Source organism: Sus scrofa, chromosome 1 (assembly GCF_000003025.6).
Source record: "Sus scrofa isolate TJ Tabasco breed Duroc chromosome 1, Sscrofa11.1, whole genome shotgun sequence".
In the NCBI taxonomy this organism is placed as follows: Eukaryota; Metazoa; Chordata; class Mammalia; order Artiodactyla; family Suidae; genus Sus; species Sus scrofa.
Window position 1 is genome coordinate 41,038,096 of NC_010443.5, and position 288,358 is coordinate 41,326,453.

The window sequence follows — 288,358 nt, forward strand, 5'->3', positions numbered from 1 at the left end:
TTAATTTTTTCTTTTCCATAACTTCCCTTTGCAGCTCTTTGTCATCTCCATTATAAGCAATTCAACTGGCCCCAAATCCTTTCAGTTCTTCTCTTGCCTTGCATCCTGTCTGTGTAAGACCCAGAAATTTCAGAGGCAAAAGAAAAAGATTCATAGTAAGCAGGAAAGGAAAGAGGATACGAAAATATCTTACAATTTTTCAGCAACAAATGGAGTTGTAAAGGAGGAAAAAATCAGAATGTGTGGTAATTAATGCAGACATATACTTACATAAATATCTAGTATTTATTATTCAGTCCTCAATTATGCTTACTATTCAACTGACAAAATAAATATGAAATCATATATAAATCATAGCTTCTTTAGAGATATAAAGAACTATGTAAATATATAACTATATAAATCATAGCTTCTTTAGAGATATGGCAAACTTTGCAAGTCTTAGGTCTACTTTTAAGAAAAAATGAAGAACAGCTGATCTAGTAAAAAATAATGGTTCTTTTACATCTTAAAGTAGTTAAAGATTAGTGGAAAGTATAATTAAGCATGTGTTTTGGATAGTGTTCTTTATTTTTAGAAGTTGACAAAAATAACATTAAAATTCTGTTTCATCAGAATATTTAGCTGAGTTACCTTTTTCAAATCTTTGAGTCATTGTTTTTGAATCTCTGATGATTTTATTCCTTATTTTGTTTAAATAAGTATGAGAGAATGGAGAACTTAATGACTTATCAGTCAAGTGATTTTTAAAATTCAGTAAGAAAGAATTTCTGCCAACTTGAAACATTCTTTTGGAACCTGAAAGAGAAAGGGAGGGTCAGAATAGCAATATGAACAGTACCCAGTTCAGTAAATCTTATTTACCTTCTAGTTTCTCTGATACAGCTTATTTCTGATACATCATTTCATCATGAGAAGGTAGAATCAGGAGTGGATAATTTGATTAATGTTATTACCAAGTGATAAAATGTTTGATTGCTACTGCCTAAAGGCACCCCAAAATGAGTTTTTAGATTAGGAATAATTTTTGAGGTGTTATATTATATGACAGACTGTGTAATCATTTTAAAAATGTTTGAGTTTTAAATGAAGGTAAATCAATAGTTGAGAATGGTCTTTGTGTGAAAAAGCTAAGGATTTCATCCTAGGGATAACACAGATACTTTTTTGGTTAATATTTATAAACAACTTATTGAAGGATGAAGTACAGGTCTCTGTGAGCATTCCTTTGAATATTTAGAAGAAAGTTATGAACTATGTTATTATATATCACAAGAAAGCATTTTTATGAAATACATTGATCCTCTAAAATAAAAGTGAACACTATCAATAGCAAGAGTTTCTGAACCTCAGCCTAGTATCTATCTGCTGCAGATTATCACACTTTCATTCAAAGCCTTACCAGCTAGGTATCAAAAACCTCTTCATCTTGACTTTTTGACTTAGAGAACAGTTTAAAGTAGATCCAAGGAATCATTCAATTCTTCCCTGTACATTATTGTCTCCAGAACAACCATGTATTATGTTTCTTCATGGTGAGTATAAGGGGTGCTTTAGATTTAACTATGAAAAAAGTTAGCCCAGAAAAAACAAAATTGTTGCATGAAATGATAAATGCTTTTTTAAGTACTATTATAAAATATGAGCTTATTTAGAGAAAATTCTGTCACCCTTAGCTTGGTCATCAGATAAGGTTTAAGACTTATTCCACAGGGCAATCTTTGTTAGTCACACTTAGTGATTTCTGAAGTCACCTGCAGAATATACAGTTGTGTCATAAATAATGGTCACTACCACAGGATGCAAGTTAACTGTCATTTTTATGCTTCTCTTCTACTGACTGCTTTTTATGCCCATATGAAATTATTCTTCTGTAATACTTATAGCAAAGGGAAGCAAAGAGTTCAACATAAGATAGAGACAACTGTAAGTTCTCAACTGCCAAGGCTAATTATCTGTTTTGTTTCTGTGGAAAACCAAACAGAAAGATACTGAATTAATAACGGGCAGAATCTTGGTTGTAATTTACTGTTTACTCATAGGTCCTTGAGATTGTTTGCTCTGTTCTGAAATATGAAGTAGCTGACGACAGGGTAATTTCTTTACTGGGATTCTAATCCATCCTTAAGTCTGCCTAGTGCTACTGAAAAAGAAATCACCAGCTTGCCCTGAGGAAGCTCTGTTTTGAGATTAAGAAGTAGGAGCAGGAGTTCTCTGGTGGCTCCCAGCTTAAGGATTTGGTGTTGTCATTCCTGTGGCTTGGGTCACTGCTGTGGTGTGGATTTGATCTCCTGGCCTGGGAAATCCCACATGCTTTGGGCCTGGCCAAAAGGAAAAAAAAAAAAAAAAAAAAAAAAGAAGTCATCGTACAACTATAAATGTAATAAAATTCATTGAGTTAAAAAAAAAAGTAGAACCAGATTTTTGATAGGCATAGGCTAACTAGTAAGCAATAGAAGAAAATGCAAAATATGGGTTTTTTCCCCATTGGTTTACTAAATTGTAAAGTAATATTTCCAGATCTCTGACTACTGGACAAGGTAGAGACATTCTCAAAGATGCTGTGAATTATTATAATATCCTTCCCTGTCAAGCTATGAAAAATAATGAATTGATAGAATAAATTAATTATGTGACATTAGGTAGAATAGTGTAAGTTTGCACTTGTGACTAAATTTGAGGGAACAAATTTTCTTTTACCTTATGGGTCTTTTTTCTTTATTATTTTTCTTATTTTGACACATGATTCCAGTGAGTTCGAATTTTTTTTTTTTAACTGCTCTTCTGGGGCTTTTGATTTTCTCAGTAAGTGGATATCATTGTACTTTATGTGACTTAAAAGCACTTTTTTCTATTCACATGCCATGGCCTGCAGCTACTTGAATGCAAATACTTATAATACTATGCTATCATTCTTTTCCTTATGTCTACTGTAGGCAATCCAAGTGGTGATGACTATTAATGACCACTGTTGTTGTATTCTACGTCTTGACAGTTGAAGTAACACCTAATCATGATTCAGACAAAACTGCATAGGAAGCCAGCATAACACCTATGACACATGTTAAGGATATTGAGATTTTGCATTCTATCACCATCTTTGTAGTCTGTAAAATGTAATCATACCACTCCCATGCCCTTCTTGATATCATTTTTTTTTTTTTTCTTTTTAGGATATGAACGTTCCCAGGCTATACAGCTCCTGGCCTATGCCATAGCCATAGCAATGCAGGATCTGAGCTGTGTCTGCAGCCTACACCACAGCTCACGGCAACGCCAGATCCTTAACCCACTGAGCAAGGCCAGGGAATGAACCTGCATCCTCATGGGTCCTAGTCGGGTTCATTAACTGCTGAGCCATGAAGGGAACTCCCTTGCTATTACTTCTTGGATTAAAAAAAAAAAATTGGTTGAGGAATCAAAACTCAGTGACAACATTGCATATTTTACTGCTAATTAAAAATCTTCAGGACGTATATGCTTTTCTTGGTACAAATAAAAATATTACTTTAGACTTTTTTTGAAGAGATATTTTTTTGAATAAGCATATCTATAACTATTATTGAGTCAAGGAAGCTTAGCTAAAGTTGGCTGGCTGCAAAGAAATGTCACAGACCAGCACTACCTTGGAGAATTTACTACAGTGTGACACTTGGGTCTGACAGTGTTTCAGGCTCAAAAATTTTTTTTAAATGCCCCCTCTTTTTTTTCTTGGCTGTGCCAGCTGCACGTGGAAGTTACCAGGCCAAGGATCGAGCCCAAGCCACAGTGATCACCTGAGCCGCAGCAATGACACTGCCAGATCCTTAACCACAAGGCCACCAAGGAACTCCTAGGCTTTTAAATTTTCAAACATTTTTGTCAATGTGCCACAGTTGAAAAACCAAAAACTCACTCAAGTAGACAAAGCAAAAATGTGATATTTCTGCGGGTTACAAGGCAATCTCATGGAAAGAAGTTGAGAATGAGAAACTAAACCTCAAAGGTGAAAAGTCAAATAATTTTCTTGTTTTCTCTTTGTCCTTACTTCCTCTTATTTTTTTTCTACTTTTCTTTTGTAGATTGATCCTCTATGTTTATCTTCTCTCCTTTGATTTATATTGTTGAAGTCAATTTATAATTTACAAAGAGAATTACGGCTCCCAAATGCCAGTGCATATTTCCTCAGCAGGCAATTTGCAAGGTAAACCGAATTAATAAATTATAATCTGGTGAGCATGGAATCAGATCAGGTGAACAAAGTATGTCTATATAACTTTCCAACAGCAGCCATCTCTTTGAGATTTTACCCTTCTCAGAACCCTTGCTGAAGTGATGGGTTTGGCTGGTCATGTTTGTACTGTGTGATTCTGTGATGAGCAGACAATCTGTACATAGATCTATCCATTCAGAGTCCGAGTGTTTAGAATTTGAGCTAAGGAACACAGACATGAAGGAGTTTTAAAATTGTGCGTACAGTTGTTGAAGAAGCTATGATCAGGGATGAAAACAGTGGGGGAAAAATGGGAGGTCTATACACAGTACTCCTTCTTTTAAAAAATAATCCTTTGTCTTTTGGCCAATGCACTATATAAGAAATGCTATTATGAAGAAGAAAAAGGACCATGTAGAAATGAGATATGGCCATCAAATTCAGTATCAACTGGTAAAAGAGATAATTTTTAAATCATGTTGAGAAAGGTGGGTGGAAGAGAGGAGAAAATAACTTACTGAATAACAGCTTTGTGCCAGGACCTATGCTAGTTACTTCTGTGCCATCTCACTTAATCCCCATAACATCGCTGTAAATTAGGCATTATAACCTTCCTTACAGATTAGGAAGCTGATGTTCACTTGTTAATGCTAGTAAGTTACTGCACGACTTTGCTGAAATACAAACGCAGATCAATTGACTGTCAGAACCTATCTTCTTGCTCTATGTAATTTTCTTCCTAATACATATGGGGAATTCTATTTAATATCCCTCAACATGATTATTCCTTCCAGAAATAGTTAGCTTCTCCCACATGCCAGGGGTAGTGCTAGACATTACGGATTTAAAAAAAAAAAAAAAAAAAAAAAGGTGTTTTTGCCTCCTTATTTTAGTGATTGTTTTCCTCTTCTGAATATGTGAGTCAAGTTTGATGACTTCGGATATGCTGGATGCAATAAAATGAGACTCAAAATTCCTGTCATTTTGTTCAGCAAACGTTGATTAAATAGCAAAACAAACAATTAAGGATCACACCTATAGAATAAAGAAAGTAAATTAGACATAAAATTTATGAATGCCCCTTTGTCATTCTAAAAAAATAGCAAATATTTTTAAGATTAACACTATTTATCTGAGTAATCTCAACTATGTGTACTTGGCACTTATTCTGAGGACATGGGTTTCTGTTGGGCATTTGGGAAACATACATCGAATGGACACAAAAGAATAATATGATCTCTCATGAATGCTGGAACATTACTGTGTTATTTCTGAGAAATGAGAGCCAATCATAAGGCACTTTATGCAGTGTTTGGGGTTCAAAACTTGATGTGCAGCTAACCTAATATGTATTGGCATGGAGATAATTTTTCTGGAAAAAAAATGGAATAGTGTTTTCATCATGAGAAATGACATCAAGGTGCAATGAATGCACTCTTTTTTGCTAATATTTTTACCTACTGTAGGATATGTAGTATGTGGCTTCTCTTAGAAACAGAAAAAGTTCTTGGCATTGTCATTATTTTTTGAGAAAGGATTTCATAATTGTTTAGAAAACTGGCCTGACTTCAAAGAGTACATTTAAACTAGTTCCTGCATCCTGTCTGAAGAATCAGAAACCTAATTTGTTTTCAGATTTCTACAATTCACCTGGTTGTTTCTGGCAACATGGCAGGCTAGGTGCCTGGACTGACTTGCCAGTATGAACAACTAAACATTTGTTATAAAATGTATTTAATAAAATTTTATTAAATGTATCAGTGAACTGAGATAAGATAAGAAAATCTAAGGTCAGTTATCTAAGTTGAGTCAAGAACTCAGAAAGGTAAATCGAGAAAACAACTGGCTTCTTCCCTAACCACGTTCCTCCATGGCTCCACAGGATACTGCAACAGAAAACAAAGCCCAAGACTTGTTCAAGATAAGGAGTGTAATAGGAAGGTACATCTTCCCCATAAGCTAGGACACCAAATGGCTAAATGTATAATGGTGAGCCTGTATTAAATCTTTCCTCCCTACCTTATTTGTGGCTGTTATTGTAGCTGTGGTGGTTGTTGTTGGCTTTGTTTTTCTAATTCTCCCCAAACTCTCCTAGATACTTGAATGTGGTCAAACACTTCAATTTCTTATTTCTAATTTTATTTTGCAGAAATCATTCCAGTACCACTTTGCCTTTGATTACAATTTGGCTGCTCGTTAGAACTGCCATTATCCCCACCACCACTCCAGCTTTATTCAGATATAATTGACATATAACACTGGTTAAGTTTAAGGTGTTCATTTAATACACATATTTATTGAAAAATGGCTGCCACCATAGTTGTAGCTAACACTTCCATTACATCACAGTATTACCATGTCTTTTTTCTGTAAGAACACTTAAGATTTACTCTTAGCAAATTTCAAGTATATAATAGAGTATTAATAACTATAATCACCATGCTGCAGGTTGTACCCTTTGTCTACCTCTCCCAATTTCTCCCATCCCCTAGTGCCTGATAACCACCACTCTACTCTATTGCTGAGTTTAGAATTTAGATTTTTAGATTCAACATATAAATGATTTATACCACATACAGTATTTATCTTTCTTTGTATGACTGACTTTACTTAGCATAACACCCTCAGGGTTCATCTGTGGTTTTGCAAATGGCAGGATTTCATTTTTCCTTGTGAATGAATATTCCATTGTATATATACTACATTCCATACATACTACATCTTTATCCATGCATCCTTTGAGAGACACTTAGATTGTTTCCATGTCTTGGTTACGGTGAATAATGCTGCATTAAACATGAGAATGCAGATCTCTTTAAGAATTTCTCAATTCCTTTGGATAATACCAAGCAGTGGGACTGACGAATCATACAGTATTTCTATTTTTTCTTTCTTTCTTTTTTTTTTTTGTCTTTCTGTCGTTTTAGGGCTGCACCTGCGGCATATGAAGGTTCCCAGGCTAGGGGTCTAATCGGAGCTGTTACTGCTGGCCTGTGCCAGAGCCACACCAACACCAGATTTGAGCCATGAGCCATGTCTGAGACCTACACCACAGCTCACAGCAATGCCAGAGCCTTAACCCACTGAGCAGGGCCAGGGATCAAACCAGAAACCTCATGATTCCTAGTCTGATTCATTTCCACTGTGCCACAATGGGAACTCCTCTATTTTTTTTTGTTGTGGTTGTTCCTGAGGAATCTCCATTCTGTTTTCTACTGTGAATGAAGCAATTTACACTGTCATCAACAGTGCACAAGTGCGCCCTTTCTTCCACACCTTCACCAACACTTGTTATCATCTCGTCTTTTTGATGGCTAGCATTTTAATAGGAATGAGATAATATTTCATTGTGGTTCTGATTTGCAGTTACATAATGATTAATTATGTTAATCACATTTTCATGTATCTATTGGCCACCTATATATCTTCTTTGGAAAATTATCTATTAAGTTCCTCTGTCCACTTTTTAATCCGATTGTTTGCTATTGCATTTTGTAAATTCTTTATGTATTTTGGATAGAAACCCCTTATCAGATATGATTTGAAAATACTTTCCCTCATTCTGTTGGTTGACTTTAATGCAGAAGGTTTTTAGTTTGATGTAGTCTCATTTATTTTTGCTTTTGGTGTCATATACAAAAAAAAAATTTTTTTTTGCTATATTTTTGTCACAGAATTTTACCTATATTTTCTTCTAAGAGTTTTATGGTTTCAGTTCTTATATTTAAGTCTTTAATCCATTTTGAGTTAATTTCTGTGAGTGGTGTAAGACAGGGGTCCAATTTTATTCTTTTGTATGTGATTTATCATTTCCCAACATCATTTATTGAAGAGCCTATTCCTAGCTCTCATGTTAAATATTAGTTGACTGTATTGTGTGGGCTTATTACTGGGCTCTAGATTCTTTTCTGCTTGTCTATATTTTTTTTATGCCAGTGCCACATTATTTGAGGTGCTAGCCCCAAGTGTGCATATGGTGGTAGGAGTCAGCTGCAGGAATCTAAGCTGCAGGTAGGAGTCATCTTGCAGTAGAGCAGCGCTACAGAGAGGTCTGCCACCACTATGCTGTCTATTGTTTTTTTCAGTGGTACGATCTGCTGTGTTTGTCTGCAGAGCAGGTCACCGTAAACTGCAGTCTCTCCTACTGCATGGCTACAACTGGTAACCTTTGCCTTTCTTCCTTGGCCCTCGTCATCTCTATTGTTTCTATACATGTCTCAGCTCTGCTGATTCTGGGTCAGATGAAGTCAAAAGGGGACTTTAATGTGGTGTCCCAAAGGCTGGGGCAGCTGGTTGCTCATTCCACTTTACTTTTCCTGGTGAGGAGAATGCTTTCTAGCCAGGAAATTCTCTCTCAATGCTGATCAGTGATAGCTTGGGGAATGGGATGACGTGGGCAAAATGAAGCTATCTTCTTTCTCTTCTTGTGCAGTTTTTCTCGGGTTTTTTGTTTGTTTGTCTCACCCTGTGGCTAATGTTGGACTCCAGAGATCTCTTAGAGCTCTTTTTGTTTGTGGATAGCTGGGGTCTCACTCCAGTCTGTCAGATCTGCCATCTGATATTTCTCTTTGTCATCATCCACATTGTTCACTCATTTCTCATTTGTGTTCATTCATCCATTCAACAAATACTCTAGAAAGTTATGTACCAGGCAGTATTATGGATACTGGACTTATATCAATGAAAAAAAGAAGAAATTCCTGTTTCTACAGAGCAAAAATTTTCATGAGAGGAGCATAACATGAAAAAAAAATGTAGTAGGATGCTAAACCAGAAGTTTTTACCAAGTCACTAAGGTACAACAGATAAGAAATTCCAAAGTGAAATAAAAAAATCAATATTAAATTTTCAAAGGAGAGAGCTGAAAACTTTCTGCATGATTCTTTAACTGCTCGGGGAATAATCAGACATTGTAGTAGCCGGAGAGAACACTGTGAAGAATGATTAGAAAAGGGTATTTAGTTTATTTTTTTAGTGTAAGATAGTAAAGATCTCTCTTTATTGAACTTTATTTGCTTTAATGATATTTGGCAGGGATCTAAAGAAAGTAAAAGGATTAGCTATATGAATATGTGAAAGTAAGAGCATTATGGCCACAGGGAATCAAAACATCAAAGGCCTTGAGGTAAATGAATGCTTAAAGCATTTTGGGAAGAGCAAGAGAGCTTGAAAGCATCAGGGTGACTGGGGAAGGTAGAAGACTGATGGGGATGAAATCAGAGTGGGAGCAGATGATGCCTTGACTTGGCATAGTATCACTGGATGTGGTAAGATACAGACAGATTCTGGACATGCTTGATAGCAGAGCTGGCAAAATTTCCTGAAAGCCTGGGTACAGTATGTGATTGAAAGAGAGGAGCCAAGGATGATTTAAACGTTTTAGGCTGAGAGACTGGAAATGAGGGTGGGTCATTTACTGAGATGGGAGAGACTTAGGAAGTAAGAGGAAGAAGAGCAGTTTGTTTTTTGGTTTTTTTTTTTTTTTTGTATTTTTGGGAAAGAGTATTTTCAAAAGTTGGATTTGGAAATGTTAAATTGTGAGAATCCTATCATTTATCCAGATGGAAATGTCCAATAGGCAGTTGTATATAAGAATCTACAGTAAAGGTAAAATGTTAAGGCTAGAGATAAAACCTAGGGAATCATCATGGTATATCAGTATTTTAAAGGCATAGATCATTAAGTCTTTGTAGGGTGTAGCTGCCTGAGTTGGTAACCTGTGTTTTCTGACTTATTTTATTCTTCTCAAATAAGATTTCTCTTTTGAGTTAGTTTGCCCTTAAACATCTGAGTAAACTCATGCTTGCATTCCTTGTACACCAAACACTTTCCTTCTGAGTATATCTGCCTAGGTCTGCTGAGGACTGATTTCAGGATAAATCCTCATTCACACTCAGAGGACACATAAACTTCTCCCTCGATTGCTACCTGGTGTTATTATGAAGCTTGAGTTATCAATAAACCCTTGCCCACTCAGAGTACACATAAGGCCCCCACCCAACTCTGTCTTCTTTTACAATGGAGCCTGACTTATGGAAAATTCCTTTCTATATGAACCATAAGTATTTTTCCTAAAATATGCTCCCTTGCATAGGATGAGGTGAGACTTCAAGCTAAATCCTCACCCACAGCTTCTAAAGATTCATCCCACAACTATCAGTCATGTCTGAGTAGGTAAACCCTCACCTATAGTATTTACACAAATTCACTGTTATCTCTTCTCAACATTGTCTTTGTCCTTGAGGGATTATGTCCTTTGCATTTCTTTACCATCTGTTTAGTGCGTTTTTTGGATAGAGCAGGAATAAATGTATATGTTCAAGCTGACATATTTAACAGGCAAAACAATTTTTAAATCATAAAAGTCCAGTAAAGTGTTTCTTATGGATTGTTTCTAGTTATAATAAATGCATATTGCACAGGCAACCTTGCTTAATAGCAAAATAAGTTTCTTATAATGATTTTTTTTAAAAAGGCCTAAAAATTATTCAGTGCTTACTGTTCATAGTCTAACAGTCCTTGTAACATTTACTACAATTCTATAATTCATTAGAATATATTATGGGGTTATGTTAATAATTTTTATATGTGTCATTAGAAAAAGTATAAATCATTTTTAACAAAAAACCTCAAGTTACCAAATTCTATTAAATTGATTATTTATTCAGATTCAAATGTTATTTTAGTGCTTTTCTATCTTTAAAATGTGTTATCCTAATATTCATGGTTAGTATAAATAAGAAAAGTACCTGGGAAAGGGGAGGATATGCTTAATTTCATTATTGAGGAACATATAAAAATGAATTTGAAATTGCCACTAAATATTATAGTACACAAAGGCTGGAAAAAACTGGCCTGGAAAACAGATTTCCAAAGTAATAATGGGATAAACAAAGGCAGCTGAAGAATTTAAATTAGACTATTGTAGCTTTATTTAGATAAAGCAGGCATTATATGCCAAGATTAAAGGAAAAATCACTAAAACTACTATGCAAAAATAACTGAACTGAAAAGACCCTACAGACACAGCTTAAGAATCATTCAAGATGATATGTCTAATTATTGTAAACATATCTCCCTACATGTTATATGCCTGTCTCATCAGACTGCAGACTCACCTTACAATCTTACTGTTCACTGATCCTAGCACAGCATATAGCAGAGTACCTACCAAGGGCAGATAGGTAGGAGATGGCTACTGAGTGATTTTATAGAGATGTTCAGTGACACTGGAAAAATAAACAGAGTAAGTGTTCTCAACTCCTTTCTCTTTCTGAATTTTAACCTCACTCTGTAGGCAGGATGAACGCATTCTGCTCCGCTCTGTCTGCATGTGGTCTGCTATTTTACAGCTATACAAGTGACTAGGTGGGTAAAGGCTAATTTAGTTGTGAAATATTAGCAAGCCTGTTGTGCCACATACATAAGCCCCAATCTTCAATTAAACTTTTAATGAAGTTGATATTTTATCTCCAGCTGCTGGATTCCTATGTTTGCCTCTCTATTTTTTCTGACCTTGGGTGGGAAGGAGGAATACTACTATATATACTACCAACTCTAAAAGGGCATTCTGTTTAACAAAATGAAAATATAATTATGAATTAATAAAAATCAAATAATGTAGTAGGACTTATAACAAAAAGCAAGCACCTCTGCCTCATTGCTGCCCCAAACCTAGAGCAGTTTCAGCTTCTCAGAGGCAACCATATTCAAATATCCATTTTTGATTGTCTTGATAGCTTTCTCCTTAATTCAGTTATTATGCAACCATGCCATTATTTACCAACTTATCAACATTAGAGATAATCCACTGGCTTTCTTCTGGAGTGCATGAGGATTTTGTGTACTTATTCCATCCCTGGACTATGCATTTGCTAGGTATGGCATTATATATACTATTATTACAGTTATAGTAGAAGAAGTTTTCACCTATAATTGTAAGATATGTGTGTACTGCATAATATATAATCATACACTGCACACTGCACTCAGTAAATAAATACCGAGTGAATATATACAATTTTAGGTTTAAATTTTTCCATTTAAACTGTGAATAATTCCCCTGCTATTAAACATTTATAGGAAACATTTTTTAAAGTGGTTGATATTAACAGCATATGCCTGTGCCATAATTTATTTAATCTTCAATGTATTATGAAACATGTAGAAGGTTTTCCAATTTCTTAAAGTTATAAATAACCTGTCTATAAACATCCTTGTAATAAATCTATCAACTGCATCACTGAGCTTTGGAATAGATTCCTAGAAATGAAATTATTGAGTCAAATTTCTTTATATTGCCAGTTTCATTTTCAAGATTTTGCTTATATGTATTCTTAATAATTTAATAAAAGAGTAATCATTTCACTGCATGTTGTTCAATCCTAAATATATGTATACTCTAAAACTCTAAAAATGGTTACCTTTTAATATCATATGATAACACTTATATGTGGAATCTAAAAAAATGATAACAAATGAACTTATTTACAAAGCTTAAACAGATTCACAGATCTTGAAAACAAACTTATGGTTACCAAAGAGGAAAAGCTGGGGGGAGAGATGGATTAGGGGCTTGGGATTGGCAACTGCACACTTCTGTATATGGAATGGATGGTCAACAGGGACCTGCTGTGTATAGCACAGAGAAATCTACTCAGTGTTCTATAACCTGTATGGGAATGGATATGCATCTAAGCATGTATTTTAAAAAAAGAAAATGCAGAACTGGAACTAGAAAGTAGGAGTATAAGGAAGTAGATCTTAGGCCATTAAGAAATCAGAGTAATTCAAAACATAATGAGTTGCCTTGTGATATATAGTAAGTGCTCCATTACTGAAAGTACCCAAGCAAAGGATGCCAGAGATGGTATAAACTGGAGAGGAGATTTCTGAACTTGGAGGGAGGTTAGTTATAAGACCTCTGAGGTCCTGTCCAGTATATGATGCTAGAGGATTCTGTTTAGTATAACCATCACTAGGGAATCTATTTTTCATTCCAGCCTGCTTCTCTATAAGCCAACACCCCCTTCTCTATGTTTTCAATGACTCTTTCTTCTTTTTCTTAGCATGTTGACACATATTTTCCTTGTTGCTGGATGACTATCAAAAGTTATGAATTTAATTTTAAAAATAATCTATTTCCTGATTATTAATTTTTAAAATAAACTATTTCTGGAGTTCCTATCATGGCAGAGTGGAAACAAATCTGACTAGGAATCATGAGGTTGTGGGTTCGATCCCTGGCCTCGCTCAGTGGGTTAAGGATCCAGTGTTGCTGTGAGCTGTGATGCAGGTCACAGACATGGCTCAGATCTGGTGTTGCTGTGGCTGTGGCATAGGCAGCAGCTGTAGCTCCACTTCACCGCTAGCCTGGGAGCTTCCATATGCCGTGGGTGTGGCCCTAAAAAGCAAACAAAACAAACAAACAAAACAACTATTTCCTGATTTAAAATAAATAAATAAATAAAATGGTTATCTCGTTTTAGTTTGCATTTTTTTTTTTTAACCAGTGTGGTGAAGATTTTTTTCACGTCTATTATTTACTCTTACATAACACTTTAATTTCTTCAATTTAATATTTGGCTAGATCACTAATTTAAATTTTTTATACTTTAGAGTAATATTTTATAAATTAGTTTACTTCCGTTTTAGCATTATTGGCTAATCCTTACACTTTAAAAAAATCCCAATAGAAAGCAATTTATGGATTAGCAAACTTATTGAAAGTTCACAGTGAAGTAAAAATTAGTTGCCTGGCTACTTATGTTTATTTTACATTTCAGCATATACTGTGGGTCATGGAATTCCCATTACAGTTTTTGTTATTGAAATGTGTGTTACTGTCATTGCATATTGCTGCTATCTTGAAGTGGGATAGTTGTTATAAGTTTAAAGGCCAGTGACAATGTTTATTATACTTACATATTTGATGCGTTATGATCATTGTTCTAATCTTGTTCTTTCTTTAGCTAGGATTTCCCACTTAATTTATGCCACTTGACTAGCATGATAGGTGATGTGTGTGTTTTGTGTAATTTAAAAAAAAATCCCCATAGCAACCTGTAATTAGGAAAGTAAGCAGAGACGACAGCAAATCTTTCTACTGGATTATCAACAAAGTTCCACATGGTAGTAATTGATTGGCTCAGGCAGTATCACCTGCATACATGTCTGTCTGGGGTTGAGAGAAAGAATCTTCCTAAAGTGGCTTCAGAGATGACAAGCACATAAAACTAATATGATGTTACATGTCAATTATACTTCAATTTACAAAGCAGAAAAAGAAAAAAAGAAATGAGAAGGACAGTTCGCCACTTCCCTAAAACCTACTTACAGGGTAGGATCCTAGGCAGTAAATGAGAATATCAATTACATTAATTTTGCTAAAACATTTCCAATGAAGCCACTTATCTGAAGGATAAAATTTTATCCTTAAGATGTAGTGTACAATCTTGATCTCTAATAATCTAGATACTGCATATTTTTAAGAATTAATTACACACTTGTTTCTCAGCTGAATACAATATTCTTGAGTTAATCATGGATTTCATGAGACTTGAAATTAATTACTATTTCAAATTGGGCACCAACTGATATCGTTTTATAACTGTTTTGGTTTGAGCTTTCTAGTCATGCTATATAATACTAAATTGGATTTAGTACAACAAAAAGGACCTTAGAAATATGTAATAGTTTTATAGTGCAATTAGTAATAAGTTGTATTTTGTTTGGTTTTGAATATCATTAATTCTTTCCCTTAAGATTATGTTTATTTCAAGTAAATACTTTTATTGACAGAAAGTTACAGCAGAACTGGCTGACCTTAATTGCACTCCATTAGCTTCATATTTTTAGTTTTAAATCTATCTATGAAATTATATGCTAGGTGGTTACTGGTACCTGAGAATATGAGAGATCAATGGCAAAGGTGAAAACTTATGACTTATAAACAGAATCTGATAGCTGAATGAGTACAAATATACTCAGCCAATTAGTCAATTGTCGGAGTTTAAACGGAGTTCTTGCTCAGCTGTGTCCATGGATAATCAATTTCTTTGCTAGAATATGTGGGACTGTTAGCCACAGTGGTGGGTATTGTAGGTTGGCTCTCTCATCTTCATGTCATACTCCTGCGCTGTGTTCCTGATCTGCTAAGGCTTTAGCCCTATCAATGACCTTTTTATATTTCCTTGCAGCTTGTGTTCTGGATATAAGTTAGGTTCTGCCAATTCAGTATACTCACATAATTTGGAAGGTAAACATTTCATGATGCCCTTTTTGGGTTGTGTATATGCTGATAAGCATGGGCATGGAAATTTGACATTTTCTATAGCAGCATTCAATACTCTAATCTCTAGCTTCCTATGTTCTTGAAGCAGTTTCAGTGGAGATGGTGGCCATATTTCAGTGCTCAATAAACGGCTCTGTGGGATTTGATGGTTATTTGTGTTGCTCATAGGGGCTTCCATACTGAGGCCTCCTATCTCTGAATTTGGCTATGGCTCTGTTTCAGGAATTCAGTAGTTCCATGGTAGCCTAGAAGTATTCTACTGGAATGGTCAGTTCTGTAGTACTCTAGGAATAATTTCTGGAGGCTCCAGCTTAGAGCCTTTTTCTCTCGCCTTTCATTTCTTAAAACATCTAGACTGATTTCTGTCTCTTGACCTGAATCATGATGGATCTATCATCCATTTACAAATAATGTGCACATCTTGGAAGGTCAGGATAATATTACCATAAGGATATGTGGAAGAGACTGCAAGCTATCCACCATATCTATTCTTCTTTTCTTCTCTTTATCACTCAAGATACTCTTCTTTCATATGCAGGCAAAGATCCCACATCCTCAATTCTGCTGCAGCTACCCGTGTTCATGTAACTATATTCTGGCGAGTGAGATGTAAACAGAATGATGGTGATGTCCTTGCCCACTTCTGGTGAAGCTGGTGTAGTCATGGAAGCTGGAGATGCCACGCTGGATTCAGAGGTGAAAAGTCCTTGTTGATGATGGCAAAGCTGCTGTACCAGCCTGGGACTTATTACATGTGGACCACTACATAAGAGGTCGGTAAACTTTCTTGCTTAAGTTGCTATATTTTTGCAGCCACCCCTCCTCCAACCACTGCTTTTCTTTTACAGTGGCTTCCATTGTAACCTAAACTAGTACAGGTATATATGAACTCTTAAGTTTGAGTCCCAAGTATGAAAATGACTGCATGTTGCTCTATTAACAGGTCTTAGCTAGTTTAATGAGGGAGCATATGTCATATGTTTATAGGAATGACTTGAAATAGCTCATCCACCATTACTACATAAAACGACTTGCGGTTGTGGGCTGATAATATGACCTCAAAACAGAGTTAGGTAAAGTACTTAGAAACTGCTAGGTCAAGTCTTCAAAATTTTCAGTTATACTTAAGAGTGAATGTATTATAACCTTGCTTTCAGATAAGTGAAATCCCTGTGTGTTTTCACATCCTGTTGAAAGGACTGAAAGACAGGCTAGGATAATAGCTCAGAGGCTAATTCATAAAGTTTCTTAGGCCAAGTTAGACTGGACCAAGAAGTGAACTCTGCAGAAAAGCAAAAGTAGATGTCTATATTAATGCAAATTCTTTTTGTAGATATTGGAGCAAATCTTCAATACCAAGCACTTATATTTTGGATAAATGACTAAACTCGATGTCAGACCTCTGTTCATTAGTAAGACTTTGATTTTTAAATCAAAAGACCATATTCCTCTGGGAAAAAAGCCAAACCCATCCTGAAATGTGCGATCCCAAAGATAAAGAGGGCTTTAATTAGGGATGAGGGTGGGCTATACCCTAATTTCATTCTGATTTATTGTCTAGGGGAAAAAAAGCCAGTTTCAAAACTTTGAAAATTTGAAATGCTTTACTCTCTCATTAACAAGTTTCTATAACTTGGACTTGGCCAAGTTCTATAAAAATATTCAATACAAAGCTGTATAAATGGCTAACAATGATAATAATATCCAATGGTCATTGAACTCTTTACCTAAATTGTTAGTCTTTTACATGTGTTATCTCACTGCAAGTCCATGAGCCCCAGGCACCTTTTATGCCCTACTAGTTTTTTTTTTTAAATCGAAGTATAGTTGATTTACAGTGCTGTGTCAATTTTTGCTGTATAGCATAGTGATCTATTCATACACATATATACATTCTTTTTCTCATACTACCTTCCATGATGTTCTATCCCAAGAGAATGGATATAGTTCTCTGTGCTGTACAGTAAGACCTCATTGCTTATCCATTCTATTTTTTTTTATGTCTTTTGTCTTTTCAGGGCCACACCCATGGCATATGGAGGTTCCCAGGCTAGGGGTCTAATTGGAGCTACAGCTGCTGGCCTATGCCAGAGCCACAGCAAAACCAGATCCGAGTCGAGTCTGCAACTTACACCACAGCTCACGGCAACACCTGATCCTTAACCCACTGAACGATGCCAGGGATTGAACTCCCAACCTCATGGTTCCTAGTCAGATTTGTTAACCACTGAGCCATGACAGGAACTCCTTACTTGACTTTTCTTCAAACTGGGGCTTTTTGTTTTTCTCTCCGTATATCTTTTTCTCTCCATTTTTAGAATTTAAGTTCTCTAATTTCTAATCTTTTAATGGTTACATCTGAAATTCCACCATGCCTACCCAACAAAGTTTAATATCTTAAACACCCTTTAGAAAAATTCAAGGATTACAGAATACTTCAACTTATCATTACAATTCCTGCTTACCCAGGGTTGTTTACAGAATTTAAGTACTATGCATTTTTACCTTCATAAATTAGAATATAATTACTTCTATATACATATAGTGTTTATTGAGATTTACTTAAACACATTATTCCTTCTCCCCCTTTTTGCCTAACTTTCCTTCTTGACTATCAGGTTTTCTTTTAAGTTTTTTCCTTCTTCCTAAGAGATATCCTTTAGAATAGTGGTTTTCAATTTGTGCAGTTCAAATATCCTCTCCACTGCTCCCCTAAAAGCATTTTAGAAATACATCATTTTGTCATCACCACGATTTGATGGCATTTACTGGTATGTGCAATGTGAGTTAGGGATGCTGAGCTTCTTGAAATACACAGGATACTCTCCCACATAAAAGAGGTTGCTCTGGTTCCTACATGACTTTCAATGGTCCTCCTTGACATTCATGCAGATGAAAAATCTGTTGATAAGTATCTGAGTCTAGGAACTAATTCCATTTATATAAAAATAATATTTGGCACAGTTTTAATACAATGAATTTTACAGGAATGCAAAAACAATGTAAATAAAGAGTATATATTATTTCATTCTGAATTTTACCATTAATAGTTTACCTTTTCAAAAAAATCGCTTTGCTAATAGCTATATTAATCCTGGTGTCTGAGTTGCCAATATAACTAATGTGTTATATTGTCTGAAAATGTAGTTGCCATGAGCTGGTCACATGCCACATGCTGTCACATGCTGGTGGTTGTCACATGTATACACATACACATATTGGGTTTTATAGCTTTGACCACAAAAAGTACAAGTATGCCTACTCTGTAAGTATGTTTTTTTCTTAATGTGGTAGTGAGACAATCAAAATTAAGCACACATTTCATCAAGAAATACGCTGCTAGAGCTGGCATAGCTGTATCATACTTTTGCTCCTGGAAGTAATAGCTTAGACTTCAAAGGAGGCTTTGATCCTGGTTAACATGTAAAGTGAATCCAGGTGTTATTGGACCAGCAGTGTAAAATATAAAGCGGGATACATGAGAACTTATTGACATTCAACCACTGATTTGTTTTGGGATTGACTGTTCTATAGACACCAGGATCTTGTAGGTTGTTGAACATGACCGTGGTCTGGGGATTTAGCTAGAATGGAAACTGGACAAGGGACCATGATTCGCCACTGCAACTTCCGGCAGAGTGATCTTTATATATGATATCTAATGGCGTAACTCTGCTATCCCATTATGTCCTACAACTTTCGAGATAAATCGCTAATCACTTAAAAGTGCCAAATATGATCTTTTCCAATGTGGTCTATTTACTTCACTAGACTCTTCTTTTTTCTTCTTACAAATTCCAGTACGGAATATGCTTCACTCTCTCAGCTTTCTAACCTTTGCATGTCTAGCTTGTTTTCTCTTTACCTCTTTCCTTGAGTCTTCTATTGGGTTAAAAGGTAATTACGGGTTTCCACAGCACCTACCTGGCGCATTTCTCTAGCATAACATTTACTTGCTCTGTGTTGTAATCGCTGACTTCTTGTCTATTAGGTTGTGAGAGCGTCGTCCTCTTTACACTCCCTAGCAAGGTGCTTGGTAAAGGGTAGGAGTTAACAGACGTAACCCTTTTCTCTCTGAACTCCCTTTTCCCCTCCTACCTAAAACCATTTCAGCAGGCGTACCTAAAACTTTCTCTAGGAGCTCCCGTAATGTAGTCGAGAGGCACTCCCTCCCACCTAGGAAGTCACGTCAACGTACTGACGTCACCCGTAGCGCTGACGTCCGCCGTCAGGTCCACCCGTAAAGCCTTTGGGATATTTTTTGCAGTTAGTAGGGGCAGCTTGAACTCCGTTGGTAGAGCAGGCCGGCAACAACGACTTCCAAAGGCGGGACCTCGCGGACTTTCGCTTCGTCAAAGCAAGGTAACTTGTTTTCCCCAACGATGCTCCAGCAGCGCAGGCCCACCCCCAAGCCCGCGGTCTCCCGGGGAACGGCGCTGAGCGCAAGCAGGGGGCTGGGTGGGGGCGCGCATGCGCAGGGCACAGAGGTCCTCGGACCCTCATAGCTGTGGTTGATATTGACAGAGGATGGCTCATTTCTCCGGTGAGGACCAAGCGATGCTGCAGGCGATGCTGAGGCAGCTGTTCCACAGCGTGAAGGAGAAAATCACAGGAGCTCCGTCCCTGGAGTGCGCCGAGGAGATCCTCTTACATCTGGAGGAAACTGATGAAAATTTTCACAAGTAAAATTGGTTTTGATGTCTTAAGCAAACGAAACAGCTGATTCAGAAAAGGTTCAAATGCAGTTAATGAAGGTTCATGTGATTACTGACAAAAGAGCGCCCAAGTTGAAGGTTCATGTTTTCGTTTGTTTCCCCAAATGCCGAATTTATTTTTTATTCTTTTTCTGTTTTCCAAAGCTTCGGCCTCTTCTTTGTTTTTACTGACGCAACCAACATATCCTAATTATTTTTTTTTCTCCCAGACACCGTTAATTGTAAAGGAACATTAATTGTAAAGTATTCCCGTTCATTTAAGATTAATTCTATTATCTCAAGGGTTTTCTGTCACTACACCTAAAAACCCTGAGTTCCCAATATCCCTGTTCTTTTGCTGATTTTACATTTCAGTGACTGCAACAGTTATCCATTCTGAGCCCTGCAGGAATACTGGAGTGGGATTGTTAACTCCCCATAGACTAGCCTAAATTTCTACAAAGGGATTAATTAAGGTGTATTACTCAAATGTCTGTGATACATGTCAGAAATATAAATGCCCATAGAAGTTTAGAGTGGTCTGGGTTTGGGAGCAGGAGAAATAGGAAGTTTAATGAGAGGCACCATTTGAGGTAAATCTTAAAGCATATGTTTCTTTAGATACCTTTGTTTTTTTATTTGATTCATATATATAATTTATATTAAGCCTCTCCATTGAAAAGTTTGCCTCCAGGTGCCTCAGTTTATTATTAGCAGCAGTGATTTTTTTGTCTTTTCAGAGCCGCATTCGCGGCATATGGAAGTTCCTAGGCTAGGGATTGAATCTGAGCTGTTGCTGCGGGTCTACCCTCAGTGAGGCCGTGGATGGAACAGGAAACCAACCTCAAGGTTCCTAGTTGGATTCATTTCTGCTGCTCCAAGAGGGAAACTCCAGTAGCAGGGATATTTTTAATTGATGGTTTGCCTTTTATTTTGAACTCTCAGAAGATGACGTTTAACTTTTTTGTGTGTGTTATTTTTACTGGCATTTGGGTGCCCTGAAGTACTTATCTGTAACTCCTACAGGTTTCATATGTGGGCACCAGGGGGTCCGTGAGCCCTTTAATAGTCTTTGCAAAAGTTTGTGTTTACTTGGAGTTTTATGGGGGGAGGATTTCCAATTTTCACCAGATTCTCCAGGGAGTTTTAAAAAGTGTGGAAGGAATTCTTGTTAATATAGAGTTTCTAATTTAATTAGCGTCCCTGGTTATACATATGGTTTCTTTTGTGTTTTCCAGATTTTCTTGTTTATTTCTTCATTAAGTCCATTACTAATAGCTGATATTACACAATTACATTTTTTTATTTTGGAGGTACCAGAGACCAGCTTTTATTGGTTAGCTTTTGGTTTATTTCTTAACAGTGGGACATAGAAAAACTGCAACTTTCTCAAATTCAGGTTTGGTCATTAGTATTTTGTATACTGACTTGATACCAATTTACTCACACAAATCCCTGTCAAGCATTAGATTTGGGATTTCATTTCACATGCAAATACTTATTTAAAATATTTGTGAATTATTGGTTTTTTTGCTAGGATCGTATTCTGGGAATTTGTTTAATATAGTCTTTCAAATTTATTTAAATAAAGTTTTTTTAAAATTAATATCCTATTACTTTAAAAATATTTCTAGTATCTATAGCTGTCCCTTTCTTCATTCTTGTTTTTCAGTTTTGCCCCCTCTTTTGTTTTTGATCTGTTCTGCTAGAGGTTTGTCAATTTTACTAGTCTTTTCAAAGAACTTGCTGTTAGCTTTGATTTTCCTCTCTATTATGATTTTCCTATTATGTATTTTTATGGTTTTTTAAAAAAATTATACTCTTCTTTCTTCTCTTCTTGAGAAACTTTTTAAACTTTTGTGATGAATGTTTAGGTCATTAATTTGCAACTTTTCTTAGTTTTTAATGTAAACATTTAAGGATACGCATTTGCCTGTATTGCTTTATCTTTGTCAATTTAAAAAAAAAAAAGTGCTTTTCAGGGAGTTCCTGTTGTGGCTCAGTGGGTTATGAATCTGACTAGTGTCCATGAGGATGTGGGTTTGATCCCTGGCCTTGCTCAGTGGGTTATGGATCCGACTTTGCCATGAGCCATGGTGTAGGTCACAGACAAGGCTCAGATTCCGAGTTGCTGTGGCATAGGCTGGCAGCTGCAGCTCTGATTTGGAAGCGCTGGGAACTTTAGGTGTGGCCCTAAAAACCGAAAAAAAAAAAAAATTCTCTTCAAGTTAAAGTTGGGTCATTCTGGTTCCTCTCAGTGCTCTAATGACTATTGTAATGATATAATTTACTCTTCAACAGTTCATTAGATTAAATACCTGCTGATTAACTTGCATATTAATGTTTACCATTGGAGGTTTACTTGTGGCCGACCTAAAAGAAAATCCAGGCCCATTGAAATTACAACAAGTTTATAGTTTTATAAGATTTATAATCCTAAAAATGTTTGAATAGTTGGTAGTCTTAGAAGTATAGATAGTAAAATTCATATATTAGCTGCACTAGCCTTAGATCTCTGCCTTAGGAGGAAGAAACTCCTTATGAAAGAGGAAAGAGGAGGAAATGCTTGTGCTTGGTATTTTCATAGTATTTAGAATCTCAGAGTTTGATGAGATCCTAATTGTCATTTGATGCATATGCTCATATTTTCATTTTTCTCCCTATTCACTGACCTAACTCTCCTTCAAGAGCAAATGTTCTTGAGTCACTTAGGTATATGTTGCTTCTCAAAATGTTTCATATGTCAGAATTATCTGTCATCCCATCTCCTCAATCAGAACATTGGTTCATTCAGTTCACCTGATGTTGTCATGGTATATTAGCAAGAAAAGGAATCTTACTAAACCGATTTATAAGGGAAACTGATATCTCTAAGTTACTGGAATTTTTGTAAGAAGATGGTTGTTAAGACAATTGAGTCCACGAATGATGGAGTTTCAGGTAGTGTAATAAAGTGGGAGGAAAATGTAGTCATTTGGGGAGAAACCATTGTGTACATAGTACAGTCCTATCTGGGTTTTTGCCCTATAGTGCAGCTGCCCTAGACTATTTCTGCTTCCATAGCTGCTTTTGTATTTTTACCTTAAACTATACAGTTCCTTTAAAAGATCCAAACTGTCTCTTATCTTTGAAAGTAGCAGTGAAGGGAGTTTCCATCGTGGCACAGCGGAAACAAATCCGACTAGGAACCGTGAGCTTGTGGGTTCGATCCCTGGCCTCATTCAGTGGGTTAAGGATCCAGTGTTGCCATGAGCTGTGGTGCAGATTGCAGACGGCTTGGATCTGACATTGCTGTGGCATAGGCCAGCGGCTACAGCTCCGATTAGACCCCTAGCCTGGGAACCTCCATATGCAGCCGGTGAGGCCCTAAAAAGACAAAAAAAAAAAAAAAAAAAAAAAAAAAGCAGCGAAGACCTGAAGCCATTTCTCTCTCACACATGGCTTGCATTACTTTACCTGTCTACTCCTTAACATCTGTAATTCCTGAGGTAAGTATAGGACCTTTTTTCAAAGTCTGTTTTAGGCATCCAGGGATTTTATTTTATACATCACAAGAATATAGCTATAATTTTGAGTGATTTCTAAAAATCATGCAATAGGTTGATTTAAAAATCTGTAGTTATGATCTTTTGGATTAGTTGTAGACTTTGTAAGAGCATGTGGATGGCATGATACCATCAGGATTACAACGAAGGCAACACAGTACATAATTTTATACAAGTATTTCTCCCAGCCCATAGCAACAATAATTGTCTGTCCTGGGACATCATTATAGAAGAACAGCATTACTTCAAGGATTTCATGGGGTATTGCCATGAATTCAGATGGTAAAAGAACCAACACAAAATGAATTGTTGGATGAGAATTTGAAGACTTGGATTACTCTTACCCAAGGAGTAGAAGGGCTCACTTGAAGAAATGACACTTTTCCCTAATTTGGGATTGGAGCCTCTCAGAATTTTCCAATGATCAGTGAGTCAGTAGAGCATCCTAAGGGCATAGGCAGCCAGGTAGTCCTCCCATGATAGAGGGCCTTACCCTCCCTGGAGGTCTTTTTTCTTAAATAAAATGTTCATTTGAAAATAGCAGTCACCCATTAAGGCAAGATTCAGACTTGGGGTCCTTGGGTTAATTTAATGCAGTAGATGAATCAATACCTTGAAGCATTTAGAATGGGGTCTTTTGGAAGTTGTTGTGGTTGTAGGTAAAAATGATGTCATTAGGAAAAAGCATGTGGTTATTTATGTTTCCAAAGAGCAGATTTAAAAATTTTTCTGGGAGTTTCCATTATAGCGCAGGGGAAATAAATCCAACTAGTATTCATGAAGATATGGGTTCAATCCTTGGCCTCCCTCAGTGAGTTGGGGGTCCGGTGTTGCCATGAGCTGTAGTGTAGGTCGAATATGCAGCTCAGATCCCAAGTTGGTGTGGCTGTGGTGTAAGCTGGCAGCTGCACCTCCAGTTCGGCCCCTGGCCTGGGATCTTCATATGCTGTTGATGCAGCCGTAAAAAGAAGCAAAATATAAAATAAAAATTTTCCCAGCATTTTTGCTGTTCACAACTGCTAGCTAATAGTGGGCAGTTTTTTAAAAATGTCTTTTATTTTAGAATGCTATTGTCTTAACTTTGTTAAATACATTTTGTTAATGGGTTTGCATTATATTTCCTTACTGCCTTAATTATGAAAATACCATTTTTGTTACTTGAAGGTTGGGCTTTAAACAAAGCAAAACAAAAGTTATATTTTTTTAGTTAAATATTCATTTTTCCTAGTTGTCTGAGATGAGGCTGATGAAACTAAGAAATAAGGATAAATCTGCCATTCCAAAGTAGGTGTTGATAGTGGGATATAGAATTCATCCTCAGAAAGGCTCTTTCAGTTTCAGGAAAGTAACTCAGGGTTGCCCCACCTTCCATGTCCCAATGAATAGCTCAGAGATTTGGAGGAAAATGGATGTGTCCAAATGACTAGCCTTGGGCAGGATTGTTTTTAGGGACTTTTCATCCCTCTCTGAACTTTCTTCCACATTCACTTTTCTCTTTCCCAGTAGTAAGAGGCTACATGTGACATCACACTGTGCTGAAAGGATTATTTATATCCATTTTCATTTTCAAAGCCATCTAAAAGAAAGCAGTGGTACCTTTAAGGTATTGAAATGTCAGATATTCTAATTCTTTATTCAAAGGTTTCCTGGCTGTGGTGGGATGGTTTTGGTGGAGAACACACATCTTTTTTGGCTCTTTAGATGTTGTGCACATATGCCATCTGTAACTTTGAGGCAACTGTGTGTTTTTGGAAGCAGTGTAGAGATTGTCAAATGTTAAAAAATTAAGAACATCCTTAAAGGATCCTCTTAAAACCTTAATCTTTTAATCTACTTCTTGCCTGTGTAACTTTTCACCATTTTGTTTAGAGTATGCCAGGATTTCCAAGATTTGGTTTATAATTTGAAATATGCTAAGAAATAAATAAGTTAGTATTTAAAATAGATGAGAAGTTTGCTTGTATAAGGGAGGATCTTCAAATAGTGCAAGTTAGTGATGAATCACCAAAAGAAGCAACAACTGCTTGGATGATGATTAGAGGTTGTTTTCTATGACATACGATTTAGTAAGTTTGGGGTTTTGTTTTTCTTGGAGTATTTCTGAAAATTCGTGTTTGATATTTAGATCTAATATCGCAGGACATTAAGTTTACAAAATAACTTTGTCTTTCCTGCAGTTGTTCTTAGATACCTAGGTCTTTAAAACTTAGAAGTTACTAGCTAAACATTAAATATAAATATTAAACATTTAAAAGTAAATTCAATGAATAACTTAAAAGAAATTTTAAGGAAATTAATATACTTTTAAATTTAATATACCTGTTCTAATTTTGAGAAAATAAAGTATAATAGATTTATCTCCTTAAATGAAAGAAATGCATTTAGTATACAAATCGGTAAGAATGAATATTACATTTATTTATTTCCCGTCCCAATCTCAATTTACCACTCAGAATGACTTATTTTACTACTTAAATATTTTTGGAATTTTTACATTTTTGGGAAAGTGTGAGGTTGTGGGAATGACATGGATTTTGGAATAAGGTTTTTGAATTTAACAAGGCTCTTTACTTTTTCACTCTGTCCTCATCTATTTTACCTATCTCATATGGTAAACGACAATATTAGTAAAGTACTTAGCACAGAGTCTAGCACATAGCAGTCATTTTAAAGTCCCTTCCTATATGCAAATCAACATGTTTAGTTGTGGGAGAATATTAAGTGTGGTCTCATTTAAATGGAGATACTGTGATAAAGATGCTTGATTGATTAGGTATTTAAACTCCAGGGCAAGAACGTTATGTTTGAAAGATAATAGGCAGCCAATGTCAGTTTTAAATACAACAGATATTTATTGAGACATTGTGTGTATGAGGTGTGAGCTACTTTCGAAGCTCTGAAAGTGGGACCCAGCAGCTCGTGTTTTAAGTAAGCCCTTCAGGCAATTCTGATCCCTGTTATGGCAGAGGTGTTGGTATGAGTAAAATGGCCTAAATCAGAATTACTGAAATCAGTGACTTTTGAGGACCAGTATGACTACAGGGTTCAGGGTAACTATGGAAGGGAAGATAGTAAAAGTAAGAAGATAAGCAAGAATGCGACTATTGTAAAGTGATGTGGTTTTGCATTGATTGGTAGAAACAGGAAAAAAGGAGGAAGTGATGAAGCCAAAGGATCTACAGGAGATATTATCAAGTGTTGGTGACTGGTCAGATATGATAAAGTGGGTGGGTGTGGAGACAGAAGATGGAGAAATTAAAGACCACTAGATGGAGAAGTAAAAGAGCATAGTGTCAGTTGAGGAGTCCTAAAAAATAATGTTAGTGCCAGAAATGTGGTGGGTGGTCGGGAAGAGGGGAGTTCTTTTTGCTCTATTCTACCCTTTCACACAGAGAGGAATACAGGAGGAATAAGAGACCATGTGTGAAGGGGGCTCATTATAGTGCATTGTTATTGGAAATTATTAGTAGTCATTAACCACTGAAACAGATGTTTAGAAATTCAAGCTATTAGTCACTGATGTTGGGAAATGAAGAGACAGACTATTCCCTGGTGCTATATTTCAGCCCAGTGGTATTGTACAAGGTATTGCAGCTGATACACTGATAAGTGAATTTGTCCTATCCTCATTGATATAAAGAATATAAAAATCTGGGCTTCGATGTGATCAGGAGCAAGCAGAGGCTAAAGCAGGGCACATGACTACCTACGCACAAGACAAACTATTTTGTTTTGTTTTTGTTTTTGTCTTTTGTCTTTTTAGGGCCGCACCCGCAGCTTATGGAGGTTCCCAGGCTAGGGGTCCAATGGGAGCTACAGTTGCTGGCCTACATCACAGACACAGCAACGTGGAATCCTAGCCTCGTCTTCGACCTACACCACAGCTCTTGGCAAAGTCAGATCCTTAACCCATGCTGGGGATCGAACCTGCAACCTCATCATTACTAGTGGGGTTTGTTAACCCCTAAGCCACTATGAGAACTCCAAGACAAACTATTTTGACTGCTAATCGAGAGGGGCAAAATACTATGGGAGCTTATGAGAGAAAGAATATCAAGTTTGGGAGAACTAGGGGAGGCTTTATCACAAGGTAGCATTTTAGGTTTTAGAAAATGATCCTACTTAGGGGGTGAAGATGGTAAAACAATCTAAGTGGATGAAATAATATCAAAGGAATTGGGAAAAGAAAACATGGGGCATGTTGGAGATGTATAAGGAACAGTAGACGTAAATCCGGTAGGATAAATTGGGATCTAAGAGGCTCTAAATGTCAATGGCAAAATGTGTCTTAAATTTAATAATGATAGTAGTATTAGCCACCACTTATTGTTAAAATTATACCAGGTCCTGTGTTAGGTGCAGGCAGAGCATATATTAATTAGAATTTTTGTGATATTCCATGATAGATGCTTTTCCCATTTTATAGATGCAAAAAATGGAAGCGTAGAGAGGATATGTAATTGATAAGCTAAAATTAAGAACTAATTCTACATGATTCCTAAAAATATGATAGGACCTGTTGATCCTAGGTTATTGATATTGATGCTTGGTCTGTTAATTGAATAAGTCAGTTAATACAAAGGATTATAAAATGATACCTCCATATTTTAAATATTTTCAATGTAAAGCAACCAAATATATATTTATTCATTAATATTTTGGGCTAATACTCCTTCATTGAGTAGGAATCTGCTGATCAGAGTTCCCAGAATGTAGACTAGTTTAAAAGCCATCTGAATACAGAATCTCTCTAAATCAGTGATTCTCAGATTGTGGTCTTGGGACCAGCAGCATTGGCATTGGCATCACCATCAGCATCACCTGAGAACTTATTAGAAATGCAAATTCTTGGATCCACAGTGTACCTGAATTGAAGCTTTGAGAGGGGGGCCCAGCAGTTTGTGTTTTAAGCGAGCCCTTCACGTAATTCTGATCTATGTTACTGTTTGAGAACCACTGATGTATAGGATGACTAAATAGGGGTCTTGGGAAGTCCCTGTTTTGGCGCAGAGGAAATGAATCCAACTAGGAACGGTGAGGTTGTGGGTTCGATCCCTGGCCTCACTCATGGGTTAAGGATCTGGCATTGCCGTGAGCTGTGGTATGGGTCACAGATGCGGCTCATATCTGGCGTGGCTGTGGCGTAGGCTGGCAGCAACAGCTCCAATTAGTCCCCTAGCCTGGGAACCTTCATATGCTGCTGGTGTGGACCTGATAAGACAAAAAAAAAAGAATAAATAGTGCTCTTGGAATTTTTTAGCTTGTTACAAAGGTGTGCACATTAATCCTGTAGCAGTGGGAAAGGAAAGAGAAATTGTGGAGGAAGAATTTATAGAATTACAGAGCTTTCTAACTAATTGAATTTGGGACTTAATGGAGAAGCTTGTTTGAGACTATATGTAGGTATCTGATTGAAGGATGGTTCCATTAACAAAGATGTATGTCAGAAGAGAAGATGGTTTGTGAGTGGGTGGGTAGGATGATAGACTTGGTTTTGGTTTTGTTGTTTGATGGTGAAAAAACATAAAGTAGCCTTGTCCAGAAGGCAGTTAGTATATAGGAATACCTCAGAGATAATTTTGGGTTTGGTTCCAGACCACCACAATAAAGCAAATATTGCCGAAAGCAAGTCATATGATTTGGGCGGGGGGGCTCCTAGTGCCTATATAAAAGCAGTGTTTATGCTGTAATCTGTTAAGTGTGCAGTAGCATCATGTAGAAAAAAATGCACATATCTTAATTTAAAAATTGTTTATTGCTAACCATCATCTGAGCCTTCAGCAAGTTAGAGTAGTAACATCAAAAATCAATGATCACAGATTACAGTAACAAATATAATAATAATGGGAAAGTTTAAAATGTTGGGAGAATGACCAAATTGTGGCAGAGACACAGGGTGAGTAAATGCTGTTGGAAAACTGGTGCTGATAGACTCGCTCTGATGCAATGTTGCCCCAAACTCTCAATTCGTAGAAAACAATATCTGTGAAGCACAATAAAGCAACGTACAGTAAAATGAGATATGCCTATACAGGGCTGCTTTCTGGAGAGTCATTTTGGCTGAAGAGAGCTAAATAAATCACCTGTTTGTGTTGAATCTGAAGTCGAAGGTACAGGAGTTGAGAATATCATATTTTTTTTTTTGTCTTTTTAGGGCTGCACCTGCACAGCATATGGAGGTTCCCAGGCTAGGGTTCGAATTGGAACTGTTGCTGCCGGCCTACGCCAGAGCCACAGCAATACCAGACCTGAGCCGCATCTGCGACCTACACCACAGTTCATGGCAACGCCGGATCCTTAACCCACTGAGGAAGGCCAGGGTTCGAACCCGAAACCTCAGGATCTCTAGTCGGATTCGTCTCTGCTGCACCATGACAGAACTCCTCATTCTTTTTAGTTTTGTTGTTTACAATGATTTTGTTGATTTGTTTAGTTTTGTTGATTACAAGTTTCTTGTCTGTTGCCTCCTTAATTTAAAATAGCGGAATGAAATAAACAGATCATTTCTAAGTTACTGATGAGAAAACAGACTTGCCCAGGGCCAGTCCAGCTAAAGTGTCATTTAGCTGGATTTTTGCTCTAATACTACATAGCTTCATGTCAAATATCTCTGCTTGACTTTTGGCACCTGTTCTGTCTACAGTAGGCCTGCTGCTTACCTTACTGAAGCATTCATGGGGCTTCCAGGAAGGAACTATGTGTTCAGAGTTAAAGAGAAATGGTCAGGACAGGAAATGCCAATCAAAAGCAGTTAAAATTGAAAATGAAATCCTTTGGCTACCTGGGTGAAGTGGCTATTCTTGACATACAGTCATTTCATAAATATTGGACTGAAGATTATATGCTGGATACCATGATGGATTCATAAGTGTATAAAGAAAATTATTCAGGCTGTCCTTGATTTCCTGACTACAGTATTCAAGGCTCTTTATACAGTGATATATTCAAAATACAGGTCTTGAAAATGGTTGCGTTTATTAAAAATGAACTATTCAAAAGTATCTTTGTTATTTATTTATTTATTTATTTATTTATTTATTTTGGCCATGCCCTGTCGGCCTGTGGAATTTCCTAGGACAGGAAACAAACCTGTGCCACAACAGTAATCAGAGCCACAGCAGTGACAATGCTGGATCCTTAATTTCTAGGCCACCAGGGAACTCACATTGTGGTTTTGATGGGCATTTCCCTACAGCTTGTAGTTTGTTTTTTCTTTTTGTCTTTTCTCAAGGAAGGTCGCACTCGTGGCAAATCTAAGTTCCCAGGCTAGGGGTCAAATTGGAGCTGTAGCTTCCAGCCTTCCCCACAGCCACAGCAACGAAGTATCCAGGCCCTGTCTGCGACCTACACCACAGCTCATGGCAATGCCGGCTTCTTAACCCATCGAGGGAGGCAGGGATCAAACACACATTGTCATGGATACTAGTTGGGTTCTTTACCAGCTAACCGTAATGGAACTCCTTATCTTTGTGATTTATGAGGCTACAAAAACTTTAACCTTTCTAAATTATGATATTATAATCATTGCACTTTATTTTCAGCAAAACATAAAATAATTGTTCACTTTTAGAACACTTGCCCTCTCGTATTTGCTATATTGTCTGAGTTGGCAAATGAATTTTATTTTTATTTATATTTTTTATGTTTTTTCATTTTTTTATTACTCAAATGAATTTATCACATCTGTAGTTGTATAAGGATAATAACAATCTGATTTCACAGGATTTCCATCCCACAGCCCAAGCACATCCCCCCACCCCCAAACTGTCTCCTCTGGAGACCATAAGTTTTTCAGTGTCTGTGAAGCAGCATCTGTTCTGCAAAGAAGTTCAGTCTGTCCTTTTTTCAGATTCCACATGTCAGTGAAAGCATTTGATGTTGGTGTCTCATTGTATGGCTGACTTCACTTAGCATGATAGTTTCTAGGTTCATCCATGTTGCTAAAAATGCTGGTATTTCGTTCTTTTTGATGGCTGAGTAATATTCCATTGTGTATATGTACCACTTCTTCTTGATCCACTCCTCTGTCGATGGACATTTAGGTTGTTTCCATGTCTTGGCTATTGTAAATAGTGCTGCAATGAACATCGGAGTACATGTGTCTTTGCGAGTCGTGGTTTTCTCTGGATAGATGCCCAGGAGTGGGATTGCTGGATCAAATGGTAGTTCTATGTTTAGTTTTCTGAGGAATCTCCATACTGCTTTTCATAGTGGTTGCACCAATTTACAATCCCACCAACAGTGTACTAGGGTTCCTCTTTCTCCACATGCTCTCCAGCACTTACTGTTTGTAGACTTTTTGATGATGGCCATTCTGGCTGGTGTAAGGTGATACCTCGTAGTGGTTTTGATTTGCATTTCTCTAATAATGAGTGATGCTGAACATCTTTTCATGTGTTTCTCGGTCATCCATATGTCTTCTTTGGAGAACTGTCTGTTTAGATCTTCTGCCCATTTTTGGATGGGGTTGTTTTTTTTTTTGGTATTGAGTAGTATGAAGTGTTTATAAATTTTGGAGATTAATCCCTCGTCAGTCGATTCATTTGCAAAGATTTTCTCCCATTCTGTAGGTTGTCTTTTTGTGTTGTTTAGGGTTTCCTTTGCTGTGCAGAAACTTTGAAGTTTGAGTAGGTCCCATTTGTTTATTTTTCTTTTTATTGTCAATACTCTGATAGGTGGATCTGAGAAGATGTTGCTGTCGTTGATGTCAGAGAGTGGCCTTTGTTTTCCTCTAGGAGTTTGATAGTGTTTGGTCTTATATCTAGGTCTTTGACATGTTGAATTTATTTTTGTGTATGGTGTTAGGGAGTGTTCTAATTTCCTTCTTTTCCATGTGGCTGTCCAGTTTTCCCAGCACCACTTATTGAACAAGCTGTCCTTTCTCCATTGTATAGTCTTGCTTCCTATGTCATAGATTAGTTGGCTGTAGGTGTGTAGGTTTAATTTCTGGGCTTTCTATCCTGTTCCACTGATCTATATGTCTGTCTTTGTGCCAGTACCATGCAGTTTTGACGACTGTTGCTTTGTAGTATTGTCTGAAGTCCGGGAGCCTGATTCCTCCAGGTCCATTTTTCTTTTTCCGGATGGCTTTGGCTATTCTGGGTCTTTTGTACTTCCAAACAAACTTTAAAGTATTTTGTTCGAGTTCTGTGAAAAATGTCCTTGGTAATTTGCTAGGGATTGCATTGAATCTGTGGATTGCCTTGGGTAGTATAGTCATTTTGATAATATTAACTCTTCCAATCCACGAGCATGGTATATCTTTCCATCTATTTGTGTCATCTTTGATTTCTTTCCTCAGTGGCTTGTAGTTTTCAGAGTACAGGTCTTTTGTCTCTTTAGGTAGGTTTACTCCTAGGTATTTTATTTTTTCGGATGTGATGGTAAATGGGATTGCTTCCCTAATTTCCTTTTCTGCTTTTTCATTGTTAGTATATAGAAACGCTATCGATTTCTGTGTATTGATTTTGTATCCTGCAACTTTGTCAAATTCATGGATGAGCTCTAACAGTTTTCTGGTAGAGTCTTTAGGATTCTCTAGGTATAGTATCATGTCATCTGCAAATAGTGATAGTTTTACTTCTTCCTTTCCATGTTGGATTCCTTTTATTTCTTTTACTTCTCTGATTGCTATGGCTAGGACTTCCAGAACTATGTTGAAGAGTAGTGGCAAATGAGCGGACATCCTTGTCTTGTTCCTGATCTCAGAGGGAATTCTTTCAGCTTTTCACCATTGAGAATGATGTTTGCTGTGGGTTTGTCCTATATGGCCTTTATCATGTTGAGGTAGGTTCCCTCTATGCCCACTTTCTAAAGGGATTTTATCAGAAATGGGTATTGGATTTTGTCAAAGGCTTTTCCCGCATCTTTTGGGAGGATCATATGGTTTTTATTCTTCAGTTTGTTAATGTGGTGTATCACACTGATGGATTTGCGGATACTGAAGAACCCTTGCATCCCTGGGATAAATCCCACTTGATCATGATGTACAATCCTTTTAATGTATTGTTGGATGCGGTTTGCTAGTATTTTGTTGAGGATTTTTGCATCGATGTTCATCAGTGGTATTGGCCTGTCATTTTCTTTTTTTTTGTGGAATCTTTGTCTGGTTTTGGTACCAGGGTGACGGTGGCCTCATAGAATGAGTTTGGGAGTATCCCTTCCTCTGCAATTTTTTGAAATAGTTTCAGAAGAAGAGGTGTTAGCTCTTCTCTAAATGTTTGATAGAATTCTCCTGTGAAGCCATCTGGTCCTGGACTTTTGTTTGTTGGAAGTTTTTAAATCACAGTTTCCATTTCAGTTCTTGTGATGGGTCCATTCATCTTTTCTATTTCATCTTGGTTTAGTCTTGGAAGATTGTACTTTTCTAAGAATTTGTCCATTTCTTCTAGGTTTTCCATTTTATGGGCATATAGTTGCATATAGTAGTCTCTTATGATCCTTTGTATTTGTGGTGTCCATTGTTATTTCTCCTTTTTCATTTCTCATTTTATTGATTTGAGTCCTCTCTCTTTTTTGTTTGATAAGTCTGGCTAGGGGCTTATCAATTTTTTTGATCTTTTCAAAGAACCAGCTTTTTGTTTCATTGACCTTTTCTATGGTTTTTGTTTCTAGTTCATTGATTTCTGCTCTGATCTTTATGATTCCTTTCCTTCTACTAACTTTAGGTCTTGTCTGTTCTTCTCTCTCAAGCTGCTTTAGATGCAAAGTTAGCTTGTTTATTTGAGCTTTTTCTTGTTTCCTGAGGTGGGCTTGTATTGCTATAAACTTTCCTCTTAGAACGGCTTTTGCTGCATCCCATAGGTTTTGGAGTGTCATATCTTTGTTGTCATTTCCTTCTAGGTATTTTTTAATTTCCTCTTTGATTTCTTCAGTGATCCATTGGCTGTTGTAGTAGCATGTTGTTTAGTCTCCACATGTTTGTGTTTTTTGCAGTTTTTTTCTTGTTGTTGATTTCCAGTCATATAACGTTGTGGTCGGAAAAGATGCTTGATATGATTTCAATTTTCTTAAAGTTACCAGGGTTGGATTTGTAGCCCAGGATGTGATCAATCTTAGAGAATGTTCCATGTCCACATTCTACATGTGAGAAGAATGTGTATTCTGTTGCTTTTGGATGGAATGTCCTATAAATATCTATTAAGTCCATCTGGTTTAATGCATCATTCAGGGCCTGTGTTTCCTTACTGATTTTCTGTCTGGTTGATCTGTCCATTGCTGTAAGTGGGGTGTTAAAGTCCCCCACTATGATTGTGTTATTGTCAGTTTCTCCTTTTAAGGTTGTTAGCAGTTGCCTTATATATTGTGGTGACCCTGTGTTGGGTGTGTAGATATTTAAAATTGTTATAACATCTTCTTGGATTGATCCTTTGATCATTATGTAATGTCCTTCTTTGTCCCTTAAAATAGTCTTCATTTTAAAGTCTATTTTGCCTGATATGAGTATTACTACTCCAGCTTTCTTTTGATCCCCGTTTGCATGAAATATTTTCTTCCATCCTCTCACTTTCAATTTGTATGTGTTCCTAGAAGTGAAGTGGGTCTCTTGAAGACAGCATATATATGGGTCTTGTTTTTGTATCCATTCAGCCAGTCTCTGTCTTTTGGTTGAGGCGTTTAATCCATTCACATTTAAGGTAATTATTGATATGTATGTTCTTATTGCCATTTTATTTATTACTTTGGATTTGTTTTTGCTGCTCTTTTTCCTTTCCTTCTTCTCTTGTTCTTTTCTGCCTAGAGAAGTTCCTTTAGTATTTGTTGTAAGTCTGGTTTAGTGTTGCTGAATTCTCTCAGCTTTTGTTTATCTGTAAAGGTTTTGATTTCTCCTTCAAATCTGAACGAGAGCCTTTCTGGGTAGAGTAATCTTGGTTGGAGGTTTTTTCCTTTCATCACGTTGAGTATATCATGCCACTCCCTTCTGGCCTGCAGAGTTTCTGCTGAGAAATCTGCCGATAGCCTTATCGGGGTTCCCTTGTATGTTATTTGTTTCTTTTCCCTAGGTGCTTTCAAGATTTTCTCCTTGTCTTTAATTTTGGTCAGTTTGATTAGTATGTGTCTCGGGGTGTTCCTCCTTGGGTTTATTTTATATGGTACTTGTTGTGCTTCCTGGATTTGAGTGAGTGATTCCTTAGGGAAGTTTTTGGCTATTATCTCTTGGAATATTTTTTCTGTCCCCTTCTCTCTCTCTTCTCCTTCTGGCACCCCTATAATATGGATGTTGGTGCGTTTCACGTTGTCCCAGAGTTCTCTGAGACTCTCTTCATTTGTTTTCAATCTTTTTTCTCTTTTCTGTTTTGCATCCGTAATTTCCACTAATCTGTCCTCCACCTCGCTTATTCGTTCTTCTGCCTCCTGTATTCTGCTGTTGGCTGCTTCTAGTGAATTTTTTATTTCAGTTATTGTATTTTGCATCTCTTCTTGTTTAAGTTTTATATCTTGTATCTCTTTGGTCAGTGTTCCCTCTTAATTATCCGTCTTTGCCTCCAGTTTATTTCCAGTGTGTTGCATCTTCTTTCGCATCAACAGTCTAAAGTCTTTTTCCTGGAGGCTTAGAATCTCCTGATCATTTAGCTGTTTTTTCTGGGTTTTTTTCTTTCTTCCTCATCTGAGTTATAGTTCTCTGTCTTTTCATTTTTATAGGTTTTTGTTGTGATGACCTTCTTACAGATAATAGAGTTGTAGCCTCTCTTCCTTCTGATGTCTGCCCCCCTGTGGCTGAAGTCAGTATGGGGGCTTGCTGTAGGCTTCCTGAGGGAGGGGGCCGATGCCTGCCCCCTGGTAGGAGAAGCCTATTCTAATCCCTCTGTTGGGTGGGGCTTTGTCTCTGGATGGGATTAGAGGCAGCTGTGTGCCTGAGGGATCTTTCGGTAGCCTGTTTACTAAGGGGTGGTGCTGTGATCCCACCTGGATTGTTGTTTGCCCTGGAGCTTCTCAGTGGCTGGCTGACTCCTGGGGCCAGATTTTCCCAAAATGGCCACCTCCAGAGAAAGGCACTGCTGCTGAATATTCCTGAGAGCTTTGTTTTCAATGTCCTTCCTTCACAACAAGCCACATTCACCCCTGTTTTACCAGGATGTCCTCCAAGAACTGTGGTCAGGTTTGACCCAGATTCCCATGGAGACTTTGATTTGCTCTGGGACCCAGTGCATGTGAAAGTCTGTTTGCGCCTTTTAAGAATGGGGTCTCCATTTCCCCCAGTCCCGTGGATCTCTTGCACACAAGCCCCACTGGCCTTCAATGCCAGATGCTCCGGGGCTCTTTCTCCCTGTGCCAGATCCCCACACGTGAAAGTTTGATGTGTGGCTCAGAACTCTCACTCCTATAGGTGAGTCTCTGTGAACCATTTAGTTTCCAGTCTGTGGAACTTCCCACCCAGGAGGTATGGGGTTGTTTATATCATGAAATCACCCCTCCTACCTCTTGATGTGGCCTCCTCTTTTTCTTCTGGAGTAGGGTATCTTTTTTAAGGTTTCCGATCCATTTTGGTGAAGTGTGCTCAGTCTTTAGTTGTGAATTTTGTTGTTTTTAAGAGAGAAGTTGAGCTCCAGTCCTTCTATTCTGCCATCTTATTCCCCTCCTCCCTAATGAATTAACGTTTGTATCAACCTAGCAGCATGAAGAAAAATGTCCAGTGTATTGAATTGGAAGATACTTCTTGTGAACATAGTCAGATGAGGGCTGATTAGGTAGAATGTAGGTCAGTTCAAAATAGAACGTTGTAAGCCAACACTAATAAAAAATTGTATGTATATTAAAAAAAACACACAAAATGTACACAATTTCAAAATGTACACAAAACTCTTCTGACAATTGGAGCTTAATCTCTATTCTTTCATAATTACTGTTAGTCTGTTGTGGTTTTCTTCATCGGTTTGAACAAATATGAAAATTTTTAACAACTGCTTTCCCTACCCTTAAGCATCATGTGTAAAACATATGAGCATAAAACAGAAGGGGGAAGAGGCTCCTAACCTACTAAAGTTTGCATTGGTCCCAAAATTTGTCCTCTACCATCATCTAAAAATGTTATTTTTGCCAAGTGTCTTGGAAAAAAACAAAATTCTAGATTAATTCTATGATTTTGGATGAATAACTAATTTAGTTCTAGTTTAAGAAATCTGAATATGTAACAAATTTTTCTGTGCTAACACTCTTTCTGGATATAAGTTGATAATATTTACTGCTTTTATTTTTTAAATGTTTGTTTTAGCTATGAATTTGTGAAGTACCTGAGACAGCATATATGTAACACTTTGGGGCCTATGATTGAAGACGAAATGGAAAAATGGACATCTAATCAGAATCAGGGTGACGAATTTGGCTATGACACCATTGTACAGCATGTTACCAAAAGAACTCAGGAATCTAGAGAGTGAGTATGCCCACAGTAAGCTTTTAAAGTAATTTTTCTCCCAACAGGGCTTGAAAGCTCCCCTAACCCATGTCGTCTACAGTCTGTTTCCCTCATAGCAGCCAGAAGGTTTCTTTAAAGCAATGAGTCAGATCATGCCACTCTTCCACTCAGTGCTCTCTAAAGGCTTCTCATCTCATTCAAAATAAAAATTTAGAGTTTCTTCTTTCGTCTGCAAGGCCTACCATGAACCTTCTTACCCCTCTCCTACTTGATTTCTTATTTTCCTTCTTCCACTGCTCCCGCCACATTGGTCTTGTTCTTTCTCAAGCAGGTCAAGCAAAGTTCCCCTCCCTCAGGGGTATTGGTGTTTATGTTGCTTCTGCTCCCTCTAATGTCTTTTCCCTAAATACTTGTGTCATTTATTCCGTCACTTTTCGCTTTTTTTTTAAAAGGCTTTATTTTTTGGGGGCAATTTTTGGTTCAACGCAAAATTGAGCAGAAGGTACGGAGATTTCCCATATACCTCCTGCTCCTACACATGCAAAGGCTTCCCTGTTATCAACACTCCCCACCAGAGTGGCACATTAAGGAACCTACACTGACACATCTCTGTTACCCAGAGTCCATAGCTTCCATTAGGGCTTACTCTTGGTAATGTGAATTCTGTGGGTTTGGACAAATTTATAATGACATATCTACCATTATAATATCATATAGAGTAGTATCACTGTCCTAAAAGTCCTTTGTGCTCTATTCATTCTTCCTCCTCCAAACCCTTAACAGTCATTGATTTTTTTTCCTGTTGCCATAGTTTTGCCTTTTTTTAGAATATCATAGTTGGAACTATTTAGTATGTTGCATTTCAGATTGGGTTCTTTTACTTAATAAAATGCGTTTAAGTAGCACAGGGAACTGTGTTCAGCATCTGGTAATAACGTATAATGGGAGAGAATCTGAAAAATAATATGGGTTCTTGAGCAGTAAGTTAGCATGACAAAATGCCTACCTCTCACTTAGAAAACAGTGTAAGACACGGAAGTAATTGAGATGAAAGTAAGTTTGGGAGTTCCCGTCGTGGCGCAGTGGTTAACGAATCCGACTAGGAACCATGAGGTTGCGGGTTCGGTCCCTGCCCTTGCTCAGTGGGTTAATGATCCGGCGTTGCCGTGAGCTGTGGTGTAGGTTGCAGACGCGGCTCGGATCCCGCGTTGCTGTGGCTCTGGCGTAGGCCGGTGGCTACAGCTCCGATTCAACCCCTAGCCTGGGAACCTCCATATGCCGCAGAAGCGACCCAAAGAAATAGCAAAAAAAAAAAAAAAAAAAAAAAAAAAGAAAGTAAGTTTGAAATTTCCTTCTCATGTTTAAGCTCAGCTACTTGGATATTTTTCATTTTAATTATCTTTCAACACTGGTAAATGACTGATAACTGAAGGTCTGGTTCTCCCCTTCCCTATCCCCCCCCATGAAATGTGACACAGTAGAAGACCTTAGGACTGTACAGGGCAGAATGGGCAAGTAGGCAGGGTAGCTTTCTAGTTTTTTCTTGTTATTGTTTTTTGTTTGTTTTTTTCTTTTTAGGGCTGCACCCACAGCATATGGAGGTTCCTAGGCTAGTGGTTTAATCAGAGCTATAGCTGCTAGCCTACACCACAGCCACAGCAACACAGGATCTGAGCCGTATCTGTGACCCACACCACAACTGAAGGCAACATTAACCCACTGAGCAAGGCCAGGGATCGAACCTGTGTTCTCATGGATGCTGGTCAGATTTGTTCCCACTGAGCTATGAAGGGAACTCCTCTAGTTTCTTTATAATTCATTCTTATTAGTGTGGCTTTATTTAGCTTCTGATTTTTAGGATAGATAGCATATTAATGTTATATGATGTTAAAAATTCTTTCTGAAGCTAGAGTGCAATGATTTTTTTATTCTGGTAAAAATTTAACGTAATTTTTATGCACAGTAAAATCTTTTTAGTTTAGATCCTACAGATTTTTTTTTTTTTTGGTGATAATTTGTATACATAGTATGATATTTGCTTTGTTAACTGAGTTAGATGTATGTGATATCTTTAAGTGCCTTTGGCATCTGGTTTCTCTCCATGCTGGATAATCATGGTTGCTTCCTATTGCAGTTTGAAGGCAGGTGTTGAAACTAGAGCTATACCCCTCTTTCCAGTATTAGATTAATTGCAGTCTGTATATGAGCTTATATTATAAGCCTATTGTATTATAAAAATTAATATCTGACTTATTTTGAAATTGTTAAACTTTCCTTCATGATGTTGGATGAGACCTCTTTCCCTTTGTGACAACTGACTTTAAAAGCCATGGAGGTCAAGATTTCTTATTTCTTCATTTTGTGCAAAAACAGAACTAGAGCCATCTCTGGATAATCCCCTTTCTTCTGGGGGGGATACATTCTAGGACTCCAAGTGGATGCTTAAAACCATGGATAGTACCGAACCCTGTATACATACTACATGTTTTCCTATACATACATACATAATATGGTAAAGTTTATAAATTAGGCATAGTAAGAGAATATCCACATTGCTGATATCACTACTCTTGTGATTTGGAGCCATCGTTAAGTAAAATAAGGGTGGCTTGGGCATAAACACTGGGATGCCCTGGCAGTAGGTCTGATAAGCCAGATGGCTACTAATGACTAATTAGCCGGATACACTGAATAAAGGGATGATTCACATGCTGGGCAGGACTGAGCTGGATGGCTCAAGATTTCATCACTTACTGAGAACAGCACATAATTTAAAATTTATGAATTGTTTATTTCTGGAATTTTCCATGTAATATTTTCAGACCTTGGTTGACTGTGGGTAAGTGAAACTGGAAAGTGAAACCACAGATAAGGGGAGACTATTATAATTCCTAGTAATCTGTTTCTGGCAGTATCATTAAAATTCCTCTAAAAAGAGGACTAAAACACTTTATTAGTCAGAAAATGAAAACATTTTAATGCTAAGAGCAAAGTTTTACATGGGATTATTAGGAAATTACTTTTTATTTCTGGGTAAGCCATTTAATTTTCTTGTGTTTTAGTTCATTCATGTGTAAAAATTAATATAATAATAATTACCTCACAAAGATTTTAAATGTCTTAATGAATATTTGTCTTCTGCTTTGTTAATCATGGATGAAAGATTTTAAGTTGTAAGGAGTATATTTTCTTTTTTTTTTTTGATGATTCTTTAGAAATTATTTAGGGTTAATGTGGCAACAGTACATCTATTAACAACATTTTTGCTGTAATAATTACAGATTACTTCCCTAATTAAACATTTGATATTTGTTTTTGAAATAAGTTTTGTAAGTGGAAGAATTCATTTGTAGGATCTATCATATATACTCATATATATAAGTGAAAGTTCTCACAATGTGTATTTTCATTGATAATTGATTTTTTTTTCATTATCTCATAGAACTTTTGTTATTTTAACTTCTTCGAGTATGAAGGAATCTTCTCAATGGTGTCCATATTCTGTCTTTGGCTTTTTTAAAACTGTAGTTGTCACTTTTGAGTCTAGTTTATTTAACTCTTGGTATTGAGGGTCTCTAGCTTTTTTTTATTATTTAATTTTTTTATTATTTAAAAATTATTCTGTCTTTGGTTAGTTTGCTGATTTTTTTTTTTTTTGGCAGAAAAATTCATGTTTGTGGTTTTCAAAAAATAATGTTTTCTGGAGGAAATGTGTATAATATGAAACTTAAAAGATCTTCTATGGATTTTAATTGCCCTTACTCTTATCCTGAAACTCATTGACATGTACTTTTATATTCCTTTATTAAATGCTATATTGTAAGTTTTAAGGAGACGGGAGTTTATGTTGTTCATACGGCTATACTTAACTGGAATGAATCTGGAGAGGGCCTCATTATATACATCCCTGTTTCTTGCTGCTCAGAATGTGTAGAGGAGGAAACTGGTGCCTCCTCACTTTGATTCCTGTATGTACTTCACCAGTTAGTCTAATGAGTATCTTAGGATTCCTTCTTGCTTTCTCTATCCCTTTGCTTTCCACTTGCATTTTCCCTGGACTCTTTCTCTATAGCAGTTCTTTTCTGTATGTGTTTACCCTCTGTATTGTTCCTAACCTCTTCCCATTTTAGTATTTTTAGGTTTTTCTCATAATTTCTGGGACTTTAAAATATGTACATTATAGCTATATGTATTATATTAAATTTATTTGTGGTTATATAATACATAAATTATATATTAAACAATATGATTATATATTTTAAATTACATATAGAAATTATGTATATTTACTACTATATAATTTGTATAATACATACATTAAAATATATTTTAAAATGCCTACAAAAATAAACAAATGGGACCAAATTAAGCTGAAAAGCTTTTGAGTTCCTGCCTGGCTCAGTGGAAATGAATCTGACTAATATCGATGAGGACACAGGTTTGATCCCTGCCCTTGCTTAGTGGGTTAAGGATCTGGCATTGTTGCTGGACTCCTAGCCTGGAAACCTCCATATTCTGTGGGTCCAGTCCTTAAAAAAAAAAAAAAAAAAAAGACCCAATTAAAAAATGATCAGAAGATCTAAACAGACATTTGTCCAAAGAAGACAACAGATGGCCAAAAGGTGCATGAAAAGATGTTCATCACTAATTATCAGAGAAACACAAATCAAAAGTACCATGAGGTATCACCTCACACCAGTCAAAATGGCCATCATCAAAAAGTCTACAAATAATAAATGCTGGAGAGGGTGTGGAGAAAAGCGCCCTCCTACACTGTTGGTGGGAATGTAAGCTGGTATAACCACCATGGAAAACAGTTTCCACTATCCAGAGTAAACCATAATTCAAAAATACATGCACCCCAGTGTTCACTGCAATATTTACAATAGCCAAGATGTGGAAGCAACCAAAATGTCTATCAACAGAGGATTGGATAAAGAAGATGTGGTACAAATGCATATGGGAATATTAGCCATAAAAAAGCATGAAATGATGTCATATGTAGCAACACAGGTGGACCTAGAAATTATCGTATTAAGTGAAGTTAGTGAAAGATGACCATCATGTAATATCACTAATATGTGGAATTTAATAGAAAAAATATAGTAGAAGTTACAAAACAGAAATAGACTCAAAGATTTCAAAACAGATTTATGTTTACCAAAGGAGAAAGATGGTTGTGGCAGGGGGATAGATTATGGGGTTGGGATTGATATATACACGCTACCATATATGGAATATGGACAGGTAATGGGAACCTACTGTATAGCACAGGGAAATTTACTCAGTTCTGTGTGATAACTTATATGGGAAATGAATCTGAATGAAAAGGAATGGATATATGTATAACTGATTTACTTTGCTGTATGCCTGAAATTAACACAATTTGTAAGTCAACTATACTCCAGTAAAATTAAAAAAAAAACCAAACCCCAAAATTCGTTTAAACTTTAAAATATCAGCCTAGTATTTCCACCCAAATCCCCCAGCAAGCTTGTATTACTTCTATGAGAGAGAGTGCCTTACCTACCCTTTCTTTGATTTATGTAGTAAAAATGACCCATTAACCAGAAATATACAGAAAGGGAAATTTCAATGCTTATTTTCTTTTCTTTTTTTTTTTTATTTTTTGTCTTTTTGTTGTTGTTGTTGTTGCTATTTCTTGGGCTGCTCCCGTGGCATATGGAGGTTCCCAGGCTAGGGGTTGAATCAGAGCTGTAGCCACCGGCCTACGCCAGAGCCACAGCAACGTGGGATCCGAGCCGTGTCTGCAACCTACACCACAGCTCACGGCAACGCCGGATCGTTAACCCACTGAGCAAGGGCAGGGACCGAACCCGCAATCTCATGGTTCCTAGTCGGATTCGTTAACCACTGCGCCACGACAGGAACTCCTCAATGCTTATTTTCTAATGTATTTGAATTATAGTGATAAACAATAAACATATCTATCATGCTCTATATTTACAAAGAACTTTCAGGTAGTATCCTCATTTCTTGCCATAGCCATGTGAACTTGGTCAACTAGATTGTATTTTTTTTTTTTTTTTTAATTTTTAGATGTCAGTGGCTTTATTCAGTGATTCATGAACTGGGCAGCATCTCATTTAAATAAATAGAAGAGTGCTCCTAGATTGTATTCTTTTTATTTCAGGTATAGTTGGGGAAAATGGAGCTTATTTATGATGACAGAGCTGGTAGGTAAAGTAGTCAGTATTCGATTCCAGGTTTTCTGATTCCAAATTTAGTATTCACTGTGTTTCTTTAACTCTTTATGCCTTTTTCTTTAACTGTAGAAATTTCAAATAATCTATATTTCATGTTCCTTATTTGTAAAATAAAGGGTAGGCTAGATTATTTTTATGTTTCCATAAAGCCCAAAAATTCTGTTTGTACTCAGTCTAATATTAGTATGGATGCTTGAGAGTTTACATTTAATAAATTGAGAAATTTATTATAAGTTTTTTTTTAATATCTTTAAACCTGTAGCACTGAAAGGGATCTTAGAAGTTATCCAGTTCAAACTTCTAATTTCAGGAATCCTTTTCCTAACATCTCTTGCAGTGGGCTCTCTAGCCTCTGTATGAAAGGACCCCCACTGATAGTTTAACTCTTATTTAAGGGTCAGTTGTGATGATGGATGCCTATAGATATAAATGATAGGGGAGAAGGGAGGGAAAGAAAATAGAGAAAGGGAGGATAGAGAGAGAGAACTTTATTTATTGTTTCATATTGTATGATCCATTTATTTAAAGTTCTAAATACACAAAACAAATTTATGATCACAACAATGGTTGCCTTCTGGAAATTAGGGATATTTCCAGATTATGGACTACACAAGTATGGTTATGGCTAACATCCTTTAATTATGCACTTGAGAGAGAGAACTAAAAAGGAGTAAAGGTAATGTATGAAATAGGCTGGGCTTTGGTAAGTTTAATATTAACAGTTGAGTTGGTTGCCAGTTGCTGGAATCCATGCCTTAAGGACATCTTGCCTTACATTCTGTTAATTTTACCTTTGGTTCATATAACCAGGTGGAAGAACTTGGGAAATAGCACATTTTAGATTCCCTTTGTAATTTTTTTTCCTGTTACGTGAATTCTGTTGTGCCATTTAAGAAGAAGTGACTTTTCTCTTTAGATTGTGTTCTACAGAAAAAAAATTATGTGGTTTAATTTAGTTGAATGTTTTAATTTGTGCTAATAGTCTTTTACTAAGATTGCTTTGAATTTAAAGATACAAAGAAATGATGCATTCCCTGAAGAACATCATGATGATAGTGGTGGAATCTATGATTAACAAGTTTGAAGAAGATGAAATACGAAGTCAAGAGAGGCGCAGAAAAATCCAGAAGGAGAAAAGCAGTAGTTACTGCACAGACAATTGCTCTGATAGTGATTCGTCATTCAATCAGGTGTGTTGTTTAGTTTTGCATTTATGTCTTTAAATGGTGTTTAATAATTACTAGCTTCAGTACTTTATTAGCCAGACTTTTTCCTATTTTCTAGTTTTAAAATTCAGAAGAAAAATAAACAGTAACATAATCTAATATTAAAGATTTAGTCCATGAAATAACATCTTCTAGCATTATATGTTCAGTGCATTATATCTTAGCAGTTATTAATGAGGTAAGGAAATAAGCTAGTGGATTTTAGATTAAAAAATAAATGCACTTAAGCTTTATTTTAAATGATCTTATTTGCAGTTGATCCTTATTAATCAAATTTTAACTACATTATAGATGAGATATGGAGATGAAACATTTTCCTTATTTATCTTATGGACATGAAACGTGCTGTGAATTGTTTGTTTTAAAATGTTAAACTTTTTTTCTTTTGATGTCAAAAGATTTGAGGTTTTACATTTTCTCTCTCTAGGTTGTTGGAGTCTTTATTATTTGGTAAAGAGAAAAAAAGTACGAGTATTCAGCTCTAAATAGGGTTGATTGAGTAGCTGGCCGTTAAGGAGTGCTAATTTCAAATGCTAAGTTTCAAAAAATCATAGAGTTTCAAGACAAAATAAATAAATAAGTAAGTAAATAAATAAAGGAGTTCCCATCATGGTGCATCAGAAATGAATCTGATTAGGAACCATGAGGTTGAGGGTTCGATCCTTGGCCTCACTCAGTGGGTTGAGGATCCGGCGTTGCCATGAGCTGTGATGTTGGCTGCAGATGTGGCTTGGCTCTGGCGTAGGCCGGCTGCTACAGCTCCGATTAGACCCCTAGCCTGGGAACGTCCATATGCTGTGGGTGCGGCCCTAAAAAGAAAGACAAAAAATAAATAAATAAACAAAAGTCATCGAGTTTTGGGAGTTCTCGTCGTGGCTCAGTGGTTAAAAAGTCCGACTAGGAACCATGAGGTTTCGGGTTTGATCCCTGACCTCGCTCAGTGGGCTAAGGATCCAGCGTTGCGGTAAGCTGTGGTGTAGGTCACAGACGAGGCTCGGATCCCGTGATGCTGTGGTGTAGGTGGGCGACTACAGCTCCAATTAGACCCCTAGCCTGAGAACTTCCGTATGCCATGGGAGTGGCCCTAGAAAGGGCAAAAAGACAAAAAAAAAAAAAAAAAATTCATAGAGTTTTAAAGAAATTCTAAGGTTTGATAGAAATGGGATCCTATTTTCAGAAGATATTTTCTTTTTTAATTTTTTTTGATTCTTGAGAAGGATCATGGTTTAAGTTTATATGGCTTCTGTTGGGATATCCACAGGGGATATCTCCATTTTCAAGTGCCTGCCTTATGAATATGACCTTGTGTCAGAAGGGACTAATTGAGTTGAAAGTGAACTATGCCCACCACCATGGATCTCTGGACCTTTGAAAAAAGGCACATGAATGCTAGAACTATCCTGAAAGCTCTTTCAATGTGGCCGAGTTCTCAGAGATGTTACGGTGTGCTTTTGTTTGGTGAAAAAAGACTCTTGCATGTAACTGATCCAAGAGAGGTTGAATGAATATGTTCAGAATTGAGTCTCTGAAAATATATCAGTCATTTATTCCATTAAATATTGATGTTATTAATAATGACTTCAATATTGATGTTACTTGCATTGGGCTTAAAAAAATAAATTGTTCTATGAATAACATTTGGTAAACAATTTTCATGCTGCTTTTTGATATTAGTAAAACACTTGTGTTTTGTGAATAGAATAGACTTTATTTAATTGTAATTTTAAACATTGCATCCCGATTGTATATGGATTTCTGATGCATTACATTGGAGGTACATTGTGTAAGTTTGAAGATATTAAAGAATAAAGTTGAGAGATTGATTTTTACTATAGTTGTGAGCAGAGCATTCACTGAAAGGATTTCTTCCTGTGACTAAACCTGGAAAAAAATCTTTGCCAAGTAATACTGGAAAGATAGAAATAATAATATTAGTTCTCTTTTATTGAGATTTTTTGCCATACACTGGTCCCTCTGCTTGGTTTTATATTCTCTATGGGTGTTATTAGCCTGCTTTACAGAAAAAACGTGAGGCTTGTAATAATAGGTAATCTATTTGCCTAAACTTCTGTTACTATTCATGGCTGAATCTTGAATTTAAGCCTGGTCTGTCTCTAGTCTCTTCTTGTTTCATGCTACACTGCTTGGAGACTTGTTTTGGTTTCAGATCTTGATTCTGCCACTTACTAGCTATGTAACTTTAGACAAATGCGCTAACATCCCCGTTTTTCATTTTATTTTATTTTATTTTTGCTTTTTAGAGCTGTACCCATGGCATATGGAGTTCCCAGGCTAGGGGTCTGATTGGAGCTACAGCTGCTGGCCTACGCTACAGCCACAGTAACGCAGGATCTGAGCCACATTTGCGACCTACACCACAGCTCATGGCAATGTCAGATCCTTAACTCACTGATTGAGGCCAGGGATGGAACCCAAATCCTCATGGATCCTAGTTGGGTTCATTAACCGCTGAGCCATGAAGGGAACTCCCAGTGTTTTTCACTTTTAAATGGGAATGATATACCAGTTGCTTCATTGTGCTGTTTCCATTAACTGAGTTAATGTGTATCAAGTCCTTAGAATAGTCACAGCTGCTCTGTACATGTTATCTTTCATTATTGTTGCTATCTCTGAAAGAATATGCTGAAATGGAGGCCAAAGATGTGCTCAAATAGAAAATTTTGCAGCTATGGTCCTATCTGTTTCAAATGGAGCTTCTCTGGGTCATTTTCAACTGTTAGAAGATTATCTCTAATATGCATTAAGCTCTCAAAATTAATATCCTTTCCACTTACACGTTTATGTCTTCCTCTTCCCTGACAGTATTCAGTTGTAGTATAGCACAAGCATTATGCTTTTTGTAGTTGCAGACCATTTTATTATGTTCCAAGGGAACCCCAAGATGTACACTTTATGTGGAAAGTTTAGAATCACAATCACCTGCTGGTCTTGTGTGCATTAACCTAGTTAAGGCATTTCTATTCCTTTGCTTTCATGACAACCTTCCTTTGAAGGCCATACTTCGGTACCTATGGTAGGTAGAATAACAGCCCTTTCAAAGATAGCCATGTCTTAATCCCCAGAACCTGCGAGCCTGTTAGCCTCCGTGCCCCATGGGACTTTGTTAATATGATTAAGTTAAGGATCTTCAGTTGGGGAGATTATTCTGGAATACTCAGGTGAGCGAAATGTAATCACAAGCATCTGTAGAAGAGGGACTTAGGTGGGTCAGAGGCAAGGAAGGTGTTTTGCAGGCTGAGGTAGAGGTCTGAGTAATGTGGTTGTTGGCTTTGAAGGTGGGAGTCTGCTCTTGAGCTAAGGAATGTGGGCAGTTCCTAGAAAATGGAAAAGGCAAGGAAATGGACTCTCCCCAGGAGCTAGAAGAAACAGAGCTCTTCCCATGTATTTTAGACTTCTGACATATAGAACTGTAAGATAAATTTGTGTCAAGTCACTAAGCTTATGCTAACTTGTTACAGCAGCAATGAAGAAACTATTATAGTGCCACTGTTCTTGTTCAGCTGAAGGCAAGGTTTGTCTTTTTTGTTTGTTTGTTTTATATGTCCTGGAAAAGAAGCTACTGTTCGTTCGACTTTGTGTTTGAATTGCCTCTTGGGGACAATTTGAACTCCATCTTGCTACTAGGCTTTGAATTCTTCCAGTAAGAGTTTTCTTGAGTAGCTTTTATTACTACTTTTTTTTAATATATCATGTTCCATACTTCAGAGAATAGGCATTACAAAATTTATGCCATAGTTTTATTTACAAACATCTAGCTTGTTGAGTTCAAGAGTTTGATCCTTTTTTCAAAGAGATTGCTCCTCTTAAAATGTTTCTCTTCATATCTGTCTAATGGATTTGTCAGGTTCGTCTGCTCTGCCCTATGTCTCCCTCAGTCCTTGCCTACACACAACAAGGATTTGGAGGTGCAGGCTAAGAAGTGCAGGAGAAGCACTGGGTTAGAGTCAGAGGGCTTCATTGTGCAAGGATGGCGGCTAGTGGTCTGGCGGGAGGTGTTTGTTCCGGCTAGGAGGTGCTGCAGCAGAGCTGGGATGGAGGCAGGCAGTCTTTCCAGGCCAGAGCCATCTGCTCAGGGTGGGAACAGTTCTAAGGGAATATCCCCTCCATCCGACACCTCAGTGTAACAGCTCTGACCTGGGCTCGGAGGTCACAATCAAGAGTCAGGTAGCAGTGTGCAGCAAGTTTTATTTAAGCCCCCAGAGAGAGTGGGCCGTCCTGGGTAGGGACCGGCCCTGGCTGCAACTGGGTCTCTCCTTATATTCCTATATCATGGACCTGTTTTGGGGATGCCTATTTTTTTTTTTTTTTTTTGCCCCATGCCTGCTAATTTCCCAGCCCAGTCCCCTTGTACCATGCATAAGGGGGTGCGTTTGGATCCTCTGGTTGGTTTTGCGCGAGGATGTCTTATTTGCATGGGAAAAAGTTTATAGGGAGATGCTCCAAAGAGCATTCCTCTGGTATCTGCATGTGTCTTCAATGTTTGATCGCAGACCTCCTGTTTTTTGGTACCATAAATGGCCTGTTTTAAATTACCCGGGTAAGAGTTCTTATCCTATCCTACCTAATTATTTTTTAAGCAGTTGGTGTCTTACTATAAAGAAAGGTGCAGCAAATTCAAATGCAAAGTGCAAAGTTATAACTAGTAACCACCACTTGTTTTCCACTGAAAATGGGGAGTTCTTCCCTGGACTCTCCCCTCACAGTGGCTCCTACAGATCACAGAGATTGTGAGCCTCCAGATACTCTGTCCTGACACAGCGCAGTTGGAAGCTCTGTGAAAGGTACCGAGATTGGAGGCAGAGGAAATGGTGGTAGGATGCCAAGCTCTCTTTCCCCCGTGTGCCAGGATTGAAAGGTTGAGTAGCTTTTTTCTTTCATGGGGTGGATGGCCCTTCGCGTGTCTGAGTGTGTGCTACGCTTTCAACCACTCTGATTTACATTTTGCCCTCACTTCTCAGATCTTAATCAGAATATCTTGAATTCCACCTCATTTCTGACCTCTCTGAGACGCTTCAGTTGTATTTTATAGTGTTCTTTTTGGTAAGAAATTCTGCTTTTGAGGATGTCATACCACTGCTGAGGAGTTACAAGATTCCCATCTCTTGTTCAGCAGTATCAGCCAGAACAGTAAGATAGCCGTAGCCCAAAGTACTCTTCAAAAGTTCCTTCATCTCTAGCTACTCTAAATTGATGAGACTTTTGACTATTATTGTTTGTTTTACAAACAGAAAAAGAAGGGACCTAAAATCCTAAAAACGTAGAAGGGAAAGGAAGCTGGAAGTAGAAAAAAAAAAAAGAACACTTAGTATTGACAGTGCAGCTGCCTAGAGTTAACCCTGAAGCAAGTGGATTGTTTGGGAGAAGAATTGAATAGGTTCAGGTGTGAGCTTTTTTGCTTGCTTGTTTAATAGTATTGTCTTGAGGCAATTTGACACCAGAAAAACCAATTTATTTGATTAACAATGCTAATATCTTTATGAATTCTAGTTTTTTTATACTTTTTAAGCTTTAATTTTGTTATTTCTCAATCATAGCACTTTTAAAGAAAACTGCTAACTTTTCTTGTTAAAACATAATTTAAATATCTAGGCAATTAAGAGCTTTATCATTTTAAAATGTTTTTAAAACGTTTTTGTTTTGAATTATTAACTTTGTTCTGTATTTAAGGCTCATTAATGAAGGCTGGTCACATAATTCTAAGAGGTTTTAGATACTCTACAATTTTAAAAAGCTATTCTACATGGAGCAGATTCATTCTCAATCTTGGAAATATGTCAAGCTCTGACTCTGCCACTGATGAGCTGTGGGATTTGGCTTCGTAACCTATCTCAGTGCCTCAGTTTTCTTAGCTGTCATGGAGGAGATATAAGGACTTGCCTTTATAAGGTTGCTTTGCAGGTTTAATATAAAGCATTTTGAACCTGTCATATACTAAGCTCTTATGTAAGTGTTTGCTGTTATTGCCATCATCACTGGGTGGCGGATCTTTCTTTTGTAAGAATAGGAAAAAAATCATTGTGCAGTTAGACATATTAAAGCCTATAGTATCATTAGGTTCAATGTATATTTTATTTCCCTTAACCATTTGTTTGAACAGCAGTAATGTTGTTGTATTTCAGTGGTTTGACTAGTTGTATTTCAATGGCTTACACAGTTTATAAACCAAAACATTTAAGAGAGATTTCTAGGGTAATTTTGAGGGTGGTATGATTTTTGAACTTAAGGTGTAGTTATTGATGAATGTGAATATGCTTCAATATATGTTGTAATGAACTGAGTATATCTCTGTAAAACAATGAAAGTTATAGAAATCATCTTATGTTCATAGTCTCAGTTATATATTGCATCTGACAGAAATCTATACAGGTCTTATTTTAGCATCTAAACTCCTTTAGTTAGGATCCATATGCTCATACAGTAGGACCAAATCCATCTTATATTATTAGCCTGTTCTACTTCTTGGCTGTTTTCCCCCTTAAGAGTTTGTTCAGAAAATATTTATTTGATTTATACCTTCATACATGTAAATATGTTTTTAAAGCTTTTCCTTTGGGATTCCTTACCTATATTGTTATCACCAACAGATCTATTCTGTGTTGCTTAGCAAATCAAGTTGGCAGACACTGCTCCCCTCAGGAAATTTTTTCTTTAAGGGCTGTACCCATGGCATATGGAAGTTCCAAGGCGAGGGGTTGAATTGAAGCTGCAGCTGCCGGCCTATGTCACTGCCACAGCAACATGAGATCCTAGCTGTGTCTGTGACCTACACCACAGCTCGTGGCAATGTTGTATCCTTAACCTACTGAGGAGAGCCAGGGATCAAACCCATGTCCTCATGGATACCAGTTGGGTTGTTACCACTGAGCCACAATGGGAACTCCCACTTAGGAATTTTTAATTAAGAGTTTTCAGCTGTTCTAAATATTTCCCACAAACCTGTATTCAGTGGAACACATTATCTGTATGCCCTCGTTAAGTATATTATTGTAGTTACTATGGAAATGTTCCTATCCACTTCCACACAATAACACAAAGAGATACTAAAAACAGGTAACTTTTAAGGTAGGTATTACGCTCATCCTGATTTCTAGTGTAATAAGTTATTTCATTGGCTATAATTTGTACTTGTGTTTAAGAAGGCAAAGGAATTTTAGAGTGCAGTAAGTAAATTAATGAGGCTTTTCCACTCAGATAACCACCGCGACAATGCTGGATCTTTAACCCATTGTGCTATAAGAGAACTCCAACTTCAACTCTTTGGATATATATTCATCCAACAGATACGTATTGAATGTACAGTATTTTGTGCCAGGCACTACAAAATTGCAAAGATAAATCAGATATGCATTATTTTTTCAAGAAACTTAGTTAAGATAATAGGCTATGTCCATAAATAACCAAGTTAGAAGGTAGTAGTTCCCAAGTGTGTCATGGGAATCCCAAAGAAGTGTTTTTATAACTAAGAATATCAAAGAGCTATAGAAGAAAGTATTTAAAACAAGGCAAAGAAAAAAAATTCTGAATCAATAAAGACTATGGCATGTCTGGGAACCTGTAGGTAGTTATGTGAAGATTTAGGACAGAGTTTGTAGGAAATAAACTGGAAGGGTGGATTAAAGGCAGATTATAGAGTAAGGTTAAGGATTATACCTTAATCATTACTGTTTGCAGCTATAAAATCATAGTGCCTGATTGCATAGTAGGTGTCTGACACATAGTAGATGCCAAGCAAATATTTGACGGGTAAATGAATGCATTCAAAAGCTAAATTGAATTGTGCTTTATAATTTAAGAGAAATCACTTTAGGTTTTTTAACAGAAAAGTGTGTGTCAGTGTGTGACAGTAAATCTGGGTGCAGAATGGCATAGGAGTGGGAGAAAGTGGATGTAAGGAGATAAGTTAGAAAGCTGTCATGGTAGTTAAGTAACTAGGAATGAGGGCCTGAAGTGAGGAGGCTTTGGAGGAATAAATAGAGACTTATATGAAATTATTGCAGAGGTAGAATCATTCAATTTGACTTTTGAAGTGTTTTGGAAGGAGCAGTGCAAAATAGAGGTAGAAGTCAAAGGTCCGGCTAAGGTTTTTTAAGTAGAGGTAGCTGGAAGACTATGATGTTATGAACCAAGCCTGGAATCGAGGAGTAATTATATGTGGAGAATAATGTGGTAGATTCTCTTCTTCTTTTTTAAAAAATATACGTACTGAATTTGAGACACCAGTAAAGTATCCCACTGATGTAACAGGTGGTTGAACACGCAGGATGCACTTGGTAGAGAGATTGGGGATAACAGTGTGAGTCATCTGTGCAGAGATGTTGCTGGTTAAGCCATCTAAGTAAGGAAGGCTTTGGGTAATGCATTTCAGAGGTCAAGTAGAAATGGAAGAGTGATTTAGAAAAGGTACCAAACCATATTGGAGAGGAGATTAAAGGGGGATGAATTTCAAGACAAGAATGATAGTTAATTAGCCATAATGAAAGCTAGAGGGAAGTCAAAGAAGTTGAGGACTAAGATTTGGAATTGAAGGTTAACTGTTTATTATGGAGAAATATCATTGGTAAGAGGAGGGAAGTTGCGGGATCACCGTGTTGATTAGCCTTGATCATTTTTGTGAAATAAAAAGCAACAATAGTTTCAGAGTAAGGGTTGCTTGCCTGGGCTATTGATTGAAAGGTGATTAGAAAATGAAATTTTTGTCATGGGCAACGTTTAAGCAAATTAATTCTAAGATCTAAGTATTACCTTTTCTGACTACTACTTGACATGATACTGGTTGTTTCACCAAACATGAGCTCCCTATAGTTGGGAGTGTTCAAACAAAGCCTGACTCTTGATTTATCAGGACTGTTGTAGAACGTGACTCCTGTATTAGAAAAGAAGCTGAATGGAAATCTGTGAATTATACTATAGATTGATCTTGAGGCTATTAGGTAGAGTCAGGTTTATATTTTCTCATAGAAAATTTCTTGACTGAAGTAAATTTGAGACTACTTCAAATTTTTTAATTTTGAGAGTGATAAAGCAAAAGATTTTACATTTTTTCCCATTTATTTCTTACCATGATGCTTGGAAGTGAATGTGAAAACAGGGTAGGATTAAAGATTCTAGGGTCACGTGGCTAGGTAGTTTTAAAATGTGGCTCAGTCTTCTGCCTGGTTAAAGTTGATGTTCTTGAAATTATCTTTATTTTTTAATGAATTGGATGACAGGACATTTTAGACATAGATAATAATCTAGAAACAGTCATGATGGTTGGAAGTAGGAGGACCAGAAGAAATCAACTTTACAAGAAGCAAAAGGGCCAGGCTAGAGAGCTTTTCTAACTAGCAGTAGACTAGAATGAGTATATATAAATACATATATATTTATGTGTGTAATATATGTGTATGTAGAAGTATGTATGTCTTCATTTATGTATATGTTTATATATACTATGTATGGTGCCCTGTGTTATCTATGTATACTTTTTCCATTAGGTGAGACAGGCTGCATTCATATGTACTTAACGTTTTAGTAGTCACCACTCTACATTTTAGTATTTTAATTATTGTATAACAAGAACTCAAAGCTCTTATTTAAAATATAGTACTTCTAATTTTATTTATTATTTTTTTGTCTTTGTGCCTTTTCTTGGGCCGCTCCCGCTGCATATGGAAGTTCCCAGGCTAGAGGTCGAACCGGAGCTGTAGCTGCCAGCCTATACCAGAGCCACAGAAACGAGGGATCCCAGCCGCGTCTGCAACCTACACCACAGCTCACGGCAATGCCGGATCCTTAATCCACTGAGGAAGGCCAGGGATCGAACCCGCAACCTCATGGTTCCTAGTCGGATTCCTTAACCACTGAGCCACGATGGGAACTCCTACTTCTAATTTTAAAATGTAGCATGGTACAGACTTTTCAGCAGTTGAATTATATTTTTATAAAGGAGTAAACTTCAGGGCATTTTTAAGGGTTTTTAGGGAAAACATATATTGGACGATCTGAAATATCAAGCTGTTTTGGGTTTGTTGTTGAGTTATATACCCTGTATTGTAACATAGTGGGAAAATTCCTGGGCCAGGGATCAAATCCATGTCACAGCTATAACCAGAGCCATAGTAGTGACAAGTTTGGATCATTAACCTTCTGATGAGGTTAATGATCCAAAGAGAACTCATGGAGTCATTCTTACATTTAAGAAAAATATATAGAGTGCCTACTTTATAACCAGCACTATTTCAGGTATTGGGGCTATTATAGTAAAAAGATGAAAGCCTCAGTGATAAGAGGACACCCTAGAGGGAGAGCATTGTCAGACAGGAGGAATGCCAATGATAAAGCTTCCTAGGCTAGAGCTGAGCATGGCGTTTTCCAGGGATGGGGGAAAGGGCCAGCATGACTGAAGCCTGAATAGCAGAGGGAAGAGTGGTATCAAAGAAAGTTAGATAAGCAGGGACGAGATCATTAAGTTATGTTTTTGTATTTTGTTTAAAATGGGAAGTTTTGTGGGGTTGAAGTAAAGGGAGATAAAGAGATTTTACTTATAATTTTGAGAATCTTCCTCTATTCCTAGAGGATGGATGATGGGGGGTAGTCTAGAGTTGATGATGGTATCCCAGCTGAAGGTTTTATCAGGGAAGTGGTAATGGGTAGTTGGAGTTAAATGTGAATCTTGGGGGTTGTCATGATACTGGATGTAGGAAATGAGAGAAAATGAGGAGTCAAGATTAACTCCTAATTTAACCAAAGACAATCTGGCTGGATGGTAGTACCATTTACCAAGCTGAGAAGTTTTGAAGAAGGAACAGGTTTTGAATTTAAAAAATCGATTCTATTGTGAATATGGTAAGTTGGATTTGCTTATTAGATATTCAGGGGAAATACTGAGAAGATAATGTTCTTTGGAGATGAAGTGACCAATAAATTTGGGTCTTTATGAAGTATTTAAGAACTCGATGAGAAAACCTGGGGAGAATATAGGCAGTGAAGGTGTCTCCGGTGAGGATGGGAGTCTAAGTTCTGATAGCTGGGTGACTCAGTTTCTGTATTTCTCATATTTCAGAGTCATTGTGAATTAGTATGAGACTTGTTACATAATGCAACTTGGTTATTTTTAGGTGATTATTTTAGGTATTACTCATATTTAAATTGCTTTGGCAAGAAAAAGCTCCTTTCCTTTCCCTAAACAGATTATTATGGTCTACTATAAATTATTTTCTAGATGAAAGTTTTAACTTCAGGAATTCTTCCCCTAAGAGGAGGTATGGAGAAAGGTTAAGGAAAATACAGGAAAGAAAAGGAGCAAAAAAGTTCAAGCAGCGTCATAGCTCTGTCTAGGGTACCATTGGTGCCTTCTTATTTGTTTATATTGTTTTATCTTTGATTAATACATCTCACATTCCTGGGTACAAAATATTTTTAACTTTATGTCTTTTGACGCCTGTATGTTGCAGTTGCTCAGCAAATAATAACCTTCATATACATGAAGCTACCCTGTCCTACTGAGACATTCAGTTCTCATTTAAATGTCTCAGAATTCAAAAATTGTAAGTTTGCTGCCAAATCAAAAGAGATCATCCCCTTCTCTTGTTTAGAATGCATTTTGTGCTTGGAATTTATATTAAAAATTTGTAGCAATACTTCTAAAAATCTACAAAGAGAATGAAGGAATGTTCTGTCAATTGTGTTACAGAGTTACAAATTTTGTCAAGGAAAACTACAGTTGATTTTAGACCAGCTAGATCCTGGGCAACCTAAAGAGGTAAGTTTAAAGGATAGCTGTCAAGCTCAATCAAATATATCTATATCTGTATATCTTTTTGTGAAACTAATTTCAGACAATGGAAATTATTTGTTGGAATGTTTAAGAATTAGGCATGAAAATGTTGAGAAATTTTGTTAAATGTATTTTCAGATCAAAGAATTTTAAATTTCTATTTGATCATATAAAAATATTTATAAATCTTGAACCACTTCTAGGTGTTTACTAGCTTTTATGTCGTGGAAAATTGGAGTCTCAGGGTTGCTAATTTTCTGCTAGAAGGGAGGAAATTGAGTCAGTTTAAAAACTAGTTTGCATTCTTAAAGGAAACTGAGAAACATGACTGTGATTTTAGGTCTTGCGCTTAGTTGTAATCTGCTATATATATTACACACACATAGTAGATTATAATCAGTAGTAGCGGGATTATTTACCTTGAAGGTAGTCCTTTAATGTTGCAATTCTAGACTGATACTTCTCATAGACCTTCCAGTCTTGAAATAGTCAGAGAAGGTCTCTGAGAACTGTCATGGTTTGTAAGAGGAAATTTTTATCTCTAGGTTCAATTTTCAAGGGATAAAGTTAGAAGCAGTTCTCCTCAGACTCTTCCTTCACTGTTTCATTACATGTGATATTTTAGCAATTTCTTTGAAGAAAAACAGATTTTCATTTAATGCTCTCATTTCTGGAAAATGTAAGGAATTTTGACATGTGATTTTAAAGAAGAAATTTTACTGAATTGTGCCTGTTTATTTGTAAAAGATTATATAAATTATTGTTGATGAAGTTTTATTTGAAAGTCTGTCTTAGCTAATTTGAAATAGAAAATGATAGGATTTTTGGAGTATTTCAGACTTTTGCTGTATCTTGCCATTTGGCCTCGTTTTTGAAATAATTGTTTCTTCAACTTATTTTAAACTAAATGAATAGCTAAGATTTACTCCTATTGATTTTTTTTTTCTAAAAAATCAGACTAGTTTTTTTCCTCTCAGCTTTTCATATTCAGATTTATTTCCTAGGTTTTTAGTAAATGTTTCAGCAGATTGGTAGTGGGACCTGGTGTTACATAACAGTATTATCGTCTTTAGTTTAAATGGATTATTTGGAAATCTATACTTGTTCAGAAACCTTTATTCTACTTTTGTAAGTATTAAGTTGTTAATAGAATTTGGTCTTTTTTTTTTTTTTTTTAATTGTCTTTTTGCCTTTTCTAGGGCGGCGTACGGAGATTCCCAGGATAGAATTTGGTCTTAAAAAATTAACTGAAAGAGAGAAAATTACTTATATTTTTAAACTTTCTCTACAGACCTCTTACTCTCTATCACAAAATTGCATTTAGAAGCTCTTTTTTATGAATATAAACAATCTTAAGCATAAGAATAATCTTAAGCATAAGAATATAGACAATCTTAAGCAGTTTTGTGTTCTGTTTCACCCAAAACTTGACACTCTTGATTTGGAGTGCCTGGTTTCCCAAGGTTTTAGCTCTTGTCTTTGATGCCTCATCTTTTTTTTCCACTAGGCTTCAGTTATTTCAGCTGGGAAACAACCAGGTTTTGAGGAACTGGTTGGAATCAGTGTGTTATCAGTAGCTGGAGAGTGAGTCGGGGAGAAGCTTTGTTCCACTTATGACTGAAGTAGAGCTATTTACCACTTCTGTCTCTTGGGTAATACTCTCTGGAGAGAACTGTGATTGGATTTTGAGAAATGATTTAAGAAATAAGATATTTGTGAAAATCCAGAAATTCAGTTTTGCATCACCGTGCTGAATAACTTTTTTTTTTTTTCCTTACCTCAGTGGTTAGAAGGTTAAGAAATGTAGTGTAGCAGCAAAAACAAGTTCAAATTAATTGTTTTGTGAGAATTGTTCACGTATCCTGAAATGGGAATGCTTCACCAGGGGCATATCTGGTCAGTGTTTTAAAATTCAAGTCCTCAAACTGTGGGACTGCCTCGGGGGGCCTGTTCTAGTAAGGAAGGTCTGTGGGAAGAGGGCCTAGGATACCTTGCTCGGATGGTGGAGATTTTTTCCACCATCCCTTCTCCCTTCCTTTTCCTCTTCCTCTTTGATGTGTGACCTAGAACTTCCTAATATACTTAGTGTTTTGATTTTTGCTTTACATAAAACAACCTGTTTTTTTCTTTGCATAACAGTTTAAAATAGGAGTTCTCAAGAATTGTTTTACAAAAGAGCATCTGATTCCCGATCAGCTCTTTAAAGCAATCATCCAGACTCTGTCTTTCAATGTTTGTTAAATATTTGGGCAATTGCTATTATTCTGGCACTGGGTATTAATAAAAATTCTTTTAAAAATTATAGGTGAGATATGAAGCCTTGCAAACATTGTGTTCAGCTCCGCCATCTGATGTACTAAACTGTGAAAATTGGACCACTCTCTGTGAGAAACTGACGGTGTTTCTTTCAGACCCGGATCCTGTTTTTAGTGTAAGGAAATACTTTCAGAAATATTAAAAATTATTATTTTTCTACCATTCTAGAAGCAAATGGAATATAATTTTCTCTAATAGTAGGTCAAATATTCATGGAATTTCAGCTTCAACTTTTGAAATGTCCGGGTTTTCTTTAAAGGAATTAATATACTGTTTTTCATAATTAGGTTCAAAGTTTGGTCAGTATCACACAAAATGGAAGTAGACTGTTACCTTATGTATTTTGTTTTATCTTATAAAGGGATATACATGTATCTGCTACTGTTTTTGCATTAAGAAAAATATTTAAAAAGTGTATTTTTCAAAGAATTCATGAATATATATACCTAAAATGATTAGAATTTAAAGGGTTAACAAGTATCTTCCTTATGTATTTATGTGTTAGATTGCTTAGCTACTTAAAGAGAGAAGTTAGAAAAGTGTAAAGCTTAAAGTTTAGAAGATGGAGATGGATTATAAAGTGAATATGGAAAATTCAAAAATGTAAAATTAAGTCAGTAAAAATATTTTATATAAAGAATGATTCACATATAATTTCAGAAGAGATTTCTTATATAATGAAAAGTGAGATAATATTTAAAAAGTGCAGCAGTTATATAGGATTAAGAAAAATCCTGACTGTATCCTAGCATTACATTTAACTATACAGATTTGGTTTATTTAGTATCTTTTTCTTCATAAATGACAGTGTTGGAGTAAAAATAAATTGGCTTTAAAATTGATATTTTTTAATACAGAATTTAAGGCACTAGTACAAGAGATAAATTTTCCAACTGTTCAACAAATGTGTATTGAATACCCGCAGTGTACATCATTCTAGTTCAGATGCTGGGAACACAGTGAGCAAGACAGAAGTCTGCCTTCATAGAACTCATATTCTGGAAGAGGAGACAGACAGTAAAGTCAATGAAAAAACCTCAATACCTTTTTAAAATTATTCTTCCATCAATGAATATATTATTATACTGGTAAACAGGTGGTTTAGAAACAAATGGTTTGTTGTTTTTATAAGGGGAAAAAGGTGTCTAATTACTCAATACCTGGATGCAGTGCAACGATACTAACACCAGAGGGTGATGCAAACTTCTGTGAAAACTCTCAAAGATTCAATAACTTCAAAGGGGAAAGGTATTTCAGGGTTACTTCTTAACAATTTAAAGGCATTCTAACAGGAAATAAAATTGTAAATTTCGCTCTTACAGAATTGTGGTCTAATAGGTTTCCTTTAAAAATCAAAAGCTTTGTAAACATAGTAAAGATAGTTCTGGGTCAATGTAAATGCCTTTATTTGGCTATTGTAGATAATTACGGAGCAAGAGTCATTGTCAATACCTAAGGCTATAAAATTGGAACAAGTGTCATAAAGGGGAAATGATAATAGAACCAGTCATTTGAGTAGAAAATGAGGCATGGTGTTTTCTTCATTTAGAATTTGTTTTATTGAGATTCTTCTTGAGTTTCTTTTTCTTGGGACTCTTAATGTGTAAATGAGTGAAGCCTTAGTGTTTGCAAAGTATGACAAATACTTAACAATTGCTGTAACTATAAAAACACACTTCCCAAAATATTTAATGTCCTGTGTTCAGTAGGAAACTATTAGAAGGTATCTTGGTCACTTGAATAACCATTTTTGTAAGTATATTAATCTCATATTTGATATAGCCAAGGTGATTCATTTTTTTTTTTTTCCCCGGAGTAGACCACTTAAGGGAATTTTATGTTTTTATTTAACGAGAAGTTGAATTTCATTATTAGGATTAATCTCATCAAAGTTCATATGATTAAAATAAGAGGTCACTGGAGTTCCTTTTGTGGCTCAGTGGTTACCGAACCAAACTAGGATCCATGAGGATACAGGTTCCATCCCTGGCCTTACTCAGTGGGTTAAGGATCCAGCGTTGCCCTGAGCTGTGGTGTAGGTCACAGACACGGCTTGGAGTTGCGGTGGCTGTGGCATAGGCCTGTAACTGTGAGGTAGGCTAGTGGCTGTAGCTCTGATTCCACCCCTAGCCTGGGAACCTCCATATGTCACAAGTGTGATCCTAAAGTCAGTCATTTTTTTTGGGGGGGGGGTTGCCTTTTCTGGGGCTGCTCCCTATGGCATATGGAGGTTCCCAGGCTAGGGGTCTAATTAGAGCTGTAGCTGCCAGCCTATGCCCGGAGCCACATCTGTGGCCCACGCCACAGCTCATGGCAACGCCGGATCCTAAACCCACTGAGCAAGGCGAGGGATCAAACCGGCAACCTCATGGTTCCTGGTCGGATTCGTTAACCACTGAGCCACGACGGGAACTCCCAAGAAGTCATTTCTTAGTACCCACAAGCGTCAGGTACTGACTGCATCTCTTATTTAATTCATTTTTGCTGTGATAGTTTCTACATTGTTTTAATAATGTAAAATTTAAAATATAATGTTTTCTTTGGAATAGGCAGAATTATTGAAGCCCTATTAGTCTAATTAAACTATTCATGTAAGCAAATAAAATTACAAAAAAATGTTGGATTTGGAAAGGAGTGGCTTTTTTTTTTTACATTTACTATTTCCTTGTTTGACACAATTACATTGTGACAAATTTGTAACAAATTGTGTTGTTTCCTTCCTTTTATTAAACCTCTCCCCATGCCCCCAGTGTCTGTATCTACTGTTACCAGATTTCAGAACAAGATACTGCTGTATTCGTTTATTTCAAATACAGCAGTATATTTTGTCAGTTTACTTTCTGCCACAAGAAGGTGCTGTTTTTATAGTTACATTTCTACTTGAGTTTTTGCACGGCCTATTTCACTTTTATTTTCTGAGTTCTTCACTGTGCGAAAAAAGGTTCTTAGCAAAAGTAGAAGATGAAGAAATCTTGGATACAAATCTTGTTTATCTCCATAGGACCGGATTTTAAAATTCTATGCGCAGACATTTACACTTTCACCATTACATATGACCAAGGAAATTTATACAAGCTTAGGTATGTATTAAATGATTTTATAAACATTTAAAAAGTTGTACTTAAAAATGGATAGGAAGGCACTGTAAATGAATGGTATAATAGTTTTTACTTTTTCTTTTTAGCTAAATATTTGGAGTTATACTTTCTTTCTAGAGAAAGTCATATTCCTACTCTTTCAACTGGCGTAGATATAACTAATTCTAATGTGAACCGCTTACTTAAAAAGGTATTATCTTTTTCTATAATGTACTTTTATTTCTACCTAAGTAATTCTATATTTAGGAATTCTAACTTTGTGAGAATGTACACTGTTTTATAGGTTCGTCTTCTGAATGAATATCAGAAAGAGGCTCCATCTTTTTGGATTCGACACCCAGAAAAGTAAGCCCCCTAATTTATGCCAATGCAGAATTAGGAGTGTTGCTGTCTACACTCACTTCCAAGAGAGTAGAGACAGTCTTAACTGATCTATGTGATTGGGGAAGGATTACTAGTTTATATTTTAGCTTTGTGCCAGCTATGTGATTGACTCTATGCAAGTAGCATTTAACACCATTAAAATTATCACAACAGGTTCCCTTAGGTTCTTTCATTACTGGTTTTTGCTAACTTGGTCAAGTTCCTTAAATTGTCTTTAAACTTTTCTTTTTTTAGTTTTAAGATTTTTAAATAAGGTTTAATAGTAACTGTGTCTAAAAAGGAGAGTTAAATTTGGACAGCTAGTGTTAAAGTAGAAAATACATAAGTTTTTAGAAGAGAAAAAAATTGGAGATGAATCTCACCTCTGCCATTTATTGAAATGCCTTTTTTTTTTTTTTTTTTTTGCCTTTTGCCTTTTTGCCTTTTCTAGGGCCGCACCCGCGGCATAGGGAGGTTCCCAAGCTAGAGGTCCAATCGGAGCTGTAGCCGCCTGCCTACGCTGCAGCGACAGCAATGTGGGATCCGAGCCATGTCTGTGACCTACACCACAGCACACAGCAACGCTGGATCCTTAACCCACTGAGTGAGGCCAGGGATTGGACCTGCAACCTCATGGTTCCTAGTTGGATTCGTTAACCACTGAGCCAAGACAGGAACTCCACATTTACTGAAATATTAAATTTGTTTCCAAAGATTACTTTGTCACTTTATCATTCCATAAATGTAAAACATCACTAGTATTATATCATTTGCTTTTTCTAAAAATCACTTCTTTCCCAAACTTTAAGGTATATGGAAGAAATTGTGGAGAGTACTTTGTCTTTACTGTCACTTAAACATGATCAAAGCCATCTTGTCTCGCAGAAGATTTTAGATCCAATATATTTTCTTGCGTTGGTTGATGCCAAGGCTGTGTGGTTCAAAAAGTGGATGGTGAGGAAATATGGAATGTTTTTATACCTTTCATTGCATTGTTACATTGTTTCAAAGAATAGCTACTATTGGAGTGTTTACCTCTCCTAAGCGTTCTAATCCTTCTACATGTGTTAACTTACTTCATTCTTATAACAATCTGTGAGATAGGTGGTGGTATTATACCTCATTTTTATAGATGCAGTAACAGGTGTAGAAAGATAACTTGCTCAAAATTGTTTACCTAGTTAAGTGACAGAGCCAGAATAGGACTTTAAATGGTAATTACTTGAATCTGTTAAGTTGAATGACCTATCCAAAATCATGTCTTAGTTTACATGTTTTAAGCAGATGTGTAGAACATAAGGGCTCAGTGCTCCCTTTTCTCTAGCTTAGATGTTTGCAACATCTCTTCATTTGCCACCTATTGAATCTGCAATTTGGAAAACGTATTTAATACCTGAATGCTGGTGACTTCGTGTGGAGCTCACCACTGTCTTAGAACTGAAACTGATATTAAAAGATCCTTATACTGTTACCTCCTTCATCTGCTGTTGTGTAAGAGTGGTCTCTGTCTGACAGTAGTGGTAGCTGTGTTAGATTGTGTTCTTATGTCTTTGTCCCTTGCAGCCTTTCTTTGTTGCAGAAGGCTTTTTTTTTTTTTTTGCCTTTTATTTAAACTGTGTAATAACGCCCAATTAACCAAAGCATAGTTCTATCTAGGGCTTAGGGCTTAGCAGTTACCTGACCTGTGTAGTATCTGTTTGATAAATGCCCACTAAACTGAATTTAACATGAACCTTTTTTCCTCACAATTGATGCTTGACCTTTTTTTTGATTATTAAATTATACCACTATTGTAGAAAATATGTAAAATATATAAAAGCACAAAGTCAATTTCTTTAATTCTGTAAGACAACTATTAAGATTGTTTTATATAGCTAATATGCTTAAAAAACAAACCAATAAATTTTAACAAGTCATATTCTAAGTGTTTATATTTTCTCCACTTAATATTTTTCTGATCAGCACTTGATTCTTAAGAGAATGAGGCACTTCACAGGAAAAGTAACTAACAGAAAGTTATTAAATTGGCTCCCCAAGTGTGTTCTAGTATTAATAAATATTTATTACATTCTTTTCCACTCATCTAAGGCAGAACCTGGCAAACTTTAGCAGACCAGGCAGTAGATATTTCTGTCTTTGTGGACTGTCCTATCTCTGTTGCAGCTATTCAATTCTCTGTTGTAGCCCAGAGGCATCCATAGATAATACATAAGTGAACGGGATGTGCCTATGTTACAATAGAACATTGAACACCAATTCAGGTGGCAGCTGAATTTGATCTAAGTATTGTGGTATGTTGGCTGTGGTCTAAGAGATGTATTATGAGGCTTTCTTTTCTGAACATGGTCAGTATTTTAATTGTAGGTCAGGTTTCTCTTACTAAACCTGAACAAAGGATTAATGGTTTTTTAAAAAAGCATTTTAAGCTACAAGGGTTAAAACCACATAGGGTTTTGATTAACCATCAATTAACTCATATCCCATTTAATTAAATTCAGTTCCCCAGAATTCTGATAATTTTTACAGAATATTATTTAAGTTTTTTAAAGTAAAATGAAGAAACCACATTGAAGGCTAATGATATTGAACATAAACAATATTTACATAAAATTTCTCCTTTGTATAGTGCATTAAAAGCATATCTTAATGAATTATTTTTAAAATATTGGCAGACAATGACTAAGATACTATCTCTTTAGAACGTTTCAACCTTGGCAGATTTTTGCATGTATACACAGTACAGTATCCTCTTCATTGCTGTGATTCCCTCAGCTGTATCTCATCCCCACTTTCTTAATCTTTCTTTAGGCTAGCAGTCAGACATGTGTTTTTGGCTTTAAAATAACTTACCGTAATAACTGGACATAGCTGAGGGATAGAATGTTTTCTGCTGATCTATCAGTAGATGTTCCAGTTTTTTATGTAGTTTGCATTCTTGGAATTGCAACGCTCATAATCCATTATACATAGCAAAACCTGCTTTGAACTGATTAAAATAGTTTATTTTGTAATTTATATTGTTGGAAAGAAATGATGCAGGAAAAATAGATTTTGAATGGTATAGCTTTGAATATTAATCATTTTCCCTTCTAATTTTAGCATGCATATTATAGCAGAACTACAGTACTAAGACTTCTTGAAAAGAAATATAAATCTCTGGTAAGTCTGTATTTCGGTTCGTATGTTGAGAAATAATATCACAAAAAGATATGTAATGTAATAATTTGAATGTGCAAAGTCGAGTGATAATTAATATTGGATAATGAAGCAATCCTCCTTTTATGTGACTTTTAAACTACCATTCTGTGAAACATAAAAAAGAGTAAAAGTAGAGACTCAAAACACGGTCAGGATGACAATTAGGATATATAGAACTCCATGGTCGATACTTTATAGTAAATTGGGCTGCTAACAAGCTAGTTTGGGATAAGTAATATTTTTAAGTATTACCATAGTTTAATTTAGATCAGGTATTTGCAGGGGGAGTTCTTTCAATAAAATTTACCCATGCTTTTGACTGAAAGTTGCATGGAAAAAACTCAGAATGGATGGAGTTCCCATCGTGGCTCAGTGGTTAACAAATCCGACTAGGAACCATGAGGTTGCAGGTTTGATCCCTGGCCTTGCTCCGTGGGTTAAGGATCTGGCGTTGCCGTGAGCTGTGGTGTAGATCACAGACGCGGCTCGGATCTGGCATTGCTGTGGCTCTGGCGTAGGCTGGTGGCCACAGCTCTGATTAGACCCCTAGCCTGGGAACCTCCATATGCCGCAGGAGCTGCCCTAGAAAAGGCAAAAAGACAAAACAAACAAGCAAAGGAACACTCAGAATGGTAATGCTTTTGTATTTGCAAAAATTACACTAAATATAAAGTAACACTGTAAAACATATTACAGTTTCCTTTTATTGCTCTCAGTAGAAACTGCAAGGGCACTGAAAGGAATTGAAATTAGCAAGTCTAACAGATAATTGAAAAACATGAGAAATGTGAAATTAAATTATTTAAAGTTATGCTAATATAACTGAAGTAATAAACATAATTTATATGGTTGGGTAGAATGTTGAGAGAGGTAAAGAAAAGATTCCTAGAATTGTGAATTTTAGGAAGAGTGTGGTAGGATATAAATTGAAAAAAGAATAGTACTTTTTTTGTGTTTGAGAATCAAGAGAATTGAGCTTAAGAAAGGAGAGAGATTGAATATTAGGGTAGAGATTTATTTGTAGAGGTAATATGTATTTAAAAATCTTTCAAGAAACTAAATTATTTCCACATCTCTCTCTCATTCTCATTTTAAATGGAAATTTGTTGCTACCATATGAGCAAAGAGTGATCTTGTTAGAATAGAGCAAGGGGGAGAAAACTTGAGAACAGAATTTTTTTCCTCACACGGTTTGACATACAAATATTTCTCTGTTGGTATTACAGAGGCCATAGTAGAAGTATTTCAAATGTTTCTTAGAGATTAACTCTTAAAATCTGTGTCTTCTTTGGAAAGTTAATTACAATCAATCCTTAGCCTACAAATGGTTACTTTATTATCGACTTCAGTAATCTCTAAAGCTTGTTCAAATATTTTATTTCGTGTACCTGAGTCATACTTGCATGAAATTTCATCTAAACCTCCTTTTCTCTTAAAGCTTCCTAAGTGTATGATGAAATTTACTATTGAAGTTGATCCAACTTTTGAAAAGAAACATTTTGGAAAATGGGTGCCATATTTATTTGTTGCCGTATTTATTTGTTCCCATTTTGCTCAGAATTGAAGATCAGATTTTGTACATCTGCAGTGGCAACTTTGGAACACTGCATAGATTTGTCCTTTGTCTTATAAGAGGTCTTTACGTAAGGACTTCAGTTATAGCAGTTTGTTAGAGTACCTGCTAAGGCGTTTCCTGTAGCTTCTCATTAGTGCTGTTGGATAACATTTTCTATAATAGGAAAAGCTCTGTTGCACAATAGCTGTAAGTCTCTTTTTGCATTTTTGTTTGTTTGTTTGTTTGTTTTTAATAGGGCTGCACCTGCAGCATAGGGAGGTTCCCAGGCTAGGGGTCACCTCGGAGCTGAAGCCACTGGCCTATACCATAGCCATAGCAACGTGGCATCCGAGCCGCGTCTGTGACCTACACCACAGCTCATGGCAACCCTGGATCCTTAACCCCCTAAGTGAGGCCAGCGATCCAACTTGCGTCCTCATTGATACTATACAGATTTGTTTCTGCTGCGCCACTATGGGAACTCCCATTAGCTGTAAGTTTCTACTAAAAACTTAATGTGATTAGGGAAACTAAAAGATTGAATTTTTAATTCTTTAAATTTAAAGTTGATGCATTAGCAGCTGCTCTGTGATTCTTGTCTGTGACACATATTTTCAGTAGGTAGCATTGAATATTTCATGTATGGGCTGTCACTTTTTTTAAAGAAATATCTGAAGGAGTTGAGAGTTTGTTTTTATAGCATTGCAGAATCATGAACTAGTTGAAAAGAATTTTGGCTATCATTCTAAGTATTTAATCTTTTATTTTTAACAATTCAAATCTTTATCCAGTCTACCCTTAAGAGAATAGTTTTGGCAATGACTTTATGTAGTACATTTCTATTTTTCTTGCCATCTTCCCCCCCCCCCCTTTTTGGCTACCTCATAGCATATGGAGTTTCCTTGGCCAGGGATCAGATCCAAGCTGCAGTCTCAACTTACACTGCACTTGTGGCAACACTGGAGCTTTAGCCTCTATGCCGGGCTGGGGATTGAACCTGCATCCTGGCACTGAAGAGATGCCACCAATCCCGTTGTGCCACAGCAGGAACTCCTCTTGCCCTCTTAAGGTCATTTAAAAAATATTGACAGCTTGGTTATTTAAATTCTCCCTTGGTTTTTTTCCTACCCTACTGTGTTTTTACATTCCCACTCCTCAATCTTAAGGGTTAACAGTTAAGTGGACTGGCTGGTATATATATATCCTACTGATGAAGAATAAGTGTTAAATAAAATCCTGAGTTTTACAGCAAATTCATCTTTCCTAAGATTTAGGAAAATCATTCTTTATACCCTTAACTTGACTCTAGTATTTAAATTTATCTACTGCAGATCTATTTTCCCCTCCTACAATATAAAGGGGATAGTATATCATGTAATTGTTCCTCTTCTGAGATGTACCTTTTCCTCTGATTATTGCCACTTCTCAAAAAGTAGCACATGTAAGAAGTGAGGGGAAGGAGTAGAAGGAACAAAAGTGGGTTTAAGTGGGTGGTGAAAATAGAAGTGGGTGGAGAATGAGTTTCTTTTTTATTTTATTTTTTTTCTTTTTAGGGCTGCACCTGTGGCATATAAAAGGCTAGGGATTGATTCAGAGCTGCAGCTGCCTGTCTATACCACAGCCACAACAGTGTGGGATCCAGACCTTGTCTGCAGTCTACGCCACAGCTCATGGGAATGCCGGATCCTTAACCCATTGAGTGTGGTCAGGGATTGAACCTACATCCGCATGGATATTAGTTGGGTTCGTAACCCACTGAGCCACAGCAGGAACTCGCAGGAAGAATGAGTTTTTGAAAGTTTGAGTGGAAGTGGACTAAGAAGTGTCTGAAAGAAATGTCTTGGAGATAGTACTTTTTCTCAGAGAAGCTGTTTTTGATCTTCTAATGCTTTAGAGCCTCTCTTAAGTATGTTTGTCATGTCAAAAGTTTCCCATAGTGACAGTTGTTCTAGGTCATCTTTGCTTTGTTGCTATTTACCAAGGTATGTGTAAGAATAGGATTTTATAAGTTCACCTAGGAAGTAGTTCTATCAAGAGAAGTTTGCAGTATAGTCTTAAACTCATGACAAACATGAAACAGAACACTATACTTTGGGCAAAAGTGTGCACTTATGAATTATGTCTTAGGTTATAATAAAGCAGAAGCTAGATGTGTGATTGGTGAAATGGTAATAGTTGATTCCCCTATTTCAAGAATTGACAAGTCAAGGAGTGCCCTCATGCAATTTTTGTAGGAGTCCCAGGGCAATTTGACCAATTGCCTTTGCATGAGTTTTTGCTGGTGCTACTCATCTCAGGGCTAGCTTGGACTGGATTGACTGGAGTAGAGGCTTCTTGAACTATTCCTCTGTTTCCTATGAATACTCCTTTTTATGTTCAGTAGATATAAGCTTATATTCAGTAGATATAAGCTAAAACAAAACAGGAGTTAAGAGTCTATACAAATAAGAATAGAAGCAAAACAATCACCAAAGAATAAGCAGGTTAATAGTACAACTGTTGACTAAACAGTGTTCCTCCAAAACAGGCTCCTTTATGCAAAGACCTATTTGATGACAAATCTGAGGATAGTAAAATCTAGCAGTGAGAGCTCAGTGGAGCAAGTTGGAGCTCAGATCATTGTTGAGACAGACTCACATGATGGCAAATCTGCAGGACTATCAAAGTTTGGGACTTGAGGGCCCAGTGAGCACGCTCCTTTGAGGAACCTGTGGAATGATGCCAAGTGAAAGCCCTCACAGTAATTGCTATGGAAGCTCGAGACCTGTTGAGGATTAAAACAAGGCATAAGGCTGAATTTATAGCTTATTTAATTAGGCCAAGCAGGTTGTTACTATAAGGTTTTGGGGAAAACTTGAAACTTGGTGACCGATGGGCTTTCAGAGGGGAGAGTGAGTTCATGCCAACTGTAGGTTACCTGGAATATGTCTATTGTTGCCTCACTCTTTTAGAAGCAAGGGGCTAACTGATTGGTTGCTTTCAGAAGTGTGTTCATTGAGATCCGTTGACATGAATTGATTAACAAGGCTTTAAAACTTGTTCTAGATACCTGTTACCAGAGTAATATAGAAATATGGTGGGTTTTTTTTTTTTTTTTTTTAACCTACCGACCATCACTCATTTCTGAGGATATGGGGAATTTTTTTTTTAGTAGTGGATAGATGTTATCCTGGAAAAGAGAAGGGACAATGGTTAAGGTATAGTGGCAGGAAAATATTTCAGGGCCATGGAATAATAGCATGTTTAAAGGCTTTAGGGCTTGGGAAACAACACATAATAACACTTGAAAACTGCACTTACTTCGTATAACTGGACATAGATTGCTCAGAGAAATGTGAGTCAGTATTAGAGAAATTTTTTGAAAATCAGGTACCTGAAAGTTAATTTTTTTTGTTTTTTGTGGTTTTTTTTTTTTTTTTTTTTTTTGCTTTTTAGGGCTGCACTCACGGCACATGGAGGTTCCCAGGCCAGGGTCCAATCGGAGCCACAGCTGCTGGCCTACACCACAGCCACAGCAACATAGGATTTGAGCTGTATCTGTGACCTCCACCACAGCTCACAGCAACGTTGGATCCTTAATCCACTGCATGAGGCCAGGGATCAAACCTGCAACCTCATGGTTCCTAGTTGGATTTGTTTCCACTGCACCATGATGGGAACTTCCCTGAAAGCTATTATTAAGTGGATGATTTTTTTTTTTTTTTGCCTTTTTGCCTTTTTGCCATTTCTAGGGCCGCTCCTGTGGCATATGGAGGTTCCCAGGCTAGGGGTTGAATGGGAGCTGTAGCCGCCGGCCTTCGCCAGAGCCACAGCAACACAGGATCTGAGCGGCGTCTGGGACCTACACCACAGCTCGTGGCAACGCCGGATCTTTAACCCACTGAGCAAGGCCAGGGATGAACCCGCAACCTCATGGTTCCTAGTCAGATTCGTTAACCAGTGAGCCACGATGGGGAGCTCCAGGACGATATTTTTTGAAAAGTTCTTACAAGTTTTGTGTCTGTGGCAGATGACCTCAGTTTGTTTCATTCATTTATGAGGCAGGATAGGGCATCATAATTCCAAAGACCTATTATGGCGAATCCTCAGCCCTTTCCGTTTTTCACATAAAAATAAGTTTGTTGTAAAATACTAGTTTTAAAGTATTTCACATTTTTAAAAAATCTTTTCAGGGCCGCACCTGCCACACATGGAGGTTCCCAGGCTTGGGGGCCTATGCCACAGCCACAGCAGTGCAGGATCTGAGCTGCATCTGCAACCTATACCACAGCTCACGGCAACGCCAGATTCTTAATCCACTGAGCAAGGCTAGGGATCAAACTGGCAACCTCATGTTTCCTAGTTGGATTCGTTTCCGCCACAACAGTAACTCCTAGTTTTTTTTTTTGGTCATCTTTTTAGGGCGCACTGGTGGCATGTGGAAGTTCCCAGGCTAGGGGTTGAATCAGAGCTGTAGCTGCCAGTCTACACCACAGCAATGCACGATCTGGGCCATGTCTGAGACCTATACCACAGCTCATGGTAACACTGGATCCTTAACCCACTGAGTGAGGCCCGGGATTGAACCTCTGTCTTCATGGATACTAGTCAGATTCATTTCTGCTGAGCCATGACAGGAACTCCAAGTGTTTGAAATTTAATTGGTTGCATGTTGATTGAGATTTTTAGTAAATCTGCTTTTAATGAATTGGTCATTTGATGGTCACATGTTGAATTGGTTTTTGGGTGATTTTTTTTGTTTGTTTGTTTGGTTTTTTATGGCTGCACCTGTGGCATATGGAAGTTCCTAGGCTAGGGATTGAAGCTGAGCTGCAGCTGCTGCATCCTTCAACTGGCTGGGGATTGAACCCACACTTTTGTGGTGACCCGAGCCACTGCGGTTAAATTCATAATCCACTATACCATAGCAGGAGATCCTGGTGATGGATTTTTACACAGGTAGATGTGTTTCTCTGTGTGAGTGTGGCTGGTGGATAAGAAAAATAAGACTAATGGTAGATCTTAAAAAGGTCCTATGTCAAATTTAGGAGATTAGCCTTTATTCTGGAGGTTTAGTGAGCAACTGATAGGTTTTTACGGACTGAAATTACATCATGTTAGGGCTTTGGAAAATTTGGAAAATGGGTTGAGGTTGTCAAGTGGAGATAGTTTTTACTTCAGTACTTCATTCCTCCCCCAGGAGGTTTTGCAGTAATCCAAGCAAATGATGGAAACATGAATTAAAGCCATGACAGTGAACTGGGATAAGTGGATGGACTCAGGAGTATTGTATTTAGAATGCAGGTTTTAGAAGATTTGGCTGTTTGAATAGGGGTTGGGTGAGGACTTTCTCATTCCAGTGACTGTTATTCATTGAGATAAGTAACACAGTAGAAAGAAAATAGGAAAGTTGGGAAAAGTTGTGACTTTAGATTTGGTCATGTGGAGTTTCAGATCCATATTTCCATGGGGTAGGGGGGTTTATTGATCTGGATCCTAAAGTGTGATTTAGATAAGACATAGATATTAAAGGGGTATTCCCCAAGCCCACCCCCAGATTTGAGTTTGCTGGGAGGATGTGTAGGACTAAGCATTTAGTTGTACTTTCAGCTATGATTCCTAGTAGGAAAAGGACGCAAAGCAAAACTTGTGTAGGGATGAGGCATATTGGGTGAAATCTGGAGGATGCCAAACATAAGCCTCCAAGAGTCTTTTTTTCCCAGTGGAGTCGCACAGGACTCCCACCTAATTTCTCCAGTGTCATATTGTGACTGCTCATGGGAAATGGGGTCTACCAGGGAAGCTCAGAGACTCAGTGCCCATTTTCTTTTAAAATTGGGGTTAATTACGTAGGCAGCTCCTGCCTGCTACATACCAGGGGTTCCAAGACTCCCACAAAAAAAAAAAACAGATGCTCCGCATAAACCACATTTTTTAGGCACAGTTCTTAGACTGGTGAGAAATCTCCTGAAATTCATGTTTCCAGATGCTGGTCAAGGTCCGGTCTGGTCAGCAGGCCATTGCAATGATGGAAATCCTGCCGTGTTAACTCTTGCAGGTGAAAATGAGGCCATAAGAATGAATGAGGCTAGAAGATCTATTGGTTTTTTGACACCACGATTGTGAACTTGCCTCTGTTCACACAGCCTCTGTCTTTTTCTGATCTAAAGATTAACCCTTCCTTTCACTTAGGTCCTGTTTCTGCTCTTAGATACTTTCGTATCAACAAAAGCTTAACCCTTCCTTTCACCCTAAGACCCCAGTCTTTTTTTTTTCTTTCACAGCTAACTTTTCTGAAAATGAAAATTATACTAGCTGCCTTCACTCTCCCAATTCCTATTCCTTTTTCTTAGTTTGGGTTTATTCCCTGAACTCCCCTGAGACTGATCTTTTCGAGATCACCACAGACCTCCTTATTACCAGTTCTAACAATTAACACTCCTCATCTCACTGGTGGCCTCTGTTTTATTTGAAAATTCGAATGAGAGGGCACCTGTAGGAAGTATGTAGGTGCAGAGGAAAGGGAGAATATTTAAAATCTGTGCTTGTGGGAGAAGGAGGTAGAATAAAAACTATCAGAATTGCTGTGTTCAGAAGTTGGAGATCATTTTTTATGACTATTCTTTGAATTGAGATTTTTCTTTATCAGTTTTTAGCAAATGTGGTATCTGAGATGGAAACGAAGATCCAGTTCATATTTTGCTAGCTAGATAGGGAGAAAAGACTAAAGCAAGGGAACTGGGGATACTGGTGAGAAAATAAAATTATGGCCAGAATTTTTGCATCTTTCACTATAAAGAAAAGTATGTGTGTATTGTCTTGAAATCAGTGTTTTAATAATACTGTATTTGTTGGTCTACAAATATTTTCAGCGTTTCCTAGAATGATGCCATAGTTAAAATTTAACAGGTGAGACTGAGCTTCAGTGGCCTGGAAAGGTTCTATTCTAAATTTTCTCAATATTATTCTTAAATATTTTCCCAGCATATTTTACAGCCTTGACTAAGTTCTTATAATACATGGACTTGTGGGCTGCAAAATTCTGAAATTAATAAGCTATTATTATTTTATTAGATAACTACAGCAGTGCAGCAGTGTGTTCAATACTTTGAGTTGTGTGAAACCATGAAAGCCAATGAGGTTTTGAGACATTCAAAGCCTTGTGGTAGGTATTCTGTTCTTTTACATTTTAAAAATGATGAGTTTTATTAATAAAACTATCTTAGTAATAACTTACTTTTTTAATAGCATGATAAATTAGATTGCTTTTGCTAATGTAAAATATTTTCCACAAATTTAAGATACACCATTCTGGTAACTTTTTATAGCAGATATATTTTGAAATTATCATAGCGATTCTTAACATCTGAATTTCTTCAGTTCATACCAGGGTGTGTGTCCCAGTCTGTTAACTGCAATAATACCTAAAAGGAGGAAAGAATGAACAGTATATCAGTTGCTTATACATCTTAGTGGGTGGAAATTTTCTATAAAATACTGGTTTATTATTGGACACTTAACCCACCCTGTGATTCATTTCTGCTTATTATCAGTCTGAGTTAAAATATCCTAGATATTTCATTATCTGAGCATTATTTCTCTATCCAGTCTCATATCTAGTTATTTATTAAAGTGACTCTTGGAGGCGTACCAGTGCCTCTACATCATTGTTGTTCCTACTGCCACTGTCCACAATCCCCTATACTGATAGAAATCCTATTGCAAAAGAAGAAACTACATATTTCAAGAAGGCTTCTCGGCCTTGCATGAATTTTTATTGCTCTGTTGCTTACATCTTACAACTTGCCTTGTGGGTTTGATTTCTTTTATCATTCTATTTTATGTCACTTCTCTAAGCAGAAAGTAAGTGCTTTGTGAATATCAAGATACCTTATACTTTTGTTTATCCTTGAGTAAATTCTTAAGAAAAAATTCTCAAGAACCAATAATAGGTTTCAAAATATAGTGTTATGTAGGGAGGAGAAATTAGAGAATCCAGAACTTTGAAAGTAAAGGAAGTTATATATAAACTTATATAAAATATTACCTATAAACTCAGATTTTCCTAATTTAATATTACAATGTTGTATGTAGTTGTTTTTTTTTTTTTTTTCCCCTACCACTCTACCAGCTCTTCATGACTTGGGTTCTTCCCTATCTGGTGAAGACCTCAGGGTGCTTCATTGCATTCTTTTGACATTTCTTTCAAAATTCTTCTCTTTCAGAGTTTCCTACATGCAGTTCTTCAACTTTAGATAATCTCTGGTCCTTAGGAAATTGAGCAAAGAGCATTGTAACATAAATTGATAGTGTACTTATGTTTTTCTCTAGCCTCAGCTGCTCTTTGTAGCTTTGGAATCATCTTAGATATTCTTTCTTCAGTGTTCTGTAAAAGCTATTACAAACCTTCCCCAGGCTCTTCAAACTCCCTGCTCTGCCCCTGCCCACTTTTCTCTTTTGAATCCTACTTCACTGAGAAAAATGGAACTTTTTAGATGTGAAATCCCCAAACGTCATGCATTTATGAATACAAATACTTATTTATATGCCCTCATTGGTATTCCCTTTCTCCAGGCTACAGGAAGTGGGTAATCCTTCTGTTGCAGATGGAGCTACTTGTCTGTTCTTGATTCTCTTCCTATCTTGGTGTTTTGTGTGTGTGTGTTTTAAGAACCAGCACATTTGTTGTGTTTCCCTTTCAATTGGTACCTTCCTTGCATTCTCTAAACCTACTCATATATTTAATATAAAAACCTGAGCATATTCATATATACCTTACTTCTCTCTGCTTTAAGAGAAAAGCCTTTTTAAGTATTTAGCATACAAGTAGGCCCCATTTCTTTACTTCCTATTCATTTCTCAACCATAGAAGTAATGCTTCTATTTCTCCTGTTCCATGACTTTCCCATTATTAACTTTCTCTTTCTTGTCCTCATTTTAGAGCATTTGCTTCTCTTGACCCTTTGCCTCATCTTCCTGGTACATTCTTTCTTTGATTTCTTCATTCTCATCTAACAGATTTTTCTTAGTCACTTGAAAGGCTCTTTTCTTTGTGTTTGTACTTATAGCAGTTTTACCCTTTGCTTTTTTTTCCTCTAAGGCTAAGGTCTACTTGTTCTCTCTTGCCAGAGCTCATTTATTCTCATAGTTTCAAATATTTTATGCTTATGTGTATGTGTATATATATTTCATCATGTGTGTATATATTTACACACACATATATATACACACATGTTGACTCTGAAATATCTAAATCCACACTCCTTTCATGAATTCCGGACCCATGTACTTACATCATACTTAGTATTCTATCTAGAAGATCCACAGTAACTTCAATATTAAAACAGTAAGGACTGAAATCACTGTTCTCTTTCTTAGCCTTTTTTATTCAGCATTATTTGAATAGAAGAAGAGTTTACTGTGTACAGAGATATGAGTTAGAAACTTTTTTTTTTTTTCCACGGTTCATGTATAACTCTGGCTAAGGCATATTGATAAGTTTTCCTTAAACATTTGCTATGTAGGCTCTTCATTTTTTTTCTGATGCTCTTGCTTATGATTTTCTTAACAAGTCTTATTTTAAGCTTTGACCTTCTTCTATTCAACTTTTATGCTGCCATCAGAGTTAGTTTTCTGCATGCATGTTTAATTACTTTCCTGCTTGAAACCCTTTAATGTCATCCCTGTTGCGTCTATAGTAAAGCCCATTTTTCTTCTGCAGCTAAGGCTTCTGTGATCTGCTACATTCTAGCGACTTGGTTCTCTTACTCGTCTCCCTATGCTCTGTTCATATCAGACTGTTTGCCATACTCTGAATTGGAAGTCCAGTTTTATGCTACTTGTTTTTTGACTCCAGCATATAGTTCAGGGTCTTACATAAAATAGGTACTTAGTAAGATCTCAAATGTATGGATGAATGAGTAAATGAATAATATGTTAGGTGTCTGTATTTTAGAGATTCTAATTTCATTTGCAAACATGGTTATAAACATGCTCTTTTGTAAATCTGGCTTTTAATTGGTATAATTAAATAGTAACATTTTCTATTATTTCCTTTCTTCCTTAACTTAAAGCCCCTCTTCATAATAACAGATAACTAACAATCCTCTGGTATTTGCTTTAGAATGAACACTGTATGCATATTATTTTCTGAGGTTAGCTAAATTTTATAATGAATGCTTTTCCTCAGAGATTTAGGTATGTTAAAGTATTTCGGGAAACAAATGATTTTTTAAAAAATTGATACCAAGTGTCTCCATTATAGATTCTAACCGTGTTTAATGTTCAGAAGGGAACGAAGACAGGTACTGTAAAATATAGTGGAATTAAAATAAAATGTAATTGTTTCTCTCTTAAGGGAACAAGCAGAAAACTTTCTACTATTCAGGACAAGAACTGCAATACATTTATTTTATTCACTCAGTCTGCCTTTTAGGAAGATTACTGATCTATAAACAAGGCAGAAAACTATTTCCTGTAAAGCTGAAGAATAGAAAAGGTAAGTGCAATTAGATGCAAACATGTTCAGGTGTGGTAAGTTTTGTGCTATCAATTATTAAAATTTGGAGATTTGGCTTGATACAGGGTACTCAGCAACATACCTTTTCGTCTGCTGATAGGCTTACGTACCTTGAAATGTTACTTTAAGAATTTGTCAGAATGTACTTCTTCCTACATTTATAATTCTGTTTTCCCTACCTTTGATGTTTTTCTTATTTTCTCTCTGCCTTTCAAAGTCCTAGGCATACTGGATGATCCAGATCTGCATCCACAGCTTAGAGGTCCTTGTTGAAGTTCTGATTCCCCTAAAAACTAGCCATTATCTTTTAGGGAAATCACTTAACTGTTTCAGTTTACCTGTATAAATGGGATGATATCGGTGCTGGACTCAGAATTTTTGAGATGATCACAGAAATGAGGTTTTGGATTAGTGTTTTATAAACTGCAAAGTGCTGTGCCATTTGATATATAACTATATTGTTGTTACCCTAAGTCCCACTTTTAAAGTTTTCTCCTTTAAGTTTCACATGGTATTAGTTATCTTTTTTTACTTTCCTTAACAGTTTGTACTAGGAACGTAGTGAGTAGAGATCAGCAGACTTTTTCTGTGAAATGAGCAGACTTTTTCTGTGAAATGTTTTGGGCTTCTTGGTCACATACTGTCTCTGTTGCATAGTGCGTGTGTGTACATGTGTGCTTTCTGATGTTTTTGCTCATGATTTTCTTAGTCTTATTTTAAGCTTTGACCACCTTCTATTCAACTTTTATGCTGCCATCAGTCAGTTTTCCACAATCATATTTGATTACTTTCCTGCTTGAAACCCTTTAGTATCATTCCAGTTGCCTCTGTAATAAAGCCCATATTCCTTCTGCAGCTAAGGCCTCTGTGATCTGCCACTGGTACCCTCTAGCCTCTCGTTTCACCTACATGTGTGTATATGCAGGAAAGTTAACACATTAGGCCAGACTGCTGTCCTTAGGCCTGCTTGCAAGGTTGGACTTTGTCGGCATCTGGGAACTTGGATTTTTCATTGTTTTCAGAACTAATAAGAGGGGCTCACTGTGTCTAAAATGTGATTACAAATAATGTGTTTTATGCTGAAAACCTTCCTTCCGGAGTCTGGAATCCTGGTATATATTGGGCAGGGGGTGCTTATATGATCAATCTTCAGTAAAAACTTTGCACACTGAGTCTCCAATGAGCTTCCGTGGTAGACAACATTTCATGTGTGTTGTCACAGCTTGGAAGAACTATGTCTGCATGATTCCTCTGGGAGAGAACTTTTGGCCAGTTGCACCTGGTTTGCTCTGGACTTCACCCTATGTGCCTTTTCCTTTTGATTTTTTGCTCTATATCCTTTTGTTGTAGTAAATCAGAGCTGGGCGTGTTACTGTATGTTGAATTCCCTGAGTCTTCCTAGTCAATCAGTAAATCTGGGCATGGTTTTGAGGACCCTGATGCATTTCATAGGACTTTTAAAAATAGGAAAACCATTCTTAGCTTGAAAGTCTTCCAAAATAAGGATATGATGGCCAATAGTTTTCCAGTCCTGTTATAAAGTATCTTCATTTTGAACATTCTGTACTGTTTCCTAGTTGTTTTACTTAAACCTTTTCTCCTTGGTTAAAATGTGAGCTCCTTGAGAAAAAAGTGTTTTATGTACTTTCATTTCTCATGGTATTGCTACATAATTCAAGGTAAAATGGGCACTAAGAGAAATGACTTTTAAGAAAAGAGCTGCCATTTTATAGGACATTGTGAACTTTGTAGAAAGATTTTGTGATGTTTCAAGTATTCAACTTAAGTTTATATCTGTCATCTAACTTATTTAGCACTTGGGCTTTTGACATACACATTTTGACCTATCAGATGTTAGAAGTCATCTCAAAACCCAGTTTTATGAGATCTACCCTACTGTATTAGTATAGTTCAGTGTTAACTTTTAAGATTCATATGTGCTTTCACCAGAAATTTTTTGTACAAGTGTTAGTAAACTGTAGCCTATCGACAAAATCTACTCTGTTCTGTATGAATTGTGAGCTAAGATTGGCTTGTATGTTCTTAAATTATTGGGGAAAACTTACCATGTAATGTGAAAAATATACAAAATTAAAGTTTCAGCATGTATAAATTTTTATCTAAAAACACCACACACCACACTCATTCGTTTGCAGATTGTCTCTGACCACTTTAGTGCTTCAACAGCAGAGTTGAGTATTTGTGAAACTGGCCACAAAGCTTGCACTGTTCACTGTCTGGTCAAGGAAGAGTTTACGGACCTCTGCTCTACTGTGTTAAATAGATAAGTTAGCTGGACCAACATATTAAGCTGAATTTTACTTCTCCTAGTTGAATAAACTCAAACAGGCCTGATCACATTCCTAGATCTTTCTAGGAGATTCACTATAAATGGTAAAGCTTCACCTTCATGTAGCACCCGTTGTGTCACTTGCTTTTCTATCCTTTAGCTTTGTCTACTTTGTCCTCCTGGAGTTTTCTGTCTTGGATTATTCCCCCTTCTCCCTGATTGTACCACAGTCTCATGAAAACTTAGTGTGGGGGATGAAAGCTTAGGTAAGTTTTTCTAAGTTTGTGAACATAGAAAATAACTTTTTTTTTCCTTCCTTTTTGAAGATTTGGTATCCCTTACAGATCTGCTGGTTCTGTTTACCCAACTTATCTATTACTCACCAAGCTGTCCAAAGATGATGACATCTGTACATTTAGGTAATTCTACTTCTATTATAAATAGTGTATTTTTTGATGGTTCCTATTTCTCTATTCTGAGTGTTTTGAGTAACTGACCTAGCTTATTAGTAAAAAGGTTTCATTAAGATTTCAGCATTATTCATAAGTTACATTGGTACTGGAAGTAAACTGTGAAACATAATTTTGTTCATTGATGTTTAAAGTTTCTATTTAGAACCAATTTTGCTGAGAATTTAATGTTTAAGATCAAGGTGTTCTTATATTAAGGGAAATTTGATAGGTACTAATGTGTTCTTTATTGCTATTTTTTACCGTTTATACTTTCTTGGAGGTTTTGGTCAGCTTGTTTGTTTAAGTTCACATCCAAAACTTGTTTTCAGGTTCATCTTTTTAAGAAAACCTTAATTTTTTTTTTCAATAAAATACCTTTTAGTCTTATAGTTGTCTACTAGCATGTAAAAAATTTTTAAATAACATTTAAAGAAATTTCATTGATAGTCAAAGGAAAAGTTTTCAAACTAAAAAGCTTAATAACAAAACACTGCTAGATTTATAGATTCAGATGTTCTAAAATTGGAGGTTAACCTTACAAAGGATGGTACAAATTCTGAGAGGAACTCATGTGAACCACAGAAAACTATTTGGGCCGTATATTAGTGCTGTGCTACATCTATCAGTTGGTAGGTTTTCTCCATGCAATTGAAACAGCCTATTAGTTCTAATAATCGTTCCATACTTTTCTGTTTTTAAGGTATTTGCGTGTATAGAGTAATCGATTAGGTACCCCTATTATATACTCCTACAACCTAACATGGTTCCTTTATGAAAGTAATTCTCTTTTGTTATAATTGATAATGTCTTGGTTTACTATCTCCTGGGGTACTTGTCTTATTTACTTTAAACACAGTGTTTGCAACATAGTCCTCAAAAGTAAAAAATTAGATGAAATAATGAAAAATGGTCTGGTGTTCCTCGGTGATCTCTGATTGCAAACAGTGTTTCTCATCTGGGGTTAGTTAAAAAAAACTATCGAACTTTTCCATTTTTTTTTCTGTCAGGTATTAGTGTATTTGTGGAGTATGGGATGTTGTAACATAAATCGAGAACTTCAGTGTTAGTATGGTATCTTACTACGACAACCTTACCATACTAACTTCTGGTTGCTTAGTGTCTTCATGTAAAACACTATTTTGTTGAGTATATTAAGAGGTCAAATAGCTGAATGTTAATCTCTGAAACTAAAAGTACATTTATTTTTAAGAAAAATCTTAAAAATGCTCACTCATTTCTTTGGTTTTTATGGTAACATAAATATACTAGTCTCCATGAAAATTTCTCCTCTGCCTCATTTTTGGCTGTAGTTCTGTCTAAATGATTAATTTTCTACCAGGCTCAACATCTGAATACATTTTTAAGAAAAAGGAAAGTGAATACAATAAAGTATTTGCTAGATAGGGAGAAGTTGTGAATTTGCCTCAAACCACATCCTTCTTATCAATCAGTGCTTTCATGGCAAACAGCAAATGATCTTATGCTGACTTTTGGTATTTATATTTATTGTCATTTACTCCCTTTTTATCAACTTGAAGATGATGTTAAGCTATGATTTGTTAGTACATCATCCTTGGGTTAGTGAGTGGTGCAATTTTTTAAACTCTTTTAACTTTGAGCTTTTTGGAACAGCAGTAGCTAACACAGAAATAAAAGGAATATTAAATAATGTCTTAAGCTTAACTTTTAAAAAAATACTTCTTGTTTATTAGAGAATTACTCTCCTGCAAGTATGGTAACTGAAGTTCTCCGTATACTCTGTGATCAAAAAGAATGTGCTGTTGAATGCTTATGTAACAACACTGTGATGGAGGCACTTCTTCAGCCTGTTCATAACTTAATGAAAGGAACTAAGGTTGGTATTAAAGAGTCTCTTGATTTGGTATTAATGAACAAATGTTCAATGGGATTTTATTTCTAAATTTGATATTTGAAGTATTATGACATTTTCTCATACAAACGTATTTTATGCTGACAAAGATTTTTGCTTATTAAATTTTAGTTTACACAGTCACATGATTTTAGTTATAGCAATGGGGGGGGAAGTACATATAACATCTTAAATTTTTCTCTCGTTATGTTTAGAGCTGATTGTCAGGATTGAAGTTATTCTATTAAGAAGCTGTTTATCAGAGTTCTTATTGTGGTTTAGCAGATTAAGAACCCTACAGCATGTCTAAGGATTCGGGTTCGATCCCTGGCCTCACTCTGTGGGTTAAGAATCTGGTGTTGCCACAGGCTGTGGCATAGGTCACAGGTGCGGCTCAGATCTGGTGTTGCTGTGGTGTAGGCCTACTTCCACCCGGGCCCAGGAACTTTCATAAGCCAGTAGTGTGGCTGTTAAAAGGAAAAAAAAAAAAAAACTTTAAAAAAAGAAGCTATTTATTGCAATTCTAATAAGTCTTGTGAATGTTTTGTTCTTTTAATGGCACCCAGATAGCCTTTGGAAAAAATTTTCCTGAAGAGCCACTGCTGTTTTATATGAGGAACTAGTATTACTTTATAAAAACTTAGAAACATCTAATTCTGAACATAAGTCTGTCTCTTTACAGCCTGTATGGTATATTCCCTTACATTATATAATTTAAACCACACAGCTAAGGCTGAAAGAAGCAACTTGCTCAAGGTCAGACATTTAACAGGTGGCAGAGTTGGTATCACTGCTAGTGCAGTCTGTTCAGTATATAACTCTCCATTTCTATGACTTAATGTCTGGAGGATGGCTTAATACTACCAATAGGCTAACAGTTTTAGGCTAACAGCTTTTGCCTTCCCATGTCTGTGTTTGTTATTTTTCTTGATTTTTGTCTCCCTGTGCCCACCTCTCAATAGGCTGGACAACTGCTCACCCATCCATGTACTCACTATTCATTGCTCATTCAGAAAATACTAAGCATTTGTGAATCGAGTGCAGGGTTTGAAATTCTGGGAAATTAAGTGGATATAATGAAATTATTTTGACCTTAATCACTTTCTAGAATATAAGAACAGAAGAAGCAAATATACCATATAATGTCATAAAATTTCATAATGTGAATTGTGAAATAGAAACCATATACTGGAACTGAGAAATATGCTCTTGGATCTTGCACCATCACTATTGTTTGATTCTTTGCTTTTACATATATATATAATTATATATATATTATATATATAAAAACCTTTTACTTTCTGTTTTCTTTTGGCATCTTTATCTGTAAGTATGCCTGAGTCTGTCTCATTAGTTGAGATGTGGGGGAAGCACTTGATTGCCCAATGCACATCTTTAGCTACCACCTAATAACATGAACTTTTTAGAATAAGCTTTTAATTATGGAAGGCTACCATTCTTGTCCTGGCTCCCTCTCCTCTCAGTCATTTTTCAAATCATACAGTGATTATGATTATGATCTTGACTTCACCACATCGCTTCTGCTTTGATTGCAGTTGTCTGTAACTTTTAAAATATGTTAACTAGTGACCACTTTTAAGGCCATTATTTACCTGATACTTAACATAGTAGGTAACTTTTGTCCGTGCGTGTGTCTTTTTAGGGCCGCATCCACAGCATATGGAAGTTCCCAGGCTAGGGGTTGAATTGGAGCTGCAGCTGCCGGTCTACACCACAGCCACAGCAATGCCAGATCCAAGCTGTATCTGTGATCTACACCACAGCTCATGGCAAAGCCAGATCCTTAACCCACCGAATAAAGCCAGGGATCGAACCCACATCCTCATGGATACTGGTCAGGTTCATTACCGCTGAGCCATGAAGGAAATTCCCACAGTAGGTAACTTCTGAAATTATTTACTTAGCTTTCCAAAAATCAGTCTATTTTTTTCCTCTCCATTTCTAGACATTTTTGTCACCTCTAATGTTCCCTTTCCAAGTCCCTGCTGTCCTCAGTGATTCAGGACCTGGTTCACTTTCTTTTTTCTTGGTATACTTTTCCTCGATGATTTCCTCCAGTCCCATGGATTAGATGTCTAGTTCACTCCTAAATTTAGATCTCTTCAGCTCCAGATTCTTTATCTGCCTGCCGAACACCTTTTTGTTATTCCATGAGCCAAACTCAACATTTTCAAAACAGTATTTTTTTTTTTTTTTTTTTTTTAAGCCCTTGCTCTGGTTCTTTAACCTTGTTCCTCTTTCACTGTGTGGTGAGGACTGCTGTAAATGTGGACTCCTTTGTCCAGTTTGTATTTAAGACCAGTAGATATTTTCCCCTACATATCTCTAAAATCCAGATGTTTCTTTTACTTTCCACTGCTGTTGCTTTTGGTTGAGCCCTGATAATTCCTTGCTTGGAACATACAATAATTTTTTTGTTCCAGACCTCCCCCTTTCCAGCCTATCCCTAATATCGCTGCTAAGACTATTGCAATACTTTCTTATTTATGGCTTGCTAGATAAACTTAAAACTTATCAAGTTTTTTTTTCTTGTGTCCTATTTTCTTTCTTGTATATTCCAATTATAAACAGGTAATTTTTTGTCTAAATAAGACACATTTCCCATGATCTGGAAAGTCTTAATAGACTTGGTCTATATGAAAAATTTCTTTTCAGACTGTAGTTTGTCTGTGATCTTTTCTCTTAGTTCTCCCTAGCAAAGTTAGGTGTTTCTTTGTCTGTACGTCCATGTTATGTACTTCTGTAATACTTGCATGTTATTGCTTCTGTACTTACACTGGAATTCTTGAGAGTAAGGACTAGTTCTCTGGACCTGCTGTAGAGGACAGAGAACTCTTCCCAGTGGTCTGTGATAATCTATGTGAGAAAAGAATATGAAAGAATGGATATGTGTTATGTATGACTGAGTCACTTTGTTACACAGCAGAATTTTTTTTTTTTTTTGTCTTTTTGCCATTTCATGGGCCGCTCCCGCAGCATATGGAGGTTCCCAGGCTAGGGGTCAAATCGGAGCTGTAGCCACCAGCCTACGCCAGAGCCACAGCAACGCGGGATCCGAGCCGTGTCTGCGACCTACACCACAGCTCACGGCAACGCCGGATTGTTAACCCACTGAGCAAGGGCAGGGACCGAACCCGCAACCTCATGGTTCTTAGTCGGATTCGTTAACCACTGCGCCACGACGGGAACTCCCCCACAGCAGAAATTATCACAGCCTTGTAAATCAACTATACTTCAGTAAAAGTTACCAAAAAAAAAAAAAAAAAAAAACCAAAAAAGGAACAACCCTCTGGCACATAGTAGATGTGCAGTATATACTTAAGACATTGAACATAACACATTGAGCCACTGCTGCATCATTGGGTCTGTGCTGGGTAGTTGAAATATACAAATGACTAAGACATGTTCATTTACTCTTACATAGGAAAGACTATTAAACAAAATGTTGAAAATGATGAACAGTGTTTTACAAAAGTGTATAAGAGAAAAGGAGAGTACTCTAGGCAGAGAAGTTCTTCTAAGAAAGATATTTAGTGTGAAAATAATGAATTAGAGCATTAGAATGTCTGATTAGGAATTCTTCAGGTAAATATACCTGACATCTCATTAGTTAAGATAACCCACTGAATTTATTAGGATATATTGGTTGCAATATGTAGATACTCAGAATTACTGTAGGGAATATATGCACTGCATCCACACAGGTGCAGATGCGTAAGTAGGCCCCAGAAAGCGTAGGAACTCGAATAGACTTAGGCTTCCATCTTGAGCTCCAGCATTAACACAACTCTATTTTTTAGTTATTTGCTTGGTACTAATTTGCTTTATACTGATAAAGTTATTTGTAGTTAGTACTTTTTAAAAATCAAAAGTGAGGAAATATGATTCGTCCAGCCTATGTTTTCTCATTAGATGGAATGATTGACTATTGGCCAGCCTAGGAATTGGCTGTTGCTAGTCACAGCTACAACTCATGACCTAATCAGGTGTAGGAAGGGATGATATCTTTAGAACGTATGGTAGTATGTTAGATACCATGTATAATAAAGCTAGATGGAATATACAGGAACCTAGTGAGTGAGAAGTAAAGGGCAAGGAAGAGCTGCTGTGTTTGTCAACTAGAATTATATCCACATAAAACTGCAATAGCAGTTCTCTCAACTATCTTAATAAACAATAATTGCTTTGGATAAAAAGTGGGTATGTATTTGCTTCATTGACTGTGCTTGTATGAGAATATAATCTAATGACACGTTTAATTCAGACATATTATTTCACAGCCAAACAGTCATTAACTTTCTTTTTTTTGTTGTGGCAATAAACTTTATTAGACTGTACTACCACCCTTGAATTTTCAGTCTGTGGTATGTTAGTGTGCCATAAAAATTATATTTTTAATGTGCAGGCTGCTCCGCATTGCTCTGAAACAGCTTTAATTCATATAGCTGATATTTTGGCAAGGATTGCATCTGTAGAAGAAGGACTTATCCTGCTACTCTATGGAGAAAATATGAACTCTTCTGAAGAAAAAAGGTATGAGTCTGTTTTGAATAATTTGTGGGATTTTTTTTAGCATACTTTGTCAGTCTGATTTGGAGTTCCTTAAATCATGGCATTTGTTAGTGAAAATCTGGATAACTATTTAGATACAGTTATAATTGCTGATCAGCTACTAACATAAGAAAGTTGGAATAAGCAGGATTATAGACTATACAGGCAGAGAATGTCTTGCTGTCTGTAACTTCAAAATAAGAATAGGAGGATTCACTCTACATGGGATTTTTTACTCCCTTAGACTTGACTCTTTCAACTTCTAAAGCTACGTATGATTGACTTCACGTTAAACCACATAAAGGTACACAAAGGAAAATCTTAACTACTTTGTCTTTTTGTCTTTTCCAGGGCCACACCCTCAGCATATGGAGGTTCCCAAGCAAGGGGTCGAATTGGAGCTGTAGCCACCAGCCTACGCCAGAGCCACAGCAACGCAGGATCCAAGCTGAGTCTGCAACTTACACCACAGCTCATGGCAACGCTGGATCATTAACCCACTGAGCAAGGCCAGGGATTGAACCTGTAACTTCATGGTTCCTAGTCGGATTCGTTAACCACTGAGCCATGATGGGAACTCTAGCATATCTTGTTTCTAATATATGCATTCAGTGCTATAAATTTCCCTCTAAGCAGTGTGTTTGCTGCATCCAACAAATTTTGGTAAGCTGTGTTTTATTTTTCATTTAGTTCAAAATGGTTTTAAACTTCTCTGGAGATTTCTTCGACCTATGTTTTATGGATCTGAGAGCATATTTTGTATGATTTATAGTTTTAATTTGTTAAAATGTGTTTATGATCCAGAATGTGGTCTTTCTGAATGGGTGAATGTTTTATGTGAGCTTAAGAAAAACGCATATTCTATTATTGAAGTATTCTACAGATACCAATTATATTGTTGGTAGTTGGTGGTGTTCAGCTCAGCTATATCCTTAGGCTTCAGTGCTGGATCTGTCAGTGACAGGGATGTTGAAATCTTAAACTATATCATGAATTCATCTGTTTCTCCTTGCAGTTCTATTGGTTTTTGCTTCATGTATTTTGACACTATTGGGTGCAGACACAGTAAGGATTGTTATGTATTTTTGGAAAATTGACTCTCTTTATTATGTAATGCTTCTTTTGAGTAATTTTCCTTGCTGTGAAGTCTGAAAGTAATACAATTACTGTAGTTTTCTCTTGATTGTCAACATGGTATGTCTATCTTCTTTCTGTCATTTGTAACCTATTTTTGTGATTCTATTTAAAATGGGCTCCTATAGACACCATAATGGGGTCTTTTTATGTTAATTTACCCTCACAATCTTTCTTTTGATTGAATCTTGACATTTAGAGTGATTTATGATATGACTGGATATCTACCATATTTGTTTCAGTTTTCCGTTTTGCCTTTGTTCTTCCTTTGTGTGTGTGTGTGTGTTCCACACTCTTGCTGCCATCTGTTATTTTTAGTCCATCATGTGTTTTACTCTCTTTACACCTGGAAACATATTGTCTTCTGGTCACACAGGACCGAGGTCTGTACATGGATCACCATTTAATCTTCACAGCAGCTAAGGAGGGGGTGCTCTGTGGTCATTTCCACTATATAGATGGAAACATCGAGGCTAGGATTGCTGTAGCTTTAATTTAGTTTAAGGGGTGTGATTTTTGTGTGTGTTATTATTGTCTTATTTTTTTACTTATTTTGCCCTGATGAAAAACTTTTTTCTGCTGTATAAAAGTAACACATATTTCTGGCAGTGAACTTGACAAGAAGGAAGGTAGCAAGAGTACGTTGAAAGGCAGCATTGAGGGTTAGGCACATGAGCCTTGGTTCAGACCACTTGGGTTCTCACCTGTCTCCACCACTCAGTCTTTCCTCACCTGTGGTTTAGGGATAATCAGCACCACCTGCCTCACAGGGCTGTTAAAACAAGTTCCTACATGTGAGGCACTAAGTTAGCTTTTGGTGTGCACACATGTGCCTTATAAAAAGTGGGCTGGTGCCTCCTTGAAGTTCCTGACAGGTTTGGTAGGAGGTAAGCTTTTTGAACTCCCATTATTGCTACTCTTCAGGGGTTTTCCTTTTTCTACAACTGTACTCTTCTTATTGGGTTCTCACAAGCAGTGGGAGGCAGGTGTGTATGGATACCCAGTGTCTACCTTCTTTGGTTTTAATTGTGCTGAGCATTTTATGATCCATTTTCTCTTTTCCTAGCACATCAATTATACTCCTCTTTTTCACTCTTTTTAAGTGGCTGCCCTGAAGTTTGTAATACATATTTACAACTAAATTGGTTGTAGCTATTGGTATTAAATCCTCTTGAAAATAACACTATACCACTGTACCAGGTAGTGTAGGAACCTTTTAAGAGTATTCCCAGTGTCTCCTTCCTATCCCTTGTAATATTGCTGTCATTCATTTCACTTTTCCATAGGCTGTAATTAACAAATACTTACTTTTACTTATTATTCTGAACAATCTTATCTATTATCATTAATACAAAAAAGTTTGTTCTCCATGAAATACCCTATGTACTATTAGCGTTTTTTAATTTCAAAGTAGATAGCCCTAAAAAGAGTATTACTGGGTCAGAGTGGCATGTGTATTTTAATTTCTTAGATACTGCCAGACGTTTTTTTGTTTTTTTTTTTTTTTTTTTTGCTATTTCTTTGGGCCACTCCCGCGGCATATGGAGGTTCCCAGGCTAGGGGTTGAATCGGAGCTGTAGCCACCGGCCTATGCCAGAGCCACAGCAACGCGGGATCCGAGCCGCATCTGCAACCTACACCACAGCTCACGGCAACGCCGGATTGTTAACCCACTGAGCAAGGGCAGGGATCGAACCCGCAACCTCATGGTTCCTAGTTGGATTCGCTAACCACTGCGCCACAACGGGAACTCCCCAGGTGGTTTTTCCAGTGGTATGGTGGTATGGGAGTTTATCTTCATTCTGGCAGTGTATGAGAAGCATGTGGTGTGCCCTTCTTTTCACATTCTTTTTTTTTTTTTTTTTTTTTTTTTTTTGCTGCACTCACGGTGTATGGAAGTTCCCAGGTCAGGGATCAAATCCGAGCCACACCTGCAACTGACACCACAGCAGTGGCTACACCAGATCCTTAACCCACTGTGCCGGGCCAGAGATTGGACCCAAGCCACTGCAAAGACAACTTTGGATCCTTATACTGTTGTGCCACAGCAGGAATTCCCTTTCCATGTTCTTGTCAGGACTACATAATCAGTTTGACTATATTTTGGCAACCTAATGGATGACAGACCTTATTTTGATTCATGTTGACCTACCTCTTATGTTTGAGCATTGCATTGCTCCTATGGAGATATAGTTTTGGTTATTTCTTGATAGTAATATTACTTTCCATATTTTCTGCCCACTTTTTAGTTTGATTTTTTTTTTCGTTGACTCCAAGTTACATATAAGTGTACATGCAAGGCTTATGATAAAAAGTTCCTTCCTTGTTCTTAAGAGGTGGCTACCTTTGGCTGCTTTAGCTGTTTCCTTTAGAGCTTTACTTCTAGATCATTAAATAATGTATTTACACTTCTTGATTTTAGTTTAAGGTATTATTCATTTATTTATTACAATGATTTATCTCCCTCTATCTCTCTCAGCCCACCTGCGTGTACACACTTAGTCTTTCCTTTCCCCCATCAGTGCCATTTAGTTGAGCGATAACCTTGGTTAGAGTCGTTTGCAGCTAACTTGAGCAATCTTCACAGCTGAGCCATATGATTTTCTTTTACAATGATTATTTTTCATTTCCTCTGGAGTTAATTTTATTTCTTTTGTTGGCATTAATTTTCAGTGTACTTACTTCCCTAGCTAATTATATCTTCTCTTATTATATACAAATACTAGAGAAAGTCTATTAAATTTTATTACTCATTTTTTAGCCTTCTGATCAACTTTATTCAGAGTAGTTGTTGGTTTTGTCTGGCACATAGCTTTTATCCTTGTAATGGCCTTTTACCATCATCACAGGATGGCTTCTTCTCCCCTTCCTCTCCCCTGTCCTTTTTCTGGAAGATTTTCAGTCTTGGCTATTAGTCTTCTGATATTTTGTGATATCTTTTCATAATATTCTACTCTTACCTACTGGATGAACTTTTTTATTCTGAAGATTTGTGTGTCTCAATTTAAGAAATAGCTGGATTTCACTTAATTTGTTTGCATGGTACATGAATTTATCTGCATGAAATGCCAGAATAGGCAAATTCATAGACAAAGGAATTTGTGGTTGCTATAAACTGGAAGTTGGGGGGATGATCTTCTGTTTTCTCCTAAACTTCTGTTGGGATTTGGGGTTCCTTATCTATGTTTTGCCCCTACCTCCCTTTTTTTTAAACTTTCTAGGAAATTTTCTCAGCTCACTTTATTGTCAAACCCCTTTATTGAAATGGAATTTATTTCTAGTTCTTTTTTTAAAGAACACATTCTTACTCTAGCATCCTATTCTTTTTTTTTAAGTCTATTTTTTATTTTATACAGCTTTTAAAGGTTATTTTACATTTACAGTTATTACAAAATAATAGGCTGTATGCTCCGTGTTGTACAGTACATCCTTGAGTCTATCTTATACCCAGTAGTTTGCACCTCCCATTCTCCCACCCTTATGTTGCCCCTTCCTCACTTCCCACTGGTAACCACTGGTTTGTTCACTTTATCTGTGCATCTGTATCTTTGTTATATTTATTAGTTTGTTGCATTTTTTAGATTCCACATATAAGTGATAGCATACAGTGTTTGTCCTTCTGACTTATTTTGACTTGGCAAAATGCCCCCCAAGTCTATCCACATTGCCAAAAATGGCAAACTTTAGTTTGTTTTTAATGGCTGAGTAATATATTCCATTGTGTGTGTGTGTGTGTATATATATATATATATATGCCACATCTTCTTTATCTGTTCTGTGTCAGTGGACATCTAGGTTGCTTCTATGTCTTGTCTGTTGCAAATGGTGCTGCAGTGAACATTAGGGTGCCTGTATCTTTTCAAATCATGGTTTTCTCTGGATAGATGCCCAGGAGTGGGATTGCTAGATCCTTTAGTTTTCTTGAGGAACCTCCATACTGTTTGCCGTAGTGGTTGCACCAGTTTACACTCCCACCAACAGTGTAGGAGGGTTTCCTTTTCTCCACACTGTCTCCAGCATTTATTGTTTGTAGCCTTTTTTTTGTGTGTGTGTGTCTTTTTGTCTTTTTGCCTTTTCTAGGGCTGCTCCCGCGACATATGGAGGTTCCCAGGCTAGGGGTCCAATTGGAGCTGTAGCCGCGGGCCTACACCAGAGCCACGGTAATGCGGGATCCGAGCCGCGTCTGCAACCTACACCACAGCTCACGGCAACGCCGGATCCCCAACCCACTGAGCAAGGCCAGGGATCGAACCTACAACCTCATGGTTCCTAGTCAGATTCGTTAACCACTGTGCCACGACAGGAACTCCTATAGCCTTTTTGATGATGGCCATTCTGGCTGGTATAAGGGGGGTACCTCATAGTAGTTGTGATATGCATTTCTCTAATAATTAGATGTCTCTAAATATTAGGAGTTTCTCTAATAATAAGATGTTGAACATCTTTTCATGGTTTTTTTTCCCACCTGTATGTCTTTGGAGAAATGTCTATTTAGATCTTCTGCCCATTTTAAAAATAGGGCTTTTTTTTTTTTTTTTTTTTTTTTGGTCTTTTGTCTTTTCAGGGCCGTATCTGCAGCACATGGAGGTTCCCAGGCTAGGTCGAATCAGAACTGTAGCTGCTGGCCTATGCCACAGCCATAGCAATGCCAGATCTAAGCTGCATCTGTGACCTGCACCACAGCTCACGGCAACACAGGATCCCTGACGCACTCAGCAAGGCCAGGGATCGAACCCATATCCTCCTGGATACTAGTTGGATTCGTTACCACTGAGCCATGGTGGGAACTCCCTGGGCTGTTTTTTAATGGTGAGTTATATGAGCTGTTTATTCATGTTGGATATTAACCCTTTATCAGTCTTATCATTTGCAAATATCTTCTCCCATTCAGTAGCTTGTTTTCATTTTGTCAGTGTTTCCTTTGTGGGGGGAAAAAAGCTTTAAAGTTTAATTAGATCCCATTTGTTTATTTTTGCTTTTATTTCCTTTACTTTGAGGGATGGATAAAAAAAAAAATATTGTGCAATTTCTATCCAAGAGTGTTCACTAATCCTTTTATTGTTTCATGAGTATAAGTTCTTTTTACCTCTGTGAAGGTAATAAAGCTTTTATTTCTCATTTTGTTTTTCTTTTCAAATAGACTTTTGAATCTTTTATCTTGTTAGAGATTTATTCAAATATATTAAAGTTAGTTAAAAAAAGCTGCTTGAACATCATGCAGAAAAGTGGGACCTGTCACTTGTAGCCTTCGGGGTAGAGGAACCTTGCCATGGTACTGTTTGGGGAATGCCTAATGTCAATATCTTTTAGTTTTATCTTTGTTCTGGTTGCATTTAATAGAGAATACTCTTAGAGCTAGCTGCCTGAAGGGAGTATAAGCCTAGTGGGAGAAGACCACTGAGTGGGAAAGGTGGTAGGTCTCAAGCTTTAGTATATAAAATTTAATTTAATCCTGTGGTACTTACTATCATTTTTAATCTCTATCTATGTTCCAAGGGGTGCAGAGGTGGCTACATGGAATGTGGAAAGGAATCTGGAGGTCAAACTTCTTAAACTGATTTTCAGGCATCTCTGTATTTTTAGTTCTACTTTTTACCCCAATTACAGAGATTTTTGGTGCCAGCACTTTGAGTTTTTTGAGAGGCTCTGTGAAATCATGTTGATTTCTGATTTCTACACTGTGTCTGATCATTTGGTTTTTCCAGGTCCTGAATTAAACTTTTCTTCCCTAGGTTCCAAAACTTTTTTACTATAGTACCCTTTTTTATTTTCTCTTTGCCTTGATGGCTATGAGAACCTTCTGAAATTTTGTTTACTTTTGCATTGTAATATTTCAGGAGGGAGTAGATGTGAATGTATGTGTTCAGTCTGATCTATTGAACCCGAAAGTCTTTTTTTTATCCATGTATAAAAATTCTTTTACAGTTGGGAAGACTAACCTTACTTTATCGTGAGCTCTAAGGTTTCTTTTTATTGTCTTTCACTTGGCTATTTAAGTATTTTTGTACTAGAAAGACAACATTTAATTTTATGTAGTCAGGGTTTTCCCAATTGTTATCCATATGATTTCTAGGTTTCTTTTTTCTTTTTAAGAGTCTCCCTTACATTGAAGTTAAACAGATAAGACAGAAAATGTTAGAACTTCTTTTGACTCCTCATTGTGCAGTGGTTAAGAGTTTTTGACTATGTTAGCAAAGCATATAATGTCTACTAATAAGAGGCTAGTTGATTAAATTATGTTTATACAAAGGAGTCCTTAGCTCCTTAGGACTCAGATGTCCAATAACAAGAGGCTAGTTGATTAAATGATGTTCAGACAAAGGAGTACTTAGCAGCTTTAAAAAGGAGATGAGGAATTTTTTATGTACTGCTGTAGAGTTATTAGGACATATTAAGTGAAAAAAAACCAAACAGAAGACTGTCTTTAGAATGCTAATTTTTGTATAATAGAGGGAATGTGAAATACTATTCTTTGTTTTGTTTTTACAAAAAGGAATGATGAAAGAATAAGCTGAAAAGTAATAAAAATAATAGTTTTCAAGGAAGGGAAAATATGTGGATAGATATATTTTATATTAAATATAAAAGTTAAGTGAAATTATAAAAAACTCAAATCAGAAGGAAATAAGTGAACTTAACTACCAAATTAGTGACATACCCATGCAAAGAAAAGAAGGACTTGAAGTGACTTAATTTGATCGAACATTTCTAGTGAGACATATTCTAAAGTCAAACTGCATTCAGTATATTGTGAAACTATATCTAAAGTAATTACCATCATGAGGAGCTAGGAATTCAACAAAATAGAAAATAAATAAAAGTATAAAGTTAAAAAATAAAAGTACAAAGTTAAAGAAATACTTACATTTATATTACAAATTTAATACCATTTAATTCTTTTTCTTAAATTACGTTTAGCATTACCACTATGGCCCTGGAAGTAATGATATCTCCTTAAGCAAAGAGCTGGCACCCAGATTGTGGTCTCTAAATAATGTTTTTCCCTTAAGAGACAGAGGTCTTTGAAGAAATAACTGTTTCTGGTGCGCACGGTGATTCTGGAACATTTTCCTATTCTAGGCAATATGGAGATCAACTAAGACTAATGCATAATGTCAAAAGAACCTCCTACTGGTTTAGGATGGGCAGTTTGAGAATCAAGAAAATAATGACTGCAGTGGACTGAAGTACATAAAGTATATTTAAAAATACATAGATTTAAAAGATACTAAACTTAAAAAAAGACCTTATCAGTTACTCATTGAGGTTGCAAGGGCACCAACCTATTATTTTGCAAATTGATAATAAATGTTCAAGTATTTTCTGGTATTTCCTGTATAAACTGTATCTTAATATAATTTACCAAAAAAAAAAGATTCTTAGAAAAAATTTAGCTAATTCAAAATAAGAAAAATCACTTTTTGGTAATTCTAGTGAAATATTAGATTTGGGAAATGATCATGAATTGAAGCTAAAACTGTAGGGTGAAAGACTGATGGGGGAAGATTTCCTGCTGTATAGTTTAGGTTGATGCTATCTGACCAATTGACTTAGCACCACTAAATAGGGAAAACCAGATATGTGCCTCACAATACAATGCAGTAATTAATAATGTTAGTAGCAATAATAACTTACTAAGAAAAAATGAGATTGAGCTTAATTAGATCCGGAGACTTAATTAGATTTATCACTTTATAGGAAACATAGGAAACTAGAGGAGCACATTAAATGATACTATGGTCATTTATTATGAAGCAATTTCTTCAATAAAGAATGGGTAAGAAAAGGACTTTGTTTCTTCAAATCCGTTGCATGGGGGGAGAAACAGGGGGCCTAAATAGTAATAACCTAGTGCCCTCTATGGAACATGTTTGAATTCTGATTTGAACAAACCTATTATAAAAGACAACCTTGAGACAATCAGAATTTTGATATGGGCCATCAGCTGATACTAAGAAAATGCAGGTTTGTTAGGTTGAGTGTTGGCATATAACATAGAAACTTTTATCAGAGTTGTACACTAGGTTAAATAACATGTATGGGATTTATCTATAATATTCCAGTGAGGAGGAGGTAAGGGAGTAGATGTAACATTTTTGTTGGTCGTGTTTTAATTGTTGAAGTTAAATGGTGGATACATGGAGAGTCAGTTCTTCAGTTCCATATCAGATGTATGCCTTTTCTTTTGTTTTGAAAGCCAGAAAATCTAATTAAAGCTGTTCTAGAGTCAGACAGCTTAGGTTTGAGTTCTGGATTCACCTCTTACTAGCTATGTGATCAAGTTACTTAACTTCTGTACGTCTTAACTGTATTTCTCTATAGAAACTGAAAAAATAATATAACTACTTCATAGGGTTATCATAAGGATTAAATGAGTTAATATATTTAAAATATGACAGTGCCTGGCATATTATAAACACTTAATGTATTCTTTCCTATCTACCATTACTATTAAAATGCCCCAGCGTTTGAGATAGGGGAACTAAGACTTGGAACACATTCCCTATTCCATTAACAAGTGCTAGGAACAAAGAACTCAGGATTCTGTTTTTACCGTAGAATTCAGTGAAATTACATGCAGCTTCGGACCCATGGCATCTGTAACCTTTTAAGTGTATAGGTTTATTGCTTTTCTTTCTATTTGAAAGGCTTTTCATTTTTGGGCATCTGCACATGGGTGGAAACAGGAATATTGTTGACATGTCAGAAAAGCTATAGGAAGACTAAAAGGAAGCCAAGGAAATGAAGGGTTTGTGTCAATGCTAGCCTTTTTAGTAGTGCTTTGTTAAGTAATGACTTAGAACCTTGGAATTGCTCTATGTATTATCTTTTAGTCCTACAGGTGCTCATATAATTGCCCAGTTTTTGAAGAAACTTCTTGATGAAGATATTTCTATTTTTTCTGGATCGGAAATGTTTCCTGTGGTTAAAGGAGCTTTTACTTCGGTGTGTCGTCAGATATATGGTACATGTGAAGGCTTGCAAGTATTAGTTCCTTATAGCTTGCATGAATCTATAGCAAAGGAATGGAAGAAGGTAAGTATTTTCAACCTTCCTTTTTTTGTTGCAAATCTTTATTTCAAATATGGGCACTATTGTAGTATCATACTGCAGTAAAAATATTTTACTGAAGCAAATATGACTTCTTTAGCACTGCAGTACTGCAGGGGACTTAACTCTTTCTTATTTGTTACAAGATGACTTCAGTACACTCTCCATAGGACGAAGCTCTGCAACCTAACTGGGCACTACAGAGTTGTTTTTTTTTTTCTGGTAGGAGAGGCTTTAGATAAATTGTCTCTGTATAGACTGACTCTATGTCTATGTAAATAAATAGAAAGATATTTCTGAGCAGTTTTTACAGATAGCTAGATTTTTGTTATGGACATTGAGGACCATAGTGTAGCAGTGGTCAAATGGAGTATATGTCTGTGGACTATCTTTTACCCCCCCATTTACATTCCTTTATTAATGGAATACTTGATATGATATTTAAGAATCAAAAGTTAAATTTTGCAGGCAATTTAATTTTAATTACATTAAGGGTCAAATAAAAAATGTAGCATGAGAGCTTATGAGTAACATTATCAGTAAAAAAAAAAAATGTAAATTTGTTATATTTTAGACAAGTTTGCTATCAGAAAGACTTCCTACTCCAATAGAGGGTTCTGATTCTGTTTCTTCAGTAAGCCAGGGATCCCAAAACATGTAAGTACAATTGACTTAAGCTCATCTTTTTCTACATTTGCTGAAATAATTAAAAAATGGGAAGGTAATAGAATAGTGTGACAAAAACATAGGAGGCTAAATGTATAAATATAGGATCAAGGAAAGGTGTAACTAGGAAGAACTTTAGCGATCATATATACTTGTACTATTTAAAAGAAAAAAATAGCAATATTTATAATACTTCAACCCATATTTACATGTTGGGTAAAGAAAGGTGACCTAAAACTTATATTGTTTCCAGGAAACTTGGAGTTACTAACATTGGAAAGCTAACTAGGAAATTCAGTAGGAGAATGTTTTCAAATGCCAATTAAATCCATTTACATTTAGATAATAACTTTTCAAAAAATGTGCATCTTAATTAGATTTTGGCATTGGAGAATTACTTAAATCAGTATTTATACTAATTTTTAATTTAGATGTTTCCATGTTTTTTTGCAGATACCAACAGGATGTGGATTTAGGTTAATGGAGAATATATTTTTAAATTAAGATCTGGTGGCATGTTTCTGGTGTATCTTCTTAGTTGAGTGTTGGCAGAATCTACAAAGATAATAGAACTTTAAGTGATATTTCAAAAATCAACATTAATTTTTAGGTTGGCACAATTTAACAAAAAGCACAAATCAAACAAAGCTATTTGCATTTCATTGATGGTATAATAGTTCAACAAGTAGTTATTCTTGTAAAAATCAGCTATAGTTTTTTTTTTCTGATTAGTTGTGAAACTTAAATGCCATTTTTTTACTTTGCGTGGGTGAGTAAAAATGTTGCTATTAATTTTTGAGATAATTTTTAGATGTTTTCATTGATCTACAACTTAATCATTTTTCATTTTCATTCATATGTTCATTTTCTACTCATTCAGCTATATATTGGACTAAGTGTTTTGCTGTGTTCTGAGGATAATTAAATACTTAGAGAACTTACTGTGTAGTGTGAAATACAAATAAGTAAATATGGTGTGGAAATACAGTATGCTGAATTTATGATGGGTTCGTACAGGGTCTATTGGGAGCTAACTTGGGGTAATCTTTTCCAGAAGTTGTCATTAAGTTAAAAATGAATACATGGATGTTAACGATCTTAAAAAGGGGGAAACATTATTTTGGGTTAAGAAATAGTATTGTCCAAGGGCTAGAAGTGAGAGGGAAGATGATTAACATTGAACACATTTTAACTGTCAGTAATATTTTTAGATTCTGATGTTAGTGTGAGGGAATAAGTTATGTCACTTCTTCCTCTTGTGTTGTGAGCCAATTAATAAATCAAGCAAATCAAAACATTGAATAACATAGGCTTCCTAAGATCAGGAAAATTAGACAGATTTACCCTTCTGTCACAGTCAGCAGTGGACAGCCTCAGAGGCAGAGCTTATTTACAAAGGTCAACTTTTAACTACATAGTGAACAGAGTAGACTGTACGCTTTCTGTAGGTAGCTGGATCACAAATAGGTGGTTGACAGGGAGAGAGGCATTGCCTAGCCAAGCATGCTTAGATCATCCTACAAATCTCATGAGTCCCTTCTTCAGTGGGGAAGAAGAGTGAGTGATTAGGTGGAGAGTGGCAAGCAGTGTTAAGCTGGGGGATTGTGCTCCCCATGTAAACTTGACGCCATAGGAAAAGGAGGTTCCTTCAACATCTGATATTACTGTCTTCGAAATAAAGATTTAATTGTTTTTGATAAAATAGAACTGTTTTCATTTTTGTTATCAAAATCAAATTACCTGATAGAGTTGAGTATCTTTTGTTGAAATTGAAAGGTTGGTATAAGATGGACATTATTTGTTTCTTTGTAATTTGATAAGACTTGAGTGTAAAATGGTTTGGGCCAGTTAACTAGCCTAGCCTGTTGCCAGCATGTAGCAAGTACTTGATAGCTTGATTGAATCAGTGAATGAATGAATAACACTTCTGCCACCAGACACTGATTTATAAATCATGACACTGATGGTAAGACTGAGATCTTATGCAGTCTTACTGAGAAAGGTAAAATAAAGAGTAAGTTGCTAAAAATCCTTATTTTTGAGCCTTTGACAGACTAATGTTAGGCATTTTGATCTTATTTTCTGATAGCATAAATTTCCTGTCTATCCTTGCATTTATTGATGCTTATAATACTATTGGGAAGATAGAATTTGCTGTGTAGTCATCATAGTTGATGTCTTTGAATCTAGACTTTGAAATGCAACCCCAAATGAAATTTCTACAAGGCAAGTTTGACATCAGTTATTGTAGTGACTACAAACTACTTAGGGGCCATCCTTTGGCTGATTAGAGAAAAGAAAGTAATCACAGAAAAAGCAAAGATGCCCACCCTGCTCCAACCAAGTACCAAGAGGCCTTTGGTAAAACTAGAGGCTTGATTAAGGGGAAATCTTTGATCTGAAAATAAACCTAAGATCCCAATGAAATGAACATCTAAAAGTTAATTACCCTGAGAGTGTAACCCTCTGTAAAATCTAGCCATTCAAAAAAAGGAGCTCTCTTAAGCTAATAGAGCCTTGTGATTGCTGCCTGTTGTCTTAGGGAGAGGGTTCTCCAAGGACAGGAGACAAATTCAGTGGCTTAGATTTTCCTTCCATTATGAAACACTGCTGTAACTATAATTTGAAGGCGGAATTAAATGCTAAGTTAATAGCAAAAAAGATAATTCTAAGAGTTAATATGCTTTAGTTTATGTGATACAGCCTGCAAGTTTTTTGCCTGTGTTTTTACTTGGGAAGAGTCAGGGTAGAGTTTTTTAAAATGCAGTTTCTTTAATGGCTGGCTGATGCTTTCATTCAAGTTTTTTAATGTTTGCTTGAGTGACTTTTGTCTATTTTCTAAAAAAAAAAAAAAAAAAATTTTTTTTTTTGTCTGAATTTTTTTTTTTGGTGTTAATTTGTTTGAAGTATTCTTGTAATGTTAAGATTCCTTAGCTGTAATTATTTCTCATTTTTGATTCTTAGTATTTTTTGCTCCCCTTCCCACAACCAATTTATTGCATTAGCTTATGCAAAGGCCAGATTTTGCTTTTGCTAACATTCTTAATTTTTCTCTATTCCTCTCCTCTCCCCTCTGACTTTAGTAATACATGAAAGTAAGTAAAAAGGGAATTGAAAATAGATATTAAAAGAAGCAATGTACATCGGCTATTCTAACTTTAATACATTTTGATATGCAGCAATTTCATTATTAAGCTTTTATAAATAATAAATTTCTATCTTGATTTTACTCTTTAAATCCATGAAATATTTGAAATATTTGGAATACATTGAAGTTTCCAACCTTTTTTTTTTCTATATGTTACTGTTGACTTCTAATTCATTTATGTTCTTTTCAAAAAACATGGATTACATGATAGGTATCCTTTTAGGTTGGTTGTGATTGTATAATGTAGTACGGGGTCAATTAAGACAAAATCTGTCTTTGCTCCAGAAGACTGTGTTTTTCAGTGGAACTAGGTAGAGATATTCTATTCAATATCTCCACTGATGTTTTTGTTGACTTGTCCATTTCTCTTTGTAATTCTGGGGTTTTGTTTTACATACTTATATTTTATGCTATTAGGAACATTAAAATTCACTCTTGATAACTTTTTCCTTTTATTGTATCGTATCTTCTTACTGCTTTGCCTTAAGTTTTATAGTGTCTGATATTAGTCTTGCTAAGACTACTTTGTTTTTATTTTATTTATTTATTTATTTACTTACTTACTTACTTACTTATTTTGTCTTTGCCTTTTCTAGGGCTGCTCCCATGGCATGTGGAGGTTCCCAGGCTAGGGGTCTAATTGGAGCTGTAGCCGCCAGCCTACCGCAGAGCCACAGCAACGCCAGATCCAAGCTGCGTCTGCGACCTACACAATGGCTCACAGTAACGCTGGATCCTTAACCCACTGAGCAAGGCCGGGGATCGAACTCAAAACCTCATGGTTCCTAGTCGAATTCGTTACCACTGAGCCACGACGGGAACTCCTACTTTGTTTTTATTAGTATTTGCTGAGTGCCTTAGTTAAGAATGTCTTTGTTTGCAGATAGCTCAGTAAGGTTTTTTTTTTTTTTTCCTCATCAAGCAAGAAGTCTGATGAAATACTATCCAGGCATTGACTTATTGGTGCTTTGAAATCCAGTCTCCTTTTTTCTTGTTCATCACTAATGTCTGCTTTTTGCCCTCAAGGTTGCACAATGGCTAACCTCTAGACCTCACAGATATTTTCGAAGAGGAAGAAAGTCATAGAACCAAATGGATTCCTTCATGATACTTTGTCTTTTATTCAGAAAGAAATCGTATTTCATTTTTTGTGAACATCTTACTGGATTTGCCATATGGCCACTTCTTGCTGGATGGGAGATGATGAAAAAGGAATTTAGATAGAGATTGGGTCAACCAGTCATTGTTACCCGTTAGCACGAAGTATTTTTATTTTTCGTCATTTTATTTCTACCACTCAGAGTAGTAAAATTTTAACTATTATCCAGTTTGACAGTCTTTATTTTTTACTAGATGAGTTAAAATTTTTTGCGTTTTTGCGGTACTGATATTTGGGGCTTATTTTTCTTATTTTGCATTTTCTTTTTTAATTCTATTTGCTTTTCTTTATTGCCTCAGAGCAGTAAATTTTATCCTATTTTTCCCTTGGTTTTGACTTTTTATGTTATATTTCTGACTTTATTAAGTGATCAGTCCTAAATGCATGTATTTAACTATATTATTTAGAAAAGTATAAGGTAATTGGGTATTTACATCATGTTTTGAAAAGCAATATGGTGTTTAGCATACTTTGACCAGTCATGTCTCTTTTAAAATACTCCGTAACTCCTTAGTCTTGTTACAGTTATTTAGAATTTGGTTTTATATTTTTAATCACCTGATTTATTTCTTCACATAGATTTTAAATTTTTTGATTTTTTAATTTTTTGCCTTTTGTTGAAACTTGTAGGCCGTTATTTCTCATAGTCTCACTTTTTCCCCCTAATAAAGTATTTTTAAGTTTCTGGGTAAAATTACCTTTAATTGTTCTTAAGAGTTTGAGGGTATACTCTCCTTTTCTTTCTATATGTGGTATTCTCTCTCCAACCCACATATGCCCCTGACCTTTGCATGACTTGCAAGGGCTCACATTCTTTCTCTCCCTTAAATGGTAGTTTATATGGGTATAAAAGTTTTGCTAGTCATTTCTTGTTAGTATTTGAAGCTTTACTCCATTGTCTTCTAGAATAAGTTAGTAACTGTAAACCTGTTAGTATAATCACCTTTATTTTATAGGTCATATCTTTTCTCTCTCATAGCTTTTAATTTCTTTTTTTTGAATGTTTGTTGTTTCTGTGTAATTTAAATTTGTGCTGCTTGGTACTTTGAATGTTCTGTTGATCTCAATAGACTGAACTGGTATCATTCTTCAAATCTAGAAAATTTTATTATTTCTCAAAATTACTTTTCTTCTCTTGGCGCTTTTATTAGATGTATTTGAAAACTTTCAGTATGTTCTATCTCATCCCTTTTCTCAAACATTTATTTCTTATCTAGCTACCATTCAATTCAGTAATTCTTGGCGACCTTGTGTTTTCCCACGGGGCCTAGAGTTTTCCATTTGCTTAAGAGACATTTTTGTTTTTTTCTTCCAAGACATCCAATAGTTGTATTTTAGAAAAAAATCTACCTGTTATTTCATTTCTGCTTTTTGCTTCAGGTTTAATGAAAGATTAAAAAATTTCCCTTGAGTATCATGAATAAAATTTGTCATTATTTCTGAATTTTTTCAGCTGGAATGGATTCATTCAATAAATGTTGATTCTGTTGGCTCTTGCTTGAGTTTTCTTTTTTTTTTTGGCTTTTTTTGGCTTTTTTTAGGGGCACACCTGTGGCATATGGAGGTTCCTGGGCTAGGTGTCCAATCAGAGTTGTAGCTGCTGGCCTACGCCAGAGCCACAGCAATGCCAGAGCCAAGCCACATTTGCGACCTACACCACAGCTCACAGAGATGCTGGATCCTTAACTGACTGAGAGAGGCCAGGGATCAAACCCTTGTCCTCATGGATGCTAGTCAGATTTGTTAACTGCTGAGCCACGACAAAACTTCAGCTTTAGTTGTCTTGTGAAGTTTGGTTGCAAGTCTATTCTACATTGAGTCTTTTTTTCCCAATCCCTCCTTTCCTTCTTATTCCCTCCCTTGTTTTTCCCAGTTTCTATTTCTTTGTTCTTTCTTTCCTGTCTAGCAATTCTGGGTTTTTTTTCAAACCAGCATGTTTTAAATAAACACTGTATTGGTATTTTGAGTCTCTTATTGGTGATGAGAGCACTGCATAAACAATTAGAAAGTTAGAATATGAATACATTTTCTGCTTATCTCTAGAAATGAGGCTTTCTCTGTACCCTCCTGTCTCCCTAGGCTTATGGCTTATTAAAAGCCCCAATTTTAGGCATATTTTTACATATTATATATTTATGTTTATACATATTCTTTAAATATATAAATTAGTTATTTTAATATTAAACATTTACAATGTATTTTTAGTAGTCTAACCTAGTAATGAATCTTAAGCAGTGAGCCTACCACTAATCTTACATCCCATATGTAACTCTGAGTTCTTTATATCCTATTGGAGCCAAATTTGGTTTCCATTGCCTGCTTTTGCCTCAAAACTAGTAATGCTTCTTTGTGCTTCTCTTCTTTTCCAAGGGATATTTATTTTGTGTTTAAACATGGTTTTATCTTTGGCCTTTGCTGTGCAATTAGCACAAGTGCATATTTGTCAACATGTACTGATGGTTCCTTTTTTGATGAGAAACGTTCTGGATTTCAGATCTTTTACCAGTTTTAAAATTTATTTCTAAAACTTCCTTGAACAAAAAAGGCACACTTTTCCATACTCAATTTCACTGTACATATAAACATTTGATTTTTTCCTATTTTAATATCTAGTTTTTCTTCCGGGCAAGTACAATTTTCCAGTAGTAGGGCAGGTAGAAAATTTTCTCTTCTGATGTTTCAGATGAGAAGTGCTCATATCCCCTCCTGTGTTTGCAAATTTCTAGCTCTGACTCTTCTATTAGCTGGGTGTCTGGAATTTTTCAATTATTTTTTTCCTTTTTTTTCTGAAGAATGTTTAGTAGTCTTTTTTTTTTGGTCTTTTGTCTTTTCAGGGCCACATCCATTGTATATGGAGGTTCTCAGGCTAGGGGTCTAATTGGAGCTATGGCTTCCGGCCTATGCCATAGCCACAGCAATGCCGAATCTGAGCCACATCTGCGACTACACCATGGTTCACGGCAACACCAGATCCTTAACCCACTGAGCAAGGCCAGAGATTGAACCCGCAACCTCATGGTTCCTAGTTGGATTTGTTTCCTCTGAGCCAGAATGGGAACTCCTGTTTAGTAGTCTTTTAGAAATATTCTGAGAAAAAATTTCATTCTCCAAAAGTAAAACAAAAACTCATAAAGGCAAATTGTTTGATATGCTTTAGTAAGTCAGAAGACCAGATACTCTATAATGAAAAGGAAAGAGAGTTGGGGCTTGGAGATTCCAGACATGCCAGAATTACAGTAGGAAAACTGAATGAAATTAAGACATGGTAGTGAGAATCTTAGTATAATGAAAATGCTGACTCGTGCTGTTAATATTTGATTCATTTAGTGAAGGAAGATGACTGGATATAAGACGTAAGAATAAAAAGCTCACTGTCAAGGAAACCATGCTGTTGTTTACCTTATTTCAATGTATATTCTATAAATTTAATTAGTAGTAGTAAAAAGTTGAGACTTTTTTTGCCTATAATAAAGATATTCATGTCTGTCTTTTTACCCATTTCAGTGTGGCTTGGGAAGAGAATTTGTTAGATGATTTACTAAATTTTGCTGCCACTCCGAAAGGACTATTGCTACTTCAAAGAACAGGTGCCATCAATGAATGTGTGACATTTATGTTCAACCGATATGCAAAAAAATTACAGGTACGAATTACATTTTGCCACAGGCAAAAGGAACTTTTGTTTCCTAAAAGCCATTATAACATCATTCTGTTTTCTTTGTAGGAAGAGATTATTAAACCTCAATTAAGAAGCCCTATAGCATTGCAATATTTAACTTAATATTTTTTCGGGAAAGTATTAGAGTGGATATTGGTACCTAATGACTATGTGTACAGAGTGAAACTACTGCGTGAAATTGAAAAATTTAGTTAATCATCCAGATGTTTTATAAATATATTTAACATATAACTAAAACTAAGTGGAATTCCCAGAGAAGAAACCTATTGGGTCTAAATGTGTGTGTCACTGAGAGTTTAGGTCTGTCATTTTAAAAGAAATATTTGTAGAGGGATTTTATTATTGCTACTACTGTTAAATAAAATTTGTAGTAAATTTTTAACCCTTTTTCAGGCAGAGGTCATTGAGGTATATTCCTCTTTTTGCTATTAGAGTAAATCTATATTCCTAGACCTCTGGGCTTCTTAAAATTATTATGTATGCATGCTTTCAAAAGTGTTTCCTTTGTCTCTGGCAGCTATTGTTTCTTGATATTTAGACTTCTCATTGTATTTTCATATGGCAGAAAGGACTAGGGAGCTCTTGGGATCTTTTTTCATAAAAGCAGTAGTCCCATCCATGAGCACTCCCCACCTTCACAACCTACTCACTTCCTAAAGGTTGTACTTCCTACCATCTGCTTTGGAGCTTAGGATTTCAACATAGAAATTTTGGTGGGACACAAACATTTAAATTATAGCAAATATGGAAGTTTTTTCAGGCATTTTAAATTTATACAAATTGTGTTTTGATCTGCTAGTGAGTTTGAATCTCTCCTTGTGTACTAGTTAACCTTTTAGGTTTCCATCTTTTTTCGTATTTGAAAATATTCAAGCAACTCAAAGACATTTTCTTCATCCAAATGCTTGAGACCATACAATCAGAGCTTTTAACTATTATGATAATACACCTAGGACTAGATGTCATTTTTTTTATATTCATAAGTTTTAAAACAATCTAGTCTTCCTTTGTTCTATACTGTTAATTATAATAGAAGACGTTGTTCCCTGGATCTCCGTAACTTGCAACCATATAATTTAGTACAATACTTTAATGTTACTTTATACCAAAGCATTTTTTGAAAATTTAGCTTCTAAGTTATCTTGTAAGAAAGCAGCTAGGCTTTCCTGAATTTCACTGAATAGAAAGTGGAGATCCAGGCTGACTATAAATAATCTGTTTATATTCACGCATCCAATTACTGATAACAGTAATGCTAGAACTCAGATTAGTCTTTTAACAGTGTCCATAAAATCTAAGTCTTGTTTAGTGAAGTATTTGTAACTTTTCTTGGAAGTTGATTCTTCCTCTTCCTTTTCAGTGTTTAGTGTCGGTCTGGGAGGTCCTTACAGCTACTAATACCTGAATCAACAGGGTCAATGGGTATGATTGATGAATAAGATGTTTTTTTCATTGTCATTAAAGAAGGCAAGTGGGAAAACGATAGACATTTATCTTGCTGTACTTCTCTGTCATCTAACTGTAGAAATAATGGATGGTAAATTAAGGAAAATGGGAAATAAGAGTAATGAAAATGAAAAAAATTAAGTTTATTTCTTGAATTTTTTTTTTTTTTTTTTGCTGTTCATTTCTCTTGAAATGAAAAAATTGAAGAAATAAACTTAGTTTTTTCCCGCGGTCTTGTAGTTCTTGTTTTTTTCCTTAAAACAGAATGTAAAAGTTTATGTTTTTAAAATTTGATTAAAACCTATCCTTATCCCTTTAGTTAAATATTGGAAAACAGAAGTTCTGAATGGTTAGCTCTGTTTAGAAGTCAAACACTTTATAGGCCAGCCAAAGTCAGAGGAAGGAGGTTACCATGAATGCATGTATGATACTCTCTTTATGAAAAAACAAATTATAAATTATTCATTTTTTCCAATATTATTTATAAACATGTATGTTAAGGAAGAGTGTGTGTGTATAGAGTTTCCTTCCTTAAGGAAAAAAATCACAATGTACCTAAAATTGCCGTTTTTAGGAAGATTATTGTTCTTTTTAAAGTGTATTTGAAAACCCAATTTAAAAAAAAAAACTACTAGTTAATATAGAGTAATTAATGAGAATTTATTATTGAAAAGCCAACTAGAGAATAAAATACTAAGATAATAGAATTTAAGGTTGGAAGGAATCTCTCTTCATCTGGTTCAGAGTCCCTTATTCTATATATAAAGAGACTTAGAGCTATAGCTACTTGTTCAGGATCAAAAAGCTGCTTGGTTTTAGGGCTGGTACTAGAACCTAGATCTGAAATGAGATTGTCAAAAATATTGCAGGAGTATTACCTTAAAGTCTGAGTTCTTTTCTGCTCTAATTATCTATATTTGAAAGACTGTCCAGCATTTAACAAAGAAATAAATGATTCTACATATAACATGTAAATAAAATGTTATCATGCTGTTTTCCCTATTCTCAATGTTTGTTATTTATGTTAGATCAGCAGGCATAAAAAGTTTGGCTATGGAGTTCTGGTTACACAGGTGGCATCAACAGCAGCAGGTGCAATAGCATTACAAAGTTCAGGTAAGTTCTTCAGAATTAAAATTTAAATAGAATGAGCTGCCATGATCAAGTATCTACACTCTGAAGTTATTTTTCCCAACTTAGCCTTTAGGTAACAGAATGTTAATAGGGTTTCCTTTTTAATCTTTTCTCTTCCTTGAAATCTCATTAGGAATTTTTTTTTTCTGTAAAACATTCACACGTTTTTCTTCAGAACACTGCATTGCCCATGATGACCTAAACTGAGATATACTTGCTGTTTTAGGAAGCCTTTATATTAAAATGAAAAAATTTTATCATCCTTTCTCATATTTAATAGGGTTTAATGCTCAGGTTCAGTGAATTATATATGAATCAAGATTTACAATTCTAAGAGTTCCTGTCATAGCTCAGTGGTAACAAACCCGACTAGTATCTATGAGGATGTGGGTTTGATCCCTGGCCTCACTCAGTGGATTAAGGATCTGATGTTGCCATGAGCTGTGGTGTAGGTTGCAGATGTAGCTCGGATCCTGTTTTGCTGTATCTGTGGTATAGGCTGGTAGCCACAGCTCCACTGGAACCCCTAGCCTGGGCACTTCCATATATTGTGGGTACAACCATTAAAAAATAAAGATTTACAATTAAATTGGTTATCAACACATACGTACGACTTTGTTATTCCCTTTCCTTTTCCCTCTTGAAAGAGTGTGTTTAGCCACTTAATTTTCACCACTGTTTTTACAGTTTGCAGTTGGCAAGTATTAGCTACTATAGATAGGATTTTTAAGACAGTCCAACACTGGGGATTTAATATATCTTAAAGTTATCTGAACCCTTAACCAGAGACAAGATGTAATCTCTAATAGAGATGCTATGATTATACTTCAGTCTTAGAATTAAAGAATCGTGCCATTGGTGATGCTCACCAGTCACTATTGATTCTCTCCTTAAATGAAAATATTTTTCTGTAGGATATCTTCAGTATATTTTGGTGAACTAACTTGGACTACTTGTAGTCTGAAACATGTTTCTTGGCAGAAGTTGTCCTAAGCTGAGCCTCTTATTCTTTTACTTAGAATAAAATTCAATTTATTATAGTACTCAGGGGCACATTAATGGAAGCATTTGAAGGCTAGATTCAATCTCACATTTCCCCTGTTGGTCAAGTCATTAAGCTTCTGATCCTCATAGTATCTAGCTTTTCTTGAGAGGGTTAAATGCAGTTTTTCATAGGACAGAGTAAGGAGGACCAACACTGCTTTAGTTCCTATGTCTTACCTATTATGTTAGGAACTGTATCCTCCCATTTGAGAACTTTATAGCAGTCCTCAAATGTAACACATTTTCAGCTTTCAAATCAGGAACTGATGCTCTAAGAAGTCAAAAGATTTAAGAACATACAACTAATAAAGCTGGCAGATTTGTAACTTGAACCCTAATATTCTTGATTTCAGAGCCAATATTTTTTTCTGTTATACCAGAGGATCCTTTCTGCTCTAATGTTATTATAAATTTACTGATTTTATGATTAGGTGTTCTGTTTTACAGTTTGCCGTATGATTTGATTTGTTGTAAAGGAACTTGATAATTGGGCTTAATCACTTTCATTTAGATGTGTAGTATATGACTCATGAGAATTTAAAGACTATATAGAGGCAAAAGTTACACAAAATGGAGAATTGTTCTAAGCATAAGGAAATAAAAAATAATAGTTAAATTAGAGTGAAGGAATACACTTATGCTCTTTAGATGCCTAGAGTTCCTCCTGATACCTCCTTCCTTACACACTCCAACTTTGAAGCTACCTTTTGCTGTTGGCTTATTTGTAGAGTCAAGTATAAATCTTACTTCTTTTTCAGAAAAACATGTTCAGAGCATTTATTGGCCAAAGAATATGAACTAGGACTTGGAATTCAGTTCTCTAGGGAAATAGTCTTTGAGAATTTAATCATTACATGAGTTTATGATATTGTGGTATCATAAATATATTTTAATAATAGCAGATATAATTTCTATCAACATTAGAAGATATTTCTTAAACAAGACACAGTATGTCTATTGTCAGTGTGGACCAGTCTTTCCAGAGGGTGATCACGTCTTTCTTCCATAATCCAAAGAAGTAGTATATTATAAATATGATCTGAAATTCTCCTTAGGGTTTATTAATTCACTTATAACTGAATTGTGGGCCAATCTGGAATGTGGAAGAGACGATGTTAGAGTGACCCATCCCAGATCTACTCCAGTGGACCCTATTGACCGAAGCTGTCAGAAGGTAACTTACTTATCTAATACATAAACTTTAAGTGACTCTTTCAAATTACCTCATCCAGACATCATCTGTATTTAGTTACAAACAGCAGCCTTTCCTAAATTTTTCTTTTCTGTCTTTTCTAAATTTTTATTTTCAAAATAAACTTAGTAAAATATAGAAATACCAGTGTTCCTGAAATTGTTGTGCAAGGACATTTTTCTTTCATGATATTCCTACTGTAATTTTTTTCAGTTAATAAACATAATGCATACCAGATAGGTTACAAAAGCAAAATAACAAATGCTGACTCAAAGGAATTGAAAAAGAACAAATAAAACTCACATTTAGGAGTTCCTGTCGTGGCTCAGTGGTTAACGAATCCAACTAGGAACCATGAGGTTGCAGGTTCGATCCCTGCCCTTGCTCAATGGTTAAGGACCCAGCCTTGCTGTAAGCTGTGGCGTAGGTCGCAGATGCGACTTGGATACCATGTTGCTGTGGCTCTGGTGTAGGCCGGCGTCTACAGCTCTGATTAGACCCCTAGCCTTAGAACCTCCATATGCCGCAGGAGCGGCCCTAGAAAAGGCAAACACACACACACACACACACACACACACACACACACACACACACACACAAAGAAAAACAGAAAAAAGAACCCACATTTAATAGGAAAGAAGTAAAAAAGATCAAATCAGAAATTGATACTAAAAATCCATCGGAGAGATCAATGAAACTAAGAGCTGGTTCTTTGAAAAGATAAAACTGATAAACTTTTAGCCAGGCTTATCAAGAAAAAGGACACAAATAAAGTAGAAATGAAAAAAAGTTAGAACCAGTACCACAGAAATCTTGGTTACTGTGATCAATTACCTACCAATAAAATGGACAACCTAGAAGTAATTGTACAATTGAATTGGGAAGAAATACAACATATGAGCAGACAGATGACCAGTAATGAAATTGAATTAGTAATTAAAAAAAAAAAAAAAAGAAAAAACTCCCTCGGAGTTCCTGCCATGGCTCAGTGATTAATGAACCCAACTAGTATCAACGAGGACACAGGTTTGATCCCTGGTCTTGCTCAGTGAGTTAAGGATACAGCGTTGCTGTGAGTTCTGGTATAGGTTATAGCAGTGGCTTGGATCTGGCATGGCTGTGGCTGTGGTCTAGGCCAAAAGATACAGCTCCTATTCAACCCATAGCCTGGGAATCTCCAAATTCTGCGAGTGTGGCTCTAAAAAGACAAAACCCACAAAAACTCCCAACAGACAAAAGTCCAGGATCAGATGGCTTTACATATGAATTCTCCCAAACATTTGAAGAGTTAATGCCTCTCTTTCTCAATCCCAAATTTGAAAGGAAGGAATGCTTCAGAATTCATTCTATGAGGCTAGTATCAACCTGATTCTAAAACAAAAGACACTACAAAACAAAACAAAAAAAAACAGAAAACACAAATCAGGCTAATTTCACTAAATAAGATGCAGAAATCCTCAATAAAATACTAGCAAATCAAATTCAACAGTACATAAAAAGATTATAGGCCATGATCAAGTGGGGTTTATGCTAGGGATATAAGGATACTTCAGTATCTGTGAAGCACTTGTGATCTACCACATTTAATAATTGAAGAATAAAAATCATGATCATCTCAATAAATGTAGAAAAAGCTTTTGACAAAATTGAACATCCATTTGTGAAATTCAATATTCATTGATGGATGACTCAATAAAAATGTGGTATAATGTATAGAGTGGAATATTACTCAGCCATAGAAACGAATGAAATTCTGCCATTTGTGACACCACAGGTGAACCTGGAAGATATTAGGCTAAGTGAAATAAGTCAGATGGAGAAAGACATAAAAACCATGTAATTTCATTTATGTGTGGTATCTAAAAAATGAAGCAAATGAACAAACAGAACATACATTTAGAAGCAAAATTGCCAGAGGGTTGGGGGTGGAATGAGTAAAATGGGTGATGGAAATTAAGAGATATAAAATGAGTCAATGTGATGAAATGTATAGAGTGGCCAGTATAGTGAATAATTTTTTTATGGTGGTAAAGGTAGTCAAAAGGCATAAACTTTCAGTTGTAAATAAGTAGTAGGGATATAATATACAATATGATTAATGTAATTACCACTGCTTTATGTTATATATGAATGGTGTTAAGAGAGTATACTAATCTTAAGAATTTTCATCCCAAGGGAATTTTTTTTTTCTATTTAATGAGATGGTTATATCAATGAGATGGTGGATGTTCACTAAACTTATGGTAATCATTTCCTGATTAAGTCAGATCATTATTCTGTACACTTTAAACTTATGCAGTGTTATAGATTAATTATCTCAATGCATTTGGAAGTAAACAAAGCTGACGGAGTTCCCGTTGTGGTTCAGCGGGTTATGAACCCGACTAGTATCCATGGGGTGCGGGTTTGATCCCTGGCCTTGCTCAGTGGGTTAAGGATTTGACTTTGCTGCAAATTGCAGCATGGGTTACAGATACAGCTCCAATCTGGCATTGCTATGGTGTAGGCCAGCAGCTACAACCCTGATTAGACCCTTAGCCTGGGAAGTTCCATATGCTATAGGTGTGGCCCTAAAAAGAAAAGAAAAAATCAAAGCTGAAACAATAACCAACTAGTCAAAACTATAAGGAAGCTTTTTACCCTTGAGTTTGAATCTAATAGGAAATTGTCAGGATTTTTTAAAGGAGGCCATATAGTAATGTGGCCAAAAAAGAAATTCTTAGCACTCAGTCTGCTATTATAATTTAATGGCTTTTACATATTTAACATGTTCTCCAATTTTCACTGAGATTAAATGAAGTTTCTTGACTTTGACATTATGGAAGCTTGGGAAGTTTTCATTCAATGGGTGTCATAAAATTATTTTTAAAAAGGAATTCCCATCGTGGCACAGTGGTTAACGAATCCGACTAGGAACCATGAGGTTGTGGGTTCGATCCCTGGCTTTGCTCAGTGGGTTGAGGATCCAGCGTTGTCCTGAGCTGTGGTGTGGGTCGCAGACATGGCTTGGATCCTGCGTTGCTATGGCTCTGGTATAGGCTGGTGGCTACAGCTCCGATTGGATCCCTAGTCTGGGAACCTCCATATGCTGCAGGAGTGGCCCTAGAAAAAGCAAAAAGACAAAAAATATATATATTTTTAAAAAATCAATTTCTGCTGTCTCTAATAGTGGACTAATTTCCTCCAGGAGAAAATACTTAAAACTCATGAAAAATAAGCTTACTGGTTAAAAGCATTGGAATGGCTAAAAATAGGGGAAAAAAAATGGAGAGACGTCTATGTGGATGAAAAGAATTGTACTGCTGGAGATTTTTTTTTTGGCTTTTTGCCATTTCTTAGGCTGCTCCCGCAGCATATGGCAGTCCCCAGGCTAGGGGTCTAATCGGAGCTGTAGCTGCCAGCCTACGCCAGAGCCACAGCAACACGGGATCCGAGCCACGTCTGCGACCTACACCACAGCTCACGGCAACACCGGATTGTTATAACCCACTGAGCAAGGCCAGGGATCGAACCCGCAACCTCATGGTTCCTAGTCGGATTCGTTAACCACTGCGCCACGACGGGAACTCTGAGATTCTTGATTTAACAAATTTTCACCTGTGGTCAAGTACCAGGTGGTGCTCCACAGACAGAAATCTATGATATAACAAACTTGAAAAACCAGAAGACAAAGTTTAAGACTACATAGCAATTGGAATGTGTAGGAGGTCCTTGGAAAGAGTGACACATACCAGGCCCTACAAACTGTATATACTGTGAACAGATAAGACTGCCCCTCAAACTATATATGTTGGACTTAACGAGATCTTGTCTACCACAGGGGTCAGAGTTTGAATTCAGCCATGTTAAATACTAAATTAAAGCCAGCACTCTGGGGGAATAAAACAAGGACCAGCAACTCTACAACATATCCTTACGATGTGTGAAATGTAATCCAAAATTACTAGACATGTGCAGAATAAAAGAAATGTTGCTAGGAAGAGGCAACTGATAGAGACTGTGAAATACAGAAATCAAAATTATTTGCCAAGGATTTTACAAAAGTGCCAAAGCACTTATAAATGGCATGTAAAGGAAAATGTACTTGTAATAAATGAGCAAATTAGGAATTTTGCTAGAGAAATAGAAACCATAGAAGAACCAGATTAAAGTTCTAGAACTAAATTATCTGAGATAATTTTCTAAGTAGGTTTAAAGATGATGAAAGAAATAGACATCTCAATTCAATGAACTTGATATAAATCAATAGGAATTAAGAGTGAAAAAGAAATTAAGAAAAACTTGTGTTTCGTGAGACCTTATCAGAGGATTAAGATTGTGTGTGATTGGAATACCAGAAATATGTGAAAATGGGGCAGAAAGTTTTTTGAATAAATGATAGCTGAAAGTTCCAGAATTTATTGAAAGATGTGCATTCATAGATCAAGAAACTTAGTGAATCCAAGGAAGATTATGCAAAGAAGGAAAATAATGAAAATATAAATAAACCACAGAAAGGCTCTTAATAGATATATTAACTGCTGAAAATTAGAGCTAAAGAGGAAATCTTGAAAGATGCCATAGAAGACCCCACATTACATTCAGGGAAGAAGCAGGAAAGTTCACTTCATTATAGAAACAGTAGATGCCAGAGGACAATGAAACATCTTTAAAAGAGGAAAATAGAAGTCCACCCAGATTTCTATATCTAGCAAAAATAATCTTCAATGATAGAAGCAAAATAAAATCTAAGAAAATATTTTACAGCAGACCTGCACTTCAAATAAAACTAAAGGTATTTTTTAGGTTGAAAGAAAATACCAGATACATATTTGGGTTGGGCGGATTAAAGTAAGAAATTTCAAATGGACTTTTATACTCACCTGTTTTTCTCAATTTATTGTGGCGCTTTGAAAGAAAACTATGATATATAATAGGATTTGTTTTCTACTTAGAGGTAACATATGACAGCTACACCGATAAAACGAGCAAATTATAAAATGTTTTACAAATCTGTACTGTTATAGGGTTCTTAAATTTTGTATGAAGTGGTACTATAACTGATTCTTAATCCCTAGGAAATATTTCTAATTCAAATTTAGGGTTACAGAGATTTTAACTTCTTTGAGTTAGAAATGTTAATATAAACTAATGATTAACTTTTTAAAGTAACTTGTACATTCCCCTAAACTATGTGTTGAAAGATCTAGAAATAACTCATAGTGGTAAACAGTCTTAGTGCTCAGCTTGTAGTTCTAGATATTATTCCTCTCTAGGAGTTCTGTTTTCTTCTGGAGTCTAATTTTATTGTCATTTAAATTTTAGAAAACAGAGATATAGCTTCAATGTATATAGTAAGATACATTAAAAAGTTTACTTTCAATCCAGTTCCTTCTTCCTCTCTATAGCTTTGCTATAAATTTAATTAAAACTAAAGTTAAAAATTCAGTCTCAATTACATTAAACATATTTTAGGTGCTCATCACTAGCCGGGTATGTGTAGTGAGTGACTTTCATATTGTACAGTTCAGAATATAGTATTTCCATCACTGCAGAACATTTTATTAAATAGCTAGGACCGTGGAACAAGGGTGACACTGTTAAGTAGTGTCTGAAGATTGTTTTTAGTGAGTAATCTTAGCCTGGAAGTAAGAAAATACAGTTAGTTCTATTACCAGCTTTCTGATTATGTGACTTTGACCAAGTCATCTCACTTCTGTAGTCCTCAAGTTCGCCGATCTATTAAATGAGAGTTTGAATTAACTATTTCTCTTAATTATCTCAGTGTTCTGATTTTAGTGAAAATTTTTAATTACCTGATTCTCAGATTTTCTCAGTCTAGTCAACATTTAAATTTATAAGCAGACAACTTAATAATTACAAATAAATGCAATTGATACAGTATAAACTAATCATATGAGTATTGGCAGAATATAGGGCTTCTAGACTTAATTTGAAAGCCTAGAAAAAATTTGGCAATCATTTGATAGCTTATGAAGTAGGATAATGAGTAAGTGGGAGAGCAGGAGGCAGCATGTTAGAGGATACAGGAAGTCTGTATGTGTGGTAGTCACTTGAAGGAGGACAAAGGCAGATTTGATTGACTGTAGTGGTGACTTCAAGCTGAGGAAACTTCATAGGAATTGGGAGTTTTGAGACAGTGAAGAGCAGAAATGTATCAATTAGTAAAGAGCCTTGAATGTCATGCTAAGAAGTTTAGATCTGATGTTTAGTATGGGGCAACCACTGCAAGGGATCCAAAGAATGAAATGTGCCTGAGAAGAGTATTCAAGTTGTCAATAAGATGAGAGCAGGAGCTTAAAAATTTCATGGAGAAGTTAACTTGGTAAGATTGTACCAGAAAATGAGCTGGTTTTGAAATTAACTGTTATTAGATTATTTGGATTTCCACTTAATGTGTGAGTACAGTAATGTAAAGAATCTATTATCTTGTTCCAGAACCCCAAGGTATTTTTCTTATATTTTATTACACATTAGATATAAAGAATGAGAAAGATGGATCATTTCTTTTTTTTCTTTTTTAGGGCTGCACCCGCGGTACATGGAGGTTCCCAGGCTAGGGATCAAAGAGGAGCTGTAGCCACCGGCCTATGCCAGAGCTACAGCAAAGCCAGATCCAAGCCACGTCTATGACCTACACCACAGCTCACAGCAATGCTGGAGTGTGAGGCCAGGGATCGACCCCACAACCTCATGGTCCCTAGTGGAATTTGTTTCTGCTGAGCCATGACAGGAACTCTGGATCATTTCGGTTTTTGTCAAAACCTAACTTTCAAGATACACGTGATATTTTAAAACATTTTCCTGCTCTCTTTTGTGTTTTGTTAAAGTTGATGTGCATGGTCAGCACATAGATTTTTGTTGATGTTATTTCGTACTTATCATATATGCATATACTTCAATTATATGGATTAATTAGGCTTATTTAAAAACTACTCTTTGCAGCCTTACTGCTAAAAACTTTACATTAGTGATTCTTCTATCCATGTGGTTGAAAAAAGTGTACTATTTGAATGATTGTTTTTTTCTTCTCCTCTAGTCTTTTTTAGCACTGGTAAACTTACTATCTTATCCTGCTGTTTATGAGCTGATTGGCAATCAAGGTCTTCCTAATAAAGCAGAATATTCTCTTCGTGAGGTCCCAGCGTGTATTATTGTAAGTCACTTTCTTTTAGTCTTTCACTTGTGTAATGCTACTTTTTAAGATATGTATAAAAAATGCAATTTAACAAAAGAGAGGAATACCAAATTACATATAAGGCTGATTTGATTTATTTACCTATAGAATGTTAGCTTCTGAATTTTATGAAAATGGAGTATTTGATCCAGGCTATCTAACAGTGGCAGCACCTATTGAAATACAAGGTAAAGGCTTCCCAACCAGGAAAGAGATTTGTCAGATAAAGAAGTATGTGTATGAATTATTTTTAGATGACTTACGTTAGTTACAGCAGTACTGCTCCATCATTGGCTAAGATAATTAGGAATAAATTGTATCGAACGAGTTGAATACATTTTCTCCTTGTATTTTTAATGAACTATGTATTATTGCCGCATGAGGGCAGTATGTACATACTTTTTAAATTTGGGACTTATTTTATATTTATACTCCAAGATGGCAACTTGTTTTAATTATTCAGAAATATTTAGTTCCTCATTTTTGGGTAAATTTATGAATTGAACACATATAAGTATGTGTATATATGCAAAGAAATTAGTTTTGAAATTCCATTGTTAATCATTACTTCTTATTTTCTGGTCACTTTGTCCTGTATGTTGTCTCTTATATAGTTTTGACATTTTCAGTGCTTCTAATTCTTGTTGACCCTAAAATTTTAATTTTTTTAAACTTTCTCCACTTTGGGAAATTTTTGGTAATTTATGTGAAAGAAATGTAAAGATAGGTTTATTGTTTTTTATAGCAACATCTTGTGACATATGGAAGCTTCTGGACCAAGGGTTGAATTGAAGCTGCAGCTGAGGCTTATGCCACAGCCAGGGCAACACCAGATCTAGGCTGCATCTGCAACCTTTGCTGCAGCTTGCAGCAATGCTGGATCCTTAACCACTGAGCTAGGCCGTGGGTCAAACTTGAATCCTTATACAGACACATCGGGTCCTTAACCTGCTGAGCCACAACAGGAACTCCAAAGATAGATATTTTTGTCATTAAACTTTCAATTTATATTATTAAAGTGTTCCAATTTTATTTTGTCCTTATTTGTATTTTGGCACATATTAAGTAGTTTTATAATTAGCCATTTATGTGTCTGTCTTCCCTACTACGTTGTGAGGGCCTGAGAGCAAGTAGGATATCTTAGTCATATTTACATATAGCACATACTAGGTATCCAGTGAATGATTTTTGGAAATACTGACTTTATTGAAATCTGTTAGGGAAGACAAGTACAAATGAGTTGTTATTTAATCTAGAACAATGGCTTGGATATTTGTTCTCAAGTGTTCATGGATGTTTTACAGTACATAATGAAAAATATCTTTCCACTTATATAAAGAGTTGTCTTTTATTTAGTCTTAAAACATTTAACTCCAAATAGTTTTGTTAGCCCATCTTCCTTGATGATACTGCATTTTAACCCTGTTGAAGAATCACTGCTTCCTATCATCATTTAAACCTATACAAACTCTCCTTTTTGGGAGGAAAAAAACAAAACAAAACAAAAAAAAAACTTCCTTAATCTATGTCGTCTTTTAGTTACTACCCTGTGGTTTTCTTTTTTTGTTTCCTTGCCAGAAGTGTCTTGGAAAAAATGCCTATACTTGAAGTCTTAACTTCTTCCTCTTATATCAATTCTGAAAGCCAACTCTAATCTGTAGTCTTGCTTTGACTACTGAAATTACTCTGCCAAAATTCACCGATAAATATATAATTCCCTAACCCAGTGGAATCTACCCCTTCTTTTAACTTAATTTACCACCTTGTGGAGTTTAGCATAGTTGATCCCCTCCTCCTCATTTTCACTCTCTTCTTTGACTATGGCACTACATCTGCTTCTCTTTCAGCTTCTCTGCTCTATTCTGCACAGTCTCCTCTGTGGACTTCTCTTCCTTTGTATTATGTCCTTTATCTTTAGGTTCATCTCATCCAATTCCATGACTTCTCTTGTACTGATAGCTCTCTGACCTATATCACTTACTTGACTTCCAGGTCTATACCCAGATTTCTTTCAGATAATGGACATCTGGAAAATTCATAGGGATCTTACCATGTCTACAACTTAATGTTTTTCCTACCCTAAATCAATTCAATTTCTTATTTCCATCATTGTAGAAAGTTATATTCCACAGAACTGGTCTATAGCTTCAATTATTTGTTTTTAATTTATCTTTCCCTTTAAAAGAGAATGTATATATATTTTCTTCCCCCAACCCCAGATTTCTTAAGCAGAATATGGTATGCTACAAACATCATCCAGCTCCTTGCATTTTTCTTTTAATCCTGTATCTTTGAGATTACTCCATAGTGGTACATAGACCTCTTCCTTGTGCATTTTTACACTTGCATAGTGCTCTATTGCATGGACATACTAGAGTTTATTCATCCATTTGTCTGTTGGTGGACACTTGGTTTCTTTAATTCTTTTGCTGTTACCAACTATGCCAAAATTAATAGCCTCAGCTTGTCTTATATTTACCAGAATGTCTGTAATTTTTTCTCCTGTTGCATTACAAATTGCTACAATTTAGTAAATTAAAACACCCACTTAATAGCTCACAGTTTTATAGGTCAGAAGTCAAATTACTCTGTGCCTGGGTTTTTTGCTCAAGAGTATTACAAGGTTGAAATCAAAGTGTTGGCCAGGCTGAGTGCTTGTCTGGCAGCTCTGAAGAAAAATCCATGCCCAGATTTGTTCTTGTTGTTGGTAGAAGTTAGTTTCTTATGGGATTGAAGCCTCTGATTCCCTACTGGCTGTCAGCAGGTGGCTGCTTTCAGGGCTTTGTCCTGTTGTACCCTCCATGTCAGCAATGAAGAACTTCACTCTTGCTTTGAATCTCTCTCGACTTCTCCTGCTTTTAAGTGTCTCCTGTCATGAGATTAGGGCCACCCTGATAAGCTCCTCTTTTAAGATTAACTAAGGACTTTAATTATATCTGAAAAATCTCTTGATAGCACTACCTATATTAGTGTTAAAGACCTGAGAATCTTGGGGCCATCTTAGAATTCTACCTCCTATAGCATATTTGGGCTGGATCTCTAGAAGTGGGATCACTGAGTTGAAAAGTAAATTGATAATGTCATTTTGGTATGTATTGCTGGAATTCCTACCAGAGGGAGAAATCCTTCTGTATTTCCATCAGTAAGAAGATATGGTTCCTGTTTCCTAGCAAACTTATGGAAGATTATGTGGTCAGTGGTTTCGATATTTGTCTGACAGGAAAGAAGTGTTAATTTATATTTTTTTCGTTACGACTAGAACATCTTTTCATATGATTAATGGCCATCAACATTTCTTCTCATAGTGGTCTTTCAACTTACTTTTGCTTTTTTTTTTTCCTGTATGTGTTCTTTTCTTCCTTTTTTTTTTTTTCAGTTTTAAGGATTTATTTATACTTTAAGAATATTTGGCTTTAACTTTTCATAGTTTGCTGTTGGCTATCTACCAAAACTCTAAGCCCTGGAACAACTCTCAAGTTGTTCTTTAGTATGAATGACACAAAATATTCTTTTCCTCTAACAGATATTTTTTCAGTTGCTTTTGTTTCTTTTCTGTTGATTAATTTATATATGTTGTGTATTAGGTAGGACCCCTTTAGATATTGGGGAAACTCAATTTGAATTACTTTAATCAAAAAAGGAATTGACTTACCATCTTGCACTAAAATCAGGGACAAGTTGAAATAGAACTTTGAATGCATTCAGATCCACATCCATCTCTCTCTTGATTCTCCCACCCTTCTTCCTATTACTGCTCTTCATTTTGACTTTATTGAAAGGCATATGCACAGTGTAAGGGTGAAGAGTTTGTATTCTGAAGCCAGATTGCCTGGATTAGATTCCTGGTTCTGCCTTTTATGAACTGTCTGACCTTGGACAAGTAGACCCTAGTTTTCTCGTCTTTTAGAAAAAATTTTGGCCTCTTTTTATCTCAGGGTTGCTGAGAATTAAATGTTAAATAAAAGTTTAAATCGCTGCCTGTCAGATTAAGTGTTCTATAACTGTTTGCTATAATTATCATTCGTATGTTCTTCTCCAGATGGTGTCATCTATGGCAGAAGACATAGGACTACCTGTCACTCCATACAGATATGGTCACCATTTCCCCTTATATTAGTTTCTTAGGGCTGCCATAAACTACCACAAACTGTGTGGCTTAAAACAGAAAATTTATTCTCTCTCAGTTCTGGAGGCCACAAGTCTGAAATCTGGGTGTTAACAGGACTACATTCCCTCCAAAGTTTCCAGGGGAGAATCCTTCCTTCACTCCTCTAGTTTCTGATCATTTCAGGTATTTCATGACTTAGTGCTTCAATTTCTAATTCCATCTTCACATGCTCTTCTCTTCTGTCTTAAATCTCTGTCTTCCTCCTATAAAAAACACTTGTCATAAGATTTAGGGTCCACTTAACTAATCCAGGATGATACTATCTCAAGATCCTTAATGTAATTACCTCTGCAAAGACCCTCTTTCTAAATAGGGTAGCAATGATAAGTTCTGGGATTAGAATATAGACATATCTTTTTTGGGTGTAGTAACCATTCAACTCACTACACCACCAAAGCGGCATTTTCTTCTATCACATGGCTATAGGCGGAATAATACTCCCCAAGTTCATATGTTGAAACTTAATTCCCAGTGTGATGATATTTGGAGATGGGGCCTTTACACAGTGACTTAGTGCCTTACTGAGAAAGGACCCTTGATATAAAGAAAACCTCAGCCATTAATAACCATATTATTACTACATATTCAGGTTTGAAAAGAAAGTTAAAAATATCAAATCACAGTTGTGAAGGAAAAAAAAAAAAAAGACCCTGGAGAAATCTCATCCCTTCTGCCATGTGAGGACACAATAAAAAGATGACTGACTGTGAACTAGAAAGTAAGTCCTCACCAGACACAAACTCTTATGGCAACTTGATCTTTGACTTTGCAACCTCCAGAACTATGAGAAATATTTCCTGTTGCTTAGAAGCCACTCAATCTATGGTATTCTGTTATGGTAGCCACAGTGGACTCTAAGGCCCTCCTCACTTGGAAAAAAAACAAGAGAGGACCTTAATAGACAGTTTTGTTTATGGATGTTCATGGCCTAATCAGTCACAAGCCACTCCTAACAGTGAAGGAATAGGAATATTGGCATTATGGTTGACATATCTCTCACCCTTCACTTGGCCTGCTCTTAAGTAAAAGGGGTCAGGTTGCACAAACACAGCCATTGGCACAATTATAAACAGAATAGGCACTCAAACATATATTGGTTTATAGAGAATGCATATTCATCTTTGTTTTTCTATTCCTGGTCTTATTCTGGTGTACTGGATTATTGAACATAATCTTAAATTGGACAATGTGCTTTTAAACAAGGACAGAGCTTCAGGCTCCTTTTTGTGAGTCCCAAGCCCTGCCTGCAACTAGCTTGTTACTGGGAAGCTGCTGCTTAATTTTGGAAGCCAATTGCCTTATTGACACATGTTGTAGTGCTTAGAAACTGAATTTCTCTGTGAGGCGGGCTTCCTAGGAGTTTCCTTTTCTTCTCTAAGTGGTGATCCATCAATGTAATCCTCTTTGAAGAAGAAATTATTTACTGTAACAGTTCTCTGAAAATGTGTTATCACTGATAGATTGTTGCAGTCTACTCTTCCATTAGCTTGTTGATAATACATTCTCGATCTTGTATTCTTACAGTGTCTAGTACTTAGATTCAGAACCAGAGTTTTAGAGTCACAAAGGGTCACATACTGTTTTGAAAGGAGTGCCCAGCTAAGAAGTAGACAACAGTGACAGCCTATTTAAGATAGCAGTCCTCTCACTCTTCATTGTTAGGCAGTTTATTTAATATTTGCTGATTATAAACTCTTGTGCTAATATTATTTACACCTTTTACAAGATATTTGTAGCATGGTAAATGCATTCGTATGTCAGCTTTCACTCCTTACAGACTCATTCCTCGCCTCTTACTTACTTGATAGGTTCATACTATCATCTACATAGACCTCAGTAAATGTTATGTGGCTTTATTCACTAGCATAACTTTCCTTCTTTTGCCCTATTGGTTACAGAAATATCTTGAATTTAAACTCACAGAAGGTAGCAAGTTTCTTGGTTAGGAAAATAAGCAATGAGAGAGTCAGGCATTTGTTTATGAATAAATTTCTTAGGCCTTAACCCAGAGATATGCACAAAAACCAGGCATTATGGAAAGAAAGCTCAAAATTTTGTGGAAGGCTTAAATTGTCAGTGCTTGGGAGAACTGGTGGTACTCAGCTTGTCAGGTTTTCTCTGCACTTGTATCATTATTTTTTAAGCCTGATTACCCATTGCAATAACTTTGGGAAGCTTTTACAAGGTTGATAATGCCAGAATTGTACCCCCAGGGGTAGTGACTTAATTGCTCTTGGGTAGAGCCTAGGCAGCTGTGTACTTTTTAAGTACTCTGATTTCTGTGTTCACTCAGGGTTGGAAACTGCTGATTTACATGAGCAGAGAATATCTATTAACAAAATCTCAAATAGTTCCTAGATAAAACTGTTTAAATCCACCGTTTATGCTTCACATTTGTAGAGTTCATATTTGTTTTTCAAAGTGGTTTACATTTTTAACATTTAAATAATATTTAACTGGCTGCAGTAAGCTGCTGACACAATACCAGAGTGGGGATATAAATTAGTGATTTCCATGTTGGCATAGCATTTAATGATTGATTTTAGGAATGTTTAAAAGTCCTAATGCCCACACCACAACCAGACTAATTAATTCAGAATCTCTAGGGGTGAGACTCAGGCATGAAGTTTGAAAAAATTTTTGTTTGTTTTATATAATTTTTATTTTTTCCATTATAGCTGATTTACAGTGTTCTGTCAATTTTCTATTGCACAGCAAGGTGACCCAGTCACACATATAGTATACATTCTTTTTTCTCACATTACCATGCTCCATCACAAGTGATCAGATAAATTCCCAGTGCTATACAGCAGGATCCCATTGCTTATCCATTCCAAAGGCAATAGTTTGCATCTGTTAAACCGGAATTCCCAGTCCTCCCACTTCCTCTCCCTTCCTCTTGGCAACCACAAGTCTGTTCTCCATGTCTATGATTTTCTTTTCTGTGGAAAAGTTCCTTTGTGCTATATATTAGATTCCAGATATAAGTGAAATCATATGCTATTTGTCTTTCTCTTTCTGACTTCACTTAGTATGAGAGTCTCTAGTTCCATCCATGTTGTTGCAAATGGCATTATTTTGTTCTTTTTTATGGCTGAGTAGTATTCCATTGTGAAAATATATACATCTTGTTAATCCAATCATCTGTTGATGGACATTTTCTTGGCTATTGTGAATAGTGCTGCAATGAACATGCGAATGCATGTATCTTTTTCAAGGAAAGTTTTGTCCTGATAATATACCCAAGAGTGGTGAAAAAAATTTTAAACAACTTCCTACATTCAAATGTAAAGCTGAGTTTGATAACAACAAATCTAAATAAATATTTGTTGATTCAGTTTAATACCAATGATTTCAGCCAAGCAGTCTCACTCTAAGTTTCTTTTTCAGGATATTATTGACAGACTTATAATTTTGAATTCTGAAGCTAAGATTCGTTCTTTATTCAACTATGAACAATCACACATCTTTGGTCTAAGGTAAGGTGCTAATTTCACTTGAGATGTTTTCTGTGTGGCAAAAACAGTTAAGCATGTGTTCTATACACTTTCAAAAAGTATTTAAAACAAGCTAATTTTTAATGCATGTTTAAAGGTAATTTATCTTCCTATAATTTACAAAGAAAATTATAGCCATTAGATTTTTACATTATGGCCTTTGTCTGCATTTAAGTTTTGTGTTATTACAGTGTCTTCCTCTTTTTTGCTTGACTTATTAGAGGCATTTTGTGAACTATTTGGTTTACTCCAGCGGTGACTTGGGCTTCCCCAGTTTGGTATTTGATTGGGTTCCAGCCATAATGCAGTCTTGAAAGAGGCCTAGAAATGGATGATTTATCTTGCCTAGATTTTATTCCTCAATGTTAATCATACTTGTAGTTTTCCTAAGGTTTAAATCTTTGCTGGTTGAATTTATATTCCTTAACATTTAAAAGTAGCTGAACTAAAGAAATGTTTTACTTTCATAGGTTCATGATTTTTTTTTTCCCTTCTACTCGCAAAGTAACTTTTTCAAGTATGAGGGAGGGAATTCATGAGAATGTTCTACCTAAGAAATAAAGCAATTACTTTTCTAAAATTAGAATTCCCTAATGGCGGTATATATTATAAGCACCAAAACTTTTTTTCCCCATTCATTAATAGCTGAGCTTCATTTTTGGACTTTATAATTCAAAGAAGGTAAAAAAAATAGCTGCAGCTGTTAACAGTTCTTGGGATGGTAGGCCCTTATCTCAAAGTGTATTTTTCCATTAAATTTTAACTTTTTCTGAACCGTATAAGATACTCATATAGCAAGCAGTGATGAGGAATTCCAGGGAAAATCCATTCAGTAGAACCTCTTTTTGCATAGCAAGTATGTTTCTGAGTTCTCTATTGAACATAGATTTTGTCCCCTTGTTTCTGATACATTGAATGAATTTATTTTTTCCTGTGTGTTTTCTTTTTTTAATAGAGTAGTATTTTTTTCATTGTTCTTGTGGCAGAAAATTTAACAATATGATTTTAAGTCATGTAAAAAGCAATCCAAGAAGTAAAATGCTCTTGGGAATAAAATCTATTAATTTGCATAATGTGTACCTTCTCATAATGTCCACATGGAATCATTCTATCCTATCCTACAGTAGAATATTTGCCATCCCATATATAGCCATGCAATATAGTGATTAGCAACATGGACTCTGGAGTCAGACTGGGCTACTGACTAGTTGTGTGAAGTGGGATCTCAGTTACCCATCTCCAAAATGGAGAATAATGATATTTTCCTCATATAGAGTTACTGTGAGATTTACATATGAAAAATTAGAAGGGCTTATTGCAGTGGTTGGCACAGAGCATGTACTATAAAAATGTTAGTGGTAGATATAAAGTAGCACTACTTCAAGTGTTTCTTTATATCTGTCTACTTGCTCTATACCGTTTTTGAGATTTACTTAGGACATAAATTTTGACTGCAGTTTTTTTTTTTAGTATCCTCGTAGTCTTCCACATGCTGCCAAGAAGTGTGCTGTGTTTACAGTATCAGCATTCAGAGAAAGAAAATGACAAAACCACTTTTCGAGGGAAAAGTTTTTATGTGCCTTTTAACAAGTGTTTCTTTGACAAGAAATTTATTTCATTGTATCCTTAAGTCCATTCCTATAACAGTGTATTTTTTAAGTTATATATTTCTAGTTAATTTACTTTCATTTTTCTGTTATTTCAGTACCTATCCCTTCAGTAGATCGTCTCATTAATGTGTTTGAATTTCTGCATTTAGTATTACTTTGTTCTATTCATTTTTCCCTTGCTTTAAAAATCTAGAAATAGCATAATGGTAAATTTGATACAGTTTCTTTAGATTTACCACATCACTTAGATGAGGCTAATTTGGAGTTTAGTGTATTGTGGATTTCAACTTTGAACAACATCACATTCTATTTAAATCTGAATTTTTACTAGCCAAGATCTTACAAATTTTATGTTGTAAATGAATGACCAATATACGAGGTGGGTCTTTTTTTTAGGGCCGCACCCATGGCACATGGGAGTTCCCAGGCTAGGGGTCAAGTCACAGCTACAGCTGCTGGCCTACACCAGAGCCACAGCAACGTGGGATCCGAGCCACATCTGACTAACACAGCAGTTCATGGCAGCACCAGATCTCCAACCCACCAAGCAGGGCCAGGGACTTAATCCATGTCCTCATAGATGCTAGTTGGGTTCATTTCTGCTGAACTCTGAGTTTGGTCCTTTGAAACACTTCCAACCAATCCTTTTCTACTGGTATCAGTGTGCAGATATGCCTTAATATTCCCATTTTACAATGAAATGATGCAAAACATACACACAAAGAAATTTCCGTTGATTTCGTATCTCTCTGCAGCCACTGTCCTGTTTCTCTGCCTTTTGCAGCGCAACCTGTCTGTATAGACTGTCTTCACTTGCTCACCTCTGTTGACTCCTGAGCCCACTTAGATTTGACTTTGACTTTATAACCCTGTTAGAACTGTACATTCTGCTCACTTCAGGGTCACTTGTAACTTCTGTGCTGGTAAATCTTGGGGCTTTTTCTTGTAATATAAGTAGCATTTGATAGAGTGGGCCATTTCACTTCTGTGATACCACATACTGCATGGCTGCAGTTTATCCTTCTTTGCATTGTCTAAGCAACCTCTGAATATTAGAATACTCAAGACTTGGTCCTGGGTCCACTGTTTTTCTATACACTCTGCCCTTAGTTCATCCGCTTACACCTTTACCTCTAAGTATCATTTCTATGTCAGTGGATGCCTTTATTTATATCCCCAATATGTATGAGTAACTGGGTCATCACGCTGTACAGTAGAAAAAAATGTATTGGGGAAATAACAATTGATTACAATTAAAAAATAGTCATTCTGAGTTACCTGGCTTATGTATATGGCTGTGTCTTGATGTCTCAGTTCAAACATTTCTCAGATATCACAAATTTGTCTAAAATTGAACTCTTGGGTTTCTCCCCACAAAAACAAAACAAATATTTCTATCTCATTAAGTGGCCCAGCTATCATTCAGGTGTTCAGTCTTGAGTTATTTTAATTTTCTTTGTGTTTTAAACAATTTTTTTATTATAAAGAAATTAACCAATGTTCGAAACTAAATATAGGAGTTACCATCATGGCTCAGCAGAAACGAATCTCATCAGCATCCATGAGGACACAGGTTCCACCCCAGCTCAGTGGGTTAAGGATCCGGCTTGCCAAGAGCTGTGGTGTAGGTCACAGACCTCGCTTAGATCTAGTGTTGCTGTGGCTGTGGTATAGGCCTGCAGCTTCAGCTCTGATTTGACCTCTAGCCTGGGAACCTCCATATGCCATGGGCGTGGCCCTAAAAAGATGAAAAGAAAAAAAGAAAACTAAATATAAATTGAAATTCTGCCTAACTCCAAAAGTGAAATTATCATTGAGGAAAATCATTCTAGACATCTTTCTAAGCATATAAACAGAAGAATATATATGGAAATACATTATAAAAATGGAATCATGATATGGTTTCCATTTTAAATTCTAAATGAGTTTTATAGAAAATACAAAGAAACCCTAGTGAAACAGAAGGAATTGCTGAATTTAAAATAGCTGTTTTTTCACTCTAGAGGTAATTATTTCCCCAACATTTTAAGGTTAAGAAAAAAAATTATATAAAACATTTCAAGTGGTTGGAGCATTATATTTCACTTTTAGAGAGTATTGACCGACTCTCCCCTCTAAAAGATGAGGACGTTAATGCACTTACTGGCCTCCCACCTTCCTCGTATCCATCTGTGTGAGAAGGATGTACTCCTGCCATTTCCTAAGCTACCTGCATGACTCAGAGACCCTGTTTCCCTCTCCACCCAGAAAGGAAATTAAGCTAATCTGGGTTTCTTGGTCTAGTGAGATGAAATGTGAACTACTTTTTATATATGACTGCAAAGTAAAATTTAAATTTTTTTAGTCTTCTCTGCTTTATTTACTCAACCAGTATTTATTGAGTACTTATGCTCGGTGCTATCTGTGGGGAATGAAATGATGTGTAACTAAGGTGATGTGCTCATTCTCTTTAACCTTCTTACCTAGTAAGGAATTGGTTGTTCAGATGATGAAAAAAAATGTGAGGTTATTAATGCAAAGAGAAATGTATCTGTATAAAGCTCTCCATCTTCCTATTTAGATAACTGGCAATTCCAGACTCTGCTATGTGGCTTTCAAGGAGCTCCATAATATCTCCACCATTCCTGTGTACATTATTTTCCACCTCTTCTCAGCCTGAACTCATGCCCTGAGTAGGTTAGACTCATCTCCCTCAAGCACAGTGTTTATTATTGCCTCTATATGAGTTTATGTCTTAAATATTGCCTTCACTTTTGCTTTCTTATAAGAATTTGGATTGTCCTTTAAGGCAAAGCTTGCCGTATGAATTGCTTCTTCCATGACTTAATTATAGCTCACTCTGATCTTATAATTTTCCTGAATGTCCTTTTCCTTTATGATCATTCACAGACCGTATTTTCTCTCTCTCCCTGACTAAACTTCCTGAGGGAGTATCATTTTCTTTTATTTTCATGTCCACCATATTGTCAAGTACTTTTTGGTTTAATTGGTTAACATTTACTTGTTAAATCTGTTGATTAAAACAGAGTTACCTGGAAACTTTTTAAAAAAGTTGTACCATCATTATACTGTTGATACAAATTATTTTCTTGAACACCTGTCTTTTAAGGACCCTAAGGAAAGTTTTTATCCTTTATAATTTTTCAATATAGTTGATATAACTTATGAGTAACATAAGTCAGATCAGTAAGTTGCTATTTGTATATATTGTGAAGTGGTCACCACAAAAGTCTAGTTGACATCATGACTGTACAGTTACAGGAATTCTTTCTTCTTGTGATGAGAACTTTTAAGACTTTCTTAGCAACTTTCAAATATGGAATATACTCTCTTTACCCATCTCTCCCAACCTCCCCCCAGCTTTGGCAAGCATGAATCTAATCTGTTCTCTGTATCTATGAGCTTGTTTTTTAAATTATTATTCCACATGTGAGATCATAGAGTATTTGTCTTTCTGATGTATTTCGTTTATTATAATGCTCTCAAAGTCCCTCCATGTTGTTGAAAATGACAAGATTTTGGTTTTTTATGGCTAAATAATCTCACTGTATATATATCATACTTTTTTAATCCATTTATCCATCAGTGGAAAATTTAGGTTATTTCATGTCTTGGCTACTATAAATAATGCTGCTGTGAACATGAAGGGTGTATATATATATATATATATATATATATATATATATATCTTTTTGAATTAGTGTTTTCATTTTCTTTGAGTTAATACTCAGAAGTGAAATTGCTGGATCATATGGTAATTCTATTTTAATTTTTTGGAGAACTTCTGTACTGCTTTCCACAGTGACTTTATCATTGACAATTCCCAACAAGAGTGCCCAAAGTTCTTTTTCTCTACATCCTCACCAAAACTTAGTATTTGTAAGGGTTTTTTGTTGTTGTTGTTGTTGTTGTTTGGGCTTTTTTTTTTTTTTTTTTTTTTTGACACTAGCATTCTTAAGTGTGAGGTGATTTCATTGCGATTTTGATTTGCATTTCCCTGATGATTAGTGGTGGTGAGCATTTTTTCATGTACTTATGGCCATCTGTATGTTGTTTTTGGAAAAATGTCTGTTTGGACCCTCTGCCCATTTTTTAATTGGATATTTGATGTTTTTTGTTTTTGCTTTTTTTTGCTATTGAGTTGTGTGAGTTCTTCATATGTTTTAGATATTAACCCCTTATCAGGTATATCATTTGCAGCTTTTTCTCTTCCATTCTGTAGGTTGCCTGGTCATTCTGTTGATTTCCTTTTTTTGTGCAGAAGATCTTTAGTTTCATGTAGTCCCACTTGTTTATTTTTGTTCTTATTGCACCAAAAGTCAGATTCCCTGGAGACTTGATGTTGCTTAAGGCTTACCAGTCTAAGATTTTCTTAATCATCATTAGGTTAAAAGAATGTTATTCTCCTCCCTGAATATTTTATATCAATATGAAAATGGTGTATTATCAAACTATAAAATAAGATTTAGTTATAGACTGTAGAATTGCTTATTTTTAAAAATTTAAATCTTACGTAGGAATTCTTAATTATAACATATTAAAATTTAATATGGTTAAAAATGTTAATGTAGTTCTCCTAAAACCTGTTACTTCTTCATTTGAAACTCCAATGTTGGCCTATTTGTTAATTTTCTTCAAACCAAAACTCAGGAATCTAAACTTAAAGCACAGCCTTTAAAAAGGCTTGCCATTTCAATTATTTTACATTTATCAACCAACAACAAATTTTTTGCACAGTATAGTGAATAGTTTAATGCATTACTGTCTTCTTTGTTAAAAGTTTGACCTGTGAGATTACATTAAGAGGAAAACTGAAAAATAGGTTTTTCAGTTTAGAAGCAATCTGGTTATCTTAAATAGATAACTGTTAATATTCCATCAAAACAAATCACTGAATTATTTCCAGTGGCTCAGATGCTCACTAGACTTAAATCATGTTAATATTACTAATAAATCATTTTATAATTCTCTTGTAATCTTTTTCTAAGTATCAGAAATCAGAATATAATCTGAGTATAGGAGTTCCCATTGTAGCTCAGCGGTTAACAAACCCAACTTGTATCCATGAGGATGAGGGTTCGATCCCAGGCCACACTCAGTGGGTTAAGCATCCAGCGTTGCCATCATCTGTGGTGTAGGTTGCAGATGCTGCTCCTGTCTGACATGGCTGTTGCTGTGCCTATAGCATAGACTGCAGCTCCAATTTGACCCCTAGCCTGTAAACTTCCATATGCTGTGAATGCAGCCCTAAAGACCAAAAAAAAAAAAATATGCTCTGACTACAAAGCCATCCATATTTTGGATTTTTGGTTACATACTGACACACATGCACCCATATATATGCACATGTCCAATATTTAATTTTATTAATTGAAAGATCTTTAAGATATTTATTTTATTGAAATGTAGTTGATTTACAATGCTGTTAGTTTCAGGTGTATAGCAGAGTGATTCAGTTATATATATACATGTATCCATTCTTTTTTCAGATTCTTTCCCCATATAAGTTATTACAGAATATTGAATAGAATTCCCTGTGCTATACAGTAGGTCCTTGTTGATTATCTGTTTTATATATAGCAGTGTGTATATGTTAATCTCAAACTCCTCTAATTTATCTCTCCCCACCACGTTTCCCTTTTGGTAACCTTAAGTTTATTTTCTGTTTGTGGGTCTATTTCTGCTTTCTAAATAATATTTGTTTTGTGGTTTTTTTTTTGGGGGGGGGCAGGTTTTTTTGTTTTTTTTTTTTTAAGAGCTGCACTTGCGGCATATGAAAGTTCTCGGGCTGGGGTCAAATCAGAGCCTCAGCTGCGAAGCTGCCAGCCTATGCCACAGCCACAGCAGCGCCAGATCTGAGCCATGTCTGTGATGTACACCACAGGTCACAGTAATGCCAGATCCTTAATCCACTGAGTGAGGCCAGAGATTGAACCCACATTGTCATGGATACTAGTCAGGTTCATTATCGCTGAGTCACGATATGGGAACGCCGATATTTGTATCATTTTAAATTAGATTCCACATATAAATTTTATCATTTAATGCTTGTCTGTCTTTGACTTATTTCACTTAGTTTGACAATCTCTATGTCCATCCATTTGCTACAATACACCCAGATATTGTAGGCATTGTTCCTAAAATTCACGAATGCTAAAATGCATTATATCACTTCCTTGGTAGTTAATAGTATAAGATTTAATAATACTTCACATATATTACACGTGATACCTAACATTCTAGACCACTAGAACTTAGAAACTTCACTGAGATGACAGTGAAATATCCCCAATTTTTTTTTTTTTTGAATTTCTCAATTCTGGCACATGTTTGTTTGACTAAAACATTTAGAATTCCTATTCACCTAGGTCTAGTTAACATATCATCGGTAGAGTATTTTCCATGATGATCTGAGAGATGATAGGACAGTGAAGGGTGCCCTGGACTAAATTTTGATAAAATGAAAGACGTATTTTAATCCATGTTAGACCGCTCCTGATACTTAATTGGCCAAATTAGCAATATATTACCAGTTATAGAGGCTTTGTTAATTCACTCTTGTAGAGAGATTTCATCTTAGTATCTTTTGTTACATTTAATGAACAGATATACTAAGGAGGGAAACATAAGAACATTGTGCAGACTGAGCAACATAGAATAAAATGTATAATGTAAATAGAAACTTTAGCCTTCAGTGCCTGAGGTGAGATGAGAGAGCTGTTATTAGAGTCATCAATAAACCTGATCCAAATAAGGCAATAGATTTGATTGTATATTACCACAGGTATACAAATGATTTCACAGAATTACTACAGGGCCTTGGATCCCTCCTCACTTTAAATAGTCCTGTCAAGCCTCCAGAACCTTTGCTGTAGCAAACAAAATCTTTGATGTCTTCACCGCCTTCAAATAGCAGCACCATATCCCCTTGGGTGCTTGACCATTTAGGTTCCTGGGAACCAGAAGGCTATAGTTGTGTGGGTGATATTTGCACACTGCTTAGCATTGTATAAAATAGAGGAAGAATGAACAGATCTTTGATTAATGTCTGTCTTTTGGTATACAGAAACTTATTTTGATAAAAGTAAGCTATGGCACCTGACAATATAAAGAGGTTTGTATCTGGGGTAGGTAGAGTCGATCTAACTATATTCTGAGAGAGAGATACATGTACATATATGCAAACACTTCTGAAATTTCTTCTGTGTAACTGACAAAATCTTTATATAAACTTAGGTTATTTTTAATACTTTATTCATATACACCTGAAGATGTACCATTAAAACATTTATCCAGTTTACTTTTTTTGTTTTGTTTTGTTTTTGTTTTTGCTTTATCTAGGGCCGCTTCCACGGCATGTGGAGGTTCCCAGGCTAGAGGTCGAATCGGAGCTGTAGCCACCGGCCTACACCAGAGCCACAGCAATGTAGGATCCGAGCCGTGTCTGCAACCTACACCACAGCTCAGGGCAACGCCAGATCCTTTAACCCACTGAGCAAGGCCAGGGATCGAACCTGCAACCTCATGGTTCCTAGTCAGATTCGTTAACCACTGCGCCACGAAGGGAACTCCCAGTTTACTTTTGAATTTGGATTCACCTTTGATAATTACTGATTTTATTTGGAATACTTCTTGATATAACCAGCTCAGGTCATGTGTAAAATAAGCAGCACATTTTTTTTTCTTAAGTTTTGGAGCCAATAAAAATTAAACTTCACAATTTATTACTTATAAGCCTAATAATATGTTAAGTTTGAGGCATGTTTTTAGTGATTATTTTTTTAAAAATTAATGGATATAAAATAATCTACACTTTTTATTCACTTTTAAACCCAGCCTTATATCATGGTTTGGCTAAAAAATGGTCTTAGTCAAGTGACTTTTTCTTCCATGTTTACTCTAGCCACTATCTTATGCAAATATGCTAATATAATTAATGAACCATTAAGATCTGTTTACTAGATGATTATATGATTGAGTATTAAATGGTATTCTTTGTAATCAGTTCTTTATGAATAATTATTAAAGTAGGCATTCTTTTGTTGGTAATTTGGATTTGTTCATTTGTTGCATACACATTTAGACATTTTATGACTATAATCCCATTATATACCCTAAAATAACACAGATTTGTTTTATGAAATATTAAAAATGTAAATACTGCATAAAATATAAACATGAGCTTAAAAAAATGTTGTAAAATGAATGCGTACATAATTCCAATCAAGTAAACAAGGAGAACTTACTAGTATTATGCATTCATTTGATCATGACTCTTCTTCCAAATGGGTAACCACTCTTCTGACTTAGGGTATTTACTACTTTGATTTACTTCATATTTTTACCACCTAGTTATGTATTATTAAACAATACATTTTAATTTTGCTGCTTTTTGAACTATATTTTAGTGGTAGCATAGACTGTATACTCTGTCATGTCTGACCTTTTCTATGTAGTTCTGTATTTCTAAGGCGTTGTGTATTATTATTTTTATTGGCTAGATAATATTCCATTGCATGAGTATACCTTATTTTGTTTATATATTATGTTACTGGCAGAAATTTAAGAAATTTACAGCTTTCAGTTTGGGCTGTTATAATCAACTTTTCTACATGTGGAACCTTAGCCACATATCTCTGTGCATACATATACATAATTCTTTCGTCCATTTCAGAAAAGGTATGTAAATGTGCAGAAGCGTATTTCTTAATTTTCTATTCTATTCAGTTGGATTTTTTTTCATCCTGTACAAATATTAACATTGTTTTCATTGTTAGTTTTATAATACTTTACAATAATTGATGGGGTGATTCTTCCTACTTTGTTCTTCTTCAGAAATATCTTGGCCACTTTGAGTTCTTTTCTTTCTGTGTAAATTTTAGAATCAATTTGTCACACAAACTAGCCCTCTGGGATTTTAATTAATTATCATTGGATTGAATCCACAGATCAACAGTGAATTGACATCTTTTTTTTTTTTTTTTTTTTTTGTCTTTTTGCCTTTTCTAGGGCCACTCTGCACGGCATATGGAGGTTCCCAGGCTAGGGGTCGAATTGGAGCTGCAGCCACCGGCGTACACCAGAGCCACAGCAATGCCAGATCTGAGCCACGTCTGCAACCTGCACCACAGCTCACGGCAACGCTGGATCGCCAACCTACTGAGCAAGGCAAGGGATCGAACCTGCAACCTCATGGTTCCTAGTCAGATTCATTAACCACTGCGCCACGACGGGAACTTCGTGATCTTTCTTATTTTTTCTAACAAAACATCTAAAGTCATCCTTGTTTTGTTTCTTCTTTTTCCTCCACATAATTCTGTCCATCAGGAAATTTCTGCTCTTAACATCGTTTTTTCTTTTTATGGCTGCACCTAAAGCATGTGCAAGTTCCTGCAGCTAAAGGTCTAATCAGAGCTGCAGCTGCTGGCCTACACCACAGCCACAGCCACACCAGACCAAGCCTCATTTGTGACCCAGACTGGAGCTTGCAGCAACCCTGGATCCTTAACCTACTGAGTGAGGCCAGGGATTAAACCTACATCCTTATGGAGACTACTTTGGGTTAAGAACCTGGTGAGCCACAATGGAGACTCTGAATTGCCATTTTTTACTTTCACATGTATCCACTAAACATTTTTCTCTTTCCTGGGGTTCCCATTGTGGCACGGCAGAAACTAATCCAACTAGGAACCATGAGGTTGCGGGTTCCATCTCTGGCATTGCTCATTGGGTTAAGGATCTGGCATTGACGTGAACTGTGGTGTAGGTCGCAAATGCAGCTCAGACCCTGTGTGGCTGTGGCTGTGGTGGAGGCCAGCAGCTGTAGCTCTGATTAGACCCTTAGCCTGGAAACCTCCATATGCTGTAGGTGTAGCCCTAAAAAGCAAAAAAAAAAAAAAAAAAAAAATTCTTTCCTGATGCTATTGAATAGGCAAAACATAAATAATTGCACCAAAATTCAAAAACTGTAAAAGACAAACTGTGAGAAGTATATTTTCTTCAGTCAGATTCCCTCTTGCAGAGCTAACAATTCTTACTAGTTTCTTTCTTGTCCTTGGAGAGAGACATTGTGTGTAAAAACAAATACCTATTTACGTATATATTCAAATGTTTCTCCATTTGTATCCAATTGCTACCACTTGTACATATTTTATGCCTCTCATTTTTTAGTTAACATACCTAGGAGATAGTTCTTTAGCAAAAAATATATAGCTATTCTGTTGTATTATCTGCATAGTATAACACTATAAAAATGTATCCCAAACATTTAAACTTCTTGTTATAGTGAGTAAAAAAATTTTTTTCCATTATAATGACTGCAATGGTTATCCTTGAAGGTAAGCCATTGTGTTCATGTTTGAATATATTGCTAAGATGAATCAATAAATAGGTAATTAGAAGATTGGTTCTTCTTGGATTTCCTGTTTCCTCAAATACCACCTTTCAGAGAAACCTTAAATAACCTCCTAGATACCAATTCCCTCTTCACAATATCTTTTTATATATTTTATTGTAGAACTTTTAAACATAGAAAGGCAGTTAGTGTAATGAACCTTCCATGTACCCATTGTACATCATTGTCAATTATCCATATTTTCCAGTCTTGTTTCATCTCTCCCTTTTCCAATAAAATTTTTTTCTTAAGTGCTGTAAAGCGAATTCAAGATGCAATGTCATTTCACCTGTAAACAATTCAGTGTGCATCTTTAACAGTGAAGGACCTATTAAAAAAAAATTTACCACTATGCCATTGTTAGATGTAACAAAATTAGTACTATTTTCCTATTTCATCCAGTATTCCATAGTTTCCTGTGTGACTCAGAGTGTATTTTCAGTTTTTGCTTGAATCATGATCAAAACAAAATCTTCACATTTGTTTTCCCTTATAACTTCCTTTGTCTCCCCTTTTTATGCTTTTTTTTTTTTTCTGGAGAAATATATAATGTGTAAAATTCTTCAAATTCTGTATTTGGTTGACTCTTTCCCTCTTATGGTCTTTTTTCATATTTCTCTGAGGCTTATATTTCTTGTAAACTAAACTGACATCCCTAGGATTGGTTAGTTTCAAATTCAGTTTTCTTAGTAGGAATATTTTGTACATGGTATACAGCATGTGTCCTCTTGCATCACGTTAGAGTCACATGGTCTCTGCTTTTAGTAATGTTAAGATAGGTCAGTGTGTTTGGGTATTCTCAGCTTTATCTGACAATTATAAAGTTAGCCATTGACTACCTAATAAACATATCCTGGATGATAGCATAACGGTTCAGTCGTTACTTCTGTATTTAAGTAAAAAGTGATGACAATTTGTAGTTTTTGTGGATATGCTATAGTTCCCTAACTAATTTTAAGTAACAATTGAGAAGAAAATTTGCTATTCTAGACTTAGATAATTTTTTAAACCAGATTAGAAATTGCCCATGGTCTTTAAATAATATTTCAGTAAGAAAAGCTTTTGAAGTCAATATTCAAAATGACTAAGAATGTGTCCGAAATAACTGCCTGATTTTTCTTACAAAATACGTATTTCCATGTATAGGTATTTGAGACACCAAGAAAGTTTCTAAACTTTTAGGATGTATTTTATAAAATCTGCTTTTGTTGTTCCTTATCATATAGGTTATTAAGTGTGGTGTGCTGTAATCTAGATACCCTTCTCCTGTTAGAGGCTCAGTATCAAGTATCTGAAATGTTACTAAATGCTCAAGAAGAAAATACCTTGGACACCTCTGAGAGCCACAGGTAAAAACAAACAAAAAACAGACATAATAACAGCTTTCTTTACAGATGTTCTGTTAAGACCGTAATTCTCTGTACAGTTTATTTCATGTTTCACCACTATGTGAATTCAATAGATATAAATAAAAGTAAAAAGCAATTGAAGCATAAATGTCACAGAATGATTGTGAACAATGCTCTTGGAGATGGCTTGCTGAGTACTGCTAAGGTTTTGTTTAATTTTTTGTTTTGTTTGTGTTTGGTTGAGTCCTAACTTTATCAATGGTTTCATGAAGTTGTATTACCTTAAAATTCAAGCTACATGTGGAAGATAACCCATTAAACAAAACATGTAATTTTTGTGTCCTTTGTAGAGGCATAGTCATAAATTCCATTTATTGCAAAATGAGGTTATTGTATGTCCTAAAAGCTTTTTTCTATTAGTATTTCATACATGCCATTGTCTTGATTTGGTTGATATTTATTGAATATGCATTCAGTATCTGGCATTGTTTTTGCATCTGTAATATAAAAAAATAAGTGCATCTCCAGGCTAGCCAGGCCTTGGAAAAATGTAGAAGACCAGACCACATTATTGGACACTCTAGGCTTGGTACAAAAGGATAGCATTAACAGCTGCAGGAGGTATAGAAACTTCAATGTTTAGCATTTGAATTAAGACATCTGGATCTAGGAGTCCTGGTTGTGGCTCAGCAGGTTAACCACCCAGTGTCTGTGAGGATGTGGGTTTGACCCTTGGCCTCACTCAGTGGGTTAAGAATCTGGCATTGCCACAGGCTACAATGTAGGTAGCAGGTGTGGCTTGGATCTTGCATTGCCTGCAGCTGCACTTCCAATATGACTCTTAGCCTGGGAACTTCCATATGCCACAGGCACAGCCTAAAAAAAAAAAAAAGACACTCGGTCTAGAATTGAAGGGAACCTTGACTAGAAATATGATAGTCACTGTGGAAATAACACATGTCCTAATCCCATTTCTTCTTTTTATTTTAAAGTATGGTTGATTTACAGTGTTCTAGTTTCTGGTGTACAGCAAAGTGATCCAGTCATAATCCCATTTCTTTTTAACATGTAATATTTGTCAAGGAATTACTTTTAGTCTCCCTGATTTCAGTATTGTATCTCTAATTCTTTGTTCTCTAGCTAAAAGAGGTATAAGATAAAAAGTGAATTTGTATTTCAGACTTTTCTATATAAATTTTCTCTACATTCTGTTGACATGATCTTAAAAAATTAAGTCATATTCAGTTAAGGCAATAACAAGTTGATATATTTATTTTTCAGAGATTTTATAATTGATAGCTTATCGGTAGAGAGAAATCATGTTCTTGTTAGAATAAATCTTATTGGTGGGCCAGTGGAACGATTGTTGCCTCCAAGGATACTAGAGAAGGTAAGTGGTGGAAGAGGATGGGGGAATGTTTTCTGACAGATTTTGAAGCAAGGTTAGCAGACTCAGGTGACAATAAACAACTTGCAAATATCTACATCAAAGAATTGAACTTCTGTTACCAGAAAAACTTCAGAATGCAAGTAAACACTTGTCAAATGAAAATTGTATTCTTCATGGAAAGGTGAGATGAGTGTAGTTTGTGTTGCAGAGTAGGATATTGTTTTGCTAAAAACTTGTCATTTTCCTTGTGTCTTCGAATTTTTTTCACTTTATTTTTTTCAATGATTTTTATTCCATTATAGTTGGTTTACAGTGTTCTGTCAATTTCTACTGTACAGCAAAGTGACCCAGTCATACATACATGTATACATTCTTTTTCTCACATTATCCTCCATCATGTTCCATCACAAGTGACTAGGTATAGTTCCATGTGCTGTACAGCAAGATTTCATTGATTATCCACTCCAAATGCAATAGTTTACATCTATCAACCCCAGATACCCAGTCCATTCCACTCCCTCCCCCTCCCCATGGACAACCACAAGTCTTTTCTCCAACTGCATGAGTTTGTTTTCTGTGGAAAGGTTCATTTATGCCGTATATTAGATTCCAGATAATATGGTGTTTGTCTTTCTCTTTCTGACTTACTTCACTCAGTATGAGAGTCTCCATTTCCATCCACGTTCCTGCAAATGTCATTAATTTGTTTTTTTTTATGGTTGAGTAGTATTCCATTGTGTATATATAACACATCTTTTTTTTTTTCCTTTTTATTTTTTTTTTTTTAGGCCTGTACCCGTGGCATATGGAGGTTCCCAGGCCAGGCTAGGGGTCAAATCAGAGCTGTAGCTGTCAGCTTATGCCACAGCAATGCAGAATCCAAGCCTCGTCTGTGACCTATACCACAGCTCACAGCAATGCTGGATCCTTAACCCACCGAGCAAGGCCAGGGATCCAACCTGCATCCTCATGGATACTAGTCAGATTTGTTTCTGCTGAGCCAGGATAGGAACTTCACGTACCACATCATCTTAATCCAATCATCTGTCCATGGACATTTAGGTTGTTTCCATGTCTTGGCTATTGTGAATAGTGCTGCAATGAACACGTGAGTGCATGTATCTTTTTGAAGGAAAGTTTTGTCTGGATATATGCCCAGGAGTGGGATTGCTGGGTCATATGGTAGTTCTATGTATAGTTTTCTGAGGTACCTCCAGACTGTTCTACATAGTGGTCGTACCAACTTACATTCCCACCAACAGTGTAGAAGGGTACTCTTTTCTTCACACCCTCTTTAGCATTTGTTATTAACTTGTTAATGATAGACCTTCTGAGAGGTGTGAGGTAGTACCTCGTAGTAGTTTTGATTTGCATTTCTCAAATAATTAGGGATGTTGATCATTTTTTCATGTGCTTGTTGGCCATTTGTGTATCTTTTTTGGAGAAATGTCTATTCAGGTCTTTTGCCCATTTTTCAGTTGGGTTGTTGGTTTTTTTTGCTGTAGAGTTGTGAATTTTTTTCACTTTTAATGTCCTCCTTCATGATGCCTAATTTTTATTAAATTACTATTTATCTCATTGACAGTATTTATTACCATTCTCCCATCAGGATTCATAAAGTTTGGTTTTCTCTTGAAGGGTTTTTTAAATTGTTGTTATTAACTACATTTGTTTTGACTCTTCACTCCAAGAATGATGAGATGGAAACAATTGACAGCACAAAAGAAATACTTTTTTGAGCAATCAGTTGCTAGAACAAGTTATCTTGTTTTGCTTCAGACTTTTTTAATGCTGTTTGTGTATTTTAGTTACTATCCATTAGAGTATCAAATTATAATATCAGATAGCTTTTGTTATGCTACAACTCTGGAATTTATGAAACAAAAGTCAATTTAAATGATATATCAGAAAGTCTTAAAATTTAATATTAAAGTACTTCATGAAGTCGTCTGCCTTGCTTCTTTTTTAGGGTGATGATCCATATCCTTGGCCAATGTTTTCATCATATCCTTTACCAAAATGCTATATGTCAGACTGTGTTACAAGAAATGCTGATCTAAAACAAGGTAAAATACTTAAGTCAAGTGCCATGTTTTAGTGCTTTTATTGTAATTTGATAAAAAGATAATTTGAAGGGAGATTAATACTGTTTTTCATTCAGCTTGTATATGTGGATACTTTTATGCCTATTTCTTTGTAGGTTTTATTTATCTTCCTTACTAAATTGATATTTGTATCATGCCAAATCTTTTGAGAACTTTTTTGTCTTAAAAAAGGGAATTAATGATTTTTTTTGATGAATCGATTCTAGATACATAGAACTTTATTCAACAAATAATTTTTTTTTTTTTTTTTTTTGGTCACACCTGCGGCATATGGAAGTTCCTGGGCAGGGTGTCAAATCTGAACCACACCTATGACAATACCAGATCCTTAACCCACTGTGCTGTGATGGGGATCAAATCTGTGCCTCAGGAGTCATCCAAACCACTGCAGAGACAATGACAGATCCTTAACCTACTGTGCCACAATTGGAACTCCATATTCATATTTTTTTAGTATTTGTGTGCCATACTTAAGTCCTGTGTGCTGAAGACTTGAAGTATATCTCTCATATAAATATATTAAAATAAAAATTCGGGTATCCATGACCTTGTAGGGAACACATTCAAGTAATTAGATAATGCTATCGTAGTACAGTGTGATAGAAGCTAAATGGACAAATGTGTAGCTTATTAGGGTAGCATGTAAGCAGGAAGCTTTTCCAAAGAAAATTAAAGTGACACATGAAGTAGGTGTTTTCTGTGTATTAGAAGAGCATTTTTGACAGGAGAAACAGCAGTAAGGCTAAAAGGAACAAATTGTATTTGGAATCATGAGTAATTCAGGGATATATGAGATATGGAATATGAGGGTAAGAGTGAACAGAAGTAAAACTTAGACAGGTAAGCCAAATTTAGCCATAAGGCAAGGGTACCTAAAATTTAAGTATTTAGACTTTATCATAAGAGCAATGAAAATTCAAGCACTTTTTAAGACTTGAGAATTCTAAGATGAAATACTAAGATATTTGAGTAGTTAAATCTTAATACTATTTCTTTTATAATACTCTCAAACTTGCATTAGAAAGAAATGGTGCAGAGTTCCCACTGTAGCTACAGTGGGAATGAATCCGACTAGGAACCATGAGGTTTTGAGTTCGATCCCTGGCCTTGCTCAGTGGGTGTTAAGGATCTGGCGTTGCCGTGAGCTGTGGTGTAGGTCGCAGACGTGGCTTGGATCCTCTGTTGCTGTGGCTGTAGTGTAGGCCGGCAGCTGTAGCTCCGATTTGATCCCTAGCCTGGGAACCTCAATATGCCATGGGTGTGGCCCTAAAAAGCAAAATAAATAAATAAAAAGAAAGAAATGGTGCATATAATATTAATTTCACATAGCTTAGGTACTACAGAGTGATTTTTAAGACAAGGATTTTTTCTCCTAAGTGAGGCTTTATATGCCTTTATTCATTTGCCTTAAAACAATCAATAGAGGCTGTCAATTGATGGGTTTTTATACTTTTCTATCTATCTAGTGTTTAAGATATACACTATATATCTCACAATTGCATAGAAACAAAAATTCTCTTTCTGTCTACCTAGAGGTTAGTGAAAGAGAACATGAGTGTGTTTATAAAGTTTTTAATATTTGTCTTTTTAATGTACTACTAAAATATTCCTTTTATGTTTTTCTCTTGTGTGACCTAATCCATTGTTTTCAGATTCTTTCTAGTGAATTTTTCATTTCAGTTATTTTGTTGTTTATTCTGTAAATCTTCTATTTCTTAAGATACTTCTTTTAATTTCTCAATTTTTTCTTCCAGTTTTTTTTTTCCCCCCCTGAGGTCTTGAATCATACAATTATTACTCTAAAGTCTTTTTTTCATGTAGGTTTCTTATCTCTACTTGACTTAGCTGTTCTTTTGGGGTTTTGTCTTATTGCTATGTCTGGCACGTATTTCTCTGCCATTTCATTTTGTCTTTGTGTGGTCTCCTTTTTGTAGGCTGCAGGGTTTTAGCCTCTCTTGCTTCTGGTGTATGCCTCCTTGTGGCTGAAGTTGACACAGGGGCTTGTGGCAGGCTTCCTGATAGGAGGGACTGGTGCCTCCCCGCTGGTGGATGGAGCTGAGTCTTATCCTTCTGATGGACAGGGCTATGTCTCTGGGTGTGATTAGAGGTGGCTGTGTGCCTTGAAGGACCTTAGGTAGCTTGTTTGTTGATTGGTGAGGCTGAGTTCCCATCCTGTTTGTTGTTTGGCTTGGGGCTTCTGAACACTCATGCCTGCAGGTTGTTGTTAACTGGGGCCAGCTTTTTCCATAATGGCAGCCTCCAGGGGAATTCATGCTGATGATTTTTCCCTGAGTTCTCCACCTCCAGTGTCCTGCTCCCACAGTGAGCTGCAGCTGACTCCTGCTTTCACAGGAAACTGGCCACTACCCCAGGTAGGTTGAGCCAGATTCTTATAGAGTCCATGCTTTGCCTGGGACCCAGTGTACATGAAACCCTGTGTGCACCCTCCAAAAGTAGAGTCTCTATTTCTCTTAGTCCTGTGTAGCTCCTGCACTCAAGCCCTATTGACCTTCAGTGCCAAATGCTCCAGGGACTCCTCCCACCAATGCCAGACGCCCAGACCGGGGAACCTGAAGTGGGGTTCTGAACTCTTACTCCTGTGGTAGAATGTCTGTGATAATGGTTTTTTTCCAGTTCATAGGTCACCCATCTGGAAAGTATAGAATTGCTTGTATCATGGAAGTGGCTCTCCTATTGTCTCATTGTGGCTTCCTTGTCTTTGGGTATAGGCTATCAAAAATCCAGTCTGTTTTGTTGATGATTGTTCAGCAGTTACTTATGATTTTGTGTTTTCATGAGGAGGTGAGTTTGTGTCCTTCTGTTCTGCCATCTTGTCTAGAATAGGACATCTTGTCTAGAATAGGACAACATCAGATCTCCATTGCTTCCAGAGATGTAGGAGTGATATGATATAAAGTATTTTTCAAGAAGAGACTCTTGAAAGAATAGCATTTTGAACACATGCACTGACATCTTTCAGTGAACCCAATCTTTTAATCTTATGTTTTCCTATCCTACTTTCAGTCTTTCTAATCAATCTATTTGGTCATTCTGTTTTTAGGTTTCATCATTTATATATCCACTCATTCCTTAATTGAACTTGTTTCTTGAGTGCTGATGATCAAGTCCTTTATTAAGCACTGGAAATAAGATGATTTATAAGACACAGTCCATTCTCCATGCCTCAACACTTCAGCCCTTGTGATACATGGTATTGTTATCTTTGCTAAGATTTCACATGGAAACAAGTATTTCTTCTTTTTTGAACAACATATTCAATATCAGTTTTTTGTGTGTGACTACCATATTAATTTGTTGCTTCAAAGTAGTTTGATAAAAAATAGTCCTTATTTTAAACTGACCAAGGCTTACAATTCAAAAAATAAGATTAAATGGATTGTTCCCTGAGTAAAAAAAAAAAAATCAATTCCTAGGAATTGGTGCTCAGAGGAGTATAATTTTATTCTCTGTTCTACTCTTATAAGTGATTTAGAAAAGGGAGTAATAATAGCATCTCTGCCTAGCCCAGAAGAGAACTGCAGAATGGTTATTAACCTCTAGTGAGCCCATAATGCTGCCAGGAAATCCAACAGTGTGTTCCCAGGTCCATTTAACTCTCCTAGTCTCCTTGATGACTATTTTTAAATCTCTTTTATCAAACCTTCCTCACCTCCTTCTTTCCTGTCAGATAATAACTTTATTTCTTTTATTTATTTATTTTTTTTACTTAGGAAATAGAGACAGAAAAGAGCTTCCATGTGCTTCTGATACAAATCCCTGCCAATTCAGGTTTTGGATTACTATGAATAAAACTGCAAATGTTACTTAAAAAGGCCAGCTTTTCCCTTTGTACACTACATTACATATTCTTTCTTAGAAAAGTTACTGCTTCTAACAGTTCTCCTTTTTTTTTTTATTGGTGTTTTCTTTTGAGGTGGGGAGTGGGCATTGGAGGGTAGGTAGGGATTACCATTGTAGCTTTGCCATAGGCCAACAAGTATGCTGTTAATTCTTCCATATTTAATATATATTCTTTTGAACTCTTTCCCCCCCTGTACAATTCCTTTTTTCTCCTACTGCAAAATTCCTTGAAGGAGTTGTCTAATCTTAATATTCTAGTTATTCTCTTTTTGTGCTTTTTCGAATCCCCATGAAAGCTAACCAGTCAGGCTCACCCTTCCCATTCTACCATGATTAAATCAACTGGACAGATCTCAGTCCTCATGGGACTACACTTAGCATTATCTTTTAACATGTTTGATGCTTCTCTTTTTTGAAACATTTTCTTACCTGGATTTCAGAAAATAAATTATTGGATTTTTTTTTTTCTCCTGGATTTTTGGCAAATTCTTGTCTCCTTTGTTGGATCTTTCATTTCTCCCAACTCCAAACTTTGGACTGCCCCAGGGCTTGGTTTTCAGTTGTTGTCGTCATTTTTTTTTTTTTCCTTGTTATACTTAACTCATTTGGGGAATTTCATGTAGTCTTTTGACTGCAACACGGTTTAATACACTGACTATCAGATTTATATCTTTAACCCATATCTCTACCCTGACTCTGTACTCTCTACTCTGTGTACTTGACACCTTCGCTAGGATGGTTAATAAACATATCAAAGTTAACAAGTCTGAGGAACTTCTGATATACTTTAAAAATCTATTCCTTTGGTATTCTTCCTCATTTCAGAAGTGGCAACTTTGTGTTTCTAGTTCTTTAGGCAATAAACTTGAAAACATTCTTTTTGATTCCTCTTATTTTAATGACCCCACATCTAATCTGTCAGCAAATGCTTTTGACTCTGCATACCTGAAATAAAATAATCTGTCAGCAGTTGCTTTTAACTCTTCATACCGCTTTTCACTCATCAGTACCACCCTCATCTCTCACCTGTGTTATTGTTAACCTGTTCAGTATGTTCTCAACACAGCAGCCAGAGTAATGCTATTGAAATGTGGGTTGGATCATTTTACTTCTCTAATTGAAAACTTTCAGTGACTCTCCTGTAGCCTGCAAGGCCCAACACATTGTGACTTGCTTTCCACAACATGTTCTTTTATAGTTTAGTACAATTTCAAGTCTCCTTATTTAATTTCATTTTTTCCCCACTATATTGGACAACAGTTTCTAATTGCCTTTCTGTTTATCTCTAAAATACAGGTGTTTGAATAAGACATTATTTTCAATTTAACAACAGTACCTAATGCCTCCTCCTAGTAATAGTCGTCTTGACATTACTGTGGTTCTTTAGCAGGAGAGAATGATCTAGGTGCCAGTCATTGGATAGCCCAGGAGGTACCTCAGAAAGAGATTTTGCATAGATATACTCTGAATCAAATACGTCATTTTGATATTGCAGATATATCACTGAACCTGTAGGATGGCAGAGAATGGGAGAGGAAATCAGAGGCATGTCTGACTTTCCATGGTACCTAAGAGTGTACAATGATGATGTCTTTGTAAACTCCATGAGAAAAATGCAGCCAAATATGTTTCTAGCAGATAGCAAGCTAAACTGAAAATAATGTCTCTGGTTAAATATTGTTCAATAAGTTAAACATTAATTATGCATTTAAAAATTCTGTGTGTAAGGCACTAATACTTTAAGATACAAATAGCTGTTTTATTTATTTATTTATTTATTTTTTTTGGTCTTTTTGTCTTTTTTGTTGTTGTTGTTGCTATTTCTTTGGGCCGCTCCCGCGGCATATGGAGGTTCCCAGGCTAGGGGTCGAATCGGAGCTGTAGCCACCGGCCTACGCCAGAGCCACAGCAACGCGGGATCCGAGCCGCGTCTGCAACCTACACCACAGCTCACGGCAACGCCGGATCGTCAACCCACTGAGCAAGGGCAGGGACCGAACCCGCAACCTCATGGTTCCTAGTCGGATTCATTAACCACTGCGCCACGACGGGAACTCCCAAATAGCTGTTTTAAAGGCAAGAGTTCATATATTTGCCACTTTGGCTTTTTTATTTGGAGGTAATGATTCCCTGATATGATAGGTGTTATTTTAGTCATTTGCACTGCAAAATTTGAGGATATCATTTCATTTGTTGTGGCAAAGAAAAAAAAATCACTTTAGTTATGTGCTCGTGGTGACATGCACCTACTTTGTCTCCCAGCTTCTCGATTTATCCTCCTTGCTAGAGTTAGCATTTCCTCATCTGTTAAATTGCCTCTTGTTAGTTCCTTGACATCAATGCTAGCTATTAGATGATTTATCTTCATCTATAAATAAGAATCTTGAGACATCATTTGGTTATTTTTCTTTATATACATTTTTAGGGTCACCATATTAAAATGTAAAAGCCCTTTAAAAGATAATTAATATGGGTATGTATGTATATATGTACACATATGTATATAAGTATACATATGTATATGTGTACATGTGTCACATACCTGTGAATATACGTAAATCATATTACATGAAAAAATTCTCTTGCATGTGGTAGAAATAACTCAGAATATCATCTGTTACCTGAGAGTTGAGGTACATAGGGAGAAATGTGTTAGTACAGTAACTTATTGTTCCTGTGCAGAAGATAAAGTGGGGAGAGGAATAGGAGAAAGAAGAGTTAAAACCAAGTACTGGTTAGCAATGTCAGTGAACTACTAAAAATTAACTCATAATTCCTTTCCTGTATAAAACAGGAAGATTATGAGATAGCAGTCTCTTTTGCTTCTTTTTAGTTTTCCTAAACTAAAATTAGGTTTGCCAGGATTTATTATATCCCTGATTAGGTAGTATGCTGTGCTCTACATTCCATTTTGGTGTACTCTGGATGGGAACTTCTTTCTCTAAGGAGGAAAGGAAATTCAGTGCTTCTCTACTGAGAAATAAAAATGGCTTGGGATTAGCTAGCATACTCCGGTTATTAGAGGCATCAGAGAGAAATATCTTAGTAAAATTAGAAATAAGCTCCTCTTCACTTTCTAGCATCCTTCATTCAGTTTACTCTTTATAAGGCTGAATTATAAAATCAGCAGTCTCAATTATATCTGTAACCTGTATACCTTACTATAGTAGAATTTCTATCTTTATCAAGAACCCATTCAGAAATAGATTTACTTTGTTGGCTCTGGAATCTTCAAAGTGGGTAGTATGTTTCTTTTTGTCATCGCCTGCATGTTTCCAGTATTCTTGACAGGGCCAACAGTAGCAGAAACAGAAGCATAACATTCAGTCCCAAGGTCACTGCAGTTAGGCCACTCAGCAGTGATTGCCTTTCTTTGATCTTAGAAATTTATTTATTATTTTTAATGATTTTTTTTCCATTATAGCTGGTTTACAGTGTTCTGTCCATTTTCTACTGTACAGCAAGGTGACCCAGTCACACATACATATATATGGACTGGGAATTTGGGGTTAATAGATAATCTTAGAAATTTAAATGACTACTCATTGAAGCCTCAAACATATTAGTAACTCCAGATGCAAATAAACCTTGGAATGTTCATTCATAAGAACTGCTCAGTAGTCACTCTTTACCCATATATTCCACTGGAGGCTCTTCCTGAAAGTTGACCTACTTTGTGCTAAGAAGTAAGCAGAGTGACAGCTAACATGAGACACCTATATAAACAAATGTGTTACTTTCCCATTTTTTCATCTCACTTACCCTCTACTTCATCTCTTGTCCTTTCTCTTTCTACAGTAATTATTCTGTATATTCTGCATCAATCATATGGGTCTTTAAAGTTTTTGTTTGTTTGTCTTTTTAGGGCTGCACCTACAGCATATGGAAGTTCCCAAGCTAGGGGTCGAATCAGAGTTGTAGCCATCGGCCATGCCACAGCCACAGTCACGCCAGATCTGAGCCACATCTGCGACCTACATCACAGCTCATGGCAACGCCGGATGCTTAACCCAGTGAGCAAGGCCAAGGATCAAACCCAAGTCCTCATGGTTGGGTTTATTACCGCTGAGCCATGATGGGAAGTCCCTAAAATTTTTTAGAACAGCTTCATTGAGATACAGTTAACAGGCCATGCAGGTCACCCATGTGAACTGTACAATTCAGTACTTTTTTTAGTATATTCAGATGGGTGCAGCTATCACCACAGACAACTTTAGAACATTTTCATCATCTCGAAAAAGAACCTGGTGTGCTTTCTTCCCTTCTTTGCTCACCCAGCTCTAAGCAGCCACTAATCTTTCTGTCTCTTCAGATTTCTCTAGTCTGGACTTCCATCTGAATGGGATAATATGATGTGTGATATTTTATGACTAGCTTCTTTCTCTTAGCATTATGTTTTCAAGTTCATCAGGTTTGTCCATGTTGTAGCACATATAAATACTTCATTCCCTTTCATGGTCAAATATTACATGGATATATCACAATTTGTTTATATATTTGTTTGCTGATGGACACTTGGATTGTTTCCATATTTTGGCTGTTACAAATAATGTTACTATAAACATTTGTGTACAAGTTTCTACATGCACGTATTTTCATTTCTCTAATATGTATACCTAGGAGTAGAATTGCCAGATTATGTGTTAACTCTGTTAAATAGTTTGAGAAATGCCTCACTGTCTTCTAAAGAAGCCATTTTAAGCAACCATTTTACATTCCCACTAGCAACATAAAAGAGAGTTGTGTTTTTCTTCTATATCATCATTGTTGTGATCCCAGTTTTTTTTTTATTCTAGCCAAGATAGTGGAAATGAAGTGCTATTTCATTGTGGTTTAATTTGCATTTCCCCAATGACTAATAATGTTGAGCATCTTCTGATGTTCTTTTTTATTTATTGAGGTATAGTTGATTTACAAATGTTGAAAAAATTTTAGGTATACAACATAGATTTAATTTTTACATATTATACTCCATTTATAGTTATTATAAAATATTGGCTATATTCCCAGTGCTGTACAGTGTATCCTTGTAACTTAGTTTATGCATAGTAGTTTGTACCTCTTAATTCTCTGCTCTTATCTTCCCTCTCTCTGCTTCCCTCTCCCTATCTTCTCACTGGTGAAGACTAGGTTGTTTTCTGTGAGTCTGTTTCTTTTTTGTTATATTTGCTAGTTTTATTTTTTAGATTTAGTATATAAGTGTTAATCTTCATGTTCTTATTGGCCATTTGTATATCTTCCTTGAAGAAATAACTCTGCAGATTCTCTGCCCATTTTTAATTGGATTATTTGTCTTTTTATTATTGGGTTGGGTTTTTTGTTTTGTTTTTGTTTTTGCTTTTGTTTTTTTTTTGTGCCTCAGCTGCGGCCTACGGAAGTTCCCAGGCCAGGGATCAAACCCTTGCCACAGTTGCCATCTGCGCCACAGCTGCAGCAATGCTGGATCCTAAACCCACTGCACCACAAGGAAACTTTCTGAATTTTTAAATATAGTTTTAATATAAGCCCCTCTCAGATGTATAATTTAGAATTCTTTCACATCTTAAAATACATTGTTATACATCTGGGCCTCTGCTCTTGATACCCTGTTTTCCTGGAGTAATTCCTACTCTTCCTATGGGCAATTACATCTAAACATTGTAAGCTTGGTCTGAATGTTACTTCTTCATAGAAGTGATCTCCACCTTGTATACAGTAGACTTCTTGTCTTGCTTCTCTCTTTGGCTCCCTGTTTATTTCTCTAACAGAACTTTGAGCTTATGTGTTTATTTTCTTCACAGGCTGCTACCTTAGAATGTCATCTGCAAAAAAATATCACGAGCATTTTCATCTAAAGCAGTAGTCAATAATAAATATTTATTGAATGAATGGGTGAATTAATATTGGATTTCTTCTCCTTTTATTTTTCTCATCGTCAAACCCTATCTTTCAAATATTTGTCAGAGAACATTGGAAATTCCTTCTAGGCCAATCTGAAATAAGTTTAGAAATTTTCATTCACACCTGGAATAACCTCTGATCTAACTCATTTTTAGAGAATGAATAGCTTTGCAGTTAGAAAGCTCCTTGAGCTAGACTTCTGCATATGCCATTCATGAAGTAATCAATTTCATTGCAGTTATTTTATCATTTTCAAAGTAATACTTCATGTTTATATAGCACATAAAAGATATGTGTTGTTAGCATAACATCTCAATTTTTCACAATTGAAAAAATAACCAAAAAATGCATTGCCTTTTTTTCTGTGATTACTTTAATCTTTTTTAGCTTCAGTCTCTTAACTTTACTGTTTCCTCTACTGCATTTCTCCTTATTGGATAGGAAATTGATTTTCTGCCTAGCAAAACATTCTCTTTCAAATACTATATAAAAGAGTAGGTTTCATAGTGATAATTATTCCCTTTAGTGGAATACATGAAATAATATTAAACTCTTTACAGTTGGATTGTTCAGGTAATTTTTTTTTTTTTTTTTTGTCTTTTTAGGGCTCTACCCACAGCATATGGAGGTTCCCAGGCTAGGGGTCAAATCAGAGCTGTAGCCGCGGGCCTACACCACAGCACAGCAATGTGGGATCCGAGTCGAATCTTCGACCTACAACACAGCTCATGGCAATGAGCTGTTAAGCCAGATGTTTAACCTACTGAGCAAGGCCAGGGATCGAACCTGCAATGTCATGGTTGCCAGTTGAATTTGTTTCCACTGCGCCACAATGGGAACTCCATGTTCAGATATTTTTAACTGGATATTTTTGATGGCATTATTTATTTATGAAGAAATAATTCATTTAAGATCTTGTAGTATATGAGAGATTAATCTTACTATAGGTTTTTTTTTTTTTTTTTGGCCTCAACATGAAGTTGTATTTTTTTGTTTTTCACACAAATTAAATGAGAAAAGGAAGGAGATTGTCAGATGAAATTGAAATGAATTCTGGTTGGAACTTGCTTTTCAGAGTTTATAAATTCTCACCTCTGAGTGAACTTAGTATAAAACGTATATTGAAGCATTAGGTTCTGTGTGTTGAACAGATGCTTGAAGGACCATGTGATGTTGCTAGTGAGGATTAAGTCACTATATTAAATCTATATTATTTGTATAGATTTTATACTTTGTAAAAGCACAAGTGAAAATTCAAATCATTGGCAATGTTTATTCATATATACTATGTATTAATATGTTGGGTGATGGAAAAACCTTTATGATAGGTATTTTTGTTTATTTTGAAGATTTTGTAGTTGCAGACTACTGTTTATAGAAGAGTTAATCATTGCAATGTATTTTAGTCAATAAGGAAACAGATACAGAGAATGTTTCTAAATTAGAGATGGAGCTGAAGAACAAGGGTACCATGTTCTGTTCTGAATTATTCATTGTTCAGTGAATGAGCAGTAAAGTTCATGTACTTTGTAGTAATAGTCTGAAGACGCCAACATATTCTGGCTCTCAAGACATGGTGATTTTATTTTAAATGGTTTGCATGAAAAGATGTTGAAATTTAGCCTTTTCAACTACAACTACTGTTATCTTGCCATTGGAACAATATCCTATTTTAACAATTTTCTTTTGTATGTGTGGAAATAATTTTGTCCTTTTAAATTTGTTGAGGCTTGTTTGGTGTCCCAGTATGTGGTCAATTCTAGAGATGTTACATGTGCACTTGAAAAGAATAGGTATTCTGTTTTGTTTTTCTGGGAGGGATTTAACATCCTGAAAATATCAATTAAGTCAAACTATTCTGTTGTTTCATTTAGGATCTCTGTTGCTTTATTGAATTTCTGTCTGCAAGATCTATCCCTTGATGTCAGTGGGTTGTAACAATCTCCTATTATTGTATTCCTGTCAGTTTCTCCCTTTATGTCTGTTGGTTTTTGTTTTATATATGTAGGTGCTCCTATATGGGGTACACGTGTTAATGAATATGATATATAAGGCAAAGAAAACAACAACAACAAAAGCAAACTATCTATATTCTCTTACTCTCCTCCTCCACATTTTATGATTTTGATGTCTGCTTTTATGCATCATGTTTATCCTTTTGCTTTTCATTGTAGTTATCATCACTTTCACAAAAATTTCTATTTTTTAAAAAATAATGTGTATACTGGATTTTTAATTGATTTACTTTCCAGTTCTAATTGTCTTTCCTATTGGTTCTTGCTTCTTTCCTATGTAGAGAAGACTTTTTTTTTTTTTTGTTTTGTCTCTTTAGGGTTCACCTGCAGCATATGGAGGTTCCCAGGCTAGAGGTCGAATCAGAGCTGTAGGCACCAGCCTACACCACAGCCACAGCAACACCAGATATGAGCCACATCTGTGACCTACACCACAGCTCACAGCAATGCAGGATCATTAACCCACTGAGTGAGGCCAGAGATCAAACCTGCATCCTCATGGATACTAGTCAGATTTGTTTCCACTGAGCCATGGCAGAAACTCCAAGAAGACATTTCAGTATTTCTTTTCGGAATATTTGGTATTGCTATATTCTTTTAATTTTTGCTAATCTGAGAAATTCTTTCTCTCTCCGTCTATTCTAAATTATAATCTTGCTGGGTTGAATATCCTAGGTTGCAGGTTTTTCAGTCTTAGGACTTTGAATATATTTTTCCACACCTTCATGCCTGTGGTGTTTCTACAAAGATATAAGCTGATAGCCTTATGGGGGTTTCCTTGCAATTAACTTTTTTTTTTTTATTTTCACTTGATACCTTTAGAATCATACCTTTAGAATCCTCTCTTTTATGTTTGCCATTTTGATTGTAATATATTTTGGTGTATGTCTGTTTAGGCTCCTTTTGGCTTCCTGTATAAGAAATCTGTTTCCTTCTTTAAGTTTGGGAAGTTTTCAGCCATAATTTCTTCAAATACATTTTTTTTTTAATTTATGGCCACATTGTGTATGGAAATTCCTGGGCCGGGGGTTGAATCTGAGCCATAACTGTAACCTATGCCACAGCTGTGGCAGTGCCAGATCCTTTAACCTACTGCACTGGGCCAGGGATTGAAACCACACCTCTGCAGTGACCTGAGCCACTGCAATCAGATTCTTCACCCACTGTGCTATGGCAGGAGCTCTTCAAATCTGTTTTTGATCCCCTTTACTCTTTCTTCTCCTTCTAGGACCCCTATTATATATAGATTGGTTTGCTTTGTATTTTCCAATAGGTCTAATAGATTGCTTTCATTTTTTTTAAATTTGTATTTCTGTCTGCTGTTCTGATTAGATGATTTCCATTATTCTGTCTTCCGTATCACTTAATCTTCCTTTGCATTATTTATTTTGCTCTTTATTGCCTTTAGCTCAGCTTTTGTCTTGGCAAATGAGTTATCTAATATTAATCGACTCCTCTTTATAGTTTCTAGTTCCTTGTTATAGTGATCTGCATTTCTATCAATAGCCTTTCTTAATTTCTTCAGTATTTTTTGGCTACATCCACAGTATGTGAAAGTTCCTGGGCCAGGGATCAAACACGTGCCACAGCAGTGACCTAAGCCACTGCAGTGACAACACTGGATCCTTAACTCATTGCACTGCAAGAGAACTCCAACCTGAGTGTTTTTATTACCTCTTTTTGGAGCTAATGATCTGATAAACTGGAGAGGCCTGTTTCATTGTTTGTCCTTTGAGGGGATTTCTCTTTTAATTAGGAGTGGTTCCTCTGCTTCATTTTGTTTGTATTTCTCTGACTTTAAGAATTAAGGAGAAACAGTTATCTATATCTTCAGTGGTCTCGAACGACTGTTTTTATGTTGGAATATTCCTGAGTAATCTTTGTGAGTGTAGTATTTTTGGTACAAGGGCTGTTTTTAGTCTACATATTTGCTCAGTATGTGCTGTCCTTATCCCCTTGATAAGTGGGTGTGATGGGTGTAGTTACCAGAGAAAGCTTGCATTGGATGTTGAGTGGGGCTTCCTCTTCGCTCTTTGGTTGTCACAGCCCTGCCAGGGGCAGTCGTTGGTGTAGATGCCCCCAGATCTATTTCCTATCTGTGATATGCAATGGGTGGGACTGGAGCACTTCCACTGGAAGACAAGCCACTGAGTATTCCTCCAGAGGAGCTATCCATGGGGAAGTATATTGTGTGGTGTCACTTGTCACTCATGTTCACTCAGAGTACATTCTTACTGACAGTGCCTTTGGCCCTTCCTCAACCATGGAAATGCAGGCAGTCAACCCATGTGTCCCTCTGTCACTGTGCTTACAAAGCCATTTACACAGATCCATTGGTGTAAATCTGCTGAAGTCCAGAACCAGGACTGCAGTAGTCACACCTGGACACTGTGGGAATTTTGGGTTCAGCTCACACTGCAGCCTCACCTCCATGTGGGCAAGCTGGCAAAGCCCAAAGCCACCAACAACAGACCCTCTCCAGCCCTGGGAACACTAGTAATCTGCTGGGATGTTCCTGGGTGCTGAGCTTATAAATCTACTGGCAGCGAGTGTCAGAAATCCAGGGATCATAAAGCTGCTGGGACAGATTTCAGCCCAGCCTCCACATGTGGGCAGTTGGCTGGTACTTTTGTGCCCAGAGTTCATAGAGGCAGAACCAAGCCCACTGTGACCACTTGGAGAATAAGGCCCCTCCCTATCCTTGGGACATGCAGGCTCTTTCCTGCACATACCCTTGGTTGCATCTCAGACACACTCCAACACCTTCAGGCTGTCTCTAGGCATCCAACTCTATTCCTCCCCCTGGGTTTGTCCGCTGAAGCTCTAGTTTCAACACCCAGTCCTGTGAAAACCAGCAGACATGGTCTGGGGCCTGCAATAAAGTGGCAGGGACCATGTGTGTTGGTCTCTCTCTGTCCTGCCACAGTCTGGCAGCTGCTCTCTATTCTGAGCCTCTGAAGCTCTTTTTCTGTCTCAGCTGGTGAAGGGGGTTCCCAGGGTGAGGGAACCTTTCCTCTTTCACAGTTCCCTCCCAGGGGGCATACTCCCATCCCAATTCATTTTTTTATAATCCTACCTAGTTAGGAGGTGATGTTATTCCAACTCTGTTTATATGAGAACTTCTGCCAGCATTCAGTAGGTATTCTGTGAGAATTGTTCAACATGTAGATTTTTGATTTGTTGGTGGGAGGAGCTTAGTTCCACATCCTTTTATTCAGTCATCTTGATCTCCTCACTAAAGCACTTTAATGGTTAGGGTTCTTACAAGTGAATCATTTTATATATGTACTTAAAGTTGAGTGTATTCAGGGAGTCCCCTTTGTGACTCAGTGGTTAATGAACCTGACTGGTATCCATGAGGACAGAGGTTCGATCCCTGGCCTTAACTCAGTGGGTTAAGGATGCTGCGTTGCCCTGAGCTGTGGTGTAGGTCGCAGACGCAGCTCGGATCCTGCATTGCTATGGCTGTGGTATAGGCCAGCGGCTGTGGCTCCAATTTGACCCCTAGCCTGGGAACCTCCATATGCTGTGGGTGCAGCCCTAAAAAGACAAAAAAAGTTTAGTGAATTCTGATATAGACTTTATACTAAATTCTGAACTGTAACTTTTTATATTTTAGTGACACTCGTATGTTTAGAAGCTTTTTAGTTAAATAACTTTGTTATACCATACATATTTGTATGCATGTGTGTGTATATAATCAGTTTTTATGCACAACAGAATGTACCCATTTTAAGAGTAGTTTGCATTTTGATAAATACTTAATGCCCCCATAATCACCACCACAATCAAAATTCTCATGACCCCGTAGAAGTTCTCTTTTGTCCCTTGCAGTCAGCTTCTCCCCACCTCCAGCAGCAGGCCAATCACTGATTTTTTTTTTTTTTCTTTTCCCCATGACTAGATTAGGATTTCTTAACCTCAGCCCTATTAATATTTTGGGTAAAGTAATTGTTTGTTGCCAGAGGGGGGTGCCCTTTGCATTATAGGATTTTCAGTGTCATCCCTGGCTAGATGCCTATAGAATTCTCTTTCTGCACCCCCACTTCTGTCAGTTAGGACAACCAGGAATGTCTGTAGACATTATTGAAATATGGATTGCAAAACTTGTCCATTTGAGAACTGTGGCTATAGATTTTTCATTCTAGTACTCGATAGTAATAGAATCACATAGGATATTTTATTTGTGCCTGGTTCCTTTCAGCATAGTGGTTTTCAGATTCATCTAGTTAATTACATGTACCATTTATTTATATAATTTTACTGCATAAGATTCTAGCATAGATAAACTACAATTTGGTTAAAGACCTACTTTTTAAAAAATTTTATTGGCATATGATTGACTTGCAATGTCATGTTAGTTCCAAGTGTACAACAGTGAATCATTTATGCATATACATATATCCATTCTTTTTTTTTCCCATATAGGTTATTCCAGACTATGAGTAGATTTCCCTGTGTTATACAGTAGATTCTTGTTAATTATCTATTTTATATATAGTAGCATGTATATGTTATTCCCTTCCTCCTCAAACTTGGTAATATTACAGATATAGGTTTTCATTTAACATATTACATCCCTTAGTATTTTCATTTAGGAGGGTATGCATGTTGAAAAGCTCACACCCACTAATGGTTGGCGAAAACCATAATCAGACATTAGGAGGATACAAAATTGTCTCTCTAGGAGTTTGGTAGGCATTCTGTTTCCAGCCCAGCAATTCTTTATTGCCTTAAATCAAATAATTTAAGGTACTAAATAATCTCCAGGTACTAAATTGGGCCTTTCAGCCCTTCCACTAATTGGTAGATTCAGATGCCTGTCACACTTGTTTAGTCTTAGTGCCTGTGCTCTTTCCCTCAGAACGTGATGATGAAAAAGCAAAACTGAATAGCAAATGTGAAAGGAAAGAGACTTGAGGGCTCTTCAAGAAGAGGGCCTAGTGCAGGAGGGAAGAGGGACAAGAGTTTTTAAATAGCAGGTAATTTACAAAAGAGCTTTATGAACATTCTCTATTTGAAAGAGATGGTGGTGATTATAAAACATAGGGTTACATGTGGATAGAAAGAGTGACACAGAAAGAAACAAAGATAAAAAAACACCCTGCATTTGTCTCTCCAATCATGTGCTTCTAGTGATTTCTTTTTACTGAAGTATAATTTACATTTATAGTAATATGTTAGTTTCAGATATGCTACATAGTAATTAAATGTATTTATAGATTATACCCATATGAAGTTTTCAAAAAATAATGGCTACATTCTCTGTGTTGTATATTACATCTTTATATCTTATTTTACATCTATGGGGGAAGTGGGGCAAGATAGGAAAGGGGATTAGGAAACACAAACTATTAGTGGTTTTTTGTTTGTTTGTTTTTGCTTTTTAGGGCCACACCTGTAGTGTATGGAAGTTCCCAGGTTAGGGGCCAAATCGAAGCTGCAGCTCCTGGCCTATACCACAGCTCAGGGCAGCGCCAGATCCTTAACCCACTGAGCAAGGCCAGAGATCGAACCTACATCCTTATGGACTGTAGTCAGGTTCATTACCACTGAGCCACAATGGGAACTCCCAATATGTATATCGTGATAATACTCATTTCTACTCTTATATGTGATACATGTGCATAAACACACACACACACACACTTTATGGCATGTAGGTTTCATGAGCTGAATGTATTTTTGCAAAGATTGGATAAAAAATAGTTCAGTGTGGTAAAAAGTTTAATTTTTTAAAATCTGAAAGAATAAGGACTTTTTTGTTTTAATTTTAAAACAAGTTAAAGAGTTGGTTGAAACTCTCTCTAATATTAAGTTGACTTCTGATATCTATTCTTCAATCCAAAGTAGAGCTTAGGTGGCTGTGTTTTGTAGTGTTCCAGACTACATCTTTGGGCAGAAGCAGTCAGGCCTTTGGCGCTATACTTTCAAAAGGTTCTTGTTCCTTGTTCCCCAAAGTCTCCTTGAAGGAAAGTGGTAAAAGTAGGAGTTCATGCAACTATCAGTTCTCCCCCATGATCTTCTAGAAAACAAGAGAACATCTTTGCTTTTTTTTCTCTCCCTTGAATTTTTTTACCTAGGTGTGTGAGAAAATAGTGTATATGTTTATATGTATATATACGTGTATATCCTTTTTTAATGACGCCTAAATCCTCAGTGTATTTATAGATATTTTCTAATGCAAAATCTGATGGGAATTTAATTAAAATGGAAGATGGGAAAAAATCTCATGAAAATAAAATGAAAAGATAAAATTGCTATGTATTCATGAAATTGCTAAGGAAGAAAATTATATTTTAGCCATAGATACTTTCTTAGCACAATTCATTTTCAGCGTAGTTTTTTCCAAGAAAAGGAAATAAATGAGCAGATATTTCGTACACTTATGCTTTCTTTGTGCTTTTAAAAAATTATGCCTGAATGTACATGAAGAATGAGCATAGTATTTATATTAGTCTGTATAGTGAAATCTTAAAGTCCTTACTGTGTATTAAATCAAATACTTAGTAATGAATTATGCTCATATAAGAATGAGATATGGTTATAAATCAGTCCACTTTATGAGCTTTTAATGTTTTTATGAGCTTTTAATAAATGTAATAGTTTGATATAATTACAGAAAAATCTGTTTTCTTTCAAAACCCATATAAAATACTTTTTTTTTTTTTGTCTTTCTGCTATTTCTTGGGCCTCTCCCGGGGCATATGGAGGTTCCCAGGCTAGGGGTCAGATCGGATCTGTAGCCACCGGCCTACGCCAGAGCCACAGCAACGTGGGATCCGGGATCCAAGCTGCGTCTGCAACCTACACCACAGCTCACGGCAATGCCAGTTTGTTAACCCACTAAGCAAGGGCAGGGACCGAACCCGCAACTTCATGGTTCCCAGTCGGATTCGTTAACCACTGTGCCACAACGGAAACTCCATAAAATACTTCTGAAACTTATGACTATCTACATAATTAACATTAATACTTCTTTTGAATTTAGCATGTCTTGTTGAAATAATATGACAAGTCCTCTTTCTTATTAGACAATGATCTTGGCAAACTATTTTTGCGCTTCAAAACATCTGATAAACAAACTGAATGGATAGAAAACTGCCGAAGACAATTTCGCAAAATGATGAAGGCCAAACCTGATATAATCAGTGGAGCTGGTGAGTACATTTTAATTGTTGTGGGTTCTTTAGTATATTAACAGAAGCTGTGTTTTCACTTTTTAAAAATTTTTATTTTTTAATTTATTTTTTATTATTACTTCCCCAAACACACTTTTTTTCCCCCACTGTACAGCATGAGAACCCAGTCACACATACATGTATACATAAATTTTTTATCCCATTGTGCTGCATTGTAACTATAGACATAGTGCTCAGTGCTACACAGCAGGATCTCATTGTTAATCCATTCCAAAAGCAATAGTTTGCATCTGTTAATCCCAAGCTCCCAATCCCTCCCCTTCCCCTGGGCAACCACAAGTCTATTCTCCAAGTCCATGATTTTCTTTTCTATGGAAAGATTCATTTGTGCTGTATTTTAGATACCAGATATGAGTGAAATTATAGTTGATTTACAGTGTTGTGCCAGCTTTTGCTGTATAGCAAGGTGACCCAGTCGTACATATATATATATTTATATTTATATTTATATTTATATTTATATTTTGGTCTGTATTATCTTCCTTCAACTCTACCCCCAGCTGTATCTCAGTCCTTTTCTCTAATATAGAACTAACTAGGACATGCTGTCTAAACCTCTATAAATTTCCTTTATTTTCATATAGTCATTTCATTCAGCATCAGGAGAGAACATAGACCCTCTACTCCATTAGAATGAATTTCATGTTTTCATGGGCTACCTGTTTTTATTAATTAAAATACAAATCATTCCAGTTTTTTTCTTGCATCAAGAAGGTACCTTTAGGTGTGATTGACCTCTAATTTCTCTAGAATTTACTAACATAGCCTCTTGATGTCTCTCCATTCTAAACATTAAATTCCCTAATAATTGCATGTTCAACTTTTCTACTTTTATATCTTTCTGAGTGGTCTCCTATAAAAAGGGAGATGAGTATTTTTTCACATTACCTTCTTTTGTTTTGCTTGAACTTTATTATTTATTTTTTTGAATGATGTTTATTTTTTCCATCATAGCTGGTTTACAGTGTTTTGTCAGTTTTCTACTGTACAGCAAGGTGACCCAGTCACACATGTATATATACATTCTTTTTCTCACATTATCATGCTCCATCACAAGTGACTAGATATAGTTCCCAATGCTACCCAGCAGTATGTCATTGCTTATCCATTCCAAAGGCAATAGTTTGCATCTATTAACTCCAAATTCCTAGTCCATCCCACATCCTCCCCCTCGGCAACCACAAGACTGTTCTCCAAGTCCATGAGTTTCTTTCCTGTGGAAAGGTTCATTTATGCTGGACATTAGATTCTAGATATAAGTGATATCATACAGTATTTGTCTTTCTGACTTCACTTAGTATGGGAGTCTCTGGTTTCATCCATGTTGCTGCAAGTGGCATTATTTTGTTCTTTTTATGGCTGAGTAGTATTCCATTGCGTATATATACCACATCTTCTCAATTCATTCATCTGTTGTTGGACACTTAGGTTGTTTCCATGTCTTGGCTATTGTGAATTGTGCTGCAAAAAACATGTGGGTGCATGTATCTTTTTCAAGGAAAGATTTGTCTGGATGTGTGCCCAAGAGTGGGGTTCTTGGATCATATGGTAGTTCTATATTTAGTTTTCTGAGGTGCCTCTATACTGATTTACATAGTGGTTGTACCAATTTACATTCCCACCAACAGTGCAAGAAGGTTCCCTTTTCTCCACACCCTCTCAGTAAAGTAGCAGGATACAAGATTAATATTCAGAAGTCAGTCCATTCCTGTATACTACCTAAATAAAATATTAGAAAAGGAACAGAAAAATACAATACTTTTTAAAATTGCACGCAAAAAAATTAAATACCTGACCAAGGAGGTGAAAGACTTTATGCTGAAAACTATAAAACATTGATCAAGGAAATTAAAGAGGATTCAAAGAAATGGAAAGATATTCCATGCTCCTGGGTTGGAAAAATTAATATTGTAAAAATGACTATACTACCCAAAGCAATCTACAGATTCAGTGAATCCCTATCAAATTACCCATGATATTTTTCATAGAACTAGAACAAACAATCCAAAAACTTACATGGAACCTTAAAAGACCCAGAATTGCCAAAGCAATCCTGAGGAACAAAAACCAAGCAGGAGGCATAACTCTTCCTGACTTGGGGTAATATTACAAAAACACAGTCAAGATAGTGTGGTACTGGTACCAAAACAGACATACAGACCAATGGAACAGAATAGAGAACCCAGAAGTAAACCCAGACACCTATGGTCAATTAATCTTTGACAAAGGAAGCAAGAATATAAAATGGAAAAAAAAAAAAGACAGTCTTTTCAATAAGTGGTGCTGGGAAAACTGGACAACTGCATGCAAATCAGTGAAACTGGATCACACCCTCATTCCATGCAATAATAAAGTCAAAATGGTTTAAAGACTTAAATGTAAGATAAGATACCATTAAACTCCCAGAAGGAGAACATAGGCAAAACATTCTCTGACATCAGCTATACAAATGTTTTCTCAGGTCAGTCTCCCAAAGCAACAGAAATAAAAAGCAAAAATAAACCAATGGGACCTAATCAAACTGACAAGCTTTTTGCACAGCAAAGGAAATCTTAAAAAACACAAAAAGACACCCTGTGGATCGGGAGAAAATAGTTTCAAATGATGCACCTGACAAGGGCTTAATCTCTAAAATAAAAAAACAACTCATACAATTCAACAGCAAGAAAATCAACAACCCAACTGAAAAATGGGCCAAAGAACTAAATAGACATTTCTCCAAAGAAGATACACAGATGACCAAAGCACATGAAAAAACGCTCAACATCGTCAATCATTAGAGAAATGCAAATCAAAACTACAGTGAGGTACTACCTCATACCAGTCAGAACGGTTATCATAACAAGTTCACAAATAAAAAATGCTGGAGAGGGTGTGGAGAAAAGGGAACCTTCTTGCACTGTTGGTGGGAATGTAAATTGGTACAACCACTATGTAAATCAGTATAGAGGCACCTCAGAAAACTAAATATAGAACTACCATATGATCCAAGAACCCCACTCTTGGGCACACATCCAGACAAATCTTTCCTTGAAAAAGATACATGCACCCACATGTTTTTTGCAGCACAATTCACAATAGCCAAGACATGGAAACAACCTAAGTGTCCAACAACAGATGAATGAATTGAGAAGATGTGGTATATATACGCAATGGAATACTACTCAGCCATAAAAAGAACAAAATAATGCCACTTGCAGCAACATGGATGAAACCAGAGACTCCCATACTAAGTGAAGTCAGAAAGACAAATACTGTATGATATCACTTATATCTAGAATCTAATGTCCAGCATAAATGAACCTTTCCACAGGAAAGAAACTCATGGACTTGGAGAACAGTCTTGTGGTTGCCGAGGGGGAGGATGTGGGATGGACTAGGAATTTGGAGTTAATAGATGCAAACTATTGCCTTTGGAATGGATAAGCAATGACATACTGCTGGGTAGCATTGGGAACTATATCTAGTCACTTGTGATGGAGCATGATAATGTGAGAAAAAGAATGTATATATACATGTGTGACTGGGTCACCTTGCTGTACAGTAGAAATTGACAACAGGGTAATGTCAAAAATAAAAATCATAAAAAAATATACAAACAGCTTATATAGCAAAAAAACAAAAAACAAAACAGAACCCAACAATCAGGGAGTTCCTGCTCTGGATCAGCAGGTTAAGAACCCATCTAGTATCCAGGAGGATGTGGGTTCAATCCCTGGTCTCAACTCCGTGTATTAAGGATCCAGCATTGTCACAAGCTTGCAGCTTAAATCACAGATGCTGCTTGGATCTGGTGTTGCCATGTCTGTGGTGTAGGCCAGCAGGTGCAGCCCCGATTTGACCCCTAGCCTGGGAATTTCCAAATGCCACAAGTGTGGCCCTAAAGGAAAAAAAAATTAAAAAGTGGGTGGAAGATCTAAATAGTCATTTCTCCAAAGAAGACATACAGTTGGCCAATAGGCACATGAAAAGATGCTCAACATTGCTAATTAATAGAGAAACATAAATCAAAACTACAGTGAGCTATCACCTCACACTGGTCAAAATGGCCATCATCAAAATATCTATATATAAATACTGGAGATGTTGTGGAGAAAAAGGAACTCTTCTACAAGGGAAAATCAATACAAATGACAGTGACTTCTCCCCAGAAAAGGTGGAGGACAGAGGAAGTAGCATATTATTCAGGTGCCAAAGGCAAAGAACTGTCAACCTGAACTCTGTATTATTGAAAATAGTCTTTAGGAATAGTGAGGAAATCAAGAAAATGTCTCTGATGAAAAATTTGTTACCAGCAGATCTACCCTAAAGAAAGCGGTAAAGAAATTTCTCTACCTCTGTACTACACCTACAACTTCTTATCAGTCTATAATTATACAAACTTTTTTATAAGAAGAGTGAATACAGAGTACTTGAAAACATTGAGAAACATAGTTGGACTGTGCTTATAATTTGTATGAAAAGTGAATTTGGTTGCATGTAGTAAGATTGTAAAGTGCTTGAAACCCTTAAGAATTCTGACTTTGTGAAGGGTAGAGAGATGAGAATCATGGGAAGTTCTGAATGAGCAAGTGTTCAAGGAACACTGCATCGTGGTTGCATGCAGTATAAATTGATTAGGAAAAAATTCAAATCATAGTGGGATTTTTTTGTGCTTATGTGATCTGATGATGTTCCAGCGGTGATAAAAGAGGAGTGAGTCCTGGAGAAGTTTTACATCCTTACAAACATTGAGCTCTTTTGGAACCAGCCGCTCTTGGTGATGGCAGTGCCAGGAGAGAAAACAGTCCATACCCGAGTATCTCTAAACAATATGCCTTCACTTTTTCCTCAGCAGTAAAACCCATATTCTCTTTTATTATATAAATATTATAAACTTTGGTTTTGTAGTCTATTAATGTCAATGTCATAGTGTAACCTGAAGGATTAAATATAACTAAAACAAGATGGCTCCTAATTTAAAGTCCCTTATAGAAATTCTGGGTCTGTCATTTAAAATTAGAATCCACTTAAAACAGTATCTTACAGTTTACTTTCTAGATAGCAGAGTACTGGAGTTAATTACTCTTAAGAAAATTTTATGATGTGAATTAATTTCCCTGAGTCACAGATAATGGAATTTTTCAGTAAATTGACAATGACTGAGATACTGAGCATTGCTGAGATAAATAGCCACTCCAGTAATGATGTAGTTCAGCTACACTTATGTTTGGTTAGTTAAAGAGATAGTTCCAATAAATTGTGGCCTTGGGTTCAACTCCCACATATGGATCAGTTTTTAACATTCCATGACTATGATATATCTCTCAAAATATTTAAAAATGCCCAGTGCTGTTCATGTGGGTTCCTGGACAAAGCGAATATATTGAAGTCAACAGAAATCCAGAACCTTCTCTGGCTATTTCAGTGATGTCATTTTTACATAGGACATGTAGAATTACTTTATAAGCTTTCAATATATTAATCTAAAAGCCTAGTTTCCTATTTCAAGATTAGTACTTGCTGGAAAGTAGTTTACTTTGCAAAATTTGTAATTGGTCTTGTTATTCTTAAGTTTCAAATCAAATTGTTTTAGCTCCTTTCAGAGATGTGCATTTTCTCTTCACTGACCTGTGTTTAGCTGTCTTTCTGGTAGCTAAGCCTGATTTCAGGCATAGGATTCAGATAATTATTTAGCAATGTGCTGTGACTTTTCACATTAACTCAGCTGCTTTGTTTAAATGCGTAGCATGTAGCAAACATATGGTTGTGCTAAAATGAGCACAATTATAATTGAGTTGAAATGTCCATCTAAAAGTTTTATATAATCTTTGTTACTAATGTATATCTCATGTCTTTCTTGATGATATCTAAAATTCATCAAGACATTCTGAAAAAACTGTAATCTTGAGACAATATTAGGCGACATAAACATTTAGAAGCTGAAAGTTCTCACCTTAGGGCTATTATTTACATACAGATTCATGAAAGAAAAACATTTGAAAAATTTCTCTGAGTGGGAGAATTTATGCCTATACATGTGAAGATAGAACCAATCTAAACAACTGTAAGTTTGAGTGTATATATTCAGTATTGAAAGGGCACAATATTAGTGTCCTTTCTGATCCTTAATTAATTGCATTTTCATACTTCAAAACATTAATTTCAACCTTGAAATCAGAATATGAATAGGGTTCAAGGAATAAAAACATTATTTTTATCTTTATTAAAATGTCATGAGATGTTTTATGTTGTTTGAAAGCATGTTATTCCTGTTTGACTTCACATTTTTCACATATTCAACACTAATTTTCCTTCATGAATAGTATACTTAAAATACACTTGGATATGCAAAAGGGTACATTCAGTCAACAGAGGTCATGATCAATATCCTGAATATAACTCGGGCACAGTTTTAAAAGCTTACTTGCTGTATGTATAAGCATATCAGTTACTCTACTGATACTTCTTAGAATAATTTTAGATTGCATATTAATTATCCAAATAGTTATATTCATTTTGGAAGTAATGTATGCAAATGTGGTAGCATTATCTCTGTATTGTTACATTGAGAGACATCTTTTCAGTTTTTCTTTAATAAACTTTCAGAGCAGTTTTAGATTCACAGCAAAATTGAGCAGAAAGTATAGAAAGTTCCCGAATACATTTTACCCTGCCATATGTGTAACCTCCCCCACTATCAATATTTCACACTAGAGTGGTAGACTTGTTACAGCTGATGCACTTACATTGACATATCACTATCATCAAGAGTCTTTAGTTTACATTAGAGTTAACTCTTGATGTTTCACATTCTGTGAATTGTGACAAATGTGATAACGTCAGGTATCCTCTATTGTACTACCTTACAAAACAGTTTCACTGCCCTAAAAATCCTGTACTCTGCCTATTCATCCCTCCCTCTCCCCAATCCCTGATAAGCTTACTTTTGATCTGGTTGCCTTGAACTGATTCCATCTGTTGCAAAGTATATAAAACACACAATATGTCCTGCTCTTAAAAGGGATGAGAGGTATGCATTGACTCTGGTCTTGGTGTTCTCATGATTTTTTTTCCTGAATGTGTGAATAATAAGATATAGTCTAATTAGTGATTTTTTTTTTCTGTATTGAAATCATTTAACAAATTCCGAAGTAATCCTTGGAGGATCTAAAGATAACAGATGATTCTTATCCAGTTTTGCATTGAATAGTTTCTATGTGAAGCTATTAAAATGTAATTTACATTGGAAACATTGTTATGAATATTAAAATGATACATGTTTTCAGTTGGCCCCTGTCAAGATTGTAACTGTGAAGGAGTTCTGATGACTTTTATTACTAGTGTGTGATTTAGAGATGCAGTATCACATATTATGCTTGACCTTTAATATCCTAATTATTCTCTTATTTATTACAGCTTTAGGAGAATTACTTGAAAAACTTGTTCTTCATCTCTCCGAAAGCCCGTCTGAATGCTACTTCCCCCCAGTGGAATATACAGGTACATATTAAACAGTTTGAATTTTGGAAAATGCTCAATGTGCAAATAAATAATGTTTCCTAGAGACACGTAAGTTGATTACAAACGTGTAAGTAGATTCAAGGTTTTTCATCCTGAAAACCTCTCCCTTTGTCTCATATACATTCCAAAAATCTTTCAGTCTCTTCTGTGCAAGTGTCTGGGCTTCCTTGAACTTTGTAACTTTTTAGACTTTTCTTTTTCTGTTTATCCATTCAGATTTTTTTTTATGGTGGTATCTTCTAATGTCTTTCATTTTTCTGCTTTCATCTACTATCCCCTAGTGATCTCATTTACTTGTATTATTTTACTGATTATTACCTGTTATTTTTACATATTGTTGATTTCTAAATTTACCTCTTCTACTCAAAGATCTTTAAGCTTCTTCCTCACATTTCTAAATTCTCAATAGGTAAACATTACCTGGATGTGCTTCAGAACCCTTAATGTCTAATAGGGACCTCATTTTATACCTCACTGAGATGCATCCTCTTACATTGTCTGTTTTGGTGTGCAGTGCAGTCATCTGTCCATCGAAGCCAAGTTACCTCCAATTACCACGCCATAGTAATTCTCTATTCTCAATATATCTCAAATTTATCTGTTTATATTTATCTCTACTCTTTATGTTAATTTAGGCCACCATTACTTTTTTGCTTAAGTTATTATGACATTTTCTTTATCTGATGTCTCTAATTGGAGTCTCATTTCTTTATGCTGCTCTCAGAATGACCTATGAAGTATAAGCCTGACCACCCCCCATTCCTCTTTGTCTTTGAAGCTTACCATTGACCACTGCATGAAGTTTAAGCTTTTTGTGTTACCCAAAGCCTTATGTTATTTTTCTCCTTCTTCTCTAGCATCATCCCTTTCTCTTCATACCTTATCTTTGTTTTTCAGGAACACTAAACTATTGGCATTGCCAACCTCCCCTTCTCCTCCAAATAGAGGTTCATTTATTCAACAAATAGATATTTTCTTTTAATTGTATAATAGAACTTTTCTAAGCACTTGGACATAGCAGTGAATAAAAGAAGAAAGTCTTACCTTTATAGTTTACCTTCTGATGAGAAGACGTAAATAAGTAAAAGATTTAGTATGTCAGGTGCTATGGTGTAAGTAGAGTAAACAGCAGGGAAGATGTCTAAAAACTGCTAGTTGGGGGGAGAAGTTTCCAATACTAAATAGTGTTCAGATCAGCAAAATTTGGAGAAAGATATATGGATATTTTCAGAGAGAGAGAATTCCAGCAAGTGATTAGGAAGGAAACTAGTATCACTGAATAGGAGCAAGGGGACAGAATTTTTGGTGTTGAAGTTAGAGAAGAGAGGATGGTAGTTTTTTTTTTTTAATTGGGGCATAGTTGATTTACAACTGCATGTTATTTTCATGTGTACGGGACAGTGATTCAGTTGTAGATTTTCATATGCATTTCCCTTGTACATTATTTCAGATTCGTTTCCCTTATAGGCTACAAAATAGAGTGGCCTGTGCTTTGTTGGTTTTCTGTTTTGTACGTAATGGTATGTATATGTTAATCACAAACTCCTAATTTATCCCTTTCACTCCTTTCCCCTTTGGTAACCATAAGTTTGTTTTCTATGTCTGTGAGTCTCTTTCGTAAGTAAGTTCATTTGTATCTTTTTTTTTTTTAAAGGTTCCACATGTAAGCCATATCATACGATATTTGTCTTTGGCCTACTTCACTTAGTATCATCAACTCTAGATTCATCTCTGTTGCTGCAAATGGCATTATTTCATTTTTTTAATGGCTGAGTAATATTCCATTGTACATAGGTACAGCATCTTCTTTATCCATTTATCTGCCGATGGACATTGAGGTTTCTTCCATGTCTTGGCTATTGTAAATAGTGCTGCAGTGAACATTGGGGTGTGTGTATCTTTTAGAATAACAGTTTTTTCTGGATATAGGCCCAGGAATGGGAATGCAGGATCATATGAGTAATGGAAATAAAAACAAAAATAAACAAATAGAACCCAATTAAACTTAAAAGCATTTGTGCAGCAAAGAAAACCATAAACAAAATGAAAAGAAAACTGGCAGAATAGAAATAATTTCCAATGATTCAACTGACAGGGGATTAATCTTCAAAACATGCAAACAGCTTATGTATAGTTCAATATCAAAAAAATAAACAGTGAGTTTCTGTCGTGGTACAGCAGAAATGAACCCGTCTAGGAACCATGAGGTTGAGGGTTCGATCCTTGACCTTGCTCATTGGGCAAAGGATCCGGTGTTGCCGTGAGCTGTGGTGTAGGTCGCAGACGTGGCTCAGATCTGGCATTGCTGTGGCACAGGCTGGCAACTACAGCTCCAATTAGACCCCTACCTTGGGAACCTCCATATGCCACAGGTGCAGCCCTAAAAAGACAAAAAAACCTATACACAATCAAAAAACAGGCAGAAGACTTAGTAGACATTTCTCCAAAGAAGACATACAGATGGCCAACAGGTACATAAAAAGATGTTCAACATTACTAATTATTAGAGAAATGCAAATCAAATATACAATGAGGTATCACTTCACTCCAGTTACAACGGCGACCATCAAAGAGTCTACAGATTACAAATATGGGAAAGGGTGTGGAGAAAAAGGAACCCTCCTCACTGTTGTTGGGAATGTAAATTGGTAGAGCTGCTAGGGAGAATAATATGGAGGTTCCTTTAAAACTAAATGTAAGACTAACATAGATATAGGGTTTTGAAAGTCATCACAGGGTCTTGAACACAGGAGTGGCATGCTCTGACTTATTTTTAAAAGATCACTATGGATGTATCAGGAAATGACTGAATGGGAACAAAGGACCTAAAGCAGGGAGACAAGTTAGGAGGCTGTTGAAAAGGTCCAGGTGAAAAATGGCAAGGGCTTGGATGAGGACGTCAGTCGAGTTTGTTATAAGTTACTTGGATTCTAGGTTTATTTTGAAAATGGGACCAACAGAATTGGGTAACAGATTAAATAATGGGGTGAGAAAAACCATCAAAGACCCAAGTTACTGATCTGACCCACTGGAAGGATGGGATTATCAAATACAGAGAGAAGAATGGAAGAAGAATAGATTTCACAGAGGGGATTAGGAGTTTGCTTTTATTTATTTTATTTATTTTTATTTTATTTTTGTCTTTTTAGGGCTGCATCTGCAGCATATGGAGTTTCCCAGGCCTAGGGTTGAATCAGAGCTGTAGCCGCTGGCCTACACCACAGCCACAGTAAACGTGGGATACAAGCCGCATCTGCAACCTATACCACAGCTCATGGCAATGCTGGACCCTTAACCCACTGAGCAAGGGCAGAGACCAAAGCTGCATCCTCATGGATACTAGCAGATTCATTTCTGCTGAGCCACAATGGGGACTCCCAGGAGCTTGCTTTTATGTGATATTTTGAAAACTTGTTACACACATTTAGTAGGCATCTCTAAACACAGAATTTAGGGGAAAGTTGTGCACCGAAAATACAAATTACTAAATCATCAGCTTAGTGTATAAAGCCAATACACATCTCTTTGTCATGTTTCTCTCATATTCTGACTTACTGTCTAATTCTTCATGTGGCAACAGTCTCATATAGGGTAGTTTGCCATATCCTCTGTACCTAGAATAACAGTGTCAATAAGTGTTTGACAAATAAAGGAGAAAATGCTTAAAAGAATGAAGGAGAAGAGCTTTATAAACCATCAATCAGTTTGGTTTACCCTATTGTTTATTGAAGTTAAAACATTTAAGATTTCTGAGCAGAAGTTTGTACTTGAGGATGATTTAATAACTGTAGAGGATGAAGTAGAGTGAAAAACTGAAATCTCCCAAGGGTGAATATCCAGTACTTGGGTATCAGTAAATAAAGACACAGTGAAGAAAGCAGAGAGGGTAGCGTGATAATAGATCATCAGGGATTATTGCCTCTCTTCCTCATAAAAATAACATGACCTTTCTGTTGGCAAGAAACCATCCTTCAAATATGTGTTTTTTATTCAAGTTAAATACAATGTGTAAAATCTCCATAAAGAGAAAAAATTTAAATACATGCTTTCATTCTGGCTCAGCCTGTGTTTTTTGGGGGTATTTTTATTTGTTTGTTTGTTTTAAGCCCTATTACCTACCACGTCACAAACATATCCTGTGCGTTCATATAATTGAATCTTTGCTTCTGCTGTTCCTTCTGGATAAACTTTTTACTCCCATTAACACCTATATGATAGGGTTCAACTCCATTGTAAACTATAAAGTTGCAGCTAGAATGTCACCTTCCCTCTTAACTCCCAGTCAAAAGTCCCTCCTTTATGCTCCTGTTGCATTCACATCAAACTATCATTTTGATGTTTATTATACTGTATATGGCTAATTTAAATTATTCCATTAGCTCTCAGATACCTTTGTTTCTTTAACATTTGATATATTTTTATTGAATTAAATATACACATCATCATATAGTATCTATGTATTCACACAATGCATTCATATAGCAATTCTAAATCTATTGAGGTTTACAAATATACATATAAACATATACCTAATTAAATCATAGTGATATGGGTTTGGGAAAGGGCTATCAGTGATCATAAGAAATTGAAAGCAAGAATTAAAGTAGAATTGAACAAATTAAAGTAGGCAAAGGGGATTGATACCTTTTGAGCACTGCTTGTGATTTAAATAGTGTGCTCAGATACTTATGCATTATATCATTCAAAACTACTGACCCTTGAACAACAGATTTGAACTGCACAAGTCCACCTATATGCAGTTTTGTTTTTTCAATGAATAATACTACAATACTACCAATAGATGGTTTGTTGACTCTATGGATATAGAACTGAGGATATGGAGGACCAACTGCAAAGTTAATACTTGGATTTTGACTGTATAGGGTTGATGCCCCAACCTCTGTGGTGTTCAAGGTTCAGCTGTACTGAAGAAAAACATTTGTGAAGAAAGTTACAGTTTTTTGAACAAACTTGGAAAAGGATGTGGAAAACATAACAGAAATGATTGATGATAAGATCTATTAGTAAGAGGAAATAAGTAAGAAGTGGTAGTCATGGAGATTTGAATGGCCAGAATGGGTATCTCTTTGTCTTCAATATAATAATCTTCGAATTCTACACTCTCTTTTGCACATTGTTCTTTTAGGTCATATTTCCTGTAGATAATCTAAAATTGTCATTATGTTGTATATATTATCTAAATATTCACAAGGCTGATTGCTCAATATGCATGCATTTACTGCTCTCTTTCTAAATTATGCTGAAAGAGATCTCAGCTATTGGCTTTGTTGAATGTATTATCTAGGCAGATAAAACTTGACTGTGAATTTAAATTTTTTAAAGTCTCCAGCTGAACAACTATCCACTGGCATTTTTTAGAGTACAGCTAAAAATAAAGTGACTACCTGTTGATTGTGTAATATTTATTATAATGTGGCAAGTTTGTTGCTAGGATTGTTTTCTTCCCATGGCTCTAGATAGCTTCATCCTTTATCATTTATTTTTTGGCTGATGGAACAATAATTTTCTTTTATAAAATTTCACTATTTAAATAAACAAAAACTGTTTTCATATAAAAGATGTTGCAAAGCAGACGCTGAATAGATATATTCAACGTTTTTTCATGTTTCTTGAAATGAGAAACTAATTGACTTTTTAAAAATGACAGCTTGCTAAACCCTAAGGTGGTTGAAATTAGAATAACACAATCATCCATCTGTTGTTAGCTCCCTTAGGATCTCAATCCATTATAAAATTTGCAAATCTGGAAAAAAATCAAATTAGTTTGGCTGTTTATCCCCTTAAAGAAAGAGGAGAGAACAAAGTTCTGCACATAGGCAGTCTGTAACTCCATACAGCTATCTTTCTAAGTCTTAACAGATGATAACATTTGTCAGCTCATTTCCCTGAACCTAGTTGGGGATTTTCTCCTTGTGTAATTGTTTCTTTAAAACCGTAAATTAAGTACTCCTTTCAGGGTGGTAAATATTTTAATTTTATCCCTGTTTTCTTTTATGTTATTAATCATGAGGTTGGAAAAAATATCAGAAAGCTTTGCCCTGTTTCACCTTTTGACTATTAAAATATTTTTAAATTTAATATATACAGTTAAATATCCATTATACTTTCTTTGGGTATTCAGCAAGCATACTCTTTTCTGACTTACATTTATGAAGCACGTTTGTGACTCTGCTTGATAATTGCAAGGAGGCATGTAATGTAAGTGACCCTGTCCTTAAGGAGGGAATATAGAGCATCTATCTAAAATGATGGGTTAAACAATTTGTGGCATATGGTAAAATAGAAAATAAATGGAAAACTGACACCTGGCTACTTTGTTTCAGGCAGTGTGCTTAGAGCCTTTGAGTATACTGTTTGAAAGGAGTTTTTGTCAGATGAGGGATTTTATTGTACCTAGCACAGAAGTTGAGTGGAAAGAATGATCAGTGTTGACTAATGCCATTATGAAGATTAGAGGATGAAGCAATGACAGCAGGAGTAGCCCCAGTGCTGCCTTCTGGGCCATTGCAGCTGAAAGTAATAGAAGAAGGGAAGCATCTTGCAGGCAAGGGCAATTGTATAGTAAACACATGAAAAAGAGTAATGCTTTTTTCCAAATGATGCCAACTATACCAATTAGGGGGCTGAGACTCTTAGAATAGCTTATAGATCATAAGGAATTAAATTTTATGGCAGTAAAAATTGAATAAAATGGGTAGATAACCACATGTTAAAAAAGTAGCAGCAGGGAGTTCCCATTGTGGCTCAGTGGTAATGAACCTGACTAGTATCCATGAGGATGTGGCTTCAATCCCTGGCCTTGCTCGGTGGGTTGAAGATCCAGCGTTGCCAAGAGCTTCATTGTAGGTTGCAGACACAGCTCAGATCTGGCATTTCTATGTCTGTGGCGTAGGCTGGCAGCTGCAGTTCTGATTCCACCCCTGGCCTGGGAACGTCCATATGCCCTAGGTATGGCCCTAAAAAGAAAAAAAAAGAAAGAAAGAAACAGAACCTTCAAGCTTGCTTTGGGAAGAAGGGGATAGGAGGATATAGACTGGTATTTGGATGATTAGAGTTCACTGACCTTACTATAGCTACAGGGCCTCAGGAGAGTAAACAGCCAGGCTCTAACTGCTTCTCCAATACTGGATTTGTCCTCCAGTGGAGATGTGCTTTACTCTTGCAAAAATTAATTTTTTTTCACACTATTAGCCAAGTGTCAGGCAAAATAGATTTTAATTTCTTCTACCACTGCTCTATGTGCTAGCTTTCTAAATTAAAAATAGAACAGAATGTATTACCACAGTGAGTGATTTCCGTCAATATTAAGTATATTTTTTCCAACTCATTTTGTTTGTTTAATTAAAGTGATTGATTATATCGAATAGTATTGGTGCTGATATTAAATTAGGCATTGATAAGGAAGTAGGATCAGTCTGATGCTATAGGTGTCATTGTTTGACTTTTGTTTAATAACTTATTCAGTAACTTTCACAGTCACTCTGGGGAATGGGAGTTTTATCACCCATTTGTTTCTTGATTTCAGTATACAGAAAATATTTTTTTTAGTTCATATCTATTTCCTTCTCCACCTTGCTTCTAGTTAGATACGTAAAGGATAGCTTTTGTTGTTGCTCATTGGATATTTGTTCATTTACTTCTTACTACTTATTATGTTCATTCATCTACTCATTTCATTCACTCAGTGTTTTTTAAGACTGCTATCTCACATACTGTTGTCTATCTCACATACTGTTGTCCACATTTCAGTAAGTCACTGGTTACCAATGATGCATCAGAGTTCCCTGAAAACATCCATTTTTATCATTGAATTTTACTTAATAATTTTGCTCAGTCAATTTTATTCCTGAAGATTTTTTTCCTTTTTACAGCTGCATGTAGAAGTTCCTGGAGCTTGGGGTTGAATTGGTGCTGCAGCTGCTGGCCTGCACCACAGATCCAGATGTGAGATCTGAGCCACATCTGGGACATAGGCCACAGCTTGTGGCAATGCCAGATCCTTAACCCACTGAGCAAGATCAGGGATCAAACCTCTTTCCTAATGAATAGTATGTTGGGTTCTTAACCTGAGACACTGCAGGAACTCCTGTTTCTGCAGATTTTAATTCCTGCTTCATAAGTTATATTTAGTCCAGGTTAGATATAACAAAGATTATTTCACTAAACTCTTATAGTTCAAATACAAATTTAATATCTACTTTTAAATCATTTTCTGACTTCTTATTTCAAGAAACTTCATTTTTTACTTTTTTTCCAATAGAATTTTATTCACTCTAAAGTCACCTTCATCTGTATCATACAGATGGTTTTTTTTTTAAGTGGGTATTTATTGTGGTATACTTAGTACGTCATATATTCTCATTTAAAAACCTTTTTGGAGATTAAACTGGTACTTTAAAGTGAAATTTGTGTGACAGGGTATCATTGGCCAGTTGTAATTAACTATACCTGAAGTTCAGTTTTATTCCTTTGAGTAGACTTCAACTTTGGTGCACAAGAAGTAAACTGTGGAGGTCTTCAAAAAAAAAAAAAAATTATTGGACAGTCACCCTCAATAATCTCATCCAGTGGTCTGGAGTACAGTCTGTTTATTTTTACTTTTTAAAAGTTCCTCAGGGAGTTCCCGTCGTGGCGCAGTGGTTAACGAATCCGACTAGGAACCATGAGGCTGCGGGTTCGGTCCCTGCCCTTGCTCAGTGGGTTGACGATCCGGTGTTGCCGTGAGCTGTAGTGTAGGTTGCAGACGCGGCTTGGATCCCGCGTTGCTGTGGCTCTGGCATAGGCCGGTGGCTACAGCTCCGATTTGACCCCTAGCCTGGGAACTTCCATATGCTGCGGGAGCGGCCCAAGAAATAGCAAAAAGACAAAAATAAATAAATAAATAAAATAAAAGTTCCTCAGAGTATTTTGATATATAGCCATAATTGGGAACCATCATCTTTTGAAATGTACAGAGTTAAGTTTTTACTCTGAAGATACAGAATCATAAACTTTTAGAGGGAAACAGGCCTAGGAATTTTTTGTATAATAGAACACTTACCTGTCATGTCAGGCTGACAGCTTGCCCACTCCGGAAAGACTGTTCTTCCATGGAGAACTAAGAATCTGAACCTTATATAGCATTCAGTGTCACAGTCCCTTTGGGCAAATTATCTCTCCTTGATTCTTAACTTTATTCCATTCTTCACAATTTTGGAGGTTAGCATCTCCTGGTAGAAGGTACCCTGATCTATAGAATTCATGACATTGAAATGCTATTCTTAGCATCCTTAGTCCACTGCATACTACTCCTCTACTGTTAAGATATCTGTGTTAAATTTTCTAGAAGAGAAACATAAGTATTATTATAAGTATACAGATCTAAATAGTAGTGAGAAAATAAGATTTTTTATGCTTAGTCATCTAATTTTGCATCACTAATATTCTTAGTGTTATCTGATCTAACCTAAAATTGTTCTGGTAGTAGTTTACATAAATCACTCTTGTCCTTATATCACATTACGGTAGTTGATAGGTCTCTTCAGTGGCTGTAGGCATATATAAAGTCAAAATGTTTGTTCTATTGGAACTATTTAAATTTTGCAAAATCAGCCATTGTCACCAATACTACAGCACTAAAATTTTACAATTTTTAACTTAAGAAACTAAAATGTAATTAATCATAAAATATGGAATCACTGGGAACAGATTCAAGTACTGAAACAAAAAGAACTCCCTGGTCACTAGCCAAATGAATTTAACCTGATTGTAGGAGACATTGGTAAATTATTGAATTTAAATTATGGCTGAATAAAAAAATGCTGTTGATAAGACTTAGAACATGAAATTATGGTGAATGTATGAATGATGATTAGTAGTTTTAAATATTGGCCATTATTTTGTGAGAATAATTTGTGATGTATGTTTTTAGTACAAAGTGATGGAAACCCAAACCAAACTTTTTTTTTTTTTGTCCAAGCAGAAAAAGAGACAGAATAATTGGCTCATATTAATAGGATGAAGCTGTCCTTAGCAATCTTAGTCTCCTGTCCATGTCCCACATAGAGGTCCTCAATAGCCCTGTGATTAATGGTGAGGGTTTGTAGGGGAATACCATCATCACTCTAGTTTGAAAAATCTGGAGAAGACATTGAGTAGTCTCCCTTGCTCAGCCTGTTGCTAGGAGTGAGAGAAGTGCAGAACTGGTATCCTTCCTTAGGGACGGAAGATATATCTACTACCGCAATAAGAGGAATTCTAAGCTGTATAAATTATAGCTTAACTGAGGCAAAATTTTAACAAGTATTGCTAAGATTGTGTTCTGATCTAAATAAGTAAAACTCAAATGTAGCTTATCAAGAAGTTAACCTACACTTAGGTTTTTAAATTTTTATTTTTCTTTAAAAATTTACCACTCCTGGAGTTCCCATTGTGGCCCGGCGGTTAACAAATCTGACTAGCATCCATGAGGATGCAGGTTCCATCCCTGGCCTGGCCTAGTGGGTTAAGGATCCGGCATTGCTGTGAGCTCTGGTATAGGTCACAGACGTGGCTTGGATCCTGCATCACTGTGGCTGTGTCATAGGCCAGCAGCTACAGCTCTCATTCAACCCCTAGCCTGGAAACCTTCATATGCTGTGTGTGCAGCCCTAAAAAGCAAAACAAAAAAAAAAAAATTACCACTCTATGCTGGGTAGGTGAGCTAGACTTTTTTGCCTGAGACTATGAGGGGTTCTTGCATCATGAAACAAGGCAGATTAGGAGATGTGGGTTACCATTTCTTTAAGAGTTCTGAAAGAGTAATTATTGCTGCTCCAGAGATCAGTTGTTGGTAACAGTGGTGTTTAATTTGTTCTTCCCTATCTCTGCAGATTCTCAAGTCTACCCATATTTTAAAGTTCAATTTAAATGCCACTTCTTTCTGAAATCTCCCTCTTATGAATTCACATGATTCTTTATCTGTAGAATTCTTGTTTCACTTTGTGTTTCAAAATATCTTTATCTGTGTTACCTATATACAAATTTTATCTCTGACACTGCATGGGAAATTCTTTTAGGGCATGATGTATTATTTATCTTTTGTCCCTCATAGATTCTAGCATGGTGCATCACACTTTATTTTATCAGAAGGGATTTATTAAAAGTAATGAATTAGTTCATGAGGTAAGTAGGTATATTATTAAAAATGTGACATGTACTGGTGTGTAATGGGAAAATAAATCTGCTTATATGAAACTAGCTTTTGGCCCTCTGTATCACTAAATAACTCTCTGATTTTGGTCAATTCCCCATTTGTGTATGTGTGTGCATGTGGGTACAAGTGCACAAATGTGTGCACATGCTGTGGTTTCTTCAGCCAGTAGCTGCTATCTAGTCATGCTTTTGTTTTGTTTTGTTTGTTTTTGCTTTTTAGGGATGCCCCTATGGCATATGGAAGTTCCCAGGCTAGGGGTCGAACTAGAGCTGCAGCTGCCAGCCTACGCCACAGCCACAGCCAAGCCAGGTCCTAGCCGCAACTGAGACCTATACCACAGCTCATGGTGATGCCAGATCCCCAACCCACTGAGCGATGCCAGGTATCAAGCCCACATCCTCATGGATACTAGTCAGGTTCGTTTCTGCTGTGCCACAATGGGAACTCTCTGTCTAGTGATCCTTTTGATTGTTCACTCTTAACTTGGTCATCCGGTGTTGTCAAAGATTAAACTTTCAGCCTCTCCTGTTGTTCTCTGCCCTGTACAACCTCTTCTTCATGTTTGTAAGGTGATAACAATTCTTATGTCACAAATAAAATTTGCCTGAGGGAAGAAATTTGTTTCCTCTGCCCTCATACATTGCCATACACTGTAGGCAGAATACTGCCAGTTATTCCTTCCTGTGACTCGTGTTTAAATCTTCAGGAAGAGAACAGCCATACTTGTCTATCTATATTTGTAATTCAAAACCTTATGTATGCAGTATTTGATGAAAATACAATATTCTAGACTGTTTTGGGTTAATTTGTGTTCTGAGAATCAAGTAGAAATAGATTGCTTTAAAATTATGATTTTTTTATTTAATATGCTTTTAATATTTTTATAGGAGAAAAGTTACTTTTTCCTGTTAATTTCTTGAAAAAATATAACTGACAGCTCTTAAAAAACAGATTCACCAATGTTTTCAAAATACACATTAAAATATGTAGAAATCTTGCTTTCATCAATTTTCAATTAAAATGTGATTGTTATGCAGACTTTTATACATGTTTATAACCCAATATTCTCTTGTTTTTAGCTACTGATGCAAATGTGAAGAACGAAAGTCTTTCATCTGTGCAGCAGCTGGGCGTTAAAATGACTGTTAGGTATATTACAAAGAAATAGCTCACTTGTGCATTTCTAGAATTTGTTTTATCTCTCTGATAGATGCTTAATAGTATTTAAGAGCCAACTATTTTATATACTTTAAATACAAACTTTATCATTCAGAAAATAATAATTTTTTGAGGCTATTATCTCATGATTAAATTACTCACAGGTAATCAGTTACAGTTTATTATTATTTCAGAGCCTAATTACAGTGTATTTAAGTCTCTTCGACTGTCAGGTTTTTTGCAAAAACAACATTGTAAAAATCAGCACATTGGTTGCACAGTTATACCATTTTCTAAAATATGATTAGTTTTTATTGTCAAATATTGTGAGTATGTATCATTATGAGTACAAAAGTACCTTAATGATAGATGCAGAACTAAAATGAATAAACCGATTATAGTAGTTTGAATTTTTAGTTCTCAAATTGTGGTTTTCAAAGGGAATGGACAAGCTGAACAGACTAAGAGTTATAAGGTCTAAGTCCTTGAACTCCCCCTTTTCTTATTAAATGGGGATCTTGACAGCTCCATTTTATCTCATTGGGTCATCTTCAGAATCAAGTGTGAAAAAGATAACATGTGAAAACTTTTAAAAAGACTGTTTTTATAAATTCATAGCATTTTAATAAAAACTATGATAGTAAATCTAGCTTGCCCACCCATATCACATAGAGCATGTAACTCAGTGATTATGTTTTGTGGCCCTATGCCTGCTTTTTATTTTGTCATGACCAATTTGTATCTGAAATGGAAATCCATTGAAAATATGAGCAAGCTAGTCACATATTTTTTAATTCAAGATAGTCTTATTGTTAAGAAATAAATGGAAAGTGATTTATAATGAAATGTTTGCATACTACTACAGTATGAGACATAGCTTTCACCTCTATATAGTCATTTTAGCTGTGACAGCTACAAATAGAAACAGATTTTATTTTTGTCATTCAAATATCACAGGAGTGTTGCCCTTGGCAAAGTGACTTTGCAAAGTGGTGAATAAGTCTTGATGAGGCTTCAAGCAAGGCAAAAGTATTATCTTTCCCTAATGTACACATAGTTACATTCAGAATATAATGAAAAACAGAAGACAAATGGTTTATGAGTTTATATGGAAAAGAATTAGTTTCAGATAATTATAAAAAGCTTTTTCATCTATGCAAATAACAGGCAGGGCATTTGCAAGTTGTTCTGAGCAGGACTGACTGTCCCATGTCTAACCTTCTAGCCCTCATTCCCCAAGTATCAGTAGTGTCCCGGACTCTATGACAATCAAAAAACACCCCTATACATTTCCACAATGGCCCCTTGGGGAAGTGCCACCCTTGTTTAGAACTATTGGACTAGGTGAAATCTAAAATTGCTTCTAGATTTAACATTGTGTCAATCTATCCTATCAACATTCCATGTTTTAGTTTAAATTTGAGAAAAAAATGCCGTATTTTACTACTCATCTATATTATCTATGTTTTTGTTCTCTCATTACTGTTTCATTTTCCTTTGGAGTTATTGATATTAGATAAATACAGATAATTCCAATTTATCATAATTATCAAGTAGATATATTGAGTGTTAATCTTTCTAAGTGCTCTAACATAGTTATGCTAAAAGTAGAAATATGAAAACTTAAAACCTTGAGATCTCAAGAGAACTATCCTTGATGAACTTTAAAAGATGAATTTGCCATCAGGCCCTGACATTTTTCCTTTTGTATGTTTTCTGGGTTTTTAATGCAGGTATGGCAAATTCCTCAAACTGTTAAAAGATGGTGCTGAAAGTGATCTTACCTTGGTTTTAAAACATTGTGAGAGGTTCCTGAAACAGCAGCAAGCTTGTGTGAAATCTTCTCTTCGTATCCTTTTTGAATGATTGACAGTACTTGAATTTTCTTCATTTATTTTTCAGAATTCTTTGATGGGATACTTTACAAAATGTAGATGTAAAATAGTACTTTAACTTATATTAGTGATTTATGTGTTAATATATCTTTGTAGTATTTTATTCTATATTTTAAATATATACTTCATTAGATTGAGTAGTACTTATTAAATTCAATTTTATTGAATCTTAAATTGAATAATTAAAGATTTTAAAATGTATCTTCCAGCATGTATAAGGAAATTTTAAAAATAGGTTTAGTATGACACAACCTAGAATAGATTTACAAGGAGATCCTGCTGAATAGCATTGAGAACTATGTCTAGATACTCATGTCGCAACAGAAGAAAGGTGGGAAAAAACTGTAACTGCAATGTATAATTAAGGATAACCTGACCCCCTTGCTGTACAGTGGGAAAAAAAAAAATAGGTTTAGTAAATCACGAAAATACTGTAGATTTGGTAAATCTAGGATAAGAATAAAACATCCATTTGTTTTAGCTGAATTGGTTATCTTTCAGAAATAGGGTTTGACTTGAAGAAAAATGTACATACATCATTTACAGTACGGAATTCTAAAAATATATTGTCTTTGGAGTTCACATCATGGCTCGGGGGAAATGAATCTGACCAGTATCCATGAGGACACAGATTCAATCCGTGGCCTTGCTCAGTGGGTTGAGGATCAGATGTTGCCGTGAGCTGTGGTGTGGGTTTCAGATAAGGCTCAGATCCCATGCAGCCGTGGCTATAGTATAGGCCAGCAGCTACAGCTCCGATTAGACCCCTAGCCTGGGAACCTCCATGTGCTGCAGGTGCGTCCCTAAAAAGACACAAAATTTTTTTTAATAATAATATATCATCTTTTAAATACTTGATTATGCTAATAATTTGGCAGATAAACTAGAGAAAGAATGGTACTGTTGTGTTAATGACTTGAACAGTGTGTCTCCACAAACTAGTTTTTCCTTCAGTTACGGGTGCTTTTGGCTTCCACTAGACGTATCAGCAAATAGTAATTAAAATAATTTTTCTGTAAGTAATTTTTATTAGTAAAGTTTAATTTCACATTGATGGCTTATAAATTGATGATAAAATGAGGACTAAATATTACTAATACCTGTTTCCTAATAGAGATCCTGGTAAATGAATATTTACGAAATTCTTATATTTCACTGTGTAAAATGTTATAAAAGTTCCTTAACTGTGCTTTTGAGTCTGCCTGCAGGGAAGTTACACCGGCCATGACTGGTTTGTATCCTCCTTGTTCATGATAATGTTGGGGGACAAAGAGAAAACATTCCGATTTCTTCAGCAGTTCTCCAGGCTTCTGACTTCCGCTTTCCTTTGGTTACCAAGACTACATATTTCTGTAAGACTTTTTAAAATATATCTTACACTCCTATTTTTAAAGGTGTATTTTAAATTTTAAGGGAAATCCTATTTAAATTCATTGGGCTTTTATTTTATTTATAGAGTGCTCTATAATAATCTATATTTGTTTTCTACCTGAATGCTTTTTTGACTGATTCCTTTAGAAGATACAGATTTGGCATTTCTCACATAATGTTGTCTCACATAGTGGTAACCGAAGAAAGATTATATGTATAATAATGTATAATATTATGCATTATAATATAATGTATAATATTAATAATGTATAATAATAATGTATAATAGATACATTATTAAAATTTCAACTTAACAAGTAGTAAATAACAAAAGCGTTTCCATGTGTAAAAAGTATAGAATGAATTTTTTAATGATTTTTTTCCATTATAGTTGGTTTACAGTGATTTGTCAATTTCTACTGTACAGCAAAGTGACACAGTCACACACACATATATATATATATATACATTCTTTTTCTCACATTATCCTCCATCATGTTACATCAATCAAGTGACTAGACATAGTTACCTGTGCTGTACAGCAACTGTCATTGCTTATCCACTCCAAATGCAATAGTTTGCATTTATTAACCCCAGACTCCCAGTCCATCCCATTCCCTCCCCCTTGCCCTTGGTAACCACAAGTCTGTTCTCCAAGTCCATGAGTTTCTTTTCTGTGGAAAGGTTCATTTGTGCTATTTAGATTCCAGATATATGTGATATCATAATGAAAACTCATCATAGATTTCCCAAAAGTATGTGAAATTAGTGTGCTTTTCCTTTATGCAATACCTTTACAATTTCAACATATTATTTTTATATACTGTAATTGAACCAAAGATTATTTCAAATATTTTTATTGTTTTGTTAGAATGAATATTTTTATTGCTGCTTTGTTAGAATCTCTGGTTCAATTACACTATAAGAAAATAATATATTAAGTTGAAATTGTATCCATGTTGTGTATAAAGGAAAAGCACACTAATGTCATATACATTTGGGAAATCAATGATGAGTTTTTATCAAGGTATTATAGTGCGTTTTTGTTTTTTATTATTATCTTTTAAAACTTATGGCCATACCCACAGCATATGGAATTTCATGGACTGAATCTGAGCTGCAACTGTGACCTACGCCTCAGATGCGGCCACACTAGGTCTTTTAACCTACAGCACCAGGCCAGGGATTGAGCCTGCACTTCCACAGCCACCCAAGCCACTGCAGTCAGATTCCTAGCCCACTTTGTCACAACAGTGCATATTTACATGTGCATATTTAAAGTGCATATTTAAAGATTTTTCTAGCTCCACGAGAATTTGAGTTTAGTTAGAAGTGCATCCCTCAATTATTAATATTTCTGTATTTTATTTTACTTATTTACTTCATTTAAGATCTCCAGCTTGGGGAAACTGTCCCTTATAATAAGCCATGCTAATGCTTTCTTAAACTTTCTCCATGATATGTTTCAGTTGGACAAGAGAATCACATGGCACCCAAGGATAAGTTGTTAAGGGGACTGGAAAGTATATCACATTAAATGAAAGCATTTTTATATGCTTTTACAATATATATTTGTGATAAGGAAAGTAAAAGCAAAGCACCGAGTACATTAAATATAGAAATTTTATGATTTTATGCTTGAAATAGCTATGTGCAATTGCTGAATAAGCAATTCAGCTCTTGTACTTCATGTGAACTGGAGGAAAAAAAAATTTGTTCACGTGAATGGAGAGAAACACAAGGCAAAAGAGTATTAGCTTTTCTCCAATCAGTGGAACTCTTTTCTTTCTGTTAACCAAAATTTGAGCAATTCTTTAAATTGTATCTGGAGACTTAAAATATCTTAAAGATTTTTCACTCTTTCCATTTACAAATGTAAAGTTAATTCTTTAGATATTAAGTATGGATTTTAAGTCCAATCACACATTTTCATGTCCAGTATTTTAAAAATTATACCTGCATTCCACTAGTCTTAACTATTCTACTTTAGTGTTCAGATTATAGCACTGTCAGACATCACCAATGAACCGTTTTTAACCTTAATTTTTTAAAGGTGCATTTCTACTTGGACTCTATAAACCTTTTTTTCTAACACATTATTTTATTTTTAACGCAAGAGTGATGTGATCTAATTGCATTTCTTCCTGTAAAACTGAAATCAGGCAGGACTAGCAGCTTCGATTTTGTTAGATTTACCATTTTGATAGCATCATTTAATGTGGAATGTATATCTGTGAATTGAGTGGCATATTACCCAGGACTTTTAGGATGAACTCTGGATGTAAAGCCTTGACACTTTACAGATGTATCATCAGTGAAGTCTCATGCACTGCCTTCTATAGTATCATTTTTTTCTTTTCAAGTAAAAATATACCAAGTTTCATATTTTATTACCAGTAGTTTGTTTTACTGCTTCCTTATAAAATAAATAACATTCTGCTCAGATTCCTCTTCAGGAATTCTATCTAGAGCTGTAAGCTAAATGCAATTACTAATGTCTATGTAATCACCACTCCACAGTTTAAATGTTTTTGATTTAATAATCTTTTGGATTGGTGTTTTGGCTATGCCATTATATTTGTTAATGCATGTAATAATACTCTTAATATTTAAAAATTAGTCCTTTTCTATTTTGTTTGTTCATTGGTCTCAGACATTACACTTTCTATGAAGGCTGATAAAATAGGCAAATCTGCAGTTGCTACAAGACATGTTAACGACACTTCAACTTTAGCCATTAATAGCATGGGCTTGTCCACCATCTTTAGTACAATATCTCATTATTATAATCAACCTCAAAAAGCTTCAGTATATTCCCCTGCTCCCCAACCCCCACCTCATTACCCTGTTCTGTATCTCCCTTTTGTTCCATAGCTTGCATCAATTCCCAATATGCTCCTTAATTTATGTATTTATCTGTACACTTAAATGTAAGCTTTGTGCAGGCAGGGTTTTGTTCACTGATGTGTCCCAAACTGTCTCATCGTAATTATTCAGTAATAAATATGTGTTGAATGTATGAATTAATGTTTAAATAGAAATATGTAAAGGACAGTAGGCTCTTAGTACTTCAGAACATGTATTTAAGAAAGATCTTCTACATTCTTGAAAGTGTTGTAAACAGATTGCATCAAAAAGATTTAAAAATTTGACCTAGGATAAGCAATATTAGAAATAATGAAACATTAATTTGAAATTCTCAAAATTTTATAAACTATTATTTTAAGGTAAATGTAGTTTGAGAAATGTGTCCTTTCAGCTGTCGAGACCAGAGGAATCCTTTAATGTACTGATTGAATTAAATTATCTTTCAACTGTATTTGTTCTTAAGAAAATCCTTTCTGAATGATAAAATAATCATTCTTTATGGTATTTCATCAAGAATCAGAATTTGATAAATTAACATCAAAACTGTTAATAGAATGATAGATTAAGAGAGATCAAGAAATGAATTAGTTCCATAGAGGAATACCTAATCTCAAATAATAATTATAATGAAAGTAACAATTATACATGCCTTCTCTGTTAGTAAAAACATAAAAAATAACAAAATAAAAACTGAAGTATATTAATTCACATACAAAACTACATTGATAATTCAAAAGAACTAGTGTAGTTCAACAGGAAGGTATAATGGGACAGTTATTTTATATAGATACAATAAGAGTGTATGTGTATCTTACTCCTTAAAAAAAAAACACAGGAAGTTTAGAGTTAAAATTTCTACTAGTGTTCAAATATTCATTTAGATTTAAATTTTGCAGCCATCAGTATATCATTGCTAACTTGTAACCCATTTGCAGGGTATTAACAATAGTCAGTCATATAACCAGTCACTTGGAAAGAGGGCAGGTGTCAAACCCCCTTTTCTTTCAGATCTTACTCATTTGTGACTTCAGATCTTACTCATTTGAAGATTCCATTTTTCCATGTTTTTTTTTCTGACAGAAATTATTCATGTTTTGTAGAATTATAGAATCAAAGTTTAAAAAGAATGTCTTCAACATTTTCTGCTTACCCCTCTGCATGATGCACATGCTGCACAGATTCACTACAATGCTGACATAGAACATTGCCTGTTCTCTGCCCACAGATCCCCAGAGTAGAGGACTGAACTGCATTGATTGGATCAGTTTGGATTGGTTTAGAGAGTTTGCTTTTATAATAGTATCTTTCTATTTAATTTCTGTAACAATATAGAACTAGATTTTTCATAGTATCAGGAATAAAATGGCTCATCAGAGCTACCTATAGTAGAAGAAAAAAAATTAAAACTGCTTACTATGTTTCATTTCTTTAAGCACATATCTTTCATTTGTAATTATTAAAGCTTCATGTTATGCCATTTCTAGTATATCCCAAGCTGAAAGGTTTTTTGTTGTTTGTTTGGTTGTTTTGTTTGTTTTTTTGTTTGTTTTTGCAAGGGGGCAGCAGGTATGTTATATGGAAGTTCTCAGGCTAGGGGTTGAATCAGAGCTACAGCTGCAGTCCTGCAACACAGCCATAGCAATGCCAGATCCAAGCCTCATCTGTGACTTACACTGCAGCTTGTGGCAATGCTGGATCCTTAACCCACTGGGTGGGGCCAGGGATCGAGCCCATATTCTCATGGATACTAGTCGGGTTCGTTTCCACTGAGCTCTCAAAAGTTTTTACTTTTGAGACAGGAACTGTCAAAAGTTTTTACTGATAATTTTTCCCCCACAATTTTAGCCTGGTTTATATGTTACATGATCTATTAAATACTGTGATCTTATGTGTGTTCTGCTTAATCCTGAATTCTGAATTCTACTTAGTTACCTTTTTTTTAGGAGTTATCATCTTTTCTAAGAGTTGTGGCTAACCAAAACACATCAAAATACTAAACGTATAACAAACATAGTTTATTATTTGATGATTCAGAAGATTCTTTGTTGTATTCATACGGCTCAGAGCTGTCACTATTGATCTGGTTGTATGAACACCATTTACTATAAATTAAGAGTTCTGAAATGGCAGATAGACCAATTAATAAAGTTTTTATGATAAGTGAGTTTACTGTGATTAAAGTGTGCAATCATTGGTATTTTGTATTGTCATTCAGTCAATTTGTGGGGTAGCTACTCTTTGTAAGGCTTGCTGCTAGAAGCAGTGTTGGTTATCAAAATCTATGGCATAGTTTCTTCAACAGAGTATAATTTATAAGACTAGAAGAATTCTTGCCTTTGGGAATCCATTACATGATAAGGTTTTTTTCTTTGATAATGTAATTAGTCTGTTGTTTCCATCTCTATACAAACCTATCCTAAATATGTTGTTTTTAATGCAACTAAGAAAAGAATACTGAATCAGAATTATTTGTAATACATGCAGTTCTTACACTGCTATTATATATATTCATATTCAGAAAAGTATTACCTAAGTTTGCATTGAAAGTTGAAGTTTCATATATGTATAAGTTGATTTTGGGGGGCTCTTACACGTATTTATTAGATTCATTACTTCTTCACAAATAATCATTTGTGAAACATATTTTGTATTCCACAAAAGGAGATAAAGGATACTAATTCTCATTCAGTTTATATTATTATTTTTAACTACTTAACAGAAAGGTTATTTTTTTTGCCCAGACATCCACCTGAAGTTGACTACAAGATGCTCATTTAATATGCTGTATATATCTTCAATCATCAGTATATAGAATTAATATTTTTTCATGTGCTCTGAGATATCTCCCTAAGAATCTATCATAAAATATATTTTTAACCTATATATGGCCACAAATATATATTACTACAATATAAAATGGTGAATCATCATTTATGATAAGCCAGTAGTAAATTGACTCACTGATATCAGAAATTTTTGTATATAATTCAAACCTAAATCCTTAAAAGCAGTTTAGCAATAAAGTTTATTTAAAAAAAATCCCCCTTATTTTAACTCTTATGTAATTGTTATATGTAAGTTTGACTTCCTTTTATTAAAAAAAAATTAAAAATATGAGTTACCCAATAAAGGTAAAAATGTAAAATGCCTTTCTCAAAGTATCTTAATTATGTATTCTTCACATCTAATTTGGTATCAATTTTTTGTTATGTCTATAGAAAATAATTGCTAGTCTAACAGGTTTTCTTGACACAGAATTACATCTTCAAATTTATTCTTTATTAAAGTTTATTGTGGTTAATGTTGGATTTACATTAACACTCATTAAAGCATTATTGAGTATTGATGGTGATAAATTGTATCCAAGAACTAAATTGAAAAAAACTGACTTTATGGAGAAATTGCTGAAAAATGCAAGTTTGTAAATATATGTAACTGTACATATATAATATATAGACATATAAATAGTATATAAAATATGTAAAATAAATATATATAGAGAGAAAGTGATAGGTATGTAGATAAATAGCCTGCATTCTTTGATGGGAATGTATTATGCATTTTTCCTCAGTTTTAGAGATGAATTTCATATGGACTTCCCAATTTCAGTTATTAATAACTCAGGTTTAGGTTTGGGTTAACATTAACTTAGACAAAGGAGATTAGGCAAATATCCTAAGAGCTGACAAACTAAACCTTTTTGATGTTTTAGAGTCATTTATTAAAGCCAAGGATTATATAAGCATATTGTAATACACTTAGTATTAAAATGTAAAGCACTTATTACTCATGTACTCATTCATTTCTTTTTTTTTTTTTTTTTGTCTTTTGTCTTTTTAGGGCCACACCTGCCGCATGTGGGTGTTCCCACGCTGGGGTCTAATCATAGCTGTTGCCACCAGCCTACACCAGAGCCATAGCAATGCCTAATACGAGCCGTGACTGCTGCCTACACTACAGCTCACAGCAACGCTGGATCCTCAACCCACTAAGCAAGGACAGGGATCAAACCTGCAACCTCATGGTTCCTATCCAGATTTGCCTCCACTGCGCCACGATGGGAACTCCATGTATTTATTCTTTTATGCAACACCTATTTCCATTATTCCATAAGGGATTGAATTTTTCAAAATTACAATGTGTTAATTTTATTCCTTATCTTGGAAAGAAGGTATATCACACTGCTTTTATTGAGATTTATTCTTTCTATAGTGTTTAACACTAATTTTTTAACTTACATAAAATTTGCAGTAATTTTGTTGTGCTACTGTATTTTGAAGCAAAGGATTTAGGTGATCTTGGTTTTAAATTAGCTGCATATTCATTAATTTTCAATATGTCTCTTTCATGCAGAGGTATCTGCCAATGGACACTATAGAATCTGGTATACATCCAGTATATTTTTGCAGCACTCACTACATTGAAATGCTACTGAAAGCGGAGGTACCACTTGTGTTTTCAGCTTTTCACATGTCTGGATTTGCGCCATCACAGGTAATCCATAGGAAAGTGTTTCCTAAACTCCAAGATCTCGGTGTCTTTTTTTTTTTTTTTTTTTTTTTTTAGGTAGGGGGGGGTTCTTGTTAGGGCCGCATCCATGGCATATGGAGGTTCTCAGGCTAGGGGTCCAATCAGAGCTGTAGCTACCAGCCTACTCCACAGCCACAGCAACGCCAGATCTTAATCCTCTGAGCAAGGCCAGGGATCGAACCTGTGTCCTCATGGATACTGGTTGTGTTCGTAAACCACTGAGCCATGACGGGAACTTCAAGATCTCCATGTCTTTAAAGAAAATTACATTACCAACAAATACAGAAATATGTTTAAATGAATAGTATCATTTTTGTAAGTAGTCATACCTCTGTATGTGTTTACATCTTTAAACTGGCTTCCCCCCACCCACAGATCTATTAGATTGCTTTATGGTAGATCCCTAACATTCACAGATTTTGAGTTCTGTTTCAGCTATTCAAGATACAGACATTCTGAAAGTCTATGACATGTAGGCTTTTCTAAATATATATAATTGAAATATAGTTGATTTACAGTGTTGTGCCAAGTTCTCCTATAGAGCATAGTGACCCGGTCATACACACATATATGTATGTATACACATTTTTTTTCTCATTCTGTCTCCCATCATGTTCTATCCCAAGAGATCACATACAGTTCCCTGTGCTGTACAGTAGGACATCATTGCTTATCCACTGTAAATGTAGTAGTTTTCATCTACCAACCCCAAACTCCCCATCCTTCCCACTCCCTCTCCCTTGGCAACCACAAGTGTGTTCTCTATGTCTGTGAGTCTGTTTTTGCTTTGTAGATAGCTTTATTTGTGCCATATTTTAGATTCACATATAAGTGATATCATATGGTATCTTTCTCTTTCTGACTTCACTTAATATAAGATCTCTAGTTGCATCCATGTTGCTGCAAATGCCATTATTTTGTTCTTTTTATGGCCAAGTAGTATTCCATTGTCTAAATGTACTGCATCTTCTTAATCCATTCATCTGTTGATGGACATTTGGGTTGTTTCCTCATCTTGGCTATTGTGAATAGTGCTGCTGTGAACATACGGCCTTTTTTAATGGAAATGATAATATCTCTTTCATAAGGATTCTGTAAGGATTACGTGGGGCAACTGAGGGTAAGAATTCTTTTTTTTTTTCTTTTTTTTTTTTAATAGTTATTTCCCCAATACATTTTTTTTCTACCATACAGGGGAGGGAGTGGGGTGGTTGGGGAGCTTGGGGTTAATAGAATGTGTACATGTATGTGTAACTGAGGGTAAGAATTCTTATCAACACTGAGTTTCTGGTATGTGAGATAACTGTGTCTTAGCTAAAAAAGCCCAGCTCTCTGTTTCTGCTGATGGGATCTGGGAAGGTTTAATGATTTTTGAGGGCCTGGAATTGTGTATGTGGTCATATGCATTAGCCACAGATGCCTCCCTCCTGTGCATAATTGGTTCTTTGGTAGTAGAGTGTGGATTATTTCTTCATTATGTTACAATCAGCCTAAAATTTAATATTTTAGAGCTTAAACATTTTTCTATTTTTAGAATTAAATCCTTGGGTCAGACTCCCAGAAGGTAGAAATACTTAATCAAAAAGATATTAACACTTTTAAGGCTCTTGGTTCATATTATCAAATTGCCTTCATTTTTATTCTAACAGAAATGAGGGGATTATCTCTTCTTCAGGAATGTATTTGGCCTTGTCAAGACTAACTGCAAAATTAATAGGTGCAAGTTTCTCTTTTTAAAATTTTTGAAAAACTCTATGAAGCATTAGATATAGCCATCTATGTAGAGAGCTATCATTAAATTTTTTTAAACCGTATTTCTCAAACTTAAATATTCATGGCATTCATTGGAAAATCTTGTTCAAATGCAGATTTTGATTCAACATACCTGGATGTGGCATGAGGGTCTGCATTTCTAGCAGGCTCCCAGTGATATGGAATGCTACTGATCTACAAACCGTAGGTTATCAGCAAGATTTTAAACCATTCTAAAATTAATTTTTAATCACTGTATGCAATACATCATAAAATATTTTTTAAAAATAATTTTTTGTGATTTTTGAGGGTTTTTTTGAACATTAGGTTGATACCATCGCCTTTTTTTTTTTTTTTTTTTTTTTTTGTCTTTTTGCTATTTCTTGGGCCGCTCCCGCGGCATATGGAGGTTCCCAGGCTAGGGGTCTAATCGGAGCTGTAGCCACTGGCCTATGCCAGAGCCACAGCAACGCGGGATCCAAGCCGCGTCTGCAACCTACACCACAGCTCACGGCAACGCCGGATTGTTAACCCACTGAGCAAAGGCAGGGACCGAACCCGCAACCTCATGGTTCCTAGTCGGATTCGTTAACCACTGCGCCACGACGGGAACTCCTCTTTTTTCCTTTTTAGGGCTGCACCCATGGCATATGGAAGTTCCCAGGTTAGGGATCGAATCAGAGCTACAGCTTCCAGCCTATGCCACAGGCACAGCAACACAGGATCCAAGCCATGTCTGCGACCTACACCACAGCTCAAGGGAATGCCAGATCCTTAACGCACTGAGCAAGGCCAGGGATTGAATACTCATCCTCATGGATACTAGTCAGATTTGTTTCCACTGAGCCATGCAGGGAACTCCTCCATTGCTTTTTTTAACTAGTTGGATCTTTTTGTTAATTGCTCACTTGTCTTAGTGTTTCCTATTGACTTGTAAATATTCTCTAAAGTAATCTCCTGCTATCCAGATCTCTTCAATTCTTGAGCAATAAATATTTACTTACTTTTGTAGTTTATTAACTGTTTACTAATATTTACTATTGCATTTTTATTTATTTGTTATTTTATAACTTTTTTTTTTGTCTTTTTGCTATAGCTTTGTATTGTATCTTCACATGGTCTAAGAATAAGCCTTTTATTTATACTTCCTTACTCTCTCCTAAAAATATTAGTTATGTCTTTCTATTAGTTCCATAATGTTCACTTTAAGGTGATTTTTCCTAGTTCAGAGTGGTCATTTGAATCTGAAATTTAAAATACTATGTTAAACTATAAATTACTTTGAAAAAAAATTGTGTCCTCACTGTATTTGACCTTCAGCTCTGGATGCCAGGGAGTGCACTTTCCCCGAAGGAGAGGGACAGCGTCAGCAAATGCACGCAGAGACAGCCTCTTTGTCCCTTCTTTCAGGGTGCTGGATTGCTCAAATTTTATTGGCATAAGTGGTTGATTATATAGACAGTTTCTAACTACAGATTACATCATAGTGTTAAAAGTACATTGGTTAACTTTAGATTTTGTTTTTTGATCACATGGTACAACAACAATACGTCATGTTTTAAGATCTTTAACTAAACTTAATGAGTACAATTCAAGGGCCTGTAGGTACAATACATCATGTGGAAATGAGGAGACTCAGTACAAATCATCTCATGGCCAGCCAATTTTTACAGTTTTTACAAGAGGTCACAGACACAAGAATTTGGCATTCACAAATCTTGTTTTTTAGACTAGTGTTTATCTTTAAAGCATTATGGAAGGGAGACAGTATAAGAAAATATAAATCAACTTAAGTAGCTATCACTTAGAAATCAAGGGCAAAATTCATAGCTACATTTCTTTGGATCAAGAATAATATATGTCTAACTTCTATGAACCTCATTAAAATGCTAACTCTAAAGTTTACTATATAACTAGTTAGTAGATAAACACCATGTTTTAATTAAGTTGGATTTGAATAGGGGAAAGTCCTTCAGGATGAAATTCTTATTGTTGTTGTAATTTTGTTAAATCACAAATTACCACAGGAAAATAAGAATAATAAGCAAATAATCAGGAAAGACTGAGGAAAACTGAATAGCAAGTGAATAACAGAAAAGACTAAGTCATCCATGGAACAATCCCCACTCAAAATGCAGAATGGAAATTGTTTCCTGGAAAATTCAGTTCCCCACCAATCTCAGTGGGCGAGCCTTGTCTTCCGGGGCCTGCCCTCGGAATTGTGCCGTTCAGACAGGCCCCTTTGCCTGATTAGAAGCTTGCCCTCAGAACTGCTCCATTCAGGCAAGCTCCCTTCCTCAGCTCCTTGTATCTTCTCGGCACCTGCAACGTAGGAAGTTTTGCCATTTATTCTCTTTATATTTTACTAATGTTGTATAGCTTTATATATATATAGGTGCAGTACATTTCTTATTACAGGTATTTTTTTTGTCTTTTTAGGGCCACACTTGTGGCATATGGAGGTTCCCAGGCTAGGAGTCGAGTTCCCAGCTAGTAGGCCCTTGGCCTACACCACAACTGCATCAACATGGGATCCCCAAGCTTCATCTGTGACCTGCACCACAGCTCAAGCAATGCAGATCCTTAACCCAGTGAATGAGGCCAGGGATCGAACCTGTGTCCTCATGGGTTCTAGTTAGATTTGTTTTGTTTCCTCTGAGCCATGATGGGAACTCCATAGATATTTTTAGTTACTTTAGCTCAAAATCTCTGTTTCACTTTTATTATTTTCTCTTTATTATTAATGATTAGTAAAGTTGTTAGCTTTTTTAACACCAATTCAGTTATGCTTTTTTTCTAGATTTGTGTTTACTTTTTTAGTCCAACCTCCTAATGTACTGTATTTCTGCTTCATTCTTTCTTAATTATGTAATTTTTTACTAAGCATAATAACCTCTAGGTCTGTCCATGTTGTCCCAAATAGCAAAATTCTTTTTTATGGCTGAATGATGTTCCATTATATGTATATATATACCGCATCATCTTTATCCAGTTTATCTGTTGATGGGCACTTATGTTGCTTCCATATCTTGGCCGTTATAAATAATGCTGAATATGGATATTGAGAGGCATAAAAAATGAGTCAAAGGCAGACTCACAATTATAGAAAATAATCTAGTGGTTACCAGAGGGTGGACAGGGAAGGGTAGAGAGGCAAAATAGGTGTAGAGGATTAAAAGGTGCACATTACTAGGTATGAAGGTAATAAATTACATGGATATAATATGTAGCATTGGAAATATAACCAATATTGTGTAATAACTTTGTATGGAGTATAGTCTATAAAAATGTCAAATTACTGTGTTAGACACCTGCAGCTAATATTATAAGTCAGCTATACTTCAATAAAAATATTTTTGTAATATTTTCCAGAATAATTCAAATAATAGCAACTTACTTGTTTTAGACTTGAATAACTATTGGGAGATCATCCAGCATTTCCCCATTAAGTAGTAACTATTTATTGGGAGACTTACACCCTATCATGCTATGGAAGAATTTCTCTAGTCTGTGTAAGGTACTGAATTTTATTTCCTTTCTTTTAATCAAGTGAGAATGTTGAATTTTATCAAGTTCCTTTATGGTTAAGATTATCTTGATTTTTGGAGCTTATTTGACTGATTTATATAACATGGCGATAGTTTTCTTTTTCATAGTAAAATATCCTTTTTTGTTTGTTTGTTCTACTGGATATCTTTTCCTTTTGACTAGACAGTAGAGTTCTTGACATTATATGGTATGTGCTTCTATACTTAATTTGAAAGAGCCCTTATGTCATTTATCACATTTACTTGCTTCAGGTTGCTCTGCCTCTTGAAATTTAAATTTCCTCAAGTTTAATAAAAAGTTTAAACATAGCAAAGAAATTGCATGTAATGGAAAGGATTACTCTTCCTCAGCCAATTCTAACTTACTGTGAATGTACCTAAAACACTTTTGAATCACAAAATACCTAATTCTGCTTGGAAGTAGTTACTTAATGTTTACTATAAACTCAATAATCCATTTTTCCTATTTTTTTTTTTTAAATTCAAGCCAGGGAGCAGTATATTCATGAAAGTTCCTTTTGCCATTCTACTCTTGATTATGTATCTTGAATACAGTTTGTATTGTCTAATATCGCCAATCATTTATTAGTTGCCAACGTATGTCCTTTAAAAATGAACTACCAAAAAATACAGAAAAACTTGCAATACATGAGCCCCACCCTATCAATCTGATACCTCTTTATCATTTTGACACCTCTTTAGCAATTTAATATGTTTATCAATTTGAAACTGCATACATGAAGCAGAATTACCTAATAAAGACTATTGCATTATTCCTGAGTAGTAATGTTATTAGGTTTTTTTAATTATCTAATGTAAAAAATGCCTTTTTAATGTCTCCATATGTGAGCTAATCATTCCGTATATTAAAAAGTACATATCATTGCTTTGTTGATATTATTTGCCATTTTATTGCGAATTATAAAATACGAAAACAACTTTTAAATAACTAGGTGTATGTAGTTAAGTAACTATTTGGATAAAAAATTTGTATTTCAAAGCTTGTTCATTTTGATCTCATTAGGAGCAGTGCTTTTTGAAGTTGAGTATTTATAGACACTAAGGGATTGGTTGATTAATGAATTCGTGGGCAGATTGCTGAATAATACATACAGATCTCTAGAGTAAAAATAATCTCAACTAGAATACAGAAAATTATGTAGTTAAATGTAAGTGTAGTTAGAAGTATTTATTGGTTGATTAGAGTTTGAGTAACTGAGATTGGAAAGAAAATTGAAATTCAAATATATATATTTATAAATTAAAAGAAAAATCTTCTAATTAACTTTTTGACCAATTTTGTTCTTTGATAAAAAAATCTTTATTATATTTAACAATTTTGCTAGCTTAAGAAGTATCCAATATTTTTAAAGCCTTTTGTAATTCCTTGGGGTCGTCATTCTGCATGTCATTGATTGTTGGCAAGTGGGCTACTTTGAGTACTCTTCTAAGTATACTCTAGAAACCTCTTGGTTCTTCTCATTGCTCTTTGTCTCCTCTCCACCCCCCACCCCACCATGAAAGCAGGATTAAAGAAAACTATTATGTTTTCTGATATAGTGCTTTTGGAAAATGCACACAAATGAAAAGCAACATGTCAAGACTGAGATTGTCTCCTGTTCAGAGTCACATTCATATGTGTTCATGTTCCCAAGCTTTCCCCCTCCTCATGTTGCTGATGTTGCTTATTTAAAATGATACCTTCAGGAGTTCCTGTCGTGGTGCAGTGGTTAATGAATCCAGCTAGGAACCATGAGGTTGCGGGTTCGATCCCTGCCCTTGCTCAGTGGGTTAACGATCCGGCGTTGCCCTGAGCTGTGGTGTAGGTTGCAGACACTGCTCGGATCCCGCGTTGCTGTGGCTCTGACGTAGGCTGGCCGCTACAGCTCCGATTAGACCCCTAGCCTGGGAACCTCCATATGCCACGGGAGTGGCCCAAGAAATGGCAAAAAGACAAAAATAAATAAATAAAATAAAATAAATAAAATGATACCTTCAGAGAAATGTCTGTTTAGGTCTTCTGCCCACTTTTTGACTGGGTTGTTTGGTTTTTGTTGTTGTTGAGTTGTATGAGTCCTTTGTATATTTTGGAGATTAGGCCCATGTCAGTTGCAACATTTCCAGAGATTTTGTCCCATTCTGTGGGTTGTCTCTTAGTTTTTTTAATGATTTTTTTTTTTTTGGCTGTGCAAAAGCTTTTAAGTTTATATCCCATTGGTTTATTTTTGTTATTATTGTCATTATTCTAGGAGGTGAACCAAACAAGATGTTGCTGTAATTTACATCAAAGAACTTTCTGCCTGCCCTGTGTTTTCCTCAAGTTTTATGATATCTGCCCTTACATTTACTTCTTTAATCCATGTTGAGTTTATTTTTGTGTATGGTGTTTATTTTTTGTATATGGAGAATGTGCTTATTTCATTCCTTTACATGTAGCAGTCCAGTTTTCCCAGCACCACTATTGAAGAGACTATCTTTCCTCCACTATAGGTTCTTGCCTCCTTTGTCATAAATTAGTTGGCTCTAGGTGCCTGGGTTTATTTCTGGGCTTTTTACTCTGTTCCACTGATCTATGTGTCTGTTTTTGTGCCAGTAACATACTCTTTTCATAACTGTAGCTTTATAGTACAATCTGAAGTCAGGGAGTGTGATTTTGTTTTTGTTTTTCAATATTTTTTTGGCTATTTGGGGTCTTCTATGTTTCCATACAAATTTTAAAATACTTTGTTCTAGTTCTGTGAAGAATGTCATTGGTAATATGATAGTAATTGCATTGAATCTGTAGATTGCCTTGGGTAGTATAGTCATTTTGACAATGTTGATTCTTCCAGTCCAGGGTCATGGTATATCTTTCCATTTGTTTGTGTCATCTTTGATTTCTTTCATCAGTGTCTTAAAGTTTTCAGAATACAGGTCTTTTGTCTCTTTAGGTAGGTTTTTTCCTAGTTTTTTAAAATCTTTTTGAATGTGATGGTAAATGGGATGTCATCTGCAAACAGTGATAGTTTTACTTCTTCTTTTCCATTTAGATTCCTTTCATTTATTTTTCTTCTCTGATTTCCATGCCTAGGACATCCAAAACTGTGTTGAATAACAGTGGTGTGAAAATAGACATTCCTGTCTTGTTCCTGATCTTAGTGGAAATGCTTTCATTTTTTTCACCATTAAGAATGATCTTAGCTGTGGGTTTGTCATATATGGCTTTTATTATGTTGAGGTAGGTCCCTCTATGCCTACTTTCTGGAGGGTTTTTATCAGAAATGAGTTCTGAATTTTGTCAAAAGCTTTTTCTGCATCTATTGAGAACCTTATATGGTTTTTACTTTGCAGTTTGTTTTTTGTTGTTGTTTGTTTTTTGTTTGTTGTTTGTTTGTTTTGCTTTTTATTGCACCTGCAGCATATGGAGGTTCCCAGGCTAGGGGTCTAATCTGAGCTACAGCTGCTGGCCTATGCAACAGCTCCAGCAACACAGGCTCTGAGCTGCGTCAGTGACCTTCACCATGGCTCACAGCAATGCCAGATCCTTAACCCACTGAGCGAGGCCAGGGATTAAACCCACAACCTCATGGTTCCTAGTCGGATTTGTTACTGTGCACCACAATGGGAACTCCACTTTTCAGTTCATTGTTGTGATGTATTGATTTTTAGATGTTTTTAAGATTGATTTTAGAATGCTTGCATCTCTGAGATAAATCCCACTTGTCATGGTGCATGATCCTTTTACTATATAGTTGGATTTGTTTCACTAATATTTTATTGAGGATTTTTGCATCTATGTTGATCAGTCATATTGGCCTATAATTTTCTTTTGTTGTGATATCTTTGGTTTTGGTGTCAGGTTGATTTGCCTCATAGAATGAGTTTTGGAGTGATCCCTCCTCTGCAATTTTTTTGGAAGATTTTCAGAAGGCTAGGTGTTAACTCTTCTCTGAATGTTGGATAGATTTGGCCTGTGAAGCCATCAAGTCCTGGACTTTCGTTTTTTTGGAAAAATTTGAATCGCATTTTCAATTTCAGTACTTGTGATTGGTGTATTCATATCTTCCATTTCTTCCTGGTTCAGTCATAGTAGGTTATACCTTTGTAAGAATCTTTCCATTTCTTCTAGGTTATCCATTTTATTAGCATATAGTTTCTTATAGTAGTCTTTTAGAATCCTTTGTATTTCTGCAGTGTCAGTTGTACCTTTTTTCATTTCTGATTTTATCGATTTGAACCCTCTCCTTTTTTTCTTGATGAGTCTGGCTAAAGGTTTATCAATTTTGTTGATCATTTCAAAGAACCAACTTTTGGTTTCATTGATCTTCTCTATTGTTTTCTTTGTCTCTGGGTCATTAATTTCTACTCTAATCTTTATGATTTCTTTCCCTCTACTAATTTTGGGCTTTGTCTGTTTTTCCTTTTCTAGATGTCTTAGGTGTAAGGTTAGATTGTTTGAGATTTTTTTCTTGTTTCCTGAGATAAGTAAGATTATATTGCTGTGAATTTCCATCTCAGGACTGTCAGAACTGCTTTCTTTTTTATAATTTTTATTTTTTCCATTACAACTGGTTTGCTGTGTTCTGTCAATTTTATATTGTACAGCATGGTGACCCAGTTACACATACATGTATACATTCTTTTTTTCTGACATTATCATGCTTCATCATAAGTGACCAGACATAGTTCTCAGTCCTACACAGCAGGATCTCATTGCTAATTCATTCCAAAAGCAATAGTTTGCATCTATTAACCCCAAGCTCCCCATCCATCCCACTCCCTCCCCTTCCCCCTTGGCAACCACAAGTCTATTCTACAAGTCCATGATTTTCTTTTTTGTGGAAAGGATCATTTGTGCTGTATATTAGATTGCAGATATAAGTGATATCATATGGTATTTGTCTTTCTCTTTCTGACGTAACTTCACTCAGTATGAGAGTCTCTAGTTCCATCCATGTTGCTGCAAATATGTTTTTATAGCATATAAAATAGTTAATAGTATCAAAAGACTGAAAATGATGCGAATGTCTTAAATACAGGATGGCTGACTAAATATGGTTTATCCACAGTACAGCACTATGCAGTTGTAAAAATAAGTGAGAAGTATCCCTATATATTTCCATGGAGTGATATACAGGATTTTGTGTTAAATGAGAAAAAGAGCCAAAAAAAAAAAAAAAAAAAAAAAAAGAGCGCTTAGTATGTTACTATTTATATAGGAAAGGGTAGGGATATATATACATGTACAAATCTGCTTGTATTAAAAACATGAAAGAATGTACCATATTTTTTTAAACTATTTACTTATAGGAATAGGGAATGAATGAGCTGAAGAGTTAATGAATATACTTTATCTTTGTAGTCATTTAAATAGTTTATATAACAATATGAATATGTATAGTTAATGAATATAACAGTACCCACTTGATGGTATAACCTTAAAAGGGGCACTTTTTTTTTTTTCTTTTTTTTGACCACACCCACAGGAAATGGAAGTTCCTGGATCAGGGATTGAATCTGAGCTGCACCTGCAACCTGTACCACAGCTGAGGCAACACTAAATCCTTAACCCACTGCACAAGGCCAGGGATTGAACACATGCCTTTGCAGAGACCCGAGGTACTGCCAACTGGCTTTGGATCCTTAATCCACCGTGTCACAGCAGGAACTCCAAGAGGCACTGAAAAAAAGAAAATTTTTTTTTTTTAGACAAAGGAGAAAAAAATAGCTTTACTGCTTTGTCAGGCAAAGGAGGCCACAGCAGGTAATGCCTAAATACTCTGGCCTCCTTTGGGAGGGAATAGGTAATTTCATAGTTTCAGAGTGGAAAATAGGGTTACAGGTAAGAATCAGGGTAGATGCAAGTTTAGTGACCCCAGGCCTGGTTCTGATGGTCCTCCTTCTTTCTGGTATGAAGAATGCTTCATGAAGTAGTTAACATCTTCCATTTATTGGCAAAATTTTTTAACGGTTTTTTAAAATTGAAGTATATTTGGAGTTCCCGTCGTGACTCAGTGGTTAATGAATCCGACTAGGAACCATGAGGTTGTAGGTTTGATCCCTGGCCTTGCTCAGTGGGTTATGGATCCGGCATTGCCATGAGCTGTGGTATAGGTTGCAGACGCGGCTGGGATCCTGTGTCACTGTGGCTCTGCCGTAGGCTGGCAGCTGCAGCTCCGATTAGACCCCTAGCCTGGGAACCTCTATATGCCACAGGAGCGGCCCAAGAAATGGCAAAAAAAAAAAAAAAAATTGGAGTATATTTATAATGTTGTGTTAGCTCTAGATATAAGCAAAGTGGATCTGTTTTATACGTGTGTGTGTGTGTGTGTATGTATTCTTTTGCTCATTCTTTTCCATTTAGGTATTACAAGATATTGAGTTTAGTTCCCTGTGCTGTATTATAGGTCTTTGTTGTTTATCTGTTTTATGTATAGTAGTGTGTATATGTTAGTCCCAGCCTCCTAATTCATCCCTTCTACCTTTCCCCTTTAGTAACCATGAGTTTGTTTTCTGTGTCCTGTTTTGTAAATAAGATCATTTGTAGCATTGTTTTAAATTCCACATGTGTTATCATATGATGTTTGTCTTTTACGTCTAATTTCACTTAGTATGAAAATCTCTAGGTCCATCCATGTTACTGAAAATAACATTTCATCCTTTTTATGGCTGAGTAATGCACCATTGTGTATATATGCCACATCTTTTTTATCTGTTCCTCTGTCAGTGAACATTTATGTTGCCTCCATACCTTCACTATTGTAAATATTGCTGCTATATTGGGTTGCGTGTGTGTTTTCTAATTAGAATTTTCTCTGGCTATATGCCAGGGAGTGGAAATGCAAATTCATATGGTTACTCTATTTTTAGGTTTTGATTTTTGTTTTTGTTTTGTCTTTTTAGGGCCGTACCTGAGGCATATGGAGGTTCCCAGGCTAGGAGTTGAATTGGAGCTGTAGCCGCTGGCCTACGCCATAGCCACACCAGTTCTGAGCTGCATCTGTGACCTATGCCACAGCTCACAGCAATGCCAGATCCTTAACCCACTTAGCAAGGCCAGGAGGTGAACCTGCGTTCTCATGGATACTAGTCAGATTCGTTTCTGCTGAGCCATGACAGGAACTCCCTATTTTTAGTTTTTTTAAGAAACTTTCATACTGTTTTCCCATAGTGGCTGCACTAATTTACATTCTTACATTCTTACCAGCTGTGTAGGAGGGTTCCTTTTGCTCTACACACTGAGGCCCTTTAAAACACAGTAATTTGATTGTATATGCCAAGTGATATGTTGTCTGAAAGACAAAACAGCAAAAAATACTTACTGTTTTAAGTAATCATACTACTTGTAGTGGTTTTGGCCTTATTATTCTGGATCATTTTTGTCTTGCGTGATAAATGAAAAATTAGTGCCATTGTTAACTCCGTGATTCAGTATATTTCATATGATTTCAGTTATATGTGGAATCTTAAAAGGATACAAATGAACTTATTTGCAGAGCAGAAACAGACTCACAAACTTTGAAAAACTTGTGATTACAAAGGGGACAGGTGCAGGGAGAGAGGGGTAGACTGGGGGTTTGGGATGGGAATGTCCTAAAATTAAGTTGCGGTGATGGTTGTACAACTATAAATATAATAAAATTTATTTTGGAAAATAAGGCATACACAGATATAATCTATAGCAACATATGATGTACTCTACCTAAAATTTTTAAAGAAGGAAACCTATAGAGGAACATAGACTTAAGAAACATATTAACCAAACAAAATTTTTAAGCTGTGATGCGTCTGGTTCATGTACTGCTTTCATCCTTTTATGTATATTTGGGATAATTCCATAATCAAAATATTAAAGAAGAAATTCATCATATCTATTTGGACGCATACTATCTCCTTTGCCCTTTTGGAATCTGAGACTGTCAGATGATTTGCAGACCATTGCTTTGTATAAAGGTAAAGAAGTTATTTGCTTAAGGGTGAAAAACTGACTCATTGTTCAGCATTCTTCCAGGGAAAGAATGTTTTATAATTCCATTACAGTTCAATAATTCGGGACTATTTTGCACATGTAAAAGCAATAGCAGATATAATTCCTGCCAAGTGAAGAAGGTCATATATTTAAAAAGGTATGTCTCATCTTTCAGTGTGAGTCACATGAGAGTAGGAGCCAAGACTTTTGTTCACTTAAAAATTATTATACTTGTTGTAGATTGGGTATATAAGTATTTGTTAAATGAATAATAAACACTTGTACATTTGTTATGGAACATTTGTAACATTTACATAGCACTTGATGTATTTTCAAAGCTCTTTCAGTTATCTCTCATTTTCATAAGTTTTTTAAGGAACATTTATTTCTTAAAAGTTAACATGTGCATAATAGGAAACTGAAAAACACAAATAGGAAGCAGAAAACAAAGTCATCAATAATCAAGTGGTTTACATTTTGAGGTGTCGTCCTAGGTCTCGTCTCTGTATCTACAGAATGGAGCATCCATTTTTTATGTAATTGAGACCATATAGTTATGTGTCCTGATTTTTCACACATCGTGAATATTTACCATTTCAGAGTCCCAAAGCTATATGAGTATTTTGTTTTGATAACCAAGAATACACTACACCAGTCTGGAAGGAATAAAAAATGTAATCCTGCCTTTCTTGGTGGAAAAAAATTTCATAAAGGACAAAAATAGCAACAGGCCTTAAGATAAAGATATTATTAGTTATGATTAAAATACTACATTCCCTTAATGTTCAATTAAAAATGACTCATGGAGTTCCCGTCATGGCGCAGTGGTTAACGAATCCACTAGGAACCATGAGGTTGCGGGTTCGGTCCCTGCCCTTGCTCAGTGGGTTAACGATCCGGCGTTGCCGTGAGCTGTGGTGTAGGTTGCAGGCGCGGCTCGGATCCCGCGTTGCTGTGGCTCTGGCATAGGCCAACGGCTACAGCTCCGATTAGACCCCTAGCCTGGGAACCTCCATATGCCGCGGGAGCGGCCCAAGAAATAGCTAAAAAGACAAAAAAAAAAAAAAAAAAAAAAAAAAAAAGACTCATAAAGCAACAGAGTATACAAAGTATAATGCTTCTAAGAGGATACGTTTTCCGATATAAACTATTAAAATAATAGCAAGGAGGTATGTTTCCACCAAAACTTAACAGTATATTCCTATAGAAAAGCCAAAAGATGCACACACATCAGTGGTTATCATCAAAACATGAGTAGGAACAGAGGGAGTTCCCGTCATGGGGCAGTGGAAATGAATATGACTAGCATCCATGAGGATTCAGGTTCGATCCCTGGCCTCACTCAGTGGGTTAAGGATCCAGCGTTGCCATGAGCTGTGGTGTAGGTTGCAGATGCATCTTGGATCTGGCGTTGCTGTGGCTGTGGAGTAGGCCAGCAGCTATAGCTCCCATTTGATCCCTACCCTGGGAACCTCTATATGCCAGGGGTGCGGCCCTAAAAAGACAAAAAATACATATATATATATATATATGAATAGGAACACATTCACATGCATTCTCACCGTTATACTTCTGCCCTTCTGCTGCGAACCTAATGAACAAGTCCTGACTTGTTTTTGAGACCATTTAACAATTCCATCTCCAAGGTGCTGCTTTTATATCAGTTATAACAGATTTTTACAAGTCAATTAATTCACTAGCCCTACTTTTTATTATATGTCGTCACCTTAGGACATCTAAACAGCTTAGATGTTGCAAGGTAAAGAATGAATCTTGTCCACAGTGAGCATAGGTCCTTTACAAAAATGCATATCATTTTCCCTCTTCTAAATTTCCCGTGTGTAGAAAAGACTGGTATTATCTCCACTTAATGGAAGCAGATAGTGTATAGAAAACAATGCTTGAAAATTGTGTAACTGCCAGAAAATTGCAATTGCACTAGAAACTATAATAAAGTAATTGCAGATTTGGGGGCAACTTTCTTTTAATCAATATGAATAAAGCTTGATAAGTATTTTGACTTTAGGTATCTTTGAATCATAGAAAGTTGCCAAGTTTACAGGTCAAAATGAGTTGATTATTAACAGTTTCACACCATTCAACATGTAGAATAGTCAGGTCAACTAGAAAGGATATAAAAGCTGTTAGCCCTTCATCACTGTCTACTTGCTAGTCACCCTTGAAGCTGACAACTGAATGGGAACTGCTTTCTCTAGCTGCTAGGATCATTTGTATTAATTTCCAGTCTTCACTTATTTCCCCTTGTTCATTCATCCAGAGACTCCTTTTTATTAACAAAGCAGGGCCCTGAGTTGATTGGCATTAATAGCTGTAGCAAAGAACAGACAGCACCCTGGCAACAGTATATTAGGGAATTAGAAGTTTTGCTTCTAAGCGAAGAACCACTGACTGCTTCAACCCATCTAGTCAAATAGAAGCATGAGATATTTCCTCAGTCTGTAAGAGCCATACTGTGTGGATATTTGTTGGGCAGTGGAAGTTTGGGGACAGACTTGACATACAAACCCACTCTCCAGTTTAAGATCTAGGAGAAGAATCAATTGCTATCAAGTGAAAAGTAAAGTTGGGACCAAGGAAATTATATATATTTTGTCTTTTGTCTTTTTTAGGGCTGCACCCGCGGCATATGGAGGTTCACAGGCTAGGGGTCCAATCGGAGCTGTTGCCGCGGGCCTACACCAGAGCCACACAGCAACACCAGATCCTTAACCCACTGAGTGAGGCCAGGGATCGAACCCGCAATCTTGTGGTTCCTAGTCGGATTTGTTTCCGCTGCACCATGACAGCAACTCCCCAGAATATATTTTTTAAAGATCAAAACAATAGAACAAAAGAAAATTTGTGTATGTCTATGACAAATTAAGCCACTCCTATATCTATTCCCATTACCTCTTGTCTTCCCACTTCTAAAAACTATAGAAAAGAGAAGGTCAATAAAGGGAATCTATCCTCATTGGTAATTTGTAACTGATAAACGAACATTAACATATTGGAAAGTAATTGTCTCAGTTTCCCAGGAGTATCAAAGTACTATGAACTGAGTGGTATAAAACAAAAGAAATTTACCTTCTTACAGTTTTGGAGAAGAAAACACTAGAATACAAGTGTTGGCACTAGGGGAAGAATGGTTTGATGCCTCTCTCCTAGCTTCTGATAGGCGTAGCTATTTCCTGGCTTATAGATGCATCACTCCAATCATCTGTCTTCACATGACATACTCCATATGTGTCTTTTCAGTGTTTTCCTCCTGCATTCACATTGTTCAGCTTCCTTGATACTGGTCACATCGGAATACGGCTCACTCTCATGAACTCATTTTAACTTGATTTCTTCTGTAAATTAATGTCACATTCACAGGTCCTGAGGGGTTAGGACTTTGACATTTTGATGAGGGGAGTAGAGACACAGTTCTACCCATACCATCGCCAAAATGTTAACAATGTCACATTAACACATTAACTGTCTTATTTTTTTAATTTTTAATTTTTTCATAATGGACTTGCGTTGCCTTTATAATACAAAAAATATTATTCAGAAAGTAAAACAATTTTTATAAAAGTCTGTTGAATTCTGTACATTAGGTCTTAGTTTTTATGTTATGTAATTCTGGTTGTTTTAAATTATTTTCTGTTTCAACAAGAGTCCATTTGCATTAATGCGGCATTTAATAATCTGTCATCTGCATAATTATACATCTGTGATTACAGGTAGGATAGAAAAAGCTCCCAACTCTGAATTAAAATAGTGTCAGCATTTATTATCTGTAAGAGCAGACTGGTGTTACGGGTAAGAAGAGGACAATATGAATAAAGAAAGTATTTAGTAATAGCTCTTTGAACAATGTGAACACCATCAGTTACCCCCAAGTCCTGAGACTGAAGGCCGTGAAAGTATTCTCACACAATAGGTAAATAGGTGAAGCATCCTTATTAGGCTGCTTGTGTGTGGAATGTCTTTCTATTTTGACTTAATACCAATAAGCTCTTCATTGTGGGAGTTATTGGGTACTGCTTTTTAGAGTCAAATATAGTTTTAAAGCTTTCTAATAACTAACTTTTTTTTTTTTCTAGATTTGCCTGCAATGGATAACTCAGTGTTTTTGGAATTATCTAGATTGGATAGAAATCTGCCATTATATTGCCACTTGTGTTTTCCTTGGCCCCGATTATCAAGTGTATATCTGTATAGCCATCTTCAAACATCTACAGCAAGACATTCTACAGCACACTCAGACTCAAGATCTGCAGGTTTTCCTCAAAGTAAGTGACTTTATTTCTAGACGAAAAATGTTGGTCGAGAGTTAATAGTCAACTTTAATAGGGTGTCTAATGCCAGATACTCTTTTAGACATGCATACAATCCTAAAAATACCCATGAGAGGTAGGTATTATCTTCATTTGAAATGAGGAAACTGAAGCACCTAAGTTAAGCAAATTGCCCAAGATAAACAGCAGGTGAGTGGTGGGCCTGGGATATGAAGTTATGATGCCTAGATACAAAACATTCTATGCCAAGGCTTACTTTTTTTTTTTTTTTGTATTCCTATATCTTATTTGGTCAATAAAAATTCATTCTTAATACAGAGCTTAGTTACTTTTAAAAAGCATTTAATGTAATTTCCTATACCTTCATATTCTGTTTTTCTAAACTTTCAAATATTTTTATAAAATGTTTCCGTGAAATATTCTATCACAACACTCTTTTTACAGCCACTACTATATTAATATTTTAAAGCAAGATATAGTTGCTTTATTTCTCACAATAATGTGACTTTTCTATCTATGGACTTTAGAAAAACAAGATGTATAACTACATCCCTGTGTGCAGTTCTTACTGAAAAGCCACCCACTGCAACTCCTAAACACATGTATGCATAAGTACACTCCAAGCACCAGTGGTCATTTGCTAGGTTTTTTCCAAGTGGACAATTTCTATGTGAATTAATTTTATATTTATTCTTTACCATTATATACTTGTCAGAGTTATTTTTCATTTAATAAGGACTTTCTGTAAGTAAATATCTTTGATCATTTAAAATTGCCAAACTATCAAGTATTTTTATTTCATAAATAGTGAACTCAAAAAGATCTCACACTTCCTACATATATCAATAGAATTATAATGTTAGAAATAATCTTTTTTTGTTAATAGCACACATTTAATAGGTTTTTTTTTTTGACTCTGCTTCTTTAGAAAATTGAATTACAATACAATAAAGAGACAAAAAGACATGTAACCATTTTTTTAGTAACAATTATTTTTGAAATACATTCAAATAATGGGAGTAATTTTTTTTTTCTTTTTGCTTTTAATCAGATATACTGCCTTTCATTTCATTCCTGTAGTATTGGAAGAGTAGACAAATCAGACTTGATGAAAGGATGGAAAAATAGCAGATATAACAGGGAGCAATTTAAGAATCTATGGTAATGTTCACCTAATCATAGGGAACTTTAAACAACATAAGTAGAGTTCAGATGGTCAAGATAATTGAGAACAAGATAAGATTCTTTAACTGTAAACCAACTATAATGGAAAAAATAAAAAACAAACAAAAAAAAGACTAATTCAAACTTTCCTACTTTCTGCCTGAAGCTCCATGGAATTTTTAGTGTCAGGTCAACACATAAAGAAAAAAAACCTTTCAGAAAGCCCAGCACATCATGTTGTCATGCCAGCATTGGCATTGGCAAGTTCTACATCCTCATCATTATTTTATTTTATTTTAATATGGCTGTGCCTGTAGCATACAAAAGCTCCCAGGCCAGGGATAGAACCCAAGCAGCCACAGTAGTGACAGTGCCAAATCCTTAACAGCTAAAACTACGTTAAGCTCCCTACAGCCTCATCTTCAGGGACAATTCAGTTGCCCCCATCCTCACAGACATACATTGATACCCAGCATACCTCTAACCTGCCTGTTCTCTCATCTCCCTGCCCCCAGCATATCCTTCCTCGCCTTCAGCTTTATCTAGTTTACACCTGTTCCTTTCTCAATTCCTCTGCCTCCTTCATGCCAGAGCCCTTAATTTCTGTTTTTCCTCAGCACTTCCCAGTGTGGTTACTACTGACCTTCTCATCACTGAGACCTTCATTTCTGCTACCAGAATTCTGAAATGTTCCCCTTTGACCTTAGCCTCTTGCCTCTACCATTTCTCCCATTATTCTGTCTCCTGACTCTTCCTGACCCGGAGGTCATGATTGACAGGTGAAGACTCCCAGCGATTCTCTATACTCACTTTACTCTTCTCAGATCAAAACATTGCATTCCCTTCCTTTGACTTTTTAAATTGTTTATTTATTTATCTATTTATTTACTCGTCTTTTTAGGCCCACACCTGAGGCATATGGAGATTCCCAGGCTAAGGGGTCAACTCAGAGCTGCAGCTTCTGGCATACACCACAGCCATAGCAACACCAGATCCGAGTTGCGTATGCCACCTACACCGCAGCTCTCAGAAACACCAGATCAGATCGTTAACCCACTGAGGAAGGCCAGGAATCAAAACTATGTCCTCATAAATACTAGTCACTTTAGTTTCTGCTGACAATGGGAATTACCCCTTCCTTTGAATTTAAATGAGAGTTTTTCCCCTCTCACTCATTCCTGCTGGCCCTGTTCTTTTTTTTTTTTTTAATTTCTATTTTTTTCCATTATAGCTGGTTTACAGTGTTCTGTCAGTTTTCGGCTTTACAGCAAAGTGACCCAGTCACACATACTTATATACAGTCTTTTTCTCACGTTACCATGTTCCATCATAAGTGATGAGATGTAGTTTCCAGTGCTGTACAACAGGATCTCATTGCTTATCCATTCCAAAGGCAATAGACTGCATCTCTTAACCCCAAGCACCCCATCCATCCCACTCCCTCCCCATACTCCTTGGCAACCACAAGTCTCTTCTCCATGTCCATGATTTTCTTTTCTGTGGAAAGGTTCATTTGTGCCGTATATTAGATTCCAGATATGAGTGACAGCATACAGTATGTGTCTTTCTCTTTCTGACTTAATTCACTTCTATGAGAGTCTCTAGTTCCATCCATGTTGCTGCAGTGATCGTAGAAGTATTCTTAATGAAATGAAGTATAACCAGACAATGGTTACATGTAGAAGGAAACTTTAGAAAAAGAAAAAAGTGATCTGCAGCTGGTAATTTGGAGAATAGGGCTGGTTAAGCAAATGAACATTATTACATTGAGGACAAAATGTGGGTTCCTTTTCAGTTAGGGACATTTTTATTAATTGTAGATAGGGATTTTATTAGTTGGTCAGATAGGGATTTCAGAGTCTGAAATTTTCTCAAACTCTTAGATTTGAATATATTCTAACCTATAATTCTCTATCCTCTTATCCCACTTTAGTTTGTCTTACAGTGTTTGTCACTGGCTGAAATGATTTTTTATACGTTTTTGTCAATTTTCCCTGGTATAATGTGTAAGCTCTATAAGGGCCGATTTTGTATGTCTTGTTTACTGATGTATTTTTCAATGCCTCAAATGATACCTGGCACATAGCAGGTGCTCAGTAAATACTTGTTGATAGAGTAAACAAAGAAATAAATATAAAGGGAGAGATGAATGAACTTAGTTTTATTCACATTGAATAACAAACATTACTAACACCTTCCTTTCCACCAGAAGGGTGTCTTTGTATTTCATCATCTTTAAATGCGATTAATGTTGGTGATTATTACAGTTTTATCTCTTTCTTTAACAGGGAAAAGTTAAAATATGACTTATAAATGGTCACTTCTTCAAATATGTCCCAAACTCTTTTCTGCTATCAATTTAAAGCTAAAAATTTTTTAAATGAGGGGGAAAAGATTATTTTTATTACTTAAGTCCTATTTAAATTACTAAAATTTTAATTGGTTTAAATCCAAACCAAGTACATGTTGGCAAAGAATTAATTTGAGCACTTGTGCTGGAACTAATCTTACTTCTTACTCCTGCTATTTGCATTCATCTGAGTTATTAGGAAAAGTGTCTTTCTAATACTGTGACTATTTTTTGTTTTATTTTCAGGGGTAAGTCTCAAGGTCACTGAACTTTTTTGGTGGGCAGTTCCTTTTCTCATGAGATAAATTCCAGTGTTTATTTTTAAATATGATTTACATACCCCTTTACTCCATTAAGCCCTGTTATAAGCTCTTGTTTACAAAGAATATAAACGTGTACATGTGTACACTATTTTTCACTTATTTACATATTAACCAATAGTGAAATTTAATTGAGGAAGTGATTTTTATTCCTCCTCAGAAGATCCCCCAAGTCATTAGAAAGATAGATGATTTGTGTGTGTGTCTTTAGGGCCTCACTCGCAGCATATGGAGGTTCCCAGACTAGGGGTCCAGTCGGAGCTGCAATTGCTGGCCTATACCACAGCCACAGCAATGCCAGATTCGAGCCGTGTCTGCCACCTATGCCACAGCTCATGGCAACGCCAGACCCTTAACCCACTGAGCGAGGCCAGGGATCGAACCTGCATCCTCATGGGTACCAGTCAGATTCGTTTCCGCTGAGCCACAACAGGAACTCCAGAAAGACAGAATGTTTTTAAGAGTCCTCTTTAAACTGTAGTAATGGGGATTAAATCTTGGAAATTATGTTTTATACTTTCTGATCTAAAATCTCAGACTTGCTCAGAGGGAAAAAACTTTTATCAATAATTCTCCATATAACTGCATACCATAGCCATAATAATATTTTTATGTAGATTACACATTATCCCCTGACTCTATGTATTTAATGATGACAGCTTCTGAGAGGAAAGAGACGGTAAAGTAGAACCAGTGACTTTCACGTTTATTGTGTATAGTTATGTGGGCTTTTTAAATTTGGTGTATTTGTTTTTGTTTGTTTGTTTGTTTTTCTTTTTCAGTCACACCCATGGCCTATGGAAATTCCCAGGCCAGGGCTCAAACTTAAGCCTCAGCTGCAACCTGTGCCACAGCTTCAGCAATACTGGGTCCCTAAGCCCCTGCACCAGGCTGGGGATTGAATCTGCATTGCTGCAGAGACAATGCCAGATCCTTAACCTTTGCCATAACAGCAACTCCATGAATGCATCTTAATGTGATGAGAATGGAAGACAGACATAAGTTAAGGTGTGTTATAATACAGGCAAGAAATGATGGTGACTTGGACTAGGGTAACTGAAATGTAGATGTGAAGAAGTAGTTGAATTTAAATATGTTTTAAAGATGCAGCAGTAGGGTCTGCTGATAAGCTTTGTGGAGATGTGTAAATGAAGAGTCAAGAATACTGCCACAGTCTTGGCCTGAGAAAGTGGGTGAATTATGATGCCATCCACTGAGGCAGATCCTTAACTCACTGTACAGCGCCAGGGACCAAACCCACGTCACCACAGAAATAATGCTGAATCCTTAACCTGCTGTGCCACAGCCAGAGCTCCTTTTTTAAATTTTTTTGAAGAATGGGCCCATACTTCTTTTATAGTTAAAACTGCTTTTTAAAAAGAGGATATCGAATCATAATATAAAAATAGATAGAATAAGCATTTGACTGTGGTAAATAAATTCAAGTAATAAGGCCCAACTGAATTAGTTTTCAAAAGATTGAGAAAACACAAATATGTTTTCAACTATAATCAGTTATCCTGAGAAACTTTAGATGATGAGTATTTTCTAAATTGAAAATACTCAATTCTCTCTTACCAATTTAAGTTTCATGTATTGACAGAAAGGGGCATGATAGAAGCATTGTTTAGGAATAAAATCTTTCTGAAGCATGTAGTATAGATAAAATATCAACCATTTTGTATTCATTTTGTTTTAGGCACAAGATTTTAAATCAGGTAATTGAATCTAGACTGAGTGCCTTCATTTCTGGTAGCATGCTGAACAGTTCTTCAAGATCAATTATTAAAAAGATGACTTGAAATTTCTTAATTCAGGTTTATCCCCCTGAAAAAAATAAGCAGAAAAACTTGTTTATTGTTCCTCATTTAATTAAACCACTAAAATATTACATTAGATGAATGCCATGGGTATAAGTTTATCAGCAAGATATTTTCTGAGTTTTTCACAGTATCTTTTTAGCCACAACAAAAATGTGGGTTGGATAATAGAGCAGCTAAGTGCATTATTCCCACACTGTGGTGATTGACAGAATAGTACTGAGCTAGCAGGCAACTTCTAAAGGTATGATGAAGAGCTTAGTCCTTGGACCTAACGTTTATCTGTAATAGCTGATAGTTCAGCAGTCTGTAGGCATCAAACTTCCAGAAACAAAAACATCATCCAAAAATAAATATACTCAAATATATCAGCATATTTGAAAGTCTAAAGTTGGGATTTTTTTGTTGTTTGTTTTTAAATGATTTTTATTTTTTCCATTAGGACTGGTTTACAGTTTTCTGTCAATTTTTTGCTGTACAGCAAGGTGACCCAGTCACACATACATGTATACATACTTTTTCTCATATTATCATGGCTCCATCATAAGTGACTAGATATAGTTCCCAGTGCTATACAGCAAGATCTCATTGCTTATCCATTCCAAAGGCAATAGTCTGCATCTTTTAACCCCAAATTCCCAATCCATCCCACTCCCTCCCCATCCCCTTTGGCAACCACAAGTCTGTTCTCTAAGTCCATGATTTTCTTTTCTGTGGAAAGGTTCATTTGTGCTGTATATTAGATTCCAGATATAAGTGATATCATACAGTATTTGTCTTTCTAACCTCACTTAGTATGAGAGTCTCTAGTTCCATCCATGTTGCTGCAAATGGCATTATTTTGTTCTTTTTTATGGCTGAGTAGTATTCTATTTTGTATATATACCACATCATCTTCTTAATCCATTCATCTGTCTATGGACATTTAGGTTGTTTCCATATCTTGGCTATGGTGAATAGTGCTATAATGAACATGTAGGTGCATTTGTCTTTTTCAAGGGTGTCCTTTGTTTTTAACAGAGTTTCCACCCTCCTCCTGCCACGCATGTGCACGCACACACACACAACAGGTTTAGGGAGACTTAAAATACTCAGTCCAGGCTGGCTGTTTTGCATTCCTCTCTGCATGTTAGTAGACTGGCAGTGATTTTGGTTTTAGTTTATGAATACAACCTGGGGACAAATGGCACTGAAATCCCAGAGTTGGAAAAGATTGCCTTCCAGTGAAAATCAGACTGTGAAGATGCAAAATACTTAATTAAAATGTTTCAACTGGCGTTCCCGTCGTGACTCAGTGTTTAATGAATCCGACTAGGAACCATGAGGTTGTGGGTTCGATCCCTGACCTTGCTCAGTGAGTTGGGGATCCGGCGTTGCCATGAGCTGTGGTATAGGTCGCAGATGCGGCTCAGATCCCACGTTGCTGTGGCTCTGGTGTAGGCTGGCAGCGACACAGCTCCAATTAGACCCCTGGTCTGGGAATCTCCATATGCTGCAGGTGTGGCCATAAAAAAGACAAAAAAAAAAAATGTTTCAAGTAAATCCTGCATGTTACGGCAAAATCAGTTTATAATTATGCAAAATAAGATTAATTTCAACCTGTCAGTGAATTAACAAAAGAGTTTGTTGCTGCTGTTGCAGCTATAGTTACCTGAACATGTTGACAGGGTAAGAAATGGAGATCAGACTGAAAAAGCATTTGTATACTGAGCTCTTTAAAGACAGAAATGTTTGAGGAATTAATGAGATGTTATCTGTAAAATAGTTCTAGATAATTGTATGGCACATAGCAAGAGCTTTTTTAAAAGTTAACAGTTGCTTGAATTTCTGTTCCATCCTTCTCTTGTTATTAAGAAAAAACATGTTCTGACAACACAGAAAAGAAATAGGGTTTTCTCCTGAGTTCACTGCTAAACTACATACTTTTGCTTCCATTTTTTCCTCCAGTCCCTGAGACATCTTAATATTATATAGTACAACCTGGCATATACTTCAAATCAATGTTAGGAACATTCTCTTGTATCTGATCAAGACCTATTCCCTCACTTATCCAGCCAAACCTGAATATCTCTTAGTCATCACATGTACCCCACAGCTGAGTTAAAATCTTTAAGAACTCCATACTCTATCCTAAATGTTTAAAAACCTCATATTCTGTTCAGAGCCACACATTCTATCTTAGCTTTTCTGATCTTAAGGTTCACTAGGGTCCTTGTTAAAATTGATATACCTAGATTCCTCCCCAGACCTATTAACACAGTTTTCATGACAGAGGCCTAAGTTGTCAGATTTTAGTATAAAATCTCAAATACTTTACAACCTTTAGAATATGTAAAAATGTTACCTTTGGAGCTTGAACACCAGGGATTCAGAAGTTTTGGGGATATAGAGTCCAGGAATGTCTAGTTATAGCAAATACCTTAGGAGGAACATACTAGAAGAAATATAACTTATAGATTATTTCCACCTCTTTGACCAGGGAAGAAGATCCTTTTTCATCTAATAGGTCAGACACAATACACATAAGGTCATCTCTAGCAAGGGTAAAGAGCTGAGCTGAGTTCTCAAAACTCTCTCATGAAACCTACCTATGTAATTTGGTGCTTCTTATGTGAGAGATGACATTAATGCAGATCTTTTGTTAAATGATCTCAGTGTATAGTAAGTTCTGTACCTTTCGTGGAAACTTTTTTTAGTATTCCTGCTAGTGATTATTAATAAGGATTGACTCTGTGTTCCATTTAACCCATTCAAAGTGATGTATCTTACTTTTTCACTCCATTCTTTATAAAGAAATCTTTTTAAAAAAAATAACCTTTTAAATGCATTAATAATTAAACATTTGGGAAAGAGTATATCAGAAAATACTAAACTTGGTCCTAAAATGATAAAAGTAAGACATGTCATGGTAACATACTTCATCTTTTTGTCCTTTGTTTCTATTTACTGCCCTGAAAAGCCTTATTTTCAGTTCAGATTCCAAATTCACAGGGCTTGCAATAGCTCTAAAAACGTTTCTGATGGGAATTATTTTTGAAAACTTTGATAAAAGTAATGATTGAAATTATCAGTATAGTTTGATCTCCATAATAGGCATATTCTTGATAAGTTACAAGGAAGGATAGTAATAGCTTAATATTTTAAGTGAGTTCTCTTATATTTTTGATAAGGGGTTGAAGAGCAGACACTGGAGTCAGTGATCCTTAGTGGGCCCATCCATGCTTAATATTACAGATTTGCAATGCAGTCAAAAAAAGCCTGGCTCACATGGCTCAGGTCAGTGCTGAGATGCAAGTTCTATCCCTGGCCTGATGTAGTGGGTTAAGGATCTGGTGTTGACACAGTTGTGGCATAGGGTCACAACTGTGGATTGGATTCAGTCCCTGGACCAAGGAACTTCCATATTCTACAAGTGTAGACAAAAAACAAACAAAACACCTGGCTCAACCATCTCAGGAGACATAGGTTAATATGTTCCTCCCTCTCTGGTAACCACAAGTCTGTTCTCCAAATCCATGAGTTTGTTTCTTTTCTGTAGATAGGTTCATTTGTGCTATATATTAGATTCCAGATTTGTTATTTCATATGGTGTTTGTCTTTCTCTTTCTGACTTCATTTAGTATGAGAATCTGTGGTTCCATCCATGTTGCTTCAAATAGCATTTTTTTTTTAATGGCTGAGCAGTGTATTCCATTGTGTATATGTACCACATCTTCTTAATCCATTCATCCGTCGATGAACATTTAGGTTGTTCCCGAGGCTTGGCTTTTGTGAATAGTGCTGCAGTACCTAGGAGTAAACCTGACCAAGGAGGTGAAAGACTTTATCCTGGAAACTATAAAACATTAATCAAGGAGGAGTTCCCGACATGGCTCAGTGGTTAATGAACCTGACAAGGAACCATGAGATTGCAGGTTTGGTCCCTGGCCTTGCTCAGTGGGTTAAGGATCCCATGTTGCTGTGAGCTGTTGTGCTGTAGGTCACAGACGTGACTTGGATCCTGAGTTGTTGTGGCTCTGGCTCTAGTGTCGGCTGGTGGCTGTAGCTCCAATTAGACCCCTAGCCTGGAAACCTCCATATGCCGTGGGAGCAGCCCTAGAAAAGGCAAAAGACAAAAAAAAAAAAAAAAAAAAAAAAAAAAAAAAAAAAAACTAATCAAGGAAATTAAAGAGGATTCAGAGAAAGGGAAAGATACTCCATGCTCCTGGGTTGGAAGAATTAACATCATAAAAATGGCCCTATTACCCAAAGCAATCTACAGATTCAATGCAATCACTATCAAATTGCCCATGATATTTTTCACAGAACTAGAACAAACAATCCAAAAGTTTATATGGAACCACAAAAGACCCAGAAATGCCAAAGCAATCCTGAGGAACAAAAACCCAAGCAGGAGACTTCAGGCAATATTACAAAGCCATAGTCACCAAGATGGTGTGGTATTGGTACCAAAACAGACATACAGACCAATGGAACAGAATAGAGAACCCAGAAATAAACCCAGACACCTATGGTCAATTAATCTTCAACAAAGGAGGCAAGAATATAAAATGGGAAAAACACAGTCTTTTCAGCAAGTATTGCTGGGAAAACTGGAGAGCTGCATGTAAATCAATGAAACTGGAACACACCCTCACACTGTGCACAAGAATAAACTCAAAATGGCTTAAAGACTTAAACATAAAGACAAGACACCATCAAACTCCTAGAAGGGAACATAGGCAAAACAACCTCTGACATCAACCGTACAAATGTTTTCTTAGGTCAGTCTCCCAAGGAAACAAATAAAAGCAAAAATAAACCAGTGGGACCTAATCAAACTGATTTTGCTCAGCAAAGGAAACCATAAAAAAAGACAACCTGCAGAATAGTAGAAAATAGTTTCAATTGGTCTTATTATAAAGAAATCAAACATAGTAAGTCAGATTCAGAGGTGCTATTTAGATAAAAGAGTCCAGTGAAGGCTGCTCTTGAGGAGGTAAGCAGAGACCTGAATGAAACAAAGTGAAAAAGTACCTCAAAGTCTTCTGTGCAAAAAAACTTCTAAATTGGAAAAAAGTGCAAAGTCTCAGAGGTAAGAGTGAACTTGGCCCACTTAGTGTCAAGATGACCATAGTGGCCAGAACGAGGTGAGGAAATAGGTACAGTCAGCGATGAGATAGAGGTCAGATCAGAACTATAGGCTTTATAGTTCTTGGTAAGGAGTTAAGATGCAATTTTTGCTGTTATTGTCTACGTATAAGCATGAAAAATTGAGGTTTGGAAAATCTGTAAAGAACATATGTTCAAAATGAGCCTCCTAACCAAGACATAAACTACTCCAGTAGCAACTTATTAAAAAAAAAAAAAAAAGGTGCACTGTTTATATAAAATGGGAGAGTGTTACCTTATGTAATTACATATCTATCACTACCTATTTAAAGAATAAGGGAATTTGTATTTTATACAGAATCTAATATATTGAGGTCTATAAGGAAAATGATAAAGCAGTTTTCTTAGGAAATGGTCCTTTATAATGTGAATGATAAGCTGGCAGTCTAAATGGTCATAATTACAAAGAGAAGTTACCCACTAAGAAGGCCATTAGAGAACATTTAAGACAAAATGAAAAATATTCCACTGTGAAGACAAAGTAGAATTCAGAATTTCTGAAATTTTATTTAGAGTTAAAATTGTCTGAATTTTAAATTATGAACTATATCATTTTAAAATATCTCTTTTAAATTAATATTTAATTTTTTCCCATGAAAGAAGACATTCATAGTCTTGCTATTTTATAGATATCTCTTCAGTATAGTGATCAGAGTATTGTCTTTTTATTTTTTTATTTATTTATTTATTTTTTTTTTTGTCTTTTTAGCTATTTCTTGGGCCGCTCCTGTGACATATGGAGGTTACAAGGCTAGGGGTCAAATCAGAGCTGTAGCCGCCAGCCTACACCACAGCCACAGCAACGCGGGATCCGAGCTGCGTCTGCGACCCACACCACAGCTCACAGCAACGCCGGATCATTAACCCACTGAGCAAGGGCAGGGACCGAACTTGCAACCTCATGGTTCCTAGTCGGATTCGTTAACCACTGCACCACGACGGGAACTCCCTGTCTTTTTATTTTAAAATTGATGGTCAAAGTGGAAGCCATAATTCAAAAATATGTTTTAAGGAAAAAGTATGTTTAAACAAAGCTTTGGTTCTCCATAGGTAATTTTAAAGTGAAACAGTAATTAAAAGATGGCAAAATAGATTTTGTTTACTTTTGCCCAGAAAGAATTATTAGTTATTGTTCAAATGCTGTCATCTCCTGTTGTAATTCACATATAATGAACATGAATATACACTAAAACAATCTTTCTGGCATTGGTTTTTTTTCTCTCTCTGGTAAGAATAACACTATAATTCCTTTCCAACTGAGGTATAGTTTTAGTGACGAGGTGATTAATGCCAAATCACACATAAGCTGAATGAAGAGAATGCATAAATCTGTAAATTGTTCCATGACGAAAGCAATAAACATTTTAATTGAATTTTTTTTGGCCACACCCACAGCAGGGGATTGAATCTGATACACAGATGCAACCTGTGCCACAGTTGTGGAAGAGCCGGGTTCTTAACCTACTGCACCACAGCGGGAACTCCTAAAGTGAATTTTTGAATAGTAAGATTAGTCTTAACTTCAATCCTATTTTTTCCCCAAAGAACAAAGTGAAGTATGTTTGATAGCAAAATTTACAAAGAACTAGTATTTCTGCTATTTCTAAAATGAGTATCTTCCCTTTGAGTCGGTTGCTTACACATAGAACTGGAAATACATTATATGCCTCAACTGTTAATGTTTCAGGAAGGAGACCTGTCTCATTCATCTTTATGTCTTCTGTATATAACCAAAACCTTACATGCTATAAGAGAGTGAATGATTTAATGAAGAAATGGATAACATCACAATTATTTTAAAATTGAGTAATAGCATTGAGATTTTTATGTTGAAAGGTATTAGCTCTAGTCTTAATGATGTAATCTTACATATATTTTAGTTTTCTTAATTATGATAGCTACCTTGTAGATTAGTAACAATTTTTTAAAGCATCATTTAACTTTTTTCCCAATTACCCAGATATTAGGTGATATGTGACTAGTAACTGTACTCTTCCTCCAAGCTACTTGCAAGCTGTGAACTATTACTAACCTATTAGTGACTGATGACATTTGCCTTTGGAAATATCCATTTATCCATCGTAATTACTCTACATTCATGTCTCTCATCTAAAAACTGATTATCTCTAACAAAATATTTGGCATATGATAATATATTATCTTTTTGCTTTTGAATTGCTTTTGTTTATTGTAGTAGCTTTTGCCTTCAGTATTATCTCCAGAAAGGCATGGATTGTCCAAAATGTTTATAACTTCCAAAACTTCTAACATAATACATTGAATCAAGAATCCTGTTCCTTTTACAGAATTTTCTTGTTACTTGGAAGGGTGGATGCTGCCTTTGGAGATACTAAAAGGAACAGTCATAAATTTTTCCATAAGTCTCTAAAATACTAACTGGATGTTCCTACTATCTTTCATTCTTGAGTGTCTTATTTGGGACACTAACCATTAAATTCCAAATTAGCATAGACATGTATAATACCAACATTATGAGCTGCAGACTGTTGGAGGTTTTAGGAAGTTGCTATAGAACAGATACTTCTTGCAGTATTATACTATCCATTAATAAGCGTTGGAGTTGTTACAGTTTCAAATGTGAACAGTCATTCTATAATTGAAACTTTATTATACTAAGATATTAGTATTTTATTATCTTAGATGTTTTGGTTTTTTTTAGCTGAATAGGATTTTTGATTTTGAAAACAGACAACTTTGTTTCATAGGAACATGATTTTTTGCTATCATATACATACATAGAGCCTACTAAATAAAAAGCAATTACAGCATAACCCCTCCATCTATACCTAAAAAAAAAATGATACATCAACTATTTCAAATTCATAAACTTAGAATTTTGTGTCTTTACCCAAGCAAATGAACGTCTCTCTCTCTCTCTCTGTGTATATATATATATATATATATGTATATGTATGTTGTTTTGTTTTTTTTTCCTGACAGGAAGAAGCACTACAAGGGTTTCGAGTGAGTGCTTACTTTGACTACATGGAAATTTTGGAACAAAACTACCGACCAGTGCTGCTGAGAGACATGCGGAACATTAGAGTGCAAAGCACATAGATTGGGGCATACAATTTAATTTTATGCTTTATTTATTTTTAAAGGAAATAAAGGGTTTTGGATAGTGTCTATGTCCATAACAACATATCCTTTGTGAATACACAATATTGTAAATCAGTGTTGAGAGTTTTTTAATATAATATATTCAAGTAGGTATCAGCCCAATTTGTGACATGAAGTAGATTCATTTTTGTAAATTCGCTGTTGTATAAGGCTGTTTTAGAATTAAATCTAGCTTACTTATAGTTCTTTATGTCTGAGAGTTCGTCTTAACCTACATTTGCTTCTTCCCAAGATTATTAAAGTACTTTGTCCAATGAGTTTGGAAAGTAGCAGCAATATTGTAAGCTATCATTTGACCAACCAAGAGAGAGTCCACAGAGACAAGGAAGATAATTGTTTTCTTCATTTTTTAAGTTTTCACATATAAAGGAAAATTGACAAAACCAGAACTCCATATTTTACATATGGAAAAACAAATGATATTTATCATGGCAGGTGGTCAGAAAATTATTGTCCTCACACATAATTGTTTTTCTAGGAATCCCTTTTGATACCTCTATCAATTTATAATTTTTCATGTGAAACATAGTCTCTACATGGTTCATTTAAAAGATAGATTGGTTGTTTCATACTGATAATGCATTTGACTCTCTTTTGTTATGCATTTTCCTTAGTGATAGGTTTGATTTCTACTGAATTTGAAAACATTTAAGAGAATAGATTTGTAAATTATTTTAAATGACTAACACAGTGTTTTATATTATTTAAATGGAAGGATCTTCTCCACTGAAATTTATATAGTATACTAGGGCCTATTTTCTTATAATTGTCACATTTAATATATGAAAGATAAAACACAAAAATACTAATTTTTCAGTTAGCAATTTCAAGTTCTTAAAATTATAAGTGGAGATAATTTTATATTCATTGCTTATATTTAAATATAAATCAACCATTAAAACCATGTTCAGAAGCCTTTTTTCTTTTTAACCAAAAATGGCTTATCCACAAACTCTTATTTTTCCTTTTAGTATGATGAAACAATGGTACTATACAATTTTTGGTTTTGTGATATTCAGGCAATTGCAATATCAGCCTTCCAAAATCAGGTTTTATGCTGTAAATGCCAACAATAGCTTCTCAGTAATGGTGTCCCTAAAGGGCATTGAAAAAGTTGAGAAAAGAAAATTGAGCAAGTTAATTTGACATATTGCTCACTTTAGCTCTGGCTGATATGAGTTAAGTAAGAAAGCCCTAGGTTACTCAAAACACTAAGTTTTGTCTACTTTCAAACTTAATTTTGAAAAGCTGCTCCACAGAACCTGTATTACATGTTTATGACTCCATTTTTTCCCCTTCTGTTCCTGATACATTGTTATAGATCCTGAGAAACCTGCAGCTTTCTTTCTTTTAAAAAGCTCTTATACAGTAATTGGAAGTACAAATGGAGAAGAAACTAAATTTTATAATATTCATTGGTGACTTTGATTGGAAACGGAAGTAAGATCTAGATAACAATTACATTTTGGAAAAATGACTTCAGCTGGAGCCAGAAGGTTTTCATTTTTATTTAATATGAACAATGACTTAGCAATTTGGAGAAATAAAATATAGTACTGTAGCTACCATTGTGAATTATTTTTGTGTCTATTTTTAAGAATACTCTTTAGAGTAGAAATAAATACAGCCATAACTTGCCTCTCAGTTTTGTTTTTAATTATTTAAAGTATAAGTCCTGAGGACTTATTTCTGATTTGTGAAGGAGGAACTTGTACATTTTACAGGATTTATTATAATCTATATTTTGATACAGTTGTAAACAAATTTGTGAAAAATCTGTGTTCACATATAGATCTTTTATCTATTTTCATATTTTCACCTTTGTAGTTCTGCTTTATGATGTTTAGACATATAAAGAATCTATAAAGGTAAAATAAGTCATAGGAAGTCATCTAAACTTGATTCTACCTGAATTTATGCTTATAAAATTGTGGTGTACTCTAGTTTGATTTTTCCAGTTCCACAATGTTAAGGAAATTTCTTTGGTCATTCATTATGCAGACATATTGCAAGTATTACACATAAAATATTTTCAATAAGCCAAGATAGATGACAACACTTTCATTCAGAATGTTCACCATCTTTCTGGGAAGGTGAATAATTTTAAAACTGAAAATACAATTGTTAAGTGAGAATTGACCTATGAATTTGGTGACTTGATAAGAGTAGTTTTGATGGAGTAGTAAGGGCAAAAATTTGAAACAGGTTTAAATGATGCTGAGAGGAAAGATTTTGGGAAACTGGTTTTTCTAGGGATTTTTCTCTTAAAGGGAAAGAGAATACATGTGGCAACAGGAGGAGACATGAAAGCAAAAGGCTTTTGGGAAATGGAAACATGTTTATGTGGGTGGAAATGTAAGAAGGGAAAACATGATTCTGAAGAGAGAAATGCTGGAGTGAATGTTATGAGAAATGCAAAGGACATGAGATATAGTTTAAAAGTTTTAGAATTAGTCTTTGCTCGGAATATGGACCCATCACTCAAAATAACAGAATAGGGGAGTTCCTGTCATGGCTCAGCAGTTAACAAACCCAACTAGCATCCACGAGGACACGGGTTCCATTCCTGATATAGCTCAGTGGGTTGAGGATCCAGCATTGCCATGAGCTGTGGTGTAGGTCACAGATGCAGCTCGGATCTGGCATTGCTGTGGCTGTGGTGTAGGCTAGTGACTACAGCGCCAATTGAATCCCTAGCCTGAGGACATCCATATGTTGCCAGTGCAGCCCTAAAAAGACAAACAAAAACCACAGAAGAAGAGACAGTGTAAACGGGCACAGACACAGGATGGTCATTTCTGAAAGTTATTTCCTATTTCACTGAGAAAACAAGTTTATTAGCTACAAGGATGGTAAAAACTTTGGTAGGTTTTAGGAGATTAAGGGAAATAGTTGTTAAGAATAGTGGGAGAGTAAATAGACTAAGAACAGTTCATGGTATGAGATGAGTTAGCAAAGTTGTATGCTAGCAAAGTAGGAAGTGAATTGATTTCAATCTGGATTTTGGTTTAATCAAAAATATTACCAAGCAAGGAGGCACAAGGGAGCTGATGGTATATGCATGTGAACTATTATAACATTGTAGCCATGGCAATAGAGCTATATCGGAAGGGGAAACGAGAGGGATATGACAGATACAGTGAAATGTTGATAGGATCAATTGATTTTTAGGTTCTAAGTTGAATGTATGATTTGGAATACTCAGGAGAGGAAGGTGAGAAGATTAGTACTAGCAGTCAAGGTAAAATTGAGATTTTGGCAGAGGATGACTATGATAGCTAAGAGAGTGGAGGATGAGCTCATTGAAGGAAAGGGAATCAAGGAGCTGTGATTCCAAAGTACGGGAAGAAAATCATCTTTTTTGGATATTGAAGTTACCAACATTTTTCACAAGGAATTGCTTTGGATAGCTTGTAAATGACCCAAAAGTTAAAATCTTCTAGGATTAGGCTACAAAAAAAAAAAAAAAAAAAGAAAGAAAAAAAAAATCTGAAGTACAAATCAGGTAGAAATCAAAGGCAGAGAGACACAATCATTGTTAATATCTAATTTGTAAATAAAACAGTTACCTAATTTTTTGAAGCCTTCAAACATTTCTTACCACATAAAAACCACAAACCATAAAAGAAAAACTTGATAATTTTGTAGACTTTGTCAAAATTTAAAAAGGAAAAAAGAAACTACTTAAAAACACTCAGATGCTAAGCCACAGACTAGGTGAATAGATTTACAAAACATGTATCAAATAAAAATCCATGTTCACATTATAAAAAATTTTTCTTTTACAGACACACCTGTGGCACATGGAAGTTACCTGGCCAGGAGTCGAATCGGAGCTGGATCTGCCGACCTACACCACAGCCTTGGCAACACCAGATCTGAGCCATATCTGTGCTCGAGGCCCAGCTTATGACAACATCAGATCCTTACCTGTATCCTCACTGAGACTACAGTCATGTTCTTAACCCACTGAGCCACAATGGAAATTCCTATAAAAAGATTTTTAACCACTTAATAAGAAAACAAATAATCTAGTAATAAAATGGGCAAAATGTTTTAACACTTTGCTAAAGATATACAGATGACTGCTAGACTCAAAAGAAGGTGCTATTAGTTATTTAGAAAATTAAGTTACTTAGAATTATTAAATGCAAATTAAAACCTCAGCAGATAAAATGCAAGGGTTGGCTAGAGAGTATAACAACTGAGACTTATACATTTCTTGTAGGAATGAAAACTGTCACAGTCATTTTTCAAATAATGTGAAATACAGCTCAACATTAAAAAATAGCTACCAACTGATGCACACAAAAATGTGGGTGAAAAATCTGCAAAGCATTGTACTAAGTAAAATAAGCCAGGCACAAAAAGACTATGTGTTGTAGGAGTCCATTGATATGAAATTCTAGAAAAGGCAAATTTATAGTGACTGAATATTAGTGGTTTCCAGGGATTAAGGGAGTTAAGGGGAGGATGGATGAGAAGACAGGATATTCTGCTTAGAGGCAGAGGGAATGTCTATATCATGGTTGTAGTGATGGCTGTGTAACTATGTTTTTTTAAAATACTTTGAAAGGTATGCCTAAAATGAATTTTATTGTAAATTTCACCTCAAAGCTGACTTTATCAAACAAGAACAAATACTACAAAGAGAAACTAACAAACCCGTCATAATGGAAGAGTTTCAATATTAACAATTCTGTTAGCTTAGACTACTTATATAGACACTTTAATCAAGTTAGTGAACATCCTTTGTATTATTTTGGTGAGAGTTTCAGGAATAGAATTTCCATTGGAAAGTGATTTTATCAAATGCTGTTTATCAAAACAATCATGAATTTTCATGGGGCTTTTTTTTTGGGTGGGGGGGATCTGTTAATATGACTTACCAACATTTTAAAATGCTCAGCAAACTTTGCTTTCCAAAGGGTAAGTTTACCTGTTCATATTATTTTATCGTTTTTACCTATTGTCAGATTTGCTTTGCTAAAATCATGTTAGGAGTTTTTATGTTTATATTCATGAGGGATATTGATTTGTAGTTTTCTGATTTGCTCTCAGGGTAATGCTGGCTTCATAAAATAAGTTGAGAAGTGTTTATATTTTATTATTATATTTTGTGTATAAATGTTTTTTTCCCTTTAAATGTTTGGTAGAATTTTCCAGTGAAGCCTGGAATTTTCTTTGTGATTTTTAACAACAAATTCTCTAATAAATATATGGCTATTCAAAATTGCTTTTTCTTATATTTATTTATTTATTTATTTTTGTATTGTATGGCCACCACCAAGACATAAGGAAGTTTCTGGGCCAGGTATTGAGTCCAAGCCACAGCTTCTATCTACATTTCCAATTCCTTTAACCCACTGCACAGGGCTTCACCTTCACAGTCACTAGAGCCCCTACAGTCACATTCTTAACCCACTGTGCCACAGTGCAAACCTCTCTTTATTCTTCAGTGAGCTTTGGTAGTTTGTTTCTTTCAAGGAAATTGTTCATTTTCTCAGATTGTCACATTTTTGGGCATCAAGTTGTTTGTAATAGAAATACACTACCCTTTTTAATATGTGTAGAATTTGGGGTGGTGCCACCACTCTTATTTTGTGTTTTATTCATTTGTATTTTCTCTCTTTCTCTTTTTCAGTCTACTTAGAAGTTTATGATTTTTATTGATGTTCCCAAAGAACTAGCTTTTAGTTTCATATCACTTTCTCTATTTTTTTGTTTTCTGTTTCATCAATTTCCATTCAGAACTTTATTATTCCTTTTCTTCTGGTTACTTTCAATTTCATTTACTCTTGTTTTTCTAGTTTCTTAATGCCATTTATTTGAGATCCTTCTTTTCCTGTATAGGTGTTCAGTGCGATAAAAATCCCTGTATGGGAGTTCCCGTAGTGGCTCAGTGGTTAACAAATCCGACTAGGAACCATGAGGTTGCAGGTTCGATCCCTGGCCTTGCTCGGTGGGTTAAGGATCCAGCATTGCCATGAGCTGTGGTGTAGGTCGCAGACGCGGCTCGGATCCCGTGTTGCTGTGGCTCTGGCGTAGGCCGGCTGCTACAGCTCCAATTAGACCCCTAGCCTGGGAACCTCCATATACCGTAGGAGCGGCCCAAGATATGGCAAAAAGACAAAAAAAAAAAAAAAAAAAAAAAAAAATCCCTGTAAATACTTGTCTGAGCTGCATCCATAGCTTTGATATGTTGTTTATAAATTTTAATTTAGTTGGAAATACTTTATCTTTTGATTTTGATCTATGGATATTTAGAAATATATAATTTAGTTTTCAAATATTTTGAGATTTTCTAGGTACACTTCTGTTATGGATTTTTAATGTAGAATCATTATGGTTAAACATAACTTTATATAATTTTACTACTTTTAAATTTACTGAAACTTCTTTTGTGTGTTCAGAATATTATCCACCTTGTAAATGCTTTATGTATACTGAAAGCAAATACATATTTTACTGTTTCTGTGTGGAGTAGTCCATGAATGTCAATTAGATGAAATTGCTTGACATTGTTGCTTGTCTTGTGTTTTTTACTCTTTTTCCTACCTCTTTTAGCAGTTATTGTGTTCGTAATGTTGAGAGTAACTGTAGTTGTGCAATTGTCTGTTTCTCCTTTTAGGTCTATCAGTTTTTGCTTCATGCATTTTGAAATTCAATTATTAGGTATATAAACTTTTACTATCATTGTATCATTTTTATAAGTTGGCTGCTTTATTCTTCTAAAACAACTATTTTTATCCCTAATATTTTTACCTTGAAAGTCTACTAGGTTTAGGTTTTTGTTTTAAGATTTGCATGATCCTTTTCCATTTTTTAACTTTATTTTTATATTTAAGGTGATTTTTATTATAAGCAGAAGGAATTGCATCTGGGTTTTCCTCCCTCCTACCCCTGTCACACAGACAATTTGGAAAATCATGCCTTCTAATTAGGATGTTTAGACCATTTACATTTTATGTAACTCTTGATATCTTTGGATTCACGTTTTATATTTACATTTATCATCTTGCTGTTTGCTTTCTACCTGTCCCAAATGTTTTCGTTCCCTATTCTTTTTTTATTCTACATTCTTTTAGATTAATTGTAGGTTTAGTTGTTCCATATTGTGTCCTTCCCTGGTTTATTAGAAATACATCTTTCTTTTTTTTTTTTTTTTGGGAAAAAAAAAAAAAACTTTACTGAGCTTCTTTCTTTATGTTAGTTTGGCCTTCAGGTTTGTTTTTAAACTCTCATTGCTTTTTAATTCCAGCATTATTATTCCACAAATATATCATTAATAAGCACTTTTCATTGGGAATGTCATCTCCTCAAAATTAAGTGTAAGAGTCTTAAGGACAGAGGTACAATTGATTAATTTTTATCTCCCAGAAATTCCAGCTTTCATGATAGCCACGGAGCAGAGTATCAGATGATATGCTGATAAAGTGTAAAAGTTTTTTTGAATTATTACATTAACATAGAAGGAACAGAATTTGAGACATTAGACCAAATTTCCCCCTGAGATCCTTGAATAGATCCAGCTGGGAAGGAATAACATGAAAATATTCTCAATACAAATATGTTTTCTCTCTATGTGGAATGTATTTTAATAGAAATAATAATTCACTAAATTCTATTTAGCAAATGTTGTAATTAAAATATGTGTAAAGGTTTTCCTTGTGTGTGCGCAAAAGTGTGTGCATTTGTGTCGGTGTATTACTGCATGTGGGTATTGTTTTGGCTGTAACGTGCCTCTGATAAGCTTGTGTGACCTAGCCTGGGAATCTAACCATGGTTAGAAACCAGACCACCTCTTTTTGAAATACATCGTATGTGTAAATGTGTGCTTATTTTGTATTTACAAAAACTGACAAAGTGAATTTGGTGTTTGAGTCTATATAGTCTCTCTTTCTGGAAACCACCAAGGAAACAGTCATATGTCCTAAATGATGTAGTCCTGAAGGCAGAAGACTTACACATCTGATATGTCAAGATCTCTCCTAGCACAATGCTAGATTCTTGCTAACCCTAGACTTACTACTTTACTATATATGATAATTTAGACATGGACTGAATACAGCCTGTTTTTGTAAATGAAGTTTGTTAGAACACAGTGCTTATTTGTTTACATATTATCTATTGCTTCTGTGCTACCATGGCAGAGTTGAATAGTTGTGACAGAGACTGTAGAGCCTGCAAAATCTAAAATATCATCTAACCCTATACAAGGAACTTTGACCAACTCTGGTTTAGAGTACTAATTCCAAATCCACTTTAGCTAGGATAACCTTTTGAGAGGTACAAGAGGATTCTAAAGGACATCTAATCCAAACTTTTATTTCATAAATAATGATGCTATGACTCAGAAAGTGAAGAGGAAGTCTCATGGCTATATAGAGAGGAAATACAATGCAGCGAGTAAAATGAAAATTCAGGGGACAGATTGCTTGGATTTAAATCCCAGCTCAGTCATCAAGTTATTTAACTTCTCTGTACCTCAGTTTACTTGGTAAAATGAACATAACTGTAGTACTTCCTTCAAAGAATTATCATGTAATGCATGTGTTTTTAAGAACTCCTTAGTAAGCATTCAATAAATTCTAGCTATTATTTGCTATTGTGTGGGTGGTGGTAGCGTAGCTTGAACCTAGTTTTTCTGACTTCAGGTTCTGTCTCCTTACAACTGTATTATTCATTCATTCATTCATTTAGTTATTCAGTATACCTTTATTAAATTCCTACTGTGGCTCAGGCATTCTGTTAGGCATGGTTTTAATTTTTTTCCCTTATTCAGACTTTTCCAGGAGTAATATTTTCCTATTTATATTTTTCTTACTAATTATAAAATGGCAGAAAAGAAATAAAAGTTATTTACAATCAAAGGCTAGACGTATTTTTGTAGTTTATCCAATTTTCCCATATTTTCTTCCTGTTTTGAAAGATTAATTTTTCATACTCTAGACTTAGTGATATAAACCAGATCAATGTATAAGGGATTATTGATGTATTTTTAGTTATTTTATATTCTCCAGTGATAAAACAAATATTTCCTTTTACATGACATAAAATTTTACTAACATGTTCTTTGTAACAAAGTTGACTTACCTACATTTTTTGTGGCAGAATATTGAGTTATCACTTAAGTAAGTGCCAATGTATTTACTTATCTAATGAGTTTAAATGGGTCAGCACAGTTAGCCTCACATAAACCCTGAATTTTCAGCGCTAGCCAATATTTTAGCTTTTAAAATCATTAGTTAACTTCTTTGGCACGTTTTCCACCCCATATTCTACCATTGGCAATAGGCCACCATGAAATACTAAGCACCATGAAAATAATTGGACTGTCATGTTTGCTAATAGAGTGCTTTTGAGAAACATTGCAGGAGACAGTTGTTAAAATGTTGGCTCTTAAAGTCTGATCATCTAATCCAGGATTTAAGCATTTATCTGCTATCATATGTGTCAGCTCTTCTTTATTGAGTAACATATTTAGCGTTTTCCTAAAATGCTAAAGTTCTTCTTTTTGGGAACATCTCTGAAGTATAATCATTCCTCTTATAACATCAAATATAATTAACTACAGTTTCACTGGAAATCATCAGATGATGGAAACCAAAATGTTCCAAAACAAAATGATCTCCATAACTGCCTATATTTATCTTATAATTTTCCTCAGAGAAAAATTTTCAAATTAATATTTTGCTTACTATCATGAAATTATTTTGACTTGAAAAAAAGTATTAAGAATGAATGATGAGTACAGCAGAAACTAGTTAATGTTCGCCAATCAGCTTCTTCTTACTGGGTTAAATATATTATAGATCATTTAAATCAGCTTAACCAGTGTTGAAGGGCCAAACCATAACAGCAGGTATGCCTTCTCTATGAGCTTTCGCTTCTCTTTTCTGGTGCTCTGGAGCCTAGATGATTAAATTTGTGACAAAGGAAACCTTCCTGTCAGCTCACATTGGACCTTGACCTGAGGAAGAAATCAACCTTGTATTAAGTGACTGACATCAAATGGTTGTTTATCATTATATCTAGCATTAACTACCCTGTCAGCTTCTTTGAGTTTCCCCATTTCTGCTCCCCTTTCTGATTAATTTTTGAAATGTCTAGATAGGCATTTTTTTTTCTTTCTTTTTTTTTTGCTTTTTAGGGCTGCACTCAGCAGCATATGGAGGTCCCCAGACTAGAGGTCTGATTGGAACTGTAGCCTCTGGCCTATACCACAGCCACAGCAACACCAGATCCGACTGCATCTGTGACCCACACCACAGCTCACAGAAATGCCATATCCTTATCCCACTGAGTGAGGCCAGGGATCAAACCCGCAACCTCATGGTTCCTAGTCAGATCCATTTCCGCTGCACCACGATGGGAACTCCTAAATAGGCATATTCTTCATTTCATTTGTTTTATTAGATTTCGTATTGAGAATCTAAGTGTATTGCCTAGCACAAAATGCAATTAAAGTTTCATTATACCCTTCATTTGATGTTTTTACTAATTAGTAAACAGTTTTGCAGACATAATAGATACCATATGTACCATCAAAAAAGACTTGCTTTTATAGATGAAACCTGGGACATCTCACAATAGCCATTAGGGTTTCAATCTCTTCAAGTGAACTCAAATTTGATCACAGTTGTGTTTTGAATACTTAATATTATAATTTTTTTTAGCATATATAACCTAATTCTACTTTTTTGGCCTCTAAGTCAATAATAAGGAAATCTTGGAGTTCCCATTGTGGCTCAGTGGGTTAAGAACCCGACATAGTGTCCACGAGGATGCTGTTTCCAATCCCTGGCCTCATCCAGTGGGTTAGGGATCCAGTGTTGCTGTGAGCTGCAGCATAGGTTGAAGATTTGGCTCCAATCCTACATTGCTGTGGCTGTGGTGTAGGCTGGCAGCTGCAGCTTCGATTCCACCCCTGGCCTAGGAGCTTCCATGTGCTGCAGATGCAGCCATAAAAAGGAAAAATGAATATATTTTTTAAATAACAGGGAAGCTTATCTGCCAGCAAATCTATTTCTGCCAGCAAATCTACAAGATTCCAAAAAACTAAATTTCTTTTTTTAACCTTTATTTTATCTTTGGAGCTTATATTATTACTCAGAAAGAGTTTGCTCAAACTATTCATGTTATTCTGCTGGTCTTTGACCCAAACTCCATATCCAGGCTACATTCCCATCCTGTGGAAGAAAGCTGAATCAGGGCTTAGGTGTACTTGAACCTCAGGCTACCAATATTTCAAAAAGCTCACTTCTCCCCAAAGAGATAGATTAAAAAAACCACAGGAAACTGAAGTGACAAGTCTAGCTGAGTATACAGAATACACCTAATATCATCACCAAAAAGACAGACTAACTCCAAGGAAATGTATCAAAATTACTGTAATTAGCTATGGCGATTTATTGTTTAAAATGCGCCTGTATGCACATTTCATCTTTAGAACTCTACCACCCAAATCTCTCAACTATACACACACACACATATTTTATAGACATATATATTGTCATGAAGTGAAATGTGATACGTAGTCTTTATATCCAGACAAAATTGTGATCATATGTGTAGATCATTTAAAATTCCTCACTTATTTTTATTAATAGTACAGTATAAGCAGTGATCAATATTTAAACTCATAAACATACTGTACATGAAAATTATTTTTACTTCCATATTATAGGATCATTTGATAATGAAATATATTACAAACTGGTAAGTATTTGAGCATCTACTCTGTTAAGACATCAAGTATAAGACAGTTTCTACCTTCAACATACAGTGAATCACTGAGAGTGATAAAATCCATACAACAGTGAAGACAAGTGTACAAGTTTTGTGGGTGTTTTCATTTTATTCCTGAGCAATATCAAGAGCAATTTGTGATAGGAAGGTTCAGAAGGAGGCAATACCTTGAGCTGATTATGGGAGGGGCAGGACTTTCATCCAGAAGGAACAGGAATAAAGCAAAAGCAGGGAACACACAGGATGCAGCTGCAGAGGGCATACAGAGAAACAGCCAGAGCCTATTGAGACTACTAGGAGCAATGAGTCTGAGTAAAGTGCTGAGGCTAGGGTGGAGTGTTTTTTAAGGAAAATACTGGAAGATAAGCTTAATTAGCCAAACAAAACAGACTTTTCTCCTGTAGGTTGTAAGACTGAGGATTTTTCAGCAGTAAGTAACATGATGTATTTTATTTATTTAACCAAATTTTATTAAATCTGTCATAAATGGAATGCTACATTCAAAACCACTTATTTAGAATCAATTTTTTCTTTATTCTTTTACCATATACAAGATACCTCATAGTAGTTACCAGCAGTTCACACCTATAAAACTTCTTATGGTGTGGTTTATGCTAAAAAGGAACATCCTTCAGAATGACTTCATGCAGGTTTTTAAAAGATGTCTCCTTGAATGGTTTTTGAAATGCAATTCTATAAGAGATGTGAAGGTGAAGAGGTTTGTATTCATACTAAAAGGACAAATAAAACCTTTAGCAATTCTAGAATAAGAATCTATTCAAGAGAATAAACACTGCTAAATTTTTCTAATGAAGTAATTATTTCAAGCTGTGTTTCTTAAGGAATATTAAGTAATTAAGTTTATGAGTCCTTAATGAGAGCAATGGTAAAATAAAGCACTGTACAGAATCTTCTTTGACTGTTGTAAAACAGCCATAGGGAGTAGATGTGAGGGTGTGACCTTGAAAGGTCACCATCCTTACAATTTTGTCTTTGTGAGAGCGTCTTGACAATAGGTTTGATGCTGATATAAAATGCCATATGTCTACAGCATCGCCCTGGACAAAGCTGTCACTTAGGAAACTTGTTATCAATGTCTCTTCTATATCACCCTCCTACCTCTTTATTTGCCATTACTTTTCCTAAAGGAACCAACTGATTTGATCCCTTCTGTTCTCCTAAGTCACCTGTGTTCTGTATTTCACAGTTTAGATCTTTACCTAACTTTAATCTATTCATATATAATCATATTACATTGTGCAGAGAAGAACACTAGGACAGAATATCAATAAGCATGTATTCCAGTCTTGGCACCTTGGACAATTAACCAGGTAATCTTAGCACCTGAATATTTGTGGATATTATTTCTTCAGTTGTAAAACAAGAATTACATGACTTCTTGGGCTCATCCAAGTCTTAATTTTGGATTCTAACATTCCATGCCACAGTACTGAAGTTTAATTCACAGGCATAGATTGCTGATCAAAATTTCAAGTGATTCCCTCCCAGATTTTGCTGGAATTTTTGAAATAAACTTAATAAATGAGATTATAAAACAGCAAGGGCTATGGACATACTAGGTACTAAAATGTAAATTGCCTTTGTGTTTCTCATTAATCAAAACCTCTTGATGAGTTGTAAGTAATGTGGAATACTGATGGAGATGGAGAAGATACTTGTGTAGTCAGTCATAGAAACTTGACCTATTATATAATTACATATATATATTTAAATAAAACATTAAGATAATTTATGATAATATGGTATTCTGAGCTGCTCTCTTTCTACAGATATATCAGTGAAACAAATCTGAATTCTTTGTGAATCTGTTCTGTAATCATAGTTAACCAGTACTTAATGAGCATTTGACATTTCAAAAATGATTCCCAGGTATTAAGTGAGAAAGACTGTCTTAAGACAGCTTGCCTTTGGGTATAGACATCAGTGAAAAACCACTGCCTGTTAGAATCCTTTATATTGAGAATACATTATTACTGAGATATTCTTATGTAGCCTGATCTTATTCTCCTTAACTTCAGTTTAAACACAATCCCTAATAACAACAGCAACAACAACAAAACATTTTTAGCATAGAGGTAGGGAGGGAAGCTAATTCTTTACTTGAATCCTGCAAGGTAACTTTGGCAGTAAATTGAGTTTTAAGTATATTGAGTGCCCAGGAAAATAGTGGAAAAGAACATCTGTTTAGTTTCCTTTGTTTTTCTAAAAACTGATGGCAAAATTGCTAGTGCAGATAAGGTTGGAAAATTAAGAAACACTACAGAACTTGGATTCATAAAATTTATCCTGAATGGTGTTTAATGAAAAGCAATATTCCCAGTAATAAATCATCCTTTAAAATTGAACATTTGAAGTTTATTAAGACAGAAATTTAAAATTTTGTACTTTAAAAGAAGGAAAACCTCTAGAGCAATACTTTTGTGTATAGTTGACAAAGAAGCAAACCATTGGAAAGCAATCTGGCAATATCTATTAATATCAGAAATACAAAACTTTAGACCCAGCAATTTATATCCTAGGAATTAATCCCCATATAAATAAAGGCACCCACATGAAAGACATTGGTATGAGGTTATTTATGGCAACATTGTTTCTAGAAATAATAAACTAGAAACAAAGCAAATACTCATCAATAGAAGAAGGGCTAAGTCATGGTTCACCTACACATCGTCATTAAAGTAAATGACTTAGAGTTCTGTCAGTTAAAGGATTTTCATGAAGTATTCTTGAATGCAAAAAGCAAGGTACACAAAAAAAAGTGTATGAGCCTTTTTTAAATTAAACAAAACATGTATGTGTATGCATGTATATGTGTGTGTGTAAATTGCTATATGAGAACAAAGAAAAATGGAAAAATACAAACTAGATTGTTAGCATCAATGTGGTGGAAGGTGCAGGGATTCTGATATGCATGGAAGGGAACAAAAAAGTCTCTGGCAGTGAAGTAAAAAGTTAAGAAACACAAAATTTATAACATCAACTTTCATTTTTTGCCTTAAATTTCTCTCACAGATGTTCTTACAACTTTTTAAGCTGTGAAAGTTCCTGTTTTGACTGACCAATGTTAAACCACTGAAAATTAGCCATAATCAGCAAGGTTTGACAAATCTTAATATTTGGAATATAGTGGAAAAAGTCAGCTATGTGAAGCAAACTAAGGCAATGAGGGGTCTGAGGTCAAATTAGTAGGGTATGACAAAAGAAAGGGGACTGATATCTTCAAGTGAATAAGCCAAACTTTTAACTTCATATTCATAAATAATATACAATCACTTTTTGAGAGTAAAAAATTGATATGTCAGTGAAAATAATCAATAAACCAGTCTGTAATAGGAGTAGAGAAGAGTTTTATTTGTGCCAGACTGAGGACTGTAGCCTGGAGACGCAGATTCAAATTGTGACTTGTGTTCCACCAGGTGACAAACTGAAGGAGGTTTTTTTTGTTGTTGTTGTTGTTGTTTGCCTTATAATGGCCAAAACTACAAAATTACATAAATTTTTTTGTCAAGAATTAGGATTGGCTCTGGAGAGAATTAGGGAGCATGTTAAGCAAGAATTGGTCAGGGGTCTGATATTGTTGTATAGTTTATAAGGGGAGACCTTGAGATCATAAGGATGCAGCTGGCAGCTGTTCCCAGATGTTGTTTAAAGAATGGCTGGTGGTGTCTTTGAGTCTGATACAGTTCAGAAAGTTAAGGTCCTCAGTGATGCAGGAATGTGTCTGAAACCACATCCACAACAGCCACCCTGATTCATTTTGAATGCCTGAGACATGGTTAGTCTGTTTTGATTTTTAAATGCATTATTTTATTTAATGGTTAAAGCAGATGCACAATTGCATTTTTAATAGGCCACAAAATAATAGTCTGTTCTAATAAGCATAAATTTTAAGTTAAACATGTATAAGCCAGGATGACTTCCCTATACCTCAATATGTGAAAATTTTTTCAGATACTAAAATATTAGTCATTAACAAAATAGTATAGTTAGCATGCTACTCAAATAGAAAACTTACAAACACCTTGAGTAGACAATAGTAATGATGACTCCTAAATTTACTTTAGAGGGCCATTCATTTCAGTAAGTCTGAGTCATCTTAGCAGAACACTGAACATCTTTGTGCATGAGATTCACCAGGCAGTTTAAAAAGACAGTGAAGGAAAGACTGATGATCATGTGTGCAAACATTAGGATTAAGGGTCTTGGGTAATAAAGTTTGGCCAAAACCAGAGCAGAATAATCTACACAGTTTAGGTTTCAGTAGGCTCTCAAAGACCTGTGGCCTCTCAAAACACAAGGTAATTGTTATTACATTATACATGAAAGGCAGGGGTGTGTCGCACAAATAATTCCTCAGCCTAGTTTGTGAGGCATGTGACATAATTTCCTAAAAGAATATAGCTACTTGGGGTGGAATACAAGAGTTTCCTCACTTAGACATCCAATTGTCTTAAGTCACTGAAACCAGTGTCACATTGGGAGAAATTTCTCTGTTGGGATGGAAGGAGCTGTGGTTCCCAGAGGATAAGCTGGTGAGGGATGGTGTCACCTACACCACTAAATAATTAGGGGCAGCTGGAGAGGAGTTATAAACCACCATTGAAGTTATAGCTGAGACTGGGGAGCAGAAAGTTAGGAGCAATAGTGAATTGATACTCGGGGTTGAGATAATGTGAACTTGGAAAAAGCTGGATTTTCTCTTGATTTTTCCAGTCTCATTTGAGGAAAGGGTGGAATTTCTCTAACAGTGTGTCTGCATCTGAGTGCTTCCAGGATTCTAATTCAGGCCAATGATTTTCCTTATGGCTACTCTATAACAGAAGTAATTTTTTGCATTCAAGTATGTCTTGTTCGACAAACATGCACTAAGCTTTTTCACTGGCATGTTTTACTTTGTGCATGTATGAATCAAGGAGGTAGATTAACGAGGCATTAACCCCTGGCCACCGACCCAGGAGCATAGCTCTTCCTAAGTACCATGTTCCGTGTTCTCAGAAAGTCCTCAACTTTGACTTCTGAACTGACTGCCTAACCTGTCCTCCATAACTGATGACTGTACCAGGATAGATCCATCTTTCTCTGTGTCTGTTAAAGATTTACCTCCAACCTTGGCTTATCTCTCAATAGTTCCTTCTTTCCATCTTGCAGAAATCATTTTGATCATTATTATTATTAATTATTTTTGATATTCCCAACTCCAATCAAAAAAGCTGTTATGGACTAATTTTTTTTTCCCATTTGCTATTATTTGTGTGTGTGTCTTTTTGTCTTTTAGGGATGCACCTGAGGCATATGGAGGTTGCCAGGCTAGGGGTCCATTTGAAGCTGTAGCCGCTGGCCTATACCACAGCCACAGCAACGTGGGATCTGAGCTGCATCTGTGACCTGCACCACAGCTCACAGCTACGCCAGATCCTTAACCCACTGGGCAAGGCCAGGGATCAAACCCGTGTCCCTAGCATCCCTGGATGCTAGTAGGGTTCGTTAACTGCTGAGCCACAACGGGAACTCCTCCATTTGCTATTATTTTGATGAGATTTTGGAAGAAGGAATGATAAATGTGACAGAAAAATATCTTATATTGGTAACAGAATAGATGGTGGTGACATGTATAGTGGAGACGAGAGTGGAGGTAAGGGGATTAAATGAGACCACTTTAGTAGTCCAAGCCAAAAGATTTTGTTTTTGTTTTTTTTTTTTGATTTATAATAAGTTATTATAAGATATCAAAGCAAAACTGGAATTAGAAAAATTGAAACAGTAAAAAATGTTACAAGGAGTAACTTAATGACTGACCAAAACTTTAACAGTGTCTTTATATCAGAATTCTTATCACTGGATTTATCATTTCTAATGGTATCATCTGTCCTCCTCAGTCAAAATGTTTTTTATTATTATATTAAATATTTAAAATATATTTTTGATATCTGAGTTTACATAATTACCTCAAACATCTACTTTGACAAGACTGTCTTTGGCAGTTACATAAATGCCAACTAAATGCCTGCAGTCACAACAAAGAGATTCTTATTCATACAATTAACAACAAGAAAAACTTTTTTTTCAATAAAGAATGTATCAACCAACAAAAATTTAAAAGGAGAGCAAAAAGTAAGCTGAAAATTTCAGAAACTGAGCCTGGGAAAATAGAAGTTCACTTAGGGCCCAGGTGGAAACAGAGAGTCAAAGAGTTCATATTCAATCAAAACTTTAACTCTACCTATAACTGCCACTTATAAAAATGTGTGCCTATTTCTTTTGGCTATTTGGTCCAATTTCATTATGTTCACCATAGGTGTTTGGAGAAAGAACAGAAAAGCCCAAACTAATGACTGCGTGTAGAGTTGTAAATCTGTACAATGGCCAAAAGCTATTGCTATGGTGTTTTCTGTAGTGGCTCAGACCACTTTTCCTCTGGGCAGTCACTGCTTGAAATAATTACTGACATTAATGATGCAAGCTCCTGAATTTAATAGGTCTAGGTTTATGTTGTTATCCATCACTGTGCAAACATTCGATCTTCTCTACTATCACAAAATGTTTAAGTTGTAAGATATTTTACTGACCCAATGATGCATTTTAGCTGAGAAACCATCAAGCAAAAATTCTGCATCTCTAAGTTTTATGTATATTATAATTATATTCATATATTTTTTTGCCAAAACTTCAAAACAATGGATTTTAATAAGCTCCACCCAACATATCATCTTAGTCTCTCATATGCAATATGATCTCATAACACAACAAATTGTTGCCACGTAGTAAAAGATGCTTTTCTAGGTTTTTATTATTATTATTATTATTACTGTTATTATTTTGGCTTTGTCCACGGTATTCCCAGACCAGGGATCAAAATAGCACCATACCAGTGACCATGCTAGATCCTTAACCCTACCTTGCAAACAGGGAACTCCTCTAGTCTTCTTAAAAGGGAGATTTTTACATAACTTGGTTATATAGCTTTTTTCAGAATTTGACTGTCATCTTTTTCTGTTGCTCAAGAATAAGTAGGATGATTTTCCTGAACTCGCTAAGAAATTGTAGGCTAGGAGATGCTCCTAACTTCATGGCTCTTGGGCTCCCTCTCCTGGGGTTATTCTGAGGTGTTCAAAAGTACAACCTTTCACAGAGTTCCCTTTGTGGCTCAGTGATAAACGAACCCGACTACTGTCCATGAGGATGTGGGTTCTCACTCAGTGGGTTAAGGATCCCATATTGCTGTGGCTGTGGTGTAGGCTGGCATCTGTAATTCCAATTTGACCCTTAGCCTGGGAATTTCCATATGTCTTGAGGGCAGCCCTAAAAAGCAAAAAAAAAAAAAAAAAAAAAAAAAAAATCCTTCTGAGCTATGTCTCCTCTTCTCCATTTTTATCTGTAATGTCCCTTTTGTAAGCCAGTTCTCCCCTATCTTGTTCAATGTAGATTCTTTGAGTAATACTCGCCCTTTGTAGGGCTCTGTCCTGGAAGAGAATTTCACTTGGTGAGTTTCAAAAGCTCCTCTGACCCGTATTGCACCTGTACTACCTGAATTTAATTTTGTGTTCCCCTGGCTTTTGCCCCTGAGCTCTGCTGTAGATTTGTCTGCTCCTCTCGGAGTGGTCAGCTGATCTTTCTATGCAGAATAGGGAATCTACTTTAGAAGCAAGTACATGCTGATAATTTAATTTCTGGGATTTTTAGAAGTCTTTTTGCTTTACTTTTGTTTCTTGTTGGGCACTTTGCTAATACCACACTTGTCTTGTTGCTGCAGCTGTTTGGCGGCATCTACTTGTATATTGGAGTCTGTGGTGATAAGTTATTTGGTTTGCCACAGTTTTGTTTGTGATTTTTTTCTTCTTTGCTATCTTATTTACTTTGATTTTGTAGAGACTTAGGAATTTACCCAATGAGGCTGCCCACTACAGCTTGTAGTCTTGCTCCAACTTTCCTTTTTATTTCCTCTTGACTGTTTTGTTAAATTATATTTTTCTATCCATTGTATTTTTCATTTCATTTTGTTGAGAAATATGACACACAGGTAGAAAAGTGCACAAGGCAAAATGCATAGCTTATGCGTTTTCATAAAGTGAAATTCCAAGTAACCACAACCTAGCTCAAGTATTTTCTAATTTCCATTTAACTTCCTCTTTTACCCTGAATTAGACGTGTGCTATTTAATTTCCAAATATTTGGGGGTTTTCCCAGATATATTACAGTTACTGGTTCACTTCCATTATGATCAGAGAACATCTTTTTTTTTCTCTCTTGTTTTTGGCTCTGCCCACGGCATGTGGACCTTCCAGGGATTTAACCCACACCATAGCAGCGACCCTCGCTGTTGCAGTGACAACATCAGGTCCTTAAAATGCTGAGCACAGAGGAACTCTGAGAACACCTTTTATATATTTTAATTATTTTAAATCTGCTAAGAGTTTCTTTCTTTTTTTTTTTTTTTTTTTTTTTTTTTTGTCCTTTTGCCATTTCTTGGGCCGCTCCTGTGGCATATGGAGGTTCCCAGGCTAGGGGTCGAATTGGAGCTGTAGCCGCCGGCCTACACCAGAGCCACAGCAATGCAGGATCCGAGCCGCGTCTGCAACCCACACCACAGCTCACGGCAACTCCAGATCGCTAACCCACTGAGCAAGGGCAGGGACCGAACCCGGAAGCTCATGGTTCCTAGTCAGATTTGTTAACCATTGCGCCACGACGGGAACTCCTGCTAAGTGTTTTTTAAGGCCTAGTATATGGACTATAGGTCAGGTTGGTTCATAGTCTTGTTTAGGTCTTCTATATACTAACTGATTTTCTGTCTGCTTGTTCTGTAAATTACTGACCCAGAATGATACATTCTACAACTATGCTTGCGTATTACCTATTTCTGCTTTTAATTCTATCAGTTTTTTCTTCATGCATTTTGAAACTCTTGTCAGATACAAACACATTTAGGATTTTTATGTCTTTTTGGTGAACCAGCCCCATTGTGTGTATGGAATATCCCACTTGATCCCTGGTACTGTTCTTTGTGCTCAAGTCTGTCTTTTACTAATATACAAATTCCCTTTGATTAGTTTTGCATGGTGTATCTTACTCTCTTCTCTTACATTTAGCCTGTGTCTTTGTACTTAGTGTGAGTTTTTTGTAGATAGCATGTTGGTGAGTCTTGCTTTCAATCCAATCTATCTTTCAATTTGTGGTCAGGTCTTTTATATGCTAAATAGTGTAATCACTGATATAATTAGATAAAAACATACCATCTTTCTAGTTTTTTCTATTTCTTACTTTTGTTCTTTTTCTTTCTTTTTTTTTGTCTTTTTTTTTTTTTTTTTTGTCTTTTTGTCTTGTGTCTTTGTCTTTTTTAGGGCCACACCAGCGTCAAATGGAGGTTCCCAGGCTAAGGGTCGAACTGGAGCTGTAGCATAACAACGCAGGATCTGAGCCACATCTGCAACCTACACCACAGCCCACAACAATGCCGGTTCCTTAACCCACTGAGCAAGGCCAGGGAAGAACCCATGCCATCATGGATACTAGTGGGTTTCGTTAACCACTGAGCCACAACGGGAACTCCTGCTTTTTGTTTTAACTCACCTCTTTTTCTGTCTACTTTTTGTTAGTTGAATATTTTTATGCCTCACTTTATCTCCGCTATTGTCACATTATTAGTCATATACATAGTTATATACACATATAACTATAGTCACATTATTATATATAGCAGTATATATACATATATAACTATAGTTATATGTAACTATATAATGTGATAGTGGTTATATATATATCTTTTATCTTTCATCACAACCTATTTACTAGTATTTTACTGCTTCACATATAGTGTAAGAATGTTACAACTGTATATTCCCAATTCCTCCCACCCTTCTTGCAAAATGTGAAATACTTTTGCTACATTGCTACTAATTTTCATCTTGGTAGTCAAGTACTGTTTTTGGTCTTTCCGCTAGAAATCTGGGGTTTAATAATCACTCACCTCCTCTGCTGTATAATTTCACAACTATGTTCACATCTAGGACCAAGCGATGGATGGGAGGACAGAGAGAGAAAAACAACAGTGGGAATTGGGTCCCTATTCTTGGAATCTCAGCTTCACCAACTGGACAGAGAATCTCCTATTATCAAATTTTGTTTCCTGAGGATTCTCTTTACCAGTCATTGCCACCAACACCATCACCATGAAAGTGCTTGGGGCCTGGAGTGCCAGACAATGGAGAGAAAAAAGAGAAAAAACCAAACCAAATAAAAACAATGCTGTGCTCTTTGAGCATTAGGAGTTCCTTTCCAGCAATTTGAGCCAGAACCAGAGGGATTCTTTGACTGGTGCCCACTTTGGGGGTCATCAGTGCTTTCAGTTCAGGTCACAGAATACCAGAAGAATAACTGACTAACAATTCAGTAGCACTTTTTATTTTGGTCTTCCTCTGCAATCTTCCTCTGATATTTAATTTTATGTGTCTTCAAACAGCTGTTCCACACAGTCTGTCAACATTTTATAGCTGTATTCATTGAAAAAGACAGAATGGAGTGTGTTTATTTTATTTAACCCCAAACCAGAATTGTATATTTTGGTTTTAATTTGTATTTATCTGTGTACTATTGAGGTTGGAAATCTTTTCATATACTTACTATTTGTATATTCTCATTTGTAAACTGTGTGTTAAAGCTTCTTGCCCCTTTTTTGTTTATAATTGGGTTGCCTATCAATGATTTATAGAAATTATTTTGCTCTAAAGTGACATTTTTGTCAATTGTCAAGTACTCTATATGGTTAAGGTCTGTTCTGGGCTCCCTATTTGATTCTGCTTGTGTGTTTATTTTTGCACCAACACCATACTGACTTAGTTGTTATACTTTGATGTGAAGTAGAGCAAGTAATTTTATCTCACACTGTTCTATAAGTTTCTTAGCTATTTTAGTTCTTTGCATTTACATACAAATTTCAGCATCAGATTATCAATTTAGCCTATCCCAGCCCCCAAAATGGAAATCAGATAAGGTTGTGTTTGACATTGCACTGAATGGATAGATCAGTTTGGGGTGAATTGACATCCTCATAATAATGAATCTTCCAAAGATTTCATTTCCTTAGGAAGTTTTTGTTTGTTTGTTTGTTTGTTTTTAATCTCAACAAATTTTTTTTATATTTTTACATCAACTTTGATCTGTTTGATTCTAGGTATTTAATATTTGCATGCTACCTAAAGTACTTTCTAAAATTTAACTCTCTCTTTGTTTCTGATATGTAAAAAAGCAAATGATTTGTGCAAAGCACTCTTCTGATATTCAGAAGTGTGTCCTAATAATTTATCTGTGTATTTTTTTGGGGGGGTTTCCTTTATGTATGATCAACTTTGAAATGATTAGAACTGAAATTACATTTTTAACTTTTCAATCTTCACACTATTTATTTCTTATACTCTAGCTAGGACATCTAGTATAATTTGTTAGAACATAGAGCATACTGTTGAATATAACATGCAACAGTGGAGATACTTATCTTGCTTCAAATCATAAAAGTCTTTTAAACTTTCATCTTCAGTATAATATTTACAGTAGAATTTTAAAGATATACTTTTTTTTTTCAGTTTAAAGAAGTTCATTTATTTCCCCTAGTTGGCCATTTCCAGGAATAAATCCCACTTGGTCATACGTATTATTCTTTCAATAAATATCTGGATTGGTTTCGCCAAAATATTGTTTGTGACTTTGCATCCATGTTTATGTGAAAGATTGGTCAGCACCTTTTCTTTCTTAAAATTTGCTTTTTAAATTTTGTATTAAGATTATTCTGGATTAATTAAATAAGTAAAACACTCCATTTATTTTTATCTGTTTTTTCCAAGTGCACAAAACTGAAATGCTCTTTCCCTACAAATTTAGTAAAATTTGCCTCTGAAATTGTTAGGTGGTTTCTTTGTGGAAAAGTTTTTGACTGCTTTAATTTAAAAAAATTATTTATAAGACTACTCAGGCTGTTATTTCTTTTGTAAGTTATCATATATATATATACATATTTATCTTTTTTAGGGATGCATTTGTGGTATATGGAGGTTCCCAGGCTAGGAGTCCAATCAGAGCTGTAGTTGCTGGCCTACACCACAGCCACAACAACATGGGATCCAAGCTGCATCTGTGACCTACACCACAGCTCATGGTAATGCTGGATCCTTAACCCACTGAGCGAGGCCAGGGATCAAACCCGAATTCTTATGGATGCTAATTGGGTTTGGAAACCACTGAGCCATGACAGGAACTCCAGTAAGTTGTTATATTTTTAAAGAAATATTCCATCTGTTAAGTATTTAACTATATGGGCATAGTTAGTAATTTTCTCTTATTTAAAAAACCTCTCTTGTTTCTATAGTTACCTCCCTTTTTGCATTCAAATGCTGTTTATCTGTTCCTTCTCTCTTTTTTCCATGAGATTTTACCAGATGTTTGTCTAGTGTATTACTCTTTTCAAAGAACAAACTTGACTTTGCTGATCATCTGTGATATGTCTTTGTTTTAAACTTAAGAAAAATCTCCTCTAGGAGTTCCCATCATGGATCAGAGGGAAGGAATCTGACTAGTATCCATGAGGATGCAGGTTAGATCCCTGCCTTGCTCATTGGGTTAAGTATCCAGCATTGCTCTGAGCTGTGGTGTAGGTCACAGACGTGGCTCAGATCCTATGCTGCTGTGGCTGTGGTATAGGCCGGCAGCAACAGCTCCAATTCAACCCCTAGCCTGGGAACTTCCATCTGCTGCAGGTCCTAAAAAAGACAAAAAAAAAAAAAAAAAATTCTGCTCCTAACTGTATTTTCTCTTGTTTTATTTAGATTTATTCTATTTTTATTTTATTAAACTATAAGTAAAACAATTTGTTAACTTTTAGAATTCCTATTTAAAATGTATATTTAAGGTTAAAAATTTCCCCTGCTGTTCTGCTATCATTGCACCTTTAAAGATTTAGTATGTTAATATTCATATCATTTATTTCTATGAATTATTAAATTAACATAATATTTTGATTACTGAGTTTTAAAATTTTTATAATCTTAGATATACATTGAGATTAAAAAAATCTTATTATTAAATTCCATTTCAATTGTTGTCATTAGAGAATGTGATCTGTACCTGTGTGTGTATGTACTTGTATAAAATTATGCTTCTTAGCAGTTTACAAGGGAATTTTTATTTTTAATGGCTGCACACATGACATACGGAAGTTTCTGGAGAAGGAACTGAATCTACGGCTGCCTATGGAGAGCCAGAAGCGCTGGAGTCCATTGCCTATGGAGAGCCAGAAGCGCTGCAAATTGCCTCTTCCCTCTCTTCTTCCCATAAATAACGTGAGTATAAACGTCCTTCTACTTTGCCTTGAGTCAAGAGGACTCTGAGATGTGGTAACTTTCAAAGGATCAGACTAAGGCTACAATTTACTTTGTACTTTGCCTGGGACCGCAACCTTATTACTTTCCAACTCTTTACCAGGTTTTTATTTTTATTTTTTCTGAGAATCACTTGCACAAGATTCTTCATCTCAGGTTCTGCTTCTGAGAAAGTTGATTTAAGAGTTGATTTAAGCACTGAGTCCATCTGTTCTACTAGCTCTATTTCAGATAGTGTATGCTTTTCAGATTGTAATAGTTGAGATTGTTATGCTCAGTACAGTTTTGGCCTGTGCACTTGTGGCCACCTGGAGATAGTGGCATCTGTTGATGGTGAAATGTATTGTCAAAGTGCAAAGCCCGGACAGTACTGTGCTTCCCCCTGAGTGAAACTGAATAAAGGAGGTGGGAAGCGTAAAGATAGAAGCACAGGTTCCCCAAGACAATAGTAATCTTTGTCATTAATTTAATAAGCACCCTCTTAGGTGAGGGCTTTTCTTTGGAATGAATGACATTGGGAGAAAGTTGGCCTTCTGGTTTGTAATCTTAGAGTCTGGGAGTTTAAGATAGAGGAGCAGACGAGGGAGTGAGTACCTGGACTGTTGATTCTATTGGCTATTTTAATGGATGGCTCTCTAAATTAGATTTTTTGCACAGCCTTTATATTATTCTGATTTACTTCACCAACATATGATTATTGTCCCTAACTTCTGTAGTGAGACTGTAGGCATGATTCAAGTGAAGCCTGGACAGTTCTATTTTTAGATACCTTTTCTTTTATGGTTTCTCCATTGTTGATTTTACTGAAGGATTCAGCACCCACTGCTCCTTTTCTTTTTTTTTTTCTTTTTCTTTTTTTTTGCCATTTCTTGGGCTGCTCCCTCAGCATATGGAGGTTCCCTGGCTAGGGGCCCCGTCTGCAACCTACACCACAGCTCATGGCAGCGCCGGATCCTTAACCACTGAGCAAGGCCAGTGATCGAACCCTCAACCTCATGGTTCCTCATGGATTCGTTAACCACTGAGCCGTGAGGGGAACACCTATTTTTTTTTTTTTTTTTTTTTTTTTTGCTCCTTTTCTAAATTTTGGCAAGAACTAGAAGCCTTGCATTCCACAGTTTTGTTGTTGTTGTTTTTTCTTTTTAGGTCCGCACCCATGGCATATGGAGGTTCTCAGGCTATGGCTTCAATCAGAGCTATAGCTGCTGGCCTTCGCCACAGCCACAGCGAAGCTGGATCCCAAGACCCCTCTGCGACCTACACCACAGCTCTCAGCAACGCCGAATCCTTAATCCACTGAGCAAGGCCAGGGATCAAACAGCAACCTCATGGATACTTGTCGGGTTCATTACTGCTGAGCCACAATGGGAACTCCCACATTCACAATTTAAGAGGAATATAATACTAACTTCATAAGTAAAAATATTATCACTCTGGAAAAAGAAGAAATAGATCCTCTATATAAATGGCTCAAACCTCTGGTTCAGCTATTCAAAACTTTTGGGAGCGTGCGTTTTCTTTTCTCACACCAACACTCACAGTTCTGGTAAAAGTGTTGCAGGAAGGGGGACCCTTTCAGGGCCCAAGAGTGGGTTCTTGTTTAACACTCAGAAGTGAATTCTCGGAGGAGATAAAAGTGCTGACACAGCAAGGAATTTTATTGGGAGGCGGCGCCCCGGGCAAAGAGCAGCAAGGTAAAGGAACCAGGAGAACGGCTCTGCCCTGAGGCTCGCAGCCTCTAGTTTTATAGGAATCGGGTTAGTTTCAGGGTTGTCTCTGCCGAAGTGTCTTGCTTGGTTCTTACTGGGTCTGGCTCAGGGTCATTTTAAGTGGCGCACGCAGCTCTCAGCCGAGATGGATTCCAGCGCTAAGGCTCCTGGGAGGTTGGCTGTCTCCTCCCTCCTACTGGCCCCTCCCAAACTCTCCCTGTTAAGTCTTCAGGGCAGCGCTCTGTTCCTTGCTGGGGCCTCCTGTTGCGAGACAGCTCAAGTAAGCAGCTTTTGGCTATTATCCTGCTTTGCGAGGGTGGTCAGTTTCAGCCATCGGTCCCCTAACAAAAGAGCAGGAAGGCTGAGGCCTCAGGCTTGAATGGCAGAGCAAGGGAGGAGGCAGTGGGGTCTCCCGGCGTGTTGGAGGAGGGCTTTCTCTGCCTCGCATGTTTAAGTTTCAGCAGAAATGGAAATGGCCGCGACAAGATAAAAGACTCTTGAATGCAGCCTGGGTAGTTTCCTGTGGGAGTCGTGTGCAGCCCTCGGAGGACCGCAACCTGGATGGGTGTTACTGCCGCTGGGCACAAGTTGAGCTGGTGTCCTGGAGCCGCTCCGCAGGGGGATGTGGACCAAGGAAAAGGCGGCCGAAAAACTATGCGTCGAGGTACTACCCCTCCTCGCTTGCACCATACAGTTCTCAGAGAGAAAGAATTGGACAAATTTAGGCAACAATTTCTCCTGCGGGTGTAATTCCACATGCTCCCCAAACTGGGCTGAATGGATTAGTAGAAAACCATCAAACAATACCTGGGCTCCTTGTTACCTTAAGACTAGTTATAACAGTGGCGCAATGCTGACTTTAGTAGATTATAGGTTTAATTGTTTTTTTGAAATTCTGTTAGAGCAACATGTAACTAATTAGCTTTCGAAGCAACCAAATTTATGTTACTGTGGCTTCAAATAAGCGATTGAATCTGAAATGATGTGTTTTAATTGAATTGGTTTCTTTTTAAAACATTGTTTGGATTTTAATTATCATGCAGACGTTTTAGTAAAACATTTGGTTTTGCACAGACTTCATTTCCCCTGAAGGTCATATCCTGACAACCTTTCCCCCAAAACCCACCAACCAACCAGTTGACCAACCAATTAAAATTCTCATCAAAATGTCGAACACCAGGAGAGAGGCAATGACTCTTTATAAGCAAAACAATTGCTTTCTGGACTTGTCTTTAGCTCTTGGAATAATTTCCAGCATGCATTTGACTGGCATTGCCTATATTCCAATCAAGTACTGAACCAGCTGTTTGGAAGTCAAGGTCCACTCTTCTCCTAACCCGTATCTGGGCACTCACTTCCTCAGGTTGGCAAGGTGGCCCTTGTTTTTGCTTTTGGTACAGCCTCTAGAGAAGAGCCAATGTTAAGGAAACTGAGGTTGGCAATACCTTAAGAGACAACTGGCACATGTGTAATCAAGGTCAAAAGAGGCATGAAGAATTCCGTCTTAAGAAGAATTGTTTTCATCTTTCTCTTCTATTCAGAGGAACTCCATCCAGCAGGTAGGAATCCCTGATTTTTATTTTCCTTTTTAAGATGGGGATTGAGAAAAATCTACGTAATCTGAAAGTAATAGCGCAAAAATATGTGGTAGTTAATAGTTTCAAGACTAGGAGGGGTTAAAGAATGGCAGTGATACCAAAACAGCTGGTCAGCCTGTGTTTTATGAACATGTGGGCCATTCTTTTTGGCACATTCAGTGGCACAAGATTTTGTAGAAAATAGATACCCCAAAATACAGTAGACTTTTCTTGCACATATTTGCTCTAGATATGCCATACATATTTAAACAAACTCAGATTTTCATTGGAGCAAGAAGAAAAATCTAATGTAATTTTGCTCTGAAAATGGTATATGTGCTTCATTTGGTTTTCTGTTCAGAATGAATGGAGACTCCTTTAATCTGGTGTTCTACGCATTAGTAATAATAGTAGCAATAAAAAGTTAATCAATTCTTACTGATAATGGACATTATATGTGAGGAAAACTCTGCATGGTTAGTAGTAATCCTTTTAAAGAACGAAGATAAAATCAGTTCTTTACTAATTCTTTTTGCTCAATATCGCTTGCATTTTTAATATATTTTTTTCCTTGAGCACATTTGGGGTATTTTTTTTTAGTATAATGATTTTTTTCCATTATAGCTGGTTTACAGTGTTCTGTCAATCTTCTACTGTACAGCATGGTGACCCAGTTACATATACATGTATACATTCTTTTTTTCTCACATTATCATGCTCCATCATAAGTGACCAGACATAGTTCCCAGTGCTACACAGCAGGATCTCATTGCTAATTCATTCCAAAAGCAATAGTTTGCATCTATTAACCCCAAGTACCCCATCCATCCCACTCCCTCCCCCTCCTGCTTGGCAACCACAAGTCTATTCTCTAAGTCGTAATTTTCTTTTCTGTGGAAAGGTTCATTTGTGCCATATATTAGATTGCAGATATAAGTGATATCATATGGTATTTGTCTTTCTCTTTCTGACGTAACTTCACTCAGTATGCGAATCTCTGGTTCCATCCATATTGCTGCAAATGGCATTATGTCTTTCTTTTTTATGGTTGATTAGTATGGGATTTTTTTTTTTAAGGTAAAGTGTTTGGTATCTCAGTCTAATATACACCGTCTTGCACTGTACCCAGTGTTTAAACACACTTTGGATTTTGAATAAATGTTAAATAAATACATAAGAGAATTTTAGCTATGCCATGTTCCATATAATACTTAGACTTTAAAAGGGGTTTATGAAGAGAAAAACTCTTATATAGGCTTAATTTAATACTTTTCCTAATAGTAATAATTTTAATAGTAATAAAATAATGAAACGAGTTTGAATTCTTAAAAGTATCACAAAGTGTTAGCAAGTGAATATGTGGTCTTGAGTGAATCTTATTTTGAACAAAACAGCTATAAAATGTATTCTTATTAAAACTGGATAAATTTGATTAAGGAGGGAGGTTTAGATAATAGGGACTTATTGTTAATTGTTTTAGTTGAGATGAAACTTTTTTATTTCGTGTAAGAAAATATCCTTATATTGTAAAAGTGTATAACGAAATACTTAGGGTTGAAATGTCATGATGCACATAATTTACTTTTAAGTTTTTAGCAAAAAACATGTGAATTAAATATTGCAGAGTGCCAGTAATTGTTAAATTTAACAATGGTATATAGCATGTGGCTAGTTTTTATACTCCTCTCTGCTTATCTGCATGTTTAAAATTTTTCATAATGAAAACTACAAGAAAAGACAGGGAATTTCCATCATGGCTCAATGATATGGAACCCATCTAATATCCATGAGGACACGGTTTCGATCCTTGGCCTTGCTCAGTGGGTTAAAGGATTTGGTGTTGCCATGAGCTTTGGTGTGGCTTGCAGACATGGCTCGGATCCTGCATTGTTGTGGCTGTGGTGTAGGCTGGCAGCAGTAGCTCTGATGTGGCCTCTAGCTAGGGAACTTCCATATGCTGCAGGTCTGGACCTACAAAGCAAAGCAAAGCAAAGAAAAAAAAAAAAAGAAGAAAAAGAAAAGAAAAGACAGAAAAAGAGGGAAGAAAAAAAGAAAAACACTAGCATTGTGTAATAGAAAGAGCAAAGCCATGAATATAGATTCAGGAAACCAAGATAAGCATCATGGTTCTAATATATATGCAATTATGGATAAGCCATGCAATTGCTTCGAATTTAGGATTCTCATTTTTTAAAATTATTTTTATTTTTTACACTACAGTTGGTTTACAATGTTCTGTTAATTTTCTACTGTACAGCAAAGTGACCCAGTTGCACATACATATATACATTCTTTTTCTCATATTATCCTCTATCACAAGTGACTAGATATCATTCCCAGTGCTATACAGCAAGATCTCATTGCTTATCCATTCCAAAGGCAATAGTTTGCATCTATTAACCCTAGATTTCCAGTCCATCCCACTCCCTCTCCCTCCCCCTTAGCAACCACAAATCTCTTCTCCAAGTCCATGAGTTTCTTTTCTGTGGAAATGCTCATTTGTGCCGTATATTAGATTCCAGATAGAAGTGATATCATACGGTATTTGTCTTTTTTTTTCTGACTTACTTCACTTAGTATGAGATGACTTACTTCACTTAGTATGAGAGTCTCTAGTTCTATCCATGTTGCTATAAATGGCATTATTTTGCTGATTTTCATGGCTGAGTAGTATTCCATTGTATATATATACCACATCTTCTTAATCCATTCATCTGTCAATGGACCATTTAGGTTGTTTCCATGTCTTGGCTATGGTGAATAGTGATGCAATGAATATACAGGTGCATGTATCTTTTTCAAGGAAAATTTTGTCTGGATATATGCCCAAGTGGGATTGCTGGGCCAGTATCCTCATTTTTAAAATGGGAATGATCTACAATGAAATACTACATATCCACCTGAAAATTAAAATAAAAATGACTGGCAGTATGAAGCATTGGCAAACATGTGGAGCAAATGGAACATAGGTTGCTGGTAGGAGTATAAAATTGTATAATCATTTTGGAAAACCGTTAGCATCTTCTACACATACATGTAACCTATAGGCAATAATTCCATTACCAGTTACATATGAAAGACAAATGAGTGCATATGCCAACAGTAATATATATATATATGTGTGTGTGTGTATATATATATACACACACACACATATATATATAAAGTGTTTACTATTTTATTAATGACAACAGCATCAATAGGAGAATAATTAAATAAATACTGATATACGCATACAATGGAAGTTTATGCAGGAATGGAAAATAACTAACTGCTCCATGCTACAACATGGATGAATCTTACAGGTATTACACTGATAGAAAATAGGCACAAGGACATATTTATTCTATGGTTATCTGTATGAAGTACAAGAACAGGCAAAACTAGTCAATAACAATAGATGAAGAACAGTGGAAAGCCTATGGGATTCTGGAAATGTTTTATGTTTTGATCATGGTGTAGTTAACCAGGTCAATATATATGTTAAAAAATCATGCTGTGCACCTAAGATGGGACCTCTTTATGTGGTTTTCACTATCGCTGCTATCCTTCAATTAAACTGAATAAATAAAATAAACTATTACAATTCAAATCTCAGGAGGGAGGAACAAATAAAATAATGTGAAAATTTTCACTTATGCAAATTTCATGTATTATCTTTTTTTTCTAAATTAAACTCTAAAATTTTTGCTAAAAGCAAGAATATATTTTGTTTTATCATTATTATTATTTGTACTAAGTTTGACCCACGTTTTCACTAAATCTTGTCCATTTTGGACTAGCTTTGCCATAACCTTATATCTCTCTCTCTCTCTCTCAATATCTGATGAGTCTTTACTCATGTATATCAAGAACTTTAACCCCCACAATCTTATTCTTAAAATATCATTTTCACTATTCTATTGATAGCGTAAAAACTATATATTTCTATTTAATTGCCATTGTCAAACATTCATGAAGCAGTTAGTTACATGCCTAATACACGCCAAACACTTTATTAGGCACTGGTGATACAAATTTATATAAAACATTATTTTTTCTTTTTATATCTTCACATTTTAGTCAATAACTTAATTGTGGTACAATTACTTGAGTGTCCTATACTTTTTAAAATAAAACAAGCTAAAATTATTATTATATAACAAAAAAACCCCACATTTACCAAATATAATTCTCATTTACATATTAACTAAGGAACTAAATGTGCTTACTTTGATATTGTTCCTCCTTACCTTCTAAAAGTTAGATATTTTAGGTTGAATATGTTTTTTAAATAAGTTACAATCTGAACTTCCAATTTTTAAAAATAAATTAAGCATAATAATCATTTAAAAGTATTTTGAAACTACAAATTACTATGCAGTTTTTTTACAATATTAATACTTCCTTATACACGCATAAACTATATCTTACTAGATAATTTTAGAAAATTTCTTATTTTATATTGCGTATCTAATCTTTCATTTACTCAGTAGTAATCAATCAGTGAATAAAATATGCTTTTTTGCATTTAATACCCTCAAATAAACACATCAGCTTTTTTCTTAAGTTTTAAGCTATGCTTCTAAAAAGTGGATTTTTGCGCTCAGATCTTCAGATGTTACTCAACAAGAATACTTGAATATAAGTACCCAGTTCCCATGATTCCCACTTTTCAAAGCATTAAGTAAAAACTGATCTTTCAAAAAGTGTGGAAATGATATGCAATATGCTGAGCAGCATGAACAAAAGATTTGAAAACATCAAAATCACCCTGAGACTTCTGGACACCTTCTTATAATTCAGGTACATAAAGCCCCCATTCTGAAAGGTAATATATCGTTTTAAATACCCAGTTTTCCTGTTCTCATCTCCCAAAACTTCATCTCATAAAAAATGTTAGTTGACATTATAAACAGATGCTGGAAAGCACTCATCCAATTCATGAAAATTTCAGCGTAAGTTTTAAGCAAACATAGCAAAATCACTTATTAGGGAAAAATGCCTAGTCTGATAGATGACCATGATTATCAGGTAAATTATTCATTTCTCTTCGCAAAGCAATCACCCAGTGAGGACTCACTCATGATTCACAGGTTGTCAGGGAATAGGGGGTAAGGAGTGAGGATGTGGTATGAGTGAGCAGCATGCCTCCAAACTGAGTGCAGTATGAAGTCCAACTGAAGCAGGCTGAACATGAAGTATGGGGCCACAAACTTGCAAAGGATCCCCTGTCAAATTGGCATATGTCAGTGCTACAGAAATTAAATCCATGACAGATTATCAGAGCCCAGAAACTATTTTTTTCCAAAAGCTAAAATTTAGCTGCAGGAGAGATATAAACAAAAACTCCTGACAGTTTTATTTGCAAAATACTCAAGAACAAAGGTAGTTATAAACATGAAGTAGCACCGAGTAAAGTTGCATGTGAAAATATTTCTGTCAGAGAAACACTTGGAAATGATCATAATTCTATGTGATTATACTGTATATTATTTTGTACTCTGTAAGCATTAGAAAATCCTAAATGCTAAATATGAATTAGATGATGCAACATATCACTTGCTAAACAATATATATTTCAATATGTGCTTTGTAGAGATTTAAAAATTGCTTTATAGTTATACCTACACAGTTGTGCAAGAGAGTTCTTTTCCTCTTGTGCGAATTGCACACGTTTTTCATTCAGACCAACCAGTCAATATTTATGGCCTGTGTTGTCTAGTTGTCCTTGAAGTTGTTTTTGAAGATGTGTTGTAGTCTGAGTGGTTCTGTCCTCCCATGTCTACAAGTAGTCATACAGGATATAATAAGATAGATGTCACCTCTTAACTAAAACACAAGGCTTTTGCCTTCTAGCTAGAAACTAATGTCTTTATAGCTTATCATCCATGACTCAGTCTGATTTTCTTTCAGGGTTTTCTCTGTACCAGAGAGTTGTTACACAGCTTATAGTTAGGGCACTGTAACAAGCCAGTTTATTTTGCAACGCAGGGCTCAGCACTTACGACACATGTAGAATTGGGCCATATTCAAAAATATGTATCCTTCATACATAATCCCCATTCCAGTAGGGTTCACTGCTGCAGAAACTCAGGAAGACATCCAGTAGGAGATACATGTCTATATAAAAAGTAAATTTGGACATCTAGTACCATCTCAATAAAAAGTAACTCCCTTTGAGGGGAACTGTGGCTGTATGACTACTCAAGTTGCACTAAGATTAAACATCAAACAACTACAAAGTAATCTTATGTCTAAAGGAAATTGAAGTTCCACTTCAAAATTTCCCCCACCAGGAAATCCTATACATTATCAAACAGGCAAGTCCAAATCTACCCTAGAGTTACAGAATCAAAGGAACAGAACCCACAGGCATTGAGTTGGTCTGGTCTCTCTTCCTACTCTCATATTTGATTACAGTAAAAAGGCCAGGGAAAAATTCGTCTAGAGTAAGTTCACCAAGGAATTCATTTACTATAAATAAGTGCTTCCGATCACAAAGACAAATAAAAATATTGTACTAAGAGATCTTGGACTTGAACTTTTTTTTCTGCTTATCTTTCACTTTCTGCTTGTACTCCCTTTTGAATTCTTAAGTACGCAATTAATGCTCTTTTCCTTCCTAATGATTATTTCACATGCATTCGCCCTTTAAAAAGTTTTAAACTCTTTTAAAATGATTTGTATGAGGATAATTTATTTCCACTCTTTGCATTTAAACATGTTCAAATCTAGATGTGTATTAACATTTAAGAATTGAGGAGGGCCTATGGAGTAACACTGGAATCAGCAGACAAAGAGCTGTTGGAAGTTGGAAAGCAAAGAAGAGACTAGCGGGAGGCCATGTATCCTACCTAGGTTGATCACAACAAATGACTCTAACTAGCACTGAATAATTATTAGGGAATAGTGAATAGGAAGAAAGTGTAGAGAATCAGTGGCTTAAAGCACAGGCCAAAAAAAAAAAATTAAATCACACCAACCTTTTGCATACTGCAGACACTGATTAAGCCAGTAATTCATAGAGGTTTTCTCCATTTTGACAGTTCCCATGTGATTAAGTGATCTGTTGCACTTTTTCTCTCTGAAAGGTTCCTTTCTCTGGATTATCTGAGAGATTCTATCAGATGGTATTAGGTTCTACATCATTTCTAACTCCTCTTTCCTCCTCTTTGCCCTTCCTTTAGTAATTGCTCAGGCTCAGATTCAGGCCATGATCATGATCTAAGTGCTAGAGATGCTTCAGTGAACGTAACTCCTGCTTTGAAGTTGCTCATAGACTAATGTGTGGATCAGACAAATGATACACATGTTTTTTTTTCTCCACATATATACTAAGGGTTTGATGCTCAGTTCCCATAGTAAAGTTTAGTTGACTGGGTGGCTTAAACAAAAGAAATTTGCTTTCCCTCAGTTCCGGACGCTGGAAGTCTGAGATTAGGGTGCCAGAATGGCGAGGTTCTAGTGAGATCCCTTTGCCTGGCTTGCAGAGGAAAGAGCTCTGGTGTTTCGTCCTCTTCTTACAAGTGTACCAGTTCTCTTGGGCCCTTATAAGAACAAAGAGCTCCACCTTTATGACCTCATTTAATCTTAATCACCTCCTTAATGACTCTGTCTGTGATATAGTCACATGGGGGTGAAAGCTTCAACATACGAAATTTGGGGGACATAATTCAGTTCGTAGTATGCCTCAGTGACACCTCCGTCAGTGATACCTCCCATCTTCCAGTGTGAACCCATGTAAGTGCTCATCATCATAGGTCTACCACGGGTTAATTATTTAATATTTTAAAACTTCTAGTTCAAAAATACCTTCTCTTCTCCCTTTGCTTACTTCCTAGCTGATAGAATTTGATATATAACTAATATGGCATTTTGATGTATAATTAGTTTTGTGTTTTATCTCACTGATGAGTGCCTCAAGGACAGTGTCCCAATTATCTGTGACTACATGACAAATCATGCCAAAACGTAGTGGCTTAAAATAAGGATCATCATTTTATTACCTTGCATGGTTTTTGTGGCTCAGGAATTGGGGGAGGACTTGACTGTATGGTTCTGGCTCAGTTTCTGTATTAGTCTGCTCAGACTAATGTAATATGTCTAAGATCAAGGTGCTAGCAGAGTTGATTTCTTATCAGGCCTCTCTTCCTGGCTTGCAGGTGACTGACTTCTCACTGTCTTCTCACATGTGACTAGAAAGAGACCTCTGATGTTTTCCTCTTCTTATAAGAACACTGGTTCTATTGGATTAGGGCCCCACCCTTATGACCTTCTTAAACCTTTTAACCTTAGTTACCTTCTTAAAGGCCCTATTTCTTTATAAGTTTCTTTAGGGGTTAGAGCATCAGCATATGAATTTGGGAGGGTGTAACGCAATTGAGTCCATAAGGGTCTCTCAGGTAGTTTAATCTCTTCATAGACGGAGCGGAGAGAAAGGGGGCTGGAGCAAATGGGAACTGCTGGGGTTTCTCTCTCTTTCTTCTTCTTTCTCTCTCTTCTCTCCACATTTTCTTGGGATGTGGTCTCACCATGCAGGCTATTTTGGGCTCGGCATAAAAATCTTAGGTTTGTAGGACTGCTTACATGGCATCTGGCTTTCCCAGGAACAAAGGTCTCAATAGAGGGGTGCAGAAGAACGTGGATTGCTATGGGTTTGCCCTGAAAATTATATCACTTCTGATACTGTATTTCAGCAAAAGCTTATTCAAGTTCAAGGGGAGGAGATATAGATTCTGCCTCCCAGTGGGAGGAATATCAAAGTTGCTGTAAGAAGAGCGTGAAAATTAGGAGGTATTATTACTGTTATTTTGGGAAGTTATGACTTGCCATAGGCAAGAACTATGTTTCCCTTAAGTTTTTATTCCTCATGCCTAACACAGTGACTGATATGAACAGAAGTCCAGTAATTTTCAAACAGATTTATTGCTCTCAAGTTCATGTGCATATGTTTTTCCATTTTAACCTTCTAGTTTTAAAAAATTATAACTCATTATTGTTTATAATTATAATTGAAAGAATGAGATACACTTGTGATATTAAAAAGCAGTAGCAGGACTCATGAGGAACATCTAAACATATTTCTATGGCAAGCGTATTAATTCTAAAGTGGGCATAAGATGCCATTTTACTTAACATGAGCTAATTCACACATACACACATACACACACATAGGAGTGAGGGGGAGAGAGAGAGAGAAGAGAGAGAAATTTTAAGGAATTGGTTCATGTGATTGTGTAGGCCGGCAAGTCCAAAATTTTGTGAGGTCTGGAGTTCCCCTTGTGGCTCAGCAGGTTAAGAACCTGACATAGTCTCCATGAGGATGTGGGTTCAATGCCTGACCTCGCTCAGTGGGTTAGGAATCTGGTATTGCTGTGGCTGTGGCATAGGCCTGCATCTGTAGCTCTGATTTGACTCCTAGCCTGCGAACTTCCATATGCTGCAGGTATGGCCCCAAAAAGAAGAAAATTTGTGAGGTTAGCCAGCAAGCTAGGGAAGAATTAGTGCCAATTGAATGTAATGGCAGTCTGATAAAAGAATACTCTTTTTCACGATAGGCCATTCTCTTTCTTAAGGCCTTCAACTGATTTGATGAGGCCCACCCACATAATGGAGAGTAATTTCCTTTACTCAAAATCTACTGACTTAAATATTAATCTCATCTAAAAAATACCTTTACAGAAATATTCAGGTATGTATTTGACTAAAGATCTGGGAACTTTGGCATAGCCAAGTTGATGTAAAATTAACCATCACAGATACTAATGATGGAGTTAGTCATTATTTTCACTAGAAAAGTTAAAAAAAAAATTTAAATTTGGAGTTCCCATCATGGCTCAACAGTAATGAACCCGAGTAGTATCTATGAGGACATGGATTCAATCCCTAACCTCACTCAGTGGGTTAAGGATCCAGCATTGCTGTGAGCTATTGTGTAGGCTGCAGATGCGGCTTGGATCTGGTGTTGCTGTGGCTGTGGTATAGGCTGGCAGCTGCAGCTCTGATTCAACTCCTCGCCTGGGAACTTCCCTATGCCATAGGTGCAGCCCTAAAAAGACCAAAAAAAAAAAAAAAAAAAAAAAAAAAAGGAAACTTTTAAATCCACATCAAGCAGATTTTACCTGTAAAATTACTTAAGAGAGCTCCTGTCTGTATTTCATAATTTCCTCTTCATTGAACTATTCTGTGTATTTATGCAAGATTCTGAAGGAAATATGGTATGAAAAGATTAGGCTAACTGCAGTAATAAACAAACCCAACATTTTTGGGGCTTAACACCATAAAACTTATTTGTCCTTTATACAAGAACATAATATCCATGAGACAAATCAGGCTCTTAGACTCTTTCTAGCTGTGCCTCTGCCCTTTTTTACATTTCCAGCATCTGCTCAGCTAGTATACTGGGAAAGGAGAGAGTGAGGAGGAAACCCTGCTTTGGTGGAAGGGAGCTAAGAAATGCAGTCTAGCATTGTCTTAAGGAATCAAAGGAAACTGTAGATCTTGGTGAGCTATCCCAAGGTCACACAGGCCATCACCTAGGGGCATGAGAACTCTGGCGACTGCCCTCTACCCAGCAGTGAAAAGTGAATTTAGGAGAAGCAACAGAAGAGGAGCCCCAACTGGAAGTATCCTTATTCTCTTTAGAGTATCCTATCTCTTGATTTGGATGTAGCGCAAGATTTTGCTATTTCCCATTCTGTAAATATACCTAAAGTATAGTGCCTTTATTTTAACTATGTATTTTTAGTTTAAGTCTTTAAGAAGAGATTTTGCAAAATTTCTCTTTGCTGGGAAACAAGAGATTAAAAGTAAGACTCCAGGCTTTAGATCAATCACTGGTTCCATCTGGTGAATGTTCTCTTTGATGGCCTCATTTAGAACTTCAAGAGATTTTACTTAGATTTAAAATTCTCATTAGAGTCCTTGCCAAAGCATCTTAAATGCAAAGCAATCTTAACTTTAAAAATTTAGAAATTGCTAAAGGGTACATACCATTTAGAGCCAATAAATGAAAACTGTGAGACAAAATGGGTCAGAAAAAAATTCTAGCACATTCTGTAACTCTGCTGCTCTCTGAAAATAAAAGTAACAAGATCTTCATTACTCTTTGTAAAGGTCCTTTTCTATATAGATCTATGTTCTTTTTTTTTTTTTGGTAGCTTTGTATCTCCCATCCCAATTTATTGAGGGATACGAAGTACAACTGATAAGTGATATTTGCCACTTTCTTTAGCTTTGGAACAAATCCCAAATGGACTTGGTTTTATAAGTTACATGTTTCTTCTGCTCTTCAAGCAATATTGATCTCTTTCAAATCCATTTCTTTCTCTTCTAGAAAAGTGGACATCTCCATTTCTGCAGTGTATCCTATATAGCCAATTTTAGTGGAAAAGGAAAAAGGTACATTTATTTTTTTTTGCCTCAGGAAGCACTATATTTTATTATTAAATTAACCTTGTCTGCCTTAAAGTATCAGTAGCTATCGATTTTAATCCTTCTCCATAACATCTTGTTCTTACTGGATATTAGAAATATTTTGGTAACTTTACTGTTTTATGTGTGAAGGTGTTTTCTGTGTTTTGCATGGACTCCTACAACATATATTTTTTTTTTCAAATTTTAATGCCCATTGAATTCCCATATGCATAATTTTCCTTGGATTTCTAATTTTCACTGCCTTTTATATAGTTAAAAGAACTATAAAATATCTCTTTAAATAGAATGGAAAGGAGAGAATAAGCAGCAGGAAAGTGTGCAGAGCCATCACAGTGATATATTGGCAATATCTTTATAATTATTTCTATCATAACTCTTATAGTGATAGCACACAGTGACTTCAACAGAAGATGTATGTATTTAAGTCTTCTTGGGACTGTCAGACAATATGCTAGAGAGAGGTGCAAGGCATATTGCAGCACATTCATAATGCCAAAAAATTGAAAACAGCCTGATTTTAAAATTCTCTTTAAAAATTAATGCTTTATTTGCTGTAAGTGAAGGGTAAAACAGGCAAAAGAAAACATCCCAATCTGCAGTGGAAGTGGAAGAAAGGGAAGAGGACCATCCTTTAGTGAGTACTCTCTTTAGGTCAGGCTCTTTCACACAAATTATCTCATTGATTCTCACAAAAATATCCTAATTATTGTATGAGTATCTAATTGTCCCTACCATATATATGAAAAAATGAAGACTCAATTCAAGTAACAAGCAGAAATTTGCATTGCTAATAAAGGGTCATGTAAGGATTTGAACTAACTCTGTGTGACATCCACTTGGATAGTAATGACCCTATGATGGTGGGGCCTGGAGAAAGGGAAAAAATATGGGATCCATAGAGTGATTTTGAGCTCATTAATAAGACATTTATAAAAAGAATATTCAGCCATCTTCAAATCTTTCCATTCCAACATTTGATAAAAGCTAAGCCAATTTTATTTAATTGGTCATGATGTGGATCATATACAAGGTGATGGTGAAGACAATGAATTTGAACTTAACCAGACTTTTTTTTTTCATGATTTCACGGATGACTAAATTAAAATATCTGAAGGATTATTAAGCACACAGGATTGATTACTAAGCAGCTTGCTGAATTGTTTTCTTTGGCTCTCTTTGAGGATGAGGGAAAATGAATGATCACCTTTCACAAGTTAAGTAGATGAGAAAGAGAATTCATTTTCCTCAGCTTCTTCCATACATAGCTCCTCTGAGAAATCTACCTTAATGAATTACCTTAACAATTGAATCTTCCATCTTGTGCTTCTTCAAACACCTAATGTACCATAATGCCTTGTATAGTAATTTATATCTGATCACTACAAGTTCTGTAAATGTGTTTGGAGTATTATGTATAGTATGGCTCAATGAACTAGTTAATAAGCTTCTTCAGGATGGTGCTCAGCTCTTTAAAGTGTTTGTATTGGGGTGCACATAGTGGAGGAATAATAAGAAAGAAGATCCAGGAAGCCACTATTTTAACCAAGAAAAAAAAAAGAGCAATAAATAAGACAATTAGGAGACTTAGGAAGTAAGAGGAAAACCAAAGAGAATGGTATCATGAGTCAAGAGAAGGGGATCCTAAAATGAGAGATGAATCAAGTACCACAGAGGGGTTGAGCAGGATGGAATTGACAGGAGGCTACTGGTCTTCAAGGAAGTGATTGATGGCAACTTTGTAAGAGTGATAAGAGAGTAAAGCAGACTGTGGTGGATGAATGAGTTGGAAATGAGAAAGTGGAGGGAGAAAGAGTTCCACACCTTATTGTTTACTAAAGGAGCTTGACCATAAAGGAATTGAAGAAGCTAGAGTGGTAGTTTTAAGGGAAATCAAGACTAAAGAAAGATAGTTTTAGGATAAAAATACTGGAGCATGTTTAGAGATCAAGAGGAACAAGAGAATTGGAACAGATTGAGAATAAGCAAGAGAGGAGGCAGTATTGGTCGATGCAATCATGTGTATTTGGTACTAGACTACTTGGGTTTGAAACTTAAACTTAATGTTTTATTAGCTGTATGAACTTGTGCAAGCCTCATTTTGTCACTTATTAAATGGAGATAACTTAGGATTATAGTGACGATTAAGTGTTACAGTGCTTATTCTTTTTTTTTTTTTTTCCCACTGTACAGCAAGGGGGTCAGGTTATCCTTAGATGTATACATTGCAATTACAGTTTTTCCCCCACCCTTTCTTCTGTTGCAACATGAGTATCTAGACATAGTTCTCAATGCTATTCAGCAGGATCTCCTTGTAAATCTATTCTAGGTTGTGTCTGATAAGCCCAAGCTCATACAGTGCTTATTCTAATGACTGGCACATGGTTAACCTGTTGGTCAATTAAATAGGTAAGGAGGTAAGATGAAGCTGAAGGAGAAAAATATCACATGGACTCAAGTTTTGTTTTGCCATTTTTTTTTTAAACAAGTGGTGGACTGTGGCCTGCTAGGGACATCCCCTCCAAAGCATAGTATGCATTTTTACATCTCATAATTCTTAAAACTTGGGCAAAGTGCTCTGACCCATTCAAAGTAAGTACAAAATTTTAGCTTTGGCTGAAGCTTAGAGTGGACCTAAGGTGGAATCAGTACATACTGTTTATATTTCCTGCCACTGAGCCTCAGCGAACAAAACTATTCAGGATCCACTGACAGGGTATTCCACATAACATTACTGGAACTAAGTGACTTTGCTGCAAAGAAAGTGCAGCATTACTGCACATATTATTCTACCTAGAAGCTGCTGGCCTCATAGAGCCATCAAATAGCATTTTAAAGCTGTAGCTGAGTGCTTGATTGGACACTATGTACTCAAAGGTAACTATCATTATAGGAATGGGAATTCAAGAGACCAGGAACCAAGACTTAAAAGTAGCAATGGGCCCATTTATTATTATTCCCAGGGGAACTTTGTGGGGACTTTGTGTTTCCTAAACCAGCATTTTCCATTCTGAGGAGCTAGAGTTCTTGTTTCCCAGGGGGTGAATTCATCTATCAGGAGGCACAACACGGATACTTTTAAATTTGAACCTGTGGATATTCCCTGGTCGCTTCAAATGCCTTGTGGTAAGAGAATGGCAAGTGAGGAAAGAATACTCTGCTGGCAAGGGTAATTCACACTGATCACCATGTAGAGGAAAGGGTGTTGTTATATAATGGGGGCCAGAAGAATGCATTTGGCTCTCAACTGAGGGCACCTTTTGATAAACGTTGTCAAGCTTTGATGATAAGTGTACAAATGGAGTAGTTATAGTCTAAGGGCATGCCCACCCAGGGGCTCAGATTCTTTAAGGATAAAACCCTGGGTCATCGCACCAGGTAATCCACCTATAGTAGCAATGGTTCTAGCTTAGAGGAGGGGAATCTATAGTGGATTATGGGAGCAGAAGAGGATGAGTATAAATAGTGGCTGTAAGACCAGAAGCAAAGGTGGAGGCTAGAGTTTTCCACAGTAATTTTCCTCTTGTAAGTTTCACCAGGAAAAGGAACATTTGAGCTGTTTTCAACTGGGCAAACTTATTATATGAAGTAATTGGATTCAATTTATGCAAAGGCTATACTGTAGTAGATACCATGGTATACTGTTCAGATATCTCCTTCATGGCTTAGATACCTATTTCCCTACCTGTCAGGAATATGGACTGCTTTTGCTTACAGTGGAGCCCCTCTCTAGCAATTGCCTTCAACCGAAGGGACTGGCTTTGCTGAAGATCATACTGCCTCTTTGGGAGCACCCATGTGTCCAGTTATTTCCTTGTGGGATTTCAAGGACTCGGCATTTTGCTCAATTCTGAGCACATATGAAAAGTCATCCCAGTCTAGAAGTTCCTATGTGACAACCACCCCCCGATCCTGAGTCCTCTGTTGTCACTGTAATACAGTTTAAATTCTCAATCCTATGTCCTTACAAATCTCGTCTCTAAGAGTACTCCTCAAGAAAACATTTAGCGTGAATTCCTGTCTCACAGTCTGTTCTGTGGGGAACCCATGTTAAAACGATGATGGATTGGAAAAAGTGAGTACACATGCTCTTAAGAGGCTATTATTCTAGAAGTCTGAAATGGTCTTCTTATTTGTCTTGCATCTCTCTAACTCCCAAATACGGTTTTAATGTAACTTTTTTTTTTCTGAAATATTACATACAATATCTATGTGTAAAGTTTAGGTATAGAGAAAATCGTATTAAATTAGATATATTTTATACAGAAATTGGAATTAATCATTTAGGGGTTATTTGTGGAGAAAATTAGGTAGAGGTACTTAATATTCAAGACCACCTATCACCTAGAATACATAGGTCAAGGCACATACTGGATGGTCTATAAATATTTGTTGAGTAAATAGGTAAGCGAGATTTTTAGTGTAATATTCTAATTCTCATACTGTTGCTAAATTAGGTGTGGTATTTAGAACAACAGTGGCTCATCAGAAAATTCAGTCATCTTTAGTCATGTGACTGGGGAAAGTTTAACTTTTTTGACTCGTTCTCTGTCAGTAAAATGCCTGCCTTCATGTAGGTTCCAGTTTAACTCAGCCCTGAAGATAAATTATAATTTTTCTCACTTCCACTTCTGTGATATGAGGACAAGTGGAATAATCAACTAAGAGAATACTGTTACTTCCTTATGAGTGCCTCTCAGTATATTTTTTCTCAAGTGTATTTATTTGTTATTTATTGTTTTTTATTATTTATTTCTATTGAAGTATAATTGATGTACAACATTATTTAAGTTTCAGGTGTACAGCATAATAATTCACAATTTTAAAGTGCTATTGTTTTAATTTTGCTTTTCTACAGTGCAGCTTATATTAAATATATTTCTATTCAAATTATTAATCTGTAGGTTCTTAAAAAGATCATTTTTGTACTAAATCAATCATTTAAACATAAATTCAATTAGAAAATAATTAAATTATTAACCATGAGTTTTGGTATGTTTGAATTTTGTTTTAGCTATTTTAAATTTTTTGAATTATTAGAAAAATTTATTATAGTTATTTACAATGTTCTGTCAACTTCTGCTATACAGCAAAGTGACCCAGTTGACATATATGTATATACACAATCTTTTTCTCATACTGTCTTCCATTATCTTCCATCATAAGTGCCTAGATATAGTTCCCTGTGCTGTATAGCAGGACCCCATTGCTTATCCACTCCAGATGTAATAGTTTGCATCTACTAACCCCAAACTCCCGGTCCATCCCACTCTCTCCCCCACCTTATTGGCAATCACGAGTCTGTTCTCCAAGTCCATGAGTTCGTTTCTTTTCTGTAGAGAGGTTCATTTGTGCCATATATTAGATTCTAGATATAAATGATACCATATGGTATTTGTCTTTCTCTTTCTTACTTACTTCACTTAGTATGAGAATCTCTAGTTCCATCCATGTTGCTGCAAATGGCATTAGTTTGTTCATTTTAATGGCTGAGTAGTATTCCATCCTGTATAGATAACAAATCTTAATCCATTCATCTGTTGATGGACATTTAGGTTGTTTTCATGTCTTGGCTATTGTGAATAGCGCTGCAGTGAATATTAGGGTGCATGTATCTTTTTCAAAGAAAGTTTTATCCGGATATATCCCCAGGAGTGGGATTAGTGGATCATATGGTAGTTCACACCATGCGCAAAGATAAACTCAGAGTGGCTTAAAGACTTAAATGTAAGACAAGACACCATAAAACTCCTAGGAGAAGACATGGGCAAAACATTCTCTGATATCAACCATACAAATGTTTTCACAGGTCAGTCTCCCAAGGCAATATAAATAAAAACAAAAATAAAGCAAGGGGCCCAATCAAACTTACAAGCCTTTGCACAACAAAGAAAACTTAAGACAACCTATGGAATGGGAGAAAATTTTTAATTTTATTTTTATTAGAGTATAGTTGATTTACAGTGTTGTGTCAATTTCTGATAAAATGTATGTATATTTTCTTTTTCTCATACTATCTCTTAAGTATATTGATTATTCTTACCCTAAATATATAACTACAATTTTCAAGGGTGCCTTTAAAAGCAGTGTTTGCCCCTAATTATTCACTCTGTTAGTTTTTTGGATATTATTTCACAGTCTTCTCTCTGTAAATTCCCAACACCATCCAGTCAATTTTCGGTAAATAACTTCAAATTTTATTCACTGAAAATAGAAGCAGATGGAAGAAAAATTTCGCACACTCTCAAGTTGTCATGGTACCCAGCACCTGTAACCACAGCAAATATTGTGCCTTTTCATTTGTTACCATGTTCTTACCTAAAGCTAATTCTTCTGCTTGTTCACTAGATCTCATACCTCTACTACCTGCTCAAGGATGTTGCTCCAACAATATTAATTTGTATGTCTTACATCATCATTTTTTTCCCCTACTAAATTATTCCTGTAATCATAGAATACCCTCTCATTTCCCCCCCAGTAAAAAAAACAAAACAAAACTTATTAGCTATTAGATGATATTAAATACTTGCCATAAACTTTGTTCAGTGTGACAGTGGTATTGTGGTTATGCTAAAAAGTCCTCATCACTTGGAAATAAATACTGAAATATTTCACATGAAACGACATGATGCTTAAGATATGCTTTAAGAATGTGGGAAGAGAGATGAAATAAGATTAGCAAAATATTGGTAATTTTCGAAACTGGATGATGGGTACTATACTATTCTCTTTACTTTAGATCTTTTATAGATTTTTTGTTAGGTTATTTTTTTTAATTTTTAATTTTTATTTTTTGGCTTTTTGTCATTTTAGGGCCGCACCTGCGGCATATGGAGGTTCGCAGGCTAGGGGTCCAATTGGAGCTGTTGTCGCCAGTCTACGCCAGAGCCACAGCAACACCAGATCTGAGCCATGTCTGCGACCTACACCACAGCTCACAGCAACGCTGAATCCTTAACCAACTGAGTGAGGCCAGGGATCAAACCTGCAACCTCATGATTCTTAGTTGGACTCGTTTCTGTTGCACCAAGACGGGAACTCCCTGTGTTAGATTATTTTATCACTGAGTCGTAAGAAGTTTTTTGTAATTGTTTTGTGTTTTACACATTTCAGATACAAACCCCTTATCACATACGAGTTTTGGAATATATTCTCCATGTCTATGCTTGTTTTTTCCTTTATTTGGTGAGTTTTTGGAGAAGAAAATTGTTAAATTTGATAAAGTCAAATTCATTAATATTCTCTTTTGTGGTTTGTGTGTCTTATCTAAAAAATATTTGACTAATAACTAAAGGTCATAAAGTTTTTTTCTACGTTGTCTTTCAGAAGTTTTATTGTTAGAACTCTTACATTTATGCCATTGAGGGAGAATTTTTCTATCTCTTCAGAAGTATTGATTGAAGTTCATATTGGCATATAGATTTCCAATTGTTTCAACATCATTTTTAAAAGACTATCCTTTTTCCTTTGAATTACTTTGGCACCTTTATTTAAAATCAATTGATCATATATGTTGGTCTATTTATGAACTCTTTTTTTCATTGATCTTTGTGTCTGTCCTTATACTGAACACAGTCTTGGTTACCATAACTTTTCATGGAATCTTGAAACAGGTAGTTTTAGGTCTCCAATTTTGTTATTCTTCAAAACTGTTCTGGATATTCTAGGTAAGTCGTATGCATTTTGATATAAGTTTTAGAATTAGCTTGTTAATTTCTTAAAAAATAATATTGGAGTTTTTATTGGGATTATATTTAATTAGTAGACCAAACTATTTAATTGATTGGGATTATTTTTAATTGATGGATCAATCTATCAATTGATGGTCACCTTAACAGAGTGAGTCTTCTAATTTATGAATGTAGTATGTTTTTCCATTTATTAATGTCTTTAAATTCTCTTGACATTGTTTTATTCTTCAGAGTACAGGCATTGCACGTATTTTGTGAAATTTATCTCTTTTTCATGTTGCTTTGATGCTATTGTGACAGTTTGTTAAATTTCAATTTACAATTGTTGTTGCTAGTATATTAAAGTGCAATTTGTGTTAAATATTTACCTTGCATCCTGTGATTTTGCTAAATTCAATTATTAGTTCTGATAGCTTTGTTGTAGATTCCTTAGGATTTACTATACAACCAATCATTGTCTGTGAAGAGATTCAGTTTTACTTCTTCCTTTCTAATCTATATGATTTAAATTTTTTTTTTTTTTTTTGTCTTTTTGCCATTTCTTGGGCCGCTCCTGTGGCATATGGAGGTTCCCTGGCTAGGGGTCTAATCGGAACCATAGCTGCTGGCCTACACCAGAGACACAGCAACGCGTGATCCAAGCCACATCTGTGACCTACACCACAGCTCACGGCAACGCCGGATCCTTAATCCACTGAACAAGGCCAGGGATCAAACCCATAACCTCATGGTTCCTAGTTGGATTTATTAACCACAGAGCCACGACGGGAACGCCTAAAAAAATTTCTTGCTGTTGTTAAATATTGTCTAGGAGTGGTGAGACTAGATCATTTGCCTGTTTCTGGCTTTGGGGAAAGAATATCTTCTTTCACCCTTTTGTATGTTTGTAGTTATTTTGTATTTGTCCTTTTTGAGTTGAGGACATTACTTTCTGTTTTTAGTTTGCTGAGATCTTTTATCATGAATGGATGCTGAATTTTGTCAAGTATTTTTTTCTATATCTAAAGATGGGCATTTACATTCTCATTATGTTGATATGGTGAATTATATTGATTACTTTTTTCAGTGTTAAACCAACCTTGCTTTCCTAGGATAAACCTAAGTTCCTTGTGATCTATTATCCTTTTTGTATATTGCTAGATTTGATTGCTAATTTTTAAAAGTATTTTTGCATCTATATTCATGAAGTATATTTGTATTTCTTTGGAATTTTTTTCTGGTTTTAGTCATGGGGTTATACTGGCCTAATAAAATGAATTGATGAGTGTTCCCCACTTTCCTACTTTATGAAATTGTTTTACCTAAAATTGGCATTAATTCATTTATTATTGAGCGATTTTAGCTTGGTGTTTTCTTTGGGAGATGTACTAATTTACTTTAATAGGTAGAGGGCTATTAGGATTATCTGTCCTTTACGAGAGTTTGCCCATTTGATCTATTCTTTAATATGCTAGTCATACTAATTTTAAAGACTATCTGATGATGCCATCGTCTACACTGGAAATGGCTGTGGGAAGCACTGCACCTCACACACTCTACCTTCTTGGCATAATCATTTAGTTGCTGTTTGCAAGATATAACCTATCCTCTTCTGCTTGAGTGTTTCTGCTTACAATTCCTCTTTGTCTATATCTCCCCAACCTTATTTTATTTTTTTAAACATTCATTTTTTTTTGATGCTGTGTACAGATCCCATCACTTCAATTAAACCTTTTCAAATCTACTCAACCAATTAAGCCTCCTCATCTCTTAGTTTCCATAGCACTGTGTTTAAATTCTGCTCTGTCACCTATTAGTTCTACCTGGGACTGCTATAATTTGTGTATTTTTGTTTTCCTGTCTTGTTCATCTTTGATTTCTTCATACTGAATGCTTACACATGATGTGTTCTCAATAAATGAGTATCAAGTTGAATTAGAATGTTTCAAACATAATGCATTTTTTAAAGCAAGATAAATCTGGTGGTCTTATATGGAATGGATTGGGGGCTGGGAGATCATGGAGTTAGACAAATATGTTTACAAACACAGTATGATATTTGGGCATAAGGAAATAAAGGTATAGAAGGATAATGACTGTTTACAGAAGAGAAAAAGATTCACAGGGAAATTCTGGGGCGAAAACAACATGTTCTTAAGGAGGACAATGATGATGATGATAGCAATGCAGATATGAAATATACTTGTACAGCAGTTTACAATTTATGTGAATTATTCCAGAGTTATGTATGCTAATCTTACTCTTGAGAATCAAGTGAAGTGATGTGATAAATAGTCATGTGTTAAGGTTATAAAATGCATGGCCTCCTTGCATTTTTCTGGGAAAGCTTGTTAGCTTCAAAGTTGGAAAAGATAAGTGGCACAGCACATCTTGGCAACTTGGGAATTATGTTAATCATGCCAGTTTAAGAGTCGCTGCATTTCTCTTGCTCCTCAGGGAGTAATTAGATTTATCCAAGGGACAGTCTGAGAAATCCATTAGAACAAGTCCCTAATAATGAATTCCAAATGCCAGTGTTATTTTTAGCAAACACTTAACTCTCATGGATTTTTGGGAGCTGTATTATTCCTCCCAAAGGACAGAGACAGAACAAGGGTTCCTGCCACCTGTGGAGATATTGGCTTCCAGATTGTTCTATTTTGTTGAAAGGGCAAAAGTGAATATCTTTGTCTTAGAAAAGTTTTTAGCGGGTTGCCACTGGGTCACTTGCGTTTGCCTCATAGGAACCTGGAGCTGTAAAGGAAGCTGACTGCAAAAACCTTAGGGACCAGAGTACTCTCTTCATTATTGTAGAGGTACATATCTTGGATATATTGATGAATGTCTTGCTATCATTTTAAGCAAATTGATTGGAATACAAAGTATCATGTGCTTAACTGGTGTCTACTTAAGTAGTTCTCATCACCAGCTAAAAGGTAGAGATTTAATGTATGCACATATTGGACTAAATCTCGTTTTTGTTTGTTTCCCTTAATTTGCACTTGTAGGAAGCGCTTCCATTTTGTCCTGTGTGAGACAGGGAAGAATTATGTTACTTTAAGACCTAAATTGGTGTCATCCCCTGGGTTCTGCTTTCCTCTTTAGGACCAACAGGGATAAGGGAGTAAAATAAATCATATGTATAATATATACAATGGAATATACTAAGTATCCATTGATGGAGTGGCATTATGGCATTATACATAAGTATCCATTGATGACGATTGAATAAAGAAAATGTGATTTTATGTATATATAAAAATTTTTTAAATTTTTAAAAAATCAGCCTTATAAAAAAGGAAATCCTGCAATTGTGACAAGATGGACCTTGAAGGCATTATGCTAAGTTTAAGTCAGACAGAGAAGGACAAATAATGTGTGATATCACTTATATGTGGGATCTTAAAAAGCCAGACTCATTAAGCCAGAGTAAAATGGTAGGTACCAGGGGCTGGGACATGAGGGAAAAGGGAGCTGCTGGTTAAAGGGTGCAAACTTCCAGCTATAAGATAGATAGGTGATGAAAATCTAGTACACAGCACAGTAACTGTAATTTACTATATTGTGATATATATTTGAACTTCGTTAAGAGAGTAGATCTTAAATGTTACCACCATATACAAAAAAATTGGTGGTCATGTGGTGGAGATGGAAATATTAACTTTATTGTGGTAATCATTTCAAAATATACACTCGTATCAAATCATCACATTGTGCAATTTAAAGTTACATATGTTATGCCAATATCTCAATAAAGTTAGAAATAATTAGTAAAATGTACTATCTTAAACATTAAAAAACAGAAGCTTTTAACAGAAGCTAACTAAAAATAAATATTTCATGCCTCAGTGACTATTTCAGCAGGTCTCTGCCTATGACATAAAAGGGACTCCCTCCCACAGACGTTCTAAAATATTACCTCAAAGGCAGCCCCCTTCCAACTAGATTATCAATTTCCTATCAATCCCACTCTGACATTCTCTTTATCTATTCACTGTTGGTGGGTGCTTAGATAGTTTCCATGTCTTGGCTCTTGTGAATAATGCTGCAATGAACATGGGGTTGCAGATACTTTTTCAAGATAGTTTCATTTTCTTTGGATATATGCCCAGATGTGAGATTGCTAGATCATGTGGTAGTTCTATTTTTAATTTTTTAGGAACCTTCCTACTCCTTTCTGTAGGGGCTGAACCAACTTATATTCATACCAACAGTGCACAAAAGGTTTTATTGTTTCTTTGTTTGACTTACTGCCTTGTTTTTTCTTGTCTTTTTGACAATAGCTATTCTAACAGGTGTGACCTGATACCTCATTGTATTTTTGATTTGCATTTCTCTGATGATTAGTGATTGAATATAATTTTCATGTACCTGTTGGTCCATTTGTACATCTTCTTTGAAAAATGTCTATTCAAGTCCTTTGCCCTTTTTTTTTTTTTTCTTTTTAGGGCTGCATTTGCAGCACATGGAAGTTCGCGTCTAATGGGAGCTGCAGCTGCTGGCCTATACCATGGCCACAGCAATGTGGGATCCCAGCCACATCTGTGTGGTGCACCTACACCACAGCTCAGATCTCCAATCTACTGAGTGAGGCCAGGGATCTTATCCACATCCTCATGGATACTAGTCAGATTCGTTTCTGCTGCACCACAATGGGAACTCCATTGCCCATTTTTTAAATTAGATTTTTTGCTGTTGAGTTGAATGAGTTCCTTATATATTTTAGATAGATATCAACCCCTTATCAGATATATGGTTTAAATATTTTCTTCTGTTCCGTAGGTTGATCTCTTACTTTGGCTGATTGTTTCTTTGGCTATACAGGAGCTTTTTAGTTTGACGTAGACCCACTTGTTTATTTCCGAATTTGTTGCTTACGCTTTAGGTGTCATATCCAAAAAATTATTGCTAAGACCTATGTCAAGGACATTTTTCCTCTATTTTTTCTATCAATTTTACAATTTTGGGTCTTAAATTTATGGTTTTAATCCACTTCAAATTGATTCTTGTGAGTGGTGTGATAGTAATTCAGTTTCATTCTCTTACATGTGATAATCCAGCTTTCCCAACACCATTTATTGAGGGGATTTATCCTTTCCGGTTGAATATTCTTGGCTCCTTTGTTAAATATTAGTTAACTTCATATGTGAGATTTTACTTCTGGGCTCTCAATTCTGTTCTTTTGATCTATGTGTCTATTTTTATGCTAGTATGCTGTTTTGATTATTATAGTTTTATAATAAAGTTTGATATAAGGAAGTATGATGTATTCAGCTTTATTCTTCTTTCTCACAATTACTTTGCTTATTGGATCTTTCGTGGTTCCATATAAATTTTAGATTTTTCTGTTTCTGTGAAAAATGTCATTAGAATTTTAATAAGGATTGCATTGACTCTGTAGATGACTTTGGGTAGTATGGAGATTTCAACAATATTAATTTTTTTATTCCATGAACATAGGATATCTTTCCATTTATTTGCATCTTCAATTTTTGTCACACAGTGTTCTGTGTGCACATCTTTCATATCTTTGTTTAAATTTATTCCTAAGTATTTTATTATTTTTGATGCTACTGTAAATGGGATTATTTTCTTCATATCTTTTAAAATAGTTTATTATTAGTTTATAGAAATGTAACTGATTTTTTTATGTTGATTTTTTTTAAATTTTATTTTATTTTTTTGTCTTTTTGTCTTTTTAGGGTTATACCTATGGCATGTGGAGGTTCCAGGCTAGGGGTTGAATTGGAGCTACTGCTGCCAGGCAATGCCACAGCCACAGCAATGCAGGATCCTAGCTGCATCTGCGACCTACACCACAGCTCATGGCAACACCAGATCCTCAACCCACTGAGCAAGGCGAGCGATTGAACCTCCAACCTCATGATTCCTAGTTGGATTCATTGCCATTGCGCCATGACAGGAACTCCTATATGCTGATTTTATATCCTGCAACATTACAGAGCATTTGAGGAAGTTGGCACTTCTTTCGGTCTTTACAATCTTGGCTTCAGCCAGAAAACCCTTGAGTAGTCAGCCAGTCCAGAGGTTGTGGGTGGTAAGTCTAGTGGTATTTGAGGGAGGGCTTGCTTCTGGGATACTTTGGTGGGCAGGTGTGGTGAATAGTTTAGCAAGTCTATTGCATGGTTCTGAGGTGAGTGGATCTGAAGGGCCAACCAAATGCAGGTCCACGAGAGCCCACCTGGTGGTAGAATAAGCATGAAACCATAATCATGGCCTGGAAGTTGGGTCTATTGGGGCTGAGTTGCTGCTGGGGCAGCCCAGGAGCCTGAGTCTGAGGGAACTTCTCTGTAGTCTACATCATGGGGGCTAATCCAGTGTTCACGTGAGCCAGAGGCCTGAGGCCAGGGGATCATAAAGATCAGAGCAGAAGTCAATGTAATAGAAATGAAGAAAATATCAATGAAATGAAAAGCTGGTTCTTGGAAAATATCAACAAAATTGATAAACCCTTAGCCAGACTTATCAAGAAAAAAAAAGAGAGGACTCAAATCAATAAAATTAGAAATGAAAAAGAAGTAAAAACAGACATCACAGAAATATAAAGGAGCTTAAGAGACTACTATATGCAACTATACACCAATGAAATAGAAAACCTAAAAGAAATGGACAAATTCTTAGAAAGATATAATCTTCCAAGACTAAACCAAGATGAAATAGAAAAGATGAATCGACCAATCACAAGAACTGAAATGGAAACTGTGATTAAAAAACTTCCAACAAACAAAAAATCCAGGACCAGATGGCTTCGCAGGTGAATTCTATCAAACATTTAGAGAAGAGCTAATACCTATACTTCTGAAACTATTCCATAAAATTGCAGAGGATTTAACACTCCCAAACTAATTCTATGAGGCCATCATCACCCTGATACCAAAACCAGACAAAGATACCACAAAAAAAGAAAACTACAGGCCAATATCACTGATGAACATCGATGCAAAAATCCTCAACAAAATACTAGCAAACAGCATTCAACAGTACATTGAAAGGATTGTACATCATGATCAAGTGGGATTTATCTCAGGGATGCAAGGGTTCTTCAATATCTGCAAATTAGTCAGTATGTTACACCACAATAACAAACTGAACAATAAAAACCATATGATCCTCTCAATAGATGCAGAAAAAGCCTTTGACAAAATCCAATACCCATTTCTGATAAAAACCCTTCAGAAAGTGCGCATAGAGGGAACCTACCTCAATATAATAAAGGCCATATATGACAAACCCAGAGCTAACATCATTCTCAATGGTGAAAAGCTAAAAGAATTCCCACTGAGATCAGGCACAAGACAAGGGTATCTGCTCTCGCCACTACTCTTCAACATAGTTTTGGAAGTCCTAGCCACAGCAGCCAGAGAAGAAAAAGAGATAAAAAGAGTTCAAACTGGAAAGGAAGAAGTAAAAAATCACTATTTGCAGATGACATGATACTATACCTAGAGAATTCTGAAGACTCTACCAGAAAACTGTTAGAGCTAATCCATGAATTTGGCAAGTCACAGGATACAAAATCAATACACAGAAAATGACAGCATTTCTACATACTAACAATGAAAGATCAGAAAGAGAAATTAGGGAAGTAATCCCGTTTACCATCGCATCCAAAAGAATAAAATGCCTAGGAGTAAACCTACCTAAAGAGACAAAAGACCTGTATTCTGAAAACTATAAGACACTGATGAAAGAAATCAAAGATGATGCAAATAGATGGAAAGGCATACCATGCTCTTGGATTGGAAGGGTCGATATTATCAAAATGGCTATACTACCCAAGGCAATCTATAGATTCAATGCAGTTCCTATCAAATTACCAAGGACATTTTTCACAGAACATGAACAATATATTTTAAAGTTTGTTTGGAAGTACAAAAGACCCAGAATAGCCAAAGACATCCTGAAAAAAATGGACCTGGAGGAATCAGGCTCCCGAACTTCAGACTCTACTACAAAGCAACAGTTATCAAAACCATATGGTACTGGTGCAAAGATAGACATATAGATCAGTGGAACAGGATAGAAAGCCCAGAATTAAACCTACACACCTACAGCCAACTAATCTATGTGAAAGAAGGCAGGAGTAGATGATAGAGAAAAGACAGCCTGTTCAATAAGTAGTGCTGGGAAAACTGGACAACCACATGTAAAAGAATGAAATTACAACACTCCCTAACACCATACACAGAAATAAACTCAAAATGGATTAAAAACCTAGATATAAGACCAGATACTATAAAACTCTTAGAGGAAAACATAGGCCAAACACTCTCTGACAGAAACGACAACAACATCTTCTCAGATCCAACTCTTAGAGTAGGGACGGTAAAAAAAATAAACAAATGTTTCTGCACAGCAAAGGAAACCCTAAACAAAATGAAAAGACAACCTTCAGAATGGGAGAACATATTTGCCAATGAATCGACTGAGAAGGGATTAATCTCTGAAATTTATAAACACCTCCTACCATTCAATACCAAAAGAAAAAAAACCCACACAAAAATCCCATCAAAAAATGGGCAGAAGATCTAAACAGGCAGTTCTCCAAAGAAGACATATGGGTGGCCAAAAACACATGAAAAGATGTTCACCATCACTCATTATTAGAGAAATGCAAATCAAAACCACTATGAGGTACCACCTTCCACCAGCCAGAATGGCCATCATCAAAAAGTCTACAAACAATAAGTACTGGAGAGGGTGTGGAGAAAAAGGAACCCTATTACACTGTTGGTGGGAATGTAAATTGGTGCAACCACTGTGGAAAACAGTATGGAGATTCCTCAGAAAACTAAACATAGAACTGCTGTTTGATCCAGCAGTTCTACTCCTGGGCATCTATCCAGAGAAAACCATGACTCGCAAAGACACATCTACTCTGATGTTCATTGCAGCACTGTTTGAAATAGCCAAGACATGGAAACCACCTAAATGTCCATCGACAGAGGAGTGGATCAAGAAGATGTGGTATGTATGCACAATGGAATATTACTCAGCCATTAAAAGGAATGAAATAATGGCATTTTTAGCAATATGGATGGACCTAGAAATTATCGTACTAAGTGAAGTCAGTGAGACAATGAGACACCAAACATCAGATGCTTTCACTGACATGTGGAATCTGAAAAATGGACATGATGAACTTCTTTGCAGAATAGATACTGACTCACAGACGTTGAAAAACTTATGGTTTCCAAGGAGACAGTTAGGGGTGTGGGAGGGATGTGCTGTGGTTGTGGGATGGAAATCCTATAAAATTGGGTTGTGATATTCATTGAGTAGTTAAAAAAAAAAAGATGTGTGTAGTGTTGACTGGTTTGTATGTATACTAGCAAAGGACATGAGGCAAATTGAAAGGGGACCCAGAGAGCTTTGATACCTGTGATGGTTCTGGGACCTTTAAAATATGTGTGCCCTTTGCAACCCCTTATCGTGTTATCAAAGTTTCCTGATGAATATAATTATGTGAGACCAATATTTTCCACATATTTATTTCACTCTTTTTTGTAACCAGGGCCTGAAGGGTTACCACAAATGGAATTTTATCCTTGGAAAAATAAATAATAGAAAATATTGTATAAGAGAATGAAAATAATACATATCAGGGACAGTGTAGTTAACCAGGGCCTGAAGGGTTAACCAGGGCCTGAAGGGTTACCGCAAATGGAATTTTATCCTTGGAAAAATAAATAATAGAAAATATTGTATAAGAGAATGAAAATAATACATATCAGGGACAGTGTAGTTGAGTCTTTCTTTAGAAATGTGACAGAAATTTAAACAAAATTTAAAGGTTAAAACATAAAATCTATTTCCCAGACTGCAACTGAACTTTGTATTGATGTCTCTAATAACAGCTGCATTACAGAATTGTGAAAACCCCACATTTACTAATCAGGAAAATCCAAATATTGGTATTAAGCAAAGCTGTAGTGTCTCAATAAAATGGTCATACTAACAATGTGCTTAATTCAAGGGAGATGAAATTGCATGATTGGCAAAATGAATTTTATCTCGAAGTCATTTTACTAGAATATTATCATGTATTAGAACATTTATTATTCATTAAATGTGGCAGGAGCTTTTAAAGTAAATAAATTAGAAACTGTTGGACAGAATAAATCAGGGAGAGTAACACATTGCATGCTACTTTATGCTAGACACTATGTTAATTTACTTACACTATCTTGTTTCAATTTCATAGAAACCATAAGAATTATAGTTCTTTATCACTCTGGAGATGAGGTAGCTAAGGTATAGACAGGTTGATCACTTGCTCAAATAAAAGGTCTTACTTTTTTTTCCTCAAGTCTTGAGAATGACAAGAGCAGAATGATAACAACCAAGTATAGAAGGATTGTTGGAATTTAAAATGTCACCAATTTATAGCTATAATAATAAAAATTAATTCAGGCAAGAATAATTAATAGATTCTGTGGGTGGGACATTTTAATGAGAAACACACATAGGTAGTCCCAAAGTATCTCCGAATAATTAAAAAAAAGAAAAATAGTAACTATCCAGTGGAGAAAACAGACAAATAGTGATCAAAATTAACATCTCCAGTAAGAAGAAATTGATATCATATGCCTCTGAATTTGATACTCTAAGAAGGACATGGTATCACTTACATATTATTCCAGCCACATTGCATAATATAAATATAATCATGAAGAAAAGTCAAAAATACCCACCCAGAGGTCTGTTAAGTAATAGGCATACTCTTTGAAATTGTCAATGTCATGAAAAACAACGAATCAAGAAGACAGGAGTTTCCATTGTGGTGCAGCGGAAATGAATCTAACTAGTATCCATGAAGATAAGGGTTCAATCCCTGGCCTTGCTCAGTGGGCTGGGGAAACAGCATTGCCGTGAGCTGTGCTGTAGGTTGCAGATGCGGCTCAGATCTCTTGTGGCTGTGGCTGTGGCCAGCAGCTGCAGCTCCAATTCTACCCCTAGACTTGGAACTTCCATATGGCATGGATGTGGCCCTTAAAAGCAAAAAATAAAAATAAAATAAGTCAAAAGGGACATTCTAAGTATAATACCTGATACTAAATTGGACTCTGTACCAGAAGAAAAAAAAATGCTGTAAAGATTTGGGGCAATTGAAGTAATAAGACTGTAGATTAGACAAACATATTCTATCAGTGTTAAATATTCTAAAATTGCTAACTCTCTTTGGGTGACATAAGAGGATATTCTCTTTCCTATGAAATGCGTACTGAAGCAATAAAGGGGTAAAGTACTTGATTATGTGACCTACTCTCAAATGATACTGAAAAAATATGGATATAGCTAGAGAAAAGTTAGACAAATTCTGCCAAACATGAAAATTTGGTGAATCAATAATGGTTGAGAGTTCTTTGTACTATTCTTGCAAGTTTTCTACGTCTAAAAGTATTTCAGAATAAAAAGTAAAAAAAAAAAAGTCTGAATCATTGAAGAAATATGAAAGATCGTGGAAGAATTGCTTGAAGAAAAGCATTGAGTATGAATAGTTATAGTCGCTTTTTATTCAAAGTCAAGTAACAGCTCTAATGCTGTATAAACTATTTTAGAACATAGATAAGGGGAAGTTGCCACAATTTTAAGGAAACTAATGTGACCTTGACGCTGGGGTCACCACATAGGGTTGTGCAGGTGTTCACTGCCCAGAAGTACCTGGTCAAGGAGGTGAGTGGGGGAAGGTGTTGAGTATAACTTGTATCGCACTTGGCAAGCCCTACACAGGACTATGGCATCCAGCAAGAGTTTATATAAAGATGCTGCAGGGCCTACATGTTTGAAACCCAAACATGAAAAAGCACGAAAAGCAAACTAAAGATCAATTTCTCTCATGATTATAGATGTAAAAATACTAACAAACCGGAGTTCCCGTGGTGGCTCAGTGGTTAACAATCTGACTAGGAACCATGAGGTTGCCGGTTCGATCCCTGGTCCTCAGTGGGTTAAGGATCTGGTGTTGCTGTAAGCTGTGGTGTAGGTTGCAGACGTGGCTCGGATTCCACGTTGCTGTGGCTCTGGCGTAGGCTGGTGGCTACAGCTCCAATTAGACCCCTAGCTTGGGAACCTCCATATGCCACAGAAGCGGCCCAAGAAAATGGCAAAAAGACCAAAAAAAAAAAAAAAAAATGCTAACAAACCAATGTAGTTGAAAACATGGCACATGTTAAGACTATGCCATGCTATGACCAAGGAGATTGTATTTCAGGATTAGGCAGATGGTCAATATTAGAAACTCATAACTCAGTTCATCAAAAGATCAAAGAAAATTTCAATATAATTATTTTAATAGTGTGAAGTGTATTTAATAAAATTTAGCATTAAATTCCGATAGAAACATTTCTATAAACTTGAAATATGTTTCATAACAAGAAAAAGTCAAATCATACTCAAAACATTATCATTAAAAGCAGAATTCTTCCATTTGACATTGGATATAATGCTACATATAAGAGTTTCTGTGAGAAAAAATTGCTGAAAATAGCTAATAAACATAAATGCAATAAAATGGAAGTAATGGAATCAAGTATATAAGTCACTGTACTAACAAATTTGAATTATTGGTAATTTTCTTGTATGAAAGATAAGATCTTTAAGCTTGAGTAATCAAACTATATTTGATCATAAGATTCTCAGTGTACACTGAAGTATAAAGGCTCAATATTGTTATACCATGTATGCTACATTGCTTAAAAGCATATAATCATATAAATCTTCCAAAATAAATGTGTTAAATTATGGGATACTTTATTCTTATTATTCTCTAATTATAGTTGATTTACAGTGTTGTGGCAATTTCTACTGTACATCATAGTGTCCCATCATACATATATATATATATATATATACACATACACACATACATATGTATATATACACATACACATTTGTTCTGTTTCTCATACTGTCTTCCATCATGTTCTATCCCACAAGAGATTTGATAAAATTCCCTGTGCTGTACAGTAAGACCTCATTTCTTATCCATTCTAAATGTAATAGTTTGCATCTACCAACCCAAACTTCTTATCCATCGCACTCCTTCTCCCCTTCCCCCGTGGCAACCACAGGTCTGTTCTCTATGTCTATAAGTGTGTTTCTGTTTTGTAGATAGGTTCATTTGTACCATACTTTAGATTCAACATGTAAGTGATATCATATGGTATTTTTTCTTCTATTTCTGACTTACTTTACTTAGTATGATAATCTCTAGTTGCATCCATGTTGCTGCAAATGGCATTATTTTGTTCTTTTTATGGAAGAGTAGTATTCCATTGTATATATGTAGCACATCTAATTAATCTATTCATCTGTTGATGGACATTTAGGTTGTTACCATATCTTGGCTATTATAAATAGTGCTGCAATGAACATTGGGTTGCATATATCTTTTTGAATTACAGTTTTGTCTATATGCCATGTCCATGTGCAGGAATGGGATTGCTGGATCATATGGTAGTTTTATATTGTTTTTCTGAGGGACCTCCAAACTGTCTTCTGTAGTAGTTGTACCAATTTACATTCCCACCAACAGGGAAGGAGGATTACCTTTTCTCCACACCCTCTCCAGCATTTGTTATTTGTAGACTTGTTAATGATGACCATTCTGACTGGTGTGAGGTGGTACGTCATTGTAGTTTTCATTTGTTTTTCTCTAATAATTAGTGACGTTGATCATCTTTTCATGTGCTTCTTGGCTATCTGTATGTTTTCTTTGGAGAAATGTCTATTTAGGTCTTCTTTCCATTTTTTTTGCTGTTAGGTTTTGTGAAAAAAAATTAAAGATAAATGACAAAATTCTGTCATGAAGAAAGGCCAGGAGAGATAAAAAGAACTACTAAGCTGAGTGGATTTTTCCATCAAAATCTCCAAAAAGCAGAATGTATGCTCTTGACATACAAAATTGTCTTTTTTTTTTTTTTTTTTTGCTGTGTGTATGGCATATGCAAGTTCCCTGGGCCAGGGACTGAACCTATGCTAGTGACCTAAGAAGCTGCAGTGACAATGCCAGATCCTTAACCCCTGCTGCACCACAAGGGAAATTCCAAAATTCAGTCATTCTTTAAAAATATTCTACGGCATCAAATCATGTATGTGACTGATTGCTTCACTTCTGACTCAGGCATGTCTCCTGACTCCTCCCTTTCATAGGCCCTTCTTTTCCTTTTTAGTACTTATCACACTTGTAGATTAAGTTTTTGCAAGGTTGCTTATTTAGCATCTGCTCTTCCCACTGGATTCTGAAATCCATTCTGAACTCCATGCTTAGTTTGTGCACAATTATCTGGAATTTAGCAGAATGCTTGGCACACTGCAAGGACTCCATCCATATTTACGGATGGACAAACCAATAAGTATATGAACTAGTCAAGTCAGTAAATCAAATTAACTGTTAGTACATTGAAACAGTAAGATTTTTTTCCTCGATAGCCTGCACCCTGCCCTTATTCTTTAGGGATTTGATGTCTCACAATGAAGAGGCTGCTTCTATGGTTGTCTGTTTGGTAGGACAAAACAAAATTCCTGGCAGCAATATGGAATATTTCTTTATTAAGGCAACAGGGATGATGGTAAGCACTTACCTGGTGTGTTTAGGTTGGGAATTAGTATGACAACTGTCATTGTTAGATGTGCCCATCTGGTTTCCATAGCTGTTTTTTAAAAGATATGAAAATCTTATTACAACTGAAGAATAAAGTGGTTAATGCCATGCTGTGGAAGAACTATGTAGAATGGCTAAAATTTATAGTTAATGTTCTGATATTTTTTTCCAGACTTCTCCCATCAGAATTATGGGCCTGTGGTATGGGAGGCATTTAGAAATTATTCTTTCTATCAGTGTGTAATCAGTCAAAGCCATTTTAGTTCCTCATGATTGTATGAGCTCTGACCTATGGATCTAAAAAGCAAATCCTCCCTCACAGCACTTTCATGAACTCAAATTAAATGGGGTGAATTTAGAACACTTGGCATAGGGCTAAGCTCACACTAGATGCTCAGTAAAGGTTAGTTCCTTTCCTTTTGTTCAACCTAATTTACCTTTTAGCATCAACAACCAAACTACATAACTATCTGGCATCTAATAAATAGTATCTGTTAATTTCACTCTTTAAACAGATATTCTGAAAAACAACAACAAAAGGTGTAGTTTTCTTGAACCTTTTATATAATAATGTTTGAGGTTTTTAAGAGGATAAAGAGTTCTGCTACTCTAAGAAATAGAGAAATTAAACATTTATGTAGTTTCATTGTTCAGTATTCTTCAATATAGAGGCAGTTTCTTTGAATATTTTATAAAATAATTCAATTAACCCTTTAATACAATTAATACAGTTCAAATAGGAAAACCTCTATCACTTAAATACTAGTTAATAATACCAAAAAGCTTGAGAATATCCACAGAAAATAATAACTAAAGTAAGACTATTAACATTAGGCAAATGAAATGTAGTCAGTCATACAGAAAACCATAAAAAGCAATCAACTTGTATTAACAGTTGATTAGGTAAATTTTGATCCACAATAAAGGATTTTATCCTATAAGCATAAATCAAAAATGTGTATGATCCTAGAAAAGAAATAAGTCTGAATGTGTATATAAATTCTTCCTATTCTCTTCTCCTTACTCTTTCTTCTTTCTCCTTTCCTTCTTTCCTCCCTCCCTTTCTCTTTCTTCCTTTCAACTGTTTTGATATTTAGTCATTTTTACTATAGTCTTTCTTGCATCACAAAGGAAGCACTCTCTCATTATAAATATTAAATACTAAGATGCCCTTGCAGTTTTTTGGTTTTATTTGTTTGTTTGTTTTTGCCTGTGGTGTGCAGTGGCTTGATGTTGGAATTTCAGTTCCCAGACCAGGGATTGAACCCCTGCTGTAGAGGTGAAAGTGACAAATACTAAAGACTAGACTGCCAGGGAACTCCAATCCTTGAAGGAGTTTTAATCTTCAGGAAGTTCTTTCTTTCTTTCTTTCTTTTTTTTTTTTTTTTTTTTTTTTTTTCTTTTTCCTTTTAGGGCCAAATCCGTGGCTTGTGGAAGTTCTCAGTCTAGGGGTCAAATGGGAGCTGTAGCTGCTGGCCTACACCGCAGCCACAGTAAAATGGGATCTAAGCTGCATCTGTGACCTACACCACAGCACACTGCAATGCCGGATCCTTAACCCACTGAGTGAGGCCAGGAATCGGACCCACATCCTTATGGATACTAGTTGGATTCGTCTCCACTGAGCCACAATGGGAACTCCCAGGAAATTATTTCTTAAGTGGGCTATTCCAGCGGTAGTAGTGCTGGAAGTAGGGAAAAGAGGAGAAAAAGAAGCAGAAGAGAGATTAGGATCTAGATAATTTTTTATTAATAATTCAAATATTTTTTGATAGTAAACTTTGTAGCTGTTGTGCAATCAGGCCAAGAAATTCAGTATAAAAACTTCAGATTCAATAAGTCTCACACAGTTTATACTAAACTCCCTTAATTGCCAATGAATAGTACACTCCCGCATAGAAAACCAGAAAGGTCATGCTAAATTACACAGGCCCATGCTGTTCTGCAGATTCATTGCACCTTGCATCTCTGTCTTGGGTCTGCCATGCAATTTTCTGAACTTTACTCAACTTTACCTCCTACTGTCTATTCGATTCTAATCAATAGAAGCAAATATTCATGTAGCTTGACCTTCAGCAAACTGAGAACACTAGAAAGGCAAAAGAATTCAGAGAGGAAATGAAAGAGTGACCATATCTTGTAAATTACAGGAATAGATTTAATATTTTATTTTACTTTTATTAAAATATAGTTGATTTACAATGTTTCATCAAGGTCTGTTATATAACAAAGTAACCCAATCACACACATTTCCCTGTGCTGTACAGTAGGATCCCATTGCCCATCCATTCCAGATATAACAGTTTGAGTCCAAAAAAACCCCCAAAATGCCCATCCATCCCACTCCCCCCCAACCCCAGGTCTGTTCTTCTTGGCCATGATCTGTTTGTTTTTTG

The 288,358-nt window shown here is 35.8% G+C and overlaps 1 protein-coding gene and 1 pseudogene across 7 annotated transcripts; one reads left to right on the forward strand and one right to left on the reverse strand.

Annotated features, from left to right (window-relative positions):
• TBC1D32 (TBC1 domain family member 32) lies at positions 19,687-227,321 on the forward strand. 7 transcript variants are annotated; one of them, XR_002343100.1, is made up of 34 exons: positions 19,687-19,847; positions 20,010-20,167; positions 37,937-38,098; positions 45,320-45,497; positions 57,229-57,297; positions 59,618-59,743; positions 62,630-62,708; positions 62,813-62,916; positions 63,010-63,071; positions 63,899-64,043; positions 66,189-66,248; positions 74,896-74,986; positions 78,179-78,319; positions 80,957-81,049; positions 82,795-82,937; positions 87,379-87,506; positions 97,493-97,694; positions 98,284-98,366; positions 106,187-106,325; positions 108,836-108,923; positions 111,041-111,159; positions 118,217-118,333; positions 125,913-126,001; positions 139,249-139,371; positions 140,653-140,761; positions 142,731-142,827; positions 161,657-161,782; positions 169,223-169,306; positions 181,601-181,670; positions 183,413-183,528; positions 184,772-184,926; positions 192,167-192,307; positions 203,109-203,241; positions 209,683-209,816. XR_002343100.1 is itself a non-coding variant. In XM_013988502.2 (34 exons), the coding sequence occupies exons 2-34, from the start codon at positions 20,013-20,015 to the stop codon at positions 222,168-222,170; spliced, it is 3,876 nt and encodes a 1,291-aa protein (XP_013843956.2). In that variant the 5' UTR covers positions 19,687-19,847; positions 20,010-20,012; the 3' UTR covers positions 222,171-223,570. The 7 variants fall into 7 exon arrangements, 6 of the variants coding, with proteins under 6 accessions (XP_013843956.2, XP_001926929.2, XP_020944585.1 ...); XM_013988502.2 differs by lacking the exon at positions 203,109-203,241 and adding an exon at positions 222,078-223,570 and having other exon boundaries at positions 209,683-209,871; XM_001926894.5 differs by lacking the exon at positions 203,109-203,241 and adding an exon at positions 223,644-227,321 and having other exon boundaries at positions 19,697-19,847; positions 209,683-209,871.
• LOC110256578 lies at positions 49,074-50,725 on the reverse strand (annotated as a pseudogene).

Bases quoted from the DNA above. Each gene is read 5' to 3' on its own strand.
- TBC1D32 (XM_001926894.5), top strand. From the start codon at position 20,013: ATGGCTCATTTCTCCGGTGAGGACCAAGCGATGCTGCAGGCGATGCTG. The intron at 74,987-78,178 runs GTAGGTATTCTG...TTCTCTCTTAAG, and splicing joins GAGACATTCAAAGCCTTGTG to GGAACAAGCAGAAAACTTTC. The intron at 126,002-139,248 runs GTAAGGTGCTAA...CTTATCATATAG, and splicing joins TCACACATCTTTGGTCTAAG to GTTATTAAGTGTGGTGTGCT.